At 39.1% G+C, this 219,098-nt stretch overlaps 1 protein-coding gene and 2 long non-coding RNA genes across 6 annotated transcripts; 1 reads left to right on the top strand and 2 right to left on the bottom strand.

The window, feature by feature from the left end:
* Nucleotides 1–74,176: 74,176 nt before the first annotated feature.
* Nucleotides 74,177–75,468, bottom strand: LOC308062321. The gene is made up of 2 exons (XR_013927536.1): nucleotides 75,368–75,468; nucleotides 74,177–74,448 (listed from the first exon to the last, which is right to left on the bottom strand). It is a non-coding gene; the product is annotated as an uncharacterized lncRNA (long non-coding RNA).
* Nucleotides 74,503–216,170, top strand: CDK6 (cyclin dependent kinase 6). 4 transcript variants are annotated; one of them, XM_080383629.1, is made up of 8 exons: nucleotides 74,503–75,468; nucleotides 77,393–77,874; nucleotides 106,042–106,177; nucleotides 131,942–132,109; nucleotides 172,839–172,948; nucleotides 196,721–196,771; nucleotides 200,732–200,867; nucleotides 202,675–216,170. In XM_080383629.1, the coding sequence occupies exons 2-8, from the start codon at nucleotides 77,642–77,644 to the stop codon at nucleotides 202,819–202,821; spliced, it is 981 nt and encodes a 326-aa protein (XP_080239755.1). In that variant the 5' UTR covers nucleotides 74,503–75,468; nucleotides 77,393–77,641; the 3' UTR covers nucleotides 202,822–216,170. The 4 variants fall into 4 exon arrangements, with proteins under 4 accessions (XP_080239755.1, XP_080239756.1, XP_080239757.1 ...); XM_080383630.1 differs by lacking the exon at nucleotides 74,503–75,468 and adding an exon at nucleotides 75,510–75,581; XM_080383631.1 differs by lacking the exon at nucleotides 74,503–75,468 and adding an exon at nucleotides 75,614–75,984.
* On the bottom strand, nucleotides 174,313–196,710 carry LOC308062322. Its single transcript, XR_013927537.1, has 2 exons — nucleotides 183,409–196,710; nucleotides 174,313–181,775 (listed from the first exon to the last, which is right to left on the bottom strand). It is a non-coding gene; the product is annotated as an uncharacterized lncRNA (long non-coding RNA).
* Nucleotides 216,171–219,098: the final 2,928 nt, after the last annotated feature.

The following is a 219,098-nucleotide window of genomic DNA, read 5'->3' as shown; positions in this document are numbered from 1 at the left end:
GCCTGTAATCGTTGTGGAGGACTGAGTGCATGGACTGACAGGGGACTGAAAAGGCAAAGCACCCTGATAAACCTGACAGATGACACTGAAAGGTACTTCTTGATCTCAGACATGGAAGCCACCATCCGCTAAACTCCTGAGAGAAGCAAACATGTGGGAGACTCCAATTTCTCTGTCAAGTGTCTATTTCAAGTTCCTTTTAGCTAAGGCCTCTAGAAGGTACAATATTGGCTCAGCACCAGATAGTTCACTTACATGGACTTGCATCACTCTCTTCAGCAATTACTGTGGTGATCTAGCCATGGATTTCTCTCTAGAATTCTACAAGATTTAAAAAAAAAAAAGAAAAAAGAAAAAAAAAAAGAAAATCCACCAGGCAAGCAAGCTGTCTCATTGTCTGGATATATTTAACAAATATGACAGATTGCTATATTTCCACAGAAGGTCAGTTAGTGTAGCATGCAAAAATACAGCTTATTACTATTTATTATTTACTGAGTAGCTTTTTTGTAGTATAATTATTAATGTTTTATATTTTGTAGGCTTCCAATCTGAATGCTTTTGTTGTAGCATTCCACTGTGGTTTCTCTGCTACAGTACACTCTGGACTTTTACATTTGTCTGGAAAACTGGCAGCTTACTAAAGACATGCCAAGCAGAAAACTGGAGGTGTGTTTTGCTACACACCCACAATACAGTAATTGACATAGCTGCAGTTACATGCATCTAATTCCACTAGAGAAGCATACCCAGGTTCTATTAAGAAGCTGCAGTAAGATGATGTTGATGCATCAGGTGCTGAAACACTCACCAAGCTGAGACTGAATTGCAGCCATTGACTGAAATACTTTTAAATGCCTGCAGCACTACAGGGATTAATTTTCTACCCCTTACTTGTATTTGCTTTGGTGCACACAAAGGTAAATTAATTGAAGGATAATCTCTCAAATTCTGAGGTTGTATTTAAGAATGGCTGTAGCCTGAGAAAGTGCACAGTTAGTTAACCATCTCACCTTCTGAACTGTATTTAGGAACAGTTACGTTGACAGCAGAGGACAACGCATCCAGCATGTACACTTTTGGCCAATGTATACACACAGAGGAATGAAAAAGATACAAGATATTACTACATGCTCATCTGGAAGGTGTCCTTACAGGAAAAAAACAAAGACAAAACCAAACCCGTTAATTTATGTTATATAAGTATAACCAAAGATTATGGAACTGATTCTTATCTGCCTTACCACTGATACAGCTATGCCTTGTTAACTATATTTAATGCTGACAGCATTGGTGGCACTGGGAGCACCATTATCTACTGGCATTTTAAGTAATCTTTGTGCAGATTTTTCAGTGCACTTTTTTCAGTAAGGTTTTTTTCTTAATATTAAAATATAAAATTCTTCAGTATGGTAGTATTTGGTTAGGACAGTGAGAGTTCCTCTCCTGATGTTTAATCTGAAGAAAAAAACAGTCTTATGAATCAGTACAAGTGTTGGTAAGAGGGAAAAGGTGTAAAATGGTAAGAGGCTAGTGAAAAACTTCAAGGGAAGATAACAAAATATAGAAATATGACAACATATAGAATTCAGTGTAGGTAAACCAAGGAAATAAAACTACTTGTCTCTGTTGATATGCTATAAATCAGCTGGGAAAACCTATGTGTTATTATAAACTAAAAAAATCTACTCCATTTTTAACACTCATTGAAAAGCAAGCAAGGATTTAAGTCACTGTAAGAAAAACATTGAGAATGACACTGTGAGCATTTTAATGCCACATAGAAGCATTATCTCTCTAACCTGAGTCTTAAGAACACACAAGCTCGAAAACAATATGGCAAACATAACTATTTTTACTTTCTCATTAATTCTTACTAAGGCAGAGAGAGATTTCAACACAAATTAAAAATTTTGAGGCAATTTAGTTTAGGGAGAAGGGGTATTAGGAGAGAAGGTGACATGTAAAAAATGATGGTGTAGAGAAAGCTATTTAGGCATCTGTATTTTGCTGCTTATACCCCAAAGAGTATATCCAGTGAAATTAATAAAAACTGTGTATCAGTAAATGGTTTCTACATAATGAATGTCTGAAGCATGCTACTGGAGTACCCACTGAGACAGAAAGCTTTGCAGATTTTTATAAAATGGTTTAAACATTTGTTTGCATCATACAGATGAGGTTAAGCAAGACAAAATCTGTCAGACATATCCATCTTCAGTTTGTAAGAACCACATAAGCTAGCTATGGGATACATTCATCTGAAAGGCCTGTTGTGACACAGCTCTCAATGACGAGTGTTCCCCTTCTGTAGAATTTATTTTTCACTATATTTACATGGCCATCATTCTGAACCTGTTTATCAAGGTTTACATTACATGCTTTCTCTTCATTCTTTTGAATGCCTGAAAAGGAAAACCATAGGTCTATATGAATATAAGCTTCTTTTCACCAGGTAAAAGTGAACTCAATATAAAGGTACTTGTGAGGGTATTAAGTCTGCTCGTAGCCTGTGCTAGCTGATTACCCAATCCCTTCCCTTTGACAGGAAGGATAAAATAAATAAAAAGCCCAACAAAACACTGAACAATCTCAAGGAACTTCGTTAAATGACATCCCAGTGACAGAAGAGTCAAACTTTTGTTATATAAGCTTGTTGTGGTTTGACAATCCCAGGTTCCTCCTCACTTTGGTATTTCAGCTGTTCTTTGAGCCTAGTTGCATCTTGACATGCTTAAAGGCAGTTGACACCTGGGTCCAGTACTTTAAGCGGCAGGTGGGAAATTGAGAAGTTATACAGATTATATAGATGTTATAGAGAAAGGGTAGGATTAAAAAAAAGTCATGAACTCTTGGCTCTGATATTAAGAGAGCTCATCTCATAAGCAGACCTACTTAATATTTTAAACATAAACCTCTGAGGATCTGATACTCATGTGTCAGTGAGTGGGACCCTGACATTATGCCATGAGTGAGCTGGAAAACAGTTCCTTTGCTGATGAGAGCCACTATAGTGTTTATGATTACATTTTCTGACTAGCATATACAATGGAGGTCTAGACTTTTATAGCAATCTTAACAACACAGTAGTTCAACAAGTTTAAAATGGCTGATCTCCAGTTCCAGTAACATCTTACCACTTCCTTGGTTACAGTCTTGTTTCACTTCAGTAATGTGAAATGATCCTTCCATTCACCCATTTGAAAGAATAAAATAAAATCCCACCAGTGTGGAATGGTAGGATGGAGACTTCAGGGTCTCCTTGCACTAGTTTTACCTCTGTGTAGCTGCATTACTGCAGTGGATGTGATCCCGGATTCATGTTAGTTATCCTAATTTGAACTAGTAAGACTAGAAAGAACAGGCAGCACACTTCGAAGACATACAGCTGCTTTTCAAGTGTGAAGAAGGAGTCCTCTTTACATGCTGTATACAGTAAAAATCAAAGTAGATGTATCTCTTTTTCATATAAATTATAGGGGCCTGCACTACTGGCCAAATTTGAAGGTTCATTCTTGTTTATTCTGGATGGATATGAAGGATCCCAGGTCACCTTCTATTAAAGTAAAATTGCTCTCAATCCCTGGCTAAATTCTCCTTCCCTAGTAAACAGCACAGCTATCCATTAGTGGTTGTATATACATGCAGTGCAGATGTATATGTTCATAGATACTGTGTATGTGATATACCTACATATATATATTTTACACTATGTGGATAGACACTGCGTATACATACAGTATTATTTTCACAGATGTGTGTACAATATCTTGGTACTGCTAGGGAGTAAGGAGAAAACATATTCTGTAAGTTGTGTAATGAAGAGATGGTATTACATGGCAAATACAAAATCTGTCGGACTTCCAGCAAAGTCAGTTGCAGCAGGACAGCTTGCATCCATCTCCTGTTTCGTAGAGGCAACAACAATGGTGGGAGTAAATCTTCTAACAAGTCTCAATAGACGAAAGTTTTGTTCCCATTTTTTCCTGCCTCATCCCCACGTGTTTTCCTCCACACTACTTAGACAAATTATTACTTTTCCCTTTACATTGTCACTTCATGCAGTCCAGCCCTGAACCTTTACTGGTTTTGCATCTTCTGTAACATTCTCACCCTGGAACTTTCTGCTGAGTGTGTATGTGTCTGCACATGTGCAACTGTCAGAAATGTTCCTTTATATTTATTATGTTATTGAACCTTTGAGATAAAATGACTGTTAAAAACAAGAGGCCTCATCTAAGTGCAGTCTTTGAGTGCCTAGCATGGGTTTTACAGATCACAGAAACATACAGTCTGCCCCTATTTTTCTTCTTTCATGGAAGAACATTCCATAGCAATTGGTGTTTGTGTTTACTGGAGTTCACATCTCAGGAAGTAGTTCAAATCAGAATGCAAAGGAAACCAATGTTTTACCAGAGAGAAGAATATGGAGAAAGTAAATAGTTAATTTTTATTAGGCACAAATCACATTTCCATCAAGTGCAAGCAGTCAGCTGTTATTGTAGGTCACTAAGATACAATGAATTATTTTCTACAGTTCATGGAAAACATTAAGCAGCTGTAATAAAGTCAATGGTATTTCCTTCCTTACTGAAACATTACTTCAGCAAATCCCCCTGTTTTGTTAAAATGCCATTTCATGCTTGATAAAATTTCATTGTTTTCTTCTTTTTATATTTTTTTATTTATTTTATTGATTGCTTCAGATAGAGAAAGCACTGAAGGGAAAATATCAGAAGTCGCTTTTCATGTTCAGATGGATGAAGAATGATCTAAACTAACCAACTATGAACAGAAGGGGGAAGGGAGCACTTCAGTGGCCTTTATATAACATAGATATTCAGTCCAGGAAACATACCACAACATAAATGTCTTTTTAAGACATTAAAACTCAGCTTAAACAAAAGCTAGAGTATTTCATTTCATAGTTCATCACATTGAGTTTTTCCTTATGTATTTATCTATAGTTATCTGTGCTAACATACAAAGTTACTGTTTTCAAAGTTTATCTTGATTTATAAACATTTATTTAAATCCTGTATAAAGTATCTTTAATAAATGCCTTTAGGTCAGACAATAATACATCTTTTACTCTTGTTTTCTTTTCAGATCTGATGAGCACAAAGAATTTAAGGGTTCCTGGGAATTCTGAATTAATTAAGAGATGGTAAGTTTTCTTTTGGGATACTAATCAGCGGTGAATCTCTCAAAACACTGTGAAATGAAGAATGACAGACCTTAACCGTACATATGCAAAAAACTGGTCAGCCAGCTGGTTATGCATTATCAGGGAAACACTTTTACTTTCTACAGGGAAACAGCAGCCTCAGTGTTTCAAAAATATGCATAGTCCTATGGATTGGCTCACGAACAGTAGCAGCTGGACCTCAAGTTAGGTACCCACACTTTAGTAAGCAAACTAACAATTCAGCAGAGGAATGAGAAAAATGTAGGAATTAGTAAGGGTTAGAGGGGCATGTTTGGATGGGAGGTTACAGCATTTTCACTAGCTGGACAGGGATACAGCTTGGATAAAACCAGCAAAGACTTTTGTAAGTGTTGCATTAACAATTGGCATGCTCGCTTTTTTTTAACAGTTAGCACTGTATTAATAAGATGGAGTTTCCTTCCCCTCCTCCCTTTCAAACTACTTTAGCTACTTCAAATATATGTTCAACTGAATATGAGTTTGGAAATGGCAGATCACACAGCAATTTTTCCTGAAAATTCAGAAACAGTATCCTTGATCTTGGACAGCTAGTGATAGTTTGTAAAGGTTTTTAAAACTAACATTGCTGGAGTTGATAGGTGCTGGCCCCATCATAAGCGGGGCATTAATATCTCTCTATAGAGAAATGGGTCATGTTTGTTCCTAGGAAATAAACTACCTAGCCTAGAACCTGGCTTTTTGCCACCTATTTGCACCATCACAGCGTGGTGGCTTTCAGGAGAAAGTTTCCCCAGCAGGGAGAAGCTCATATTTTAAGGGGTCAATTCACTTGGCATTACATTTATCTCTGGTTTATAATGTGAGGCTGATGTCTGTCATCCCCAAACTAGAGGGACAAGGTAACTGGTGAAAATGGTAGAAAATGTGAGGAATCCACTGCCTTATTCTGTGACCTCAGAGACTTCCTGGGTTGCTGCTAATATGAAGCTGTGGATTTGCAACTGGCAGACAAGGAACCCAGTTTCTAGTACAATCAGCAAGATTTAAGTACCTAGTCAGCTACAGCCACAAATCTACTTAAGACCCATAAGTATTTTTTAATATCAACCTTCAGCTTCTTACCTCACCCTAGTGAAGCAAGACCTTCCATCTCGTATCACATCTTGTGTCCATCTCAGCTATATTGTCAATTCTCCGTTCTTTGAAGAAGAGCTTCTCTCCCTTAGTGTAAAACATCCACCCTGGCTAGTGAGCTCTAGCATATCCATGATCAGGTCTACATTTGGCGACCTCTTAGCATTGGGAATGCTGGGTTAAGCTATGGACATGCAAGAAAAACTTACATGGCATAGCTGCAGAGAAAGACTAGCGTGGCCTGAAGGGGTACAGAATGAAGCAAACGTACTCAATTTAGAAAAACAATGGTTGGTAGTTACTCCATATAAGAAAATCAAGAGCACAAGACTGAGGGCTGGGAAAAAATCATGGAAGCTGGAGGACAATGCAGCTTGCTTTTGGAGAATTTGATTTTCTGACCAACTCTTTCATTAACATTCAACTGTGTATTTCACAGCAGGACTGATTAATTTAGAAGAAGTAATTAAAAAAGTGAATTGTGCTGTGAATTCTGGACTAGATATTTACCAGGAGCAGCAGTGACAAGAGTAAACCAGTGTATACATTACATTCAGATATGTTTTGTTCTGGTCTTCATACTCAGTGCTGAGATGTTTGTTCCCTATTACCAGAGTTCTGTTCGTATTTCTAGGAAGTGATAGTGGTAATTTGCTCACTCTACGTTGATGCTACTTTCTGTGTGCCGTTCCTAGTCTGTTGCATATTTTACAGGGCTCTGCATGTATATGTGATGAAGTCATCAAAGCCAAACATACTTCTGCAAGTCTTTTCTGCTCTTTTTTTCTACCCATCATACATTTTCTTACTAGCTTATTGAGTATTGTGGATATAAATACAGTTTGCTGCAGTTTCTTAGAGCTGATCCTCAGGAGGTTCATCTACCAGTAAAGCAACCAACTTAATTGAACCGCACAATTTTAAGGTTGGAGAACTAAGAGGAGCAGACTTCAGCCCAGTATGGAAGTCTGCATGGACATACACATACAAGACAAGCCTGAAGAGGTACAGCTGTTGCTCTCCAGGAACACTTGACAAAGATGTGCCTTGGTAATACATTATTTGATGCATTAACAACACAAAAGACTGCTTATCTTTAACCAGACATTTCCAGAATATAGGCAAGGGGTTATTAGTCATAACTATTTAGTTAAGACAGGCCAACATGGAAGTTATCTGTCTTTTATTATTACTTGTCTTCCACCTGCATTCTAAAAAACTCATATATTTTTTCTATATGGTGCCTACCCTATAATAAAACCCTGATTGTGCCATAGCTTTAGCACCAAGCAGACCCACAAAAAGCTGTGAAATTTAACTATGGCAAAACCCAAATGCTATTAACTAACACATAATAACTTTAAATCACAAATTTGCACCTTGTCTTAACTAACTTTATTTGCCAATAAGCATGCCTCCATTCTTATGCTGAGAGCATTTCTACATCAGAATCTTATCTTTCCTGCAGTTAAACTGAGCAACTCATTGTCTCATCAAGGTTAAGATCAGAAGAGATCATTAGATCATCCAGTCTAATCAGTACATCACAGGTCATTGCTTTTCACTCATTCACCTCTGTACTTTTATCTTGTCTTCAGCTAAACCATTGAAGATATCCAATTGTTCTTCAGACAAGAGATTTCTCCTTTTCCCCTCAGTAGTTCTCTCCCCGTTTAGCTACTACCAATTTATACTTCTGTTATTCTGTTTCTTCTTTATTTTAAGAAGTAATTTTTCAGTCTTCTGATAACATCAACTATTGTGGATTCTTCTTGTACGTGATTCTCAGGCAGCTTGGAATAACTGTATGCTCTCCAGTTTCTCTGTATTTTTTAAAGTACTTGACACCACAGATGGGATTCATTTTTTATAGAACTTAATCACAGAAAATCACCATACACAGTAACAAATATTAATAATTTTTCAGGAGTTCACCCACAAAAATCAGCCAGCAGGAAGGAGGTCCCAGTACTTCGCCTCACTTGTGATGGGGGAGATTGGATTTTAACTTCTCCAGTGTCAGTTGCTTGTTTGGTCAGGTACCTGGATGGTCTCCTGGGGCCTTCCAGCAATTAGTGAGGAGACATAGGCTCCCTCAGAGAAGTCAAACCATATATTTCAGTCAGGGTCCTGCTGTGATCAGCTTCTAAATCCTCTCCTCTCATCTAGTTCTTGCTTCTGACAAGAAAAACACAATTCTGTGGTGAGCAGAAGTCTGAGCAGTGGCTTTGACAAGGTCATTGTTGGCCTGTAGGTGAGTCAGTCACATCAGTGCAGATCTTATACTCCTGTAGCTGAAAATGGGAGTGTCCTCTGGAAAGGTCCACAAAGAGAGGGTGACAAGTATCAGGGTTGGTATTTGTGGTCAATACCCCTTATCAGCAGTATAAGGTCATTTAGTCTAATGGGTCATTGCGGTGATTACTTAAACAAAAGAAAGAAAATAGCACATCCCTGGTTAGGGACAGAACATGTAAACAAGGGGTTTTGTTAGAATCCATGCATGCTTGTGTACACACACAACCCTGCAGTCAACTCTACAGGTATCAGAAGGCCTGTCACCCAGGGTAAATGCATTCACCAAATCTAAACAGGTGACCATCATCCAAAAGTAATACTAAATCTCTGAAGAACCAGAAAGCCTTTATTGTTTCAGAATCACTTGTTCCTAGAACAGGGTGTTGACCATTCAACAAAAGGATGAGATATCTTCCCCCCCCCCCCCCCCCCCCCCCAAGAAAGCAAGGTTATAAGTATGCCTGATTAAAAAGCAGAATTTTTCTAATAGTCCTAAAATATAAAAGTTTACTGTGGCAGTCTTTAAAAGGTATGTACGTAATAGCCCAGGTGTGTAAATGTTAGTTAGGCTGCATTAGAATGACCTGTTTACACCTCAAAAGGAGCTAACTCAGATGTGCATGCTCTTTGACAGTTGCATCTCCTGTACAAACAGTTTTTCCCACCATTTTTCCTTTTTTTTTAAATAAAAAATTGTTTCTTTTTGGACATGCAATATTGAGGGAAAATAGTCTCAGATGCCTGCAGGTAAAAGCACTTCTGTGTAACAACTGTCACTAGTCCTAAGAGGGCTCAGATTAAAAAGGGAAATGTTCACAAAGACCATAACAAAAAAATAAACACCACATTAATATTTTTGTGTCCTAAAACTAAGAATCAATCTTGCCTCTTGGCTGACAGGCTGAGTGCTTAATCTTGAATATAGGACCCAGCAGATGGTTTAACTTTTGGATACTCTCCATTTGAAAGAAAGGCAGATTAGACTGTTTGCTACATGAGATACTCCACAAACACAGGGAGTTATTTTCTTTTCAGCACATGCACTAGAATCTTACAGGCTCACTTACACAGCTTGTACACAGCGTCCACATAATATATGGTTGTAGGAAATATTGGATCGTTTGATACAATTTTACAATTGATGTTCGTAGAAAGCAAGACCATTCTTTTCATGTGATGGCAAATAGAAATTAGTTTAATTTTAAGGCGGTCTTGTAACTAATTTCTAATTGAGTGTCACAGTCTTTGGCATGTTTTACCAGTTAATGTGCAAAGGGGCAACATGAGCCCTTTGTACCACCAAAGGGGTGTTTGTCAAAGGGAATTCTATGTCCAAAATGATTATCAAGTCATGTTCACAAGATTTTTGCTTTTCAGTTAATTTTTGTATGAATAATAATAAATCCTAGACAATACTGATTAGTTCAATGCCAAAACTGTGTTTTGAGCAGTTCCTTTTTTTTTTCTGTGTCAGTATGGGTGCCCTATAATCTATAATTGTACATAGTAAGTGATCAGTGCTAACTGTGCACCCTGAACTTTACACCCATTTTCAAATAGACAGTAGGTGCTGGATAGCATGAAATCAGTCTCAAGGTAATGTTTTCTTTACATATTTTTTTACTTTGACTTAATAAATTCTTGAAGTATCATACAATTTTATCACACTTAGCAAGGTTCCCACCTACTCAGATTTTTCCAAGCTCTGGGAATTTTTATGTTACCCTAACCTGCTCCTCAAAGAAAATTAAAAAAAGTGTCTGAAACCTGGAACAAACATCTGCAGAATATGTCTGTATAGAGAAAAAGACAACTGCATGGCCACTGACCCCTGTGCTCTGAACTGCCTGAAGGAAAGCCGGCTCTGATCTAGAAGCCTTGTAATCACATTTCTCTAGTTTTGAATCAGACTTCATTTAGTAGGATCTCAGAACCACATTAATTGTTTCAGGATCAGAACTGCTTCATATCTAGTTGGCCTATAACAACTGCCCAGATATTTGCTACTACCTGAATACCTAAAGAATTCACTGCAGCATGGAACTAGTGGATAAAAAAAAGTTTACACATAACTCACAGAAACACTATCCTCAGATTTTACATTTCCTCAGCCAGGGTCCATCATCTTGTGCTGCAAAATAAAAAAATAATAAAATTAATAAATAAAAAAAAATAGTAGCATATGGGGTTCTTGTCCACCCTTTGGGCTCCCTGGTGTTGCCTTGATATATGGAAACAAATCCATGGAACTTATATTCTAAATGTAAAAGTAGGATCACCGTCCACTTCCCTAAGTGTGTAACAGGTATTTTCAGTGATAACTGCCCAGGTAGTCTGTATGATCTTTTAAGGTCTAACCTTCTGAGATATGCATCCACAACTAGTGCTGACTTTAGGAAAAGCTGACCTGGACACAGGCAATTCCAGGAGGCAGCCCGACCACATCTGTGATCAGTTGTTGCACAGGGATTTCTCTTTGGGGGATCTGCCTGTTTTAATAAATTAGTAGGTTAAACTGTCTTTATAGTCAGTATGGTTCTATAAGGTAATTCAGAGCAGTCCACTTAGGAGATTGTCTTCACTAATCAGCTGTAAAAGACCCATGCTTTTTTCCTCTCACTTGAGGACTATGTTTGTCATACCCAAAGAAGCAGCTGAGCCTGCTTTATTCTGGTTCTCAGGTTCCCATCATAGTTAGATTTCTAGGTGTCTTTCAGATGTACAAAAAGTACTTCAGCTAGTTTTTATCACATGTAAGCAAGTGAAGGTCAAACAGAAGAGACTCATTTAAGATAATAATACTAAGACAAAATACTGGTATTCAAAACACTTGAAACTCTCCAGTCACACTGGAACTTTGATTTTGGTTTAATCGAATTTGTCCCTTTCCCAGTATTAGTAACTTCTCGACTGTTACCATCAAACTTCTTTATTTTCCCTGGTTGCAGATTTAAAAAATTACAGCATAAAAACATGAAGAGAAACATTTTCTTATAAAGTCCTGCATGTTTTTTGACAACACTAATCAAGGGAAAAAATGCTTTTGGAAGGTCTGTTACCTCTGTATTCTTGTTTGTTCACAAATTCTACTTCAGACTGTTCAGAATTTTTTTCAGATTTCATTTAATTTTCACAAAGATGCACTTCTCTCCATTATGTTTCTAGATCTGGCACAGCTCCAGGTAGATGACATCATTTGCTCTTCCCTCATCCACTAACGCTGTAACCCTGTCACAGAATGCCACCAAATTTGTCAGGCACAATTTGCCCTTAGTGAAACCATGTTGGTTGTAATCAATCACCTTCTTATTTTCCATGTGCCTTAGCATAGTTTCCAACAGGATCTGCTCCATGATCTTTCCAGGCTCAGAGGTGAGCCTGATGGGCCTGCAGTTCCCCAGGTCTTCCTGATTTCCACTTTTAAAGATCAATCTTCAACTCTTTTTATACTTCCTTTAATTGTTTTCTTTCTTTTCTCCTTTTCTTGTCACTTTTTCTTTCCCTTTCTCTGCTATTAGGTTTTTTTTTCAATTGAAGGATCAAAAAAATTTTGCCAGAACAAAATTTTGCCCAAGTCAGAGTAACAGCACTACCATACATGTGTCTGATTTCCAGCTTAGTTACAGGCTGTGTAGAAACCTGGCCAGTACCAACTTGCACTCCCCTTGTACTTCTGGCATAATTTTCTTCCTTTCGCAAAGGATATTCAATGACAAAGTTACAATGTTCTTCTCCATACATATATATATAAGAAGTCCAAAGTGCAACAACTGTCTATGTTAGTGCCTCATGATAAGAGAAAAGCACTAGGGACTTGTGAGGGGGAGTCACAGCTATGCTACTAAACAGAACAGGTTCTCTTGTTCTGATGCACATTTAAGCCACAAGGTTAAATGTGCATCATTTAAGCAAAAGGAGTTACCTAAGTTCATGCATCTTATTTCTCTTTTATCCAGCACAAGGTGGACACATATCAACCCTACTGTAGACAGTCACAATTACAAGGACTCACAGTGCATATCAAATGCCTTTCCCAAGCACTGGTTGGGGAATTGCTGACTAGCCCAAACCAAAACCATGCCAATGTAACAATTAAACAGTATGGAGAATTGAGGATCCTGCCCCTGCTTTGATTGCTAATATAGATAGAGCTAGAAGTACCAAGAACAGTCTGTATGGAAATAGAACTGAGCAGCAGTATTTCTGAAGACAGAACCATTGAGGGCTATGAAGCACTAGGGCAGGTTGCCCAGAAAGGCTGTGAAATCTTCATCCTTGGAGATGTAAAAGACTTATCTTGAAAAGCCCCACGCAACTGGATCAAATTTTGATATTCACCCTGCTCAGCCAGAGGCTGCTTAGGACAACAAAGTGTTCTCTTTGGATAGGTCCTTTACTGCTAGGGATTCACCAACGCATAAAGTCAGGAGGGAAGATTGGGAAGCAGACACACTATGACTGATTAATATCTTGGATATCACAGCATGTTACTGAAAGAACAGCCTGTTTTGTGGCTTGCCATCATTAATCAAAACCTGTCAGGCACGGGTATGCTGCAGATCTAAAGCTGCGCTTCACATTCTAATTACTACTTCCAACATTTGGCTTTCATTAAGACCAGAAAAGTCTTTTAAAACTATTTTTATAGGACAAATATTGGTAACCTGGCTCTCCCAATATACCTTTTCTTCAGCTCTGTTAACTTTTTGGCTAGAGTTGTGGGGGTTGGTTTGTTTGCTTTGTAAAAGCCTCGGGAATAGTCTTTTTTGCCTGTCTACTTCTAAAGCTCTAAACCAGAGCCAGGATTTGGGACAAGAGAATCACAGAAAAGTTTATGTTGGAAGGGACATCTGGATCTCACCTTGTAGATTTAGATACCCTCTAGCCCTCAAGCACTTAGATCAGGTTATTTGGACCTTGTCCAGTCGCGTTTTCACTGTCTTGAAGGATGCAGATTCCACAGCTTCTCTGGGCACCTGTTCCAGTATTTGGCCACTCTCATAAGATTCCCTCCCACCTTCTATCTGATCAGAATTTCTATGTTCCAGCTTTTTTCTGTTGCCTCTTAGTCCGATCAATAGTTCTTCATCTTTTCTAAATTCTTCCATTAGGTAGATGAACATGACAATAGAATCCTCCTTAGACTTCTGTTCTTAATGTGAAACTAAAACACTTCTCCCAGCCTTTCCTTGAGATCATGTGTTTCAGCCTCCAACGATCTTCATAGCCCACTGCCAGATTCATGGTAGTACATCAATGACCTTCTTGTACTGGGGAGCTCCACACTGAACACAGTACTGCAAATCTGGTCTCGCAAGTGCTGAACAGAAGAAAATTACTTCCCTCAACCTGCCAGCTACACCCCTGCACAGCCCAGCATGCAGCTGGCTTTCCTCACCATAAGAGCAACCCAAGTGTTCATGCTCACCTTGTCCACTATGATTCCCAGGGCACCAATACTTTCTGCAGAGCTGCTTTCCAGCCGCTTATCACTTAGCCTATACTGCTGCACCGCTGACTCCACCAAAAGTGCAGGACTGCTCTTAGGCTTGAGATTCCTGTCAGTCCGTTTCTCCAGATGCTCTACATAGCAGATTTGCCTTGTACTGTATCTCAACACACTACCCTCAAGGTGATGTCATCTATGAAGGTTCTACAGGTGAATTGTAGGTCTTTATTAGACATCAGAGATGCAGGTCTTTATCAGACATTAAATAATATTGGCCTCAGAATCCGATTATTCCTTGAAGAATGTCACTAGTAACCATCCACTGGCTGAACTTTGACCACAATGCTTTGAGCCCAGCAATCTATCCAGTTTTCCAAATGCCTTTTGTCCACCTAACCTTAAAATATCTCACCGATATGACTATGGGAGGCCATGACAAAAGTCTTGCTGAAGTCAAACATCACCCACTACTGTTGCTCTATCCACAAAGCCAGTCATTGCATCATAAAAAGCAATCAGATTAGTTAGATTTATTTTGACCTTGGTACATCTATGCTGGCTGTTTCCAGTCATCCTCTTATCTTTCATGTGCTAAGAAATGGCATCCAGGAGGATTTGTTTCATAGTCTTTCTGGGATTAGAGGTGAAGCTGACTGGCATATAAATCATCCCTCTTTCCCTTCTCGAAAATTGCCTTTTTTCTTTCATTAGAAATATGTGTATTTCTTGTTACCATCATATTTGAAACTTAGCAGTAAACCCACATACTGAGCTGTATTCTGGTGACATAATCCAGTTTGGTTTTTGTTGTTTTTTTTTTTTTTAGTAACATGTTGAAATATTGAGCAGGCCATTTGTAAAATAGCAAGATAAGAACATCAGCTGCTGATGAAAGTGAACTGATGTAACATGAACATCAGTGTCCACCAGTATTCATCAGTATTCAAGTATTTAGTTTCTAAGACTGGACACTTGAGAACACCTTGAGAAGTGTTAGAGATTACAGGGAACTGAGGGCAAGAAGGAATAGTGGTAAACTGAGAAGCCTATTGAGAACAAAGTTAAACAGAATTGATACTATTTTAGGGATGCATGGCTTAAAAAAAACATTCTCCTTGCTTAGTCTCACTGTTTTGTTCAGCTGATACAAGTAGTTCATGCATTTATTTCTGAAGTACAATTCACAAGGGTAACATTAAGCTAACAAATCTGGGGGAAATCTGTATCCTTATTACTCATCTGAGACAGGCCAAAGAAATGTCTTTAACTGTTCTTTTTACTTCTTCTTTTTTACTTTGCTTTTGTGTTTGTTAGTTGAGGGAAGTCCAACGAACTGAAGACAAGTTTAAATGTACTACTCAAGAGCCAACTAGAGCTGTAACAATTGTACACCTAATAGTTGGAAATGAGGCAAGCATAACAAACTGTGAGCAGTTTGTTACAGTCCGTGTAGCAGTCTTTGTCACGTCCTGTGTATCAACAGAGCTGAGCCTTGCTTTATACCACTGTGGGTCAGAAGAAAAACCACTAATATCAATGAATTGACAAATGCAAAACCTGTATGTGTTAAACCAGAATCAGACCTAAAAGGAGAGCGCTTAGGCTTCAAAAACTCAATTGAAAGTTATATAGACTGTATTTAGTAAAGAATATTGATGTTTGTAAACAGATTTTGAAATGGTATGAGAAAGTAAAGGAAGTTTTGGGAATTCAGTAATGTACAGAAAATCCATAGCTGGGGACTGGTTCAGCACAGGCAGGGATTAGGCAGACTCCAAATCCAGCGACATACAATAGGAACCGTCATGTCACATCAGAGCAAATAAGAAGAAATGGTAGGGTAAATCATTAGAAAATTTTGGAATAATAGATACTGAGAATTAATTTCCTAGTTGCAGAAAAATTTAAGGAAAAATTAAAGAAGTAAAAAAAGAAAATATCAAAGAGATGATAACAGCAGACAAATCACCAGATTAGAGAAGAAATTGGAAGATCAGAAAAATACATATAAATCTATATGAAGTCAGTAAACCAAAAAGGAAAATCACTTTGTTGGAATCACACAGTTGGAATTATTTATGATGTTATAAATACAATACTCCAACTCAATATTTATAGTAAGGAAATCAATATCTGCTGAGAAAAGACAGTTCTAGGTATGAGGCGGGGCGGGGGTGGAATGTGCAAAGCACAAGATTATAGGCACTAAAGACAGAAAAAAACATTAAAGACTATGAATGTATATCTAAATATTTTAAATTAAATTATCAAGGAAGATCTGAACTTTTGACTATGACAGGAAAATGACTGAAAGGGAACTGGCATGGTAATTCTGAAATGAAAAATGTAAAAATCCACTGGACTTAGGACAAGTTCCTGGAAATGACAGTATTTTTATCAATGCGTATTTCCAAAACTTGAAAAGATAAACCAGGAAGCTGTAGATCAATGGACTTAACAACAAACATATGAGAAAGTCTTGGAAACTATCTTATAAGATATGGTATGGCAGCAGATGGAAAGTACATTTTATTGTGGCAGGTGCTTAACGATTTCACAGAACTCTGAAGGCACAGCTTCTTGCACTGAATGGGTGCAGTGAACAAAAGTGTGCAAAAGCATACTTGACGGGGCCCAAACCACTATCAATACTAAATGAAAAAGGCATGAGCTAGAATAAGAAAACATGTGCTTAAATAAGAACCAATCTGGCAGAAGAGCAGGGAGAAGCAGGCTTGAACAAATGGTATCACCAGCAAAACAGAAGGACTGAAGCCTTACACAATTGCCAGGACGCTCTGCCATATAGTCCTGGTATAAATGAATTACTGTGGAAATTCAGTGCACTCCAAACTCTTTATGTGGCAGTAGAGTAAAAAAAAAAAAAACATGAATGAGGAGAAATACTAAATATTTTTATAATGTCTGCTAGTAAGATTAATTTAGATTATTTCACTGGCACAAATTTGGGTTTGAAGCATCAGGTGAAGCTTCAGGAAAATGAGATAACTCATCTTTTTGTCAGATCCAAAGGTCAGTTTGGCTGTGTTCCCTGAAATTTAGAATGACTAAATAAATGCATACCCATGCTTATAGCAATGACTGAAGTTTTGTGACCCAGCTGCTAAACCAAAACATATTCTCAATCTGACAGGCCTCGAGTAACTTGCACAGAGTAAAAGAACAGCAAATATTTCTCTGCTTTTGAGGAGAAAGACTTTTTCTGGTCCTCCTTAGATGTAAGAACTGGGTATTTTTCCATCTGTATTTGTCATCTGTATTCTGAATGGGCAATGGGGCAAGATAACACACACTACACTCAGATATCACCCTTGACCTGATAAAAGAAACTTGCACTCTGCTGGCCAATGAAGACTCTTTTTCCTTACTACTTTCTTGTATTTTTGATGTGTTTCTGCTAGATATCTCTATATTGATATGGGTACCTCCCACACAGATGTGATCAATGGTGATATCTGTTCACCAAAGTTGGGAAGGTAATTGTGTTTTTAGCCTACTGATAGTTATTCTGCCTACAGCCCATTGCTGGAGAAAGATTTGGGATTCAAAGTGTAGAAGAGCTGTCCCCTCTACTACAGAATTACCCCAAATATGTGTTAGTACTTGGGGAGCAGAGAAACAAGTCTTGCATTTAAACAGTAAAGATGCCATGACTGCAGCACTGACCTGCTGCAATGAGGACTATCTAGAGCTAGGAGCGTGCGCTGGAAAGTGCTTATCCCAGCTCAAGCCTGGCACTAAGACTCTTGAACAAACTATGCAATCTACCTCCCTTCTGCTCCATACTAAGGCATGCTACATAGATTTTCCCCCTTTTTCATCTTACTTGTACCTGTAAAAAGAAGCTGACACCTAAGTTGTTCTTGTGCAGCCTGACTAACTCACCAGCTGCTGTCTTAGATGGGGTATTCAGAAATTACCCAGAGCCAGGGAATTTACCAACACCTATCCTTGCATTCCTTACAGTCAGTGCCAAACAACAAAATCCTCCACCCAACTCACCTGTGTCTTCCAGTTTACTCCTACAGAAAACAGTTCAGCACTCATATCCACACAAGACGTTATCGGAGCTGTAAACATAAAATGCAACAGCTTAAACTGTAGTTCTGCAGAGGTGGGTTACCACAGCTTGTACCTTCTCTGGACTGGGTTGAAAGATTATAGGTTTGTCATCGCAGAAGCATTTAAACAATAAGAAATCAAGGAGTTTTGCACACACTTTTGCACAATTGTGTACATTGCTGAGATCTAAGTTATGTGTGAGAAATGTCAGATTCTCAGAAGGTGTAATGAAAAATGGAGAACTCATAATGTACAGAGATCATGGTTTCTTTATTTCAATGAGAGAACAGTTTATATCACCTGGTATGAAATAGACACTAATCAGAGTATCTTATGTTCAATGCTGACACCAAACAGTGATTCCTTTAACAGACTGACCATGTTCTTTCACCACGGCAATTTAAAACCTTCCTCATAAATATTTATCATCCTTCCAATCTGAATCTCTGAAATAACTGCTGCAAACAAACTTGTTGGCCTTGCCTACCAAGTCCACAGTATCTGGACTATTTTGCCTCTTTTTTTTAATCACCCTGTCACTCCATATGGTGCATCAAAGATGCCAGCCTTTGTTTTCCATTTATCTGCCCCTCTCAAATCTGTTTCCCATGCTTCCCTCCCTGGTGTTTCCTACGCATACTCTTAATAAGCTTTGTTCCTCAGCCGGGTCACAGGACATTTATTTTCTGCATTGTATCTCTGCAAGACCTGTCTTCAGAACAACTTCTTTATATGCAGTAAACCAAATAATTGAAAATAGCAAACCTGAAGGACAGTTTAGAAGTCTCTTTGCTTTTAGTTTTAGAAAAACATTCTCAAAATTGACATTGTCATGATGTGTTCAGTTGCTACATGGAAAATTTACTTGTACTTTGGGTTTTTTCTCCTTCAATCTACCCAGGCGGTCTTTAAAGTTGGACACCTTCTCTGGTGTTTGTATAATGTCATGTATATCCATGAAAACAAGCGATGATTTGTTTTAGTAAAAAGCTATAATAAATAGAGAAATACTCAACTGTAATAACTCTAGAAAAATGCAAGCTCAGTCATTTATATGGAAGTCATAGAAAGATTAGTAATTCAAAGCCTTCAGTTCCAAATGGGGTTTTACAGACTTCCTGTATTACAATTTGTTCTGAAAGAGCCCTGAGCACCACACAGGATCTGAACTTTACTTGAAATCAATGTGACAAATTTAACTTTGGCCAAATTTTGTGAGTGGATTTAGGCCAGATGCAGAGTTGGCTCTGTGTCTGTAGTCCAAGCCTGCCTGAAACAAAAGTTAGACACCATAACAATTTCTGTTAAAGGTCTTGGATTTGTCTTAGACATGTTTAAAAGCATCAAGGGGCAGCTATTTCTCTGAAATAACAAATAATTTAAATCACCATTAACATTTCTTCCTTCCAAATATAGGCACAGTGTAAGGATTCTGTAGATTTTATGCCAGTTAATTGATGACTTCTATAAACGGCATGACTTTAAAAATCATTATATTAATTATCACATGAAGTTATACTAAACAATCTATTATACTAACATTTCTTTGAGACACATTACTAGCTTGCTTACTCCCTATGTTATTTGTTGCCAGTTGTTGACATTTAGAGCAGCAAATGATTATTTTTGCATGATTGTATTTGAAAATGTACACATTTTCTTTGTCCATATTCCCTAAAGAGTTTTCATTTGCTGTCATAGAAACAATATTCTGTCTACAATATATAATGCTGGTTTTTCATAATTGATCTTTTAACATGAAAATCAATTACACTGTTAAAAAAAAAGGATCTTACATTGCACTTTAGGAAAGAAGCCGAGAAAGGTGGCTGCAGCCAGCTTTCTCCAACAGTGTTAATTGTTGTTTCATTTGACAATTCAAAGGGAAGTTGAGAAAACTCTTTCCAAAATTCCCATGCCATAACGGTTTGCAGTTGAATTTAAAGAATCATCCTTTAACTGACTATAGTGAAACTCATTTCCCTAAAGTTCTGTGGACATCATTCTTATAGTCATAGCCAAATAAATGAAAATGCTATCTATTTTATTCTCACATGAGTATTGAGCTGAAAGTGAGTATGTGTCTTTTTGTGGTTGCTGTGAAGTTGTACACTTTTACACAATTAGAATTGTGTTGGGATCATTTTTTACTTATTTGCATTCATTCAAAAGAACTTTGTTTTTAAATACGCAGTCAGAAGCAGATTTTCTGACAAAACTGTCAAGAGCTGCAGTTGACTTTTCCAGGTAGGCTTACATGGTTTCAAATAAAGAGTGAACTACATGAGTTCCTTCTATATTAGCCAGTTTCTTAAAAATACAGCATTACAATTTGTTTTTTTATAGAATCATAGAAGCACTCAGGTTGGAAAAGACCTTTGAGATCATCAAATCCAACCATTAACCCAGGACTGCCAAGTCCACAAATAAACCATCTCCCTAAGCAACGCACCTACACGTTTTTTAAACACCTCCAGGGATGGTGATTCCACTGCTTCCCTGGGCAGCCTGTTCCAATGCTTGACCACCCTTTCTGTGAAGAAATTTTTCATAATATCCAGCCTAAACCTCCCCTGGCATAACTGGAGGCCGTTTCCTCTTGTCCTGTCACTTGTTACATAGGAGAAGAGACCAACACCCACCTTGCTACAACCTCCTTTCAGGCAGCTGTAGAGAGCTATAAGGTCCCCCCTGAGCCTCCTCCTCTCCATACTAAACACCCCCAGTTCCCTCAGCTGCTTTTCATAAGCCTTGTGCTCCAGACCCTTCACCAGCTTTGCTGCCCTTCTCTGGACACGCTCCAGCACCTCTATGCCCCTCTTGTAGTGAGCAGCCCAAAACTGAACACAGCATTCAAAGTGCGGCCTCACCAGTGTTGATTACAGAGGGATGATCACTTCCCCAGTCCTGCTGGCCATGCTATTTCAGATACAAGCCAAGATGCTGTTGGCCTTCTTGGCCACCTGGGCACACTGCTGGCTCATGTGCCGCCAGCTGTCAACCAGCACCCCCAGGTTCTTTTCCACCATGCAGCTTTCCAGTCACCCTTCCCTGCAGCATTGTGTGGGGTTGTTGTGACCCCAGTGCAGGACCCGGCACTTCTTGTTGAAGCTCCTACAATTGGCCTCGGCCCATCAGTCCAGCCTGTCCAGACCCCCCTGCAGAGCCTCCTGCCCTCCAGCAGATCAGCACTGCCCCCCAGCTTGGTGTCATCCTTAAACTTACTGAGGGTGCGGTGCACTCAATCCCCTCATACAGATTGTCAATAAAGATATTAAACAGAACTGGCCCCAATACTGAGCTTGTGACTGGTTGCTAGCTGGATGTAACTCCATTTACTACCACTTTTGAACAGCATTCAGCCAATCTGTCTGTTAGCAGAAGAATCTCCTAGAACAGCATTTAGCAGTAGAAACTCAGCACATATACTGAGCATCATGTTAAGAGACCATTCAGTTTAGAAGCACTTTGAGCTTGGTAGTCCAATACAGGTTTCTCAATCTACATAAGCTATGTGGGAGTTTGCACCTTTCCCAGGACATTTTTAAGCAGCACTGTTCTATATTATGGTAAACTGAACTTGAAGCTCATAGTCAGTGAGCTGAACCACAGAAGCCATGATATAATCTATTGTCACATTTTTGGCTCCAAATGTCAGCCCAGTTATGGAGGATGAAGAATGTGTGATCAAAAACTGAGCACATGTTTAAGTATTTCAAACAACCATTCACAGATGAAACGCTGAAACATTAAACGTGACAATGCTGCTTCTGTGGATCATCTTCAGGTCATTTGTGTTTGCAGTAACCATTAACAATAACCACTATCTTGTACTGTTACCCAAGTACTATGTGTCTTTGGCTTTTTGGTGCTGTGCAATTGGATATAAACCCAAATTATTTAAAAAACAAACATCACTCAGCTGTGCATAACCTTGCACCACTTCTCTCATACAGAAAATTACACTGGTCCTCTACAAATCACCATCACCTTAGATAAAAGTAAAACTTTTCCAGCCAGAGAACTGGCACTAGAAACAAAAAAAAATAATTGATAAAAGGAGCAAATTGCCATCCATTGTGTAGAGCAGATACAAGATGGAACACATATATTTTTCCACTAAGCTCTGCTATTGTTTATAGACAGAAAAGAGATGATCAGCTAAGCCCCAGATGCTGGAGGGAGATATGGACACACCAGCATCCCTGTTTGCTTAAAGTCTGCCTGATTCTGCCTGGTGTTACTTGTTCCAGTAACTAGCTTCTCTCTCCTCACTATTCCTCATAGCATCTTCTTTCCCCATCATTCCTGGTATGAGTCCCAGTTGTCAGCACTATACTTACTCAGCTGGTCCCAGTTTTTCATTATGATTCTAACACTCCTGATCACTGGTCTTGGTCTTATCATTTCCTTCACAGGATAGTCCTAGAGCCCATGTACCTCATTTCTTCTCCATGGTCACTTCATTCAGGATGTTCCCTGAACTGTATGGGCAGAATATTAGAAGACTAATTGCTTTGCTGCCTAGCTACAGCCATGACATCTTGTCTTTGGATAATGTCTTCAGCCATGGTCTAATTAGCATCCAGGCAGAAGATTCTGATGATCGTTATCACAGACATGATTGTAAGCATGATCAGGTGAGACAGATTATTTCAAGACTTAAACAGGCAAAGCCCAGCTTGTTCACATTAAAACAGGCTGGCCCAGTTTGGTAAGTTTTTTCTAGATTCTAAAAAAGTCATGTCTCTCACACATCCCTGGTGCAAAATATGGCAATTAGGCGTGCTCATGAAAGTACTTTTAAGAATTTATAATGGAAAGGTAATGTACTGCTGGTGACCTGTTTCCTGGAAACTTCTGAATGTTTCTGCTGCAACATAGACTAACCATACTGAGACAGAGGATGTGGATAATTTAATTCCAGAAGTTGTATTTTAATAAAATCACACACCACTAGTAGTAGTCTTACAAAGTGTCAGAATGCTTCAGCTGTAGGTGATGTTACTGGTTTTAACTACAGTGCTGAGAAATCTTGCTGCCATTCTGTTCCCATTAAATACCAGTTAGATCATACATTCTTGTCAGTAAAAAATAAAATACTGTCCCAGAAATACAACTTTTTAACTGCAATTAGTTGATTATAGAGATGGGACTGACAGTTTTTAATTCATCCTTACTACATTAAAGCTGAATTGCAAAATCAAGTAAGCTCCTAATGAAGGATTTGAGGTTTACAGTATGATTTCTAATTTATATAATACTGTTACTGCTATACCTAAAGCCAGGTATAGAACATACCATTCAGGCTTGTAGCATATTTATTTATATAAAATAGTCATTAATCATTTGTTAGTCTTCATAATCCCTTTATGAATATTCCCTTTTATGCAATATGTGAACAAACTGGAGACTGGATCATGAGAAAGTTTACATTGCTGCTCTGTCATGGGTTATGTTTGAAGAATTGGATGTGACATGCAATTTTTAAGATCTTTTTAGCAGAATTTTGCGGTTGTTTTCTCCACCTCTTTCTGCTGCGCTCTACTTTTATCTTCTCCTTTTCTGTGTCCATTTCACTTCCTTTTCATTCTGTCTCCATATCCCCTTCCCACTCAATTCTAAATTATGCTAGACAGAGGGAGAGTGAAGGAGTCTGGAAAGTTTTGTGTCAATAGAAAACTGAGGTTTTGTTTAGATTTGTAATTCTTGGGCCATTCTCTACAAGTTCTTGCAGAATATTAAGGCATTCTCTCCCAGACAGGAGTTGTTATTCAATTGATTTTCAATATAAATGAGAGGACAATTGCTTTTTTTACTCAAGATAAAAATAGGACTTTGTTGTGTTCCCCGATAATGACAGTCAACCTGGAGACAGGCAGCCAGGTGGAACAGAATGGGCAGCATCCCTGCCCTCTTTGCATTTGCTGCATCCTCTCTGTTCCCTCCATAAACCTGTGCCCACCTGCATAGCTTTCTCTAATCTGTCTTAGATCAGGTAAAGCAAGATAAGCCAGAAATGGCAGGCTGGCTGCCACCTGTTAGTTTCTCAGCAGAAAGCTCTCACGTGATGAAAAACATCAGAGCATCCTTTGAAAGGGTCTCTGTTTCACTGTAGAATAAAAAGTCTAAATATATTCTTCAATCTAAATATTCAGAGTAATTCAAGGGGGTCATATTCAGGATTTGCATCAGGATGGCCAAAATCAGAATCAGAATTTTTGTAGTAAATGTTGTCCCAGAATTGCGGACAATTTCTGGTGGGAAGATCACTTCCTCTCCAAAACCAGTTCCTTCTGCAGTGACCCACTCAGCTGTGGAGGGAGATCTGCCAGCTGAAGTTCACAGATTTAACTCACATGTGACACAGAGGAATTCTGAGGCCAGCTGTGTGATTGGGCCTGTGGTTTAGAATTAGTAATAAACAAGTAATAGGACACAAGTCTTTTACTACTGAGATAGGGACTGGAGAGAAAAAAACCACTGAGTAATAACATTTAAATATAACTGCAAACGATAAGACAGAGAGACACCTTTCTCTTCTCCTACAGAATCCAGCATCTAGTTTTCACATTCTGGCTTCTGAAACTTCTGGGTCTGAATCTTTGTTTGGTTTTTAATAGCAGGGAAAGATAAAGAATACAAGTTCATAGATACAACTTAATTTATACTCAAATACACATTTATTATTTGTGTCTAGATTTCGAACCAAAAAGTCCAAATGAACGTGTATTGCCACCATATGCAGTCCTGGTCACTGGATTCTTCTTAAGTCATGGAGAGGAAAAATAAGTGGTTATTGTTGGATTCTCTGCAGTACAATGTGTCCAAAACTGCACTGAGATGATGTCAGAAAATGCTACATTTTTTCCCAATTATGAAATGAATTATGGGGAGCTAGCTCACCAAGCCAGAATTTTTAAAGCAGCTATTTTGGCTGATAATTGTTGTCCAGCCAGAAAACACAGGTGCTTTGTTTTTAAGTATTTTTTTTCAAATGCTGTGTTTCAAGGTTATGTTGACCATCTCTTTCTCTCATTCTTCAGAATTAAAAAGTAAAAGTCCCATATGTTGAGAAAGATCTGAAGAATCAAATCTTCTGCTATTTTCTCTTCTAAAAATAGATCAAAGGAAAAGCTGCAACACTCAAACAACTGATAATACCTATGGTGGCCAGGGTAAATTTCTGTCTGACTGTTTAGAAGAGAGTACAGTGTTATTTAATAGTTCTTAACTGTCCAGCTCTTTTTAATGGAAGATGCGAGGTGCATCTCCTCCAGTTTGACTCAAAAGCTCCTTAAATGGGTTACATTAGTTTGTCTAAGCACTCTCAGCTGTGTTCAGGCCACCATAATTCCAGAGGATGAGAGTTCAAGTTACAAGTTATGGCAGAGGTGAACTCTGAACTCAGTCCTCATTCAGATGGTTTCAGATTAGCAAATTCAGCCAGTTTCCTAAGAAATGTTGTGCCAATTTCAATCTTTAGAACTTCTTGTTATTCTTTGGTTTAAGTTTTTTAACATGCTATTTTCATTTTTCATTAGCTTTAAATCATCCTTAAATGAGACAGCTGGGTTAGGTTGATCCATTTGAGGAATCTAGTTATCTCATCCAGCTATGTCATCCTGAATCACATATTAGTAAAATGTTCAGGGAATTAAATTGTTTTGTTTGCAACAGGGAGGCAAGTATTTCCTGGAGTCTGCCTCGGTAAGGAGCACTGGGCCAAATCCTCTGCTGGTGTAAATCAGCACTGATCAGAATCTACTTGATGTCTTTGATCTGTAGTACCATCTTCCTTCTTATCTTTAGCAATCATGCCAAATATCAGAAGAATGAAGACAGGGAGGTTGTTATCTCTGCTAGCAGATGGTGACTGCTGAGGATGTAGGCTACAGGCCGAGATGCAGTTTTTCTGCCTCACAGGGAATGAGAGACTAACACCTACGTACAATAAAGGAAAGAGAAAACCTCCAGTTTCAGCACTCTCCTACCCTTTCTTTTTTCTCTATTTACAACACGTGAATATCTCTCAGAAAAAAATTTCTATGACCCATAAGTGCTCCTCCAAAGAAAATCCTGTCCTTCTTGCTGAATAATGCATAGGATTAAATTCCACTGCACCTGCAGAGGAGACAGTGTGTCCTGGTCACTTAAGGGATACTGGACTGAGGTGAGGCTGGTTTTTGGTTGTTGTCTTCTGCAGCATTGCTTTTAAAAAATAGTGAATTACCTGGTTAACTTTCACCCTTGTTCTCTCCCCCCCACACCTTGCAGTGACTCCAAATGGACTGCATAATTTCTTAAGACTGTGCCATTAATAGAAATAATGTAAAACTTCTGGTCATCCCCTCTCCATCTGACCAAACCTTCCTGATTCCCATTTTACTCTGTGTAAGTGGCAACCTCCATTGTACTTGCCCCAGCTCTTCCATTCCATTATACATGTTGAGTCCAGCACCAGCCATGTAGCCAAAAAAAGTATGTGTAGGGGAGGGACCTTTATCTAAGTTGCACTCTAACACTGAAATCCTCATCTTACTAACATCTGGGAGAAGTGGGAACCTGAAGTCTAGGATGTAAAGCTTGGAATTTGCACAAGCAATGAACATATTTGATCTCAGCCTGTAGATACATACAGGATATTTCTTCTTACCTGCCTCAAACAGAAAAAGGGCACGCTTTCCTTTTATGATGGGGATCTAGGTAACTGAATCGTACCTCCTTGTGTTGCCTATTCTAAACAGGATGTCTTGTTCTAACTGACTAATACTGCAGTCAGTTGTGGAATAAACTAAAACTGGAGATCTTTCAGATTACTCCCTGAAAAGATGATGGCTGAAACAGGTAGTCATTGGCAATGTTCCTAGAGGGGGCATTCTAATACATTATTTATTCTGTTCACATGGGATAGGAGAGCGCCATCAGGGTTTCTGGTTTAAACCAGAGATTTAAACTCTGGTTTAAATTCAGAGTAATTTATTTTCTCTACCAACAGTGTAAATTAGTAGGAAAAAAATCATACCTGAAAAAACTTAAATCTTTCCATAAAATACATCTAGGTCTGTACAAACAGTACAAAGGCCAAATATTGAAATTGTGTTAGCAGAATTGGACACACCAGATTTTGTCAAAAAGAAAAACTGTGTGAGTTACTAGAATATAGATGCACTCCTAATAAGACTGAGTTTATCACAGATAAGAAAACAAATGAATAAATAAGACATTATCTGTGAGGCTTATAGAAGAATATTGATGAAGTGCTGAAGATTACAGTTTATTTATTTTAATTTAGTAGAAAGTCCATGTCTAAAATGAGATAAAATTTAAATTTGAATGAGAACATAGCAGAAAAAAATGAGGGATGAATGTAAACCAAAAAAAATCAGGAAAACTTAAGACTGTATGGGATCCCAGATTGATTTTTATTAGATTTACAAATGGGTGCTAATGGCTGTTCTTAGACAAACAAGTGAATCAGTGTTGGATGGTGCATCTTTACTAGCTAGAATAAGAAAAATCTTCTTAAAATAATTGTAAATACTGGAGATATATGAGAGGCATTTGCTTAAGCAAATATCCTGTGCCATTAATAAATGCAGACTCTGACCTATTGGCAGATAATCTTACAGTTTTTAAATGGTCCCCAGGAGCTTTATTCATCTCAACCAACCAGAATTAATTGATAGTAGATTGTTCTGTAATACTGTGAAATATGTAATCAAAATAAGGCATAATCAATAACTGTTGTCTCTTGATCCTGAAGAGGCATTTAAATGAGTCAGCTTAAAGTTTGTCTACATTTTACAGTGGATACACCATCTTACGGTTTCTAGTTCCTCACAAGAGCTTCTTTCATAGGATTGGACTTCCATGTAACAAGCATATTCATGTGTATCTGCAAAGAGGGTAATACTGAACCCTTTAGTGCGTACGGAGGAACATGTCAAAAATGTCACTTCCTCATTATCCTATTTTATATAGCCATCTTTTACATGTACATAAAATTATTGACTACAGGAAATTAGCAATACAGCTTTGATATTAAGAAATGAAAGTTAATATAAAGGGCGAACATCAGCTAACAACACTTAAGAAAGTAGAACAAATGTTTCACACAGTACTGCACAATACTATGTGAAAAATACTGTATACAGTACAATAATTAAAAATTAATTGGGTTGTATTAGACATTTTAGCAGTCTCCAGTACTTAAAGATAGGTATTTGAGCTCAGCTTGAAGCAGTTTAAGGTATCTGGTTTCTCAAAAATCGTAAATATTTACTGAACTAAGTTGTTTTTTAGGGGATTGCAATAAAAATAACAGGATCTGTTAAGGTGAAAGATGTCATAACGTTAATACCTCATGGCAGGTGAACTCTCTCTTTCCATTTTATGGGACTGAATCCATTTTGCACTAGGGCTGTGCCTGGCTAGTTTATATTATCCTTAGTAAGCTGAAATCGAGTCTCCCTTCATACCTTCCTTTCTCCTTTCTACCTTTTTTCTCCACTGTTACATGAGGAAGGTTGCAATGGAGAAAAATTGACCAGAAGCATTGGATGTGGCAGGTCCACTGTATGTAGGATGATTTATAAAATGATGACACACTAATTTTACAGTAGTTTTGTGCTTGCAGATAGTTAGGAAATTAAAGTGGAAAATCAGTGCCTTTCATATATGTTCCTTTACGCTTATCTGAAGGGCTCCTAGGAAATAACTTCACAGAAGCTAGCAATACCTTCAGAAAGCTTTCTGGCAACTCAGAAGGAGTCTTTAAGTTATCCTTGGATTAAAGGATTATTTTTTTTCTACTAAAATTTCTAATGATTTGGAAAAAATGAGGCAGATGTCAGTTGGATGCCCCGCACTACAAATTCCCAGCCATTCTCCAACCGGCAGTCAGGCACAGGGAGGACTCTGCTGGGAGGAACACCAGGACCAGAGCAGAACCAGCCTTAGAATTAATCAGCTGCAAATGGTTATAGCACTTCTACTTGCAGCTTTGATGAGTAATACACTAGACAAGAAGTTTGAAACCACCATCATATAGAGAAAAACATAACCCAAATGTGTTCAAAAAAATAGTTGGCTTTTCAAAGAGGTTTGTGAACTTGGTGCAGTTATTTTCTGATAGCCTTTTGTCACAATTTCAAAAGAAATACCTATTAACTAACTGACAAAAGTGGACATTTTTTCAGCAAACACAATAAGTATAACAGAGGTCTAAGAGCATTACCTTCTTCTGAGAAAGCAGCACTCCTGGAATGTCGAACTACGTCGCATCAGACAAACCACCACCCAGGCTCAGTCATAATTTGCTTTGCTAGAATGCCACAATGAGTGCAGTTAAACAGAATCAACAAGAACAGTTCCATATATAAAGATAGGAATTGCACAGAAGGAACCTTCTCTTTCCAACTGGCCTTCTCACATAACCTCTTTACATACAATTATGAACTTTCTTTTAATTCAGTCTTTGCTAATTTTAAATACCACTGTTCTTTTGCATAGTGTTTTAGCTACATCCCTGCTGAAACACATCTGGCCTGATAGGGTGAGAGCTGCTTTTGGTTAATGTACAGATGAGGAACTCTCTTTTCTGAGGCCTTTCCGACACACTTGGCAAATTGAATATCTGTAATACACAGTGTAATGTTACCCAGGAATAAGGAATAAAAGGATCGCATGATTGGGAGCCATATAAAACAATGCTACAGACTAGACCACAGATTCCTCACCCCTACTTTGATCCAAGAGACACACACGTACCTGACTGGTGAGAAAAGATTTCCATGTACTGCATTTGGAGCATGTTCTGTGGCAGGAAATACATAATACAGTTTCAGAGAGACATCATCGATGAGTTTAAATACAGAAAGTAGTATACAACAGTCAGAGTCTTTTTTTATGTTTTCAGGACACATTGTGAATTATAACTACAGGTTCTTGCAACAGGTAGCTTCACTGTCTCCACTAGAGTAACTGTTTTCCAGGTCTAAAATACTGTGACTTTGTATCTCAGGAGTTGGAACGGTTGCCGAGTTGCTCTGAAAATCTGAAATAATGCCAGTGCTTTTGTTTTATTACATGGGTTTTGATCTAGACCTGTGTGCTAGAACTACAGAGGTTTGTATACAACTAGCAGTGAGGAAGATTGAGGGAGCCTTATCATATGATACATGATACATTTAGTTTAATATTAGATCTTCAAAACCAGTGACAACAAAGATAGCTTGTCATAATTAAAAGACAGCAAATAATACCAGATATGTCTTGCTAGCCACCTCTTCATCTCAAAAATAAGACCATGTTCAAACTGTAGAGGTCCAGTGATGCAAGATATCCCTAGCTTAGTTCTGTGTGGAAGATGTTTCTCCTAAAAACATAACTACATTCAGCAGAGCTTGCAAGACAAGTGCTGAAGGAGATCTGGCATTTAATGAGCACAGAGAAGACTGAGATGCATTTTAATTGAAGGTATGGAAATATTTGTTGGCTGTGTGTGGTTTTGACAGCTTTGCAAAAGTGGCTACTGTTTCAAAATTCACACTGGTGAATTTGCCTTTGAGCTTCATATAGAAACCTAGCGCATGATTTAATACTGCATGACTTGACTGGGAGCTGAACACAACAGACTAATTGCTAAGTGCATGTGAGAAGAGGTCCAAAACTAGGAGATCAGCTACAAACGTTTGACTTGAAATGTTTGATGCTTTTGATTTATGTTTCTTTTAACAAATATGAAGTTACCTTAGGACAAAACATTTCAGGAAGAGTAAGCTAGAACTGGTAAGACAGAAGGGAAATTCGGAAGCATAGCTTTTTAAGCTAAAACATCAGACAACTGACATAGTAACAAGACCCAAACACCTTATAGCCACATCTACAGACTAACTTATTTACAACTATTAAGGCACTTGGGCTACAGAGATGAAAAATGTGACAGCGTTTTCTCTACTTGTAAAAAGTTAAAATAGTGATGAGAGAAGTCTCTGTCTGGTACTCTATCTGGTATATTTCTGTCTAAAGTACCTCAGCTTTTGCAGTTCTTATCGAGTGAATCAAAGAAGTCTATGTCCCTGCCTGTGCCAAGGAAATTGTTATAAAGAGTGAAAGAATGAAGAGAAAGGTTAAAAGAACTAAAGTCTGAGGGAAAGGGAAAACTTCAGTCTCATACGTTTTTTTTTTAGTTTGCCTCTGAATCTGTCACAACAGATTATGTGGTTTAGGAACCTGATAAGAGCAAATTGTCACTTCCCTCCTACCCACATGTTGGTGTCCTTTACCCAGAAAGGAAAGGCTGGTGCCTGTCTATGCCTTCTCCTAATACAAATTCTGTGCGCAATTACATCGTGCACCCAAACTGAAGAACACAGAAGTGCTCCAAGAGCCTCTGCTGGACATAGCCATCACACTATCTTTGCTTTGGAGAAGTTTGTTGGAAGCAAGGAGTTTCCTTTTTTTTTTTTTTTTTTTTTTTTTTAAATGTCCCAGAGCATGCAATGTAGTTAAAGGTTTGTTTTATTTAATATTAACTAAACTAAAAATCCATCCAAACTAGTTATCAGGCAAGATTGTTCCCACATGCTTGAGACATCCTACTGAGGTAGAAGGAATTTCAATCTGAAGGTTGTCACTCCTCTCCAGGGAGTCAAAGATTGCTCTAAAAGCTCTCTTAAAATAGACACCTCACTTCTGATAGCCAAAATCAGGTTAAATAAAACCTTACCATGACAGCTGAGACATAGACCAGTGAATCCAATAGAAAGATTCATGAAAACCAATAAAGTCAGCAGGACTGCTTAAATTTAACTATCTGGCATAAGTTTTCATGGTTAATTTTAAAGGCATGGCTCTTCAGCACCTTGCAGAACCATTACTTGTTTTACACCTAAATCATACAGAAAAATATAAGTAAATGAATATTTATGTGCTGAAGAAAGTTCAGGTCATAAAGACTTACAAGAAGAAGTGCTGGGGCCTAGCTGTCAGAAACTCCTGCTGAGCTAACCATCTGTCTATAACCACACATCTATCAGTTTTCTGCATGCAATTACACATGTCTGTCAATGGCCCCCTCATCCTGAATAGAGACTTCAAAGAATTCAGGTTCTCTCCTGAAAAATCTGATCTTTCCTCTGCTTCCTCCTTCTCCCCTCACCGGCACTCCTCCCCAGTGTAACTCTATGTACACTTCTCCCCAATGTACTCAATGTACTCTTGATTGTTTCAGCTTTTTTTCTTATTTGGGGTGATTATGTTGACATCATATAAATGGAGAATCTGTATTTTTCTAAGGAGAGTCTTCTGAATATGTCAAGACAGCATTCACTGGTAAATTGACATTTTCATGGACCAAATTGGACTTGCCTTTTGCTTACAAATAAACTGCTATGAAAGCAGTTGTCTGTATACTGAATGTCAGATTATAAGCAGTTCTCTAGAATTCTGTTACATTTTATTATTGCTTTATGGACTCTTAGATTCACTTAGGCAGAAATGGGAAGGTACTAAATTAGTGCAACACAAAGGTGATCTAGGATGTGTGCAGTTGTTAATAATTCACGTAATATGTACCATTCTAGTGCTGACAAGGGATTATGCCTTATATGGTTAGTATTAAAGGAAAGCATGGAAAATAATCAAATAAAATCCAACATATGCTGATTTATTGTTACTTAAAAGGCATACTGTTTGGAGATAGGACCTTCCAGAGCCTCTTTTTTTCCACCTGGTAATCTCCACCTTGCTCAGTCAGAGTAGGATGCATGTCTCTCCAGTACATCATTAATACAGCTGCCAGGGCCACAGAAAAGAGCTGAGCTTGCAACACCTACCATGTTTTCTCATTCTCTTGCCCAGTAGTAAGGAAGTGAGCTCAGGACTCGGTTCCAGGTCTCCTGTAAGACTCCTGCTGGCTTGTCCAACATCTCCTGGCTCTTTAAAAGAAACTGAAATAAAGTCAGTTTCCTAATGATTTGTATTGGAGTCATGCTGAGAAATCCCAGTTCTGTGCCTGCCACTTGGATTGGTTGCACCTTCCAAGAAACACAAAAAAAATCCTCCTTTACTCTGATGTAGATCCACACCCTTCATTAGCTTCAACCCTCTTTTTTAATGTCCTCCATTAGCCCATGCATGAAATGTCTACAAACATTATTCTGTCTTCTAGGAGTATCTTCAGCTTGGATTCCTCCTTCTCTTCAAGGCACCCTAACACTTCTAAGAGATACTTCAGCACTTCTAAAAGATGTGCTGAGAACACCAAGAACTGAGAAATAAGGGGAAAAAATTGAAGAAAAATCCCAAAATTTTAAGTAACATCTAGTTTAGGGTAGAAAACCATCTAGCAGCGAAGCATAAGAAGCCAAATGAAAACTAGAATGGCAGAGTAGTTTCTTTAGAATGAAAAGCTGGAGGAAGTACAGATCAGAGTTTAAAGTGTGGTAGCATGCTGAAAAAGAATTCTGTTAAAAGATTATATAGGGCTCATTCACTGCTGGAACTGTACAACTCTACAGTCTTTCTTAGGAGAGATACAAGTTTATGTTGTGTACAATTGAAAAGATTCCTGTCCTTTTACTCATTTATTCTAGGAAAAGAAACAGGATAGAAGATATTATTCAGTTCTTCACTTGGAGACCCTCTGCAGCAATTTGAACAGGGAGGTTGTACATGCTTGTTCCAAGTAACTTCTACATTTACCCCACTGATACGTTAAAAAGAAGCTTTTTAGAGCTAGGCACTGAAAAGTCAGTCCGTGGACTGAAAACCTTTTAGCCTTGTGTAGGAGGGACACTGTATGCTCTGCAGATGAATAGCAATTTTGTTAGGAAGTTAAGTAAGTTAAGGTTAGTAAGTGGAATGCTCTTAATTGGATATGTTTGTCTGGGTGGATAGGATTAATCACATCTACATTTAGTCACCTAAAAGTTAAGTGTCTAGTCTAAGCTTATCCTTATTATTTTCTCTACAGTGAGCAGAGCAGAGTGAAAGAAGTCCCCTAAGATAGTTGTGTGAGGCAGGTTAAGTGAAAAACCATCTGGAGTTACCCATGTTTTTGCATTGACTGTAGAAGGACTCTAGATGCCTGGCTACAGCTAGGCACAGCTCTGAAATGGCTGTCATTAGGCATGATAAATTTCACCAATCTCTGCATGAGAGTTCAAATTAATAACTACTGCTCGGTGGGAGGAAGATCACCTCATGCTTTGCAGTTTTGTTTTATGATGATTTGACACTTGGACCCTACTCCTCCTATCCAGAAGAGAAACAAACAGACAAAAAGCTCAAAAGTGTCTGGGTAGCAGTATGAATAAAGAGGTATTCAGAATGTAAAGGGCTCTGCACAAATACTCCTTGCAGTATTCACTCAATTCTGCTGATGTCTATGTATACATAAACTAACTACATGAGTCAGTAAACTTTTCCATACTATGTTGTTAACATCCCTCAAACCTGAAAGGTTGGGCTATCTCTAAGGAGTAAAACCAGCTAAATTTCCATGCTTGTTTTGGGGGTTTTGACACAGAGGAGATTGCCAGAAAATGTGTGGTAGCTGTGGTTTTTGTGATGTGGACACTTGGACTGACACAGGTATTCCATTTTGTCATGGCACACTCATTAGACAGCAATAACTTTCTATTGGTGTTGCACTGTTTCACACACACTTCTGTGACCTGGACCAGACCAGGAAGTCTTCACAGCTCTTCACTAATCCCCAGAGCGATGCTATCTTCCAGTCCATGGTCACTCATCACAGAAAAAAGTTGATCTGGGCACAGAATGGATCTTAAGAAAAAGAAACTGAAAAACTGCATGTGCTTAATTGCAGAAGTGTGTGTTTTAACTTAATTGCATTACTATTGCTTTGGCATTAAATCAGATTGCTGATCTTTGTCTAGCCAGCCATCTGTATTTTTGTCACAAATGGTTGGAAAATGCAAACTACATAAGAATGAGACATTGACAACTTTAATCTGCATTTTCAGATTAATCAGAAGAAATGTGCTTTGTCACTTACATAATACACTGTACTTCAGTTTAGGTTGGTGGAGAAACTATTTTTTTTCCAAAAGAGTGAAGGAAGATGACCAAGGCCCAAAAAGCATGATAATTTTATTAATTGAGGATTTTCTTAGAACAGTTTGTTTTTCTGGGCCTTGATGGTCCAAGATCTACTTTGCATTTCACCTCATTCCCTGCCCTCTCTACCCATGGAAAAACATCACATTTTTAAATTAGTTGGTTCAAATACTGTGTATTCAAACAGTTGGGTGGAGAAAAATGAACCATTCTGATGTGCTCTGTAAGCTATGCTCTTCTTGGAGGAGCTGATTTAATATCTGCAGCTGCTGCTAACAGAAAACTGGTCTCCTTTGTAAGTTCATTTTATTGTATGTCAAACCTCAACTGCAAATATTTATTTTTTTAAAAAAATCAGGTGTAATCTGATATGCCTGAACAGCAGCACTTTATTGCCACTTTATCAGCTAGAGTTCCTTTGAAGGGATGCTGGTGACCAAGAAAATTTGCCAGATCAAAATGGTTATAATTGTTCACTTATTTAATCAAGTACTAAAACAATGCATGTAATTGTATTGCCAGTGATATATTATTAACAAAATATTTTGTTGCTATGCAGTTTTTCCTGCCTTACTGATGTTTTTCTTCTATCTCAGATTAGCAATAAACCATACAAGGAAATCTTACTTGCACGGATCAACAAATTTAAAAATATAAGCTGTCTACTTGCTTCATTAAACATAGTAAATTTACTCAATAGAGACATCTTCCTTGCTTTTATGTATTTCTTGTTGACAACCTTTTGCAGTGCAGACCTCTGAGTTGTATCGCAGGTAGGTTGTCACGGGCTTTTGCAAAAGCTTCCAGGCACCAAAGAACATTGTGTTTTCACTTCCCCTGTGATTTGACTGTCATACTGCAGGGTTTATATTGTAAACATGATAAGGCTAGAAGTGTGTTTGTTCCTCTAAAATTTGGAACTACTGGGATATTTGAAAAAAAAAAAAGCCAGCCACCCTGAGTGCAGTCAGAAACCCCCAAAGCACAGTTCAGGCAGCCTCACCTCCAGCACCGCTACCTAGACGGCTTCTCCACATTTTCAAATCACATTCCCCAGCACTTCGGAGAAGGGTGAAGGAGCCCATCACAATATAAATTAAATATGTATTTTTCATTACTTCTGTCACTGGCATGTGCTAACAGTAACCAAGGGATTTACAGAGAAGAAAATCAGGTCCTTGTCCAGAGCAGTCAGCAGCCCAGAGTAGGTGTTTGCTGGAGATTACAGGCAAACCAGGTAAGCGAACATTGGATCACCGAAAGAGGGAGAATTAAATAGCACAGCTCATCAGTTCTGCAGTCCTTCACTTTACTTTGTTATAGTTAACTGTTAGTTTTGTCTTACTGGTTGCTAACAAGTCTGTCTTGAGAATATGCAGGCTATCATGGGGAAGACCTCTGCTAGGGCTATATTTTGAGGAAGGTTTAAGCGTGGAGAATTACGGGTACCTCATGGCTATAGAAGGATATTTAAAGGCAAAAACAGCAAAGAAGGATTAAAGAATAATTTTCTGACAGAGATCTGGAAAAAATTCTGACTCAAGGGAAGTGAAAAAAATCTTACTTAAGGGAAGTTTAAAAATTCTGCATTTATGGAAGCACTAGTGTAGATTGTCCTGGGAAGTGTGGAATCCCTGTTGCTGAAGGAAGTAACAGGTTAGACAACATCTGGTAGTGATGAGACAAATCTATCTGATGCTGCTTTGAGGAATGAGTCTTCTTAGCATTCTCCAATAAATATCTTCACAATGATGAAGGGGCCTGGATGTAGGACTATTTTTAGTCTGGATCCATTTCAATCCTGTCTTTGTAATAGAAGAAGTCAGTGAAAATTTTTGTTGTATTTGATGTAAAAATATTTCTTATTCTAGAGCTGTCAAGGTTTGATTTTAAGAGCTTGTATGTAAATAAATAAATAAGATCATTTTGGAGGTTCACAAATGCACAAAATCCAAGACGCTGCCCACTTTTAAGAAAAAATATATACTTACCCAAACGTTTCCTCATATCCACTTTTGAAGCTGTTACGACCTACCTTCATATTACTTCAAAAGAGGCATGAGTTAGAAAGTAGGGAGGATATTTTTCTGACTTCTCTCTGGTATTGTTTTTGTTTTGCCCTACCTAGAGAATGACATTCACATCATGAGCCTCTAGAACTCTGTTCAGTGTTGTGAAAATGGGAAGAATTGGTTCACTGTTCAGAATCATTCTGAAAGTTCATTCTGTATGTTGAATTGTGCATGTTTATGGCATCCAAAATCTGTGTGTGATTTCAGCCCACTGTTTCTGAGTGGTGCTCATTGCTGAATTTTGAAGCCTGTACAAAGACAACAGAGTAGGCTGTCAATGCTTATTATGATTCCTGTCATTCTCACTGATTAATTCAGTGAAACACAGCATAATCACACTAGGCTAGACATATGTCAACAAAACATTTGTGAAAAACACAGGACAGCCCCTATTTTGAGGGGGTTGTTTTTGAAGGGGGCTGAGGAAACTTTCCTACCTTTGTTAGTTTCTTGGTCCTCTTTCCCCAAAATAGGAAGAAAATTAAATTCCTCACACTCTTCAGAGTGATGGCTTTAATGAAAAATAATGGTTTCTCGCATATAGCAAATCTGCTTTTAGCTATCTTTACCTCCTTCTTCAGGCAGGTACAGGGCACTCCTTTTCTTAACACTAGCTTTGAACAGGAATAAAAGCAAAAAGGCCTCAGCAGCCTGCTAGACTTTTTCTACACATGTCTTTCCTTCCTGTCCACAGCTCACACAGTGAAGATGTCAAAGGTGACAGCTACTGGAATTTTACAATTAAATGTTTGTAACATAGGACCATTTCTTTCCTTTCCAAGGTTGAAAATAGCCATTTTGTTCCATATTTCAGAATTCAAAAGGTAGTGGTGTGGGATAAGAACATTGCTCCCTAATTTTTTTAATTAATTTTATTCTTCTTATGGTGCAAAGGAAAATTTATTTCTTAACACATAGGTCTTATTATGAGCTGTGTCCTCTTGGCCTCTGTCTATGGTAGGCATCTGTAACAGCTAAATGCAAGGGTTGAGCGTTTGTTTCCTGAGAGAAAAGATGAGTAAAGTGCAGGCTTTACTGATAAAAATATCAAGTCATCAGGGGTCTAGTCCAATTACATGTATTTTTTTACTTTTTAAAGTGAAAACACTGCTAACACTGATGGTAAGCATTTAGAAAAAGAGAGGGAAGGGGGAAACCTATGACTATGTGAGAAAAAAAAAGGTGTACGCGGGTATTTGAAGTAATCTAAAAGGCAGAGTGCCAAACTAGGTCTTACTCAAATAACACCATGAAGCCTCATACATTTTTATCTTCAATAGAATAAATTAGAAAAGTGGATAGCTTTTTTGTTCCATATCTTCATTGATTGAATCACACTAAAAATAAAGAACTAGCTTGGATATAAAAGAAAAATCATAAAAAATGTTAAAAGTATCTATTGGCTATAAAGCTAGAATGAGAATTTAGAGTATGAATTCCTTTTAAAATCTCAGCTAAAGCTTCTTGCCATGATATTTTGAAAGTCATGAACCTCGAAACTGGGAAGTCATTACCCTTCTGTTCTGCTTGAATACTAAAGTACCTATTTAGTATTATAGCAACAAAAGTCTTTCAGTACTTCTAATGACCAGCCTCTCACGTGGCCTAGGCTGAAACAGATATATCTATTACATCTTGACATTGTGTCTTTATAAAATGTGTGCAGTAATGTATGCAGGGGAACAGAGGCAGTGGAGACAAAATGGAACAGGGAAATCCTGTCATAAAGGACCAAAGAAAAATACATGTTGATCTCAGGCTAAGCTATCAAGCAAATCTTTCAAGGTGGAAGGATCCCATAGCCTGCACGATGTGGTGCATTCAGCCTGTGCAGGATGCTTGAACAGTTGTGAAATAAAAGTTCTCTGACTTCTAGAGACAGCAAGAACTTCAGCAGCTTCCAGTCATGAGATGGAATGAAAAGACTTTGGTCTGGGCCCTTAAGTTCCTACACATGAAATGCCAAGACGCTTGCAGGTTAGGGTGTACAGGGCTGGGCTGTATCACTTCCAAAGGGTGTGCAGCCGATAGGGGAAGGGCTGTGCACAAAGGGGCAAACAGACTGATAAAGAGCTCTGTCTTCTGAACATGGGCTGTGTAGATAGACATTTATGTTAGCTATTGGGCCCCTATTCAAACTATCCAACTTTTCACATATAAGTGAAACAACTGAGCTACAAGCTTAACTGTGCTTTTTTCAATCTCAGTTCTTACCTCTGAAGGTAGTTCTGTTCATCTAAGGCCTAAATTGCTCTCTAGAGACTTCTAGGTCTTTCTGGGACAAGGAGTTTAGTCTGATCTCTTAGCTTAAGTCTAAGGCTAAGTCCAAAAAGTTGAGTCCAGAACCCACCTTTGCCCATGGAAAATGATTCAGAAATTGCAGGTCATTTGCTGTTTTAGTTTATATTAAGAACTATAGAAACAATATTTCTTCTCCTTTTCCTCTCCTTTTGTTTCTCTTATTAAATTTTGTTTTAAAATGTGACTTTTTTAAAAGACCAACTTATTAATACTTATTTTAAAAACTCGTATTCATAGTGCTTGCTTTGTTAAGTAAGAACTTTAAAACACATGGCAGTCATTGTCCTGTGTATACCACAAGTAGCAGACAAACTGTGCTGTGCAGGCAGTTAGCATATTCAGGGCACTTAGGGTATGAAACACTGCAATGAATCCTAAACAATTCCTGCTTACCTTTCAGGTATGTAAACTAAATCCATGTTTTATTTCTTTTGGAGTTTTGTTTTAGCAGCTGCATGTTCCTTATTTGAGCAAAGAACATTTTTCCAATAATTTTTCTGATTGCTTCTTTGAAGGTAACTTCCTGGAGATAGATCCAATTGCAAAGAACGATTCACAGGGTCCTTGTCAATCACTAAAAATTAAAGTTACTGATAGAAAACTGATGTGTTCAGAAGATGAAAAAGCTGTTTCTTCGTTTTATTGGGACCTCCAGGTCCTTTGCTTTTCCTAAGCCCCTGGATCCTTATATTCCTGCTTCCAGCTCAGGACTGTAATTCTGAGATTGAATTGTTACTTTTTTCAAATGTAATCTTACTTAAGCAAAAAACAACTTCTGGGTAACATTTTCAAAAGCACTTCAGTCATTTTGGAGCCTAGAAGGAAGGATATCGAAGGCTTAAAGGACACATGGGATACAATTCCCATTAACTTTCAGTGGTTGACAGGTACGTAACTAACATTTGTGCCTTCAGAAATATTACATTAGTCCCTTTTTTAATAGTGCAAAGGGCAAAGGCAAAAGTCCACTGGGACATTACAATTACATATTCACTTACACAGTGTTCCCTGTTCATGGACGCAAGTATTTTCAGTTTATACTTCCTAAAGGACTCTAGGTCAACTTGTAGTTCAGCTACTCAGAATCTAGACGTTTTCAAATAAACCTCTCAGTGTCCTCTGCTTTCAAAATTTTAATCTCTGATTTAGAAATTACATAGACTATATTCAATTTTGGAATTTAAGACATTTTAAAACCTACAAAAATAAATTTGAATTGTACACCTTAGCTAGTCTTTAGGAGCATTTATGTTTTAACATTGAATTTCAGGGAGAGCTTGCAGACTGCAGGTTTGGTCAGATTTTGACATATGCTAAGGCTGTACAATTTAGCTTTGTGAAACAAAAAAATTACAGAATGTGAACTCTAGTCTGTTAGGTTTTAGTAGATTTCAAAGCCTATCAGTTGAACATCCTAGATGAAAATAAATCCACAGATTTCAAATACAGGTCTTAACTAATTTCAAACCTTACAATATCTGGAAATCAGTTATTGTGCTTCCCACTGACATGCTGGGCATTGTGACAGTAGATCTATCTCACCATCAATTCAACCAGGAAAAAACAGAAAATGAAGTTTCAGGCATGGCAATCAGTGTAATAAAGGAAAAAAGGGATTGATTCATGAGGGGAAAATTTTGAATATATAGAGCAAGAAGGATGATATTCATTTACATCAATATGGAATCAGGTTTCTGACACTAAAAGTAGAAAAGGTCAAGTGGAAATTTTTTAAGCTTGAAGGCAAGCTGGCAGGTGAGGAGATTTTTGAATGCTGCATCCTCTAGATATGAAGTTATAAAACCCTATATCCTTGAAAAGATAGAACAGAATCTGATACAACTGAAGAAGGAAACAGTGAAGAACAGGTTCAAGTAACGTCTTGTTTAAGCACAGGATATAAAAACAGACAAGCTGGCTGACAAGAAACTTACATGAAATTAAAAATCTATGCTACAAGTCTAAAAATAGCTGGATTAACAGGAATATGAGATGATAAATGAAAATAGTAAAATAGCAGGTAACAGAAACTGGTGAAAGCAATGAGACAATGAAATATTGAGGGTGTAACATCAGGGCTATCCCACAAGTCACCCAGCTCAGAGAGTGACAATGACTGTGACATGCTAAGGGAGACAATGACAAGGGAACCAACTGGGCAAAAAGCACAGTAATAACTGGAGAGTGCATTTATGCCCATGTAGACTGAGTAAATATCTTCAAAGGTTACACGGCAGAGGCTGAATGCTTTATTGCCCTCCTAGACCAACTAGTTAGCAATTCATAAAAGAAAAGGCAGCTCTTGATGTAGTTCTAAGCAGTGCAAGGGGGATCAATGAAGATCTCGCAGGGTAGGAGCGATAACTTTTTTTGATTCAGGATCTTTGTTACAGCAAGACTCAGAGTATGTGGCATGGAGGTTGTTTACTGGTGTCATGTTATAATCTCAAAGTGAATGAATATTATCAATCCAAAGAGACTTTTAAACAGTCACACAAAAAACCCAACTGACCCTGCCCCAAAAAATCATCATACTTAAACAGTAGAGGAGAATATTAGGAATCTGAAGAGAGTAGTTCGTCCTTCAAAAAGTAGAAGTCATGTTCAGTTAAGGAAAACCTTAGCGTATATATGACTTAGGAAACTGACTGTAAAGCCATAGTAAAGCAGGCCAGATAACATTCTGAGGAAAAACTAGCTGAGCAGATAGTAAGTACTACTAAAACCTTTTTCAACCATACCAGAAGCAGGAAGCCTGTCAGGCTGCCAAATAGGTAATCACAATTTAAAATAAGCACTTAAGAAAGATACAGCCATGGCAAAGTTGCTAAATGAGTTATTGTATTGATAGCCATCACAAAGAGCCTTAGGGAGAATCCATACAGCCTTTCTTCTGAAGTGAAGAGTTTGAGGCACTGTATCAAATCAACATGTCAGCAGAAGAAGTTTCAAACAAATCTATCCAATAAACAGGAACAAATCACCAGAACCAGATGTTCTAAAGGAACGCAGATTTGAATATGCTGAACTAGGAGATGTGCTATTTAGCTATGTCATCACTTAAGTTCAACCAATACCAAAATAAATTAAAGGAACTAAAGCTGGCCAATATACTTCAATTTTTAAATGTGTTTTAGTGAAGATTTGAACAACTGTTCCTTCTGTACCAGAAAAATGGTATAAAATATAAAAATATTGAATTACAAGATAAAAGAAGAAATTAGAAGAGGCTTTAACACACCTTTTGCAGGAAAATCACACCTCTCGAGGCCATTGAATATTTTTTCAGGACTCCGTTTTAGAAAGGCACAGTGCTTTGTACAGCTTCAATGGATTTCCAAACAGTCTTTTACAATGCTCCTTAACAGAAATTATTATACATGCTGTTGCAGATAGGTCATTGCATGAATAAAAAAGTACTTAGCAATCAGGGGACAAAGGTATGAGTAAATAGTTGGTCTTCACTACCTGTAGAGTCTCTAGGGAGTTGTACTACAAAGAGGGAAAAAGAAGGCTTGTCATGATATCATTTGATAAAGTAACTGTGCACTGAAAATGGCACCAAAAAGAGAAATCTTGGGCCCATTTTGGTTAGTTCCTTGAAGATGTCAGTTCCATCTTTGAGCATCTAAGACTGGTCAAAAAAAGGAAAATAATGTTTGGAAATAAAGCAAGCATTAAGTGGGAAAACAACATGGTGCTACTATATTATCACTGTGTGCCAAAAAAATTGAGTATTGTTTACCATTCTGGGAAGCCTTTTCTAAACATTTATGAAAGAACTAGCAGAGGCACAGAAATACAGTATTGCTAATCAGAGGTAGAGAAAGACATCTATACATTGAGAGATTGCACAGGTTAGGAATTTTAGACCTAGAAGAGATAATTTATGTAGGATGGAGTAGAAATTCAGATGGTGGTGAAAAGAGATGACTAGAAACAGTAACTCACTTATGTACACCTATCTCAAGGATAGGAAATCACCAGATAAAACCCTTAGACAGCAGATTTAAAACAAACAAGAGGAATATAAAGAATGCAATTTCATCACACAGCTCATTGTCCAAGGACACTTTTAAGTACCAAAACTCTAAATTACTTCAAAAAGCGTTTACAGGAAGTCTGTGATGAAAAGACATCATGTGGCTCAGGAACTCCCCAAAGCACAGATTGCCAAAACCAATACTCCCATTAACAGTAAATTCACATATTCACCCATCGTTTTATTCTTTTCCACAGTCATTTACCTTTGGCCATGGGTTTGGTGAGACCATTGATTTACCCAGTGTCCTGTCTTTGTGCTTTTTCAGAGTGATGACCACACACCAGAGCTGAGGTATATATTCTCCATTGCCTTGTCTTTCAGATCACACTTTCTCACTAGTGACATTCTATGTAGCCTATAAATTAAAAAGTGATCTTATATATTATCTTGGTGGAAGATGAAACAAAGGTCTCCGAAGTTATTGGCTGCATTTTCAAAAAGGAAATTGATGCTTCCGTTATAAGTTTGTCTTATAAATTCTTTGGAGCAATGGTTGCTTTTTGTTGGTTTCTGTTTCTTTCATGTAGGGAGCCTAATCCTGAGAAACAAGAAGGCACCAATAATTGTTCAAGGTTCAGGGGAGAATCTACTCCTTCTGCTCCCAGATTGCTGTGCAGTTATGAGTACAGGTCTTCAGGCCTTAGATCAGACCTGTCTGTCTTCCTGTGCTGTGTCCATACTGCTTGGTGACCCCAGATGTTGCCACAGATGCATAAATAAGTAAAGACAAATCTAAAATCAGACACTGTTGAGCATTAGGCGTTGTAGATCTAACATGAGCTTTCCTTCTTTTAACCAATCTAATCTGCCTCCAAGGGAGTATATTATTCTGTTTTACTTTTGGCCTTCTTTGGCTGGCTGACCTCCCCCTAATTAAGCCAACTCATTGGAGGACCAGCATCTTATGGTTTCTAAGATATGCACGGCCAGAAAGTCATGTGTCTTTTCTGCTTGATCTGACCTTAAAATGAGAAGAAAAGGATTAAAAACAAGCAAATGACTCTCCTAAGAGAGAAGGGAGAAAATCCAGCTGCTGGCAGGCACGCAGCAGCAGCAGAGCAAGAGCACACTCCCCCTTGCCTTCATCCTGGGCCCCTGAGTGAACGCTTAGGGTGGTCCCAGGGGAGCCTGCATGGACACCACAGTCCACCCAGCACCAGCTCGCTGTTGCTCCCACAGGGCTGACTGCAGACACACAGCAACAGTATTGTGATGTTACATGAATAACTGTTATGTTACACGATGGTGATTTTTATGACTGTCAAGCAATACTGAAGAGAAACAGTTCAAATAATTTAATTAAGCCACGCAGCACTCAGAACAGCTGAAATTACAGGACACCAGGTTTCATATTGGCATTTCTGCCAACATGTTAGAGAGAAAGTATTTCTAGCTACCTCCATACAAAGAAAAATCCAAATATAGACACAATAATTTTGATTTAAATGTGTCTTCTTTGATTGACTTTTAAGTTGAGGAAACGATATTAAATCTACATCCTACAGTACTATTTTTACTAGAAAATTTTGCCAGTACCATCATCTAGGTACATCCATATTTGAGTGTGAATCCAGCCTGATTTTTCTTCTGTCAAATAGGTCTTTGGTTCTGTACTTTTAATCAGATCTTCCAAAAAAGACAAACACAGAAAGAACCTTCATTTCATGTAGATGCACCTGCTTCAATGAATGATGACTTTGTTCCATTATGTTATCTCTACACTTATCTTTATTGCAATAATGAAATAATTCTTGCAGAACTAAGTAAATTCTTGAATTGACTATGTATTTACAGCACATAAAACCACTGAGAAATTTACCTACTGATTATCTCAAGCACATGCTTCAATACTTCTCTAAATACAACTGGCAAAGATAGAATATAGCTTTTACTTGAAATGAGACATCCAATGTCTCAGACTGTTTCAAAACTCTATTTCTTCTCCAGCAACAACGTGCTTTTGCGCCAGCTCCTAAATAACCATAAATTTCTTTTTTATAAACCTTAATGAATACTTGGCCAAGATGCTGTAACTATTGGCTTCTACCTTTGAGCGGAAATGGAAAAAAAGCGTACACTGAGTAAAATGGAAAAAAGATCACAGCAAGCCCAATGTTGCATTTTGCATTTAATCTGAAGGAAGCCTTGTTTTCATGGTGTTGCAGTTTTCAGTGTTTTTAATCTTAAAGTGGTTGATCAATTTAAGGTAAGTGGCAGGCATTTGGCCTAGTTCCCAGGCTCTACTTTCCTCCCAGAAAAGAAAAGATTCAGTCAGACACACAGACAAGGGGCATCATCGGTGGCTCTCACATTCCAAGCATTTTAGCACAGATTAAGTTGGAATGGTTTTACTGTTTACTGAAATCTCCTAGGTGTTGCATTTTATCCCCCTCTGGCTGTGGTTATCCAGGTTGAGCCTCTCAGGTCAGGACCTCCATAAGAAAAATGGCTTGTAGAGCCTTGAAGGGAAATACACAGCACAGGTCAAGACTCCTTATTAAAATGCAATTTCAGCAGCTTATTGCAAAATGTAAGTCCCCAGACAACAGGTAATTTAGCAGTGAACTTTTTTCCTAAAGCTTGCAGCAAGGCAAGAGCTGTTTTACATGCATTCCAGAGGAAAAAGCGAAGATAATCTTCTTAACAAGGACAAAACCTCAGCACTTTGTGTGTCTGGAAATAACCAGCAGATAATTAAGTGTTATTTGTAGCCCTTTATTTTTTTTCTTTTACATGCAATAAAGTATAGATTTCAGTGTCTGATAAAAAATTCAAATTTGGCTTTATTACTAAATTGTGAAAATGTAATAGGTCCTTTTAAGAGCTTGTGTCTTCAAACAATAACTTTTTATAAATATAAGTTCTATGTTTTAATATAGTCAACCATTTTGCAGACACTAGGGCCGGATTTCTGGAGATATTAGGGTGACAAATTAGCTCAGGCTTCCTGGAATTGCACATGCACAAAGGGGACTGTGTGGAAGAGTTTTCACTATTCACATTCATAGGAGTTACGAGATGTGCAACTGTTTGTGGATCGGGATCAGAGGTATGAGTGTGAGGCTATGACAGTTGTTGGCTGTTTTCTTTCTGATAGCTTTATGGTTTTAAAAAACATGCTCTCCTACTTCTCTATTTTATTAGTTATGCCTTTAAAACTAAATTGATCACCAGATTGAAATGCCCAGTATTTTTTGCCCTAAAGTGAACTGGTGGTTTTGGAAATTGAAGCAGAATCAGAGCATGAATAAATAGGGGGTGCACTTTTTTTTTTTATACAAGTGAAAACATTTCTCCGATATATACTCTAGCCAATTCATAAGCAATTTCCCTTGAAAATGTCAGTCTTTCCACAGCTTGGGTTTTAATGACCCTTAATAACACATTTGAAGATATTCTGTTCCTTGAATGATATATTGAAGAATTACGTTCCAGATGTATACAAGAGCATGCATATGCATGTCAGTGATTTGACTGAGCTGAACTGACCCTGCCGGGTGCCTCTGGAGTCCCATCCTCACAGAAACACTCTGGGAGGTATCAACACATTGCAGCCAGGTGCCAGTGCCTTTCTGGAAAGCATCATTACGTAGTCAAAGCCTCCATCACTAAAGCCTTTTTCCCCCCGTTCGGTCTTTGAAAAGCAAGGAGGAAATTCAATGGGAAAAGTTTGCTTGTTTAATCAAGTAAGTTCAGTTACAAGGGGATACGCTTGCAGTCTTTAGCTGGGAGATAACGAAGGGGTGGCGCAGGGAGAGTTTGTGAAGGCTGAGATAGCCCTCCAGAGCAGGGCAGTGCTGAGGCTGTTGAGGATCTGTGCACAGTCCATGCACACGGAGAGGCAGAGAAGGAGTTAACTGCAGCCCTAGGAGGGGCAGGAAGCCGACCAGCTGTATGCAGTTGCAGCTGCTGCTATAAAAAGGCTTTGCCTTGGAGGATAGGGAGTCATAGCAGAAGGGAAGGAAATTCTTCTTGTGAACTTAGCTCAGTTTTGAAGGGAAGGAAGTGGGTTCCTGATGGTTGGGTCCAGGGTGTCTGAAATATGGAAGGTCTTGCAAGTATCTGGCGGCGAGTGTGAATTTGTCTGTTTGGTCAGTGGCTCCTGCTTGCTGTTAGGGTTGTCTAGCCAGCGTGTGTCTTAAGCTTTCTTCTATGTTCCTGTTTAGCAGAAAATTGTTGAATACTGTTACAGATAACACTGTATCTCATACTGATTTTTTTCTCTACTGCTGTGCAGAAGCCCCATGCTGACCCTTCTGTAAGGGGAGAGGATTTTTTCTTATGGGACTATTCTCATGAGGTCTGTGAAAGAGAGCTAAGTCTAGGTAGGTCAGGAAGGGGTGTAAGATGCTGACTGGGTAAACTTGTAGCAACACTCTCCCAGAAAAAGGCTATCCTTGATAGAGGGTTCAGCTATAAAGGAAAGGAAGCATCTTCCTGACAATCCCTGAGGAAATGACTTAACCCTTAAGAGGAAGAGAACAGAGGAAAAGGGTTGCTTTATATAGCCCAATACTCACATGCATACAGAGATGTTTAAAAAACAGGTTTTTAACTTGACATTGATTTATTCCACATGTTGCTCTCCTCTTCCTCTTCCCAACATTTGTATAAAATCTTCTGTGAGGGATAACCTCAGCTGAACACATCCTAGTAGTACAAATAGATTCTTTTTTTACTTTGATAAAATATTAGCATGTTATCAGAAACTGTAGGTGAGATTCTTCCATCTCTGTTTTTAAGTGAAGGTATACCTGCAGCTGAAGCAAAAGCAACAGCCGTAGGTAAATAAAAATTGTTTCTAACCATGATGCCACGATTCAGTTGCTGGAAGACTGCAGGTATAGCACATGGCACACAAACCCCTTAGACGTTTTTGGATACCAGCTTTTCTCTGCTGGCTCTACAGGCTGGCTGGCTCTTACTTTCCTTTGGCTAGCCTGTGGAAAACAGAGAGGGTTTTATTAACCAAGATTGCACAGCTCAGGAACGGTTTCTAGCTTGCCAAACTACTCACAGCAAAGTGTCGCAAGATTAGATTTGTCCTGGCTGACTAATCCAGGCTCCTGTGAGACAGAAGGAAAAAAGTAGCAGAAAAGGAGTAGGACAAAGAAGATCTAAATAGAAACTAGGGCCAGTTGTGCTGCAGGGTGCAAAAGCAACATTGAGTCTGGTTCCCATTTGTATTTGAGATCCTCTGACACCAGTGGAGTATAATAGAGTTCAGTACAAATGAGACACTGATGCTTGCCTCTCACATTGCTTGGGTTCTAAGTGGTTGCGACAGACACAGCTTTCCCAGAAAGAGATAAAGTCTGAGTTCCTTTCTCTTCTACCACATACGATCGATCAGCAGGTAATTGTACCCCTAGTGTCGTATTTAATGGCCATGGCTGAACCTGCTGTATTGCCTTGGTATAATGAATGGTAAAACCAGCTCCAGCCATATGCCATGCAGTGGACATCCCAATTTTACAGGGACCATGAACCACATGTGGCATGGTGGCCATTACTTCAGGAGATGGAAGTAAGCAGCTGACAGGCCTTTTTGGTTTCTTCCTTCTCCTAGCCCAAATCTTCAGATAGGGCCCATTCAAAAGAGATTTTTGAAGACTTTTCTGTTTGTTTCCTCAGGGCTTGTCTACGCAGCCCTCTGCTGTGCTAAATGGCTCTGTGATGGCCCTTGTGTAGTACAAGCCTGTAACTAAGATGTCATGGAGAGGAAGACATTGCAAATCAGTGAAACTGCCACACATCCCACATTAATACTCTTATCTACCCTGTATATGAAATAAACCATGACTTACTGTCTTTTCTTGTGTTCAGTCATTAGTTCAATTCTGGGCATACAAGGAGTTGTTCTAGTTAAACTTGTTCCTGTCCAAATGGCAAGAGTATGAGGAAAAATAATTTTGCCCTTAATTTACGTCCTACTTTCATCTAAACTAGCATTCAGCTGTGGACACCCTTGAGAGACTCTGCCTAATATTCCTATATTATGGAATAACTGCACTTAATAAATGAGGTAGGAAGGGAGGCCTAAACTCTCTTAAAATGTTTTATTTATTTATTTATTTAATATTATTTACCCAAGCAAGGCTATGCTGAGGCTTCAGGCTTCTCTTGCAGACTGTATCTGAAGTTATAGACTTGGTGAATTATATCAATAAAACAAACATTAGGTCACACAGATGCTTAATGGTTTGGTTGACAGAATAGCAGAAGAATAGCAGCCAAAAGACCTTCATTTAATCCCCAGCTAGGTCATTTATTATTATTTATTTCTTACAAGAACATCATGACTAAAGAAGAGGCTCATCATTTGGATTATACAGTTCAGTCATTCATTTGAGGAAAGCCAAAAAACGGGATTGTTGATTGCTAATAAATGAGCTAATCTCCCAAGATGTTGGCATGACAGGCAGTATTCTTTCGACTTCAGCCAAAATTCTCAACAGGGAAATCCTATAAAAGTTCTCTTTCTTCAGAGATCTTGGTAGGAACAATGCTCCGCTGACATCTGGATTGCAAACATTAAATCAGAAGGTCACTTACATCTTTACCAAGCTCCTGTGTTATTTCAGATTAGTGTGTGGCATCCCCCTTAAAGGTAAACTGGAATATAATATACTGCGTTTGAAATCTATACCCATGTACTTGTTTAATAACCTAAACCAGCATTTTAACAATTGCATTCACTCTCACAAAGTCTCTGTGATTGGTCATGAATAATTATATCCATATTTAAACCTACACGTTGGAACATAGATGCCTCTTACTGGCAGTTTTCCATTAAGTTTGTCTTAAGGTTATAAAGCCTGACATTTCTGATGCTTCAGGTCACAATGCACACTTTCATAGGAATCTATAAAATGTTTGAATGACATTGCTTTTAAGAACATATGCTGGTTTTCTGAGTATATAATGGTTAACCTTTTTTTTTTTTTTTTTCAAGGTAGCCTGTTAGAAGGAGCTTAGGGTGAATAGTAGGAAGTGCTTCAAATTCTCAGATGCTTGAAAGTAAATCAAATAGGCCAAGACATTAGTTAATTCATTTCCCCACCAAAAATCTGGGCAAGTAACTGTAGAAGTCAGAAGTTAGCTCTGCTTTACTGTAACCATACCACATGTGGCATCAACTTTTCCAAACAAAATTTAGAAGCCAAGTTTTAAGACTCATGCATTTATCTCATTCATTCAATGGAGGATTTCCAAGTAAGTTTTTAATCTATTTTAAAAAATTACAATACATTTTCCTACAGTATTCATAAAATCTTCTGTAGATCCCACCTCTGTTTGTAGGTCCTGTATTCTCGTTTCTTTTATCTTTCTTTCTTTTGGATTTTTTTTTTGTTTCTTAGAGATGTTTTTTACAGTTTTCAGGCCACTAGATTAATACAGCACTGGGGGGGTGGGGGGAGGAGGGGACAAAGGTGCAGAAAAAGAGAGAAAGAAAAATAAAGGAAGGAAAGAAAGAGAAAAAGAGTACTGTGATGTGCAATTTTTAAGGTATCTGATAAGATGAGCCCCATTTTTCGACAATTTTATATTTCTGATGAGTCAAATTCATTCTTTATCTAGTTTAATTGCCATTAGCCAGGCAATTCACAAAGGACTAGGTTACTATTGAAAGCCACAAAATTACCTTGCTGAAAATTCTCTTACAGACCAGTTAAATAGTGTTTCCTTGCTGTTGATGCAGCAAACAGAATGCTCTCTTTATATTCACAGTTCTTGGAAGGAGGCAGCTAGCTTCTCATTTGTTCCCACATTTATCTGCAACAAATCACAGATGCAGCTGATGGCATCTGGGTATCTATCTGAGTCAATGGTAGATGCCTGAATCTAGAAATTATATAGCTACTTCTCTCTTTATTTCTCTCTTTTTTTCCCCCTCTTCCTTCATTTTGACCCTCCTCTAATAATAGCAAAATTCAGGAAACATTGGCAAATATTTTTAATTTTTTATGAATCAGCTAATTTTAAGAAATTTTAAAATAGGTTCTTCATAGTTTTTCCTACCCTAACCTATTGAAGGTTTTTATGACATACTCTGTAGCCTGCTGATGAACAAACTGAAATGAAATGAAATTCTGAAATTTCAGAATTGTCATGTGCTGTTTTTCCTGTAAGTGACACTTTACTGATTTTTTGAAAATGGATCATCTGTGGTGCAATGTTGGGATTTACCTAGCTGGTTGATCTTGGTCAGACAGTCTTGAAAGGAAATGGCTAAAAAAAAACCACAACCATGAAGTGATGGGTAGCATAAATGAACAAAATCTCTAGTTCATGAATGCATGTAGAAAGCTTTAGCCTTTCAGCTTAAAGACTCCATGACACTGTCCATGACAGCATGGGTTTATCTTGTGCAAAACAAATAATTGATTCTCCATCTCTTGATGTATCTAAACAAAGAATAGAGGCTTTAGTGAAAATTATAGTATAGTCGAACACAAGGTATTACATTCAACACAGGCTAAGTGATATTTAATAGACTGTGATGCAGGTGGTGAGAGTAAAAAGATTGGCTTGTGCTATGCCAAAGATCTAGCAAAATCCCTGTGCCCCCTTCAGTCCTTAAAATCTATAATTAAGATACGTGAAAAACCAGTTTTGCACTAATGGTAACAGAGGACAGTCAGAATATAGGCAGTGGTCCCAATCAAAGCTTAGCTAGAAAATCAGGGGTTTGTAACTCTATTTTTACAAGATGTCACAGGATTAATCGTCAAGATATCTACTTACCTCTTATTCAAAAGATACAGCATGTTTCCCTTAGTATTGTCCCAGCATTAACCAAGAAAGTAGAGAACCCCCCACTGAAATACCTGTCCTTCAGCACCATAGCTTGCAGTTTTACATTCCAGTGTTACCCTAGCTTAACTGTAGACCTAGAACATGTCAATGGGTATAAATGAACCAAACTGATAGGTTAGATAAAATATTTTATATGAATATCAGAGCAGAAATTTTTAAATAGTACTATCGCTAAAGCGTGTAGACCAATAATCTGGGTACATTCCATCCTGGAAGATATTCTGGAGGAACCTAAATAATAGGTGATATTACTCACTGGGGTGGGTAAGAAAGGGAAATCTTAACAAATTAAGTTGGGAAAAAGCTGATATTTTAACAGTATAAACAATACATTCTTCAGAGTAGAAGTCATGTATAGAATTTTAAAAGGTGCTGCATTACTGTTACTGTATTAGTATGCATGGTAAAAAAATTATCTAAGAAGGGTTTTGGAACAACAGGACTACCCAGCCTCCTCACAGTCCTATGGAATCTGCAAAGTGCAGGTGAACGTAATATAACCTGACAGGATTTGGATAGGTTATAAATCTGTAGAGAAGAACAACCTGCGAGATGTTAATTTACGTGGATTTCAAACAGTTTTGATCAGAAATTAATAAGGAAGTCAAATAATCGTGGATCACCGGACAAACAGCTTGTCTGGAGTAAAAATTTGTTATATGATAAAATCAAAGCAATAATGAACAGGTGCTCTTCAGAGCGATAACAAATAATAGCAAGATATGCCAGTTGCTGCTATGGGCAATGGTGTTATTCAATACACTTAGAACTCATGCCATGAAAGAGGAAGTAAATTTTTGTTTTGAAAAGGTGTTGTATTCAAAGTTAAACATCAACTGGAGGAACAGGATATTTAATTGGCTATTTCAAAAGCCTACTGTCCTTCAAAAGGATTTTGTAAGACCTGAAAAAGCAAATAAAATAAAATAAAATAATGGTTTTCCAAGCCATTTTTTTCATTAGAACAAGATAAAAATGTATAAGTATTATGGGGAGTGGAAACTCCAGCTGCAGTTTCTCATTGAATTCTTGTACCATGGCTGAAAGTGATTGAATACCAGGGATGAAAACAATTTTTGGATAAACATTTGGGAAGTCATACTTAACCTTTTTTGTCTGCTGCTAAATTGATTCTTTGCAAAGGAAGACATAGAATTACAATAAAATGTGTTTCTGTTTCTTGTTAGCAACTAATGCTATCAATGGTCGTTTGGGTTCATAGGGTTATTAAATGCAATACTGTCTTACCTCGCTGTTATAAGTTGTAAAAAAAGCTTGCCCATCATCCAAGATACATAGCAAAAAACTAGCAAAGATACGCCCAATTCTGGTAAGGTGTCCTTTGTGTATCAGCTTATCTTTATGGTCCTCTAGGACAGAGTGAAAAGATGGATAACATAGAGAATAAATGGTCCCAGGTACACACAGAGCTTATAAAGATGAATATGATTTTAATCCTAAAGAAAACAAGTTGAAAGGCAACTGACTGAAATATTAAGAATTCTCAGGGATTCCACAGAAACTCACAGCCCATCTGCTGTCTCCAGCTGTGCAAGTTTAGACCAAAAAATGAAAAATGAAAAGGCATTTCTGGCAAAGAAAAGGAAATATTGTCTGACTGCAATGTGCAGTCAGACTGGAATTCAGCACTGCAGGAGGTAGCTGCAAGGCTGTTGCAGTTGGATTTTACAAAAGGAATGTTCATTAGTTGTTTGTTCATTAACATTTGTTGTTATACAAGCCAAGCCTGTGATAAGTGTGTGCAAACTTCCTACCTCAGGGCATAGGAAATCAAGACTAAACCTCCCTGCATACGTAGTTTTCAACAATGACAAGCAATGCCTAGTTGGCAAGATTCTTTAACTACTAAGTTTAGTGATAGCTTGCAAATCTTACACTTTCCTACCTTTAAACCCACTCTTGAGGCCAGACCACCTGTGTTAATTGTTCTCCCCAAGCTGGACTAACTGTGAATCTGACTTGAGCCATGGACACAGTCAGCTTAAAGTTCAGTTCTCAGAGTGACACCACAGAGAAGGGAACGTCTGTGTGAATGGACATCACAGAGTATGGAGGTGGGAGAGGAAGATCTAAAAACCATCAAGCAGCGTGATGTATGCTTGATTTGCTATCAGCTGCTTTAACCTTCAAAGGCTCCTAAAATCATCATAATATATTTCTCTCCTTTTTCTCTCTTTCAGTTGTCCAGTCTGAGCTGTTCTTCCAGGTGCTGACTGTTGTCCTCATTCCCATGGTGAAATATATCTTTCTTTCCACCTGTGCCTGTGATGCACAAATCCAGTACTCTTTTTCATCAGTTATCAACTCCCTATTTCCTGTGCTTTGTTTTCTGTTCAGATCCTCTTTATTGCCTCTGCAAGCTCTCTTCAGGCTATTTTCTTCACAGTCTTAAACATCTCCTTGAAAGGACTTTTCCCACTATCTCTGTTCGGCATGCCTTATCCCAGGACACGAAAAAGTAGATACGTGGTATGGGAAATTACACTTAAGACCTACTTATCTAGAGCACTTCTCACGCTCCATTATCTTGTAATTACTCAGAAAAAGATATGCCACTTTGTTTATTGACTGGATAGGAAGATATCCAGGTATCTTTTTGCCTTTTCTGTAGACTTACAGTTCCTATCATGAATTTAATTGCATTTGTTTTGATACTGTGCCTATTGGGAGTAGTTCAAGAGTGTTGCTCGAAACCAGTATTCACCTGTTACATTCTTCTAGCTCCTCCTCATTTCCATCCTTTAAATCATAAAATGCAAGAAAGACATGAAATGCTTTGGGCGGATTTTTTTCATGTAAACAATACCGAGTATTGAGCACAGGGCAAAGCATCCATATGTTAAGCCCTCAGTTCAGAGATGCCCATACTAAGAAAGCAAACACACCTAAGCAGAAAGAACAATTTGCAGCTCAGAAAAGCAGCTGAGAAGAACCGTGTGAAAACGGATCACACTGAGCAGCCCAGCCACCTCCGAATCTAGGCTAGATGCGTCATAAAGTATTGATATCCATTCAGGACCACCTTCTGTAATAACCAAACTATACTGCAGTTGTCCTGCGTAATAATTTACTTCTTTGTTTCTTGCACATGTGAAGCTTTTCATAGCAGGATCCATGTTAACTTAGAGCACTCTATAAATTATTATGTCCCAAATAACATCCAGAGATGTAAATGAACAGAGATTTGCTAGGGACCAAGCTGGCAGAGTAGCACATGCCCAGATAAAAGTTGTCACTAGGGTCTGTATTCATTAAATGCCTTAGAGCTCACATGAAACTTCAAGTTTGAGGAAGAGATTCTATGGCAGAGTTGGATGTAAACAAAGCCAGTATTGTTAATTGTGTTCTGTGTGATTCCACAAGTCTGGAAATTCGTATTATCACAGTAGCACCAAAAAATGTGAAAATACTACATTGCACGCATGTTTTGCCTGCATCTAAGTGAAGATACAAAAAAATAATAGCAGAACCAAGCCAAAAAAAAATCATATTTTCTTATTCCTGCTCAGTGGATATCCTTTATTTTTCAAATGAATGTACTATAATTCTATATTCACAGAAATTTCTATACATTGTTCTGGGACACATTGTGAAATTTGGGTGAGTAGCTCAGATACAACCTTAAAGAATAAACCCTGCTGTCAAACACAGTTGTACGGGATCATCCTGGAGGTGTCTCCAGCAACAACAGTGTGATGTGGGCTACACCTCAACTTTAAGAGAGAGAAAAAAGTAATCATGATAGTCTCAATTTAAACAACAAAGTGCAGCAAACATAGCACTGAAATGTTTTAGCAAGGTGATTGCTAACTGACAGGAGCTCTGTCCCTTACACAAACCACAACAAGCTTGAACTGAAGGAGCAGCCCCTTTCACTAGGTATGCCAGCACGTTTCTCAGATTTTTTGAGAGTCAACAGCATTGGCATTGGCCATCTGAAGGACTGAGAATCCTTTCACAGGTTCTGCAGTCCTAGCATCAAGTTAAGAAAGTACAGTGCATGAAAGTACAATAAGAATTCATTCCCCACAGTAAGAAAAGATCTAGAAAGAATGGTGTCTGGGATTTCTGTGAAAATTATGGCAGAAGGATAAGGAGAAGGATCTGTTTAGCATGTCCCATCTTGAGTATTTGTTGCGGGTACCGACAGCAAGGCTAAGAGGCTGGCCAAGTGCACATTCAGCATTAGCCGATCTCAGGGAACTCTGGTACGGAGCCAAAACCAAGCTGTGCCATCTGAAAGACAGAAAAGGTCAGGATTTTGACATCTTATAATTTGGCTAGTTTTGAACAGATCTACATAGTTCCCACAAAAAGCGTATTCTTGACTCCAAGGCTATACAGCTGCCAAATTTCAAAACCTATTTGAAAACTGTGGGGATATGGAAACTTTTCAAACAAAATTAATGAGATTTTAACGTGGTTGAAAACATTAGGCATCCGAGAGATAAGGGGAACTCATACTGCCCCTGTGTTGTAGTTCAACTGTTTATAAAACAACACAGCAGAGATCCTTACAGGGTAGACTTCCTCTTCATAGGCATTGTGTATCTTTTTTTTTCAGAGCTGCTGTAATCCAGAAATAAACAATCCATTATTACAACCCTGTTATATGTTATGATAGACATAGTCATGTATAGCTGCATGCAGCAGTGGAAAATACAGGTTGAAGGGGTGGGTAAAAGGGTAGATATATTGTTTAAAGCTCAGGGATGAAACTCATTTAAGTCAAGAACACTTTGCTCTCAGATAGTTAACAGCAAGCAAGTCAGGCAATGCAGAGGGAATTTGCAGTGAAAAGGATCCCTTTCAGTCTATATTTCATGGTTCTCTTTAAGGAGGGGTCTCCCCTTTTTCTTTTATTTTTAAATCAATGTCTTTTATAGCAGTCATTGTGTTCCCTGTCCCCCCCACGGAAACGACAGGATGGGTTTCAGTTTATCCCAGTGGGAGCCCAGCAGCCTGGAAGCCAAGTGGTGGGATATCTTTGTAACTGCTTGGCAATTCTGTTCAGGACAAAAGTTCTCCAACAGGTTAGAAAGATTAATTCAACGACCACAGGTCCAAAACAAACCAACTAACATTGGGCAAATTAATCCCTTGGTAGAAGTTATTTATTGTGCTTTAGTATGAGAAAAACAAAAATGGATTTGGTACCTTAGTATGATAAAAACAGGAATTAATCTGGTACCTGATGTCTGGCAGTTCTGTTTCAAAAGAATTCTGGACTGATTTTCAGAGGTACCCACAGCTCCTGCTGACTCTTGTGGGAGAGGTAATCCCCAAAACCTGGTCAGTGATTAACTGTAAAATGTGCCACAGTATAAGATCTGGAAAGAACCTTTTTTGGGAAAAGAGCTGCAAGCCTGATCATTTAGCTGGTGTGTTAAGTGGGAAAAGTGAACAGAAAACCAAAATGGTATATTATTACTGAGGTCTCTAGCCCTCTTTCTGTACATATATCAAGTATTTTTACTGGGGAGGGGCAGAAGGTGCCAAACCCAAAACTTCTTTTTCCCTCAAGGAACTGCCTGTTTTCTGGGTTTTACGGCCAGAGAAAAAAAAAAGTATTAGCATGCCCTGAGCCAAATATGCACCTGTGCTCTGCTGCAGCATCATGCCATTCACTTGTTGATATAAGTAGGTCTTTAGTTGTGATTATATTTGCAATGAAAATACATTAATTTCTGAATTCAAAGACAAGATCTACATCATTTAGGCTTGAAGTTAGTTTGTTATGGTCTACTGAAGCCGCTGTGGAGAAAGCCACATTTAAGCTACAGAAATATTTCAGTCCAGTACAACTGTCATTGACAAATAAGTCACAGAAGTTGTAGAGGGATATTGTTTTATTCATTTACTGGATCTAATGCATTATGACTAAAACATCCATCCCAACTAATATACAGCATATTGTACATTTACTAATAACTAGCAGAGAACTTTTGTGCTTTTTAAATTGCTTTTGCCACCACACTTTAAAGTTGCTAAACTTTTCTTGGGATACTGATTCAGTTCTTCCCTTGGGCAAGAAGGAAGTTTCTCCTATTTCCCCAATATTTCATCTTTATTTCTGTGTGCACTGTGGTGATCATTCAGTTAAAAGAAATTAATATGATTCCAGGAACGGTGTTCATTAGAAAACTACAAGTCCAGAGCCAGAAGAGGGAGCCTAGAGAACAAGACATTGTTATTATCTGTTTGCCACCAGCTTCAAGGCTGGGTTGTTTTGGGTGTTTTTGTTGTGTTGGTTTGTTTTTTTTAACATTTATTCCACAATAGATCTGCATAGGGGCATAGAAATGGGGATAATAAGAATTGTCTTCCTCAAGTTTCACTGTTATGCAAAATGCCATCAAAGAGTAGAATGCATTGACCTTTGATCATCAGATTTGGAGAAGACGCACAGATACCACAGTGCAAATCTCAGCCTTTTATTATGGATCTAATTAACCGCTCCACTCATCATACTCCCTTCTTTTGTGGATGCTGGCAGGGAATAAAAAGCATTTCTACCCATAATCTTCATTTTCCCTAGTCTCACCTTCAAACCCTTATTACAGCATGTTTTTTTTTTCTCTCCTTCATTGTTCTTTTCCTTATTTTGGGCACTTAAAGAAATGGGGAAGGGTCCTCCATGGTGCCATGACAGCTGTCCCTGTCCTGTTTTATATGGGTCACAGGGATCACCCTTGTAACAAGCACAGTTCTCCTGCAGTCCCTAACCACAGAGAGGAATTCCCTCAGCTCCTCTGGATTCTATCAGAGCCACCCACGATGCCCTGAAGCTGTATTTGTGGCTCCAGAACCACAGTATTATTTTGTGTGGTGGGAGCCAATGTTCCCTCTTAAGAAATAAGTATCTTTAGACTAGAAGTGAAGTTCACTAAAATCAGATTTTCATTAGGTCATCAATATCAATCAAGTGTGAAGAAGAATTAGAGGGAAAGAAGAAGCTGATGAAATCCATACTGAATCCTTGATTCACAGAAGATATACTTTTGTAAGTCCTGGCAGGAACCAAGAACAAAGTCTTTCTTTTAACTCATTTCTTTTCATGAACAAATGCTACAGATTGTCTGCAGAGGTTGTGGAGTTTCCATCCTTTGAGTTATTCAGAAGCCATCTGGAGATGGTCTGGGCAACTAGCTCTAGGTGACCCTGCTTAAACAGGGCGATTGGAATAGATGACCTCCAAAGGTACTTTGCAACCTCAACCATTCTGTGATTCTGTGGATATAATAAGAACCAACTTCAGTTTGCAGACATAATTAAATTTAATTGAAACTGAAAGGTAATTATTGTTTTCCTCAACTTATGTTGGTTTATGGTTTTTACTGTCTTGAAAAATATGTTCAGCCTTTTCTTGCTTTTCATTTAGTTTTAGCTTCTCTGCTTCTTAGTTTCCTTAGATATCAGATCTCAAAAGGCCACAAGAACAATTCTCTGATGGTATTTCTGACCCAAATGAAAACATAGAACATCTAGAAATCTCATTTTTTCCACATTGCAGGGGGATTTCTAGATCAAAGGTGCTGAGGAGTCTGGCCCAACTATATAGCAAGATTCACCTAGAACATATCTTCTTTCCCAAACGGATCACAGAATGCGATACCAACTTCAATAGTAATTCAGATGCTCAAGGAAACTGACTTTATGGTTTAATACAAAATTTTTGCTGTGTTTTAAATTACTACAGTACTTTGTAGTATCATCAAATTTTGCAAGACTGTCTCTCATCACCAACTTTTACCCTCTAAGTTTCACTGAAGAAAGCCTGGTTGAAGGAATCACTTTTATGAGTTTGGTTTCAACACCACTGACAAAAAGGCTTGAACTGTGGGGCCCTGTTGTTTAAAGGCTCTGCTAAGTTAGATAAAGCCTGTTCCAATCAAAAATATCAACAAAAAAGCAAATTATGCTAAACCTAATTGCCACAGGTTATTGTAATTCACACTTTTTATGGAAATAGGTACAAATCAAAAGAAGTTCCCTTCTTATATTACATGAAGCCAACTTTTGAGCTGTACTCATTCCAACTCTTACTGCAGTCAGTGGATCTGCCTAAAATTTAATCAGTACAGATTTTTGCCCATAGAGTGCTAGTATTTGGCACACTTTGAGGCAAAGTATTTTTTCCTGTTTTCTGACATTAATCTCCCACCCCTGGGTAAAACAAACAAATCTGAAAAGAATGGAGAGTCCTGGCATCCATTTCAAAAGGTAGTTAGTAGCACTAGGAACTAAAAGTAAGCCTTTGATAAGAAACAAACCATGCTGATTTAAAAGAATATTTAATATAATAGTATATTTCCTGTAATTCATAATCCCTACTTCTTTAGTCTAAAGTATTCCTTTTCCTTTTGTAATTCTCATTCTCCCTTCTGGGGTTCATGAAAGAAGATACCTTGTATCATTCTTTCCCTTTAATTAAAATCAGAAACAGCCCAGAATTGAGAGAAGCCTGAAAGGGCAAGGGAACAGAACACTATGGAAAGCTTTGGGCATGGGATCCCAGAGGCTACTCTGAATAACTTAATTTTAGGCATTTAAAAAAAATCAGTTTGGTTTTTAGAGTTATGATCAATGCATCGTTTTTTCAAGCTGTATCTTGTCAGCTCTGAAAGACTGTCAGGCTGAAGCCATTAGTAATGTTTTGTTTGCATTGAGATAATGATAAGTCTCCTTTTTTTATATATATCTTTAAAAATTTCCAGTGATCCAATTTACCCTTAAAGCTCCTAAGCACAGTTTTATTACTGCTACCTCAGGTGTCAGGGGCTTAGGGTTCAGCACGTAATGGTAAGGTTACAAAGCTGAACTGCTCAAGTTCGTTTCCTGTTTTAAATCCTACCGTTTACCCAGCCACCCCCAAAATGCACTAGTTGCTTTTCATCATCACCACCCCTTCCAGCTTGGAGGGCACAGAACGTTCGTGGTGGTTTTTGGTTAGGCACAGTCAATTTAAGGAAGGGCACATTCCCCTACACTGAAAAGGGCATTCATCTCACCTACATTTGGTAACCTGAAAGATAAGCGTTAAGTTTAGAAATAGATAGATACTTATAGCATGAGTCACCTTGCCTTAAAATAGTTAAAAGCAGTAGTATGAATAATTCTCTGGAAGTGCCTAGCCTCTAGTAACTATGGAGTGAAACCAGCCAGTTTTAGAGTAGCTGCCTAAATTTTAGATAGCTAGAATTCAGTAAGATGGACCTCTCCATAGTATCTGACTATTGTGTGTCTTTCACGTAAGCAGACAAGTCTGAAGGCATCTCTGCCTGATGCAAATTGTCTTTGCTAGTGTGGCAGGGACTGACCATCTCCTGAGTGGGGAGCTGGCATGTATTTGGAACCATGGCAAATCCCTTGTTAACTTGTGCATCTGGTGTGCTAGAATACATCTTAGAGATCTGGTTTTATTCCTTTATATATAAAAATGCTTATTTATTTCATAATAATATTTATTTATATTCAATTTTCAGTCCAGGGACCTTAAAGCATAAGTGGGGAAAATGAGGTTTAAAGAAGATAAGTTTGCTTTTTTCCTCCATTTCAGTTATTTTTACGCACTTCCAAAGCCTATTTCAATTAATTAGGATTGCCATATATTTCTGAGGCAACAAGGTCTAGCCTATTTAACTTGTGGGAGCCTGGGTATCCAGATCCATTTTTTTCTCATACGTTGACCCATGGACTCAGCTTTCACAGTTACAGGCTTTTAAATAGTATGATACAAATCTCCAGTGATACTGTTTTCGATTGGAAGACAGATAGTAATTTGCTCTATTACTATATTGCAAATGCCTGAACTGGTATGGATATACTGCAGGAGTCTTTTTTAGGCTTCTTTTGCTGCCAAATAAAATGCTGGATTCACAGTAACTTTGTTCCTTTATTTTAAAACTGTAATTTTACAGATTCATCGCAATGGGTAAACTTAGGAACAACTCACATAAATTCCATCTTTTTCAAGAACAGTGTATATTTTCCTTTCTGCTAAAGTATTGAACAACTAAATAAAAATCAGTTTCCAAATATTCAAAGTCCAGGGCATGGGAAGACTAAGGCACTCCATGTTAGTAATTTTTGTTGATCTTTTAGTACCACAATGGACATTCAGAATAAACACTTTCCAGTTTAATTTTAAATTTGCACATTGATTATTACCCTGCAGCAAAAGGCAGTTGTGTGCTTAATCTGATGTCTGCAGCCCTGACAGCTTACTTTGCTGAGTCAAATTTATTGTTGTGTAGCTGATAAGCAATAACCACAGTAACTGGTTTCATTCCTGTGTTTTTTCTGTGCTGAGTTATTAAGAGTTGATACAACATTACTGAGCAGTGAGTCTGTTGCTGCACTCTTAAATGTCCATCTTTTTATTTGTTCTTTCAGATGATGAGCTCAAAAAATTTTGTTGATGGGTAATAAGTGAAATTAGCCCATAATCTTTACCCTCAGATTTCTTTCTTTTGCTGCATGAATAAGTCCCCAACCCATTATGGAGATATAAAATGTGACTTCGGAAGCAGAACCCACAAGTTAGACATCTAAATAATAGACCTGTTTTTTAAAATCTTTAGAGTCCTTGAAAGCCTCTGAGTTCCAAGCAGCTCCCCTGGAAGCTCATGCAAGCTGCTGGAAGGACTTTTGAAAGCCAGGCATCCTATTTGCGTGCTTTTCTCCCTCAAACCTTAAATAGGTTTTTTTTGAGGAGCTGTCACATCTTATACAAAAAAGCTGTCGTTTTTGATGCATCCTGGTGTCTGTAGATTTCCAGCCAGCTCTATGCCTTCTTCCCTTATTATAGTGGTTTCTAATTAAAAAAGCATAAACATTTTAAACTTCATAACTATATATGCAAATAGCCCTATTAATTAACTGTTGGTTCAGTCCTAAAAGGTACTGAGCCTCTTTTGGTGGTGCATAGGCTTGAACTTTCTTTGCCTTCAGTGAATGGGAGTTCAGCTCCTCCTTGCAGTCTGAGACTCCCCTGAGCACAATTTTGTGGCAGGCTGAACCCAAACTCTTCAAGAATAATTCCTTTTACTCTAGTGCGTCGTTGCTGGGCCCTGTATAAAGTGAGAGAGTCTTTGATATACACAAGTACCCTTTCCCTTTCTCTCCATCACCGAGAAGGCAGCTTTACTCGTTATTATATTGTAGTTCCTGATGCTTAGGGATAATTTGTGTTTGGGAGATGAGAACATACTTCATGTCCTGGAAAGCATGTATATATACTAGAGAAATGTTAAAACAGTAGCAAGAGATCACTAAGACAGTAAGAGAGGAGGGCATAGCTTTGTCAATACTTCCATTCAACAAGCCCAGTATACAGCAAAATGGCAAGGGGGCAAGGGGAGGAAGGATGCAGCAAAATGTGGCCTCACTGCCTGCTTTGCCTATGCCAGAAGACGGGGACAACCACTGGCAGGAAGGAGGTGCGATGGCACTGCTGGTAGCCATGCTGGGCAAGCTGGCCCCCAAGCGCCTCTGCCTCTCACCCCCCCCTTCCCTCCCATCGTAGCAGCTGGATCCAGCTCAGCTCTGCAGAGTCCTGTCCAAGTCCCTTAGCCCTGCCGTTCCCTTTCCTGTGGCAGGAACAGCCAGCTCACAGATTGAGGTGGCAAAATTCAGGTTGTCCTCCATTGTCTTTACCTCGCTCTAGTCTCTTTGTCTCCATTTTCCTACCCATAAATTTCATGCCATGCCTTTACTGAGTTTAGCAGCTTCGCAGGGCTCCACAGCGTCTTTGCAGAGTACACTGAGGTTAGGTATGAACAATCATTTTCTGGCACCCAAAACTCATTGCTTCTCTACCTAATACTCCAAATCTAATAGTTTTCAGGTGTTTCCTAGTTTTCCCTAATTCAGGGCTCTGTCTCAATTTTTTAATTAACGACACTGGGGGAGAACATTGATCTTTTACTGCTCTTTTAACTGAAGTACGGCCAAGAAGTCAGGGGATGCATTCTTTGGTGATCCAAAGCATGGTAAGAAAAACATCTGTCATGCGATCCCAACATTTTACACCATTTTTAGAACAGCAAAGAAAAGGATTCACATTTTCCTAAGGAGGCTGAAGCTGATAGAAGGAACCTTGACAGAAGCAATATTTTCGGTGGTACCGCATGACTTTTTTTTTCCTTTAGGCGTGGTTTCAAGAGAAAAGGCAGTCCTATGCAATGTGTTTGTATTTTAGCCACATGCTCATGTAATAAAAAAGTGAAAATTGCAATAAGATTCTTATCTTGCAATAAAATCCTTTGGATAATTAGTCTCTGATAAACAGTGGTTTAAGTATGGGAAAGTACTCTAACTATACAATAAATATAAGAACACTTTTAGTTTTTAACTGCAACAACCTGGTTTTCTCTGAATGGCAGGTGTTACGGCAAAGCTGTTACTCGTAACCGTTAAGAGCTTTCAAGGACTGTGGAAACAATATGTAAACATTTACATGGAAAGAAACCCATCTAACTTCTGACTTCAAATAGGCTTAAGAGAAGCCTATTGTTCTTGGTAGATTTTTAAAATTACTGTCTTAATGACTTTTGTTCTACATTGCTATTGGGCATTTCTGGAAACTGCTCTATCCCCAAATGCAAAACCTGAATTACTGAATTTGGTCTACTTCAGTTTAGGCAGTAGGAGAGTGGGAGTTTTGGGACTGTGATTGTAAATCTGGACATTCAAATTCCTTGCAAGTTACATTTTGATGCATTAGTCTTTCCTGGAATTGAGCCATATATAAGAATAAACTGAAACATTCAGTCATAGAATTAGTATGGAGAGGTGCGCTTCTGAACCATGCCAAAGAGTAGATCTGGTTGATGTTTTCAGTTGTGACATAAAAGCAGATCAGGCAAGTTTAATGAGCGAAGCAGAGAGGCTTAGAAAAATTTCAGTTACAGCTCCTCTTATACCAATAGTGGGCAGGCTGGATGGAGCAGGCTGTATGCACCTACCTCTCTACTGCTTTCTGTTCTTGCTTCTGGTTGTTTTTTCCCTAAGTACTTAGAAAATATGTGCAGTAAATTTTGACGTGGCAAAGCTTTGAGGAAATAAATAAACAAAATAGCTACGTTAGTTGGATGTTAGAAATCGCTCAGACATAAATCTAAGCCAACCTGCAATGAGGAATCCCAGTAAGTCACTGAGTTCTGTCTCTCCGGCCTGGCAGGAAGGTGTTCAGGTCCTGTCCAGCCCAGAAATCTGGGTCTACTTTCTGCAGAAAGTGGGGCATAGAGAATAGGGAAAGGAGGAGGAAGAGGGAGTTGTACACACCCTGGTCTTGCCCTGACATGGAGTACTGCAGCACTCCCAGGTCTCAGCTTAGAAGGAACACAAGTATTCTTGTACAATTTTGTTCATAACTTTGTAATGTATTAAATTTGATTTCAATATGTTTATGTTATCATAAAATATGCAATTATACAGTCTAACCCTCAGGTAATTATTTTTGCCTTTTAATGTCTTCTCTTTTTAATACCTGGTGAGATTTTGTCAGCAATGTTAGATCTTGTTCAGAGCAAAATATTTGAGCTGTGTGTGTACACGCATGTGCACCTATATACACCCACGCTTGAAAGGTGATGCAATTTCCCATTAAAATTCAGGGTATTCTTAGCTAGGAAGAGATAAATAATGATTTTACTTCACTGTCATAAATAATGACAGTACTCCCTTGTGTAGGACTTTCACGGTCTTCACCCTGTGAAACAGGAATAATTGAATCATATTAGCAATGGCTGGGCTGGTGCACAGAGTTTATTTACTCAGCTTTATGCACTATTAGCAGAGGCAAGGCTAGGAACTTGAACTTTTGGGTTTTAATCCCTAGTTCTAGGCATCAGACAATTCCCTTTATATCAAAAAAGTAACAATAGAGCAGGGAACTGATAGTACTACACTTCAATTCTTCTCCTAGGCATACATTATTAACCACTGTCACAGACTGCACTACAGAGATCTTTATTTGGACCCAGTGCAGCCGTTTGTACTTCTTTTTTAAATTGGCTGCTGCCATTATCTGGTGCCTGAAACCCCCCATTTACCTCCTCTGCTTGGTATAGGAATTAGAAATGTGACATCCTGACATCAGTGTTGGTTTTTTCTATGTTGCTTGCACCACGCATGAAAACAAATAATTAATTTTCTAAAGCAGCCTAAGGAGGGTATCTCTTGATGAAGCCCAGACTGCACACTCAGAACTGACCATCTTATAATAGTGGCCGTACAAGTAGGGAATATTGGCAGGCATCCATTGTACATAATCTCCTGCATAATTATATTTGATAGAAGCTTTCTGGTATGTGTGGATAATAAACAGCTCATGTATTTATGAATCTGGAATGTTCCTAAAATGAGTTAGTGCATGCTTAACATTAGTTTCCCAAGTCTTTTTCATACTATAGTATTACATTACATTTACTAAACAGGTTAAACTGTATTGCAGCCTTAAGGGATATATTATTACTATGGACAAGCAAGGGCATTTATGCAAGTAACATTGATTGATTTTAATAGAAGTTATGCATGTAAATCCATGTGCAATGAGATCACATACTCTACAGAAAACTGGCAGAAGTGCTTCTATATTGAAAAACACACCTGCCCGCTATTTGCAAAGTCCAATTTTCCATTAAAACAGTAGACAACAACATTTTATAGCCTCTGTTATCTACATGACTTCAGCATACATTTGACTTTGTGCCTACTATAGAAATATTGAGGTCTACACAAATGTGCAGTATAATAAAAACAGTGAGAGTGACAATTTGGATTCAATAGCACTTTATTTCTAAGTCTATGCCATGGGTAACATGGAAGGAATTGTTTTGCAGAAGACATTAGCTCCGGCCCTACGGCACTAGGGTAAAATGAAGAATCCATAGCAGCCTCCATGACACTCAAAAAGGCAACTGTTCCTTCAACATTACATAGGTATAACTCCATAGAGATAAGAAAAATAAAGTCAGTTTTGTAGGCAGAGTAATATATATGATGTGGAAATATATATCTTTATCTAATAGAGTTTCTAATTTAAATACATGATGTGATAGGTAAGCATATTGACTTACCAACATTTGCAGCATTGTACTCAACATTTATTACAGTTTACACAGAAGTGGCATCACTGGATGCCAAACACAGGTAAATTACACTGGCTGTTATAATTTGTTGTCATTACTACTAATTTTGGTTGCTCTTAAAGTTTTGTCTTCCTTCTTATCCCAGCTTTCTAATCCATGGAACCGTGTAAGGCAGACCAAGTTTTCCCCTTTCCAAATTGTTGCTATGTATTTACCAGCTCACTGGGAAGAAACAGGTGGGTCACTGATGTGGCAGTGTAGACAGAATGATCAGTATCAAACACTTGCTGTTACATGTTAGAGAGCAGTTAGCTACAGGTTTTCCATGTTCCCAGTGCTTTTCCAGGATATATAAAATTACTTTCTATCCAAAACGTTAATGCATTCTATGGCAGCTGTTGTTGATGCTTATAATTACTGTCTGTGTACTCAGGAATGGTAGACAATCAGAAATGCATACAGCTAGAAGGGAGATGATCTCAGAATAACCTAGTCCATCCCTGTTCTCTGGAGCAAAATTGGATCATTCCCAAAGATGTTTCCCTCTTGTGGTTGTCCGACCTTGTGCTAGAATACTTGCTCTTAACTATGTGCTTGTCTTCAGAAGGTGTTTTTTAATGCCTAACGTAGACCTGTGCAGTAAATTAAGCCAATTGTTTCTTGATATAGAGCAATAAACAGCATAGACCTGATAAACCCATACAAATTAACCTATGATTCAACGTAACTCTCAGGTATTTCTACATAATAAAACACAGCTCCCTATTGCAGCTGCTGAATGGCAGCCATTCCTTATCCCCTCCATCACCTGACTGTTGTGGCATGGTGCTTCTTTGGTGCTTTAGAGCAGCAGTTTCTTACCAGCTCCCAGTAGTTTTGCACTATTCATTTTTTTCTGTAGTCAAATGCTATATAATTTCAGCTTAATTTTCATTACATTTATTTCTACTGGCTGACACAAGAGATTGCATGTGGTCCTGTTTCTATTTGATTTACTGGCTAAATGCTCATTAACTTACAGTGATATCATACTTTGGGCATGTTCCTATCGCATACACCAGTTTTTCTAGCACACTACGACAAACATCACTGTATTTTTCATTAAGCAGGAACAAATATGCCATGGCTCTCCAAAATGGGACTATGCAGATGGCATGCTGGTGTTCTGGGTGAACTGGTGATCTCCAGATCAAATTTGATTAATTCCCAAGGGCAGCGCAAAAAAGGATTACTGGCCACCCACCAGTTAAATGCCGTGTGGGCTCTGGGATAAGGTAAGTTCTTTCTGCATGACAGAAGGAAACCCACAACTGGAACATGTTTAAGAACTTGATCTATGCATTATCTACATTCAAAGTCTGCTCCCTTTCTGTGAAACACTAACAGAGGAAAAAATTATAAAATCTTATATTAGTCACTGTTACTAACAGATAAGACTATGTTTACTCAGGGCCAGATCAGTTGGGTAAAGTCCTGTTTTCTGTGACCAACTTTGTTGATCACAGCTACGCTCTAAAACAAGTCATATTGTGAGTCATTTTTTAAGACCTGAATGACACAAAACGTTTAGGATTGTGGTGTAAAAATCAAACAGGGTTTTCTTTGAAAGCTTCCATGGACAACATCAGTTTTCACAGCTTAAGATCTGTCTCTGCTTCTCCCCTGCACTGGTAGAAAACAGAGATTACGAATAAGCATTCTACAAAAGGCGTGAAGAAAAAAAGATATGGCCATCCACTGAATACACATGCACAAACATAAATACACTTACCTGAAGCAGATGTAAAAGCCACTAAAACAAATGAAGGGAGCAGAAAGGAAGAGGGAAGAATCTTGCCCATGCCAAGTGTCCCTATAAAGAAGTCTAGGATAGAATGCCAATGAGCAATGACTGCAAATTAGGGAAAACACTTGAAAGAAAATAAAACACAGGTCCCTTCCTACTGTGTCCCTCAACTGTTGGCTATTGCCAGCTTCAGGGTGGCCGATACTTCTGCCCCTATGAGCCCCATTCCAAAAAAATCTTAATCTTGAGGCCAAGACAGATACCCTTCAGCTCAGCGCTCTGGGCTGAAAGGAAGTGTGCCAGCAAGGGACCACAGATGGGAGATGGCATTGGCTTCTTGGGAGTCCCACCTTGTGCTGCGTGCCGTGGGGTCCCAGGATGAGCTGCCAGTGCCCATCTCAGCAGACCCCGCTGGCTTGCTTCCTCGCTGTCATTCCTGTTAGGGATTTGGATTACCTAGCAGCTTCCACCGTGGCACAGCCTGGCTGCCAGTCCCATGGCATAAAGCATGCCACCGGGACCCCACCACCTTGGAGACCATCTGCAGCAAGCATGCCACGGTTTGTTTACCCTTGTGCTAGATCCTAGGATCAGGGATCCAGAAAACTCCATCTTCTTGCTCTATTTTTTTGTTACTGATCTGCGGTGTGATTTTCAGTGAATCTTTTCCCTTCTCTACCCTTCCATTTCCCTGACTCTGCCTGCAAGCAGTTTGGTGCAGACTGCCTTTCAGTGTGATGCTGCATAGCATGGAGTGCAAGAGGGGACCCAGCTCCTAGCTAAAGCTTCGAGGGAACTGTGCAAATACAAATCGCAAGCCGTTTTCTTGACACTAGGTATACATTTTGTCCTTGATCTTCCATCACATAATAATCCCCCAAAGTCAACTTTCTGAAGAAAGCCAAGGAAGTTTGCTGGCTCTTGCCTTCAGAGCTGGATAAGAAAATACGACAGGTGGATTCACTCAGGTGCATTCCTTGGAGTATTCAGAGACTGTCGGAGCAAACAGGCTTGTGTTAGTTGTAGGCATGCTTTTCACATGGCACGTTTCTTGGCCACTCCTGCGACTGGCAATTACTAAAGCATACACAAACAAATATGGGGAAATATGCATATGCTTAAATGCCTAACATTATGTTATGGTTCTTTGTACTAAGAAACAACAGCCCTGCAGTACAGTTTATTGCTGTAATAATGGAAAGATACAATTTGTAAAACATAAAATTATCTGCTATAAACAAAGGCTCTTATTGAAAGAAAAATAAACTAAACCTCATACTGTAATTGGCTTAGATGCCTTAATCACTGCCAATTAGGCAGTGGCTGCATACATTGTACATGGATTAGACAGTATTTTCTCTCATTTGAATTAGTTAACACATTATGGGGATGTTAATGAATTACTTTTCAGTAAATATGATTTAGATTTTTGTTGTGTCTTTGTTCAACTATCTAAGAAGGTACGGATTGAAAAAAATTTAATATTTCACATTGGAATTAATTCTTAGTGTTCAGTTATATCACATTTCTCATTATGCCTATGCTTCATTAAAAGTAGCTTAAAATATTTAGCATATATTTACAGTCCATTTCCACACATCTATAACACAGGTATTGATAGGTGAAAGTAATTATTTCCCAAGTTCAGTATGAGATGTGATATTTGAAATATCTTTTCAGGAATAATTTTCTACAGAGTATAAATACTGTTTTGTTTATAAAACCTCTTTCAGGTTGCTAAAGGGAACTTCTAAAAAGGCATGGTTTATGCTACCATTTAAAAACAATTTCTTGCTGCTGCAGGTTCTAAATATTCATATTCACTATAGTTGACAATAGTCTCTCTACTATAACGATAGTTGCTCGCACATCCGTTCAGGTGTTTTCTTGAGGATAAATGGACAGAAAAATCAGTTAAAAATCATAATAACTGTGACTGAAGATGCAAATGAACAAACAAAACCCAGTAATAACACCATAATCAAAGCAAACTATTTTCCAAAAGCTTTCTGAAAATCTGTACTTTGAAAAGGAAGTTTCATGCTGTTTAGTAGAAGATTTCTTGTAAGGTCAAACTGTGAATCCCCAGCAGAAGCTCAGCTGTTCCCAAAACACAGATAAAACGCGCAAAGCAAAACAATACACTGTGTCTCATCCTTTCTGAAAGTCTTAGTCTATTCATCACACTTCTTGGTATTGCCCACCACTACCAGCTTATTTTAATCAACTGCTTTATACTCATTCTGGTAATTGCTTGTTATCCATTTCCACACCACTGGCTTATTCATTATTTCCAGCAAAACATTACAGACCTCATTTTATGAAAATAATTTATATACAGCATGTAGCATAATTTCTTTTTAGTTTTAATAGAGTTTGTTTGCACTTTAATTTCAATTCAAATAATGCATTAGAATTTTACTCTTTAAATGCATTTCCGTATAAGTTGTTTCTTTCGCTGTGATTTTAAAAAAAATTACTAGAATTAAAAATACTGGAATTGAAAAATACTGGGAAACATATTTTTCACAAAGAAACAGTTGATGTAAAATCAGAAAACAGTGATGTAGAAAGAAATTTCTTTTCTTCCTCTTTCAATACACATTTGCAAACTTGTGTTTTTCCAGAACAAAAAATACTTTAGAATTAAGTAAGTTTAGAATTAACAACAAATGGTATTCAGAATTCATTTCATAACAATATTTAATAAGCTTCTTAAAACATTATTTTCTCAAAATAGCTGTAAATTTCTAATAATTAAAATGTTTTCAGTTATAAAAGAAATAAGAGATTTATTAATTTCTTTATGGGGAAACCTCTATTGTTGATAAAACATAAATGTATAGTTGCCTATTTTAAATCAGAAATGATAATCAATAGAATGTTGCTTTCATGAAAACAAAAGATTAAACATTTCTACAGGTTGTGATGAAAAGAAAAAAACACTTTATTGAAAGTGTATTTTTGATGATTTATAACTATTCTAAAATACATACTGTTTGAAATATTTTCTTGACCTTGAACTTCAAAACAAATGTAGTGGATTTTATATTTTCAAAGAATTCTGACAATTCAGGTAAGTAGTTTCAGCCTCTACAACAAATTATTTGTAGTATCAACTGTTTTAGCTGATGTTTATATTTAATCATGTTTGGAAATTTTTTCCTGAAATCACTTCACCTGAATATAAAGAAAATTAAGAAAATTGGTTTAGGTCATTTTAGAGGTTTGTGTATCTTCTTTTAATTCTGTATTTCAGGTGACAACATAGTTTGATAATCTGATATTCGGGTGGAAAGAAAGAAAAAAATAGCCACATCATTTTTTGAAAAAGTTCCTGAAAAAAATCTGAGGATAATGTAAAGTCACATTAACTATGTGGCACTTTTATGTATTAAATTCGTTCAGTTTGATAGCACGAGGATTATAATCTCCCATGGCAATCTTTACTGACATCACCACAAAGGCAGCATAAAACATTTCTAAAGGACAGAACCATTGCGTATACTTCCCCCAAATATTGGGAGAATATGGGATGAAAAGGTGAGGTTTTGCTGAACATGGTTTATCAGAAGGGTGATAAATCAGCACATTTGAGCACAGAGGTAAATGTCAGGGGACTGCTGAAATCTCCCTTCCATGTTCATCCTGAATGTGAAGCTGCACATTTACCTGGCCAAAGGACCCGGTGCCCCCAGTCCCTCCTGGGGAACAGCAGTTCCCAGGGTCTGACTGAAGTTTAAATAACCAGAGATCTTCAGGGGGAGACAGCAACCAAGACTTCACTTCTCCTTCCCCAAAAGTGAAGTCTTCTACGTGTAAAGCAAGACAGCTAATGCCCCTGGAACCTGAGGAGGGTTTTCTGTACCGAGCTTGTTACAGGTGCCTATGTATTATTGGGTTAAGGAAGGAAGGAAGGAAGATAAATTTGAGAAAACCATAAATGTTACAAAACAGAGAAATGGAGATAGGTACTGTATGTGCACATGAACTTTGTAATATGATGTGATTTTTCACATCTTAAAAAAAATAATTGATCTGTGTATTTGAATCCTTGACACTTTCGCAAGTAAAGGTTATGGGGGGTTGCCATTAACTTCAGCATCTTTTTCTGATAAATCATGGACTTCAGAAGTTGTAGAGGAATTTCTGTGATTTAAACTAAAATATATTATGAGCATAAATTAGAGTTCTTGCAAAGTATGCATGGTCTCCTGCAAACACTCACATGCCACTGGCCTTTTCCTTGAAGATATGAGTGGTACCAGCTCCCTCTTTTCTCCAGGGGAAATCAGAGGTCTCCCTTCTGCTCTCAGCCAGTTTCTCCTCACCAGCCCCCCAGGTGCTGCTTCTAAACCTCCCAGAAATAGAAAGGGCATGTGGAATTGCTGGGGTCAGTTCTGAAGCAAGGAAAATAAATATTATTTAAGCTATAGGATTTCATGTATGCTCAGTAGCACTGTGAGTCCAGATAGAGTGATTATATTATACGCTTCTTTCTGATATGAATTCTTTTAGTTCGTACAGTATTATATCTAATTTTTTTAGTTTTTCTAAATCGGTGTATGATGCCACGTCCTTGACATACACTTTTTCAGTTATAAACCCACTTGCTTACACTTCATTTCCCATTGTAGGAGGGGATCTGGGTCCACTCCCTCCCAGTTAAACTACCATAAGATCTGGTCATGGAGATGGACCATTATCATCCTTGAGGTCCAGAAAAGCATGTGTCGGAGGGTAACAGCTGGGAGAACTGGGAATTGGGCATTCCAGATATTTGGTTTCCCCCATGGAGATGGAGTAGATCGGTATCTGTTTTATGATATTTATTTTTTTCTGCGCTGAATTTCAGTTTCAGTAGGAATCAGCTCTGTACAAAATGTTGTGCACATCAGAGAAGGGGCTGGTTATATGCCCAGCTCCTCCACGCACCCTGCCCTCTGCGGCCCCCTGCGCCCTCCATCTCCGGCTGCAAGCCTGTCGGGGCAAAGACTTTGCTGGGGGGGTTCTTCAGCAGCGAAGTTTCTTGATGCTTCCCGAAAGCATTCATGGGCGCTGACTTCCTGCCGGAGTCCTGCGCTCTCTGTAAAATGAAAAGTAGCAAAACAGCCCAGAAAAATCTGTGTTTTTCTGGAGAAAAAAAAACAAACGTATGGTTATTTCCCAGGATGGGAAGAAACCCCCCGAACCCCAAAAGGGTTATTTCCCAGCGCCTTGCGCACTGAACCCTAGGAGGGAGCCAGGCTCTCAGTGCTGCCGCAGCCGGCTGAGCCCGCGGCCGTGCAGCTCCGAGCGCGGCGGCGGGGCCGGGGCCGGGGCCGGGGCCGGGGCCGGGGCCGGGGCCGGGCCCTGCCGGGACCCCCCGGGGCGCCTCGCCCCTGGCCATGCCTGGCCGCGGCGCTCGCGGCGACCCTTGCGGTATGCGGCTGCCTTTGGCAGAGGCACATGAAGGATTTCATTGAGTGTGAAGACAGAGAGCAGAGACAGAAAGCAGAAGGAGGCGGCTGCAGCCTTTGTAGTCGGGGAGGAATGCGGAAATGTTGAAGCACTATGTCAAACTTTTTTGAAACGGGGTCAAGTCACATTCAGCCAGCGTGGGAAAGCAAGGGGAAAAAAAAAAAAAAAGGTTGGGGCGGGGGGGTGGGTGGGGGGAGGCAGCAAGCTGCTGCTGCTCCCAGGCTGAACAGAGGCCGAGGGAGCGAGCGAGGAGCGGCGGCGCGGCGCGGCGCCGGGGGCAGCGCGGAGCAGCGGCAGCGCTGAGGGCCGGTGCCCGAGCCCCGCACCGGCAGGCTGCGGCCGGCGGGGCTGCGGTCGCGGCGCTGCAGCTCCCCGGGGGCCGCCGGCCGCGATTTTCATTTCGCGTTCTCGCTTTGCCCGGGCAGGGTGGGGGCGGGAGGAGCGGGCTGGGGGACGAGTGCGAGCTGCCTTCTGCGCCAAGGTGCAGCCCGGCGGCGGCGGCAGGAGGATGCGAGCCGAGGGCGGCCGGGCCGCGGAGCAGCTACCTGTGTGGCCCGGGCGGCCGCTGCCGGGACCTGCCGGAGACATCGCCATGTGAAGGGGCAGACCCCGGGCCGGCTCTCCACCCCGCCTCGCTCAATGGGAGGTTTGTTTTAGGGAGGACTCATCCCCTCCCTCCCCACCCCACCCCCCACCCCCCCGGGGCTGAGGATTATTTGGGGATCTGGTGGCGGTGCAGGCGGCCGTGGCGCACACCAGGTAACGCGGGGCGCCCATGTGCTCCGCGCAGCCGGCCCCAGCGGCGTGGCCCACACGCCGCCCCCCCGCCCGGCCCGGGGAGCCCGCTCCGCGCAGCCCCCGCAGACGGCACCGCGGACGCGTCCCTTCGGCGGCCGGGGCCGGGGGCAGCTCGCCCCGCGCTGCCGCCGCACCCGCCTCGGGGTCGGCGCGGGGGCGCCCTCCGTGTCGGCGGCCGCGGAGGGGGCCGCGGGGGAGGGGGCTGCCCTCCTGGGGAGCCGCCGGGGAGGTCCCCTCAGCGTCCTGCCGAGCGGCCGAGCCGGGCCCCCCGCTCCGTCCCCTGAGAGGAAGCCGGGGGGGACGCGGTTCGCCGCGCGTCCCCGCCGCCACCCCCCGCCGCGTGTGGGGCGCCCGCGGAGGGGAGGTCGGTGCCGAGCCGGGGGGTGGGGGGCGGGGGGCACCCCGGTAACGCCGCCGTGCCCGGGGAGGGCGAGCGGTAACTTTCCACCCGGCGCAGCGGCCGCGCTGAGGCAGGCCCGCCGCCCCGGGGCCACGCACACGCCGGTGGCGCTCCCGCCGCCCGGGGGCGCCCTCCGCACCGGCTGGGCGCGGGCGGCCGCGGCGGGGGCTGCGGGGCAGGTGTCCCCCGCGGCGGGGCGCGCTCGGCGCCGCCCGGGGATACGGGGGCGCGGGGCTGCCCGCTGGACGGGCCGCGGTGCGGTGGCAGCTCCGGGGGTGGCAGCTGAGGTCTGAGGCGAGGTGGTGCGGCCGGGGCAGGGCGGCGGGCGCAGGTTGCCAGCGGGCTGCTCTTCAGCTGCGGCTGAGGCGGCCGGTCAGCACACGTGTGCACCGCACCGCCGGCTGTGTGCGTGGGCTCGGGGTAGGGGGTCGCCGACTGAGCCGTCGGGGGCTCTCATCCTCGCACGGTAAAAATGCAGTGCAGGAGAGGGCTGCAGCCCCGGCGGTCCCGATATCGTTATATTACCAAGGGGTAGGGGGAAGGGAGAGGATTGGTGTGGAGCTTTTGTGAGGGGAGAGGCTTTGCCCGCAGTCCTGCAGGCAGTGCGGATGAAAGTGGATGCAAAAGAAGCGCCTCTGCTCTCCTGCCTCATGCACCACACAGCAGAGCGAGCTCTTCCTGAAGACCATCTTTCATCGTGCTGCGCTGTAAGGAACTGCCAGTCACTTATCCAGTGGCAGCGGTGTCCACAGCCAAAATGCTTGCATGCTAACAAGTTTGCTGAAGTGTACATTGCTGAGTCTATCTCGGCACACACTGCTTGGTAACATATTATTATCATCATTTAAATATATACGTGTGTCTCCTCCCCACAGGCACTTTGGGGCAGGAGCATGTCTCTCGTGATGTGTTCACGAAGGTCTTAGCACTGGGGAGAGTAGATCAAGGCTGAAACTTCCAAATGCTGCTATTTACAAACAAGTAACAGTAATATAGCATGGGATATATTTCCAAGACTCCACCACATGCACTGAAGAAACCTTTGAGTCCTGCAATCCTCCTCTCAGCCCTGCCAGCCCCACCACCCGTGTCTCACAGGGTCATCATATGCAGCCCATTGCTCAGTAGTGGCGGCTGCTGTGTAGCTGTGTGTTGTAGTCTTCTGTGCAAACCATGATAACTTTGTAGTGTTGTATCAGCCATGTAGGGACGGCAGTACATGTGTCATCCTGGTGGTCCACATCATCCTTTGCATCATGTTTTTTCTTTGCTTATAGCTACCTACTATATTAGCTTAATTTTCTCAGGTTTTGAACAATGGAAAGTAATGAAGTGAACTAAACTCACTTTTCTTGCTTGGTTTGTCCTCCAGATCTTACACAGACAATGCTTCCAAAGACTGTATGATAATTCCTGGTGGCCAAAGGAGGAGACCGATTGAGGCTTGTACAGAAGGGGAACGAGAACAGGAGGGCAAGAGCTTCCTACTGCCCCTCTGGCAGAGGTACCAAGCGTGTGGCCTATCTGCGACACAAGCAAAGTACTAGTTTTCAGAAAGCAAGTGAGACTAAGAGCCACCCCGAAGCCCTTGGAGCCCAGGAGGAAGAGGAGCAGCGCCAGCATGGATAAGGACAGCACAAACCTGGCTGACCAGCAGTATGAATGTGTGGCTGAGATCGGGGAAGGAGCCTACGGGAAGGTGTTCAAAGCCCGAGACCTGAAGAATGGAGGTCGCTTTGTTGCGCTGAAGCGAGTACGGGTGCAGACCAGTGAAGAGGGGATGCCGCTGTCCACTATCCGAGAGGTGGCAGTTTTGAGGCACCTGGAGACGTTCGAGCACCCCAACGTGGTCAGGTGAGGAAATGGGGCAGGCGGCATCCCGGTCAGTGGGGGCCTGGTGTTAGTACATAAATGGGGCGAGCGAGAGTTTGGGTACATAAATGGACTGGACACTAGTTTGGGTTTGTGCATGAAGGGAGCGCTGAACTGCGTACATGAAGTGAGGTTTGAGGTTTCAGCAGGCCACGGCGCTGCCTGCCAGACCTCACCTCATCCCTGTGCATTGCCTCCCACACACACAAACACCCATCTCCAGAGGCATAGGTGTGTGACTTAAGTGTTTGAGTGGATGGGCAAGGAGCCATATATACACTATTTCCTCAGGCATAAGAGAGAATGAAAAAAAAAAGTCTCCCTGGTTTTGTCTCAAGTATTAGTTCTGCCAGCTGTAGCTGATTTTTAATTCTCTATATAGCCCTATTCATTATCAACATGGCAAAGAAGAAAGTGGTAGCAGAATGTACGTTCTACCTTTCTAGATGCTTTTATAGAGTTGTAGGTTACTGTATTAAAGAGAAGTAACAGCTTAAAACTTTAAGCTTTGCAGGTGAACTTATGGTTGAATACTGTTTGGCTGGTGCTAATTTCACCACGTACTGATGATTGTACTACCAAGAGTGCAACAGTACAGACATCAGGCCTTGCTTGCACAATGGTGGCAATGGCCCCAGGATGTCCTTTCTCTCATGTCGGTAGCATAAATCCTGGATAAATAACCTGCGTTCTTGAACAGATTCTCTCGATGGTAAGGCTGGCCCTACTGTAACCTCTTACATTTTTCTGTAGGTGGAAACCTCCAGCAGCCTGTGAGCGCCTTTAATTAATATTATGAACTTTCAGAAGTAAGCTTCACTTTGCAGATACCCAAGTATGCAATGATTCAAAGCTGGTCAGCATCATGCTGATGGTGCTGTATTAACAAGGATATTTCCTCTTATTTATGTTACTGTACACGCATAGCAAGAGGAAAGTATTTTATACTTCACTAACACCAAGACTCTTTAAGTCCTAGATAAATAGATTGTTTGAAGTTAGAGGTGACCATCAGAACATCTTGTAGCTGTGATCCTCCTGTCTTAGGGTCTGAGGTGAGGGGATTTACAGTGGTTGCGAGAGGGAAGGTGAGACAAGAGAATAATATTTAAACTAGAAAAGTGAATAGCTAGAGTTTAATTCTTTTTTGTTCATCTCAAGGCAGCGAAGTGCATTTATATTTCTGTCTAAACTGAATAGGCGAAGCATGTGTATTCTGAAATACTGATAGTGGAGTGCACGCCATCAGTCTCACTGCAGTGAGCAATGGGATACAGGCTGCAGCTCACAGTTTTCCATTGCTAATCAAGCAAATCCACAATTTGATTAACAACCATTATTTTGACTGGCACCTAGTAATGCCAGAGGCTTAGTCAATAAATTTCAGAAGTGGGGGCATTTCATGTGGACAGCATGTTGATCACTGAATCGAGTGGCTTGGTTTACAGAGGACTGCACACAAAGTCCTTCCTTGGCAGTAGAGGGATAGCTGAGAGTTCTCAAAATCTCTGAAATCCATCCCAATAATTTATGAGAGTAAATGAGGATTTAGTTGTCCAGGTTTAGTCATTTGCGTATTTGAAAACTGTAAACCTTGTTTGAGAATAATTCAACATAATATTTAGGAATTTTTCTGCCATTGAGATGTTTCTGTATAAAATAGAAGATTTTTTTTGAGAGCTTTCTAATCCTGAATTCAGCAAAATCATGAAAATAAAACTCTTGGTTTCCAAAGAGCTATTTGATGAAATGACTGTGCAGCTGTAGGCTTGTTTTGCTTGGGTTTAAGTGCAGTACAAGCTCAACATAGCATTGCATAAATACATTGAAGCTTAAAATCTTTTTACAAGTTTGAATGAAAATTCATTTTCTGCAAGCAGTAACTATTTCAACCAGCAATACGGCAATGTAGTTTCAACACAAAAATCTCTGAAGTGTGTTCCAGGTCCTCATAGTTGTGTTATGAAGCCTGTACCTTTTGCCATAAGCAGAACTTCAGATGCAAGGGTTTAGTCTGTGATTTATCAGGATGCTTGGGACCTCGGCTGCTCACCTTTTTCCACAAAAAGGCAGGGGAACGTAAGAAGCAATTTCAACCATTATCTTTTCTAAAATGTGAGGGATGTTATTTAAAAACTCGCCACTTTTGTGCATGTTTTTAATGCAGATGAAGCTGTAAGTAGCACTTTAGAGTGACTGAAATCATAACCTTATAATCAAAGATTATTTGAAAATATTTAAATGCCACAGTTCCGTTACAAAATACAGTAAAAGATTTTGTAATTTATTGAAATTAAAGGTCTATTTTTGTATTATGTAAATATACTCAGAAAAGGAAGTACTGTAAAAGCTGCTTAAAACTGTAGATCTTCTGACCTAGCTGTACTTAATTATTGAACATATTATGCTCACAAAAATGTTCATTGTTTGGGCATGCATTCTGGAAGCTGGTGTCATGGCCAGGCTACTAAATAAAAATAATGTCAAATTCATCATCTACATACTGGATCAAAATGTACATCATTTTCAGAGTACTGGAGTAACAACACAAATATTTGAAATCGGGGGGGGGGGGGTATTTTTATTTGAGGGGATGTCTAGCTTTTTTCTGAATATTACAGGCAACTAGCCTGAGAGAAAAAAGTGAGAACTGCAAGTAATATTGAGTCTGTTACCTCTGAGTAATGGCCTGAGTCTCTCAGTGCAGACCGAGAGTCATTCTGTGAGTCAAAATTTAGACACACTTCAAACAGATGAGCCGCACGCTCCCTGGGTCAGCTGTGGTGCTCTGGCCTCAGCTGACTGCAATGGCAGAAATCACAGGCCACATGGATTTGTGCTGAATGTCATGACCTCAGATGGTAGGTCTGGGCATCTCCAGATGTTAGTGAGGAGCTCAGCACTCCAGGGCTTCTCCGTCTTCATGAAGTGGTGCTGAACATGAATAGTTTGGTAAGGAAAAGACCCAGCACTTGCTAGGCAGAGGTAGGGCTCCATGGCTTTGTTGGTCATGGAGCCAGGATGCCGGGCCAGCATTGCAGCTGCAGCCCAGGTTTGTCGTAGTGGTTGTAGATGCCCTTCCCCTAAAATCCTGATAGATGTTTGGAGCCAAAATTGATTTCCAGTGCTTGGCATTAGGGATGGAAGAGAATTTTGTCCATAAAGTAGAAATGTCTAAATAGCATAGAATAATTTTGATCAGAGTATTTTTCCATACTACTGCTTGCTGATTAGGAGAGCTTTGTTTTGTGGTCATTCTCTCCAAGTCTATCGATTCCATATTCATACAATGAAGAGATGCATTTTTGACAACACAGTTGCTTTTACAATGGTAGATAGTGAAGTTAGATAAGACCACTGCAGAATAAAGCAAAACAAGGTGCAAGATAAGAAGCAAAAGGCAGTCTAATCTTGGTCAGAAAAGCAATGGTAGTGGAAGTCTCTGGGGTGCGATGGAAATAAGGCCTGGAGGACTGACCTAAAATTTTGTAAGACTGTCAAAAATAGTATACAGAAAGGTGTGGGAAGAATACAGTTAAAATAATTATTTCTATGTGCTTAAAATGATCTCCTGTTCACATTTGCCCTTGTATAGATTTCCCCTCCATCAGGACATCTTACTCTGTTCTATTTATCTTCACAAAACGAAGTCAAAAATAGAGTCTTCAAGAGTAAATCTTACTGTGACTTGCTCTGAAATGAGGTATGATACAGGCTTTGAAATGTTCTTTGTAACTGGTAGGATGATGAAGGTTCTTCTCTAGCTCATCTTTCAGGTAAGAAGATGTAATGCTTTACTAAAGCTTTAGTATACACAGTAGTTAAATTTGGCAAAAGTTGGTCCAGCACTTATGTAGCTTAGTGCTGTTCTGTTTGGGAAAAATGAAATATATGTAGACAAAGGACAGACTTTGCCAGGAATAAATGACATATTAGATTCAGGAAATTCCTGTGTGTAAAACTGGAAGTATTCCCTGTTGCAATATATCTGTAAAGATTCTTCTTGTGATTATAATGCTAAATTCAGCAATATATTCTGTTCATTTTATCTCTCTCCTGCTGGTAATCAGATGAATAATTTTCCCCTAATGTTAATCGTCCATCAAACTATAAATTTGCACTCTGGGAAGGTGATATAAAAGACAGAATACTGTAATTTTTTACCAAATATATATTTAATAGGTTTTATACTGTTAAACCTTAAGCAAATAGAACAAACCTACAAAGCTGTATATTTTTGCTATCTGGCTCATAGTTATCTGAAAAATACAACTCTTTTAGTATTTTATGGGTTAGTAAGTCTTCCATTTTAAAATAACCAAAATCATATTGAATATAATCTCTTAGAATATAATCTAATCTGGATTGTTAATTCAAATATGAGTGTCAGAAATCTTGCCATTCAAAGTAATTATTATCATATAATAAGGAATTAAAAATCTTAGTTCTGTCCTTCCGTTAACTTGCAGAATAGATGCAGCAGGTAATTGGATTTGGGTTCAACAGAATGATCCACCTGGCTGGAAGCACGACTCTGTTCCTCAGGTTTTTTGGTGTAGAGATCAGTGTGAGGGAAACCCAGCAGTTTGGAGTATTTGCACAGTTATGCTGTGTTCAAAGGTTTATGTTGTTTTATATTGATTGAAATATAAATGCCACTGTAAACTGCCCTCTGTGGTACAGCAATACTGTCACGTTGCTTTTTCCCTGCTTTTGCAGTTCAGTGGTCCATGCCGTTATCTCTTGGTTTGCACTTAAGTACCTGATGGAGCCCATCAACTGATTCCCTTGGCAGGGCAACCTGAGTGTGGGGGGAGGAGGCTGTGACTCCCCCACCCCCATGTGCCCTGACATAAAGGCTAGCACTCGATGCTGCTCAAAGGTCCCAGAGGTGCATAATGGCTTGGTGCTTAAAATTGCATTATACTTAAAAGGTGTCTCTTTGTAAAAGTGTCATAAAATTCCCTGTCTAACTTGATAGAGAGAGCATTCAGAACATATTTGTGGCAGCTCATCAATACCTCGCTAACCTTTTCCAAGGCAATTTGAACTTGGAGTTGGTTTGCTTTGTTCTGTTTGTTAGACTGAAATTATATGGGAACACACAGAGCAAAAAGAATTTCAAAACGCAGTAGCTAATTTTGTTTCTCTTTCCAGTTTGTGGTAATGCTGATATTGGCTGCTGGCTTTGTTACTGTACCAATAATAAGTTTAAAGGATGATCTCCTCAAAGTCATTGAGATGTTGCATCCCATCAAGTGAAACATTTCTATTTTAGGGCGTGTTTGTCTCCAGTGAATTCTGCTTCCTTGCTTACTTCCTTGTTCTGCCAACCTAATGTTAAACTTCTAGTGCATGACATCATTCTTGTAGATCACTAGTGTGCTGAGTTGTGTGATACCATTTGTTTTTGTGTAGCACCACTCATGGCGTCTGGCAGGACCTGGAGAGAAAGAAATGGTTACCTCTACATTGCAAGGTATAGGAATTGCTGTGCACATAGAAAGAGTAAAATAAGATGCAGGGATGGAGTGAAGCAGAAGAAACTGAATGTGAAACTTGCCAAAGTTAAAGAGATTCATGTGGCAGATGAGTCAACTGAGGTAGCAGAGGTGGATGAGTAAATGAGAAGGAAAAACTGAATGAGCTTCAGAGTCAGTTTCAATTTAACACAAACAGGATGGTCTTCAAGGCAGATGTGAAGGTGCCTTGGCAGAAGGGCATTTCCAGACTGGAGAGCAGCGGTGGTCAGGGGGAAGGAAGATGGTTCGTGCACTGACAGGCCACTACAAGGAGGGACACTGCAAAGGTCTTGGGGACGAAAGGATGGCCTACCTGGAAATACGGCTTCTCTGTTGGCAAGAGGGCAAAGGGGAATGACGTGGCTGACACTGAACAGGGTTTGGTAGTAGGTAGGGTTTGGAGAAGTTTCTTAAGTTGGCAGAGGACATTGTGAAGTGACTGCAAATAAATGCTGGCCTGTCGTCATCAGCCTGCAACCCTACAGCTCACAGAATAAGTATGTATACAGGGCAAATAAATGGTATTCCTCCTGTCCATATGAATTGTTTATTAATAATGGTTGTGATGATTTAGTTTGAATACATGGTCTGACAGAAACAGGGCAAGATAAGAGCATGTCAGGAAGGAAGGGTTGAATATGGAATAGCCTTCTGAGCCTTAGGAAATTCAGTTTCTGGAGGGAGTACAAGCTTTCTTCAAAAAATATTTTATCTTATTCTAAATCTAAGCTTTTTACAAAAAACATGTTTCCAGTCTTTGTGTGAGTAAATGTTAGTCATTTTTTATTATGTCCAGTGCTCCCTTTCTTCTTCAAATCTGTGGATGGTTGTGTCTACGCTCTTCTTGGCGAGATCTAGTCTTGCTGGGTCCTGCCCAGAATGGAAAACCGACTCATTTCGCCACGATTGCTGGTGACAGCCGGTGACTGCCAGGCAAAGCATCAGCACCCCCTGGGTTAATGGAGCCCAGGATTCAAAACTGAGCCTTGAAAAAAAAAAAAGGACCGTAGAGTGGATGGTCCACTCCGGCAGACAGGGGCCAGGGTAAATTAACTGGGACTTTCCAGTTTGCTTCCTGGTACCTACTGCCAGCTGAAGTGTGGAACAGAGCAGGGAGAAGGGAAGGGCTCGCTTTGCAGGTGTTTGAATGAGAGTGAGCTGGAGGCTGTGACTTAGCAAAGCACTGAGTGAGTAGTACAGGTACACTCGGTGGGATTTAAGTCATTGTTTGAAGTTTAGCACAGATGTAAGTGCATTATCAAATAGAAATAGCTATGATATTATGTATGCACTGAATTTTTAAACGCTTTTCTGAACAGAGTTCAGGGACAATATACATAAGAATATGAATCACAGATATGGGTTCATATTCATGTATTACATTACTGAAGCCTTATTTCTAGAGCAGTTTTCTGTTAAAAGTTAAAATAAATCATGCAGAATAAATAATATAACTATATAGTTATGATACAGCAGTAATGTGAATTTGGCATCAAGGGTGGGTTTTGTCTTTGTAGTAATTCTTAGTTGACTTAATTTAGGTCTTAGGTTTTAAAATTATTCTATAGTTTCATAGCCCTAAATAAAATAGAAGTTGCTGTCCATTCCAAAACTTTGCAGTTGTATATAAAGCATTTTGGTTTTACTCTTTGTATGAAATCCAGTTGTTTTCCAGTTTTTGCTGAACAAGTTGATTCTTAATGAGCTAACAAATTATTGAAAGATAACTGTGCCCATATACATATATAAATAAGCTGTGTTTTTCATTCAGAAGAGAGGAAATTTCCCCTCCTATAGCAGCTCTTCATATATTTTTCTTATATTCTGAAAAATATTTTAGATTACGCATGTATGATTATTTACCAGCTATACCTTTAAATTATAAAGCAGTTGTATTTAATAAACAAACCACTTTAGAATTTTCCAAGGAGTGTTTTTTTCCATCATGTACTTTGACATTTTCCATTTGGGAAGCTTTTGATGAGATAATCATCAGAGAGTGGAAATGTGACCGTTGATTTCCAAACTGTTTCAAAGTACTATCTGCATCCAAGTTACTGTATTGATTTTCCTATTTATTTATTTACCTTTAGACTTTGAAAATCTAATTTGTCCTATCCTTAGAATAAGTTCACAAGGAAATATCCCGCTAAATAATCCTTTTAAAATCAGGCCGTAGAATCCTAACAGCATTAGGATCCGTCTTTAGACGGAACCAAGAATATTTTATATGGGTAGTAACAAACTCTTCCATATGATGCTTTAGGTGTCATTTTAGGGTTTTAGAAGAAGATAGGTCTCTAGCCTAAGAAACATCCCACATAATTTTAAGGACCAGGTGACGATTTTGGATACCTAAATACAGAGTGTACTGGAATGTGACAATTTGCTGATAATGGTAGAGTTGCCCGAGGGTAGATTTGCCATGACATACCCAGCAAACAATTTATAAACTTAACAATAACTTCCATACTGTTTTAAAAGCATTTATACTAACACTGGCTGGTTAACACTCTGGATTATCATTAACAGGTGACTGATCTTTTCTTAGTAAAAGAAAACAAATTACTTGCATATGAATTCATCTTTGCAGGAATTTCCCATTTTAATGATTGAAAACTCAGTTCTAGTGCAGACAAATTGTGCTGAGTTTAAATGAAACCTGTTGAGTTTGGACTTTTGCTGCATCAATCAGTGCAGAATGTTACATATTTTGATAGAGACAAAGAAAGGAAGTGAGAAATAGAATAGAAAAGCCTATGTGATTTTTTTTTTCCTCTCTTTTGTGTGAAGCTTTGGCTAGTCTTTTAATATCTATTTGAAGTGTGGTCACTATGATAAATAACTGAAGGTGTCTGTTGCTGTTTAACAATGTCTGAGAATTCCCTTCTCCCTAAAATCAATTAATTTTAAACCGGAAATTTCAGTACTTTGTTCACTGTTTCTTAAGTTAGCATATTTCTAGGAGCTTTCTGTGAATGTAATTCCTAGCTGCGCTGGTGCTTTTGTTTCTCTTCATCTGTGGAGCCAGGGCTGTACTGTAAGGATAGAATTCTATCACTTTTTTTTTTTTCTTTTTCTTTTTTTTTTTTTTCACATTTGATGTGGTATTTTGCATACAGCTGCAGAGTAGACAGTTACCTTTGAAAAGAACATTTGGCTGGTTTAATTTGATTAGAGCAAACCACCTCAATCATTTCTGAACTAAGACCGTTTTCATTTTAACTTGGCAGTAGGAGTTGGGAATGTACTGACTGTGCTTAGATGTTTGGGGGAGGACTCGTCTGGATACAGAGCTACCGCCGGACTGAAACAACCTTAGAGGACTTTGCCCACTCTGCTCCTTCCCCATAAAAAGGGAGGGCTGTGAAGCCATTGAATGTCAAATTTAACTTTCATTCATTATGAGAAGGAATTGGACTCCTTGTGAGTGTTTCTACAAAAAATTGCAAACTTAATACATAGAAATATACAATCATACATTTTAGGAAAAAACCCCATTATATTAAAAGCAGATACAGGATATGAAATTCGTTCATTTACAACAAACTTAGACATCCCTAGCACCAGCATTTTGAATAAAGTTATAATAAAATCCAACATACAAACAGAAATCTAGTGGGTTTCTCATAGATACATTCTATTCATGTTAAAATTGTATTCTTTTCAGTAAGTCTTAGTAAGATTCCCACAGCCCGTCACTCTCCTAGCTTTGACTTTTTACCTCTTTCCTCATCACATAAATATATCGTAACTTTTTTTATGTTGCATATTAAAGATGAAAATAGATTCTTCAGATTTAAGTATTGTGTATTATATGTGATTTTTGCTTTTCAGTTGCCCTCGCTGGTGATCAAATCATTTTCCTAGAAAAACCCTTGTGGCTGTCTAGAATGTCAGTGTGTCTTATAATAACAGCCCTTCAACAAATTATAGTCAGATGGTATTCTTCAGAAAAGACGGTTCTGATCTTAAGTGCTCTGAATTTCCAGTAGTGGATCATCTTATATACAATATTTTAACCAGAAGATTACAGTTGAAGGAAGATCTTCTGGTTATTCTTGTATTGTGTTCTGAAAACCAATATGCAGTTAAGCGTTCATCTGTGTGAGCAGCCTAACACTTGCTAGTAACGGGGGAATTGCATCCACATCTTCAAGCTAATCCAGGAATGCAGGTCTAAGTTTAAGGCGTGAGTTTCCGCTGGTGAAGTTAAAGACCATAGAGTTACACTGATAAATAACCTAATGTTAAGATGAACAAAAAGGCATTAGGACAGGCAGACTGTGCAGAGGTGGCCCATCAAACATGCACATTCGAGATTTTACCATTCAGATTTTAGATGCTGCAACTACTGAGTTCACCAAATTGGCGTAGAAAAGTAGTTCTTTCGTTAGGAGGTTTTTCACTGATACGGCGTCAGAGTTTCTGTTGACCGTGTCAGTCCTCCAAATTACATCCCTTTTTAGCAACGCAAATAATACCTCTCTACCTTGGTACGTATCCTCTGAAATATTTGATCTCTCTGTGTTGTCACCTGAGCAATTTGTACAATGTTGTGCTTACTTCCAAACACCAGGTTGCATCACAGACACAGTCGTTTCAGTCCTATGGACATCTCCCTTCTCCGAGAGGAAGTGCTTCTATAGCTGCATTGAAACTTTATGTCTAACTTGTTATTCAGTAGCACAGCACTAGAACGTTTATCATTGATGTCCAGGTTTCTTTGGGGTGATGAAGGTTTGTGACCTGTATTATTTTTCTCTGCTAGGAAGTAGGTGAATCTTGTTTTGCTAATTTTATCTAACAGCATACTTTGTGTTTGTGATCTTTATGACATAGAGATTGAGCAGCATCTGCACTTTTGATTAGTGTGTTGTTTATACTTAGATAACCTTCTAGATTGTTAATGGAGATAGGCCTGTGCACTGATCTTTGTGGTTTCCTTGCAGACATCTCTAATCAATTTGGTGCCTTAATGTTCATCTCTGCTTTTTATAGGACGTTGAGCAACAAGTTTTGATCAAAGCAATACTACCCATATCCAGACAGGTTTGAATCAATGACTGTAGTCTGAAAATCAGAATTAAATGTCTCATTAAACTTAAAAGATTTGGCATTCTCAGAAGGGCCCAGACAAGTTAGTACTTCTGTAGAACTGAGCACCTGTGTCTCTTCATTGCACGGAATCATTCATCACATTGCCTTTACGTTTGTAACATCATTTAAAAAAAAAAAAAGGTACTATTACTTAATTCTATGCTGCTTATTATTCATGTTGTCTCCCTTAAGAAACCACGAAGGTTTTACTACTTTTTATTTTTTCAGATTAAAACATCTTTTAGAGATGTCAGTTATATCAAAAGCAAATCTTTATGCAGTAGTGAAAAAGTGCAAACAGAAAAGAGACTGAAACTGAAGACCATGGCAGTACAACAGCAAGAATAGTTAGGAGTTGCACAGAAGATAACCCAGTTGACTAAAAATGAAAGGTATTTGTGGCTATAGATAAAACCCAGATAGGTGAATAACACTGATGAGGGAGTCTTCTTAGAAGGCACTTTATTAAGTATATTGGAATGTCCAAAACTGGTAGGATATTGTGATATCTATAAGAAAATATATTTCAAAGACTGCTTGGTTTCCCATAACCTGAAGTTGAGAGTGGACAAGACCATTCTGCAAAAACAAAGCTTAAGTCAGAAAAAGCAAATTTAAATCTGCCATTCTCTAGGTCAATAAAAAGGATGTTAAACCTATAATTCTGGAAGAAGCTGAAAATTCAACTAAGTTTACTAGAACAGTAATAAGGGACAATTTCAACCACTGTTCATAATAAAGTGGGCAAATCAGACAAGGTTTAAAGACAGAACTTTGCAGACACTGTCGGTCAGTGAAGCAGCTGTACCTGGAGTACAGGGACGAGAGAGCACTCTCCACGTAGCCTGAAGTAACTTCAATAGCTGGTTTAAGAAATTCTTGTAGTAAAGACACAAATCATAGTGGCCACAATAATTAAATCTGGTATTTTGGGGAAAGGGATGGTTCCCAAACTAGAAGTAGTAACAGTAGGCTTTAGAAAAGAGAGATTAAGAACCAGGAGGTAATCAAAGATTCAAGTCAAGAGGCAGGATATGAAAATGCTTAGATTACACAATGGTAGGTACTCAGATAGAGATTTGTAGCAGCACATTTGGTCACTTGGGTCATATACCTTTCCCTCGTGTGATGCTCTGCCCCGTCACTGGAAATCCTGGCTGCTGCTTTGGATCTCAGCCTCTTCCTGGGCACTAGATGTAGCAGGGCGGTTTAAAGTATTGGTTCCTCAAACTCTCAGGAGGGATGGAGGATGTCAAAGGGAAACAGCAGACTTTCTCTACCCCTTTTATGGCTCTGCTCCAGTATATCGTGATGGATGCACAGGACATACACATAGCCATGCATAAAAACAATAAAACAGGAATGTAAGATAATTGTGAACAGACATCTAACCTCAACCATGTGAATATTACAAGTATACTCCATCCTAGTCATTTAGAGTGTCCCCATAGTGAGTGCAGAAAAAGGATGCGCTTTCGGAGAATAATTCATCCCACTCACCCTCTGTACACACCTGGAGCAGAATGAATTGCTTTCTAGGAGCACCTACCTCTCTCTTGCTGACTGCAGAGAGCAGAGGTGGCTGATGCCGGGTGGACACCCAACTGTAGCCTGCTACAGCTAGGCAAGGGTAGGGCCAGTCAGTACAGTTCAAGTTTGAAGGTGGAAAGTGGAAACATTAGTAGGGAGTTTGTGCAGCCAATAAGAGAAGTTAGAAAAGCAAATAGGAAATTATTTGGGGGTGGGGAGGATGACAAAAAGCTGGTATTGAAATCAGAGGGTACTCAAACTATGAGAAATTAGAGGAGGTAACTGAGTAAGACATAAGGGGAACTTACATTTTTTTTACCAAAGCCTATAGTATATGGATTGTTGGTAAGGGTTTGTACAAGACACATTTTTAATCAGTTTGGCAAAAATTATGTACTTTTCCTAATAGTAGAGTGTGGGTTTCTGTGAAATGTACTGACTTCAGACAATCTGCTTCTAGTTTGCACTTGGCATTAGAGTACTAAAGGGAGCAGGGTGTAGCTGGAGCTGGGTGGGCATTGCCTGGTTACCCGGTACCCAGTTTTAGCTCCAGCACAAGCCATTTTGGTCAAAACTTGTTAATCTCTTACAAGAGGAAGAGTAACTGAAGATGTGTGTTGGAGATGGCCAGCCATGCAGCCTACAAGTGGTCTAAGGCACCTTTTAAAGTTTTCTTGTGTATTTTTCTCCTTTCCCTTCACTCTGCCATACTGGTCTCGTATGGGATTTGCCACTAAGGGGGCAAATTATCACATTATTGACAACGTTCTGATGCTACACATAGTTTCATTGTCTCACATTCCTTTCGAGCAAATTACGTGATTGTACAATTGCAAGTAGTTGGAAAATCTCTCGGAATAATTATTTGTTTTAATGTAAAGATTTATCTCAAAACATGTCAGCTCACATTGCTTGGTGATAGCCTGCAAAGTTAAAGTCAATCAATAATGCTAACAGATTCTGCTCCATCATTTTTTATGTTGAGTGTCTGTTGGAGCCAGTTCTTTTATAACTTGGTTTATGAAGCTTGAAAACAGCTTTTTTATTATGGAACTGCGAAGACACTATCACTGTAGTAAAGCAAATAAACTGCTTTATTAAGCCATTTGGATATGGATATTACATATGTGTGTGTGCATATGTGGAAAAGAAAAAACATGAAAATTTCAAGGTTTAACTCCATTTGTACCAGGAAGTTAAGAATTATGATTTTGTAACATGGATAAAGATTGTTAGACATGTAGGACTGCAATTAGTTTAAATTCTGTGCCTTAAAAATGCCTAAACCATTTTCTTTTTTAAAGTTAAAAGAAAAAATTGAAAGAAAATGAGGGCAAACCAGGAAAAAAAACATCCCAAAAGCTAATTGTTTTTAAAAAAGTTATATGACATTGAAAATTGGAACTTGGAACTGAAATGCCATCTTACTCCTAAGTATAATAAAATAGTAAATTTTATTAAATGTATTCTGGAAAGAGTAAATGAAAATTATGAAGTCTGATGTGAGTGGCAAAAAGCCCAGGCAATATCCAAAAGAGTAAACATCTGATGGCTTAACCCAATGGGGGCACAGTCCACTGCAGCAGGCAGTTGAACAGGGGATGTCAATATTTAAAAGCAGCAGAACTAATTTTTGAATCAGATGGCTTTTTTTTCTCCTGTGTGCAGTACAAATATATCTTTTTAAAGTCTATAGGGAATATTTAGATGTTGGGATTGTATGTCTTCTTTTAATATTGCCCCTTTTTTAAATTTTTCAAATTTTGTAAAATTTAATGTCACTTTGATCTTTCTTCTTTCAAGCTTGAAATTGCCATCTTTAAATTGCATTATTCACGCAGTTCCAGAACTTACTCATTCCAGAGCACATCCTTTATACAAAAATATCACAATATCATCTTGCCAATTTTTAAATAGAGGCTTTTCTTAAAAAGACTGTTGCGTTCTTGAAATAATTTAACTAAAATTTTCTGAATGGACGTGATTATAATGGTATTTCTAGTATATTGATCACTGTAATTCTCACAAGCCTGAAAGAGTGTCTTGTGCTTTGGAAAATCTGTGTTACTTTTCTGCCCTCTGGAGTGAAATCACACAGACTGTACTGCACTTAGACCAGTAGTCATATACCATAGAGCTTTGTGTACAGAGGCATTCATGGACATGAAGACTACTGTGTCTTCCTGGATTTAGCAAAAAAAATGCTCTACTGTGTATGTTTCTTCCAAATGGATTTGAGACAGTTAGTTCTCAGGCAAATATTTTCATAATCCAGACACAGATTCTTAATTCAGAACATATAGATGCCAGTTGCGATGTTTGAAAACCAAGACATGCCTGCATGAAAAGTAGGTAAGGCAAATCACCAGAAATTTTGACTTTTTCTTCACAGAAAGTCACTTCAATTCTGTGATAACTCAGAAAGCAGCTGAATGGACCTTTATAAAACATGTGAACTAAGTCGCTTCTAAGTGGAGACAGCTGGGGTCTATTTAATATCCTGTGTAAAATGGTAGAGGTCAGCTTTCTGGAATAACTTAGGAGTTTTATTTCACGAATAACCTACTGCTGGAGGGACCTGGGGTGATGGTGAGGGTCTCAAACTAAAACGCGCTCTAAGGAAAAGCTCCAGGGCCGTAGCTGTCACTCTAGCTCTGCATTTGGTGCAGGATGGTAGGAAGCATCCTGTGGCCTGTGGTAATTGAGCATCCTTATAAATGTCTGTTGTGTGGGTGCTTATTAATGCAGATAACTACTCTCATTTTTTTCTTCCAGTTACATTCTTATGATTTAGCATTGGGATACTAATGGAAAATCATCGAGAAGTGCCACTTTGGACAACAAGTTATTCTCAAATTTACTGATGACCGTAAATGCCTAGGTTATTTTGTCATATGAGACCTTGGTTCCTAAATCACTTAACTTATCTTGACAGTTTTATGTCTTTTTTTCTCCTTGCAATTAATGTGGCCATATCTTTACTATCTTATGATCATGCATTTCCTTAATGTGTTCCCCGTATCTATTCAATTTTATTACTTTTGTCTCCTTGAGTTTTGAATCTTATTTTATTTTCTAACTCCTGCTATTCCAATGTATGTTGGCCATGTGGATGAAACAAAAAAATACTTGTCTTTGTAGGGCAGTGTCACTGGTAAGTGTTCATCCACACCCACACAGAAGTTACACGATGTAGCAGTTGATACAATTGGTAGTCCAGTGACACCTTAATTAAAAGCCTGTGGTGCAATAAGCATGAAAATTCATATAAAAATTGCACATATATAGTCATGTCCAGTATGATGATTACATACCTTTTCACAGTGTGAAACTTTGGCTTTTCCTTGACTACATATTTAAAGAGAAGATAAATGGAAGCTCTGAAAAAAACCCTAAGAGGGGTAATTGTTCCTGTTAGATGGAGAAAAGATGGAAATGGGAGAAAAAACAGTAGTAGCGTGTCACTGGAATAGGCAAGTTGGCCGTAGGCAGAAGAGGCTTTTGTAGACAGTGCTGGTTCTGTGGGCCCTGTATGGTGTGTAGTGTTGCCTGTTCAGTCACCTGTACAAAGGCTCAAGACCATCAGCTGGGGTATAAGCTTCTGTGCTGTTTTCTCTGAACAGCGGTAAATGGGATGATTGGAGGGTTTGGGGATGGATTAAAGAAGATAATGAGGAGCGACTCCTTCAGCCCTCGATGTCTCTTGACTTATTCTGGAAATAAAAATAATTACATTAATATTAATAAAAAGTCATACACAGCTTAGAAAGGGTTAGAACAATTTCCACCTCACCCAGTATTTTTCTGAAGTGAGAAAGAACAGATAGCTTAGGGAGTGGTGTAAGAGCAGGACAGACCTGGAGTGATAATTCCTGACAAATTAAGACTCGACAGTTTTGACATGAGCTTGCTCTATGATCTTAAGTAATCTGTGTCCACTGCTTTGTAAGTCCATGCAGCATTTGCAAGCAGGCGCGAGCCAGCCCTGCCTCATTCCCAGGCAGATGCCTACTGGCGCTGCTGGTGCTTTGAGCCAGCTGGAAGCCGCGTAGCCATGTTAGAGCGGCGGAGCCTCAGCCATTACGCTCTGCTGTCTTCAGATCTTCCTCAGCTCAGCCTGAGCTGACACTGGCTGCCTGAGCATCGCAGAGCATGCTCTCCTTTACTTGCAGAACTGGGGTAGATGTACTTTGTTTTCATTTGCCTAGATCTAAAGATGTTTTGGCACTCCAGGGGCCAGACCTTGTTTGCAAGATTTGTTAGAGTTTGCTCATTTCTTTCAGAAATGTGGAAGACAACGTTGCAAAACAACCAAAATACAGTTTTGTCATGTATTTACATCTCTCATGCACTATAATTTACAGAATGCTAAATTTATTTCAAAACTATTCATGCATTGAAGGGTAAACCCTCATCTCATGCTGCTAAAAGATGCCCCAAAAGAAATAGTTGTCTTTGCCCCAAAGTAGTAAAACAGTCGAATAAAATTTATTGCCAGCTCGAAATGCTACTAACACCTCATTTTCATCGCCAAGCTCTGCAAATAATATTTAATTTGTTTTCTTTTACATATGTGTGCAAGAGCTTAAAGGAAATACTTAAAGGGCTGTACAGCCTGTAGAATACTTCACTTCGTGAAGTATTAATCTTTAAATGGCTGGCTCATAGTGCCATGTAAACTGGCTGGAAAAGGAGGAAACATGTATTAGACATCTACCTGAAGAACTGGACAATGAAAGCATCTGAGAATCTACAGAAATAGACATTTTTAGTTTCCTTTGCACATGCTATGAATTAATTTAATTTAAAAAAAAAAAAAAAAAAAAAGGCAGCTTAGTAGAAGAAATTACATGGTAGCCGAGGAGCTTGCATGGCCATATGGGAATGACTGTGAATGGGAAAAAGAGCAGCCATGAAGTCCACATTTTTAAAAACTTGTAAGATGTAATATCTTAAATTCTGATGAAATGTGTAAGGAATTTGCATGCTAATGGAAACAAGGATCTCTTTTTATGTATCAAGTGTTTAAGAGCAATTGCCCCCTGGCTAAATTTATTAAGCCAGAAAAATCTTGTAAATTTCTATTGAAGATTTATTAGTCCCATTTGTTTCTGTTCTGTACAACATGAATATTAAACTCAATCCAGCAAGTTTGTCACAGGTGAAACTCCCTTTCAAATTAAAGGAAATTCTGGACCTGAGCCAAAGCCAGTTAAATACATGTACTGACTTTGTGAGGCTTAGGTGAAGGTTCTTGTGTGCAGAGCTTTTTAGGGTTGATCCTGGTCTGTGGGGCTTCAGTCAATAGGGCAGAGGTATTTGTAGTGTCTTTTTTCTTTTGTTTTGACTCTCTCTCATTTTGTTTGAAGTTCCTCATGAGAAGAAATATTTTTAAATACCTTCAAAAATCAATTGAACGTAATCTGAAATCCCCCCAAGTAAAATTGCTCAGTTATAGTCTTCCTGGGAGAGTCATCTCTCCTACATTCATTTAAATACAAGCACCTTGTCTTCATTAGTCATCTAGGTGTCTTCCGTAACAAGCAGGGACAGACAGTACCACCCCCCTCCGAGTGATGCAACCAACCTACTTCTTTCCTTTCAATATAGGGAGGCCTATATGACCCGTTCAGGCTAACCACCAAACCCCTGAGCAGCTCCATTACATGAGTTATATCTCTTCCACAGTAGCTGAGAGGAGAACTCGGTGCTCCAGGAGCTCTGCTGGGCTGTTGTGTGGATGGATGGCATTTGAGCTGCCTGGTGATGGGTGGCCAAAGACAGCTGTTAGTTTTCTTGCAAGCCTTAAATCTGCCTTCTCTATGTGCTGAATTCACGTTACCTTTCTATTCCCTTAGTTTTGATGCTTCGGTTGTAGAATAAATACCCCTTACCTGTTCTCTTTCTCTTACAAAGTTATATATTACTCTCTGCCAGTCAATTTTTCTTTTAGCATGTAGTTTATAGAGAGGAGTGCAATGTTTAGGTGTGTAAATCTGGCTGCCTCCCAAAACCTGACCAAATCCTGTTTGTTTTTCTTACCCATGTGAGCAATCACCTTTGTCTTTTGATTTTTGGAAATCACCTGAGTGCTATTTACTTCTGGGCAGGTGGGGGGTGATTCGTAGCACGTTGGGTGGTGGCGACAGGACATGGTACGGTGCTGCTGGGAGGTTGGTTGAGTTCACTGTGCTCCCTTCCAGGTTTTGCTGAAGTGAATGGAGGAATTCCAGTTGTCTGAAGTTAATGGTGCCCCTGGCATCATGGCACATGGGCTTCTTGGGAATAGATCTGGCATCAAAGCCTGATCAAAAGTAGTTCCCCATATCAAGTGTGGCCAAAAAGCACTGTGAATTACATCTGGGTTTATGTCTTCTAACTTCCTGCAGGAGAAAACACATGAAATGTAAGACACGTTTTAGATTTTCACTTGGTCTATTGGTGAATGTGGCAACTGTGTTTGCTGCCTAACCACCATGCTTGCATTGGAAGTGGGTGGATACGTCTGGTCCGCTATCAGGAAATTTTGAGCTGTTCTAGTGAATCCATAAACAGATAGTTTCAACAGATTTAGACATTTTTTAAAAGTTGTTTTCATATAGTTAAAATATCTGGTGTTAAATTGCGGTTTCCATTTGTAAGGTAACAAGAACTGTTCATATCCATTGCTGTTTTCTAGTCCCCCAAGTAAAGACTGGGAGAGCAACAGTTCGGTTTTGTTCATTTCAGAATTTAGGGAAAAACAAATACTGTGATCAGCTCTTTGGAATAAAGTATGAACAGCTTTTTCAGAGATGTATGGCCATATTCAAGAATCAACTTGAGTCCTAAAGGTAATTAAAAGGTTTGGAAGGAGAGACTGTGGTACAGATAAGGACACTGAGGTGCAAAAGGGAGCTCACATGCAGGGCCCCAAGTTGCAGAGTTCTCGTGGCATGGGTAAGAGAAGCCAAACCAGGAACCACAAACACCAGCTATCATAGTACATACGGGTTTAAACAGCATACAGGGATTTACATCGCTCTGTCCAGGAAATGACAGGCTGAGTGTAAGGAAGAGAAAAATCACCTTTTTTGGCCTTTTGTCTTTGTTCCATGTGCACAGACAACGAATTCTCACTTTATTTTTTTCCACTGCTTTCATTTCTGAAAGATACCAGGCATATAAGGGAGACAAAGGTTTAGACGTTGTGTATGTACTTCCTTAGAAGTCAGGGTATTTGCATGCTGGAAGTGAAGTGCAGTGTAAGTTCTTTGGTAGTTCAGCGCTAGTGGATCATGCAAAATCAAGATCTGTGACGTTTTTTCTGTACAGTACTCCCCTAACTCTAAAATTGCATTTTTGTACTGACAGAACTAAAAACATTTCATAAAATACTGCTCAAAGCTTTTGTTATGTCAGCTGACAGTGCTGTCATGGCAATAAACAAACAGACTCTGTAAGAAGTTTGCACCTGATTTCCCCGAGTGGTGCTTGTTTCATTCTCTTACCAAGGATTTTCTTTGCTATGATGTCATCTAGAGAGCCAAGAATGTTGTATTTAAGAAATGATGCATAATAATAAACCCAAATATAAACAAATGGGCATGACAGTGAACCATGCAATGTTTTATTGTGTTGTACTCCTACGTATACTAATTGCTTTCTGTTTAATACTTGGATATTACATACAGCATGTTACATTGAAAAGCCTACAGAAATCCTTAATAATTCCTTGAATACATTAGAAAAACACAATTCAAAGCTCTGAGTTATTTATTTACTTTGTGCATATCAGTGTTGTCAACTTTAGCCAATTAAGCCAGTTTTATTTTTCTTTAGGTATTTTCTTCACCTGTTTTCCTGCTCTTTTGCTTTTGCATTGGAGTTCACAGTGTTGTTAAACCGTGGAAGTTTTCCCTTTCTAAAAGTCAGCGTTTGATCCTTCTTTGAGAATCACAGACCATTTGGTCCCATCTCTACCTATGAAGTGTTGTAGAAATGTATTTTCTTACAAGTGTGTTGGTGTTTCACAAATCACTGCAACAGTACTTTTTCCCAGGGCCTTAATCAAAACTGTTGTCACTGCCAGGAGAAGAAGCACAGCAAGACATTTTGCACCTAGTGCTCTCTCTTCCCTCCTCATCACCATCACCATGCCAGCTTTGGGCTCCTTTCAGCAGCTGCCCGTACTGGCCCTTCTTCCTAGGAAGTGCCAGCAACATCATCAGCTCTCAGGTGTACTTGCAGCGTTTAGCAAGCCCCCTTATCTTACTTGTTCCATGGCTCTGACAGCTAGATTTGCCCTTCAGAAGTACTAACGGTCAGGCTGTGGTTGCTTCTATTCCTGAGAGCTTAGCGTGTGCTGGAGGTTTTAATTCAGATTCAAAGAGAACCTGAGTTTTGCGTACAGCCACCATCCCCCAGTAGAACTGTGGCTGTAGAGTAACCTGGGGGTCATTCAGCAACAGCAATTCCTGAATCGATGGTAAGCATGAAAACAGCAGACCTCTTCTGTCATCTGCTACATTACCTGCATCTCTAAAAAGCAAGAGCTTGGACTCAAATTTGCATTGGAATTACTGACCACTTTAAAAATGCTGAATGAAACATGTCAGGAACTGCTGTGATATTGCAAGAATTTAAAAAAACTGTATGAGATGGTACAGAGTATCAAATGGGACATTTGATTTTGTTATTTCCTTTGTTATTTTTTATATGTTAGCATCACCATTATGTCTCAAGTGTAATTAGATTATTAAGCTACTAAAGAATGAATGATAATTTATACTGTTGTAAAATCTTCTGAAGATGAGTTGTTGGTTTAATTTAAATCTAGGAAAGAGGTGATCAACTCAGATTTGGGTCCTGTGGGTTTGGCTCAAGCATGAATTCAAAATGTAAGCTGAAATGTGGAGTCTGTAATGATCAGTTCAACTGTGAGCTACACATGAATAAAGACTGGATTTTGTTGTATCCCAGCTTGCACCAGGTGCAACTGGGAGTCCAGAATAACTTGTGCTCCTTTAATTTGAACCAAACAAAATCAATATTCAGACATAAGTTTTATTTACGCGTTGAGCAATTTAGGGAATGTAAAAGGAATGCAGCTTTCCCTGAGGAAAGTATTCTACAGAAAATCTAAAACACTTAGTAAAAGTTGCACTGCGCTGCCAATGAATCGGAGCATCTTTAATCTGTACTCTGAACTGGAAGTTTGTGACAGTTTACTGGGAGCTCTCGGTACTGTATAACAGCAGTGAACATGACTCTGAAAGGCAGTGTACCTTTCCTTGCTCGAGGATCACATGAGCGCACTATGAATAGGTCAGACAGCTATTGGTGATCCTAAACAATCTGTCAGCGACTGTCTTTGTAAGAGGCCACATTATTTTTCTGATTTGGGGGTGACGTGACCTGTCCCTTGCAGGGAGAATCTGACAGTCTGGTATGGCAGCACACGGGAGTAAGTGCAGGCACTTTCAGGCGGGTATTTTCCTTCTGTAATGGCAGTTGCACAGTGTGTGGCCAGTTTGGATTTAAAACCAGTTGCAATGAGATAAAGCTGTTAATGGACTGGTGAGGAGGTATGTATTTTAAAAACTGGTGAACTGTGTAGGATGAGTCCTGAAAGTGAAGTTCTGCAAGGCACGGTATTGTTTGAATTACTGAGCCTTACCAGATCCATTTCTGGTCCTTGCCTATTAAAAATAATTTCCCTTTGCCAACAAGGTGAACAAGAAATGGTAGTGTGAGGGCTAAAAAAGACAGCGTGCTGCTATGAACGAAGAGAGGTGTGGAGAACATCTTGACAGGCATGTTTTTCCTTGAAGTAAAACTCCTTTAAGAACTGCATCTTTTAGTGACTTGGGTGGCACAGTGAGTAAGTGTACGTGGCCTTTTCATCTTTTGGGCGCAAATCTTGCCCTCTGTTGAAAATGACAATTAGTTCTGGTGGTCTCATCGGAGCAGGCATTTGTCTGCATCACAGCACCGTTCAGGCTGGCACCAGGGCTCGTGTCTGCTTGCCTGGGGCCCGGCGCAGGAGAGCCGGGGTGCCGCGGGTCAGGGCTGCAGTCGCTGCCGAGCGTTGAAAGCTTGCCCGGTCAGCCCACACTATCGGACTTTAGCCAGTGCTATTTACTTCACTTTCAAGAGCATCTATTCCTCTCTGTCACTTTCTGTCTCTCTTCCTCACACACACTTAAAGAACAAAACCCTCTTTTATACAGCTAAGCATTTTAAGTAATTTTTCCAAGTCAGAAAGGGAGAGACACTGGAAAAAATTACAGCGCAAAGCTCAGCTTGCAGATGAACGATTGCCTTGTCATCCTAATGTCCCCCTTCCTTCCCTTAAACCTCACTAGTGAGTGGGCTATAAGCAAGGGTATTGGCAGAGCTCTTCTGGAGTAGGTCTCCAGGACGGGACTTTCTACTGCCTTGCTTTTGGCATGCAATTGTTTCTTCATGGTAGCTCTTTCTGCTCTGCGCACAGCAGATAATGAATGAGTGACTGCAGTTGAAAACATCTATCTGCATAACATCTGCCTATCCTAGATAAATTCATTTATTTTATCTGATGTTATGTCCTGCCCTTTTCTGCTATTTTCCTGAAGGAGGTTTCTTCTGAAGGCAAGAAGAGATCCTGCTGCTCTTTCCTGGACGGGTAGTGAAGTAGTAAAAATGTGCACGAACTCCAAGAACCCAGTAGAAATGCAGAGAAAAAGCATTTGAGACATAAAGTTGCCATGAGTAGCATAGAGATACCCAAGCTTATTTTAATTAATCGAGTTTGACTCTAGGCCTGTGACTGCTGCTGGATAGAGCCCGCGGTGGGCTCGTGTACTGTGCTGCAGGCAGCGCTGGGCTGCCACGCTGTATGTTTTCAGTACCAAGGTGCGTCAGTTGAGTGTGATCTGAGCGTCTCTGCCTTATGTTGCAGTCTGCCGTGGAAGTATCTCCTAAGTATTGATGCATACTGGTGCAGCTGCAGCTGGCGTGACACGTCGGGAAGGTCCTGAAGACTCCATATGCTTTCAAAAATGGAACTTGGATCTTGTGTTACTAGTGGGTTTACACATGTTATCCCAGAAAAAAATGCACTTGAAATATGAGATACTTTGAATTTAGCAGCCTTTTCATCTCCGTTGGCTCTTTTTTCACCTAGAATTACTTCACTAAAGCTCCTTTGAGAGAGAACAATCTACGTCTGAAACACCAGCTTTCAGAGGCATGGAGGAGCAGGTGATTGCTGATTAAGATGAGACAAAGCAGAATGTCCTGAACAAAGGGAAAGAGCTCCCTCATACCTTTCAGAGGGTGAAGCTCTGTTTCCTGTTTTGCTGTGTGGGACACAGTTCTGATAAAGCACATGTTCCACTCCACTTGCCCACCTATTGTCTTCTTCATCTGAAATACAACCTCTTTGTTACAATATATTGGGTATATGTGATTCCAAGTAGAGACTGGTTTCTGTTAGCAGAGACTTTTTCCTCTTTAAAAGCAAGAAAGCTGAAGGTAACTAATATTAAAAGTATGGCGGAAACAGCTTTTTTTTTCCCCAAAGAGTATGTAGTTTAAAGGAGTTGGGGTGAATGAAGGGCTTGCTGCTGAGTGGCTTCCAGAGAACAGAAGAGTATGGCTGCTGCTTGGAAATTATGGACTCATAGGATTAACCTGAGCCAAAGACAGTGAAAGCAGAAGCTATTCAAGCTCCCCTCCACATATTTGTCAATAAACCTCAATCACAACCTGTGAGAGTCTTGGTATCCCAATCTTGTGGTGTTTGTCTAAACACTGTCAATTATACAGAAATTCGGTGCCATTTTTCTGTGATGTAGATAAATACCCTTCAGAGTTAGGTTGAAATCACCAGACTCTTTCCATCTGAGTCTTTGTCCAGACTTATGAAACCTTAAAATTGTAGTATATTACTATGCCACTACTTAACCACGCCATAGTTGTCTTAAACATTTCTGCTACTCTTAAATCAATAGCTCCAGTTCTCTTTCTCTGTCATGTATAAGCTAGGAAGTAACTTTTCCTAGGAAGACACTGTTCCCAAGAAAGTTAAAGTAAATCCATGTTACTGGAAAGCTTTAGAGTGCAAGGACTTTTTTGCTCAGTGCTGTGAGTGACCAGCAAAGTAAAGGGATATTTGTTCATGTTGGATTAGTCCTACTGCAATAAAAATAACAATAAGCCTTTGGATGCATTGGCAGCAAGTGTCTAATTCTGTGGTCTTCCCTTTGGCTATGATCTGGCTAATTTTACAGATACACTTATCATCCGTTTGACAACAGCCAATAGAACTGATGTCCTGCAGTTTTTCGGGTCTTACCGTCAGATCTGGTTTTTTGGTATTTATTGCAGGTGGCTTGGGCTGATGGGTTTGATCTCCATTGCTGTTATCTCAGTGGGTAACAGAGCGGGTGAAGTGGGTAACTTTATAGCAGTTCTCAGAGCATCTCAAAATTAAGGACTTTCTAGAAGCAGGTACCAAATTAGTACCAGTCAGTAGATGCAACAGTTTTCAAAGGAACTGGCATAACTGTGTCTTTTCTTAGGAAAGCATTAAGCATTCAGACTGTATATTGTAAAATGAAGATGAACTGAGGTTGCATTTCTCAGATTACATGTTGTAAGAAGCTGTGGAGGCTTCAAGACACATCATCTAGGTTTCTGCATTCAAAAAAACCCAGTGTTTTTGTAGGAAGGCAGGAGGTATTCTGCTAGGTTATAGCAAGATCTGCTAGATGCTAGACACATTAAAAAAAAACAAACAAACCAGACATAGATTTATAGCTGATAAGCTTTTTTTGCTTTCAAACAACTAACTTGAAAAAATGTCTGCATTAAAACGCAGGTAATCTGTTAAGTGTCTGTTCAACAATGTTCCAGTTCAGGTCAACACATCAGGTGGTATATGACTCCCAGCCAAACATCTTGTTAAATACTTGCAGGATTTCCCATAGCGGATCTTACTTTAATCAAATAATGCAAACATTTTTTCTTGTAAGTACAATAGAAGGGCAGGGCTTATGTTTACAAAGTATCCAGTATGGAAATCCTGTATTAATTGAGGTTACATTTGCTTCACTTAGGACAGTAACTCTTTAAATGAAAGACCTTTTGCTGTTGACTGTTCCAGGGAGGCAATCACATGCAAAACTAACTAGTCATGTTCAGAAAATCATGAGGAAATGGCTTAAGAGATCTGCACTGTAGACCGCAGAGATGTTCTTAGCTAAAGACGACAACTTTATAGATTATTTTCTCACAGTGGATGTAAAAGAGTATAATGTATAAAAAGTAGGTTTATCCTTACAGAAACTACTATATAAAGAGGCTGTGTCTTTGTCAGTCTGTTTCCAGAACGATTAGCATGGGCAATGCCAGATGTTTTCTTTTTGTAATATCACAGATTCATGTAGGCTGTGCTTTAAATTACCATCTTTCTAAGGCAGCAGCTGTATTTTCTATGAGTAAACATAAAGTGCTTCCACCCAGCCTGGTGCAGGATCTGGAGTTTTTATTGTTAACAGTAAAGCATTTGGTTTCACATAAAGGGTGTAAAAAATGAAAGATGATAATATTATTACTCAGTAATAAGTGATTAGAATTGCACTCCTCTGAGTTCCTTATTTTGCTGTGCCAGAAAATGCCAGAATCAAAATAAGCTACATAACAGCAGAATTAAACTGAGAATCAGCATTTTCTCCACCATGAGTTGGAAATTATGTGTTGCTTCTATATTTTATACAGTGAAATCTTTTTTTTTTCCTTTTTTTCTTGAATTAAAATTCTGCTATAGTTGAAAAGATAATTTTGCCAGTGTATTAAATACCTGGCAAAAGAGGTGTTTTAGAACATTTTTAGGTAAATGTAGGTCAACGCAAAGGAATCATACAGTTGGAAATACTTTCCAGTGTTTACGTTCAGATGTTCAGACCTGTCTGGCTCCTCTCTATTTGCATGTGTTGGGGTTATAGGCAGTCCGGCTACATTCCACATTGATTTATACAAATATATTGCAGATTATTAACCTCCAGCCAAATACCAGCAAATTTCACTTTTCAGGAAAGTTTGTGGTTTTTCACAAAACTGATTTACTGTGTGTGGGACATGGATCTTCCGTGTACACCCCATTAAGGGAATCATAAAGAGAACAGTATTTGCCTTTATGAAGAATGTGCTGAGACATTTGCTGTTACAGTCAATATGTTACCGTAATAATTTAATTAATATTTGTTCATATGGTGATTACAGATTAAGTACAGATTAGTCTTCTGGTAGAGGTAGGTTACTGTAACTCCGGTTCCCGATTTATTACTCACTGAAAAGCTTCTTTAAGCTAAAAGGAATGTGCATGCATCCATTTTCAAAACATGGTGGCTAGTAAACAATTTTTAAGTGTCTGACCAAAGATTATTAGGAAATTCTGTTAAAGTGGGGCCACTGCCTTAACATGTTAGGTCTGTATCATCTGAAGTGAAACATACTGCTTTCTTAAACCTGGATTACAGTCTTCACAGATAGTTGTGCCAATTCTTATCTTCCCCTCTCCTGTGAAATATGTTGAGATTTAAGTTAAGAAGTAAAAACTCAGTACAAAGTGTTTTCCTAGTCTCTTTGTCAGATGTCCTCTTTATAAAGCAGTGACCCCCAAGGCTTTGTGCATGATCTGTTGTCTACAGATCCTGCATATAAACATACTGCATGTAAAGGCTTTAGTCCTTGGACAAAGAACAAAAATATTATTTGATAATGTTATCAGAAATCCTGCGCTTTGCACAGATACGTGTAATACAACAAAGTAACTGCCATGATGTTGACCAAAATAAGCAGCAGTATCAACACTAGTTTGGTTTGTTATCGATGATAGATCCTCAAGGTTAACCATATAGACTTTCTTCTCTGTAAGTATATTCATACATCTTCTAAATCTACTGTCACCTAATAAAAGCAGCGACTGACTTTTTACCTCAGTTCAGAGAGAAAGGCAATCTGATCTTTACAATTTAAAACTAACTAAATAAACACATTACTGAAGTATGTGAGCAGGGAGCAAGCCTCCTTCCATCTGTAAGATGGTTTCCTATTGCGATAGATTGTAGAAGTGAGACTTGAGGAAGGATAGTGAAAGTCACTGGCATGAGTATAGGTGTAAAACACAGAAGGATGAGTAGATGTTAGTGAAAAAGATAAAATGGTGATTAAAGCTGATATGATAGATGAAGTGGAGGAGGTGAGAAAAATAATAATTAAAAAGGAAAAACAATAGGAAATGGAGTACTCATATAGGAATGTAATGTTCTGAAGAGCTTTGCAAATTAGTTTGATGTTGTGCAACAAGGTGAAATGATAAAGAAATTCCAGTAAACAAATGACAGAAAGTGATGAGAGAAGAAATACATCTTAATAGTGGCATCTTGTACACAAAGCTTTTTTCCAGACTGTACCCTGACTCTGAAGATATTCTTTGTGTCCAGGAACTTGCAAGAGTAATCAGCAAAAAAAAATCTGTTTCTGTCAAGGGAGATTTAATTATTAAGCCATGTAATGGTGAACATGGAGTTATGTGGGAATAAACTGAGGTTGCAGGCAAATATCCTGTATATTTTTTCTCAAAAATGCTCCTTGCAATTTTTTTATTTTTAAATGACTGTAAGTGCTGCAGCATGGGATGTGGATAAATACCAAGTGATTTTCTGTGTTAACTCTAGTTGCTCTGTCCGTAAGTTATTTTCTTTCCATGTAATTATTTTACTTTGAACAGCTGATGAATTATTAATACTTAATCCTATTTCAGAATCTACATATGAAAGAGAGATACGATATTGATGTATCAGTAAATATTTGATTAATCAAGAGCTCAAAGATCGCTCTACTTTTGGAAAGCTCTTTCTTCCATTCTATATATTGTAAGAAATTTAAATAGACATGTATGAGCTGCAAGGTATGTATGTCTGTACCGGTTCCTGTATACTTACCTCCTCTTTTCTTTTCCTCCTCTCAGACTGTTTGATGTGTGCACCGTGTCACGAACAGACAGAGAGACCAAGTTAACATTAGTGTTTGAACACGTGGATCAAGACTTGACTACTTACTTGAATAAAGTTCCAGAGCCTGGAGTGCCTACTGAAACTATAAAGGTATTTAAGGAGAAAAATTTGGATATTATTTCAGAAAATATTAGATAGGAGGGGCAAAGAGGTAAATCACAAAGACAAACTGCATTTTGATTCCACAGGATTTTGTTATATCAAAATTGAGTAATGCCCAGCTTGGGACATGAGCTGCAGCACAAAGATCTGTTTTCATTAAGAGATGTAATCTCTTTGTGGAAATGTGCTTGGCTTTTTTTTCTCTTTTGGATTTACAAATCCCCTGAATCTCTACTGTTTTACCAAATGTAGCATTCCAAATCATTAAGAATGACCTTTGCTTGCTTGCAGCTGTAGGTAGGTGATTCCGTCATTGTTCAGTCCAAGACTACCTGAGCCTTCTCTAGAAGGTGTCTGGTAGAGTGCTGGATATTGTTAGAATGGATAAAATAGACCCTGTGCTCCTATCCCCTTCCCATTGCCTTTTGGTTCCCCAAGAAATTCCTTTCATGTCCCTCTTGCCAGAAAGGTTTCTGTATATTGCAAGAGCAGGACATGTTTCACTGCAGACCTGTAGTAAGCTCTGTGCAGAGCATGGGCTCAAGGATCGGGGTAGCCATGACCAGTTGCAGAAGCTTGGAAGGCTCTCAGTAACTACAGGATGATCATGAAGTTTTTCTATCGTGTTAGCTGATACTCTGCATCTGTAAGAGAGGACCTCTTCCCTGGATAGGACATGCTTGCATTATTGGTGCTAAAATATGTATACCAGCTCCTCTTCTGGGAATTTCACAGTGAAGTGCTACACTGAGGATCATAGCTTGAAACGTTTGACAAAATGTTTGCACCTGGGAAGAGAAGCAGAGGGACTGATGTTCCTACATTTTGACTGTATCTGTTTAATGTTTCTTTTGTTTTTTCTTTTTTCTTGAAGAGAAATAATTTATGCTTTCAGAGATGGACTCTTGCATTTGTATAAGTAATTTCTGGAAGTGTGTTGTGTCATCTCAGTCTGGCAAAAGTCCTGAAGGGAGGAAAAGAAAACATGAAACTTATCTGAAATTAGTTGTTTTGATTTTGGAGGGGGTTCTTTTCTTTGTTAAGAGCTTCAGACGTAGGAGTTGTTTGATCTTTTAGTATAAAATCAGACATAAAACTGATAAAGATCTTTTATTTTCTATTAAAGTCACAAATACATAACATCAGTCAGTTCCAGATACCATGGGTTTTGAGCAACCTTAGTGGATAAAATAGAATTTTTAAAAATGGATACAGCTTTGATTCAGTCCCAGCAAAAGGCTGGAATGTACGCTCCTGCATTTGAAGGACTCCTATGGTAATGCTTTTAGGGTTCTACTTCAAGGGCTTTGAAGCTACCTAAGGGAACTGTGTTTAACTAACACTGTGAAAATAATGTACAAGGTGACTTACGTATTATCTAACTAAATATATTGAGATGGATGGGAACTGAATGACTGAACGGCCAAGCCTCTGAAATCTCAGTTTGGAATATCTCTCGAGCTATGTTTCATTATAAAGGAAATAGAAGAGGTGAGCACTGGAGTAGAACATTTGTGATTTTCTAAAAGCCCGTTCTAAGTTTGCACGAGTAGATTGTAATATGTATGTGTGAACATACATTTCATGGAGTTCATATACTGGTAAAGGAAATAGTTATGTTTACTTTTGAAAAGCACTATTCTCCATATGTGGTTTACTAGTTTAACCGAGTTGATATATCTGATAATTTGGCAGAGAAATAGAGAAAAATTTTGCCACGCAGAAACAAGGAGGAGAAGCAATTCTGGTCTTTTATGTAGAGCGCAAGTTCCGCTGCAGCCAGTGACATTAGTGAGCGTAAAATTCAGTTTGCAGTACATACAGCTCTTTTTAAATGGGTGAGGAAAAATGTGAAATAGCTGGTTACTTGGTCATCACTTTTGATTTCAATATTTGCGTGGTAGCTGTTGTGTTATTTCTTGAATTCTGTTTGGCATGGGAAAAAAAAGAGAGAATCAGTTAACCTAAGTTGCACCCTGTTGCTTCACTATTTATGTGAAAACACCCAGTTTGTGGAGGTACTTTTGCTGATAGTCAGGGCTGATCACATGAGGAAGGGTCTGAAGGCTTATTGCTAATGCATTTTGATACCTTTCTAATGATGCAGTCTTTATGGATATTCCTGGTAGAAACTGAAGCAAAGTATAGTTCTCCTGGCTGCGGGAAAGTATTGCCATTTTGCAGCAACTGAGCATTTAACCCAGAGCACATAGATCATTAAATGACTAATCTGACTTTTTATAGTTTGGCTTTTGAGGTTAATATGGATTTGTACTTCATTTATTTTCCAGAATTGCGGACAATTTGTGTAGAGTATTTCCCCTCACCGCTAGCACAGTACAAAACAACTGCCAGCATTGTAAGACCATCTGTTAAAGTTCTGCATGTGTCAGCAACACAGAGGTGCCAAATGAGCCGAGTAAGCTCTGGATAGCTTGAAGGATCTAATATACACCTCTTTGGCACCATGGTGTAAAGTCAACATTTGTTAGAGGAACTTGAATGACATAAAATTACTATGAGGAGTATCAGCCCCGAAAGATCTTTTCTGTGTGAATTAACTACCATCATTACATACCATTTCGGGGAGGGATACTCAGCTTTTGCTGGTTTGGGACATGGTGGGGTTTATAGTTACCAGCTGTCAAGTAATATAAGTGACACTGGTACCATGTTAAGACTTTCCTTTCTGTTTAGCAGATAGTAGTGAGACTGCAGCAGTTCAGAGAAACTGACTGTATCAATCATTTAAACACAACTAAAGCTTTTGTCTTAATGCTGCTCAGCAGTGCCTTTCTAGTGTCTAAAGCCCTGCAGCTGGGGTCACCCCAGAGGGTATTTTAGGAACATATCCACAGGTGCCCATAAAATGATAGAAGAGAAGCAGTTTCCCTTTGAGGCATTGCCTGGTTGTGGGAAAACTTACCGGGGATGCAGGGCAGACATGCTCACTTCCCATCCCTGTCACCAGGAACAGGAATGCTGTAGTCCATTTCTGCGGCTATAGCTCTGGCTACTGAGTTCTAGGTTATTCTGGACAGAAGTATTTTAAATCCTCTTTGCTGAATCACTTCCATTATTTTTTAATGACTATGCTTTGGGCTGGAGGGATGGAGAACACAATTCCAAATACTCATGGACATGGCATCCACCTTTAAAAAAGAACTATGTTCAAGACCTTAATCTAATTAATATGCCTTTGTAACTACTGGATTATAGTCCTGCCCAGCCTTGCTGCCTTCCTCTGTCAGACCCAATTAATGTGTTCCATACGGGATGAATCAGAACCAGCAATGTCAACATCTTCCTTCTTTCCTCTCTACCCATTATCTTCTCCCTTCTTTTCTTCCTGGGATATCTTTAACTTTAGGGCAGTTTACATGGAAATGGAAGGTATGAGTTCAGTTTCCTTAGGACACAGCTGTTAGTCATGGACCGGTCTTTGGTAATGTTAATGGTCTTAGCAGTTGAGCCTCCAAGAGACTTGGCTCATTAGGAACTTTTGTTAGTTGACATAAGGGTAGTGGAAATGGGAATGACATGTCTCTGCCAGAGAAAGATTAAAAAAAAAAAAAAGAATAGTTAACAGGCCAGGCCAGTAAAGTATTTTGTTGTGTTAATCTTTGGGACTGAAGCATGTTTAACCTGAGTCATCTCATTTTGATGAGATGCTTGTTAGGCTGGCATGGGTTTTTTGATCCTAAAGGATTTGGTTATGGATATGGTTGTTATAAAACTAATTACATTTTTAATACAGAAATCATGTCCATGCAAACAAGTTGCTGTTTATTGATTTAAGCTATTGCAATGTACATAACAGTATTTAGCTTTAAATTAATATGTGCATGTGATGACTTGGTATATAGAGCTTTAAATTAAGTTGTTTAGGAATCAGTCTTTGAAGTTCCCTCCAGTCAGCTTCTTCTGCTGGGCCAAGGAGTCTGTTAGAATGAGAGGGGATAACAAACTGTTCCCAAGGTTCTTTAATTTTGGTAATGAACAAAGTTAACTTTGTAAGTTAACTTTGCAAGGTACGTAATTGTAAGTAAACTTGCAGCTTCTTGCAATAGTTTTCTTACAACTGATGAGAACTTAGCCTGCCCAGGCTACACGTGCTGACTGGACTGTGCCTGTTTCAATCTGACAGTCACCATGGGAGGGAACAGAACAAAGGTCTGCGGTATAGCAGGTGTGTACGTTACCTGTCATGAGATGTTAGAAGAGCTGGGAATGTCCTTTTACCCAGGTCTGTGATCGGTACATCTTTGTGGTATTCCCCCCAGCCTGGATCAGGGCAGCCAAATCGCAGAGAGAGCTGGGTGTAAGGTATATCCTTTTCTCTGGTGTTTCCTGGTTTCTCACCCAAGTGAATCGCTTCTGTAGGTATTACTCTGTTTCTCCTTTGCACAGGAAGCGGAGATCTCCATCTGATTCTGGGATCCAGATTTTGCTATTTAGATATCTAAAATTTAGGAAGTACAGCAATGAACCTAATTTTATTTTGTGGATTTATTTGATAGTAGCCCATAAATTGAATTTTAAAATATTACCCCCAGTGCTAGAATAAATGTTGCTGTGTGCCCCTGTGCATTTCCTGTAACTTACATTACCTGCTACCAAACCACGCAGACTGCTCACATCTTTGCAAAACTCTTAGAAAATTAATATGAAGATGTTGCTTCTCAGAAAGCAAACCAGTGTTCAGTGCTGTGAGGTGAGTCATCAGCCATCTGCCACGGTTGTACCTACTCAGTCAAACACGTATGAGATGTGGAGCAGATGTCACACAATCATGCAATTCTGAAAACAACAAGATATTCCAGGAAAACAGATTCACCAGTACTAAGAGTCTTCAGAGTGTGGCCATATTTAACAACATCAAAGTTAAAAGTTACTAAAAAAAGAGCCAGCTCAAATTAGTAAGAAAGATACTAAGAGAAGAGCTGTTACTAACATTTTCCTGTCAGTACTTTTGTAGTGAAGAAAGAAGCAAAACATAGTGAGGAATTTAGAGTCCACAAATAATGGATCAGTCCCCAGCTGATATAAGAGGTGTGAATCCATTAGCTTCAGTGAAATGATGCCCATTCACAGCTGCTAAGGATCCCGTTCTTTGTGGAGTATTTTGCAATACATTTTGTTCTGAATCTGTGTTATGAATTAAAGAGTTGTCACTATAAATAAATGAAAAGCAAAAGGACTGACTGAACTGATATATTATTATGAGATTATTTTTTTTTCTCTCTGTTATCCTACTACCAGAGGTTGGAACTGCTACACGGAAGGGTAGCCGGAGAGAGCAGGTGCCCTACACAAAAGGCAGCTCTGAAGGAACTAAACCTTAAAAAGAGGATATTCTCCAAAGTGTTGTGGTTCCATCTGTTGCAGGTGGTGTCATTTCTCTCCCATACTGCGCTGCTTGTAGGGACACAGCCGCATCTCCTTTGGTGCGGTGGGGCAGGGTAGTCATGTACAGCCTGACTGAGAGGCTAGGAGGAGTCATGATTTGAACAAGGGGACTGCTGAGCACAGAATGCTACAAAAGAAAATGTTGTATCTGTACCATGGCTTCTTTATCTTGGGCCTTTTTACAGTCAGTGTACAGCCACTGCTTTTGATTATGATGGCATTAAATATCTCCAAATCTCTACCATTTCCAAATTCAAATGCAAACATTTTAAAACTGATGATAATATATATGGGGTTTTTTGCAGCGCTGTAGCCCGGGACTGCCCAGACCTCCATTGCTTGCAAACTGAGAGCTCATAAAAATGTGAGGCACTCCAATAATTTTAAATCACTTCATCCTGACTAGAGTAATTTAAAATCATTGGAGCGCTTCACATTTTTTCAGTTGTTCCAGTTTGGAAAGCAGTCAAGCAACACTGTAGCATAATGCCTGAAAGCAACCTGCCTGAAATAATAATTTTAGTCTTTCAAAACAATGACACTGAATTAGAAATGTCACTGTGAAAAGATTTCTACCAAGGACTCTCTAAATAGTCATCTAAACCTACTTTTCTTTTACGGCCCAAACTCTCAAGGCAGCAGTAGAGTCCAGTAGGGCCCTAAGGGACACATCCTTTCTGAAGTCAGAAGGAAGCTATTGTTTTCAGTAGATGGAGGGCCAGAAATCATCTTTATTGAGAAAGTCAAAGGGAATTAAGAAACTGGAGAGATTCTGAATTGTGGGCAGGGATGGAGTTTGAGCCTTTGGTGGAACAGAATTTATGATCAAGACGTTGCAAAACTGCAGTATTACAAACACTGGAAGTGAATTGTTGCTATCAGCTCGTTTCGTTTATGTTAAATCTGCAGAGCTGGATGCTGATGTGATGCAAAAAAGAGCGCATGGATCCTCTGATTCCCTTGAGATGCTCTCGGATTATTAGTAGTACTGGTGTTTTGCTATTGGAACATCAATGTGGTAGCAATTGCTATGTGAAATGCTTTGATGACAGTGGAAGAAAGAGAGAAAGCACGTGGTAGAAAAAATGCTCAGGCAGGTGTAAAAGCGGGGCTAGACTGCCAGGCAGCATGTCAGAAACAGTGCTGTACTGTTCTGCAGGAAGCCAGTGGCAGTTCCTTGGAGTGGGGAGTAGTTTTGAGATGCTTTCCTTTGTCTCGTGGCAGTGGTGTATAGTTGCAACTTGCTGTGCAAGTAAATCCTGCCTCAGTGATCAGCAGAAGTGTCAGTCATGTTTTCAGCGTCTTTCTCTTCATCAAAAACGAGATGCCACAGTTAGAGCAATTAAGAGAAAGCTGTTGCAGCTTGAGGTGCACATAGAGCACTGACAGAACAATAGACTGAAATGTTTGGGCTTACCCATGTTCTAAATTTTGCTTATAAACCATGTTACTTTTGAGAAGTAATTTGAAGGTCGGACTGCAGAGGTGAGATAAAGTAGAGACCTTCCAAGAGCCATTCTTGATTTTTGTGGGGGCAGGTAGGAATCGCTTTCTTAATAGTAGTTTCTGCACTGGAAGGAAATCAGGCCCCTGTCCCTCTGCATACCCTAAAACTGTAGTTCACCCCAAAACAAGCACACAGAGATGGGGAAGAGGAGACAGGAGGACACAAATCGTGACAAGGTAGATATTTGGGAAACCTGGCCAATGTATTTTTTCTTGTTGAATTCCAGATTCTAAGGGTTGAACTCAGCTGATCTGGGACGAGAAGCATTGTGGCAGGGTATCTTTCCCATCTCAGCCAACCCGAGTTATTGCAGCTCAGATTCTGTATACTAGAATGTTCACTAAGTGTCCGTATTTATTCGCAGGAAATATACAGCTGTAGTGTAAAGTAATTCAAACGTTGGCCACAGGCAACTCATAGCTTATATAATATAATATAATCAAATTAGTTATTTCTTTATAAAACTGTTTTCTCTATTCCACCCCAAGAGAAATGTAATACTCTTGCACTAGCTCTATACTCTCCTTTTATGCCAGTGAATAAGCAGGTTATTTCATCCCACAGTAAAAATTAATTTGAAGCACGTTACCTTGGTGGCACACAGATTTAATCAAGATATGTTGTGTTTGTTTCTTTTTCAGATTTATTTAGCTTATGCCAGAGAACTAAGTCCCGTACAAATGAATAGGCATGTTTTGTATGGCATGTTTTCGTATGTAGGACTTAAAATTAACTTTAAGAATTTTAAAATTACTATATATAGAGAGAGGGACATAAACACACATGCATTTATACACATAATTATTGCAAAAGTCCTCTAACATTTGCAGAAAAAGTGTTGCTATTTGAGCAAGTGGGAGAAAGGGAAACTTAATGGTCATCATTCTACTGTCTATGAAGTTCATGATCTCAAAATAACTGTGGGCCTGAAGAGGCCAGAACTGGCAACTCAGATGCTTAGAGAAGAGTCAAAAGTACAGTACACAAGGGGTAGCACCAGTCGTCCTCCTGTGCCTAGGGAGTGGTTTGGTGTATATTGTCTTTCTATGTATACACGTGTATGCTTGTGTCTTTGTATGTATACACATGTCTGTCTGCTGATTCCCAGGGTCCATCCCACAGGTTTGTGTTTCAGCTCAACATCCGATATATCTGAGCTGGAATAAGGGCTGTTACAGTCATAGGGAAGGAATAAAATGGGACCCAGCCAAGGCTGCATCTTTCCCTTCTATTCGGTGTTGGATCAGAGACACATGGAGACCCCCCCATCCCACCTGCCCCTGCAGATACCAGAATAGACATTGTTCCTCCCTGCTCCCCACCCTCTGTCCATCAGGGACAAAACTGCAGAGAAGCACCAGCCAGCCACTACACTCTGCTGCTGAAGCAACCAAAGCCAAAACCCTCTGACACTTAGAGAGCTTCTAGTGATTTCAGCTCACTGTTCTCTGCCTGTGCTAATCCCATTTTTCCAAGCCCTTCTTCATTCCACCCTTTCCCTTCCACCTTAATTTTTTCACCCTGCTTTCACTCTGTATTTACCCTGTGTAGCACTCTTCTCTCCTTTCCCTCCCTCCAGAACTTTTCTCTCCGTCACTTTTCTTTCCATTTTGCTTATCCCCTCCTAACTGACTCTATTCCCATAAAAAAGTACTATCATGGAACTCTCACACTGTTTCTACACCTGGGGTCTGTCTTGTTCATTTTATTTGTGAGCTTTTAATGGAAGAGGCTGTGTGAAAACCCTTGGCTCTATAGTGCCCACCATAACAGGTCCTCCTTTTTGGCTGGCCTTTACACAATACCTTGTTAAACATGAGTCATAATCAGATCCTACAACAGCATTATTTGTCTAAAATAGTGCTTCTCCTCTGCTTTGCTTTCCCCATCACAGCCACTTCACACGTTTACACAACTGCTTCCTTTATACATCAGTGCTCTGTAATCAGCGTATGGTTCATATTACAGGTTTATCAGGTTTCAAAGTGGAATAAAACAAGCTTTATTCCATTTTGAGAATATCCTTCTTTTTAAGAAGTCCAAACAAAGACACGCATTATTAGTAAGTTTGCAAGCAGCTGCCAGAAGACAGAAAATTTAGAATGAAAACACAAGTGAAATAACAAAAATACTGTTTGTTGTTTGCTCTTGGTGCAACAGCAAGGGAAAATATTTAGAAATTAAATTGATTAATTTATTTGTAGTTTTAATAAAGCAGACATAGTTTTGTAATATTTGCCAGTGTCAATACTCCAGCACACAACTATGGGTCAAATCCTTCTGTGGTGTAACTATGGGTTTCTTAGGGTTCCTCCAGGGGTGAGTGTGGTGCAATGCTATTAGCATCAGTTAGCAAGCAGCCTTTCATTTGTTTTCATGCAAAGCCTGAACAGTTTGCAATTAAGAAAGAGCAAATTACAAAGGCTCAAGCTCCTAGATCAAATCTGTGCTTAATTTTTGGGTTGGAAGCCTTATCCAAAGACTCCTAAACATCAGTATTTTAGGTTCTTCTTCTCTGATATTGTTACTGTTATACAGCACTACCACTTATGTCAGTATACATAAAACATTTAAACTCGTACTGGAATATATACCTGAAACCTCTGGTTCAACTTCAGACCTTAAAGGAGAAATCCCAAAGGGAGCAGAGGCTCTGCTGCAGCAAAACACTTAAGCTTCTGCTTAATTTTATGTAAAGAGATTGCTCCGGCTTTAAAAGAAGTGTGGTTGAAAGACTGCTAATTAGAGGAGCTAGCAGAAGGCAATCAGTTGTTACTCCATACCCTACTAACCTGATGAATTCCAAAGTTAGAGCAAAGAAGAATTGAAACCATTGTTTCCGTAGTCTCAGATTAGTCATAAACATGCATTTTGTTTCTTTTTAAATGCTTTGTCAGAGCAAGGAAGTAGCCTTCCCTCAAAACTTACGTGTAAGCAATGTGTGCCTTTGGAACCAGACTCCTGACTAGTCACAAGTGTGTCACAGTTGGGGATCATGGTAAACTGACTCAGCAATGGAAAAGGGCTCCAGAGGGCCACAGGTTTGAATGACTGGTTTATTTCTTTTTTCATTAATATCATATCTGTTCTGGCCACAGAATTCATCCTGCTTGCCTTCTTTGAAGATCGTGATCCTTGGAGAATACCCATTTAAAAGAAGAAGCTAGATTTTACCATCATGGCCAACATATTAGAAGCCAGTGCATTATATCATTATTAATGTTGAACAGTGTCTTATACCATGAAGGGCCAATTGAAATTAGTGGCTTAGCTGCAAAGAAAGTTACTGCTCAACAGTTTTCACTTTCTAAATATGTGACTTTACAAACAGCGCTATAAAAATTCTAAGTATTTCTAAAATGTCCCATTTCTTTGGTCTATGCAATAGGAAGCATTGCACTGTAACTTTAAAATGCCAAAAATAATCAAGAAGACATGTTAGTGATCTCTTAAGAGTGTTTAATTTCCAAGCCAATAAATTCAGCTGCTGAATTTTTGTCCTTTGTTTTAGGATGTGACAGTTCTGTTGCATAACTACAGTTAAGGAATCTCGGAAGGCTCCAAAATGTTACAGTGTTCTGTGGGTGCAAACTCAGTCGTTTTTCGTTTAGTTTTACAGCAGGGAGGGGGCACTGGCATGGCAGCATGTTGCCCTTTTTTAACATCTAGTTTATGATTCATTCTAAAATATTCTTTCATTTGGAATTAACTTCAGATATTCTTGTTCTGACAAGCAGGGTAAATATTTTAGCAAGGACTTTTTAGAGAGAAATTTTGACAGTAACATACTCCTCCCTTAATGTTACAAAGAAAATACTTGCTCTCCAAACCCAGAGTCGGCATTTTAATGGAAATGGTTCCAAAGGAATACGTAGGATGTTACAAATGTAAAATGCATTTAATGAAAGAGTAAACAGATGTCTTTCATGTATTTTAAATAAAATTATCTAATTTGAAACTTGAGAAAGTCAACAGCAATCTCTGAGCCACGTACTTGTTATTACAATAGTATGTTGTGTATAACTGTCATTCAGTGACAAGCAACACAGACCAAAAAGGAAAAGACATATAAAAACATGAAGTTGAAGGAAAGGAGACCATCTTACGAAGCATTTTTATGATGTATTTGCCTTGAATAGAATATATCCCTTGCTTGCTTTTTGTTTGCTCACATAATTCCTGCTGATGTCTATAGGGCTTGTTGAAGACATAGGAAAAGGAGAATAGAGGCCAAGCTGCGTGGGCTATAGTGAACCAAAACTGCAAAGAGATGCATACTTGACGGAGAGTTTAAAATAAAAATAAACCACAGTGTCTTTGCTTGGTTTCTGGAGCAGAAAGTCGCAAAACAAGCAGAAAACTTTTGGTTCTTGATGAAATGTTTAGTTTAGCTTCCTTACCTCAACTGCTCTGAGTGTTTCAGACTTTAACCTTTGTTTCAATGAAAATAACTTAGACCTAATTCATCTCAGGCTTATGTCTGTGAAACCGAGGCCTTGGAAATTATTTCAGAAGTAGCTTTAGCCTTATGTTTGCATTTTGTTCTTTTGCAAATGTGGTGGAGGTAACCTTGATTTGCTAATTAGTGGAGTCACGCTTTATTGTGAGAGAAAACTAAGAACAGTCCTTCAGTGAAAATAACAAAGACCTACCCCATGGTGATTGATGAGAACGTTGTACAAGTGAAATGAGCTGGAAAGTCATCATCTTGTCTTTTCCTTTGCCACAGGAAAAGCATAACAGAGAGATTTCTTTTCTTCTCGTCCTGATAAGGAATCTAACGAAGCATAAGGAGAGGTTACACAGCATGGAAATGTGTTACACCCAGCTGCTCACTAGCTTGCAAAGCTGCAGTAAATAATACAGTTGCTATTTAATAAACAAAAGAAAACAGAAGTCCTTTGATAGTGATCCCTAGCCTTTCTCATTTGCCCTTCTGAAGATAGAGTTTGTTTCTACTTAATTGACTGTCATTTTGGAATAACATAGAGTTTGATATTGTATGATTTGTAATTTTGGTTTGTTGTTGGGGAAAACAAAGGACTTGTCTTTCTAGGGCCTGATTCAGCAAAGCACAGACATATGCGCTCCAGGTTATCTGAACTGTAGCTACGTTTATTCTCATAGGTTTTCCATGAATGGTTACAGTGAAGATACACAAGAAGACATGTAGTTTTCTTTTGCTAATTGGCTTATATAATCAATAGCATACTTTTTTGTTTGTCACAAGTTACCCTTTTGAGAAAGAACAATGCGTTTGTCACAAGCTACATTTGTCACGTGCATTATTTATGACACTGCTTTCAAAAGATACTTCATGGAAAGTGTTCCATTGATTGGCTCTTTTCGCAAGTTAACTTCCAACATATCTTTGGCTTTTTATTAAAGTCTTGTAGAGTTTGTTTTGTTCAGCATTTCAGGAGCTGGGGGAAGGGAGAGAATATCATGCCTGTGAAACATTGGAGACAATCTTCTCCCCTCCCAAGAGAGCTATTGACTGTCATGTTGCACCTTTCCCCCCAACCCCAAGCCTCACCCTCACCTCCAAATCAGAGCCAGTTTTTGTCTATTCTGCTAACATTAAGAAATAAGTAGGCTCATCACTCATTGTGTCACTACAAGTTGAAGATGCCTCCTTTTTTAAGAACCAGTCAAGTGTTCAAAAGAAAACAAGGCAAAGTTTACACTAATTTACGCTAATGTAAATCAGTGTCATTTTGCTCAGAACGGAAGGGGCTATGGCCCATGGTAGTGCAGAGAGAGCTGGCAGATGTGTGAGACCATATCCCACCGCTGCAGCCACAGCAAATGTCTCAGGCACATCACTACCTGTTACAGTTCGTTATATCTGAAATCCAGAGGTGAGCTGCTGGGACATACTAATATCAGGCATCGTCTGCTGATCTACCTTGCTCAGTAGTCACCTGGCCTGTGGGAGGCAGCAACCCAAAGAGATGGAGTAAGGCCTGAGAGTGTTTGGTGGGAGAAGAAATGGCTGAGTGGGATGGAGTGCAGTGAAGGCATGAAGAGAAGGGTCAGAACTAGAGATGGGGCAGGGAAGGGCAATAGGGCGTGTGAAGGGAGGAAAGAAAGAAGTAATGGAAAAGGTAGGAAATCAGAAAGGAAAGAAGAAAGTAATAGACCATGTAAGTGGAAGGGAATGGGCAGCCATTACCCTAGTCCGGTGCTATCAGCAAAATTCTCATGCTTTCAGTGAAAACAAAAGATTGTGCACTTGCTGTACTCCTCTTCCAAATTCTCTTCTTTATGCCTTGTCTTTAGGATAAAGTTCTTGCCCGTTCCCCTTGTAAAGCTAATGGTTCAAGAGCTGTTGATTTTTTAACTCAACATGATAGGATTGCAAATTAATTGCTACTGTAAATATGGGGAACAGCTCAATCTGCTGAGTGCTTCCAAGAAGCAATTGTCTTGTCCTCTACTTTTGATTTCGGTGTACTAAGGCATCAGTAGAATTCTTATCCTGAAGACTATTTTGACAGTCTATACAATGCTATAACAGCATTGCAAAGCTCTAAGTACAATTCTTGGACAGGGGCTCCTGTCCAAGCTGGTTCCAGTAGGCCACTGTCCCCTCTTGGCTCTTCCTTGAAGCCCATTTCTACCCATAACATATACCCATAACATATTTCCTCTTGCGCATATCCTTTATTTTCTGGAAGGTTGTTATGCCGTTATAACTGAAAGCAAATTCTAGATCTTTGGAGTACTTGACAAATATTAACCAGTTAATTTTTGCAACACTCACGAAGTAGTTAACCATTATCCCTGAGTTTGTAATATGGAGCAAGAGAGACAGCAAAGTTAAATGAACTCCTGTGAGTAGAGCTCAGGTAGTAATTGACCCCAATGTTCAGCCATTGTACAGCACTGATGAGCATCATGATACTTCTGCCATGCAAGTACATTACAAGCAAAAAAATTATTGGAAAGTGACTTTTAAAAACCACACAACTGAGCTTTATTTATTATGCATTCCCTGGAGAGGTTAGGAGTGTATTGTCATCTTCCTCTGTGTTCACATCTTTAATAAAAACTGTTAACTATTTATTAAAAGAGTGTCCATCTCATCCAACTCTAGAGAATAGCTGTATTCCAATGTCTGGTGTCATGCTGCCACTTTTGTCTTGGAGAAGGTTGGCTTCATCTCTCTGAAGGTCCTGCTGGTTCTGGGGAGGAGGATGCCAATATTAAAATGCAGTGGGACCAGCTCAGGTCTTTGAAAATTGATGGATAGAGTCCCAGTGACTTCATTGGGCTTTGGTTGTGCCTAATTTGAGGCCATCTTCTTCCTCAGCATGCAAGTGCCGTTCATGATTATGCTGAATTCCTAGACATTGTTATGATGGAAGCAATCAAAATTAATTAGGCCCAAAGTCTAAACTCTACAGTAGCCTCAATTTCTAATTCACAAAAATTACTTTGCTATCCTGCCAGCTATCCAGCTATCTTTTAAGGTGCCTTGAGCTCTTATGTATCTGTATATGTCACAAAATATATTTCCATATGTATCAGGAAATTGAGCAGGCCTATGTTATAATAAGTTTAAACAAGTTTTCTGTTAAACAAAAATTGCTGGACTAACTTTTATAACTTTGAAGGAGCCATAGGAATTAGACGCTCAAGTCCTATTGATTTTAAATCATGTTTGGGTTTCCAGTCTGTAGGATCCTGTTGACTGCTTTTTTTCTCAGTTTTAAAAAAAGCATAACTTATTTTCTTGTTGCCATCCAGGTGTTTCGTAAAGAACCCATGCATTTTTAGTGGATGCTGTTTAAAAAAACAACTGAGAGAGAAATTAAAGGAACAGCCTTCTTGAGCCTTTTGTGTCTAGCCAAGGATTTGACAATTTTCAGAAAAGTTTTGGCTGAAATGTTCAAAGCTGCCTCAGTGTAAGAGATCTGGTCATCCAAACCCCCTGGGATACTTCTAAAGTCTCATCCTTTGTTGTTATGTATCAGTGTATAAACAAATCTCAGCCTTCTTGATGGCACACTGCAGACAAATCCAGTGAGAATTTCCACAGAAATGTCAGTAATGTTGCCAAGGTGCTGATAGACCATTAGGAAGAGAAGTCTGTCATAAATCTCTATGTATTTACATAATTTGAAAGCTCATCTAGACCAGAATCCATGTGGTCTAAGCTGTTATCACATGATTTTGAGCATGTTACGATGTTAGTCTTTGTTCTGAGGTTAGCCCTTCATGTGCTCAGGTGACAATGTAAGGCAGTCATCTTCCAGGGCCTTCCACATTCTCTCTAATGGTAGCTTAAGTTAGTAGTCCCCAGAAGATAAATTTACGAATTTGCTCTTCTAGAAGACTTTACCTCCTAAGTCCAAAGCTGTTTGTAAAGCATTTTTCTTGATGTATGTGCACAGCATTGTTTCAGCTTTCTAATCACTGACCAGCTGGCTTGTTAGTGAATAGAGCTGCGGGCCCCTTGCCACGTTTCATGTGAGGTCTTGGCTGGGTGGCCAAGCAGGCAGCCTGCAGCCAGTGTCAAAGCAATTCAAGAGGTATTGGCACAGCAGTGTCCCCATTAATTTCTGCTTGTCACATGCTGTCATGCAAGTTACACCAGAGAGGAAATGACCGTTAAAAAAAAAAATATGCTTGTGGCACTTGGTCCCCTCCAGACGTTATCCCCAAGGTTAAACAAGTGGAGACAATTAGCTGCTATCCACAGACAGCTGCAGGGAAGGAGAAGCTGAGATCTGGGCCCCACAGCAAAGTGTCTTTCCTGTTAGCAAGGAGTCTCGGCTGTCAACATATGCCACGCTTTTAACCCTTCACGGAGTCTGAGTAAATTAAAAAGAGCTATTATCACCAACAGTGTCACGAAGGTGCTGGTAAACAGCTGTAGTGCTGATTGAGCAGCATTCTCCTCCAGGGATGGGGTTTTCTTTCTTGGTACCATTCCTCATAAAGACCGGTGTGAACAGTGCTGGAGGAGAATTGGCTCATCAGTGGTTGATAACTTACTGTAGTTTGTAGATTCTGGCAGGGAGTGAGACAGTGATTTCTGTGAACTCCTCTTAGAAGCATACTGAAGTAGTTACAGGGAGTCACATCCAGCTTTGTGGATTTTCTGGGTGGACTAATTTCTGTGATTACATCAGGAGAGCTTCCACAAGGATTGCAACAAGTCATGATATGCTCAGGATGTCCCAAAATACAGCCTGGGAATGCAGAAGCATAGTCTATGAAGAGGAAATGGCAATGATGTCCCATGATGAGAGAAGGAAATACATACAATTAGAAGCAACCAACAATCTTTTTTAAAAACTGAAAGCACTAAGCTCTTCTGAGAGGTGATAGAGATAGAATATACACAGTGCTCCAGAATAAATTGATTTAGTCAAGTGGAAGTCTGGGGTTTACCCCAGAAGGAAGAGCCTCACAGCATCAATTGAAGGAAAAATGACTTGCCTTGCTGAGAAACATGATCATTAAAGAAGCTGGAATTATATGGCAAGTGTGCTCCTGAATTCAAACTGCATCTCTGCCCCAGCTATCCAGCTTGACCTGATGTGACACTTAGATACCAGATTTTGACTGGTTTCAGTCCCCAGACATGCCAGAAGGAACTTCAGAGCCAATGCATACAAATCACAGACGCTATTTCAAGTAATTTGTATGAGGCTTACCAACTGGGTGGGCAAGTAAAGAGTTTGGGGGATTTCTTGATTCATTTTTAGTCCTTATGGTATGAAGAATAAAAAAGAACAGAGTGGTAACAACTGTCAAACCAGGATGCACTGTGAGAGACTGCCGTCTCCAATACAGTTCTATGAAAAGCTTGTAATAAAAAAAAGGAAGTCTCCCAGAAAGTATTTGGGGATGTACAAAACTGCGATGGTATCATCCAGAGATACAGGAAATAAATATGGGGTTTTACTTATCTATGCTCAGATCTATAAATTCTGTTAGGAGCTGTGCCTTTTATTGTTGTTTCTACTGGGCACAAAGAGTGGAAAGGTTTGAGTGGTGAGAAAGATTGTTAATCACAGTTACATTTACCTGCTGTAAAAATTTCACAGCCAGGACAGGTCCTGGTAACAGTGCCACATTTGTCAATTTCTGTCAAATTGTGAAAACAGAATTCCCCTCATTTAATTTGCATGTATTTTCTCTTACAAATACCAGTAGCCAGATAGAAAATGTTATGTGTTTCATTTGCATGTCTGGTAATTCCACTTTGATAGGAATTTTTGGTACACTGAATCACTGAAAATAAGTATGTAGGACAATAATTATATAGGTTTCCTTTCAGTCAAGCAAATTCTTCTCATCAAATACAAAAAACAGCAGCTGATAAAGTAAAACTTGAAAGATCTGTATTGCAAACTGACTCAACAGGTGTTGAGCTATGAAATGATAAATTGATGTGGAGAGACTTACAGACACTTAAATTAATATTGACCTGCCTGAAATCAAATGCATCCACATGTGTGCCTATACATGTGGATGTACATATGTATCCCACAGATGTTAAGTACATATTTCATATACTGAATTTGGTCTCTGGTTCACAACTACTGAGATCAGCATGAAAGTCTGACACTAAAAAGATTACTGGTAAAACAGACATGTACTAAGACTGAAACTTTTAAAGACCTCTAAAATATTAATTTGAGTCTCTATTTTTAAGGAGGGCAGACATAAGGTTACTCAGGACAGTTTCTTGAACAAAATCCAGTGCATCTATTTGTCTTAAACTAGCCTTATTTATGTTGCCTTTGCTGCTGGCGAGCACTGGTGTTTGGGGAGTATTTGGAGCACTCCGAAATATGCTTGGTCAGACTCCGTTGTGGCAGCACAAATTCAGTGGTTCCCTTCTAACTCAGAAGGGACAGTTGGTGAGTTTAAGCAACAGGACTAGGACATGTTAAACCTGCTGTGGTTGCTATTAATTGAATTCAGTCTACAAACACAAGCATGACAATAAAAGGAATATAGTGCCCCGGTATGTTGAAAGCTATTATATACATACATAAAATTCAATCATAAACTTATGGCTAGAATTGTTGAGCCTCAAACCTTTTCATAGACTACCACAGACCTTTATGATTCAGTTAAAGTTTTGCATTTTTCTTGAATCTTGTGCACAGTTGTGGTAATTTTGCTTGAGACTGACATATAATGTTCATGATATACAGGCAGGTTTGTGCATAGTAGTGACATCTGCAAGTTTTACTAGACTGACTATTAACTCATTGACTGATTATTGTATTCCACAGTAATTTATTTAGGACTTTCTAATCTTGGTAATCATACTACTTCTAATAGCAACCAAAATAGTCTTCAAACCAGTGTTTTAGAGACTTCAGTCCTTCAGGTATTGTATCTTTTAAATTGTTACACAAACAGTTCTAGCCATTAAAAAAACAAACAAACAAAAACCAACAACAAAACACAAAAAAAACCCAAACCAGAACAACCCAACTATATTCATTTCAGTGTTTATACTTTTGCAGTGGACTAGTATGGATAACACTGCCTTCAATGGGATTATCCAGAACACTAAAATGCATGTATACATACATGCATACTTTTGTGAGTATGCATGTCTGTAGGGTTCTTCATCCTAACGGTTGGGTAATCCAGAATTGCTTGTCGCTTGTCGGAGCTGTGCTTTCTTTCTTACAGGCATAGTTTAAAATATACTAGAAGCTGTTTATCAGGATATATTTTATACTATCTATTCATCTACTCTAAGTGTATTAAAGTATCTCTGACATGATTAAAATAATTCTACAATTCAAAAATAATTATGCAAATATTTTGCTTCATATTTAAAAATAGATAAACCTGTTAATTAATTTTCAAGACATTGTTTACTTTTAGGGTAGCAGCACACAAAACACCAACAATTATTAGACCAATTCCTTGCATGAGCGTGGCAGATATTAGTTCCCTTCTGCTAATAATACACTAAATGAATTTTCTGTGTTTTTCTCTCTGCACAGCATTTTATTCTATGAACAGAAAATTAATATTTTATCTTGTGCGGTAAGGTTGATTAATACAACTAAGTGAATGGGTCATTTGGATTTATTGTTCTCTTATCAAAACAGTAAACATATTTAAATTGAACATGCTGTGAAGTTCATGTTCTTTTGGTACTGTCTATTAATTGACAGGAATATCACAGCAGTCTTCTCTTCTGAGAGACAACCCTTACCCTGTGAATTTCATGGAAAACAATAGGACTAACCTGAGATAAACTTACCCAATATAAGGAAAGTAAGAGCTCTATATCCTGGGTGTGTATTGGGTTGTATCATGGATGACTCATGAGAGGCTATAGTGTGGCTAGGTGAAGGCAAAGAGCACAGCCTCCTCTTCCTGCTCCTCCCTTTTGCAAATGCCCTGCAGGGAGACCAGTCAGAGTAACTGTCTCCTGAGAGAAGGAAAAGGGCACAAGGGCAGGGATATATCTGCCTCTTAGTGTGTCCCAGCCACTGCACCCAGCCGGCTACATGGAGAAGAACATCCTGCAGATCCATAGGCTGTGGCAAATTGCTTCTCTGCCCTCACCATCACAGTCATGGCATTCTAGATAGTCTGGTTGTGATGGGTTCCCAGCCCAGTGTGAGGACAAGATTTAAAAAAAAAAATCACTGCCTTTAACAGGGAGTCACTACATTATTACTAATGCCTTTGGGATTCAGTGTAACAACATTAATCATGCCTTTTGCTATTCATGTATCTGTACTATGTAATTCCTCAGGAATGCCATTGTTTTTTTGGCTTTAATTAATGTTGACTGTTTGTTACAAAGTATAACCATAGAAGTGCTGTAATTATTCTGCTTCAAAAATAGGCCCCAGAGAATGTGAAAACTCTTTAAACTTTCATTCCTGCATGTTTAAAAAGCACCCTTTAAAATGAAAGCAATTTGGTGGTTGGGCATTCTGTGTAATCCTGCAGCATATGAAGGAAGCCTCATCCTGCACCTTTTCTGCTCAGAGAAGGTCCTGCTGTTCGTTGAGAGGCAATGAACCTTTCCATCAAATTACTTGACTGATTCATTACACATTGCTGTCTAAAACTCTTCCCCTTTGTTTACACTTGCAGTTGTCTTGCAAACACTCCTACAAGAAATGTTCAGGACAAGTATCCCAGCACCTGCCATCCAAAATAGGGACATTGCATTCTGCTCACCAAAAAGAGAAAAATGAGTTACAAATTGACAGAAACTCTGGGTGAAGGATGCAGGTTGTTGTGCAAATGCATAAAATACTTCACAGAGGAATAACAGAAATATTAGGGAGATTCCAAAGAATTGTGTTTTATGAAATGTTAGCAGAGAAATTAAGCAGGAAGAGGAAAATAAGTTTAAAAAAAAAAAAAAGCTATAAAAAGCCTGTGCGTTAGTACAAATTCAGGGCCTGTTGTAGTTGACAAGGATCTATACTGTGTTGCTTTTATTTGGTGATATGACCAAGTATATTTGTGGGCTTCCACAGACACTTTCTATGGTATTAGGAATTCCTATCACTATGACCAAGGGCAATCTGGTTAAAGGTTTTTCTTCACATACTAGTCAATGGAGGAAAAATGTGACCTTCACATAGCGAGCAGCGATTCATATTTGTACATTACCTCTGGGTGCATGTGTTCTCTGAAGACATATTATTCTTCGTGTTTTCCTTCAGGTTGCATTGCACTGTGTCCCCCTTTACCAAAACAAAATCTAGCATCTGTAACTGTACCGTGGCGGTGGCTTAGCCTAGCCCAACAGCCAAACTCCCACCCAGCCGCTCACTCACTTCCCCCAGCTCAGCAGGATGAAGTAGAAAAAGAACAGAAAATAAAGTAGAACAAGGAACAAGAAAGCTCACAGCTGAGATAAGACAGGGAGATTGCTTACCAATTGCCATCATGTACAAAATAGACCCACCTTGGGGAAAATGAACTTAGTTTAATGCCGGTTAACATAGATGTTTAATTACGAATTCAAGTAGTGGGGAAAAAAAAGGCAAACACTCAAAGAACACCTTCCCCTGCCTTTTCCCAGGCTCCGCGTCACTCCTGACTCTCCCCACCCCGAGCAGCACGGTGTTGTGGTCAGTCCATAGCAGCTCCTCCCAGCTGCTCCTCTCTTCACATTTTCTGCCTGCTCTGGCGTAGGTCCTCTCCGTAGGCTGCAGTTCCCTCAGGAATAGCCACACAGACTGCAGTGTGGATATCTGCTCGACCATGGAGTACCTCCTCTTCCTCCGCTTCCTCCTCCTCTCGCCTCGGTGTTCCTTGGGCTGTTCCTGGCTCCTTTTGTTCCCGGCTCCTTTTGTTCCCTTCTGTTTCCCTTCAGCCTTTTTTGCCCTTTCTGAAATATGCCTTCACAGAGGGACCGCCATCTTGGCTGGCGGGCCTGGCTGTGCCCTACGGTGGGTCCATTGGAGCCGGCTGGAGCTGGCTGGAACTGGCTGGAACCGGCTGTGTCTGGCACAGAGCAGCCCCTGGCCCTCCCTGACAGAGGCCCCTACAGCCCCAGCTGCCCGCACCCAGGTACCAACACCCAAATGGACTCCATAATTTCTGTTTTCTTTGAGCAGATACTTGAATTATTTGGTCGACAGCCTGGCTGGTCTTGAACAACAAGGTACAGCGGGCAATTGACAGGTTTCAGCTGGAAGTCAGGGTGGTGGGTGATTCTTAAAGAAGCAGAGTGAACTTTTGAAAACCAGTGGCTTGGGAGGGGTTTATGGATCAGAAGCTGGAGGAGGGTTAAGAGGGGTCAGCGAAGCAAAGACTTAAGAGGGGGGCAGGAAGAGACAAAAGTCTGTAGGAACCCAAGGCTTTCTGCTGCTGCTGCCCCTGGGCTGGGAGATGTGAGCCCTGAAGCCGCCTTTCTCAGAGGTGGCAGCAGCGGCAGCTCACCCTAACCTAAGCCTATCCCCATCCTTGCTGATGCCAGAGGCAGAATATGCAGGACATATTTCTGTGTATTATTGAGACTCATAAAATAATGTGGTATTGCTTGAAAAGTTCATCATAATTTGGTCCTGACATTCAGTGCTGATAAATTCAGTAAATATCAGACAGAGCACTGCCACCACCAATACCACATATGGTGGAACATGCAAAAGATGCAGCGTTTCCATAACAAATTTTGCTCCTGTTTGCATTATGAGACTTTTACAAAATTAAAGCTACGTATCTGCCTCTAAGGAAAGTGTATTTGTTCATTACATCCCAAAATAGATGAGTTTCCAACTCAGTAATGGCTAAGTACTTTAGGTTTGTGTATAGAACACATTGAAAATGTAGACTGAAGAGGGAAAACATTGTAAAGCCATGATTATCTGAAAGTAATCACAATGGAATGGTGTATATATTCAGACAACAACCATCATAGGTTTTGTGATATTAGAAGCATGGCAGAAATCTCTCAGCTGAAATAACAGACACTATTCTGGTTTTGTGTTTGTAAACATACAATATCCAAGTAATATCTGATAGATGACTGTGACTCATTAGAGCTTGCTTGTTCCTCAGATCTGCTAAGGCATGAATCTTCTTGCTTGTTGAATGGAATTGGTCATTTTTCAGTTAAATTTTGGAATATTGGAATATTATTTTAACTGTGATTCTAAAGTACAATATGCCTAGCTACAACAGAAAATTTCTCTGAGAAAGGCAAACATAAAACAAACTAATCTTTGAGGCACACAAAGACTGTCTTGCGGCTCTTTCTAGATCTTGGTAATTGAGATAATGCTGAGTAATCATCACTAATAAAAATGGATGCATTTCCATCAGATGAGTGGTATTATCTTGATTTAATTAGCTAGTGATGTAAGTTGTATATGTTTATAGCCTTTGTCCTATCCTTTAAGCTAGCAAAGGTTAGTATCTTCTGATATTAGTTATGGTATCAAAGAAAACACACAGCCCAGACTAAGTCTGATGTTCCTCGCAAGTGGCTGACTAAAATTATGAAGTCACTTTCCAAATACGAGGCCTAATGGGTTTTGACTAGGCTTATGTACAGCACAAAAATAATCATTCATTATAGATAAAAGAGTAATTTAAAAACTCTCTCTTGTTTGCATTGATATTGAAAATCTATTTGTGCAAACAAATACCAAATTCTGAGCTGCACTATTTGGTATTCTGTATTTAAAGTGCATAATAATAAGACTATGTCATGTGATTTTGGTTTCTGCTCTTTTTCTAACTGGCTGAGAATTTAGAAACAGGACAATAATGAATGACAAATAGCAAACAGTCTTTTTACATTAAAATTCCCATCTTTACGTAAACCGATCTTTGGGCTGTTCTTCCAATATAATTTTCAACTACAATCTGTTCACACTTGTAATAGTAAGTAATAAGGGATAGCAAAAGAGCATAATCAACAGTCCAAAATGAATACTAGAGAATAGCCTGTATGGACTAACTCAGAATTTCCTGGAAGAGGACATGCAGCGCTTTTCCCCCTCATTTTCTTTCTTCTTCTTAATACATTTTAAATTTACACTGGTGCACTTTTCTGTGGCACATCTCTTTTTTTGTGTGTGACGAAAACTTCAGTAAATGATATTAGTCTTTTGAATCCTAGGTAAGGAGGGAAAGATATACCAGTTTCCATTTCCAAATATTTTCTTTTTTTACCTGTTCCTGGAAGAAGGCTCTGAATTCAGAAACTGAAACATTGCTTACAGCTTGCAACTAGCAGAGCAGAGTTGCATTTGCTGAACTTGAGGAAGACAGCCAAAACAAAACCAGCCTCAGTTGTAGGAAAAAAATACTCTTGATATGTTTGGTAACTGCAAGAATGAGTTTACATACTTGACAAAAGTGTAGGATGCAGAAATGTCACCAAAAAGGGACTTGCCAGGACCTACTGACTAACATTTAAGTTCTTTAAATTGTATTTTATCTGACATTATGTCTTCTTGGAATAAAAAAAAAAAAAAAGGCCTAAATTCAGTGAAACCGTTAAGTACATGCTTAATATAACCACACACTTAAATGTTCTTGGTGTGTTCTTTACATCTGCAAGACTGATCCAAAGACTGTTAGGATTTGATTTAAGTTGTAATAACACAGAGCAAAGAGATATGACATGTATTAATTCAACTAATGACTGAAACCTGCAGAGCTGTAGTCCTGGCTCTTTCACATGTTTTTGAAATGCAAAGGGAAATTACATAAATACAAGAGGATTCAATACACTTTGTATATTTGTTTTAAAGGTGCAAACGCTATTATACTGGTTATCAAAATTACCAGATCACAATTTTTTCCTGGGGAAGCAAAAGGAATAAAAGGCATCACCTAACAGTTCTCAGTTTACCGCCATCCTTCAGAGATGATAATAATTAAATGCTGTCACAGCATCCATAGTTCCATGGTAATATCTCCATCATCAGGGACTTCAAGTAAGAACTGATTACTTTATGAGCAGCCCACTGTTAGTATTGTCTGGCAGACAGTTATAGGCTATATATGGAAATGGCCACATTTTATTAGAGGCCAGATTAGACCTTAGTATCTGCACATTTTTTAATAGTTTCTGTAGAGATGATCAGGGAACATTACTTGAAAATAATATTTTTTTATTAAATCATATATAGCAATGTCTATAAAGTGTATCTTAAAAATGCATCCGCTAAAGCAGTATTGTCAGGTTGAATGTTTTGGGCTATTTTTAAACCCATTTTCATATATCATTCCTTTCAATAGTGTGTCTTGACTATTTACTTGAAACTTGCCCAAGTCCATAGAGAAGAACAAAAGCAATCAACTTCAGTTTATTTTTCTTCCTTTTCCACGTTCCCTGCCATCTACCTCTCCAAGATCGTTTTGGTTGCTAGTAACAGGATTGGTGGACACCCTGCTGCATGGCTTATGGAAAGGGCATATGTCACCAGCAAACACAGAGCTGGAGTTTCATGAACTCAAGTCAAATGCATACAGAAAATAAACTTTTTCTGTACCCCTTTTGTTTCTTACTTGTTGCTGCATCTTCTTGTAACTGCTTGTTTTGTACATAGAATTTTCAAGTTGACAGTATCCATCTAGTATGGAATATAGGGGATTTCTAGAATTTAGTTTTGAGTCTGTTGGTTCATTCTTTTCACATTACTAAGATTAATGTGAAAACATGAAATAGTTTCTTCAGCTGTGGAAATGTCATAGAAGATTCATCACTATAACAAAACAGAAAGCAAAATGAGAACAGTTACATATGATTATTACACTGATTTAGTGCTGAACTTTGATCTAAAGGTAGTCTCTGTCCTGTTCAGTAAATTCTATGCAATAGGTTTTGCCAAGTAATTTTTTCCCCTCTATAACATAAAATCCTGGTGAATTTGTCATTTAAACAGCTTTTCTGATTGAAACAGATCCTTGTGCCTGTTGAAGTGAATGATAAAATTTCACTTCACTGGGGCAGGACAAAGCATAAACTTGTGAGGTGCAAGGTGGTGTGTGGTTTAAAGTTAAAAGCAAAAAGCTGCTATGTGTTTTTCTTACTTAAGACAGCATTCTTTTGAAGTTGTTGTGGGATTTACAGACATGCTTTTGCTATTTAAGTACGTTGACCGGTCTTTTTACTTGTATCAATCAACTTCAGATAATTCAACTAGAAACAATACATTAACTTGATAAGGACACCTGTTCAAGTCAGGTGGTTCTAGTAACATCCTGTCCATTTTATATTAATAGTTGGGTTTACCTCCTGTGCACATATTTAAGTCAGTATTTATTAAATCAGTTTTGCAGATTATGACAGGGAGTTTATCTGTTTGCCACCTTGTCTTGATAATGTTGTATGTTGATTTCTTCTTTATATTTAGGATATGATGCTTCAACTGTTTCGGGGACTGGATTTTCTGCATTCACATCGTGTTGTGCATCGGGACCTGAAACCCCAAAATATCCTTGTGACAAGCAATGGGCAGATAAAGTTAGCTGACTTCGGCCTTGCACGGATCTACAGTTTTCAGATGGCTCTTACCTCAGTGGTAAGTTTCTGAAGGCTTTTGGTTTTCTTTTAATGCAACAGTGTGCTTTACTTTCTATGTTCCTGGCTTTTTGTCTAATATTATAATGCTGCTTCTGAAACCATCTCTGCAATTGAAGTTACTTGTGTCTCTGAAAACAACTGCTTTCCAGCCAGGATTGAAATTGTGGTTACTTTGTACAAATAATCAATTACTGATTACTGGTTCTAAATTAAATCATGACTTATTACTGAAATGTAGGTATGTGCTAGTTTTCTGAAATGTCATCGGTCTAGCTTCTGTTGTGATACCGACTTCTTTTGTACATTAAGCCAGACAGGTAGGGTGGAACTTTCTAAAGTACCTATTTTAAGATAAAACTCTTGGTGATCTCCAGGTATCTTGCCTGAAGAAATACACAGATACTTGGGAGAATGCCACACTGTCATGCCTCTGATTTTCCATCTCTCTGAATATGGGTTCAATGCTTGCTTCCATATGTTACTGAATGATTCCAAATAGGGCTGTGCTGGAGGGAGCTCAAGTGGACTCAGCAGCCAAAATCACAGCTATTTCCCAAGCCAGCTGTTAAAGAGCACCTCCAGTATCTCTAGGCCCCCTTCCACTGTTGCCCCTCTCCCAGCAGCTCTCCCGGTTGTTCTTGGCTCAGACATGAGCTAGCTCCCAGAAGGTCTGGCCCTCTCCTGTATTAATGCTGGTGGAGAAGCCCTGCCAGCTCCTCGCTTTTTGACCCTGTTTCCACACTTGCTGGCCCTGCCCACAGAATCAACTGCCGTTACCTTGGCACAGTATCTCTGAAGTGTACTGAAGAGTAACCATGCTGTATACGTGGTGGGTGTCATTTGGGTTTGTTGCCTGCTCATTAATTTTTTTGTTTCTGTTTTCTATTCTGAGTATCACAACTGCCATGGCAGTATCACTTACGCTAAAGACAGGGGAGGGAGAACTGCTGAGAAAAGAAACTGAAAGGAGTCCACTTTGCATTTTACATTGTACTGTAGAAATTAGCCTGGCTCATGTTGATTAAAAGCAATCCATTCTTATTATTAGTCGCTGTAAGAATCTTCCCATCATTGTGTGATGTAACTATTACATCCTGGGTTACAGCTTCAGTGTGAAGGCAGGCAGAAGCAACAGAAAATGATAACATCATCTTGCTAAACATCGGCATGATAATTGTATATTGATTTGTCACATGAAGTATATGTAAACTTGTGATTTGGGCCTGGTGCTTTCTCATTGCCTGTAGGATGTAGCCTAATTGAAAGTTGAAAGAATCTCTCTGTTGAAGTCAATGAGGATTGATCATGTTGTAACTCAAAACAGAGCTTTGAAGAAAAGAAGAGAAAGGTTGTTCCTAAATCGCTGTAATTTTTCATTTTCCAGTTATCAGTCAGTAACAGCTTCAATGAGTATTTCTATTGATCCATAAAATTACTTAAGCTAAAATTGCAGAGTGTTGTAAAGGCTTCCAGCAGGGCATTTTTTAAAACTTATGCATAAAATCGGGAAAAAATATCTACAGAACTGAGCAGGAATTTGTCCATGATCATGTAGCCTGCATAGGAAGCAAGGTCAAAAGACCCAGAAATAGAGTGCATCTACTGAGGCAAAAACATACCAAGACCTGCTTGTAAGAGAACATTGCCAGAATTGCTATGCGAAGGATGTATGTATGCTCAGGTATCTTAATATTTGCATGCTAGAAGTCATATTTCTAAACCCATTGGCTAGTACCCTGAGCACTGCTGTGAACAAGTGTTCAGAATAAGGGATTGTTCACATGCAAGTTCGTACTGTGTTTGCACAATCATTCAATTGTCATTGCAGCTATGCTAAAGAGTATTAAAACAACGGAATTATTCAGTGATCAATGACAGATAAAGTATGTGGGCATAGGCACAAATAATGGCTTTTACACCCAAAACTTAGTGTATCATTATTTTCTTATTTTAAAAAAGCAGCTATGACAATGGCTTTTTTAAGCCAAAAATTTATTGATTTTAGAACACTTAGTGTTTAACACCTTCAAAATCAACTTTTGTCTGCGTGTGTAGAAACCTGTAGGGGAGTGTAGCTTACAATGTGATAATGTGGTATGGTTTTAAATGTCAGTCTTCGTTGCTCCTAAGACTGAGTGCTGGTTAGAAACTTGTACTAAATGTGTGTATAAGCTGACACAGGCCATCAGCTTTTCCTTTGCTGAATGTAACTCTTACCTTTTGCTAGCTGCTTTGGGGTGTGAATTCTGTTTTGTCCTCCATTAAAACTCAGTACAGGAAACAAAACTAATTTAAAAAAATCTTCTGTTTATTAAGCATAAAGATAACCTTGACTTTACCACTCCTTCAATTGCAGTTCTTTACTAGGCAGTGAGCAAACTGTCATTGATTTCAGCAAGACCAGCTTTGTTTTGAAGTGTTTGCAGAAAAGTGCTGCATTATAAAAGACAGCATATATCTACACATGTATCAATCAATGAAAGCCCTAGCTTGCAAGGGTTTGCTTCAGAGTTATATTGAAAAGTGATAGTGCAGACAGCCCAGTGATGAAAGGCACATTGCATGCACTATCATTGTGATCAATACAAGGGCTCTGCAGCATTTCCTTCAGAAAAGAAACTTGCTGCAAGATAAACTACAAGAATCATCTTTTGAAGTATCAGATCATTCCCAAGATGCATCCTCATTCATTGCTCACAAAGAAACTCTTCAGATGGGACAAAAAGAGAAAGTAATCCAGTAAAAACTGATCCAACCCAAGTACTCTGGGTGCTGCAAATGGTAACTTCAAAGCAGTCTCTCTCTGATAGCCAGTTATTTCCACAATGCTAAAGAGTCCTTCTGGCACATCAGTCGTCTGGGCATATTGCTGTCATTTAAAGAAACCTCTTGATATTTCTGTCAGTGAATGAATAAAAGATTCAAACGAATGTTACGCAGGCTTGGTGGGGGCAGGGTGGAGATCACAACTCCCAGCTGTGGTCAGACTGAGAACTGATACAGGTCTGAAATAACAGCACTAGAAAGGATGAGACCGGGTGGGGGTGTCTCAGGTGCTGGGTAATAGGGCATGCTTTTGGTTTCATACAAGGTTAGACTCTTTTTCAAGTGTTGGTCTTGGCCCTTGGGGAAATTTTGAATAGGCTTTGTGATAACAGAGGAGCTCCATAGGACAGAGGAGGTGGATTGATGTGACTGTGTAATTTTAGAGTTTGATAGCAAAAGTTAATGAACTGTCACTTTTTTTGTGGTGCAGAAAAATGGGTGCTCAGTTCTAACTTTCTCTGAGCAAAGGAGCAAATGGCTGTCTGGAAAATCTAAAGCTATATTATGAAAAAGAAATAAACCATTTATCTATTTTTGTTGACTTCTAACTGCCTTAAAGAAAGGAAATGAATCTGAATCATGGCACACGAGAATGCTAAGTGAGATAAGCACACGCAATTGTGATCACAGCATCTAGGTGGAGCTGAGGCTGTCCAGCATTTAAAACCTAACCTGTGTCAGGATCTGAGTGAAACTGACAAAACGTTAGTCTTTGTAACACACGCATAATGCTTTCTTTGAAAACACATATGCTTTACCTTAGATGGCAGCACTACTGATGGGGATTTTTACCCATAAAATGCAAACAAAATTGTTTTATGTCTTCTTTAAAAAAAAAAAAAAAAGCTCTTGTTTTCAGATTTACTGAACATCAGAAGGGAAAACACCACTTTATCTGCTCATGCTCTAAATTGTTGAATACTAGACTCAGCTAAATTGATGATTAAAAAGAGAAGACACAAAAAAAACCTGCAGTTACTGTCAGTGAATGATTTTAGATTATGCTAGCATTTTATTTGAGTCTTTCTTCAGGATAAAAACTTTCCATCCATTTCTGGCAGTCACTTCAGCACAAATGGTTTACATGTCACATCATGCAGGAACTTGGATTTCATTTTGTTGGTATAGTAGCAAGGGAGCATAAAATAATTTTCACTAACTGGGCTTACTTTGTAAAAACAAATATATAAATTAGTTACAGCAACAAAAACAACAACAAAAAATGATAGAAAAACTCTCTTCCAAAGAGGAATGAGTGTTTTTCTGTTCTCTGCCCGCTGTTGCATTGTAATTTTCTAATAAATGCCACCTGTTAGTAAATAACGTGAATGTAAACTCCCATCTGAGCTGAGATACGATAGCTCATATGATAGCTGAGAGCACAGTCAAAGAACTTTCTTTTGCTTTGCTTTGGTTTTTGGAGGGTGGGGGTTGGGGATGTCCCTTTTTTTTTTTAATGGCCACCTCTTCCTGATACTGTGCTTCTCAAAATCCACATATTTATTTGTCTGTAATATACTGCGCAGAGTCCATTTCTGTGTTGGGTATGTTCCAGCAGATGTGGAGTGTGTTGCACTACAGTTTTAACCTGAGGTGCACTGGGTATCCCTAAATGGACCTGGCTCAGAAATCTATTTAAAGCTTGTAGTTGACATCAAACACAGGAGTAGACCTATGGAAATTAATCAAGAACCTGCCTCTGGTGAATCAAAATCAAAATCTGGTTGTATTAAAAGAGTGCCCTGATGGAATCAGTGCAGTGATATTACATTTTGTCTCATACCTAATTTGATAAGAGCATAAATCTTCCTCCCTCTGACAGGTGGAAGGGATATTGTTTTGATATGCACTGAGCCTTCACTGGTGTGAGGAAGCACATCACCTTAGATCTGGGCCGCGGTCTCCAGTTATTTCTTCGTAGTACATTTCTCCAGTCCACCCAAATGTCCCTGAAAAGGAAAATGAGTCACAGACAGACATCCAGAGGATCAAAATATGTGTTGTTGAGCTTGTCATTGCTACTGCTGAAAGGTTGTGGCTATTTAGGAATGCAGTATGATTAAATTGGTTGGCTTATTTAAGGAAAATATGTCTTCCCTACTAACACAGAGTTCTGCATAAAAAGTCCATGTATCTGGCTTTGTGACGGAATGAGCGAATTTCACTGATATTTTAACATCTGGATAGCTGAAGGAATCTTTATTGCATCCTCCCAAACACCCTATAGGAAAGTTATTTCCATCGCATAAAATGAGTCATTTGTCTCTGGAGCCATCTTAAGAACAAAAATCATTATTGGCACATTGGCAGAAAAGTCTGCAGCTGACTAAAAACATTTTAATATATATTTATGTTGAATTCACTCAGATGTTCACTAAGAGGACTCAGATTTATATGAAAATAACAATGAAAAATCAGGTTGCTCAGTGTCATAGTATTATCAAAGGGCAATACAGAAATACATGTGGACAAAGTTAGGAAATTAAAACTTTCTTTTATTCATCTGCATTATATTCATATAAGATTATTTTCAGAACTGCCTTTGCCTATTGTAAAGAAACTTTATCATAAGATACTTTGCCATATTGCCTTTTTATTGCCTATCTTAAGAAACTTTAAACTTTTAAGTCTTAACTTTTTAAGGCTTGTCTGGAAGAGCAGTACTAGTTGCTTTCATAGACAGAGGATTTATGGCAAGGTGGTTATTTTTAGAAATACATCTTAGAGATAATATTCTAAGGGTGCCACTTCACAGTCAGCATGAGTAGATTTAACTTTTCCACTGCTGTGGAAAGGATGTTCCTGCTTTTGACCACACACTCCCATCACTTCCCTTGCATTGGCATTAGTGGTCATGCCCTTGCAGTTCAACTGAAAATTAGCCCCATAAAAAGTAGTTATTCATTTTCAGGTGGATTAGCAGATGCAAATCATGGTATGGCCACATGAGTGAAAGCACTGACACACAGAGGAGGGTGAGCAGAAAGATGGGGTCATCCACTCTATAGACACTACAGATTTAGATTTGTTGGAGTCAGTTATGAAACCACATCTGTCGTCTTCAGCTGAGGACTTGAATAACTAAACTCAAAAGGCGGAAATGTTTTTCAAAACCTCGCAACTCATGCTGACTTACACAGTTTTGAAGATGTTAGATGAACCAGCTACTGGTTCATTTAAGGCTCTCACTGTATCCAGCTTTAACAGAACTTCTAAAGGTATCTGTATTGATGTTTGAAGTATTTTTTACCCCCTCAATGCCAAGGCCTGAGTTCAGGTCTCTGTGCTGTTTCTCTGCAGCTGATGCCACAACTCACCCTCAAGACCTGTCAGGAATGAAGAGAATGCAACCCTCTGCTCTGATTCAGGCCCAGGTTTATCATGAACCATAAAAAGCCTATCTTTTAATCTTTCAAAGAAAGAAAATTATTTCACAGTAAACAAGCAAATTGGCTCCACATGAGAATATTTTCTGTGCCAGAAAACTCCTTTTCAGAGCTGCAAACATTAGTATATATGTCATGTGTTGACAGAGTTTGTCCACACTGAGCTGAGCATGTTTTGCAGCCCTGCAGCTGCACCAGTGCAACCCTGCAGAATAAATTTACTTTGTACTGGTGGAAAAAGGGGGAAAATGTACAACTTTGAGCGCAGTTCATATTAGAACAAAGGCATTTCTGCTGGTCTGGACCAAAGGTTGACTGTGCGCACTATCAAAGGATAATGTCCAACAGAGGATGCTTAGGAAGGAGAGTGAGAACCAGCTTTCAGCAATCAGAAAGCTAGCAATTTCCAGTGCTGGAGATTGTATCTGTGTGATTTTCTATAACAATTACCAAAGTAACCGTCCTCCATAAATTAATATATTTACTTTCTGAACCATTTATACTTTGCGCTGCAGTTAACTTCTGCCCTGGAAGAAAAGCTCTTTGTTTATTTTAAATCTGACACCTGATAATTTTACTTAGGTTCCTATTAATTCTGCTTTTGTGAGGCATTCCCTTTTCACCTCTGAGTGAAATTTGGTATTACTTTGCAGCAGTACAGTTTCATTGATGCAAGAAAAATGTACTCAGTACAAGTAGGCCTTCACATGTTGATGTGAAGATAAAATGAAATGTTCTTTTTTCTTTTCTCTTTATTTTCCTTTTATTTCGCGTAAGAAGATACAGTTGATATTGTTAGTAGTGGTATGGTACTGACTTAAGGTTTTCATACAAATATCTGGTGAATGGACTTTAGGATGTAAAATTGATAAGGAACAGGCTGTGCTTAATAAAAAAAATGGGGGAGGGGTTGTAAAAGCTTCTGTGAAAAGCAGAAAGTTACTACTGTGTATTTTCTCTGTACTATGAAAGAGCATCCTGCTATTGTGTGACTGTGCTTCTATCTTCTGTTTTCAGATATAAAAATATGTGGTGCATTTCCCCCACCCAGTGATTTACATCTTCTTTGTACTATTTTTCTGTTGTTTTAAATGGGTCTGTTTTTACATCTACTCCCAGAGATAATTGAGTGGGTTGGACTACAAAAACAATTTGATTGTTTGACAAAGTCTCTCCTTGTTTATTTACAAAACTGTACCCACGTAATTTCAAACCATCCTGAAACACTAAAACACAGCCTCAGGTTATGCGCTTATCGGAGCACACAGGGTAAGCAGGCATGGGCCTGTTTGGTCCTTGAATGTGAGACAGCCAAAGGAAGCAGAGCAGAGAGAATATCATACTCTCCTTGGAGCCTGTGCTATTGCAGAGTGAAGGCAGGTGTCTGTACACTGCTGATGGAAATGCTCTGAGGGCTGAATATATAATAAAAGTGAGTTGTCAACACGTTTTTGCAATAGCAGGGAAGTATCCGTTAATCTTCTCTGTGCACTGGCCAATGTCCTGCTGTAGAAAGTATTTCTGATTGAAAATTCCCTTGTACTGGTACACCCGAGAAAATTTCTCTTAACTTAGCAATATTTAGTACTTGGTCAGTGTTGCTGGTGTGGAATTCCAGAGCTCAAAAGCAGAAGAGATGTGAAATTATCCAGTCCTTTTGTGAATCAGGCAGGATTGTTCTCTGTTATGTCATTTCTAATGTTTTGCCCATTTTAACTTTATATGTGCCAAGAAATAGGGATTCCATCGCTTCCCATGGGAGCCTGTTCCAAAACCTCTATATAATCACTCTCAGAAAGTTTCCTTCATGTCCAGCCTTCAATTTCCCATTCTTAATTTAACTCCATTATATTCTTTGTTATTCTATGCTGAATGGTAGCAGATGGCTAAGGCCTTGTAGTTGGCTCCCTGCATTAGAGAATTCAGTTACATATTGCTATACATTTGTCCCTGCAAAACAGGAAAAGATAATTCATTTGATAGTATGAAGTATAATAGTCCTAGATTATCCAGATTTCAGTAAATTATAGGGCATCAATGAATTAAATTAGATTCCTCTAGACTTCCCATCTTCTAGAATTAAGTAGATAAATCTAAAGGAAAATATGCTAAAATAATTACTGAGCTACAAGGTGAATTCCTCCGTTCTGGGGATCTTACAAATAGCTTGGTAACAAGCTGCAGAGATCACAGGCAGGCTATGAGTCACTGTTTAGATGCATGGAAAGAGCAAATGGAAATTTAGACTGGTACATGTAGGGTATTTTATTAGAAATAAGAAAATACTGATGCCACAACACAAATTAGTCAATCAGACCTCATCTAGAATACTGTGAGCTGTTCAGTTTTTCTGTGGTTGAGAGATGATTTTGGACAACAGTCATAGGGAAGGCCCAATTCCTGCCTAATGACTGGGGGAGAACACCATTTTCTGCGAGGCGAGGACAATTGGAAATAATTTAACAAAATTAATCATGAGAGTAGATACAATTGATATCTAAAAACATCTGGAAGGAGCCAGAGACGGAGGACACAAATCAAAAAACCAGTGGTGGTATAAGAACTAGTTAGCTTAAACTGGGCTTAAATAACTTTAGGCAGGAAGATAGAAAACAAGTGATGAGATTCTGAAGCAGCCTACAGTAGAACCAGTGCAGGCAAGAAATACAACTGATTTTGAGAGCGAGTTTGATGTCTGTGATGCAGTTGGCAAATCTTGTTGACTGAGGCAGTCCATTCCAGTTCCATATGTCTTTATTTGCCCCTTCAAGATTTCATGTGCGTTATATGGACAACTTTTCAAAGAGATGCACTTCACAAGCTCCACCCTGAATGGAAACAGCTTTCAGCAGGTCATATGGATTGGCATAAATATCAGAGCAAAATCATTTTCCAAAGAAAGAAGTGGTGAGCTGCTTAGCTTTATTAAGATGAGATGGAGGAAAAAGTGGAGATTATCTCATAAAACAAAGGAGGATACAGTTAAAATAAAGGCTAGCATGAAAGTGCAAATAATTAAAATTAGATATAAAACAGAGAGACACTCCACTAAAGAAGCTAAGAGACAAGCTGGAAGTTTCCCAAATAGGAATGAAAGATGATCTGAAGGCAAAAATGGAATCTTTGTTGGGACAGCAAGTTGAAAAACTCCAGATGGAGTGGGAAGTCTGGTTTCAGCGTTCCCCATCTGGAAATGGGATGTGACCTGGCAAGTCACATCAGTGAACGACAACCAACCTGCCTGCTGAAAACCTGATCAGAAGGCTTTCTGTGAAAGAGGGGATGCCAGAAGAGCTTGGATAAAGTTGGAACTGGCTAACAGGAATAGCCAGCAACAAGGACTTGAGCTGAAAAATCAACACATGAAAGTAAGCAGAAACATAGGCTACTGTGGAAATAAAGTGAACACCTGGATGTAAAAATGTCAGGAGATAGTCTGTTTATCATTTTTTTACCTATTGTGCATCTTGCAGGCTTACATTTTCCCAGCATAAGTAATAGAAGTGCCCATTGAAAATCCCAGGGAAGCTGACTTCAGCATTGTACTCTGTATGAATGGTGAGGAGAAGGAGCAGAAAGGAGTACTTTTGGTAGCCTTTCTAGGTAGCCCAGCTCTGATCACGCTTCAGAATTTATACTCAGCCTTAGCTGTTCAGATCTGCTATAAGGCCATGATACATATGTCAAGGTCAGCCATCAATCTCAGTGGGCTTGGATACTACAAAGAGCTAGAGAGAGGAAAAAGAAAGGGACACCTGAGAACACTTGCATTCTTACAACATGCAGATACTACAGAGCCTGACAAGACATATTAGCAGTGAGTGGGTTTTGCAATCAAGGTAAAGCAAAGAAGCCAAAGGCACTCTGGGGATCTGTAAGATTTGCCACAGAAACTGAATATTTTCTGATCGAAAGGAATCAGATGATACAGTTACCACAGAATCTGCTTGTCTGAAAATCTCGAACAGTTCTGTGCTTAAAAGATAATTGAAAATGAGATTCTGATCTGACAAATTTAATTTGTAGGTAAGTAGAAAAAATACTCTATTTAGTTTATAAACCAAAAAAAATTTCATCAGTGCCAAGATTAAGAAATAATTCAGTTAAATATGAGTGTCATGAAAGATGACTGCAGAATGCTTTTCAAAAATAGAAAACGAGCTAGGACATATTAGTATATACCAAAACCTCCTAATATAGTTCAGAATATTCCTCCAGACTGAAAGTCAGACTTTGGAGGTCCAAGCAGTGGTGTAAGTTCTTGCTTAGGTCAGAGAGATGAATAGCAGTAGTCAAAATTGGTCTATCAAAAAATGTGTAACTGGCCCTGTGAAGTGTGCAGAAAGGTCTTCAATTAGTTACTGAATGAGACATGCTAAAAAACTTAAGCAGGAGATTTGAAGATAAAACTTCTCATTGTTCTGAAATGCATACAGAAGTTATCCATTGCAAACTGGGGAAAAGCAACAGAACAGCTAAAGTAGTAGATAAACTAATGATTGCTTTGGATTTTGCTATCTCTGTAATGAATTCAAGGCAAAGTTGTTCTACAGATACAGTCCATGAAAATACCCTTTAAACTTGTGATCAAAATGGAAGAACTGATTTGTGGGCAATTGGTTTGCAGTCAGCAAGTTGTTCTGCTCTCCAGGGTAACTACTGTAATGGCACAAGCATCTTGTAGTAGCTTTCCAGTAAATAAGAAAAAAAAAAAAAAAAAAGGAATGACTGCACACTATTTGGAGACTCAGTGCATTTTTACTTTTAAAGTTTGGATTGATTTGAAACAGGATCATAGTTTTGATCATTTGCTGAGCCTGAAAGACAAAGAGCAGATGATAAAAACAAAAACCCAAAACCTGACTAGCATTAAAATACATGAGCAATGAATCTAGTAAGCACAGACACAGGAGAAAACTGATGCAAAACCTGCAAGTTCATGCTGATTGTGTTCTGAGGTCATGCTGTAGATTCAGAAGAGGAATAACAGGAGTAGGGACTTTCTGCTTAAAAAGCAGGAGATATTATTTTGATTTAACAGATATAAGTTGTAGCATGTGGGCCCCATGCAAGATAGTAACCATGGAAACCTGCCATGTAAACAGCTAGTTCATTGTTGACCAGCAGGAAAGAAGAAATAAGTTTTGAAGAAATACATGGAGACAGATGTGCCTTCAGCTAGTTCTTGGGCGTTACCCTTAGCTATGGTTCAGAAGAAAATGACAGCACTGTATTTTGTATGGCTATTAACATCCAAAATCAATAATTTTAACTTAGAAGTATTATTGTTTATTACTATGAATAAACAGTACCCTTAATGCTGTAGTACTTGTCTTTCACATTGACCGTTAGCAGTAGATAGTGTTAAGCAGATCCAAAGGACGGAGGAAAGTATACTAACTACCCGAAACACTTTGGAGACAATTCAGAGCAAGAGGTCTTCCATTGGGACAGGTTGAGTAGCTAGTGGAAAAGGCAGTCCATAGTATTTCTTTCTCCTATTCTGCAGATTAATCTGCTGTACTTCAGGTAAATGACCCAGTTTGGGAAGAAACATTTTTAACAGCCTTATTCCTAGCACAAATTATCTGGAAATACGTATTTTTTGTTCTGCAGAACAGGAGGAAGAATGCCTACTGAACGGTGAGTTGCTTCCAAAGAGATCTTTTTACCTTGCACACACAATCTATCAATGGGGGAGCTTCCACCTGTATGGAGCATTGTGTTCCTATTACAGAAAGTTTATTCATTGACCATCATTTCAAGATGATTTAGGTGAAAAGCTGTGTAAGTGAACAAAATTTGACTCTTTTCTGTGTTACAAATCGTTCTTACAAGTTCCTCTCCCTTCGCCTATCCCTTTTCAAAACACTTTCAAAACCCATGTAGGTTCGTACACAAAACTGTGGGCTTACAGTTCCATGGCAATATTGACACAGAAACACCACAGACTTAGATGAAGATCACGGGAGTATGGAGAGAACTTATGCCCCAAAAAAACCCCAAACATTTATGGGTGCTTAAATCTCTACAGTATCTTCACTGTCATTTGTATGAGAGACAGTTTGAGGATAGAACAAACTGAGTGCCTCAATGAAGTTCTGATTGCAAGTGTGGCACTAAGTGGAATTGTGAGGAATATGTTGGCAAAGAAACATGCATCCTCAAAAGATTTTTTTCTCCTTTCATGTAGTTTACAGAAGGATAAATGTTTATGGCTTATCCACTGGGAAAGCTGGAATGATCCCCTGTTCAGGTAAAAGCTTCCCAGACAAGAGTATCCTGATATGTGAATTGAGAAGTTTAGTATCATCTTTGGATAACACAATTATGATAGCAGGTGGAAGTTAAAGGTGAGATACAGAATCAACAAGGAGTGGGAAGGAACAGAGGTGATAACTGCAGGTATCAGTGAGAGAAAGATTCAGCTGTGCTTGTTAAACTGTTGCACATTTTGAGATTGGGAAATCTCTGCTCAGACTGAAGGAAGAATTTTACTCAGTGGAGGGCAGGTAGAAAATGGAAAACAAGTGCAGGTTATACCATGGTTGTATGGCAAAGAATGTTCTTTGTAACAGAAAGATAAATCCAGCTTGCTATAGTGTCACTGAGAGCAGCAGTGAAGCGTGTGGCTACTGATGTGTTTGGACCTCTACATGGAGAAGCCCATCAGTCAATATTAGCTGTTAGCAGTAGGCCATTTTTTTAGATAGCTGAGGGTATGCAAAGCAAGGAACCAAGAGGCTTGACAGTAACAGACATTGTAATGAATTAATTCATCACTAGAGGTAGGATCCCAGGCAAATTGCATACAAACATAAGGGAAAAATTCTGTTAGGAATCTGCAATTTTGAAACTTTTCAATCAAACCTGGAGTTTAATTGTGCACCTTTGTAGAACAGTGCAAAAGGGACTGCAGTCAGCATATAATACTCATTCTGAGAGCATACAGAAGTCATTAAAGTTATAGTGTGCCTCAGCATTCATTATGTCTACGTATGAGCTGATAATCTACATTTACGTCGTGCACATTCATGGGTCTGCAGGGACCATGATTCTGACAGGAATCAGAGATTTGGACCAATGGTTGATGCAGCAGCTGTCCTAATTTGGAAGAGCTCCTTCTTTCTAAGGAAAAATTGGTGATAAACTCTCGCAAGTTAAAAATATCCAATGGCTTGTAACATGCAAAAGCTTTTAAAATGGAGGGGTTGATATTGGCCCAGAGGGCTAGGAGAGATTAGGGAGTAAAAATCAATACTGAATAAATTCAGAGAGTACTGGTGTCCAATGCTGACCTGAATAAATGGAGTGGTAAATAGGAAGCCAATTTATAGATCCCATAGTAAACAGCACTGTCCAGCCAATCCCCTCCACAGAGCACCTGTCAAATATGTATTTATGCTGCCAAAAGAAAGTTGAAAAAACTGTAGTAGTGATACATTCCCAATTAGGATAAAACTATCGAGGTTTGTCCTTGTGTCCCAGACAACCTATTATTGTTAAAAGCAAAAGCCATTTCTTTGGGATATCTGAGAAATAGTTGAAAGGAAAATGGATAAATGAGGAAGAACTGTAAGGGGACTTGGAAGGCTGTATGAATATCTCCTGACATAGAAACGCTGTAAGTGCGGTTTATCTGACCAAGTGTAGACATCTAACTCTAAGCTTGTCCACTAAGTAGCCTAGTGATAATCAAAGGAGACCTAATCTGTGTAATCAGTAAAGTGAAGAGTCAGTTATCTCAGCTTAAAGAAGACAGTTAACATAGGTCAGATGAATCAGACTCTAAAAGTACCTACTTCTTTCCACTGACTGTCAAGGTTGACAAGTTCAGATGTGAACATCTACATGATATTCAGATCTGAATTCAGCTGAGATGAATCCAGCCCAATTCAGTCCCGATACCATTGCCATTCAGGCTCTTGGTGAGTCATAAAGAACACCACTATCAAGGATTCCATCAAGATATGGGCAGAGCTGGAACAGCTCCTGGTGAAATGAAGTCTAGTTGAAGCATAAAAGCAGTGCTGTTTTGGATATATCTGTATATGATAGCAATTAAGTACTTTTCTGGAATATTTAGCTGAAATAGTAAGAACCACCACCCAAAATACATGGTGTATGCAAAGCCAGTTAGGAATCTAAGCTATGTGGGTGAGCGGGTTTGACTGAAATCTGAATAGAAGTGCAGAAGAGTCAGTGGTGTTTGAGAAGATACCTGTGAGCATGAGAGAAGCAATGGGAGGCAGTGCACAAATACATACACACACAAGTCACATACAGACATCAACTGGAATATATAGCAAAATGTTGTGAAACCTGAGAGCTTCTGGGTGTATTTGGAATAAATCCTAGAGGAAAACTATAACCTCCTATTTGATTTGTTCAGGCAAACAGGATTTTCTAAACCTTTTTTATGAAGCAGAACAAAGAAATACATGATTTTCATCATCACTTCATGTCTTCTTGCCCCTCCTCACATAACCTATAAAAATTAATATATGAATCCCATATTTTGATTAATTTTTCAGGCAGAAGACACTATAGACTAATAGAGCCTGAGGATGTTGTATCTTTGAAAAAGATGAAATGTTTTTCTTCTATGTATACATTATTATATACATTTTGGGTGTAAGAAAAGACAGTCTGTGAGAATCTTAGATGGAATAGAATCTTAAATGCAAGACCTAAGTCTGTGAGAATCTTACTACCCCTAAAAGTAAGGTGTGAGCTTGAAAATGAAAGCTATCAGGAGCTGCTAATGTATAACATCTTTGGGAGTACCCTAAACCAGTTGAGGCTTCCTAGAGTGGTATGAACATCTCATAATACCACTTACGGCAATAGTTTTCAGAGAACAGTTAAGTAATATTTTTATATTTGGAATTTCAATAACAGTGAGATAGATGCAATCAAAGAGCTAGGTTGTACTAGCACCACTTCTACTGACTGGCTTCATGGAACAGGCAAACTGGCTATCTCATTCACTGTGGCATATAGCCTGGTACTTCTTGGATGATGCTGAACAAAAAAAATTAGCTCTTTTATAGGGTTCATTACAAAGTATGGAAAATAAGTATTTTTTTCACAAAATGTTAAGTCTATTCATGGAAGCACAGTTGTTTCTGGGTTTTTTGAAGTGCTTTCTATTGGACAGTGTGACTGAGTTCTTCAAATGCAACAAAAGAGCATGGCATGGATTTCATGTTAGAATGTTAGAACATACATAGAATCACGTTGCAAAATTCCAGTGGAAGAACAGATAGGAGAGCCTTTGAATATTTTTTAATTTGGGGGTGTACTTTTTCAGGTGTACTGTTGGAATCAAAATATAATGAAACACAGTTTTCCTGACTTTTCTGTATTTTTAAACAGCTTCAGTGTGAGTACTTGAGTAAATTTCTTCTAATATTCACTAAGAGTAATATATATTTCTTATGTTCTGTAGAGGCAGTGCAGTTTTGGCTACTTTGCAAATACATTATTTATCCCTTCAAAGAATGTCCTTCCATCATTGGTACATCTCAGAATAAGATTTAGCTGATGCTTTTTAACGCATTTCGTTTAGATATACATTTTTTCACATGATTCTTACGTGTTCTGCTTCATATTGCATTTGCAAGGACAGAACCAATCAAGTCATTCTTAAAATGCAGAAGATGATTGCTGGAAAATTTGAAAATCTTAGTGTGCAGTTTAGTATGCTGGGTTGATCCAGGTGCCATGTTACATTAAGAAAAAACATCTCAAAACATGCTCAGTGTAACATCTAAATAGAGAAGATCAGAGGTAGATATGTATCTTCTTAATGTAATGGTATTTCCCTTAATTTTGTTTTTATATTTATATTCTGGCTCCATAAAATGAAAACCAGCTTGGAAGGACAGCTTAAAAATCAGAAGTCCTTTGCTGGTTTACATTTTCTTATGGCTATTGCAGTACGTCATAATAGCCACATACTTCAGCTGGTATAAATCAGCATGACTTCATCAAGCGAAGCCAGTTTTTAAGGCAAATGAGAGAGTCTGTCTTTAAATCAACAGTGAATACTTTGAATTTGGTTTGCTTTTATTTCGTGTCTAAATTTTGTACTTAATTGTATTTTTCTTTCTTCTTTGCTGTCTGATGCTGCTCAGACACTATTGCTTTGAAATGAATGGGACTGTTTAAGTTAATAAAGACACAGCTGCCACTGTGTAGATTCAGTGGTACTAAGCTATGGTAGATTTAAGTGATTTGTGACACTAAAGACATCCTGCACCTTATGTAATTCAAACACCAGAAGAATTAAATAAGGAGGGGCCTGTGCACGATATCAGTTCTTGTGGGAAAATATGCTTCAGTGACTTACTGGCACTGGTTTTGGAATGTGGCATTTAAAAGTACCTTTTTACAGTGGGAAAGTATTTGGTCAAGAATAAACAGTCTGACCTTGTTAAATGGACCAAAGTCTGTGTATAACCTAGTTCCAGAAAACTAGTTTTCACCAGTCTGTGGGGAAAAAAATAAATCGGTTTATAAAAAACGCAACTAGATTTTCTAGAGAAAAATGATATAGAAGAATCAGAGTGAAAAAAAAAATTTGTATTCAACTATGGACTTTTCTGGTGTGTGGGAAGTTAGCTATGAGCTTTAAACATGGTTCAAACAGTCATTTCAGAGGACGTTAAAAGCAGACAGTGTCTTACACTGTAGCCAGATGTATTCAAGTCATGTATGGGATAAGTGAATAACTTTCAACAGAAATCAAAGCCATTTATATTAACATCAATATCAAAATGTAAAAACCATGAGTTTGTAGTAAAACTGAGTTTATAGTTCGACCTAGATTTTAAACATGAAGCTCGATATCTCGAGACATTGTCACTTGACTAGCAAGGATACTTCTGTACAAAGAAGAAAAATGTGGAGCAAGAAAATGACTCCATTTTGGTTTTAGTTTCAAATTTTGCTGATGGTGAACTGGCACACTATTAGTGAATCTTGGTGGTATGAAATCCTAGCTTCAGTGTAGTCAATGGAAAATATCTCTTTAACTTCACTGTGGCCAGGATCTCATTCCAGGTTTTCACATACTATTTGTACAGTATGTGAAATACAGAAATACAGACACTTCTCTGAACAAATACTCAAGCTGCTTTGGAGTGGAGTATACAGAGAACAGCAATGACCTTCGGAAATGGTATTGATGTAAGTGCCTATCCAGTTCACAGGCTTTGGCCACAGAATTCTTTCTCACAGGTACTTTGTAGAGTACAACCTCTTCTCTATTTTTTGCCTAGTTAACACAACAGTGTCAAAATAACATACTAAAATTCTCAAGGCCTTGCAGATGATCCATTTTTTAATGCAAAAGTAAATGAAAAATGTTATGAAGTTTCAAGAATATGAAGTACATTGGAAGACATTTTTAATAATACCTTAAGTACATCATATAAAAACAGTAGTAGTCAGTTTGGATGCACTAATACAACAATCATTTCTGCATGATGTCTCCGTAACTGCAGTTATCAGCAAAACCACTGAAATAGTAACATTTCCACGTTATAAAATTTAATGAGATAGGTAGTAATAGATGCAACTGTTTAAAAAGGAGCATTAAATAAAACAAGTGAATAGAAGGGGAAAAAAAATGCTTGCATCAACTAAGTTCAGATTAAAAATTAGAAAGTGTGTACATTAGGTTTTGACAAGTTTGGATAAAGAATCTGTATTAAGCCAGAAAAGAAGAAAGCTGCTCTCAATGTAAACACTGTTTTCAGATTTTTATAGTCAATGTAAACATCTTCTGAACTTAGCTTGAGTTTCCTGAATTCTGTCTCGCTCTACTGTGTGTTTACAACATCAGCTATATATTTACCCTGCAGAGATTTCTTGAGGCCCTAAAGGCGGTGGAGTTCCCATCCTGCTGTGAGAAGGCTCTGTGCATTTTCTATGTATAGTCACGTTTGACAGATTGACTGCTGCACTGCTCCAGTATCAAACTGTCAGGTTCTGAAAACGGGAGTTTTATGCTGCTAACTGTGAATGTATGTACAGATTTATCCCCTTCTGCAGTTTTGGACGTTACCGCTAACTCACAGAAAAGCAAGGACAAAAACTACAGCTGTTCTTAGAATCTACAAGATTTACAAGTGATGATACTTTTTTCCCCTTTGATTGTTTGGGGGTTTTTTTACTTTATGTGTGCAAGTTCTCATTTCCCTTCTATTCTGAGTGACATTTGTCATCCAGATCTGCCTTATAGCTCGAGCTCTTACCTTTTTAAAGAAATTTTATTATCAGGGATTGATTCATCAGGAAGGGATTCAGGAGCTATTATTTACCCTTATCTACATCATTCATGTACAGGATAGTGTGCAGAAACCAGATTGTCTGAAAGGGCAACCTCTATGCATATGCAGAACTTAATTTTCCTGCAGTTGATACACTGCAAGTATAATCTGACCTTCACACTATTAGCAAGTAAAATGCGTAAATCTTTCAAAAATTCTTAGATTCATACTGAACTGAGGAAACTATTAGACTGACTAGAAATAAAAATCTTCATGGTAAGTGGATCTAATTCTTATTTATATTAAGCATTCAATATCACTGTGTGTATTGTGTCACTTCTTCTCCTGGATACTCCACTAATACGTTTTTCTTATTATTTTTCACATCAAAGGATTAAAAAAAATATTTTTAAAAATAGGTTGATGAACATCTTCGCATATCATAGGCATGTACCATCAAAAATATGCAAAATACCTCAAGTTTTTTAAACCATATTAAAAATCAGAGAGGTGGGGTTTTTTTTCCCTCTATACTTTTTGTATCACCACAAGCAGTGGTAGCAGGCTACAGTACACAGATAACTAGTATGAAAAAATGAAAAGCATTTTATACATTATCCTGAAGAAAAGGTGAAAATGAATTTAACCCTGTATTTTGAATTTAATATGCATTGAAATAGGCTCTCTGTTCACTTGTCGCTTTCTATGAAATTGAAGTGAGCTAAGATTTTAATACAGTTGATATCTTGGCCTTTTCTTTTTCAGTGCTGCTAGTCAAATCGTCATGGCAGAGAAGCTTGCACCTTGTACATTCAGAATATGTTCACATTACATTTACATCAGATTAATAACATGAATAACTCAATAGACAGTAGCAGTGGTTAAGCCCAGAAGTCTGAAAAGACAGCATGAGTATTGAACAGACAGTCATATCTGTTCAATCTAACATTTTCTTCTGAGGATTCCTTACATGTCCTTCAGGCTCTGGAACCCATTTAGAGGTGTGAGCACAAACCTCTCAGTAATTCCCGGTGAGGCGCATACTAAAATGAAGAAGAGAAGCCCTTTAATCCTGATTGAACATTTATTTCAGGACTGAAATGTCCTGCTCTGAACCCTGCTTTGGGTATTGTCAAGAATTAATGTGTCTGTGTAAGCACCTTGTCCAAGTGAGGAACTCAGCAGAACTCTTCCTGCATGCTTCCACCACAGTCTTCAGGAAACCTCCCATTGCATGGCATATATATGTGTACATACAGCACTGGGACAGTATTTACTCTGTAAAGGATTCCAGATTTGGTCAGTGAACTGAGGATGATGGGCTGTAACATGAGGGAAGTTACAGGACTGTCCTGTCAGGCAAAGTTCATTCAGGGAAACTACAGATTTATGTTCTGACACCAGGAAAAAACTTCTCTACAGTTAAGCCTTTGCTATCATAATTCGCTCAGCAGAAACAATTCCTTTTGAGACTCCCTTATCATGGAACAGAAAATCATTGTGTTAAGAGCTGTACAAATTTGAATCAAGATCTAGTTTTAGCCTTTTTTGAAGACATTTTGTCATATTAGATGTTTATGGCCAAGCATTAAATTTTTCCTATGATAAATTCCTAGTTAATATATTATTTTTTCAATAATTTTTTCAAAATTATGTATTTTCGTAAAAATGTATTTTCAAAATGCTTAATTTAATCAAGGATTTTAACAATATCTCCTACTCATCAGAGGAAAGATTTCTTTATGTGAGTGTATTACTCTGTTTTGATATTCGTAAGCATCCATGTGTAGTTACACATATTGCTCTTCATTTTCAGGGTTTTAGCCTCTCAGGAATGTAATTTAAATTCATGTAAATCAATTTACTGAGGTTTTACATTAGTATTCAAGCTTATTTGGTCAGAAGGTGGAAATGGAGAAGAAATTTGGAATCGTAGGAAGATCTCGACGTCGTTACATCTTTAATGACTTATCATAAATATACTGTTGTATTTTTTTTTTTAATTGTAGCGTTCTGGCTAGAATGCAGCCCATCCTACCTCTTTCTTCGAATTCTGCTTAGCATAGTTCCTAACATCTTTGTTTCACACAAATATCGTATATTTGTATATATTGCACATATATTTGATGGCACATCCCTAGCAGTCTGTATAGAGCACATAGAGGGAGCCAGGAGAAAAGAGAGCAAAAAGAAAGTGAGGAGGCCTAAAAAGACTGGGACAGTCATTGCATTGACAGAGAAAATGAGTCCATGCTAAATGCAATGACAAGGATTTTTTGGTTGGGTTTTGCTTGGTTGTTTTTTCTTTAATTTCTTGTTGCTTTAGGCCAAAGAGTGTTTGAATTCACTTTTATTTCCAGTTGCTGCTTTGCCTTCTGGACAGAAGATGCTACTTTTTCATATGCAAGCAGTTTAATTTGCCACATAGCTGAAATTCTTTCCTAGTGAATATGTGAAATATTACACCCTGAATTTGCAATTAATATGAAAAATGACATCATTTTCGTTCTATTCTCTGCTAAAGGTGCTTCACAGATAGAATTGTTCCAACTCGATTAAGTGCTATTTTTAAACTAAATAAAAGACATTCCAGAAACTTTTTAAGTCTTGCCCTCATCTAAAACATCTTGACTTGTCACATTATCTTTGTGCCCACATGGCCACAACAGAAAATATCTTGTGCTGCTTTCCATTCCTATGAGAGGTTGGTGCATGAACTAATCAAAACCACTAACATCTATGTTGATCACTTGCAGGCCTAACATGGCATTATACCTATGTAATGAAAGAAAAATGAGTGAAGTTCAGTAACATTTCCTCAGTTGCCATAGAAACCATTGCATCTTATATAGGATACTTGACTGCTTTTGGGCCCCGTCCTTTGATATACCAAGTGGCTTTCTATGAGTCCTAAATGTCTTCATTGCCTATTGAAACTGCAATCAAAATCAGGCAACAAGAACTTGAATGCTGTGACTTAAAGACAGGCAGTTTCTATCTTAGCTTCATCTACTGGAATTACAGCCTACTACAGTTGGATTCCTTTGAACGTTCTGCAGCCCACGAAGAGGTAAACTACTCACACCACAGAAATCAGGGTCCCAGTTCAGTGTGCTGAAATTAACTCATATGGTAGGTCCATACAGCGTCAGATGCTTTCCCTGGCAATGAACTGCAGTTTTTGAATTGTGGGGAGCAAATTTTTGCATCACATTAGCCAGTTCAGCATTGGTCTAACCTCAGCTGAAAAAGTGGCACCATTTTCCAGGAAAGCAGAACTGACAGAGCGCTGCCTGTGCACCTAAGCCCGCACAGCCAAAATCCCAGCTGACACAGTATTCTAAGTCATATGCTGACCTTAGTATGAAAGGGAACTTCAATTAGATGTCTATTGTGGTTTAAAATATAGAAGAATGGCTTTGTGTTCAATGGATTACCCTACTGATTAAGACAAGGAAGCAGATGCTGCAAGGGCATATAGAAGGAAAGTATTTATTTTCTCCCATTCTTTTATAATTCAGAATCTATTCCATGTACCAGAGCAATTAATAGATAAAGTAAAAGCCCACAGACGTATTAGAACCATGAGAATTTCCCAGTAGACAGAGGTACTGATACCTATGTATAATGAAACTCCCAGCACCTTCCATGTCCCAAAAAGCAAATAGAAAGGAAGGGGGAGGGAGGAGAATCATGAAGGGAAGTCTTTTTATTTTCTTCTTTTCACGTGAACGTTTATAATTAAAGGGGAAAGTAAATTAATTACATGAATATTAAAAGGTTACTCTTCTATTCTAACATTTGGTCACAAGTTGTCTAATGAAAAGGAATGCAGGCTGGAGGGCTGCCATGCCTTTGCTTCTTTCTGCAGAGGGCCACAGGCTGAAGCAGTGATTGTGCGTGACAGATTCTGGGAACAATGAGCCTGCGCACAGATCATCCAGATGGAGCATGCTTTTCTAAATTACACCAACAACAGGGTGGCCCACAGGCAAACAAAATAGTTAAACAATACATAATAAAGTTTTTATTTGGTATTTCCTGTGAGCCTCTGCCAGTTGCCAGGGAGTGTACTGTATTTTTCTTTTGCTGTATTAATTGTTGACCACAACTGGCAAAGACCCAAACTAGCAGGGACAGATAAGGGGGGGAAAATGGCATCTGGACACTAAAGCCTCAAGTGTACTGGGAAAAAAAGCACAAAAAATTACAGCATATATCTGGAATTTTCCAACTAACGATGTGCGGATGTGGTAGCGCTAGGGAAAAAGAGCCAAACTGAGCCTGCTTTGTTCACTAAGAGAGGCCCCCCTGTAACATTCCTTTTAGCTGTGCATATTTTGGCTTCAGTTGTGCAGTTTTAACTATATACTGTGTATGGAGCAGTTCAGTTGTTGCTGCATGAATCCAGAAATTTTGTTACAAGAAATAAAATTATGTCAATGCATATGCATCTTTGTTGTGAGATGAGGTGTTTAAACAGAGGCTGTGTTTTAAATGTTAAATTATAGGTGTTAAGTTTTCAGAGGGAAGAGGGAGAAAATTTCACTAAGTGTAACCCATCACAGCAACAGCTGCAAGGAGGAGACCCTCAGTAGCAGTGAATGCTGCCTTTTTAAACTCATCAATGAAATCAGTCCTTACAGTTATCTGGTTTAGGGAGAAGCCCACAATATAGCATTAACAGTTGGATGCAAACAGAAGGCTGCATAAACATGCTAGTTTGATACCATTTTTCTATTTTCTTTGCCTTTATGAACAGTTGAGGTATTGACATCTTTTTAAGGAAGCTTTATACTCCTGATTTACTATATGCAATGTAGTAAGTGATTTTGCTACTAGTAGTACATAGCAGAGAATAAACAAGAACAGGCTGCTGTTATTTTCTTCTAGAGATAAAATCGCCTTGCAGATATTAGGCAGCCTCTCCAAAGAAGATGGAAGTTGGTGGGAAGACTATCAATATGTGTAAAGAGAACCAACTGTACTAGGCAGTGACAGGGTCTGCAGCTACAGCAGGTCTGTAGTTCAGTTGGTGGGGAAGAAATTATTGTTATGAGCTTAAGTTGTCATATATTTCTACAGCATTTTTGGATGTACTTGGACCATCTTCAGTGACCAGTGGCCCTTGTTGCCACAGACTTGTTTTCACTTCCCAACTCACATGCTCTTTCTGGCATTAAGTACTTTGGTTTTTTCTTTGTTTGTGTTTTTGGTTTTAGGGCAGATTTTTTGTGATTGATTTTAGCTGCAAAATATGGAAGTCATCTATTCCATTATTTCTTTGTACATGTACAGTTTTCTCCTGTAAGAAAATACATTAAAAAAAATTAATTTCTTCACTTGCTATTGTATTCATATGCATGCTGGTTATCAGCAGGGCTGAACCTATGGATCAGTCACATAGATTTCTTCAACCTGGGCTAGCGGAATATACAGCTGTAGTGGATGGCTGTCATAAGTAGCTGATTAAACTAGAAGAAGGCAGGATGCGTTCCCAGTGGATTTCCCAGATTCCTATTCATCTTCCAACACATAACTACTGCTTTTCCTTCCTCTCAGACCTGTATTCCTACCTCTCCTCTAGCCCAGTCTCCTCTCTCTACTAAATCTGCTCCCACCCCAAATCCTCTGTGAAGCCTGCCCTCCCAATGGGCTCCAGACATGCCCCTCACCAACTTCACAGTCTCCAGTGCTTTCAGCTTCAGGCCTTCCTCAGTAGTCCCTGTCTCCTTTAAAAGTTTATGTCTGTCTCATCGCACCCACTGCCCATTTTTCCTTCTTCTTCCCTCCATAGCTTGTAGGCTTCTTTCTCAGTGTCAGCTACACCAACTCTCCACACACACTCCCATTCCCCATTGTTCTTCAACCCAACAAGGGGATGTCTTAGTCTCTTCTCTTAATCCGGTTTTCATAATCTCTTCCCCGAGGGTGCAGCTGTTTTCATCTCTGTGGCTAAGTCTTATAGGTTCCTCTTCAAACATGAGATACAGAGTTTATAGGGTAACAGGCTTTCTGTACTCGGTCAAAAACTTGAGGTGCCATGATGTCCCACAGACCCCCCTGGAGCTGGCCTGAAATGTGCTTGTTGAAAGCAAAACCTTCTGAAAGTGCAATAATTATGCAGTAGTATAAATCCTTACTGAGCATGTGATGTTTTTCAGATTTATGACATGGCCAAATTTGGAGCCAAGTTTTACAAGGATGGCAAGAAGCACCTCCTTGACATAGAGGCCAAGTTCCACAGCCCTTGTTCAAAAACATTAGGGCACCAGAGCTTCTCAAAAAGAAGGTCACCAGAATTTAAGATGGGCAAACCATGTATTTTTCCCTAGCCTTACTCCGGGAACCCCCTGAACAGCTTCAGCTGAAATATTTTGATAAAGCTGGGTATATTCCAGAGAGATCCAGCATGGAAAATGTTATTGTAATCAGTGAAATTTTGGTAAAGTTAAAAAGTGCTGAAAAAAAGGGTCTTATACAGAGAACTTCAGTAATAGGCCATGCTAGAAGCTTGAATATGTTATATATGTTCTGCTTCTGATAGTTGTCTCCAAGCAGAAGGAATCTGTAGAGTTCTGGGAGTCTCAAAGGACTCTCTGTTTCCCTCAGTGAAAGTCAAGGTGCAAAATCATTCAGTTTTTACTAATGTATGTGCTGTTTCCTAGGCAAGGATCCCTTCTGCATACCCTTATAACCAACCATGGTGTATCCTACATGTGGAAACTGATTCTTATTCATTTTAAAGACCCTCTACATATTTCTAGTCCCTAACGGCATCTATAAAGGTAATTTATTCACAATTAGGAATGTCAGTTGGGAACAAGCAGTCAAAGCGGTGTAAAAACACTTGATGAAGAAAAGATTCAGATCTGTGGTAGAGGTGAGTATGGCTAGCTACTGATGGGCATGAGAATTCTTAAGTCCACTGAAGTCAATGAAGTTCAAGAGCAGGTCTACACTCAGCAACATAAATGTACTGATACCAAAATTCCTTTCCAAATTTCATCTTTTTCTCTCATGAAAATGAAAAATCATATATTTGCAACCTAGTGAGCTACTATTCATACTAAAATATGTAAAACTTCACTGGAAGTCAGATGAATTAGAATAGGCTTCATTTCCTGTGAATACACTGGTTCCTCCTCCAGTCAAGGACAAGGCAAGTCTTTTAAACCTTGAAGCAGCAACGGATTTATAGATCACTTGTTATGGGAGCAGTAAGCAATCTACTTTGTACTTGCCTGAGATGTAATTGATTAAAATTACTTTTGTTCCTCACATATGAGCTATAACACATTCTTGTCTACAGCTTTTCCTGGTCAAGTGTCATTCATCCCAGGTCCTAGAGACAGGAAAGGCAGGATGGTTAAGAGAAGTCACCTGCAGTACGCTACATTATTTTTCAGCCTGAAGATTACATCCCAGAACTGTTTTAAGAAATACTGTGAGTCTCCATATAATTGATTTCAAGGCATGTTGCCAGACTAACACTTCAGTTATCCAGAAGAAGCACTAGAGGCCTCTTTTATTGTTGCTGATAACACCTTTACTGTAAATGGAAAGATTTAAAATCCATTCTGTTTTTTTCATTAGTTGTGCTGTTCACTTCTGTTTTCCTTCTGCTGGATTATGCTAATGGGTTATTTTAGTCTTGTTCCTACTTTGATTCAAGGAAGTTTCATTTTGATTTTCTTGCAGTAGCCCAAAAGAAAACACTTTATCTGGTGTTTAAAGATGCTTTGTAAAGAAAAAAATCTTAAGAAGGGGTCATTTAGGCCCATGTTTTGTAAAAGCTTCATATTACAAAAATCAACTTGGCCTAAATTCAACCTGAGAGTATCCTTCTAAAAACAACCATACTTTTAGCTCTTGAAAACACTTTCTGATCCTACAGTCATTAATGACTTTAAACAGGAGTAACATAACCTCATGATACTAATGAAAAAGGAAAATATTCTAAACTAAATACATTCTTTGTTTGCTATCACAAAAAAATCCTTTTTCTTGCAGACTGCCACTTTCCTAGAAAAATAGGTAGTATTTATTAGATGGAATTGTATACTCTTTAGAAGACACAGGTTATTTCTGATTTCTTGTTTCTAAAACTACCTTTTAAAATACTAACAATTAAAAACAAGGATAGATCGAAATATAAATTATTCCACTGTCGGAAGATGTCTTCCTCTAACCACCCAGAGCTTCCCTGGAAATCAGTAGGAATTACATGCGTATTTGGAGTTAGGTTGGAGCTTGTTATGAGATATCCAGTTGGCTTTTTTAACACAGCCTAATAATATTAGCCTTTCCATGCATGACATTTTTTGCCTCAGAAGAATATTCTAGGTCCTATTAGCTTGTTCTGTACCTTCTCTATTTCTAGGTTTAGACCCTTAGACCATGCAGCAATTTTAGGGATTGTTGATCTGTGTCAATTGCAAAGCTCTTGGTACTTGGGCTAGGTTTCTCTGCAGAAGCTCTAGTTTCTAGCACTGCTGCTCTCTTCTCTCCTTCTCAGCATCCCTGGAGCCATGCATTGAAGGCTTTTCTGACCACAAGAGAATGTTTTTTACAGGACTTCCTCTGAAAGTGCATGGAGGGGGGTAGGATGTTGCTGTCCCTATGTGGTTGTTAACGCTGTGAAAGTTTTCTGGAGGTGGCAGGCACTCTTAGTCCCTTTCAGGGAAGATGTAGGAAATTTTTTGCATGGAATGATTGCTTCTGAGAATAGATGTTTGTGGGGAAAACACATGGACAAGCGTGATGATGGTGATGATGGGAAACACATACAGACTATGAAACTGAGTATTCCAAGGTCAACTGATAGTAAGGTTGATGTTATCACAAGAGCTCTTGGCTACCTGTCTGAGACCATTACAACACTTCCACTAGTTCTTGAATATTAGTTCCCATTTGATTTATTCACCTTTTTCAAGGATGGCTTACATATTGCGATAAACATTTTAGAAGGCTTTTTTTGTTTGTCCATTTTTATCATTCTTACAAGGACTCCTCCTGAACAGTTAGGAGCCATGAGTGATTCACTGAGCAGCAAAAGGGATGTGTCATAGGAGGAGACCTCCTGAATATTGTATTTTTTATTCTCGGGCAGGAGAGGGGCAAAACCTTTTAAAGCAGTAGATCTCCATTCCACACCAGGTGCTCCCTTGTGGTATATCCCCATTGTGCCAGCAGCAGCCTGTCTTCCTCTCTTGAGGAGACCCCGGAATAAAGTATTGCCACTACCAGGAAACAACATTGTACTGACTGGACAGAGAGAACTAAAACATATCTCTGTAAATTGGATGTTTCCTTCTCTCCTGGAGACTCAGTATGCTCAGAGTTTCACAACCCCTGTGCCTGTAAACTGCCGCGCATTGCCTGAAGCTGAGAACATTCACTTTGTAACATGCAGAACACATCTAAACGCACTTCTGGACTATCAAAAATACGTCTCAGTGCCACAGCTCTGACAGCAGATGCAGAGTACATACATTAGTCCACACTCCCTTAACCACTGCTGGAATTGAAGTCTGTCAAATAGATGCCTGGAAGTGGATTTGGATTCTCAAAAAAAGTGTTTGCTCTCTGAGGCCTCTATGCCCACAGTGTGCAAGGGGTTAACAAGGGAGCCACTTTGAAAACAGAGGCAGAAGGTCAACAGCAAAGACTCCTACAGCCTGCCATGGAGAGCCTTTCACCCGTCATTTCCCACCCAGGGGATTGTAAACATTGGCTCGAAGCCATGGAGTCCTACAGAACTTCTCTTTACTTTCAGCATATACATTTATACATCTAAATGGAAACTGAAGCACGGCAAGTTATTCCTGCATGTCCAGAAGGAGAGAGGGAGCTTCTGTTCAAGTTGAAGAGATGACGGAAAGAGCCATTACTCACACTGGAATTTGAAAACATAGAGATATGCTTGTTTAGTGGTGCTTCACATGTAACATAGCTGCTGTTCTCAGGCAAACTTTCTCAACTCACAGGAATGTGTAGAATGCTGTCACTTAATCAGAAACCAGAAGAGCTCTTTTATCTGCCATTTGTTAGTAACTAGCAATATTGTTCTTATCTCATTGTCCTTTAGTCTGATGCGGTGCCCTCAGACATGAGAACTTGTAACATGAAAGCACTCATTACCTTGAACGTTCCTGTTTATATTGTCTTAAGCTATTATCACTTTAGCTTAAATAAGATGCTTTGTAGCAGTTTTGAGAGAGATGAGTCATCTGCAGAAGTCTGTTCTACAACATCATTTTCACAAATAGAGTATTTTTTATTTTTGTAAATCTATAACCACTCTGGAGTAGAGTCTTCAGCAATCTAGACTAATTCAGAACTTTTTCATCCAACCAGTACAATATGTTATCTGTAATTAATTTCCCTTGGAATATGGCTTCTTGTAAATGACATAAATTAACCATACAAGCTTTAAAGCTAAAATTGGGAAATAAAGCATAACAAGATCCAATATTGGACCAACTGTAATATTCTAGGTTTCTGGTAAATCCTCTGATACTTAATATCAGTTTAGAAAATCCTGTAGCGTTTATAAGCAGAAGAAATTTTCTTTTGGGTTCTTTAAAAATCTTGGGCTTCACTTTGTAGTGTGAATCCTGAGTTTTGGCCAGTGAGTAGTGTATCAAGTAGCAAGGGAGGAGATGTTGTTTCTTTCTCCACAGAATAAGACAGTGACATATTCTAGAGTTTTTATGAGTCCCATCCATCAGAGGGATGGAATACAAACTGCCTAGATCCAAAGTAGAATCCAGCCTGGTAAATGTAATTAATGCCTGCTTTTATTTTTATCCAGTGATGGTCTAATGTAAAATGCATACACATTCCAGAGAGCAATATCCAGAAACTCAGCTCCTCGCCCCTTCCAGCTGATTGTTCTTAAGCACTCAGCTACTTTCAGACACAGTCTTGCCCCATGACTCATATACTCCTGGCAGAATAATGACTTGGCTTCAGCAAAGGCAAGGAAAGAGCTGTCACCCAAAAAAACCCTACCCGAGTGGTCAAAGTATTTGCTTGAATGCAGGAGGTGCCAGTTAAGTCCCCTTCAGACTGAGTTTTCACTTTGAAATTAACATAATACCATCTATACAAGACATTAATGTGGCTGCAAACACATCTTGCTTCCACCACCACTCTTAGTTACAGGCATCACCAGGTAAGACTCCATATGGACTTATGTTGGGAACATCCAGGTATCTAGGGTATCTGTCTGCCTAAACACGCATCACACACAGTAGTGCATCAGCTGAAATGCAGATGCTTGTTTCTCCAGCACAGACCTTTCTAATGTGTGTGACCATCTACACTTAAAAACCACAAACACTTTCAGTCTAAGAAGAGGAATTTGACAAGTAAAGATACCAAAAAAACTCATAGCCTTGGAAAGTCAGCATTTTGTTGGTCTTAAGCTCACAACGCTACTTAAATGTGCAATTCAGACAGCCTGAAGACTCCCCTTAGTCTTTTTGTCCTTTCTATCCAGTTCTTCGTTTTGCCATGAAATAACAGGTTTACAGGAGGGTCTTGTCCTGCTGATACTTATTTCAAAACTCAACTAATTTCTAACAATCTGTAATATGTTTAAGTATGTATAAACACATATACCTATCCATATATTGCATCTGTATACAGAAAGTACATCTTTTTCTTTTTTTCTGGAAATCTGTATATTTCCAAACCTCTTTTCCCTTTTGTTTTTAGAAAGAAGGATGTTTCATGAGGGTTTTGTTTCCCAAGTGTAATTTCAAGGAGCCCTTGAAAGGCATTTCTTAGGTGTTTCATCTTTAGGGTACCATTTACATTTTTACTTCACTTTAAAGCCATACATTTATTTAAAGCCATAGTAAAATCTACTGCCTTCAACTTCAAATGTAGAACAGATTTTCAGTGTTTATAGTTGCCCGAATTCTTTATGCCGTGGATGTAGGATGGTCCAGCTACATGTCAGCCATCATGGTGATACTAGATATCACTGAGACAGATGTTGCTCCACCAGCCCTTTTATGTACCGTCCCAGGCTATTAATCAAATTGGTACTTTGCCTCCAGGCTCCTACTCAAGCCTGGTAAAGTCTGTATCAATAGGAGCACAAATCTACACTTCCAACAGGAGCATCACAGTCCCAATCTGCTTTGGGGAAGAAGAGATGTGTGGCTGCGTAACACTATATCAGATGCTGTGGGTGCTCTGACCATGCCATGCCATGCTGCTGGAGAAAGGTTACAGCTCTTAGCGCCACTAGGTAGATAAGTGCTTCTCCTAGGAGTTGATGGGACATAGAAGTGAAGGGAGCCAAAAGTTACAACAAGAATTTTTAACATGTAGCTAAAATGTAGTAGAGGTATGAAATTTCTCATATGTACCAGCTTTAAAGTTATCCAGACAAATATCTTAATTTTAGATGTGCAGACACTACTCTTGTCCAAATCCGACTTTCATTATAAAAGTCACTGGGATAAATATTTTCAGTTTAATTGGGACTGAGCTAATTTTACCTCTATTACACATTCTGAGTAAGGATCAGGTAAGTTCTTACTCAGCAGCTAACCCCCTCGTGCACACATGTCCTGTGCTCACCCTGCCATATGCGAACAAGGTATACCTCTCTTACTTATATGCCCTGATTGTTGTTCATGTCCTTACTTTCCTGTTCAGCTCTGGCCATTAACTCAAAGCACAGCACTAGTTCATAAGTTTCCTTCTCAACTGAATGAAAACAGTATCTTGTAGAAGTTTTTTGCACCATTTCCCCTTTTTTTGAGTCCCAAGCTGAAAAACTTAATTTTATTTGTAGTAGTCTGTTACAATTCAGGATCCTGACAGAATTCTGTGTTAAACTGTGACCCAGTGGTTACGTGTGCTTCAAAATGGGCCAGAGTATTTCTTTTTGAGAGTGACTCAAATTATTCAGATCAATTTTGATGGTCATGTTTCATTAAAAACTTTTTAAATCCACCTTTTTTCTCATCTACGAGCAGCTGTAAAGTCCATGGTAAAGCCTCTCACCTAGAGAACTGGCGGTATTTAATCCATTCTTTGAGGCAGCATTTTCTTTGTCCATCGTCTCCTTTTGTTAAAGATGGTTTGAAACAGAAGTGGGTCAGAGTTTCATGGGAGAGAGATCTGTGGTGGCCTTCATGGTTTTGCTTTATTTAGGTTTTTTCTGTTCAGAACTGAAGTCTAGCACAGCACCCCAGGAAGTGGGGAGACTTTTTTCTATTAACCAGACTCTGGTTTTCTAATAGCAATGGAAAGCTGGTCTTCGTTATAAAGCCAAACCGTAAGTGGTAAGGCTCATATTCTCTAGTTTGATGAACTTGGGAAGAGACCAAGCAGTCACAAGGGCAGCTTTGGAGTTCTCAGCATGGAGCTGACCACGGTTTGATCCTTGGTGCAAGTTAGAGCTACATGTTCTCCTTCTCCCAGGGACTGGGCATAAGTGATGTGAGAGACTGTGGAAGAGCTGGATGCCACCCGGTGGAAATATGTAGGGTGCTACATAAGTTGGTTTTGTGGCAACCTAAAGACGTGGAGTAGAGCAGGGCAACTGGGACAAGGCCCAAGATCTAGTGCTAGAAATTATGACTGTTCCCTCAGCTAGCTAATGCCAACAGGTGACTGAGCGAGTGGAAATGTGCCAAACTGCTGCAGCCAGATCCAGAACAAGACCTGTATTCCAAGGCACAGTCGCAGGCTGCCACCTTTTTAATGCTCTGTTTCTTATGGTACTGTGGAAGGAACTCTCATCTTATAGTAGATGTTTGATGTGATCAGTGTAAGAAGCTCTTTATTTCTGCCTGTGCGTTTTTTTCAGCTCTTAGATATATCATTAGAATTTGCTGTTTCGGTCTAAGATTTTGGTTTGATTATTGAGTCTTGCACTTGCAGCATGACTGAAGAGTGCCTGTTTTTTAAAAAAATCTGTCACTCTCCATGTTGTCAGGTATCTCTATTTGTAAATACATTGCAATGTCAGAACAAGCCTCATTGCATGCAAAGCTAACCACTTCTGTAAAGAAATGAGATGTCCCATATTCCATAGAAGGCTGCTCTGCAGCTCAGAGATTAGGACATTATGGTTTTGATTTTAATGCACAACAAGCCCTGGCAAGCCTTTCTTTGACTTTCGTGGGCTCTGGATCAGGTACAGCAGTGTTGCTGATCTTATTTTTGCTCCTTTCTTTCTGTATAAAGAGAAAACACCTTTAAAGTGAAGTTTCAGGTAGTCTCTCAGAAATGTTCTCTGTGTGGTGTCAGTAGATAATTCTGTGAAACGTTTTGCTCAATGGAAATATATTTCCTTGTATTAGTTTTGAGGTAAGCTCTGTGATCTTCAGTCACTAATGGTTGAAAGTATTACCTCATCTTAAGAGCCAGTTTTCATTTCCAGTAGCTGTCGCACACAGCTGCTTATTAGCGCACAGCATCTTTTGAGGTAAAACACACTGAATGTAGGTAAGGTATATTCTGCTACTGTTTATATACCTATGCATAAAGTGCATGCGCACACGCACACACACACATGCACTCCTACTGACAATGGATGTACCTAGAAATATTCTTCTGCAGCACCATCACACTGGGTTATGTGGTTCTTCCTAGAAATAAAAAAAGCAAAATTCTGGTTAGTTTTGTGTGTATAAACCATCAAAGAAATGAATGGCTTCTTTTTTGTCAAGTTATCTCGCAGTAGAGGCTAAATCTTGCTTTCTTCAAAGCACAAATGTTTTAGAATCAGAAAGAGGAGATCACATTCTAAAATAACAACTTGATACTGGTGGTACATGTGATCAGGATTCGTGTCTTCTATAAACAGATAATTTTTTGCTTGATGATTTAACTAATGAAATAATAACAACAATCCTTCCACTTTTCACAAAGCAGTAAATCGAGCTTGTGCCTAAAATGAAGACAAATGTGAATAAAGAGATAAAATTGCTGTTACCATGTGCACTTCATGAGACCCACAGCACTTCAAAGGACGTCATTTTTATATATAGTATATCTTTTGTCAAGAAATAAAGTGCTTTCTAAAAGCTACCAGGGTAGTTTGGTACATTTTTACTTTAAAAGGGAAACTATTTTAATGTTTCTATAAACAGAAAAAATATCATCATCTTTCACTAAGAAAGAAATATTCTCTCCAGCCATACCTATCTCTGTGATGGAACTGAAACCAGTTATCTAATAGTGGGAGAACCACTACTCAAAACAGAGATTAAAGAAATACAATTATTCAGGCTGATATTATCCCTGGAAGCTAAAGCACATTGTATAATGTAGTGATTATCACCATTTCCATCACAGTTAGGAATAGTAATAGGTCTTCAGAGATAGATTAAAAAGAGTCCTGGGCTTGCTTTATAAATGCACAATAATCAGTGAATGATTTAAGTGTAGTGATGGGAAAATACAGTAAGACAGTCCCCAGCAAGTAAAGCAGACACACTCCTCTCCCAAACCAGGGATGCTGAAGTTATTGTACAAGAGCTAAAAAGCTGACGCTGCCATCACACACACACAGTTTCCCCATATGGCATAGGTGTGCTCTGCTCCCACAGGTCTTCGGGTGTCCCGGGGGGGCATGGAGGCAGAAGATTTGCTGTGGAACGTCCTCACTGCTGGACTGCTGGAGCAGAGCAGGGGGGGGCGATTCGCTGTGCGAGAGGACTGGAGGCGGCCGAAGGTCTGCCCATCTGCCCGCACAGCGTGGAGCAGGACCACCCTGGCCTGCCCAGGGGGGCTCAGAGCAGCCTGCAGGGCAAGTGTCAGAGCCTGTGGCCCTGCAGAAATGCCATCACTTTGTAACTTAGTATCCCCTGCCCTCTGAATTGCCACTGCTGCCCTGCTCAGTCCTGGCCATCAAGTCACTATTCCAAACTGCCCGTGATGAAACGTTATTAGACAAATTCTTTCTTTTTCCTAAGCGATTTTTAATATTACGTTGACTTCATTTTAAGCATTGTTACACTGTCAGGCCAGTGAGCCATTTTTAAGCATATTCCTTTTTGAAATTACATTTCTTCTTTTCAGACTCTGTGGAAATTCAGTGCTATGTTTCTAGCAAGGGAGAGGGAGGTGTATTAGGGAGTGAGAGTCTCTCTGCAGTGAAGATTGAAGCCAGGCTTCAATCAATACATAAGCCCAGATTTTTAGCCATCTGTAATTCTGTCCTCTCCAACTAGTCTGTGGCGAATGTGTCAGGCTTAGTCATACAGCTGAGAAGACTTTTTCTATAAAACTTGAAGAAAATTCTGCAAGTCATTTTAGAGTCCCAGACCTGAAGCAGAAGCCATGCAGTAGCAGCTCCATAGTGAAGTTGGAGGGATTCCACTTTGAATCCTCCAGAACAGTTTGAATCAATAGATTTTTTGGTGAAGCTGGGAGACCACAAAGTGACACTAAAGAGCTGTATTCTACATAGTGCACCATATATTCTATAGCTATATTCCCTCATTTTTACTCAAAAAGAAAGGGCAAAAATAAATGAAAAAGAGTTGAAAAGATGCCCCAAAGATAATGTGAGAGGTCTGTTAGTGAGAACTGAACAAAATAAGTGCGTGTAAGAACCATGTTAGGGAACTTAAAAAAAATACTTTTTACAAATAATCTTTCATGAGGTTGAAAGGCTTTTAGCAATGAAATGAGTAAGTATCTAATGGTAGATAAAATTAACAAAATCAGCACCAAAAAAAGTACAGTAGAAACCACAATCACAAAAGCAAAATATTTGGAAGAAAAATTCTGTTTGGATTCAGGGATACTTTGTATGAATTTAATCCTGCTAATTGCTTTTGTGCATGATTTGTATGAAAGCTAAATATTTTAAAAGGCTTTATAGGCCTCTTCAAAGTCCCCTCAGAGCTAATTAGAGTAGAATTAATCTTATCCAGCTTTAGATGTCTAAAAGAAAGATGTCTACGTGTGGGCCAGTCAGTTTGATTCTCCTCATAGCAGTTGCAACGTGTTCATCTGACCTGTACAACACACTTGCGATAAAATAAGATCAGTTGCTGGGTGCAATGAGGAGTGGGCCATGCCTCCCCCACCCCATCGCCCTCCTGGAGACCCCTCTGAATCAGCAGAGATGAGGGAAGCATAGCAAAACGCCTTCTCTCTGGAGTGAAAGGAAGACCCGGGGCCACAGCATGACTCACTGGCTAGTAGATTAAAGAGTGCCAGGAAACATTCGTGGGTACTGGAGCTCAATTGTCTATACTGTTAAATTATTAAAATAGTTCCTGGCATAGTTTTGAGTTATGCCAACCAGCCTTTCCCCAGACAGTTCCTAGGCACAGTTAACCATGGACCAAAGACCATTCCCAATAAGCAGTTTGCATGCGGTCACCTTTTTTGGGAGGCTGAGAATTTAGTAATATGGACATAGGCCACTCTGTGCCTGTTGGTCTCAGTGCCAAAGGAACATTTCCTGTCCCATTTAATTTCCTAGCACAGACATAGCCACTGTGTTACAGTCTGATCCCTGCTTTGTTCCGGTAGCTGTGCAACTGGGCATTGGTCTGTACTTAAAGTCTGTGGCAAACCGAAATGTAGTCTTTTGTGTCTATGTTACTCAACCCCATCCCTAAACCTCTGTTTGTCTTTGTCTTTTTTGAACTGTATGCTATTCAGACAACAACTATATTTGGAAAGGGCTGTGAATTGTGCAGATCTATTTAAATTAAGTAGTTATCCAAAAGTTAAAATCTGTTCTGTAAAGTAAATGGAAATTAAATGAGACTGACACAATGCCTAGATCTTGTGTTCACATTGCTAGTGAGCAGATACTTACCACTAATTTGATTATTTGTCAGAAACAGGTACCATGAAGGGCAGGGTTGAAACTTCTGGGGCTAGATGGTCCCAGACAGCAACATCTGTCAGATATAATAAGGCAGAAAGCTTTATTTCAAAATAAAGTTCCCTTTCTTCTTCTGACTCTAAATGCAGCTCTCCCCCCTTGCTTCTCACTGAGCACATCTCCTTCTTTAGAGGGTCAGACACAGCCTCAGTAGACTTTTGCAATGTTCTTTTACACATTTCATTTCTTTTCATCCTGAAGTGCTGCCTAAATCTATTGACATTTAAATTGTTAGAAGCAGTGATCTGCAGCTACTGTTATCATTCTTATCTGATACCATCCCATCTTATCTGGGTAGTGGAAACATAAAAAGTGCACTGGAAAAGGAGACTAGTTACTCCTTTAGGTATGTACTCCTTCCAGTGTATGAATTATTCTGTCTTTTCATATGTAGCTTAATCTATGAAATTCAAATGTCATAGGGTATCCTTAGGACAGGCAGGGTGGGCTGAGAAGCTAAACAGGGAAAAGGACCTCTTTTGGCCCAGGAGCATTTGGAGGCAGTTGGAAGAAGTCTGGACAGGGTCTGAAATTTGAGGGAGTTTGAGGGCCCAGGGGAGCAGTCAGGGAACATGAGGGAAGGCAGAGCACATGAGACATGGCGGGGCAGCAGGTTGTGTCCACCTGGGTGTTGGCACAGGAACAGCAGGGGATTAGGCACGTTTGGTGCACCATCAGGGGGGCCACTGGCACGTGGCAGGAAGCAGGGGAGAGGAGCCAGGAGGTCTGACAGCTGGGAGGAAGCTGGCTGGTGTAAGAGAGGAGGTAAAGTAACCAGGCAGGGTGAGGAGAAACAACAAAGGGGCAAGGGAGGGAAGTTCATTAGATGAGAGGACTAAAATGTGACATGGTCATTAAAGTCTACAACCTCCAGAGTATTTAGAAGTGTTGCACTGAATTTAGGATCTCCATCAGCATGTGAGCACGAAACCCTTTTCCTACAGAGCGATCGCCATGTGCCACATAACATGCGTGTCAGATTTTCAGGAGAGGCAGAATTGCAGTGAAATGTACAGATGCAAGTGCTTGCTTTTTTCGTCCTAAAAATGGGACTTTATCAAGCAGCTCTTTATCAAGTGCTCTATCTCTCAGGGAGAGCCTGTCTTACTGGTGGTGTGGATTATCTAAGCAAAGCATTTTTTCATTCTAAGTCAGAACCATGCTAAAGAGGAAGTGATGATCTAGTTGTTCAGCCTCACCATATCCTGTGTTCAGAATAATTTTCATTTCTACTTATCTGCAAATGTTTAATGGAATGTCCACAAATATTTTCTTCGTTTCTATGGTAAGAGAAAGAGAGTGTGAAACTGTGTCAAAACCACTGCATCATCTGCATCATCCTGTGCTTTTCAGGAGAAGACCCGGACTACTAGAGGAGTCATCTGAGGCATTACTTGTGTGCAAACTGACATTTACAACGTTTTGATCCCTTTCAGGTTCACATTTTGAAACACAGACTTGCATATTACAAACCATAAAGGTTACTTGGTCACTTCTATAATTACACAGTAATAACAGAGTATAGCAAAACAGCTCAACAAAGATTACTTTCTCTCTGACTATAAAGCAATCAGGTATTTGCTGGAATTGGACTGTGAGACTTTGGAAATAATTTTTTTAAAGGTTTTAAGTTTCCAAATTACTCAGAAGTAAAATCTCCCAGTCCCCTTTGTATGCATGCATGGAGGGTACAGAGTAGAAGTACTTGGGGAGCTGTGCTGGTAAGTCGTCACATGGGAGAAGCAGTTAATGTTCCGTACACTTCCGCAGCCTTCTGAAAATGGCACTGTTCCCCCTGAGTGAGCACCTGGGGACCAGCCACAAGCTGTGATGCTCCTCTCAGGAAAGGAGCAGCTGTCCTGTGCCACATTTCCCTGAAAAAGGGTTTTCGGTTTGGGGCATACATTGTCAGAAGTATTCAGGCTGTGTCACAGCCATGCAATCCCCCAGTCCTTTGCGTATGAGAGTGCAGAGCCTTAATGTGGCTGGGCTGGTGGGACTGGGGAAAATAAAGCACCCTTTCACTGTGTGAGAAGAGCTATGTGGATCTCAAACCAGGAATCATGAGGTTTGGTGGTATTGGTGGCAGAGATCACACAGCTTTTGCTCCTGACACTGCACCCAGCCATTAACAAACAGTAATGGGTTGAAAATGTTGTATCTAATTTCTGAAAGCAAAGTTTCTTCAATAAGCTTTTCCACAAATGTACTGAGCGAATAGAAGTGCAGTTTGGTTTAAGAGGTATATCTGCATCAGGAGGAGTATGTATGTGTTTTAGGAGGAATTCTGTCTGACTCAGATAGGGCATGTCCAGTAAAAATCCCTGACCTCCAGTTACATTTGTCCTCTTTCCCTGGAGTGAACCTCTGAAGAAACTTTTTGGGTTTTTATAGAGAAATACTTTGGAAAAGCATCACTGCTATGGTACCAAATCAGGAAGACAAATGGAGTTAAATAATGCCCAGCTTCCACACAGGAATCTGTTTCTGTGGACAGGTATCTGGAAGTCTAGCTCGACAGTGCAGTACTTTGCACTGTGTTATTGAACTGTTTCAAAGACAGATTTTATGAATTGAGATCAAAGTGTTTAAGAGGACTGTTAGCAAATATGACCACTTGTGCAAATATCTGTGAACCTCCCGTCAATAGCCATTCAGTAATTCCAAAGGTTGTCAGGGCATGTAATGAATGTAATAAATGTTTTATTTGCTTTTGTTTCAGCTGGCTTTGACCAGCAAATTCGGCTGATTACTTCCATTGTTATTTTTGCTTAGAAGACAATTATATTGTTATCATAAAAAAAACACTCTTCTTACACATTTCTTTGTACTGGTCTTGACATTTAGAACTCACTATCCTAGTTAACATGATTTTTAAAGTTATTTTCATTCTTATCTTTGCACTTTTATTTCTGTGTGTTTGTTTCATGCTCCTCCTGAATGCTGCATCTCCCACCTTTGTGTTTGTTGGAGAAACAAACCAATAATTATGGAGACCCTCCCTGCCCCCAGATTAATAGTCAGAGGTTTAAATTATAGCACACACTAAGAAATTATTGGTATTTAGCTGATGATAATATGTTGTTATGGCTGGTTTATAACTGTATTCAGGAGCAGGATACTCCCATGGTTCTGAGATCATATTCTGCCAACATAGTAGCTCACACAGGACTCTGAAGAAGTTCCTTGTGTTCTGTAAATATACTGAAGATACAGACAGGCTCATTTGTATTTGGTCTGCTTGTGGCAAACAAAAGGATAAATATAAACTGTCCCATCTCTGTTGTGGGTCCAATGTGCAGGACTCATGCAAGCACATCAATGGAGCAGTGCCAGTAAAGTTCCCACTGGGTCTCTACAACTTGTTGCAACGTGACCACCAGGACAAGTACAGCCTAAAAGCAGACACTTTACATGGCATATGTCCCTGAGAAAGAATGTATCATTTGGAAATAAGTTGTGAGAGAAGTTAGTGCTTATCTAACCAGCAGCACATGGGCAGAGACTAAAGACACAACTACGAAGGTCAGGAATCAGCCAAGGAACCCTGTGCTGTGTTGCTTAGTTGAAAGCTGGCAGTTTAAGGTACCTCTGTGCTCAAGGAAACCACAATGAACAGCACTGAATGCCTTTGATAAGGGACAGCATTGGGGAGGGTTTGACTTAATCTATATCCAACCGATACAAGAAGTTTTATCTTCGGTTTCTTCAGAGAGAACTTCTGAGACAGATTAGACATGTTTACTCAGGTTGACCCATACACTTGAGCAAACCCCATTTCTTTTACAAAAAACAATACAGAAACTATGAAGGGCTTAGGACAGACACGAGCAACAGGTTCTGATTTGTCCTATGGGTAAAACCACAGTATTTCCTAGCTTACTTGTTTCCAGCTTGGCTCTGGTGACTACATCTAAGGGGTCCACAAAAGTTGATTAAGAAAAGGCAGCCTTGTTCAATAGACTAATTTTTGCTCTATGGAGAGTCCAGATCTCCGCTGGAAGGTGTTTAGGGTCTTGAAGTTGCAAAAGCTTCAAAGAGTTTCTAGTAGCATGCTGTGATATTGTGATATCACACCAACAGTGTACTTTGATATTATATTTTTGTTGTACCCTGAACTGCACTGCTGTTGACAAGAAGTGGTCTCACTTCCCAACTCATCATCACTGCATGATTCCATACTGCGATTTTCCATAGAAAACCCTTTTCTATGCACTGGCCAAACCAGTTTGCCCTAACCTGTGAAATTTTACAATTTGGATTAAACTAAATGGGAGTTGTTTACGTAACCCGTATAAGATTATAATTCTGTAGCTAAGTGTGCTCTCTCTTACGTTCCTTATTGTTTTACAGGTTGTTACTTTGTGGTATAGAGCTCCTGAAGTTTTGCTTCAGTCCAGCTATGCAACACCAGTGGATCTTTGGAGTGTTGGCTGCATATTTGCAGAAATGTTCCGTCGAAAGTAAGAAATACACTTTTATTTTATTCATGTTTTTCATTTGAAATTTGAAAAAATGCAGTAACAAGTCTGGTACAATACACTGGATCACATTTATTATGAAAAGGCCTGATAGGATGTTTTATTTGCAGCACAAAACATCAATAGCCATTGCGAATTCATACTTGTTGCCATCTTGGAGTCCCTTTTTTGGTGGGAGTCTGCCTCAGCTCTTGGTAAATAAAGCCTCTATGTGCATTGTTGTGTTCCTGTTACACCTGAATGCAAATGCAGATAAAAGTTGGCTAGAGAGACTGTTGATCAATTTGAGTAAAGCTGAATTCTGAAGAGGATTTACGCTGAGGAAGGCAGGGCATGGTGGTCAGCAGAGTCTTGCTCCGGAGTTTGTGCATTGGAGTGTCAGGTGTTTGCTTATAGTCCCTTCTTGGCACATATGAGATCTCAGAAGTCACTGTAAAGTTCATTTCTAAAGGTAAATTTTTTTTTAAGAATAAGCTATTTAGCCTGAGAGCAGGTTAACAAAGATGTTAAATATAGGCCAAAAAAAAGCAGATAAAAGACATTTTTTTGGCTGATTCAGTTAAATTGGCTATTATCGGAAGTGTCTACCTACAAAATATACTGCTGGATGCAGATGAGTTGTGAATGTGAGAGGAACACTTACGTACTGGTCCTTCCCGTGGAAGGATAGTAGTATGGAGGTTGTACCATGCAGGGTGTGGAAAGGAACACCCAAGAACCTTAACAATGTAAATCTGTCTTGATATTAATCCAATCACATGCTCTTTGGTTGAGCTTACTGAAAAAGTGCTTGTTGTCATCACCTGGGCGATCTCCATCTAGAAACTGTGTAGTAGTTTGTAACACCCACTGTGAAATCAAAGAATATACGCAAAGAAAATGTGAAAGCAAATTATACACTGGGTAGCCTAAAAACCAAAAGCAGTATAATTTGCAAGGAGAAGCCATACTGCAAGGGCCTTGAGAAACAACTGTTTAATTTATACAACGTGAAGTTCAAAATACTAATTGAAGTCTTGCAAAATAACTTTGGGATTCTACTACTTATTAATGTTAGTATATGGAAAAATAATTTTTCTTGGGCTTCTTGCCTGGTCAAATGGCCTGGGTAGAATTATTATACTCCACCCTCTCTGATTCTGACTCAGAAATGAGGTCAGAAAATGAGAGAAAAAAAGAATGTGTACTTTAGGAGTATCAATCAAATCTTCCATTGCAAACTTTTAAAGATTTAGTCTTATGCCATATACTGCCAGGTTCACAACATTACCATTGATATTTTTTCTGATTTAAATAGCAGAGTCAACAATTTCATTTTAGCATTTGAATTAGAGTGATACAGAACAAACAGCTGAACACAGAACTTTATTACATGCTCAAAACTCTCTTTTTTTCCTCATTTAATGTGCGGTATTCTGACAGATTAAGAAATATTCCCATATACAAGCACCACCAATTGAATTTTATTTTCCTTTTATGATATGTGAGCCTCACTGACTCTCTAAATCCAACAATAAATTAAATTATGGACAGTTAAATTTTCTACTTATTTACAAGTGAGAATATTACATTAATATTACAAGATCAGAGAATTATTTTTTTAAATGTAAATGAGATCTGATTTCAAACAGTGTTTGATAAAACCAGAACTTCTATTATTCTTGCCAAATGCAGGGTCAGTCTGACATTCTCAGTTCAAAATTTGGGAGATTGTCAAAAACTGTAGAGGTCAGAAATCTGCCAAGTCTGTATGTACTATGTTGTTTCATTGAAAACAATATGACTTTCACATCAATATGTAAGCATGATTTGGAAGACTAATCCCAAGGCTTATTGCCATAAAGCTACAAGGAACAGCACTGAATGCTGTCTCCATGGACTGTTGTATTGGGTTAATGTTGCAATACTCTCTGTATGATATATGTTGTATTTCTGATTCTCCTGTTGGATTGCAAAAGAAAAACCCATGTTACGGTGACCTTGGTAGCAATAAACTGTAAAATTTTGCAAATTCCATGGATTATTTCCAAAAGATTGAATAAATGCAACAGCTATTTCTGCTGGAAAATGCTAGTGCCCTCGGGTAACCACCGATCTGCATTTCCACTGGTGCTGATAGGATAAGAACATGAGAATGCAGCTAAATCTGAGACATAGATGCTGGTTTGGCTTTAATACAACCTTTTATTTTTACTGTCTTACTGGGTACTTCTCTTCTTTCCCTACTCTCTTTTGTGTTCTCTTTGGAAGATTTTAAAGCTCTGTCATTTTTAAGAAATGTACTGAGTTTCCTTTGGGCTTTTTTATATCATGGAGACTTCACTGGAATGAGTTTCAAAATAAACCACTACCCAGCATCACAAAACATATCAGAATCCTGTTTATGCCAAGAAGATGTTTGACACGTTGAGTTTGCTATAGTATAGTTTTGTGGGCTGTTACACAGTAAAGGTGCTGTAGGTTTGGACAAGTGTAGTAGAGAGGTGACCTCTGTATGAATGGTCCAGTCCATATGTTATAGGCTGCTGTGTCTCACAGAAGGCACCTCATCATATTTGAATCACTCTTAATCCAAAGCAGTTTAAGGCAAATGCAAACAAGGTATTTGTTTAGGAAATAGATCAAAAATACACAAAAGTGTATAAAGGAATTCACAGACACAAAATAATTATATAGAGAGTATATATAGTATGTAGAATATATAGAGTAAATCAGAACTTTACTTCCATCTTGGCTGATTCAGCTAAACAAATGATGCTTCTCAGCTGAGGACTTTGGTCCTTTTGCAGCCTGAGGTTTGTATAAAGTCATAGCTATATCTAAAACATTTTAAAAAGGGTGCAGATTTGTAGGCTTCTGCATGCGTGAATGTACAAAGCTTGTATTCTGAAACCCCTCACACAGATTCCCAGATCACACAGATCAACAATAAATTGCTCAGTAGCAGGTGTATGTTAAGTGTACAAAAACTGTTCTGCTTTGTGCATCTTTTTCTGTCCACGTGCACTGCTGATGAGAGCACCCCCAAATAAATCATTACTTGAAGTTTTCCTTATATGCTATATCCAATTTTTTTAAATTTCCTTTCTAATTAACTAGACGGCAGGGACTTCCACACACATTTTGATGGACTGTCGTTATCTGAGGAAAGTGTAACTGTTTGTCACAGTGACTGTTTTCTTTGTGATGTAAAAGCTATGGTTCATTAAGGAATGCAGTAAGGAAAATTGTAAGGTACGCTATGGATTGCTACCATACCACAGAACCCTTCAGAGATGCAGCTGGCAGGACTGATGGGGACCCGAGGGCATGGGGTCATCCTGTGGCACAGCAAGAAGATCAGCTGTCTTTTTTGTTAATGTTTAGGTAAAAATAAGGATTACTTATAAAAAGGTTTCACTCTGAGGCTCAGCATTTTCCTGGACAGTAGGGAAGGGCCTTGTACCTCCTACTCAGTGAACAACTCATTAAAGAGAAAGACTAAGATGGAAGAAGCATCCATTTCTGTCTGGATACATGAAACTCTTCCAGCTGGCTGAAGGACTGCAGGCAGCTCCAAAGCAGGAAGCCATGACCAGTGTTTTAGGGAAGAAGGAACTGTCTCTCTTCTTGCTTGAATTAGATAGTATTAATTAAGGTGAAGGAGTGTGAGAGAGGACGATGACTGGAATCTGAATCTGGGTGAAATGGTCTATAGAAGAAAGCGGTGATTACCAATCTTGGACTCTTCTGAGCAGGCAGTCTTGAGAAAAAATGTCTAAATGTTTCAATGTCTAGTTCTTAGTGCATCTATACATGCCCAGTCTTCAAAACCACAATCCTGTATGATTTCAATCCTGCACAAACTAGGATGTCAATAGGTTTGTATGTGGGACTAATGAGTCAGATACATAGTTCCAGCTAGGCAAGTTTAATATAATATTGCACAAGCAACTGAGTTTGTCTCCCTTTGCAGTAAACAGAAAGCTAAAAATCATCAGAAGAGACCATTGGGTTTTGTAGCCTATGTTATATTCACAGCCCAGTTAATCTAAAGAAGGCAAACATTTGAGGGTGGCCAGTGTTATGACTGCATGTGCAAACTTCACAAACATTACAGGTACCAATTCAAGCCCAAAACATGAAACAGTCCTCTCTCAAAAACCTTTTCCACCTCCTCAAACCAAAAGTGAAACAGTGCCCCAAGCTTCATCCAGCCGAGAGGGAAATGAAGTCCATGGACGTGGGCTTCTTACTGAGATCGTTCGTGCACCAGCTCCATGGTGTTTTTATCAGCCGGCTGTTGGTAAGATCATCTGTCCCATAATGTCATAAGCCACAAGATTGGCACAAATAGCATGAGGTTATTATTTAATCATTTTTAAATATAAAATCAAGTGTTTAGTGGTTGTCTCTTTTTTCAGTTTACTCTGCCAGCTTCTGATATATGTGAGAAACTTACTTCATTACCGGCCAGCCATGCTTGAAATTTGTAGCAGCAGATAAGAAATGTGTGACTCTACTAAAATACCTGTGATGGGACAAGTTCCCTGGTAGGTACAAACAATGGACGTAGGGAAACGAGCTATAGGATATAAGTGATCTTTCAATGGTATCAATTTGTCCAGTTAGAGGGGTTACATCATTTTGAGTAGAACAGCCATGAGACCAGGACTTTTGTTGCTCTAGGTAATGTAGACAGAGGTGATAAAATCAAAGCTTAGAGCCTTGTCTGGTGGTCAGGTTGTGATGCAAGCTCTGGATTTGGGACCTACAGGCTGTCTTTAATAATAAAACATTTATTATTTTTAACATATAACAGGTTTTAAAAACTACCAATATACACATATTCATGCTTAGGTACAGTATCTTACAGTATAGAGGTAACTGTCAAGCATCTTTTGCACTAAAATATAGTAAATCTATATACCCCTTTCCAAACAAGCCATAGGTTATTAGTATTTTGAAAAGGAGCTGTCAGATCCATTGCATGTACTTTTTCTGAGTCAACCTGGTGGTAGGATAGGTTTGTGGAAGGAGATGGGGCACCCAGCTGCCCCTGGATTCAACCTCTACTTGTGAGAGAAGAGCAGTCCGCTCTGCAGCTCAAGTTTCAGTTAATGTTTTGTGGGATAAATATGGTCAAGCGTATGCAGAAGAAAATAGGCAAGTGTAACAGGGTGACTGTTTTTAAGCTGTCTCCAAAACCTGAAGCTGGATAGGAAAGTTTGTGAACTTCTATCACTGAATGAAAAGAATAATTCTTTTTAGCTGGATCATGTGGTAAATTTAGTCTCGGCTTCACTGAAATAATTGTTGAAATTAACCCTGACTTCAAAGGGGATTGTAACCTCTGTAGAAACAATTCAGTGCGACAGAGTGGCACAAAGAGTGGCGGAGCTAATCTCTGTTAATGTGCATAGTACAGCACTTGGTTGGAGTGATTTCTGTAAAAGACAGGTGTTGCAAACTGGCAGGGATAGAGGGTATCACGTGGTAGTGTCCCGGCTTCCATTCCTTGCACTTCTTTCAGTGATAAGCTTTCAGTTGTCCTGCCTGTGAAATCAACCTCAATAGGTAAGTCCCCAAGACTGTGAGACTTTCATTCAAAATCAGGGTTGCAATGTATGTGGATATGTGCATATGGAAGAGACGAAGAACTGTCAGTTGAAGAGCTGTGGCTGGAATTCGCAGTCTCTCCTCTGGTCTTCATGAGACTGTGTAACACAAGCAAGAATGTGTTCAAGCTAAATTTGCAAGAATTTAAGCCACACTGCTAGTGCAATTGTTGTTGTCTTCTGCTAAAATGTCACACACACACATACACAAAAAGGGCGCTTCAAAGGAAGTCAGGCCATGACTGTGTGAGCCACTGTATGTATGTCCTTATCCAGAGAAGGAGGTACATACTCCCACTTGTTACCAGTGGCAACAAAGTTGTAACTGGTAACATAGCCTGCAGGTTCTTTGGTGCTTTGAATGGGATGGACAGCTTTTATCTCAGAAGAGATCTGAAGTCCAGTTCATCCCTGAGTCTGTTTTCTGACTGTCATCAGTTTCATTTCATGCTCATGTGGTCTGAGCTAGCTGTTCCTATAGGTGCTAATCTCTCACAGATGTAGTCTTTCAAGGTTGCAATTTGAAAAAGTTAGGTATACATCTGGCAACGTATGTTCAACAGCAGAACCAAGGTTCTCAGCTGCCTAAGCATGTTTTTCGTCTGGAGAATGTAGAGAGGACGGTGTGCTTGGAGGAAAGTGATTCACAGAAATTCTGCTATTGCAGAGAATTGCTTGGAAATTTGAGGTACTTGTCCTCTACTCCAGACATATCCTGGAGTAGTCATTCCTTGTGATGAATTGCTTTGCTGTTTAATGGTCTTGAGGAACAGACAATGAATTCATAACTTCGCGAATACATACCTTACAGGAGGATATATGTATGAAGTGACCCTCACTTCAAATTAAATAACAGTATGTCATCACTTAAAAATGTTTTCCATTAATATTGTTCGATTATCCAAAGCATCGGGGAGCAGGAACATTTGTTTAAAGCCTGTAATCAACAGTAAAGTATCATATACTGGAACATTACCAGCAAAATACTACACAACTTAATATGGAGCTTGTTTTTCTAAGTACCGTACATATTCTTGCCCTAGCTCCAGTGCATCAGTGCAGGCAAAGATGTAACTGAAGACACTTCGGTTTGGACAGGACCAGAAAAGAAAGACCACATGTTCATGTAACATGCCGAAAATGAAACTGTCTTAAACTGAAATCAATGAATAAACTTGGCATGATTTAGGTAGGGTAGAAAATCATGGAAAAATCACCAGAATTTCTGTAGGGAAGGATTATATTCCTTGTCTTTTTAAAATTATCTTTATTAAGAGTTGTTCTGCACACTGTTGTGAATTGTCACCAAATTGGGGTTTTAACTTCTTGCTATGTGTGTGGGTATTGCAGTGTATTGTTCTCTCGAACACAAGAGAAAGAAAGGCAACTGACTGATAGTAGTGAAAACTTCAGTTTTGTTTTACCTTTCTGCACATATAAGAGTAGTACTGTGAACAGACTCTGAGAAGAGACTCTAAAGATAATAAAGAGACTTTAAAATATGAATACTGCCATGTAAGGAACTGGGAGGCATACTTCTGTGACATGGCTTTGTCTCATTTCAGATGCATTTTCATTCTTTCTCAGTTATTTTCCTGTGCCTCAACATAATGTGATTGTTTAGTCGTCACTGTTTTAAGTTGGCACTATAGCTATGCAGCAGTAAGGATATTTTTCTTTGTCTACTAGATCCTGTATTCCTCTGTATGTTAAAGTTTCTACCTTTTTTCAGCTCTTAGCTTAACCTTCCCTTTTTGTGCTCTTGTTCACACGCATTTCTGTTTTCAACACATCTCTGAAATGCCTTTCAAAAGCAGAGAGAGAAGAGAGCTGTAATATATTTTCAAATCTTTATGTTGAAAAGTGAAATGGAGGGACAGAAGGGGAATCTGTGAAAGAAAAAAAAAGAAGGATGTATAACTGGATATTGAGGGGGAAGGTATAATAAAACCAAGACAGTAGAGACATCTAGGCAAAAAGCGACTGAGTAAATACAGCCATGAATGCTGTTTATAAATTCAGTTATTCATATAAACTGGCAAACATCTTATGTGGTTTAAGAGAGGACTGTTCTCTTTATCATGCAGCAATTTTAAACACAGACTTTGCAATCATATTATCTAGTGTTTTCCAGTGAACCTTAAACCGACATATCTAGTGGACCAAGAGCTCAGAAGTGTAATCATTCACTTGTCTGCTAGCTTGCAGTTGGATTCTGGTAGCAGGAAAATTAGAACAACAACTTTTCTTTTTTCCTTTTCTGTTTTGTCTTTGTTTTAACAAGCAAAGGTGGATGTTGCAGCTTAGAGCTGTGAAAGCTACACAGCTTGATTTGCAACCTTTGAACCAAAGTACTGTACAGTTCTGGCCTGAGTTTGTTTTTGCCATTTTTGGAAATTATCTTATTTTGTTACAAGAATGATTTAAGTTGCAAGTGCCATAAAAGTTCACCACAGTCCAGACCAACTGTACTGGGAGAAGGTTTGTTCCTTGGAAAGATCTTGTCAGCATTCAAAATTCTGTGCTTTGCGCTTTTTCTCCTTTATTCTTCTGCCATTCATGTGCATATGGGTGTGTGGGAGGCTGATGGTTTTTCCAAACCAGACCTAATAAAATAGGATTTTTTCTTCCTCCCCAGATAAGTAGCCAGCCTATTACAAAGATTTTTTTCAAGCATTTTTTAAGCTGAATGGACCCAAGCCACAGTTTAGCTTAGTGACCTTAGTGATCTGATGGAACAACAATGACATTTTCCTTCAAACTTAACTAACAAAGGAAGGAAGAAGACTGCACTTGTTCATGGTATTCCATTTTTTGCATAAGCAGGGTTGTTTTCTGTTGAATCTGACCTCCAAGGCAGAACTCCCTTTGGCTTTGGGCAGAGGACAAACACACATTAATGGAGAGAAGGGCAAACAGTCAGGATAATAACACTAATTATCAAGTACAAAATACATGTGAATTTCCAAGACAGCATCATCCCATTGAAAGTAAAATACCTTGTTGGATTTTAGCTCATATTTTCCCTCAAGCCTTTTCTAGCTGATATCTTTCTAAGTGTCTACAGTTGGGCTGATTGATAGCCGTTAGTCAAATCCAGTAACTGTATCAGCCTGTGGTTGGAGATGAGTGGTAAGTGGGTGCCAGGCCATTCACTTGTGGTTTTCCTTCTAGTTTCCAGCTGTGCCAGACTTTCAGTCAGAGGAATAGATCTGTTGGTAAGGGAAACCGTTGATAAACCATAGAAACCAAAAACTGTCACTGCCCATGGCAAAAAACCCAGAAGGGAACCTTGAGGCATGGGTAAGAAGACCCACAGAAATGGTGTTAGCTGACCAAGTTTAATTTAACTGTTAAGTTCAGGTGTGGGCTCATATCAGGCCAGGCAGTGGCTGAGGGACCAGGACCAGGCGGCTCTGAGCTGGCAGCCAGCAGCTGCACACAGCTCAAGGCCAGCGGGGGCTCACAAGGAGCTCCCCTCCTGGAAAGCTTCCCATAGCTTCTTCATGTGCAGGTGGCACAGCATTAGTCTGAAATCCACCTGAACACGTCATCCTTAAAAATATATACATTCCTTAGAGAGGTGATATTCCAGTCCGTGACAGTCTGAATTAGCCTGGCCAGAGGTCAGAGGAAAAGGCCTTGTGGCTAAGAGGAAGACCACAACATGTCAGTCACTATGTAGATATTTGTAAGCCCTTGGTATTAACATTGTAGCATTTGTAATGGATATTTGGAAATGCAGCCGGCAGCAGAAGTGCCAGGGTTCAGAAGCTGCCGGCCAGTGGATGTGAAGGGGCACCACTTTGCTCCAGGTGTCCTCTGGAGCATCTCAAAGTCAAGTTCATTGCTGGGATAAGCCAGAGCAGCCTGAGGGCTGCTTTGATGGTATCCGCAGCTGCAGATGGCTTTCAGCAGTCACTCCACCAGCCAGCTAACAGGAGAGATGCAGAGCAATGTTACCCATGCCTCTTCCTCACCAGCCCAGAGAGGGATAGCCAGCTGTATGCTGCCCAAAGACTTTCCTTTTGAAAGGGTCTCCTGGCTCTTTCACACAGCTTCCCTCTTCAGGAACTTGGCTGAGAGAGGCTTTGCTTTTTGCCTAGAGTTTGGCTGGGGGAAGGTCTGTGTACTTTTGTTTGACTCCTAATAGAACTAAACATTGTTTTTATTTACTTTTCTCTTTCATAAGCGAATGGCTACAAAAAGGTATTTAAACTCCAAGTGGGTGTACGGGATCCTTTCCTGGACACTGGTACACTCTGGAGATGGGGGAGAAAGACTAGATGTTAACTGTGGCTCATGTTGCTGAGCTCCCAAGTGTGGGGTTTTTTCCAAACTGACTGTCTAGTCAGAAATTTTTATCTGGGCAGCTTTACTGATTTTTCTGTATTTGATTGTCCAGAACAGAAATCTAATAAAAAGCTACCATTGGTTAGTCATAAAACCAGTATGTAATAGTTCAGAAGTATATAGGACAAATTTGTCTTGCATTTTTTCAACAGCTTCGCACTAGCACTTCTCCATATGTAGGTGCTCAACAAAGTTGTTAGATGTTCTTTACATCTAAAAAAAATCATCAGTCTGCATGAGAGAAGTGGAAAGCGCACCTAAAGGAACAGACAACAGCAGGAGTTTAAAAACAGCTAAGGCCAGCAGAGCAAAACGTAACAGCTTTCAGAAATACTTGTACTGTGTACCAAGTAAATAATTGGCTGGGAGAGGACAGCTCAAAAAGTCAAAGAGAAAGCAAGAGGAAGTTTGATATTTAGATTTCTGGAAAACCATTTCTGCAAGGGAACCGCAGTGCCCACAGGCACTCCCTGCCTTTGTGGAAAAGCTTACCTGTGCTGCAGGGTTCAGACCACTGCAGAGAACTTGCCAGGTACTCTGGGAATCTGTGCTTTGGCTGTAGTTGCAGATGTCGAAGACCTAGATAAAGTCCTAATTTGGGGAGGAAGGGAGGTGGCCACAGCCTTTCCTGCATTTATGTGCTGACTGCCACAGAGTAGCACACATGGTACCCACACGTAGCTGGAGCCACCTTTGCCATCAGTCCTCCGGGTCCTGGTGTTGGCTGTGCGCTGAAAAATAGAGAAGAGACATGGCAGGATACAGCTCATACTAGTTCCTGTCCCTTCTTCCTTTGAAGCCACAGTTCACCTTGTGATATGAATACATGTGTTGTTGCCTTGCTTCTAATTTTTGTTTGCAAAATGCCTGTGGCACTGCCATCACATTTGCTTGCATGCTCTGCTTGATCTGCTGACACGCTGGCCCTGTACAAATAAGTCCGTGTGAGACACAGCCACCATGGTACGCTGACTGTGCTAGAGACAGCCAGGATTTGACAAGTTGAGAGCTCTTGATGTCAGCATATGACATGCCTGGCTGCCTTCTTATGCTGGTGGCATGCTTCATTGTGCGGTCTATGAGGAAACAGCAGCCTGGCTATGCATGGTCAAACCATATGACTTCTTCCAGAAAGTCAAGCACAACGTGCTCTGCTTTCCTTTCATAGATGCACTGAACCCATACTGTCCGGAAGCAACTCTAAGACAGTCTCTGATGCAGTATTTCTTCTTTTAGTAAATGTTCTCCATCTTCATAACTTCTCTCCTAATGTATTCAGGCTTGTCAGTAATAAGTGCTTTTGGAATATAGATATTTGTCACACAAGAATTTCATCCAAGGCATTACTTCATTTCCACTCATTTAAAATTTCTACTGAGCTGGAGTAAATTGGCGTGAAGATTCAGTTACCATTGATTTTGAACAAGTCTGAATCAGTTACCTAAAGATAAATGACTCAATCAGCTATATCATCCAGAATTTTACCAACTATAGTGAATTATCAGACCATGTTTTATTAGATTATCTCCATGAAACAGGTTTTATTATGTCACTACAGCATACACACTGTTCTATAGAGTTGAATAATTTTTAAGTGCTGTTTATATCCAAATAATTGGAGTGCAAGCTTTCAGCATCTGAAGTATACATAGCAAGAGATTTTTCAGTCATGTTCCTATCTGTAGCTGTCAAATTAAGCCTGTTTGGCAGTGATGAATCATACTCTGCTGCTGTAAGACTGAAGATACTCAGTTATAACTAGATCTCATCATACCATTAACAACAAAAGAGTATATGTACAAAGTCAGAACTGTATGCTAGCTGGGCGTCCTACCCACTGAGGCACAGAAGCAGTCTTGCTTGCTTCTTTCCTGCCTTGGAATCAGTTTCGCTTTTCTGGGAAGTAATTGCAAAAGGAGAGAGAGGTATTTCTCATCTCCTAGATCTTCCAAGAGTTTGACGGTGAGGGCACTTTGCCGGAAAGTGAGAGTGGAGTTTAAAGAGGGCCCAGACTTTTTGGTTAACTCCATTTTTGGCAAACAGTCCAGCCACAACTGTATGAAAAACAAGGCATTAAATGGCTTACCACAGAAAGAAGGTTTTACTTGGTTATTCACTTACTCCAGAAGAGGACTCTGTTTTCTTAATTCTAAGCAAATCAGGCTGGTTTTTTTCAGAAATAACAGCCAACTCCATCTGTATCTTGGGGAACTCCTTGTAGTGAACAGGAAGGTGGTGAGCAACCTGGTGATGTGGAGACTGAAAAGTTCAAGAAGTGGGGTGGCTCATGGAGCTACAGGTACTCAGTTCTTCAGAGACTGAGGGTTTTTTTCCATTCTGTAAAGACAGAGTTGTATGCTATTCCCATTAAAATAGTGTCAAACGCCAACAGAGTTGTGCCACTGGCAACACAGAAGCAGAAGTGTTGCTCAGTAATGGCAAAGCAGAGATAACAGCATAAAACTTTTTCCAAAAGTAATTTGGGAAGCTTCAAAACACACAAATCTGCAGCAGAAAGTGTGTTAATGCTGCAGTTGTTTAGGTGAGGGTGGCATCTGAGCAGTGTCATCTGGAAGTTCTTTTTTTTTTTTTTTTTTTTTACTCTTTAATATAATAAATTAACTTACTCTTTCTTTTGGTCAGGATTCAAGTGGGGAAAAAAAAAAAAAAAGATTTAATGTGAAATCACTAATGGCTGAACAGGATAAGTAACCAAAGAGCTCTCAATAGGTGAACTCTGATTACTATGCTCTGTCATGGGCCAGTGAATGTAAATCTTACAGATTCTCCAGCCTGAGTAACAGAGTGTATTGCACGAGACAAAGTATTGCTTAGGGCATAATTATATCTAGTTTAACTGGCCTTTGAAAACTGTATCAATTTTCGTTCCATGGTGGCTACACATACTTTCTACCTTAAATGCCTATCTCAAGTTTTTCTGCAGGTGTTTATTAATTCATTGTAAGCCTGAACAGCTGCTAAAAATTAAAGTATTTTCTCCACACCATCCTTCTAATCCACTTTCATGTCCTTTGACACTCAGACTGAGCAGCTGGAGGAAAAGGTTCAAGTTGAAATTTCACCTCTGATCACAAAACAGGTTACTGTTTAGTACTGAAATGTTTTCCTTGCCTTTCTTGTCTGAAGCGTTGTAATCCACTTTCACATATTTTTTTCTGACCAAGAGTGTTTTATTACAGCTGAAGGTGATGAGACATATTAGTTGCAGGGGGGCAGCAGTTCTTCTGATGTTTCAGGTTTATCTGAAAATGTAGAAAGGCTTAGTGCAACAGGTGTCATTAACACATAATATGGGAGCAACAGAAGTGATCGTAGATCAAAATGTACTCAATACCACACAGGAGCAGCTCAAGCCCAGTTGGAGAGAAAACCCAAGGATTGTCTCAGCTTGTAATGTTTTCCCAGAGGACAAAAAAAATTCCCTTTTTCTTGGATTTTATTCTGTATTGAGAACTTTATGTTCTAGATTGTGTTGAACATTTTGAATCCTGTGTTTCCCTTCAAATACGGAAATTTGACATCTATTAGAGCTCTCATCTGAAGTCTCAGAGAGTGCCCATGTGAAGCCTCTGTTACTTCATTATCACTTGGTCACTGTACTACTGCAAATGACAGAAAAGATTTTGACTTTCAGATTTTTTCCCCAATGCTTTTATAGCTGGGTATTTGCTTTTCTGCCTTACTAGCTGTAGAATTAAAAAAATAGTTAGACTCATAATTTAGTCAAATAGATGTACTATTTTATGTGTAATTCATAATGATGCAACTAAAGCATCATTTGTAACACTGTCCTTTCTCATTATTTTATATTACATATTTAGAGTATAAGCTTTTTTTATGTATAGGGTATACTTTGGTCTATGAATATCCTTGCTTAGCATTATTGAGAAGTAAATAAACCCCTAGAAAACCTCTGAACATATACTTGGATGTTATGTGTAGTGTATGTGTTCCTTTTACATTAACTTGTTTCTCCTTTGATATAGAAGAATCAGTGGTAGGTGCGAGTGAGTTTCCTTCAGGCAATAACTATGTCTGCACAGACTTTCAGCTGATGCAAGACTGTTACACATTTGGTTAAAAAGAGTTTATTCCAAGAGAAATCAACTTAATGGCACAAAATCTTTTCCTTTAAAGCTTTACTGGGAAAGCAATCTAATTGAAAATATGTTCAGCTTGTGGAACATGAATTGGATTTTAATTAGAGGGCCTCAGACTTGAAAAACTATTACATATCCCCTTGATTAAAACTAGTTCCAGCATTAGAGGCACTCTCAAAACACATTTTTAAAGGGTTTTTTTAGACCAGTAAATATGGTACATGTTAACTGATGAGCTGTCTCAGAGTCATCTTAGCATTGCAAGAAAAGTTGTGGAACTATAAAAAATTAATTCTTTATCTCTGAAAATTGTGATTTGAATATATTTTCACAATGAAATTTTATACAGGATAAAGGAGTATATGCTTCATGTAGAAGAATGCTTTTGGTTCGTTGGTGTAATTGATAAAGACTAGGGACAGACTTAAACTCCTGTTGCTTACCATGAAGGTAGGTCTTTTGCTGTGATATAGATGTTTTAAAACCACTTCTTTAAAATACAGCATTAAAAAGCACCTTCACATTCTTGATTAAAGTGTGTCATTTTAGAGTGCCATCTGCCAAATTTTTAAGTGAGGATTAAATTATGTGTTACATGAAAGGAGTAGTGAAAAACAGCTCTGGCATGCTCTGGAAGGAGGTTTTAGATCTTTTCAAGGAAAATATGGGGGGAAATGGCAAATTTGTTCATAGGCACAAACACCTGGAGGTAAGGATTTACCTGAGCTCAGCGCAGACACACACACACTGCCAGTGCACAGCATCCTGAACACTGATTTGCACCATTCCTTATGTGAGTGAACTGGAGAGGAAGGAGCCCTCTTGGCCCTGTCCTTCCACATAGGACAGCCTTCATCTAATCCATAGTTTAATTATTGCCTTCAAACCCTAAAACCAAGTTACACGAGAAGAGCAAAGAAGTGTGGTAGTTTTAAGAGAGTGCAAGTTTAGAAAGGAGATATGAAATAGGTTCATGAGAGAGAAAAGAATACAGAAAACTAAATGATCACAGGAAGAGCGTGGCCGTATTGTATTTGTCATACCAGTAGTTCTTTCAGGATGCTATAAAAATGCAGAAGCCTGCAGTTTAGTTATATAACTAAACTTCAAACTGCCAACTGACAAGATAAATATAATTTAACTGTGTGCAGTGGTGGGGTGGATGTTTAACACACAAACAGTTAAACCATATTGCTGGTAGAACTGTCAGTACAAAAAGAGGAATGCTTCTTTTTCCACTCTGAGCAGAGAGCATACTTTTTTTTTCCTTTCCCTTTTTCCAAGGTCAGTTGTGTATGTATTTCCAGAACTTGCTTCAAATGTTGGGGCAGTTTTGTTGCTGTTATATCATGCTCCCTGAGCTGAGATAATGACTCTTAAAGTCTTGGTGAAATAAACTACAAATCTTCTGGAGAACCAAATGTCCGCAGATAAGAGAACTGTGACGTGTGTGCTGAGGGAATAAGTGAAGGACGTTCAACCTATCAAGGCTCTTCCATTTCAAAAAGTAGTGCTAAATGATGAATATTGAAGCATTTTTGACCAGGAACGGATGAGATATGCCCACATGAGAGCATATTCTGCTCAAAGATAATATCTGCATTTACCTTACTTTTTGGGAAATATAAATATATATATATATATATATATATATATATAAATGTGTGTATCCTTCTGTTGAAGTACGTTTTTTTTCTTATAAGAGGTTGTGAAACCAGATCTCACTTGGCTTGATCCTGGGATCATTGATGTCTGTGATAAAGCTCCCTTTTGCCCGTGGTGGGGGGCAAGGCCCATCATTCTGTTCCAAGGCCATCTGGGACCTTGAAACACAATGCTTACATAAAAGGTCTCAAGCAAATGTTAAGCATCCAGAAAAAGTAATTTCTTTGCCCAGTTCCTAAGGGAGCTTTGACAATGCTTATATTTTCTCTCGTTTATATGCTTTCTCTTGCTTTTTGCTGTATTTTTAATCAACAACTGAATCTACACAGTAGACTGGCCATGCTTTGGTCATAAAGCTGTACACACAGTGCTTCTCTTTGGTTTCCCTTTTACTAGCATTTCTCTTTCTATTATGTATGCAAATGGAACATGCATATCCATCTGCAAATTTCTTGTAATTTGTCCACTTTACAAGTCTGGCTTTTCCCAGGCTGCCAACCTGTATATTAAAAGCCCTCAGAAAGTCCCAACATCTCCACATAATACAATCATTTGTAGCAAAGCAGTGCAGACTTCCCATGATGAAAACCCACACAAGGAAACATTAATCCGATGAGCAATTTTAACCCCAAAGTGGATTGCCAAAACTAAGCCTAACTTTTTTAGTGTGTTCTTTCTCACTATTAATATTCTTTTCTACTTTACCTCCTCTTGCACACCAGTGGCTTGCAGCTTCCAGCCACATTTCTAGCAGCTTTGGGCCTGTACATGAACAGTGTCCTGTACCAGTTGGGTCTTTCCCTTGTTGGCTTGCATCTATACACAGCTTAGAAAGCTCCTTGCTTTCTCAGTTCAGGCAGAAATCCTGTACGTTTCCTAGAAAATAGACTGTATGTGCATTTGAGGGTCAGAATATTATCTTTAGTTTTAGAATTCATTTACTTCACTTTAAATAGCAACAGGGAGCAAATTCAACACACTGCAGCACTGGAAGTTTGCCATAGTTTTTCAGAAACTTCCTGTTTTCTTTTATCCGTGTCTGTCTACTGGGTGACATGAGAAACTCCAGAGAAAATAATAATTGTTGCAATTCTTTTGATCCATTAGACCTGATTCTAATAATAGTTTAATACTGACATAGGTCAAATGATCTTAGAGATGTTATATGTGATTGTGGTACTATCGTGCTTGAAGAATGATAGATTTGGAGTAAAAAACCTGGGCTAAATTAAAGACTAAAATGAGAAACTCAAGATGGCTGATCTGTTTTCTGTCAGATTTTAGCTGAAGAGTATTTCCACAGTTGTAATATTTATCTAAGTAATCTTTCTTCTTCTATGTAGGAGAAGTTTCTTAAGATTTGAGCAATTTGTGATCAAGTATAATAAGCTCTACATGAAGTAACTTCTTCCTATGCTGTGTCTGGCACGCACCCACACAAAGACATTATTAAAGGGAGAGGGAGAAGTACAAAAAAAAGTTACATTTAAAATGAGAACTCTGAATTGCACAACAGCTGAGGCAAGTCACTTGTGACTGGAAGTAGGTAACTGTCCAGAGCATGCAATGTTGTCAGCCGCAGCCTGCTGTCAGAGTAAAGTTTTATACCGTACAATATTCATTTTACCTATGAGAAAGGCCAACTATCTTCATCTTTAAACAGTGATACCTATTTTTTTCCTTTTATCTTGCCTTAGTTTCTCTTTTCATGTTTGCAGTGCAGACTTGTCCAGGGGATCTGTCAAAGAGAAACAGTGGTGGGAACAAGACTGAGGAATCAGCTCAGAAGTAGTCCCTCTGAATAAAGGTTTCCACAGGGCAGTCCAGATTGTATTATTTCTAGTCATCTTGTAATTCTAGTTTTAGGTCTTACTTGGTTTTAATTCTAAAAATGAAAATGTTTTCTTCATAACAACTAACTAAGAATCTGACAAAATTATTTGCCAGCTTTTCACATTTTGTATATGAAAAGAAAAAAACCCCATTGTTTAAATATATTTTTTGACTATGTAGCTTGGCAGGTTTCCCATGGCATGATGCAGGATTCCTTGGCAAATATTTCTTGGCTTTAGCTTTTTTGGTTTCTTCACCATCACCTTGTTGCTCTTATACACAGAGATATACAAACTTGGACCTAATTACTACAACCTTACCAACTTCCTTGTACCACTTCGATGAACTGCTGCTACATTCTTTCCCTTTACACTTTCCTTTCCACTATGTCAGATTATATGTCATGGAGTTTCTCTTTCAACACCGCCCCCATCTTGTCTAATGCCTTCAAAGCAGCAGCTATCTGTTCTGAAGTTGCTGCTTTTCTTCCCAACACTTCTCTTTGCCATCTCTTCAACCAGACTAAGTCCCACATGCTCAAAAAGCAAGTTGTACCTTTCCCACCCACTCTTTTAATTTTTGGGGAATTTTTGTATGACTTCATTGGATTGCCAATATACACACTTTTCACCAAGAATATTGTCAATAAGCAAGAGCAGTAACTTGTAAGAGTAATTTCCTTGTAATAACAAGAGAGGGATGGGATTCCCAACTGCTGTTGTTACCACTTTCAGCAAATTGGACTAGAAGAAAGAATCCAGATAGTTATTCTGGAACTTATTTCTTACATATCTGGAAAGATACAAGGCTTGTCTAGCCTCGGAGGCATTCATATCGGTAACTCTAGAATTGTCATGATAGCTCTGTAATATGTTTTGGTTAGAAAGAGAATTTATGGACTTTTTTTTCCTCTTCAGTACTTTTTTTTCTTCACATGACCTTTCTTCCATGTATCCATTTTACCTGTAGTTTAATAATTCAATGTCAGAAAATGAAAGAGAGTTTCTATTCAAAATGTCAACCACTATCAAAAAACCTGCAGAAATCTTTTCCTGTGCCTCAATGCATGTGGTTTTATTAGACTAATTTTTCCTCTTCCGTCAGCACTGCAGTATAGACTAGTGCAGTGCTTATCAATATCTTTAATTCCAATCTTCTTGAAAATTCTGACTTATTTTATGAGAAGTTACAGACCTTCTTTGCTTTGTAGACCAAAGGCCAAAAGTAAAGTCTAGAAGTAATGTGTCCAGTTTACAGTTAAACCTCATGTATCTCCTGGGTGTCATTGCATTGTCATTGTATACAATACTTTTAGAATTGCTTTGGCATGTCTGTGGGGTTGCATCAGGGAGAATTTTTTCATGGAGACTTGCTTAGCAAATGTTTATATCTCAGTTTTTACTGAGTAGCATAGATATGAAACAGTGTCTATAAAATAAAGTACCCAACCTTTCAGACACCAATATCCAGTTCAGATAGATAGACAGAATATTCAGTGAAGGTGAAACTCAGCATGAAACAACAACATGAGCTGGGTATATTCCTCTGGGGGGAGGGACAAGAGAAAAGAGACTAAAGTTGGTGAATGGTGAACTCTAATTTGTTCAGCTACATATGAGAGCCTTTTGGCCAGAAGATTAGTGGTGCAAGTCCTTCTAAACTACAAGCAGATGGTAACTTCTTCAGAATTTGTGAGGTTTTACATTGCAACCTTATGTCATGATCTGTATTTTTACTTCTGTATTATCACAGAATGTTTGAGGTTGGAAGGGACCTCTGGAGATTATCTGGTCCAACCCTACCCCTGCTCAAGCAGTACCACCAAGACTGGTTGCCCAGGACCATGTCCAGATGGTTTTTTAATATCTCCAAGGTGGGAGGCTCCACAACCTCTTTGGGCAACCTGTGCCGGTGCTCAGTTACCCTCACAGTAAAAAAATGTTTCCTTACATTCAAAGGGAACTTTCCGTGTTTCCATTTGTGCCCATTGCCTCTTGTCCTGTCAGCAGGCACCACTGAAAGGAGCCCAGCTCTACCTTTTTTGCATTCAGGTATTTATATTAAGTTAATTGATATAATCTATTTTAAGAAGATGCCCGCTGAGCCTTCTCTTCTCTAGGGTAAATAGTCCCAACTCTGTCAGCCTTTCCTCACATGTCAGATGCTCCAGTCCCTTAATCATCTTCATGGCGCTTTGCTGGTGTGTCTCCAGTATGTCCATGTCTCTCTTGTACTGGGCAACTCAGACCTGGACCCAGAACTCCAGGTGTGGCCTCACCAGTGCTGTGCAGAGGGGAAGGATCACTTCCCTCAACCTGCTGGTAACACTGTTCCTCATGCAGCCCAGGAGTTATATGCATCTTTGTGTTGGACTGCCATAGAAAAAAGTTGATAGATTCGTCTTGTGAAAATAGTCACAATGCAGATTCATATCAATTTAATTGTGCAGCTGCACATTTTGTTCCTCAGGAGCTAAGGTACATGCTTGCTGACTCAGTAGGAGTTTACTTGAGCAGGACTGGGTAGTAATATGATGTCTCCAGCTCATTTTCATATCTGTAGGCTAAGGACATTCTTGTCCTGTATTAGGCATGAAAGGGGTCTTCCTCCATTCAGTGGGCACCATCCCAGAGGCAGTGGATAATGGTCTCACTCTGAGGCCTGGAGAAGGAGTGGTGAAACAAGATGGACACCTGTAGATACCCTGTAACATTCCCCTCCTTCCCTCTCCCTAAAAAATCAAAGAGGCGACAACCAACAAAAATAGGAATTTATGGAGACACAACAACATCTGAGGCTTCTTGAACAAATAGGGAAACTAAATGCCTTGGGTGCACTGTAAGTCTTTTCATCCCATTTTCTTCCCTACTCAAGTGTGTGTTTTGTAACAGCAATGGTTTTGGAGCCCTCAGACCATGGATTGTGTAGCAAGCAAATTCAGGGAAGATTGAGATGATCCAGGAACCACACAAAAGGCAAGCGTATCCCTATGGATAGACCTTTTCCCTATTGGAATATCCCTTTTTCCTGAGACACACGTACACACAGATTTTAGGAGTTCTTTGAAGTCAGAGGACAGACTCCTGTCTTCTGCAACAGAAGACAAACCCAGCTCCCTGCCTTTCCCGAGGAAAAAAGAAGGAATTATACAAAATCAGACTTTCAGAATTTAACCAGTCTGACCCAGAATATCATCACAGAGAGGAGAACATATTCCTAAGTAAGGACTTCTGGATTGAGCTTGCATAAATAAACCTCAGGGAGTGAGTGGGGGAACAAGTCAAGTAAAAGATACCAAGAACAAAGGTGAAATTTTACGTTTCTGTGACTGCTGAGTATGCTCCCAGTTCAGTAGTATTGGGATACCTGATGACCACCTTTGAGAACAGAATTAAAAAAAAATCGGCTTGAGGTGAAAGTTTCTAGTGCACTGGACTTGCAGTGCTGACAAGATATTACTAAAGAGTAAATAGTGCCAAAATGTGAGACAAGATCTTCATATAGCTGCTGATTAAGTGGATCTACTTCCCCAATCATCCGTCCAATATTCCAATTGAACCTCCAGCCAAAATTCATGAGGCAAATTTCATTACATTAGTGGTGCCTAACCTGGAGTTGGCATTGTGTTGTAGTCATGATGGTGGGATGGATAGGAGGCTGAAAGATGAATTAATAACACTTCATTATGATGGAATATCAAAGTATGTTGGAAGTTCACCTTGTGTTATATAATTATATATTCAAAAGAATTTAAATTCTTGTTTCAGCTTAGTGAATCTGAGACAGCAGCAATGATGGGAAAAACCTCCCTTAAAAATCCCAAGAATCATACTTGTTTTGGCATGACACTGCCTAAGGTGATTTGCGAACAAGGCTGACTTTGCCAAGCTTTCACATTAACACAAGGTTCAGCATACATTTTAAAACATTAAATCAGCTTTCCGTTTGCATGGATAGTATTCTTTGATTGTGTAGATTTTGTTAGTTTGAAGGGCACAATATTCTAATGCTGGAGCCAAAATTAAACGCTCCGAGTAACCGTATGTTAATAATGTTAAACAGCCATTCAAATAAATGGCAGACTTTGTCATATTGTCTGACTTTGGAAGATATGGACTGTGTCTGCTGCCACAAACAATACTAGCATTTTAGCTACTGACCATTTTGAAAATAAGGCCCAAAACTTACAGCAGAAGTAGATGCTCCTCTCTGAGTGAAGTTAAGCTCTGGGTTTTTTTGTAGAAGCCAGTAATGCTGGCTTAAAAAAATACAAAAACCTCTAAGTATGAGTTGAAACAGTCTTGTCAAAGAGGCTGCAATTAGTAAATGTCTTGTATGTCTGGGAAGCAGTGCATACCATTATTTATGATTTATTCAGGATCAAAGTAAATAAAGCCCTTTATGGACAAGTAACAGGCTACCGCATTTTACCTCATCAGTTTCAATCTGATGATCTATAGTCTCAAATCAGACTTGATGAAATCATTCTCTCAATGCCCCTGCACAGTGTGAGCTGATTCAACATGACCTGAATGGCAGCAAACATGAAGGAGACAAAATGCATGTTTAGTTCATCAAAGATAGTCAGCATATCTTCCGGTTATTGCTGTATTCTTTTTCTTCGTGGCACAGATTTCTGCAGAGATTCTTATGTCTAACTGAGAAATATCACAGTGCCCTGAGTCTACTTACTGTATTTGGTGTGGACCTGCAACAGTGACATGAAGCTCTGTTGTTTGTATGAGACTGCCAAGATGTAAAGCAGCATTTCTCAGAATTAAATCGTGGTTAGCGAAAGGAGATCCAGATCCTATACCTGCTCCTGTGTATGGGCAACGAGAAGGGAAAGACTATAGCTGAGTACTCCTTGTTCTCCAAGTATAGATGGGAGAGGTCTTCTACGAAGAGCAACAGTGAAATGATGTCTTTGGCTATCACTGTTGTTAAGGCCCTGTATCAGATGGAAGAAAAGGAGTATGCAGAGAGAAGCAAACTGACATTTCTTCATAACCAACAGCTACCAATGAAAACATGGGAATATGCATTGTTAAGTCACCAGGTCTCAGTTGAACAGTTCTGGAAAATGTAACCATAAGTTTACAGCATGCACTATACTCCCAAGAGCTGTGGTGCAGGTGAGAGGGGCAGCCTGGCTATTGGTCAAACGAAGTTAGTATCTCAGTTTGCAATATGTCTGAATTGCATTTCTTGGAGCAGTTTACCATTTGTTGAACCAAAACGCTGCGCAGCATCTGGGGCCTGATCTTCACAGGTGCCCTCATTCTTGGCTGGATCCTTAATGATCCATCAGTAATCTGTTGGAATGCCTTGGGAGTTTAAACACAAAATTGCACTTTTGATCACACCTTACTGAATTCAACACAAAGATGTCAATACAGCTATACAGCCATACTCATTGGAATTTCATATTTTACTTAGGCACTATGGGGTGATAGCATTTTATAAATGATGAGTGAAAACATTATAAATTGCACTTTGAAAAGAAGTGTGTACCACTCTCTGAAAGCATTTTTAGTCACTGTTTTGTCTGAAAGCCTTTGGACATTCAGCCTATTAATTTGTTTCTTTCCCAAACATATCTTTATTTATGCAGCAGAAGTATTCCTCTCCTCCAAGGTAAATTCTGTACCGTTTCACACCCCATTCTTTACAGACCTTCATAAATCCATTGTCATTTATTTGGCCCCTTAAACCTAGGAGAACATTTCCAATATACAATATACAAGAAATTTGATTTTGAATTTATATCCATAATAATTCATCTCTAATTTTAATGTTTTAATGAATTGCATGACATTCACTCCAGTGTTGTCCCTCTAAACAGCAATTTAAGTATGTTCTTTATAGTGAAAACTATTTTGTTAATTATGTGATTCATAGGATAGTATTAGTTGAGAGAAAGTTATTTCATTCATGTTAAAGGATGGAATTACATTTTTTCAAAAGTAGCATATTCCAAAATGTTTCTCATCTGTCCCCTTTTTTATCAGTTTTAGTAGAAACTTGAAAGGTACACTCACAGAATGGATAAAACATGGAGGCAGAAGTAAGGTCTGAAGAAAACCAACATGTTTTCACCCTACGTTGGCACTTGTCAATTACAAACATAAATTGACATTAATTAAAGCAAGTCATATCCTAAAAATATTTCTTTATTCTTTCAGACCGCTCTTCCGTGGAAATTCAGACGTTGATCAGCTAGGAAAAATCTTTGAGTAAGTAATAACTAGTTGCATTATGTCAATATCTGTTTAAACTTTGTAACACTGTGAGGTTTCTTTGCCATGTTTTTATGCAATAATGGGACTAGAACAAAGTATTCCTAGAACATATTTCCTATAGCTACTGTACGCAACATGATATTTCCGTTTATTCTGTGTCAGAGTGGGAGGAGGAAGCAACACGGAATATAGTTCTGCAGAACTAACAGCCATCATCAGGAAGTTATGAGGGACTTCTGTTTCGGGCTTTTTAAATATCTTAAACACATTGTGCATGTACCATTCATGCATATCCTAAACAGTTACATCCAAGAGATTCTCTTCACATAAAAAAACGCAGAGGTTTTTATTTTTCAGTAAACTCTTTGTGTATTTCAGCAAACAACATTAGAATACTTTAAAATTATTATTAAACTGAAATCTCTGAGATTATTACCAACAGCTTCTTTGCAGAAAATACTTCTGTACATAAGAAGATATTTGAGCTTTTAAAATATAGTATGTAGCCTGTTAACAGTTCATATTTGGGTCAGAAAGGTAACTATGAGAACAGAAGGAATATCAGCATTTTAACATGTGCTTTGCCAGATATGAACTAATTGGCTGTATTTTAAAACCATTTTACAATTCTAGGAGTTTGTGATTTTCCTCTTTAGATATAACAAATAGGTTGAGGAGGTGGGGAGGCTCTAGACACTCAGAGGTAGAAAATTCTCTTCCAAAATATGTTCTTAGTTAAAAAACAAGAAAATATATTATCAATATTACTGAAATGATAAGTAGGATTATATCACTTTTGCTTGTAAAAGCTCTTCAGAGCAAGGAATGTTCCTGAATTTATAAGAACCATGTAAATTTAAGATCTGATGTACACATATCATGTAGTTAGGAAATCAAAGCCACATAGGGCTGGTCCCGCTCCAGAGAATGAATGCCCATTCACCCCTCCACCTCTGTCTTCCCTTTTTGTATGGAGGAACTGCAGGGATCGAGAGATCTAGATGAAAAAAGAAATACATGGTGGGGCAGGAGTTGGGGGGCGGGGAAGGCTGAAGTGTTACTCCCTTGAAGACATTCCAAAGAGAAAATAATAACATTTCTGAGGAGAAGAACTTAAACAGAAAAAATAATTAATTTCTCTGTTTAACCATTTTTCCAGTTCTCAAATCATAACAGATCTGTTTCTAAGCATTTCCATTATTTAATATGAGGTTCCTAAATTGCAGGTCTTGGTTTCACACAGTTGACTTCCCTTTCCTGCATACCATACCAGTGTATGTGACTCACTTGCGTGGGTAATTTGTCATGCGCTGAATAGCTCTTCCTGCCCAATCCAGAAAAATCAGTCCTTGAAGTTTACTTTTTCTTCTGCCAGAGCTACTCCTTTAGTCCTACAATATTCTGCTGTATTAACTGAAGGCAGTTTTGATACATACAACGTATTTTATCATTTAAAAAGACATAGCTGAGATTTTTTTTAAGGATTTTGATTTGTTTATGACATTAAGGGGAAAAATCAAAATTAACTGGGCTAGGATTAAATGCATAGCTGCTAGCGGCAGCCTCTGATGGGGATCTTTCCATCCCTAGGGGCCATGATTACCTGTGCAGAAAAGTATTCATTGAGAAGAGAAAATGCCATGCTAATTTTAGAAGAATTTCTAAACATCTACTTAAAGAGAAAGTTTGATTTTTCTTCTTTTGTGCAGTTCTCCTTAAATAGTTCAAAAGTTTATTTCTTGGGTTCTAGGGGGTGGTGGTCGGGGGCAGGGGGGTGTATGCTAAATAGCATTTATTTTTTGTTTTCACAGCTGGAGAACACCCTACAGTTAGGCATAGCTCTTCTTGTAGGAGGATCGTTTCTTTCTACAGTAGTGACTCATTCTGCAGACTAATTTGGACAGAAAGTAGTTTTGGGATTTTCCTGCCATCTGGACTGATGCATTCTTTCAGATAATGGGGCTGTGGTCTACCTTTGCTTTACATGTGCATTCTGTCTTGTGTCAGGTAAAATTCCGCCACATTTGAGGGTAAATCCCTCAGAGGTGGCCCAAAACATTTTCTGCTTTTCCAGGATACCAACAGCATGTGGGATAGCCTCATAGATTTCAGGCTAAATGCTGCAATGGTTTGAGCAGACTTGTCTCCCATTGTGATCAATGGGAGTGGAAAGTACTTGGCATTTCTCAAGACCAAGCCCGAGCCTTTGGCAGGAGGTGAAATTCATCCAAGATACTCCCAAACTTAGTCACTGAAATGGTAGTGCTACCAGAATGAGGGCATCTACTCAGACATTCATTATTAAGAGTTTTGAATGTGTAACTAAAAATGTTTCTCCTTTCCACTCTTGGTTTTGTCCACCCTATCTGTCTGACAGCCTGCCTCCTTGTTTCTTTTTGTTGGCTTTGCCTGTGCCTGTGCTTACTCTGCCCTGTTCATGCTCTCTCATGCAAATGTGAAAAAAAACCTGGGACTAACCAAACACGTTTGAATGGCGGGTTAAACTTCATTGTTAAAACATTTAACTATCCCATCTTCCTATGATGCTGTTTGTATTATATTTAATGCGGGCCCAGATCCTCAAACAGGTAATCACGTGCCTTTAACCACTGCGGCCAAGGGAGCTGCCCCATGCCCTCACCGTACCTGTGGTGATGAAAGTCAAACTCAATTTTTAATACAGTCTTAACTTACCATTTCCCAAGAGCGGTGATATCTTCAGATACAGTAAAATTCAACTGTCCTGACTTTTTAATTGCTTTGCCCTTCAAGCTGTGCTCTTGTTTTAAGGGCATATTAATTTTTGGAGGTATTTTAGGTGAGCCAAATTACAATCTGAAGTCCATGTAGGTAGATGTGGAGTAATTCCACTAAGTTCACTGAAGTAACCCATGATTTACACCCAAGTGTCCGGCCCGTGGCCTCACCTGGTCTTGCTACCAGCCTCAGTACGAAGAAAGGTCAATGCTGCTCCCTAGTGGCCTTGGGCTTAGCGCAGACCCAAATAGTCAGGGACGGTTTTTCATGTTCCTTCTTGTCTTACCCTGTCAGCGTTTCCATTAAAAACCTTGATTTTACAGGCTGAAAAAATGGATTTCTCCCTGAAACCTGACAATTAATGTATGGCTTTTCCCAGAACGGCCTTCAGAAACTGGCGTTTCAACCCCACAAATATTAGCATCTGACCAAAACACAAGATATATAAGACATGATCCATCATTGCAGGTTTACCTACTATGTCATTTATTTGGGTTTTAAACCTTAGCACGATTATTTAGTAAGTAAATTCTTCTAGAATTTAAAGAATAAAGAAATAAATTATAAAAAGAAATCAAAATATTCTATTAAAGGATAGAGAAAAACTAAAATACAATTGAAAGTAAAACCATAAAGACACTCAGTCCTGTGCCACTTCTGAATTGAACTTTAAAACCTGCATTGTGAAGCAAATAAATTGTTTAAATTTGGGCAACAATTACTGCACATAGCTTTGAAGCATGATGAAACATCCCTTTTATTGCCTTACCCTCATCTTGACCCACACTCTTTTCTCAGTCCCTATTCTTGTGAATAAAGATCCTTGCATGCAATTCCCCTTTGAAACTTACTGCTTTTAATCATCCTGGAGTGACATATGTTGCACCATCCAGTCAAGAGCTGAGCAACTTTCTTCCAAAGCACTCAGCCCTTTTTCAACAAAAAGACTCAGAAAACTGAGACCTAGGCCAGAAAATTGTGCTGGCCACAGAATGATTTCTACCAGGCACACTGAGAACCTATACTCATCAGCCTTTGTTCACAAAGATCAGTGCACTACTGCACAGTTAATCTCATTTAAACAAAAAGACCTATAAACTCAGTATATTCAATTCAGTATATGCCACTCAGTATATTCAATATGAAGGGGAGACTGCGTAAATGTTCAGACCTAATGTTATGGTTTTCCTTCTGCAGTGTAATTGGACTCCCAGAAGAAGAGGACTGGCCTAATGACATTGCCCTTCCACGAAATGCTTTCACTTCCAGACCTGCACAACCTATTGAAAAATTTGTACCAGATATTGACGAACTGGGCAAAGACTTGCTTCTTGTGAGTTTCTGTTTGTTGTTCTCCAAGCTGCATGACTGATAGTTACCACTGTACATGCAGCATGCCAAGAAACATTTATGTTTCCATTTAATGGAGTTATTAAAAGCTCAAAAGTAGGTAGACAGATTCATGTAAATGTGTGAAACATCAGCACAAAGACACCAACTTTGGCTTCAGAGCTGAGAACAGAGACTAGGAAACTGTCAGAGAAGTACCTGTTTGACCTGTCTGTAGACCTTAGGCTTAGATCCTCACTGCTGTGCCACTGACTTAGCCATTCTTATAGTATAAGCCTGACATGAGTTCAAAAACTGATCTACCATTTTTCATTATGTAGTCGACCCAGTGCAAAGCAGAAAATAGGCTGTAGAGACAGATTACATCTGAATACTGAAAACTTGAGATTTGGAATCCAGCAATTGTTGCCTCTTACAAATGGCAGGATTGAACAGAAGCAAACATTGTGCTGGTACAATTGGTAACACTGAATTAAATTAAATTATTTCCATCATTTTTATAGATATGCTATAAACCCCAGCCCTAAAGTTCAGTCTTGGAATAGAATATAGGGAATGGCCTTGCCTCAGTTTGCCTTTTGCCATGCTTGTTCAAGTCTAGCTAAATTTGTTCTCTGGAAGCCTTTAAAAGACCTTGGGTCACATGGGCTCAGCAGAGTGAACTCAGTGCAATTGGTGAAAGACTTGCTGCATCCCTTCAGGAACTGCTATCTCTGGCCAATGTTATCTCTACAGAACAGCAGATCATCCACAATTGTCCTTATGACTGCAGCTCACAGCTGTGGTAAGCTGGACTACATCTGAACACTTGAAAGGACAGGGAAGGAATGCATCTGTTGTGCTTGCGAGCAGCCTGGAAGTGGAAGCTACATGTGGGACAAGAATTAGATTCTGGGAACAACAAGGAATAAAATATGGCAGAGAGTTCAGTGAGTGTCAGGCATGATGGGAAGGAGGAAGAAGACAAATATCCATACCTAGAAGGTGAGGTGGGAAGGGAAGCTGTTCCTGTTAGGTGAAGAGATGAGGACTGGGAGCCACAGATAGAAGGGGAGAGTAGAACTGGAAGTCACTGAATTAAGTTTCAGAAGTTAAAGGATAGAAATTCTTACACAAGAAAAGAAGGTGGGAGTAGGGAGTGGTTAGACAAGGATAGTAGGAAGAATATTATTTGGAGATTAAAGGAGATGAGAAGAACAAAGTGTAAAATACAAGGCTATGGGAGAGATTTCAGTGCTGACTGGACAAAGGCTGGGATAAGGATCTGGAAAGAAAGCAAGCAAAATACAACTAGAAGAGGGAGAAACTGAACGCAAAACATTAGCATACAAAGGCTATAGTCAAAGACCCAACACCTATAGAAATGCTGAGCCTAGGGATGAACATATACTTTATGATGCTGTCCATATTTGTATAACCACAAAAGAAGAGCGCATTGAACGCTAAGGGGATTCACAAGTTTTTCGTTGATAGTTCCTCTCTGGAATCTGTTAGACACATGTCCTGTGCATGTGAATTCAGCAAAACCTGAATTCTGGGATTTCCTAAACTATGAATACTTGAATTTTCTAACTTGTTATTTTCTATTAGCTTTGAGGATGCCATATTCATATACTATGACCCCACTGCTTGTTTTAATATGACTGGTCATCCTATCATGCAGCACCTACTGAGACCCTGCGGTGTCTCATACTGATCATAAATTAAAGGGGCAGGCATTAGTGTACATATGCAGTTAGCACTGTTAACTGTATGTTTTAGTTAAAACCAACTTCTTTTCATACTTACAGAAATGCTTAGCGTTCAATCCAGCCAAGAGAATGTCTGCTTACGTTGCCCTCTCTCACCCATATTTCCATGATCTGGAGAAATGCAAGGAGAATCTGGACTCTCATATGTCATCCAGCCAAAACTCCAGTGAGGTGAATGCATCTTAATGCTGACTGAAGATGAACCGTAAATGAACAAGACGTGTAGCTGACAAGGCCACTGTCCCATACAAACCACATAGCTGTTCTAGCGAAGATCCTTATTTGGAGGTTTTATGCACTTATCTTTTATTTTGGGATTGTGATGTGCTTATCCAAGGAATTCAATCTAGTTTACTTTCATCAGAGCAACACAAAGGCCAGGGCTTTGACCTGCTCCCATTGCAGCTTTATGTTTGTTTTGTTCTTGTTTTGTTTATCTACCTGGGAGAACTCCAGACAAAGAGAAGCTGCTGACCGGTTTTGCTGCCATTTTATCCTTTTAATATTGAATGCTGCCAGTGTGGAGTAGGATGATCAAGTCACTGCCAAAACATGATGCAATCTCTCTCTCTCTAGCTGCTGAAGCATGATTTGGTACTTTTTTTAATTATTATTATTATTATTATTATGATTATTATTGTGATGATGATGATGTGATCTTTTACAGTGATACTTAAAGAATGGCATTGAAATATCAGATCTCTGCAACCTGCAGTTAGCTGATACACACATTAATACATCCAGCTACTGTTCTTTTATAGCATATATGCAGGTGCTTCCCCACTTGTAAACTTGGATGGATTATTTTATCATTTCATTGCTCTATAAAAATAACAATGATGATGGTGATCATAATAAATGTCTCAAAATTTAGGTTTTTTCATACACAAACGAGTTATTATCTAGCTACGTTTATGTGCATGTTGCAACAAACAAGTGTTTTAAAAAACTTCTAGAGTCCTTTTCTTAAAGACTCTTTCAGTTTGTGCTGAAATCCAGACACATTTTAGCCCATCATCTAACCCATCATTTCCCCCCTGGAAACAGCTGCAAACATATTTTCTTTATCTCATTCCAATTTTTCTGATATGCGGCTTGAAAGACATGAGCAGAGCCAATGCAAATCAATACAGTTTTTCACCTTCATCCTGTTCTTATTATCAACCAAAAAGGAAAATAGAAAAAATACTTCCAGTTCAGAAGCAGAGAATCCTATACCTGTAATAAGCACAGATACGTATTTGTGCTGAATTGTATGCTGTATACTGCGCTGCCTTACCTGAAACACCCCCTGCCCCTCCATGCATCACAAATGCATGAACATTACTGTCTCAAAATCCCTCAGACGTCATTTATTAAGCAGATTTGTTTTCTATGCAGAAATGCATGAGCTTCTCTCCTAAACCACCATGTGGGTATACGGGCACATGCTTCTTCACTAGGGTTAATGTGCCGTTATTGAATGTCAAAATAATTAACCAATTCACACACCTTTATAGCACAGTTATTTTAAATATTACATTAAAATTTTATATTTAGTATTTTTACCTTAACTAAAATATATTTTCAGTATTTTTAAAAGAAGCTTTTATTTTTTTAATACTGTACTTGGAAAAAAAAGAAATATTTTTAATCCATAAAAGCTGTTCCCTAGCATGACTTTAGTGCATTTACCTGGATATGACTTGGGGGAAAGTATTGGTCCAACGAGTTAGGCCTTACCATAAAACCATAAATATACACTATTGCAGTATAGCTGATGATAAGTGAGGCAGCTAGCTTTGTTTGCTCCTGTGATAGTCCCTTAGGCTTCTCTCTTCCTCGTCTCTATTTCATGTTGTCTAGCTTGTGAGCCAGCAGTATATGCTCATTCCCAGCATGCTTGGCAGAAGCAGGGCCTTAGCAATGAGTTGAGCAATGTAATTTTTCCAGCTGTGGCATGGGAACTTGTAGCCGTCTCCCTGGCAGGCTTCTCAGTCCTGTGATAGACTGGCTGTTGTGGCAAACTTCACTGTTAACTCTGTTTCAGGTATCTGCACTGTCTGGGACATGGTGCATTACTAGGATAGCGAGTGGATCTTATCTGTCTCTTGGATAAAGCTTTTTGTTACTGTTAGACACATAAGTATGCAACGTATGGTTAAATTAGGTCTGTTTCAAATAAGCCAGATTTTCAAAGGACCACTTGCATGCATGCATGCAGTGGCCTGTGCTTTTCTTCATGCCCAGAGTGATGCCTATGCAAAACCAACCAGCATGAACAGGCAAGCTGCAAATTAGACCTGGCAAGAGCATGCACGAGGCATCTGCAGATACAGAGATACTACAGATGCATAACACAAGAATTTTGAAAGCTCTATGGGCGGCAAGCTGAAGGCCAGGGAGAAGTCATGGCAGCTAAGCCTCCAATCTTGGCCTTGCCTGTGTTCCTACATCCAAAGGGAACTGTGAACCCATTGCACCAGTGTTGCCCCAGCCCTATTCCTCCATGGGTCAGTGGACCCGAGTGTGAGTAGGCTTTAACATTCATAGAAGAGGATGGGCCAGAATGAAGGTTTTTTTGCTAACCTTTTTTAAACACTAATTAGAACAATAAACAGCGCCAAAATTCAGGAGGATCTTGTTAACAGTAACAATGAAAAAAAATTTCTATGCAGGTCAGCACTTTTTAAAAATTTCACATTTTACCTAGTGATGAGCTATCACACATACTTCACCAGGGCATTCGGCTGGTGTGGCTTTCCAGTAGCTGTCAGGGAACTCTCCCAGAGCTCTCCAACAACTAAGATAGGGTGAAAATGTAGGGGAGGAGAAGGTATTTTCAAATTAGACTGAAAACTCTCAGCTAGAAATGTGCGTCTGCTCCATGTTAGAAGAGCTCGTTGTATTAAGCTTAGTGAAGGAAAGGCTAGAAGAGAATATGATTGCTGAATGTAGGACATTATTAGGGTAGAAGAAAAAGGGAGTCAAGGGAACACTTTCGGCTAAAGGCTAGTGTTGGCCCAAAATCTAATGAGAATATAGAAATCACGTGTTAACTACTGGAGCAGTGTTTCCCAATCAACAGTATCAAAGGAAGAGCTCAGAAAGTGACAGAGAAAAGCAGGGGCTGGCTTACAGAATCAGAAGCAGAGCTTCTGCAGCGTGGTGCTGTATGTTGTCTAATACAGGATCAGGTTATAAATGGGGGTATTCAGAAGAACAGCTTGAGGAGGACTGTTTAGTCGTCACATTCTGGAACATCCTTCCAGTGGGAATGGCAGGAACAAAAAAAAGAAATCTAAGTTCTGTCTTAACAGGGTTAGGGAAATTATTTATCTAATGGGATCCTTGTGGTGACAAGGGCCTAGATTCAAAGGACCAATGACTTTTCAAATTACCTCCTTTTCAAAATCTCTTTAGGAAGAAATTCCATTTGACACGCTATAGGCTTTCTCTTACTCCAGTCTTCTCTGCCAAACCGTGGGGCTTCACTTACACTACTAAACTGAGAAAGCCTGTTTTCTGGCTGGGCAAAGTGCTGGCGCTGGCTAAAATCGTGCCAGGAATCATGCAGATAATTAGACAGTACAGACAACTGTGGGACTGTGCTCGAGCCCATGCCCTTGCTCTTTTTTATTTCACTGGCCTAGCGCAAGTATTTCAGTGCCTTTACTCATTACTGCCGTATGCGTAGGATGTAGGAATTGTATATGTGAAAAAGAAAGTGCTCCTTCACACGCACGTTCCAGACTGTAATGAAAACTCTTCACAGACCCTTTAAATAAGACTCCAGAGTGCAATTCTTCTTAGCAATAACTATGCATGTATGTGTTCTACAGGAGCAGTTCAACAGCAGCTGAAAACCTCTGAATAACAAAAAATATATTAAAAATAAATGTAGCTATTCAGCTCCTAGAGCACCCACAACCAGGCACTGTGCTCTTCTCAGCAGAGAACACGATGTTCTAAGTAATGGAAGGAGCAAATTCTGTCTCCCACCAACCTTTTTTTTATCACCACTACATAATTCTGCAGGAAAAACAGACCCAATAGCCAAGGAGAAAAATCAGCCAAGCCAGCTAGTGAAGTGCTAATTGCTGAATCATAGCAATCCATTTGGAGCAGTCCTTTTTTCTCTTCATCCTGTCTCCACACTCACTCTAGCTCTCCAGTTCTTCTCCTTAAGCTCCCTCATGGAAACAGGTTTCCGTGATGCTCACAGGTGCTATTTCAAACAAGATTCTTCCAGATTTTCAATAGCTACACAGTGTAGGTGCCCCCTACATCCCTATTACCGAGTGTTGCTTCTTGTAGTCTGGCAGCCCAGAACCAATGATTAAAAAATAATTTCTTTGTTCACCTCATTCCTTAGCCTTAGTTTTGCATACACCTATGTTGCCTTCTGTGTGCCAAGTAAAATTCTAAGAATAGGCTCCAGGGGTTTTTTTCAGTCTATTACTCCACAATGGCAAATGTTAGAGTACCTTTCACTGTTGTTCCTGTCCTAAAACACACCAAAAAAATGAGGATTTCATGTTTGCAAAATATTGAAATTTGGTGCTATGTGTATAGAGCCTTTCACATCAAAGAAGCAGTAGGCTGTAGCATTTGAGCATGTTCTGCATGGGAGATGGTATCCAGCATCGTAACTCTTATGTGGTTTTTACACTCATAAGAAGAAAATACCATGCCATACTACTTTTTACAGGTTCACTCACTGACTTTGAGGAGCATGTTTTATTATACATGTGATTCTCTCTGCTGTTAGGTATTAAGCTAACTTTAATGTGGAAAATAAAGAGAAAACATGCTGGTTTGGTCTTTTAGCCAACAAACTTGGAGCACTTCTCTGACTCACAACTGAAAACACATCAGTTGTCAAATATGTATATGAATCATAAACCACATAGTTTAGTTTAAAGACCACGTAAATTAACTATGTTAATGTATAAGATGCAGTTGAATAATGAGGAAGTTTATTCTAAGAACTCTGTTTTACAGAACCACTTCTCTAGTATTTTTCATATGCAATAGTTTCAGGAATAGATTGATTTTTATCTACAATGTGAATTAGAAGATACTAGGCTATTAGAGTGATTTTATTGTGTTATGCTTGAAGCTTGAATTGCTCACACACTTAGGAACCTAACATATTTATTTTATTGCTACAAAACTGCTTCTAAATATCAAGATCTTTTTTTATGTTAATAGGATTTCACACTCTCTTAATGTGTAAATTATTTTCTTGAAATTAGTATATTAGAAAAAAACATTTCTCCAGACTGCAGCAATGTAGGAAAATTCAAGAAATGTATTTTTACTTTCACAGAGAACAATAACATGTATACTGAAATCTTCAGTAACTGACTGTCAATAAGCTATCACTTTTGCTTCTTTTTCATTACCAAGTATTGCAGTATACAGATTGCTTAAAGGTTCAGAAACAGTGTCTAGAAACCTAAATGGGATTTTATGTGTTTAATCTTCCAGGTTTCATTTTCATATCTGGGGGTGGGGGGGTGGTGGATGGTCCAAGTACAGTTCAGGTGTGCAAAAACACAATTACAGAATTAACAGTCTAACCATCTGTACAATTCAAACAGGAGCTTTATTTTTGAGCTGTTTATTTTATTACATCCCTTTGTTTTGGAAATTGTTAGGTAGTGGCTGTAACATAATTCTGGTTTCTGGACCAGGCTAGAGCGTCAAATGCCAATAATTTAGGTAAAGCAATAAGAAGCTTTCTTATCATTTTAAATAAACTAGGCCATTAAAAGAAGGAAGATATGGACATGTGAACTGACAAATATACTTTTACCAAGGGTTATTTCTTCCCTTTAGTTTGATGCTTAGCAAGTATTGCATACTGATATGCACTATATACACTATTGTGGTATATTAGAACCATAGAAAACACTTCGGCATAGTGTGCACAGATAATAGAAATGGCTCATTAGGTTCTTGTAGAACCCAGCTAAAAATCATTCTTTAGCTGTAACACTCAGAATTTTGAAACTGATATATTTTTCCATTTTAAAATGTTCCTGAAAATTTTTGTATACTTTTTTAATTCATACAGTGATAGGCACCCAAACAGAACTGAATCAAATAGACACTTCTCAAAAATGATTCTGCAAGGCCAAGTAGATACCATCAGTTCTCTATGTGTTCAGCGGAAGCTGAAATTACCCAGCACCATGCTTAAATGCTTTTAAAAGCAGAAAAGCCCAAGGCTGCTGTGAGTAAAGTTAGTGGAAATTTTGCTTTGACTTACATAAAGTCCTTTGAGAGCCTCTGCAATATTCGAATTTCCAGCCTTCATTGAAAGACTGTGCAAAACAGCTAAGATAAACCAAAACTCCCTAACCATATGGCATATTTTCCTTCAGATTAAATGTTTTATCTGTGTTAGAATATATTAGTGGGCTTCTTCCAGCCCAACGTCAGTGAGAGATTCTGCTATGGATATTTTGATACTGGGTGATTGTGGTAGAGTAGGGTTTTTTTTTTTTCCAAAAAAGATCAGACAAACGATATTGCCGCCTTTTTAAAACAACAAACTCTAAGGAACTATTGGGAAAATACCGTTGGGATAAGTGAAAAGGAGGGTATTTATAACATGAAAAAATGTAAATACAAACAATGTGTGTTAAAAGTGCATTGAAACAGATACTTTTTCACTGACCTTGCAAAGTTCACAGGGTTTTATGGAAGAAAAGCACCCAAGTATGAACTTACTCTAACTGCCATTTTAATGTTCATTTGCACTAAAGCAACCTATACTGTTTGGCTAAAAAGAGGAGGGAAAACAGGTGATGTTTAACTTGTGATTTACTTTAGTGATGTCTACATGGATATGCTGGAAAGCTGTCAAGCTAGCTGTCCATTTTTGAGCAAACTAAATTTGCATCTGCATTATTTAGCTTTCCGTATTTGCACCTTAAACCGATCCACATGCCAGAAAAAAACACATTTTCTAATATTTAAATGGATACTTGCTCCCATTGACATGCTCACTTTAAACCCAGCCAAAGAGCACTGTCTCTGCCACTGAATGGAAAATGAATTTTCATACTGTCAGGTTCCTTCATGCCATTACTTCTGCAGAGTTTGTAATTAACTTTCTACAATATGCAGCCTTTATGTTTCATATGTATGTCATGTTGTGCAAATCCTCAGCCTTTTGTTGAATGTTAGGATCAATTTTGAGTAGCTAGGTGAGGGAGGAAAGTTGTGAAGTGCTGAAAAGACAGGGAAAATGGGCAGAGATTAGGAGAGTTCGGGACAACTTTGGCAAGTGAATTTGAGTATGTGGAAAAGTTATGTATAAGTGTAGGGGGAAGACTTTTTTTCCACGTGTTTTGTTTTCTCTTGTCAGTTTCATAAGCATAAGATGATAAAGCAAGACTCTTGCATAGGATTTTAGTTCCAGATACTTATTATGCCAACTCAAGTCATGAGTTCCAGTGCAGTTTTTCAACATAGCAACAGCTCTATTTTTTAAATCAGATTTTGCAGAAGCTAGAAGTTTTTCTGTGTAGATACTTTAAAAAAGTCTTACAAGACAGCTTGAGAGCAATTAAGCTGGCCACGCAGACACTGCCTTTAGTTCATCTGCAGACATGGAGAATGTACAGGAGAGTCACTAACAGCGTCCATTAGTGTGCCGTATCATCATGCATTGGGAGCTGACTCCTGCCACAAATGGAAAATCCTTTGGCAATCCAAAACAGCATGTTTTTGAGCACCTGGATTTTGATAAGATTATCCACATGCAAGTTTTGCTGGATTTGTCCAGGTGGTTCACCATCTTACAGGAACAAGTCTGAGACCCTAGCAAATCTGCCTGACACCCAGTATAAGAAATACTGCAGAAACCATCTGCCATGGAAAAAAAAAAGTCTGTTTGTAGGTTGTACAGCAGGAATGGAGCTTTCTGAGCTGCAGTGCCAATCTGAGAGCTACCATTAATTATTGTGATGCCACAATACACGCATATTCCAAAATTACAGAATATACGGCCTGTTTGCCATTTTGTTGTGTTTAGTCCACGTGTGTGGGTGGCTGGGTAAGTGTTGGCACAGAGCGGCTAATTTTGGTCCTTCCATTAGGCGTGAGCAGCTAGGCTTGGCACAGAGGCAAATTTCACAGTTCCAGGGATTGGAAACCTCTAATTCTACACAGTAGTTCTCTGGCATTTGTTAAATACATACAGTGACAGATCACCCAGCCACTCAAGCTGTCCTTTCCTTATCCCTGATCATCCTACTGTGACACTGTGAAAGAAGCCCTGGGGAGTCCCCTCCTCAACAGTCCTTCAGCACCCGGCTTCCTCCCACTGCAGTGACACTTAATTACCTGTCACTTGTATCTGACCCTGCTGATACTTCCACAGAGACTTAAGAAGCTGTGAGCAAAATTGCTACCTTGTGATTCTGCAGCCTCCCAAGTCTGCAGGCAGCCAGTGATTTATACTATAGTTTTTCCTTGCTTCTCATTAGGAACTGTAGAGTATGGCAAGGTGTGTGCGACTTTGACATTTTTTGGTTCAAGTGAAGAGATGAGCTAGAATAAATTACATTGAACATAATGTGTTTGATCAGCCAAAACAATTTTTGATTCAGAAGATTATTTACAAAGGATCAAAGATCCCTGGACAACTGTCTGCGATGTACATGTTTACAAGAGCAGCCAGTGACATTTCTGTTATGAAGGCAAACACGACTAGCAATGCCAGCCTCCTACTGCTTACCCCCTTCTATTCCCCTTCCCCAAGACCACTATTCCCAGGGAGAGATTTCCTCCCAGCATGAGGCAGAGCAACCATATAACAATTCTTCCTTATATGAAAGTCCCCATTTCTCAAGACAACTTGGGCACATGTAGGCAATCAAGCTCATTCCTTTGCTTTTTGCTATGGCAGTTTTGAGTACAGAGCCCTGCCGCAAGGACCTTAACCCCCAATATATTCTCCCAAGGAAAAGTCTTTCTAGAATCTAGAGGGGACAGTATGCTTACTGTTTCTATGACAGTTGACTGTTTTGCATTTTAAACAGCAGCATTGTCAGAAGTGCTCTAAGAAAGCTCTCTGATGACTGAATTCTGGACATGCTGTGGGAAAAGACAAGATGTTTTATTCCAGGTGGATGATGATGTATCTCAATCATTCTTCATTGGTGATAGAAAAAAATCCCACACAGTTCAAAATATAGCCTGGGTCTGCAGAGTGCTAAGTAAATAAGAAGTGCTTCTCAATCTTTTTCCCAGCAAAACCCAAAATCCATCGTGATTTCTTGCAGGGACTTTATCTCGGAGTCCTTTGCAACAAAGGTGGCTGTAACTGGGTTGCAACTACAACAAAAAGTACATCAAAAACTGGATGCTGGCAAGAAGTTTGTGGATATAAGGCTGTACAAGGTGACTTACATAAGCTCAGCAGGGATGCGCTCATCTGAAAGTTTTTGCCATGAACATTTTGAACTGAAGTTACCTATCATAACATGATAGAAGGACTGCAGTGTCATGAAATTAAAAGGCTGAAGGGATTGCAAAGATGGATCCATCCTTTCCTTTTTCTCCCTAGGTGTCTAGCAACCAGTGGTTTTCCAGCTTCATTTTGTTTTGATTTGTTTGATTTCATCTCCACCACCACTATTCACCTTCCTATTGTGCATAAGTTGAACAGAAAAGAATTAGTTTAGCAGCTCAAAACCAGAGCAGGCCAGCACTGTCTAAAATTTCTGATTGCTCTCTGGTGGTCAATATTAAGTGAACCAGTTGTCTCTGTTTAGATTCCAACAAATAGAATTCGATACCCATGACACCTTCCTTGCATTCAGCACTGTTAAATAACATTCTCCACAGTGTCCAAAACCTCTTTTCCTAGAGACTGAACTCCCCTCCTACAACCCACTTAGAGTCACAACAATGTAGGCAAAAGTCTACATTATGGCAGTGCTTTTCAGTAAGAAATGAGAGCTGGTTCCAATTGAAACGGTGCCTGAAAGAGTCTCGGGGATTCTTAGCCAGGCATCTTTCACAGGCAAGGCAGTCACTTCTGTTAAAGTGAGAAATACATTTTAAGATACTTAAGATAGAGAAAATATAAAGATGCCATTTATTTTTCTGCTAGAATCTATTTTCTACATAAAGCTGTATGATTTTGGCACTGAAACCAAGCCCACAGGCACCTGTTTATTCTTTCCTTTCAGTCTTTAATTTCTTTGTAAATTCTTTTCGGCATTCATATTAATGTATTTATGGTCCGTTTCATTCCAGTTCATTTACGTGGTCTATATCTGCCATTGAATCTCATATGGGTTTTATTTTTAATGTATTATTTAGCTGCATTACTTTGAACAGCTTTAAAAGTATAATGTCTTTGAATGCTCTAGTTAAAGAAAAATTACACCCTCAGAATGATGTCTTAGAAGTTGAACTATACTTTGGAAATGGTGTTTATATTATAACTCTTGGAAGCATCACAGGGTGCTTTCATCTGTATGTCTTCTACTTTCTGTGTAACAGTGTGTATTTGTATTTCCTCACTAGCTTGATACTCTTCAGTCAGAAGGCCTCAGTATGCAAGCACATGAATACTGTACCTCACCTGAGCAGTCCCACAGAGCTGAGAGGGGTTACTCCTGTGACTATAGTTGCTCACAAAGGTACTTGCAGAAAAAGGCTTTCCTTTAGTAATTGACTGTAGTTGTGAGGACACATGGTTAATAACAGCACCAGGACACCAGTAAATGGTGTCAGTGTTTATTGAAGATGTGGGCACATTTATCTGCAAGTTATTTGACATTAACCTAAATTATTGCTATTATAATTCAGTATATTATTTCTTATGAAAACACACTAGTCCTGTGAGAGGGTAGTTGCCAAAAAACGTGTCGAGTCTTGCTGCTTTATTGTTTATTTGCATTTAGTATACATTTTGGTTGTTGAAGTGAAGCTAGTTTCATAGAGAGGCAGAAAGCTAGATCAGTCAAAAAAGATTATAAGTAAGCTTCATACTGTACATTGAGTTTTGCAACTAGAGTAGTATGTGTGTTCAGATATAGTACTTTTTATGCTTTAGGGTATTTTTGTTTGTTTTAATATGTAAAGGAATAAGCAGATTACTTTGAAATGCTATTGTAGAGCTAATTTTACACATACTGGGGGAATGTTGTCTGAAAAATTAAAAATAGAAAACATTACATAGGCTGCCATTGGCTTGATATTGTTCATAGCAGTCCAGCAGGTATGTGTCGATTCCAGTTGCTGAAGCCAGGGGCCAAGTTTGTGTAGCATCTTGTAACTGAAGAAAGTTTTTTTCAATGATAAAGTTGCCCATCTGGGCTTTAAGTAAGATTGTTGGCTAAAGAAAAGCATAGAGGCAGCGAAATTCAGTTTGGTTTTTTTTTTTTTTTTTGTGCATGGAAAATTGCATAAAATAGGATTGGGGTTTCAAAGTATTTTAAATCATTTAGCATAATTTACTCTTGTTGTAATTTCACTGACTACAGTTAAATTAAACCAAGAATTTGACCTTGTAAGTCTACAAATTTCAGTGTCAGGCAGCTCAGGTCTATATAAAGGTAGTTAAGCTTAGTAAATCAGCAAGAATACTATATAAATGGTAATGTGTGATAAAAATCTTAACTCTAGTTACATTATTTCTCTCAAAATTTCTATTCGTTACTTTGTTATACAAAAGTTCAGAAGTGCACTTCTTAGGGGCATTGGGATATGTGGAGAAAAGCATGATGCAGGTATAGTAATGTATCAGAAATAAGATTCAGTTCTTACTGCTCCAGACACTCCATGTGTGCCTATCTTACACCTCACAAATCCCACTGAAGTTAACAGAAGACATACAAAGTTAAGCCTGTTTGTAACTCTCACAGCATACTGGTTTCAGAATCTGCAAGATGAGGTATGTTCTCAAAAGGCATTATTAAAACTTGTGTTTTCAGGTTTACAGAATACTATGAACAGCAAGGACAGCTTCTAAGACACATCCAGAGTAGCTTTGTTAATTGATACTACATCAGACCAATATCCATTGGCAAATCAAAATCCGTCTGGTACCTTTATTTCTCAGTATGGTTTTGCAAAATATAACACACACAAAAAAATTTAGAAGGTTAAAACAGCCTGTAATGCTGTTTGGGTTACTTTTTCTCTTTTTTTCCCCCTTTTTTGTCATAAAATATCATGTGCTCTGGAGGTGTCTAGGATTCGATAATTCAAGGAAAACATGCAAAGCAGTGTCAAATATTTTTTTTGCATTCACCTTAGGGCATGAAAGCTGGTGAAAATCAGCATAGTCCTGTTGACTTCTACAGCATTGTATCAGCTTATACCAGCAAAACAGCTGGCATGTCAAGTTTTATCATTTCAAGTCACTTTACCTACTTACGCGGTGGGATTTTATTTTGCAAGATGGAAAGTTACCTACGGTGCAGACTGTACTACCTAGATACCATTGAATCCTATTCACAGGACATGATTTCACTGTATCACTTCATACTTGAAAGTCATGATGTTCTTTTAATCAGGGTACAAACATGAAAAGGTGCATGTGTTACTGTTTCTTTTAAAGGTGCATCATTTTGTTTATTCTGTGTGCTTAATAGTTAACTGTTCAGTGTTCTTCACATTCTTCGCATTCAGCATTAAAATCACCTATGTGTGAAACGCACTATCACCTACAGGGGTACAGAAAGATGTAATAGTGATTTCTTGAATTGTTACTCACATATAATGATTTACCTTTTAGTCATCAGTGTGACATAAAGGGGCTACAACATGCAAACTGTGGTATATAAAAGCATTGCACCATCACTGTACATGAAATCTTGCAGCCTCTCTCCCCTTCTTGCACAGCTGCCGATTACCATATATGCATTGGAAAAAAGTATGTTTCTGCTGTACAGAATGGCTGGGAAGTAATGCAAACAATTTGGAAACTCTAGAGCTCCCTTTGCAAGCTTTCAAAGCCCTTTGATCTAACTGCATGCCTGCTCTGTGTCCCAAATTTCACTCTACAGGGCTTTCTGCTTTAAGAACACCCTCAGCTGGGGCTACTTTACATTGACTGCATTGAAGTTCACCGGAGCATGCACCTTACCATATAACATATTCTTTAGCTTTTACAAGTTTGTAAAGATGGTTGACTGCAAAAAATAATCATGTGTCAATACAGAGAAATTAAATTAAGGCACACAGAAGGTTATCAATATTGTATTATATCAGAATTACAGTCCTTTGGAACTGAACGTTTTGCTGCTGGCAGTGCAAGAAAAGCAAAGATGTGTATTTATTGTTGGGTGCTGATGGTTCAGTATGAAAATCAATATAATAAAAATTTTCACGGTCTCAAGTTCTTTTTAGTCATTCCCAAATTATTGGAAAGTGAAAAGGCAAAATATTACTTTTGTATTTAAAACTGCTTTCCTGAGGTTTACTTCACCTTTCTAGCTATATTTTTTCTTTTATCTAAAAATGTAAAATAAATACAAATGCAGTAAGTATTGTATATTAAAGACAGAAAATTAGCAACATTGTTTTCTGGTTTTTCTGTTGGCAATTTTTTTTTTCAACACCCTGGGTATTCTAGAAAATCAGTGAACATATGCATAACCAGACACAGAAACGTAAGCACATGCACACCCTTCCCAGCACCTTACCATATACCTTTATTTCTATAAAAATCTAACCTAATTTGTCCTGATTTCTCATTTCTGGACTACTTTATTGCTTACCATGGATGAATTGCATGTAAAAAAAAATAAATTTGAGTGATTACTTTTTCTTTCAAAGGCATGACATTGTTGCAATTGCTATGAATGCTATATGGTTCAGCACTAGTTTGTCCTTGCTGAAATCTTCTTTGTTTTGGTTTAGGCAAGTTGTGCTTTCATTCTGCTGTAATGGCTCTCAGTCCTTCATGAAACACAGTATTTCCTCCAAATGTTCCTTGACCCAATTTTTGTGCGAGTATGCCTAGTATTTGTGTATTCCTAAAGATTCTGCTCCTTTCATCTTCCATCTTTGGAGAAGCTGAGCACACTTTATTGATGGACCGTTCTTGGTTGGCTGTGACTAGTGACATTTCTGCGTATACAGAAATGGTAAAAGTGTATGTTCCAAGTCACACAAAACAACACAGCATCAGACTCTAAAACCAGATGCGTATTTTCTGTCTTTACTCCTAACCAACAAAAACATCCCCATCAAAACCACACAAATAAAGCTTCAGCTTACTGTAAAAATCATTAAGTGCTCTTTAGAGCAGAATACAAGTCATTCCTACTAATGAGGCCTCCAATGAGCCACCAGACACAGGAATCTTAAAAACTGTTAGTTAGCTCAAGCTTCCAAACAGATTTCAGTTTCTGGATGAAAACTCTAGAGAGAAATGACTGCAAAGCTAACCAGACTCCAAAGCCACAAAGGTTTTTACAACAGAACCAAAACTTTGTGCTGCCCCTAGAACCTATAAGGAACCGTGAAAGTCCTTTACAAAACATAGTTACATACACTGCAGGTGTGACAGTATTAAATAAAAACAGCAGCTACCTTTACATTATGTGACATCCCAGATTAGTCTTTAAGCGTATTATAAGATTACGAGCAGCAGTCCAGCCAGGGACAGACACAAAATCAGCTGCAGTGAGGCCTGTAGCTGAGCAGAAGAGTCACCATCATAAATACCCATGTTAGCCGTAGCTAATCTGTTGCAAAAAAGGAATAAAATCATGGCGATATTTATTTAACAGATTATATAAGAGCTGCCATACAGTTCTGGACACTATCCAGTGTTTTCTCTCTGACAGTGCTCAGGGCAAGATACCACAGAATAAAATCCAACAGTCTGTGGACAACTATGGAACAAATTTGGGAATTTTCTTCCTAGTCCTCAGCTTGAGAAGGTGACTTACCCCCTGCATGAAGTTTATAAAACCCAATTATGGAAGAAAAAAATACATGAAAAAAAAAATCCATTAAGCAAAATACTAAGGACGTTGTAGAAATAAGCACAAATGCTATTCTTATTATTATTCACTTAAATGTTCTCATTCTCTTTGCTTCAAAATTATCTGACACTAGATGTCACATGCTTATTAGCACCATAGAAACAAGTGTTAATTTTAAAAGATTTAAATGCATTGTCTTTGTCTGTCATTTGCCTGCCACTTACTGATACATGGAAAGCAAGATTACAGTATATATCATTCCTCATTTTACACCTATCAGTTGTATTGCTTTTATTATTTTTTTTGCCCCCTTTGATAAACAAGGTCATCTTTCGGTCTCCTGTCACACAGAAGTCCTTTCTCTAAGTATTTTCATCCATTTTTAGAAATCTGATTTAGCTGGCTAAATTGCCTGGCTGGACTCCCAAGCCTCCTTCGCAGCCAGGAAAAAAAAGCTAATGGGAGTCTAATTAAAATACTCAAGTGCCTAGCAGAGACTCCCTTGCCACTGCCTGCAGAGAGAGGGAGGGACCCCACACCCCTGCCTTCCCGCAACAGCAAGTCTTCATATTTCCAGGCACCAGGCACCGGCTCCAAGCCTCGCAGCACAAAGCATTGGGTGAATAATCCTGGTTCAGATTTGGTCAAAACATTTCTGAAGAGTACTTCTGTCCTGGCAGACTTGCCACAGCTTAGGTGTTGCCTAGACTTCTGCAGCTGAGCTGAAGCCCCCGGACAACGGCAGCTCTACCACCGTGTCACAGACAGACAGACAGACAGACAGCCATGCTCCCACCCCAAGGGCTGCAGCAGTGCTGGGCACGGTTTACACGGGTGCAGCGTGATGGCACTGGTCACCTAGAACTGGATTGTGTGGCTGTACGCCAAAAGGGCCCAAATCTGTTCAGAGTGAGGACATCACCACACTTCGCAGAAGGGGTATCGTTACGTATTAGTAATACTCCTAATCTTATTTTGTGTCTATTTTAATGCAGTTTGTTTCTTCTGTCTTCAATGTACTTCTCCAGCATCACAGGCAGCCCAACGAGAACTTCCACCTGAGGTGCTTCCAAAGTAGCCATCCTCATTTTAGTATACACCGACTATTTTCTGAGGGATTAAAGTTTTCCCTTCCTTTATGCACTATCTTGCAATTTCCAACAGTAAATTTTATTTGCAATTGAGCAAATGTTACTTGCAGTTCTGGTGTAGTCACCTTCTTAGTTTTCTTGTAGTTCCTCACAGACTGCTCTTGGTTTTACTGAGTAGTTTGGGATCACAAATTCCCACAGGTTCACCAATTTTCCAGCTATTCCCAAATACAATAAACACAGCAGTGCTACTTCAGAAGCAAAACTCGTTTTTACTTTGTATGATAAATGTATTGACATGCGATTATTTTTCTTCATTTTTACAAAGCTGTGACTAATATGCAGTAACTTTTAATGGTAACACTTTAAGGAAAGAACATTTGAAATTTGGAGTTAGTAGATCCTGGTAACTCCCAGGCTT

This window comes from Falco punctatus, assembly GCF_963210335.1.
Source record: "Falco punctatus genome assembly, chromosome: 4".
Lineage (NCBI taxonomy): Eukaryota > Metazoa > Chordata > Aves > Falconiformes > Falconidae > Falco > Falco punctatus.
The sequence above is the reverse complement of the archived record's forward strand: the minus strand, read 5'-3'. Positions and strand labels throughout refer to the sequence as shown.

What these genes read in the sequence shown, in the direction of transcription:
- CDK6 (XM_080383629.1), top strand. Translation starts at nt 77,642, where the DNA reads ATGGATAAGGACAGCACAAACCTGGCTGACCAGCAGTATGAATGTGTG. An exon ending in AGATGGCTCTTACCTCAGTG is followed by an intron (nt 132,110 to 172,838) that starts GTAAGTTTCTGA and finishes ATTGTTTTACAG; the next exon opens with GTTGTTACTTTGTGGTATAG. An exon ending in TGGGCAAAGACTTGCTTCTT is followed by an intron (nt 200,868 to 202,674) that starts GTGAGTTTCTGT and finishes TCATACTTACAG; the next exon opens with AAATGCTTAGCGTTCAATCC.